Source organism: Takifugu flavidus, chromosome 5, assembly GCF_003711565.1.
Source record: "Takifugu flavidus isolate HTHZ2018 chromosome 5, ASM371156v2, whole genome shotgun sequence".
Lineage (NCBI taxonomy): Eukaryota > Metazoa > Chordata > Actinopteri > Tetraodontiformes > Tetraodontidae > Takifugu > Takifugu flavidus.
Genome location: NC_079524.1, coordinates 8,582,695 through 8,871,052, shown reverse-complemented (window position 1 = coordinate 8,871,052; position 288,358 = coordinate 8,582,695). Strand labels below are relative to the sequence as shown.

Genomic DNA, 288,358 nt, shown 5'->3' with positions numbered 1-288,358 from the left:
TCAGAACCCGACCATCCGGGTCTGCAGTGAGTTCATCAAATAAAGTCAACCAGAACAAAACCCCAGCTCATCCGTCAAGACTCTGCCAGGTTACTCCACCCCTCCGGTGCTGATGTCAGGGCCACTTATCAGCATTACCTACTTATACCCTGTTTGCCACGACTACCTGTGGATCTCTGTGGCCCCCCCAGATGACCAGACACAATCAACTTAGACTGGAGCACCTGTTTCAGATTTGAAAGCTGCTTATCTGGCTCATTCACCTCCGATGTCACTGCCATTTTTCAAGCTTTTAGTCAAATTTAACCCAGTGTGCCGCCGGTTACAGTCAGCACTCTGCTGCGCTGCCCAGCGTGATGGAAAAAAAGAGTTTGTCTGCTCTCCTCCTGCAAAACGGCCATTTCAGGCACTCGGCGCCGCCATCATCCGTTCACATTGATGTGCCTTGTTCTGCGCCCAAGTGTGATATTTGGTGATCTATGTCCTCCAGATCCCTCATTTCTGAGGCCGCACCTCCCCAATACTGCGCTCAGGGGGGTTCATTAGTCACAGACAGCGGCTACCGCGTAAATGCAAGATTTTACTTTCGTTTTTGCTCCGTTCTTGCCCTTTCCTTCATTTATTTCCACTCATCCATCCACTGCATGAATACATTAACACACACTTGCATATATTCCTCACACCGTCACCGCGCTTCCTCTGCAGCACTTCTCCCCTTTAATTCACCTTGCACCGGGTGCCATTAGACAGTGATTAATAGATAAGAGTACATTTTAGTTTTATAATACCTCCGATAAGGCAGAGTTGGAGCCGTTTTAGCTGCAGGTTTTATCTGCTTCCCTTTATGGGCGCCGCTTATCAAACATTACTCTCCAGACGTTTAAGTGGATTAGGCAAGCTTTAGTCCAGAGCGGTTTCTCTTCCGGACTTTTACAGAGTAATGTCAGAGACGACGTGATAACCCAGTCTGAAACATCCCTATTTGGGAGTGAAAGAAGGTCCTGTGCATCGAGGGGGGTGCTCGAACCCCCCTACAAACTGTTTCATTTGAATGCATCTTATTTCTGTTCAAGTGCAGCGACAGGGGCACATTTTCGAGACATGAAATGATCCAAGGACCTGGCATTTATGGAACAAAGAATTACAGTTTTTCAAAGTCCTGTCGAGTCCAATCAGGACTGACCACTTATTTGTTACCCGATTCTGTCTGGTGAAAGCTGTCGAACGACTGCTAAATGAGCTTTTTGTGCCTGGAGTGGGGCTGGAAGCTAAAAATAAATAAATCAAAAAACAAGCAATGTGCTTTTGGAGGATGGGGGTCATTTCACAGCAAAGGGATTGATAATTGATTTCCGCAGATATGCAGCACTTTAAAGGTATCAGTGGGAGATGATATGAGCCGCATCCCCAGGAGTGTCCTTCTTAAGGACTCACAGCTCAATTCTTCACAGAGTGTCCTAATACTTGAGTGAGCGCCCCCTCAGTGGGCCATGGTAATAATGGGCGGGGAACGCAGGCCTGAGCAGTGCAAAAGCACAAGCTACAGAGCCACCAAGCAGAATGGCTGCACTTTGATGAGGCTGCAGATCTCAGTACAGCTCTGAAACAGAGACGGATCATTGTCACACCTACAATAACCGTTTAATACGATTAGGATCTGCAGCCCGGAAGGCCCGAGGGACCGGGAGCAGATGGTTTCATGCCGTCTGTTCAGCTTGACGTGACATCATAAAGACCGCGACACCGGGAGATTGGAGACACGTTCCGAGAGCATCTCCTCCTCCGGCCGCCTGTTGTGCTCAGCGCATATTCATTTGCATCCCGTTAGGCTGATCTCCTGACAGCTGGTGTGGAAAGGCAGCTCGGGAAAGGTTGCTGACAGACATTGAGGACAAAGGTGGCATTTCGAACGTTTTGGGTTTTCCTTCCACCATCCCTGTAGCACCACTCAATTTTACCCTTTTTAAAAAAGGTTTTTGGCAGTTAAACATTTCCTCCTCCATATCTCATGAGGGGTGAAGGGTTAATGGTCTGCACTCACCTCACTTCCGATGATGAAGACCCCTCTGGAGTGGGCCGCCCATATGATAACAGGTGCGGGGTGGCATTTCGACCTTGAATACCAGGATCAGCATCTCCTGGCAGCTGGGCCGTGTAATGATTTCACATATACCGTCAGACTTTAATTACAGGCTCCGCTGGGGCGAAAGTGCCCCTCACCCACCCACCGCCGCTGATGCATCGCTGCTCAGGAAGACAATTAGTATGACAGCGGAGGAAAGTAAGGGGCCGATCGATCAGTACGGGTAAATCAATGGTACTGATGCGAGCGGGAACGACACGAAGGGATGTACAACTGTGAGCAAAGAGCCGCAGGAGTGTCAAAAGGTGGTTTGGGGGGGATTCAATTTAGCCTGTTGAGGTTTTAGCACGGCCTCATTGGGGTTCCAGGCTGCGGCCGGAAACTTTGACTCATGTCAGGGCACATTCATCACACACATTTAGAGGTAGATTTAAAGATGAATTACCTGCTGTTTCCTGAGGCGCTGGCGGAGGACGACTCAGCCTTCGGGATAACTTCAAGCAAAACGGGAAATCATTTCTTGTTTAGCACAGCAGTCCAGAGATCCAGAAGTTTCAACGGAACACAAAACCTCTCTGTGATGCCGCTAAATTTCAAAAAGATGCATCTTTCGCTGATGAACTCACCGCGGTTCATCTGAAGTTGTTCCATCATCTTATTGGTGATGTTCATCTGAGCATTTGCACATCTTTCTGAGAATAACTGTGCTGTAACTCCATTCACCAAAACAAGATTTATGCTCCAGAATAACCTGGGTTAGCTCACAGAAAATGAACCAAAACTGAACCTAAACTCTTGAAACAGATTTGACAGAATCTGAATTGTTGGGTAATTACTGCACTTTATTGGAAGCTTTGGAAAACACAAGGAATATTTCCCATCTAAACATAAGCAAAGAAAACTGAAAACCGCTCTAATGTTGTGTTCTACCATCAATAACACAACAGGATTACTCTACTACTCAAATGTTAAGAAATAAAGATAAGAGCTAAGGTCGTTTGAGTTTCAGGGACAGGTAAGGCTGAACGCATAAGGCCGTGATTGTGACCGCTACTCATATCCGTCACAGTGTCAACGGAGCCAGTGTCGGCTTTATTTCCTTCGCAGAGCTCTGATAAATCAGGCAAGAGCAGAGAAATCCGCTTTGACCCACACGCTGGAGGAGAATTCACTGTAAAGGCAGGGCGACTCAAAGAAATCAGGGCGCGGTAACAGGTCAAACACAAACGCCTTTCAGAAATGCTGATGGGACACAACTATTGAGACAATGTTGAGAGGCCACAACGCCGCACAATCTACCACTGTGCGCCACTGTGCGACGGCTCAACGGAAAAAAACAAAAAGCTGGCAGTGCGACTTCTGACAGGATGGATCGAATCAAACGGAAAGACAGAAAATAAGAGCGTCACCGGCCGCTTCACCGCCGCCCCCCCCCTCCCCTCCCGCCGTGTAAATGATGTGAGGAACAGGTAAACACGTGAAACTGTTTTTGGTTATTAAAGTGCTCCGACACCCCATCAATTAGCAGCAGCAGCATGTGGTTATTTATATATATATATATATATACACACGACGACATGGTTCAATCATCTGTTTAAAAATCGCTCCAAAAACCCGCCAAAAATACAGGAAAGAACATGTCCCCACCCTCTCAGTAGTTACTTCAACTGGATTCTCTTTGTCACATTTTTTTAAAAAAAGGAGCAAACGACTTCAAATAAAAACAAAGTAAAAAGCAAAACACCATCATGCAGCATATCATCCACACAGTTCTTCACATACATACATACAAAATTACATGTCCTTTTTTTGTCTCTTTTGAAGAATAGATTCTGTAAACACTGCTTTAGGTCCTTTAGGCATGGGTCGTCCATATCTCTGCTACAATCTGTAAGTTCTTATTTAGTAGAAAATATCCAGAGACTCCGGCTCTGGCACTTGCAGAGTTTGTTTTTTTTTTCTTTAAACTTCTTAACTCCAACCCCCATTTTACTTGAAAACCGTCTGCCCAATCTGCCACCCATCCACGCTGAGATCACAGAAAGAGAAGATAGTGGAAGAACGGAGCGAGCGCTTGACTGTAAGTCATCGTGCTCAATAGACAGGAAGGGGTTTTTAAACACAGATCCTCCTGTGATAAAACAAAGGAAACACATAAAACAGACATGGGATGGAGGCTAATAACAGGAGACCAGGCTAGACCAGAAATATAGATAAGGCAGAATTTAGAAGGGTTTCATGAAGGAGTCCACACTCTGGGCACTTTAAAACTTTTTAGTACATGTTCAAAAATGGGGCTGGGTAGGGAACACTGGATAAAGATGTCTGAGGAGATGTGATTCAGAACCCCTGGAGGAACTCCCGGAGCTGCCTGACAAGCTCTGTGTCCACGAGCTCCATCAGGGCGCCGAAGCCTGGGTCTCCCATCAGGGTCTGCTGCGCCTTCAGCTTCTCGTAGACAAACTGATGGAGGGAAACGGCGTGCACCGGGTCCTCCAGGGCCAGCTGCAGCCGCACCGAGAAGAAAAAGAGAGAAGACGACATTTCACAACTCATTCGAGGTGCAGGAAAAAAATACCTGGGAATTTCTGAGTCATTGTTTATTTTCAGGCAGATATTTGATTGCTTCTCCATTTACAGGTTTCAGGTTGTGCAAATTCCAGCTTTGGTTGAATGAGTGAGAATCCAAAACTTGCCACTTGCACGCCAGCAACAAAAATGTTGATTTAAAAGATGGGGGGTGAACGAGGAGGGAAGAACAAGGAGTGAAATTACGTGATTGCGACTTCTGCTGATGAATAATTCCATGAACTCTTGGATTTTATGTAAATATCCTGATAGTTCAGCACGTGGGCAATACAAGAGGACAACCGTGAGCTGTCCATGTGAAGACATCATCATCTTTGCTGCGTTCTTCATGGAAAAGTGCCAATTTCTCCTCCTCTCATTCGATAGAAACTTGCTTTCATTAGCAAGTATAACTGACATGACACTAATTTACCAGCCACTATTCCTGCTTATTCACTTTTGAGTGCCTATTTAACCCTCCAAGTTGAAAAAGCACTCTTGTTTGTATTTTTATTAAGAAGGGTAAAAGTTAAAGAGAAAGTCAACTGTCTGCCTCTGATGGAACCTTTTTCACAAGAACGAAGACACTTGGAGCAGATATTTGTCATTCCATCAAAGGCAGGCGCAGAAATTACTCAGTTGATTTGCAGCTCTTGTTCATGGAAAGAGGGAACATAAAGCAAGCTGTCTGTAAAAGGTGAACTAGGACAGATGTAAATGAGAATTTCTCTGAGAAATCAAACTGGTTCTCTGGGGAAAAACAAGGGAAGAGACAACAAACACATTAGCATGAAAGCTTTCTGAGCCTGCACCATTACAAATAAATTAAAGGGGTTGATACGCGCAATCAAAGCTCTGCTCTTTAGATTATGTCCACCTTTTAAAATAATTTGTTGTCCTACAGCAGCTTATTTTGCTTCAAACTCCCCATTTTTCATCATAATTCCCACGATCTCAGTTTGGTACTGGAGCTTTTCTATTTCTATTATGTTTCAACCTCCATCCCTTTGGAAATCCAGAGGCAGAGCAGAAGGCAAAGAGTGTTTTTGGTTACATTTGTGGGGGTACTGGTTACAAGGTGGAGGGGGAATAAGTGGAAAGAAGCCATCAAGACAGCCCAAATGGCAACAAAGCAAAGAGAGAATAACAAAACTGAGATGACGTTGCGCAGACTAAAGAAAAACAACAATCAGCTGAACCATAAAGCTCGGAGTAGAGGAGGGGAATGGCAGGAGTGGGTGCCACTGAGGGGGGCCCAAACAGCTCTCATGCCTTCTAGGCTTCGTTTATGCTTCCAGCCTTAATGCTACATTCAGACAAACAGAACCATCAGTGAGAAATCCTCCCTTCATTCCTCCAGACATCCAAAGACCAGTCAACTATGTGTGGCGCTGTTACAGATATGATCCCTGTATCTGGTAAAAGGATCGATCGATTCACCAGTACTTCAACTGAACGACACTGAGACCTGCCGCTCCAATGCGTGGATATCAAGGTTACCGTGGTGCCTATTCAACTGGGTCTCCGGTGTCATAGAACAAATACCACGACACCAGGAGAGGGGAGGCCACTCAATTAACCTTGCTGAGGATCTGATGCACGGCAGGATGGAAAGAGAAATGCATACATTTTACAACTGCATACTGGTGAACCATTTGAGGGATGTCCAGATGTCCAGATGAATACTGCTCCTGGAGCACATTCAGGTTTTTATAAACACTAAGCCCATCAATGTTGTGGACACATGAAGAAGAAGAAGATAATCTCTGGCTTCCAGGCATTCAAAATGATTCTGAGTGTCAGCAACATTTGCACTGAATGAGAAATAAGAAATCGATTTGAGGCATCGGACATTGGCTACAAGATCAGCTATTACCAAAGAGTAAGCTTCTGGAGCGCTGACCAAGAGATCAGCAGCTGGTGTCCCTCTGCTGGGTTTGGCGCCAGCCTGGTTCGCTGCCAGCCAAGGAGAATTTGATGTCCCCAATCCTAAACGCCAGCACTTCTGTTGCTCGGGTAACTATGAGGTGAGCTTCTCTGTGAGACTGCTGATGTCCCCAGGGTTCTCCTCCTCCTGTATAAACCAGAAGGCCTGATCACCTACATCGGTACTAACGGACCTTCCTCTCAAAGTTCTCCACAATGGACACTGGTAAACCTGCCTGAAGTTCAGACACCTGAGGGACAAACAAAGCCTTTCAGTAATCATCACGATGATTTGGCTCAAAGCATCCCGGTACCTTCAGGTGTTTAATCTGGTGTTCTTCTGAGAAGCAATCTAAAGTCTTCCTTCTTAAACCAAAGCCTAAAGCACAATTGTGGCCTGTGAATGTGCAGGGAAAGTAGAAGTTCAGCCAAATTAAACACAAAACTTCAAATGGAACGAAACCTCAAGTGAAAATTAAGATACAGGTACTAAATAATTCACTGAAGGACCACATGGAACAAAGATGGAAGATGGGGAGGAAACATGGCACGGCGGGTTTCAGAAAGATCAGAAATGTGATGAGAGGAATAGGTAATGGGAGAGTGACATGCCCCCTGCTGTGGCTGACTGGTAGAGAAGCACTGGGCTTCATGCCTGGAGAGAGACAGAGATAAATGACAGGCAGGATGATGAAGAAGAAAGAGGGATAAATCTAATGACAACGTAGGGAATTCTGAATTGGGTAAACTCATAAAATCACAGCTTCTCATAATGATGCTAATCTGTAACATACCTAAAAATTACAAATTAAATCAGTACATAAACAGGAATCGCTGCAGTTATTAATTTTAAAACGCCCAAAATAGATCAGCCAAATCTTGGCAAATGGTGCATGGATAATATACAATGGCTACATTCTGCTAAAGTCATTTGGCAAGTTAGCACAACACATTTTTCCCCTGCTTTTTGCTCACAGGTCATTTAGCACCATCTGTTTTGAGCTTTTACAGTTTTAGCCTTGCTTTTGACAGTGTAAAAAAAAACAGATTGTGAGGAGGACGTGGTCCAATAAGCGGTGGACAGTGATCCCACGGCTTCATGCCCCAGATTAAAAGGACTAATCTCTGCTCTGCTCATATGTGAGTGCAATATTGTAAAACGGCCCTGAGTAAGTAGCATAAATTAGGTTGATTATACAGATAATGACCCGGCGTGGTTGAGTAGAGAGTGTTGTTTCCTGTGTGTCAAAAGTGCAGATGGTGTTAAAGGGATTACTTCAGAATTACAAGACCACGTGTTTGTTATACGATATGAAGTACTGTTAACATAGATTGAGTTAAACGAGCTAACAGATGTGGGATGCTCTTCATTTGCCCTTCAAGGTCATAATCTTTTCATCAACGTGCATAAAGAAAACTTAAAAATCATAATCAAAAAGCCAAAAACCACAGATCAAAGTTCAGCACTTCAGACGGAAAGATTTATGTTGCTACCCGAGGTTACGCAAGTTTCCAAATTTATGCCAGAATAATTGTAAAATGTAGCCCAGAATCTCGATTTACCTCAAGGCTTTCTACTTAATTATTTGCGAGCTCAGCCTATCAATGCAAAATGGCCTGAGAAAATAGATTGAGTACATTAGTGGCAAAGTTTGTAATTGGCCATGGTGTAATTTTCTCTCTTCAGCGTAGGGGCTGTGAGAATGTGCCTGCTGCTTTGCCTCAAATTAAACATTCTTAATTAATGTTATTGCTGTAGTTCAGGCGTTCCTTTGGGTGGAACCGTGCGGCTCCCCAGAGAGTGGTTTGTGTACCTTAAAGACAATCTTGTCACTACAGGACACCAGAGACTCAAACATGCTGGAGAGCAGCAAAAGCAGCTCCGACAACCATGTTGGATGGTGCATCCGGGCTTCCATAGCAACATCTAAACTTGACCAGAATGAAAACCAAAGAGCAAGAGAATCACCTCTTTATTGTCTAAAACCAACTCGGTAACTTAGAGTGAACCTTAGAGTGCCAAACATCTTCCTGGTGAGGTGCAGAGCCTCCAAAATGAGCCTGAATGTTTAAGCTCCTCCCCCTGTGTTGTTGATAATTGGCTTATTTTGAGCTTCGCCTCTTCACACAGGAGTGTGTTTGCCTGATGCTGGAGTGGGCATCCTCCTGCTGATGCTGCACCAGTCCATCAGGGCCTTTCATACTTCACACTCATGCATGAATAAACACAGTCATACATCAGTAACACTCCTGTGGCACCAACACTGTCCAGCAGACCCAAGGCCTAAATATGCATATACTGTATAAAGACTCAGCATCCACACCATTAGGCACATCTGCTCCTGTGGAGACATATATATTTACAGATATAAATGGAGCATAGCAAAGAAAAAAGTGTCTAAATTTAACTATCGCATATAATCTGACTAATAGTATACCAAGATTAAGCATAATCCATTGTTTTTCAATGTTCTATAGCATAAAACCCTGATCTTGAGACATTAAACAACAGTTGTCACAGGCATCAACCACATACCAAAATGCACCGTCATGAAGCCACTTCTGTGTAAAAACAGAGGGGGAGCGTTTTGATTAAATACCCCCCTGAGAACGTGGCGTGGGTTTGTGGCTTTTGCGATGTGCTGGCACTGAGCTGCTCAACACAATCAAGCTCCGTCACTGACTTTGTTCGGAGTACTGATGACAAATGGAACAGTCTTAAATGTGAGGAGGCTGGTAGGAGGCAGTTCTAAGGACCGAAAGCCAACAATATGTACAGTGCATGCTAATCAAACCTTGATTAGAGGCCACAGCAGCAGAATCAATAGTATAACTCTATAAATCACAAATACAACTCAGTAACTACATAGAAAAATCAAAAGTTCTGCCCATATTATGTAACAATAGAACATTGAAAAGAAAATAATCACAACTATATCAAATGACAAAAGTGAGTCTTCTACATCATAAAATCGATCACAGCAGCAACAAAGGACGTCCGTAAACTCGTTCCTGGATGGACCCATCTATCGCCGCCTCCTCTGATCTCTGGAGTCAGTGGGCGGATTAGAGCTCGATTATGGTGATATTCATTATTAAATGAGCCAGGAAAAAAATTCTAATGCCCTGATCACTGTTGCGGTGCAGAGTTTAAAAGCGAGAGCCCTAAAGCTGTCACAAGGGTGCCTGCTGCTTACATGCAAGGCACAGAATATGGAAAAAAAAGAGAGAAAACATGGAAAACATGAAAATCTGCTGGGAGCAAAGACCACCATAAATATGTGAGTGTGTGATGATGAAAAGTGCATAAGGCTCACTAAGCCTGGAAGCACAGGATCACAGCAATGGCTGCATTAACATTACAAAACCTCAATTGTAATACCACATGAAATAAAATGAGTCCTAAGAATTTACAAAAATCACAGGTTTTCAGACAATATTGCTGATTATAAGCACTAATATTCCCAGACCTGGACTCTGCTGTCAGTATGTAAACACCCAGTACTGCAGCTCAGGATGGCGGTTTAACCGCGTGTCCAAGATCTTTACAGCACTCTCTGAATGTGTTGGAGCCACATACAGAGATAGTAGTTTGCAAATGGAAGCCCCTGCACTGATATGAACAGACGAGCAGCATCTCTAGTGTCATTCCCTGGCCACAGGCTTGCGTAAGCTAGTCTGAGGTATTTGCTGACATGCTGCGCCAAAGCTCTGTAAAGCGCTGCACGACCATATTAATCCCAAGGACGAGGCTTCCTGAACCCAACGCTGCTGATATTTCAGCCTCCACATCTAATCGTTCGCTACAGCACAGGGTGCTACATCACCTCATCAGCTCTGCTGATCAGCATTTATAGTGAGTGCTGACTTAAATATTTTAACCTCATTAATAGCCAATACAAATCAGCAGTATTAGGCTGGCTGCATTGCAATTGCTTCAGATGGCCAAAAATGGTAGTAGAATCAAGGCTCTTGACTTCAGGTCTCAAGATTGCTGCAATATTTCCTCAATGCAGCAGCTAAAAAACAGAGAAAAATACATGATTGTATCATAGGCCTTCTAAAACAACTACAAATCTGAAGTTATGACCCTGAAAATGCCTTGAAGGGGCAAATAGCTGAAACTAGGGCTTCCCTTTTATGCATGAAAGTCTGAGGAAGCAGCAATATAAGAGAGACAAGACTTTTATTACTTTTCTAAATTCAGTGGAAAAGCATAAGGAAACTGTTTTATTTTCCAGTGGGGAGGCTGTAGAGAGGACTGTTTTACATAATCTGCAAATCACTTTTTGCATGCGAGGTTTAACTATGTAGCATTATTAGCAAAGATGCTCTCTGTTGTGTTGTTCAGGAGAGTGAGGAGCGTTATTCCCCATGGTCAATATTCTGTTTAGCCAGCCATCACTCCTGGTTATCTCTTGTCTCTTTCTCAGCCATTGTTGGGTTTGGTTCTCTCTTTTTTTAAACTTCAGTTTAAACTGCTCAAGGTGTGAACACTTGGCTGGAAACAGCAGTGGCGCTTCAACATGAATAACGTTGCCTTTGTCTAACAAAGGGATGTTAATAACATTAGATGGGCCTTCAGTTATAACGGCCACATTTAGCACTTTGCAAAATAATGTTGGAAACCGTCCTTTCATGCAAACCATGCAAATAAAATCTCCCAATGTCCCAATGTGTGTGTGTGTGTGTGTGTGTGTGTGTGTGTGTGTTGCGTAGAGGGGGTTGGCTGGTCTAACTCTGACTGACGCAGATAACAGTGAGTGAGAAGCTTTGCTGAGGCAAAGGAAACACTTTGCAAAGTGTAAATATTGCTTTAATCATATTGCGCTATTGTGATGGAAAAGGTTAAACTGTGGTGCTGCTCAGCCTTTAATGTTCTAAATAAATTATATTTAAAACCTGAGGATTTAACTGTCAGGTCTGGACTTCTTTTTATTGAATGCAGTGCGTGTATTATTTCAATCTAATATTGAATACCTGCTGTCAGAAACGTTTAGGTTCCGACATTACAAATGAGATACTTCTCTAAACTTCATCGTCACATTCAAAACAATAGTGCTCTGGAAGCTCTCGTGGGCAAATGGCTATAAAGCTGAGAAGTAACCCAGGTTGCAACTTGATAGCCTTCTGTGCCTCTGGCAGCATAAAGGTGAATATTTCTTTCCTGTGCATCAAAACAACACAGTAGGAGAGGTCTGCTGTACAGAAAAAACAAATTATGTCGACAATGATGGTCTCCTTGAGCCTTGGAGCAATAATAAAGCCAAAGTGGCTAGTCTTAATTGCTGTGACTCGCTTCGTCCCGGAGTGGATTGATAAGACATTGAAACTCATTTTCAACCCAGACAGAGCTCAGTCTTATCCCAGGAGTTGGTCTTATTGTTCAACAAAATACAAAAAAAGCCCCAAAACCTCAAGGACAAAACAATTTCATGCTTAATCACCAATTCATCAAAGCATTAAAATGCATTTGCCATTGGCTAATAATGTAACGGCATAATTTTCAATAATTTCTTATCTTAAACAGCAAAATATGATTTAGTAGAAAGGCTGTTAAAGAGGAAATCAATCATGTGGTTGCTCTGCAAAATGAAAATGAAAAAAGAAGGCACAGACTAATTAATAAATGCTGCAAAAATGTTCTCCAGCTGAACTGTTAATCTTCTGCATTAGCTGAGCTGCCATTTCAAAAGAACATATAATCAGAAAGGAATATCAACCAAAGAACTGAAATGCCGTCAAATTAAAGACGGCATTTGTATGTAGTCAACGTCTTTATCGCTGATTACCAACTAAAAGTGGAATGGATAACTCGGTTATTAATGATCCAAACGTTGTTTTCATGTTAGAGGAGCGACTGGAAGCAACTGACGCGACACATCACAAGAACCAGCCAATGTTTGACCCTTGTCAACAGAAAAAATGTATAGCTTGGCTGTGTCCCCACAGCAAAGTGGACAGCCTGGCGTCATTAGTAACCAGTAGCAGAGTCTTTGATGTGGCCAATCCATCTTCTTGTTTGATAGGACTGGCCTTGGAGATGAAGCGCACAAATCAAATGATGTATTATGCGTGAAGGTCTCAGACACAGCATCGGTTAGCCTCTACTAATAGCAAGAAACACAGATCAAAAATGAACCCGAGGTTTAATGATGCCAGGCTCTCAACTTATAGGTTACCTATAAAACAAGATGAAGGGCTTGGTGTGGCAGAAGCTCTTGACTGCTCCAGAGTCCTTTTTATTCAAAAAGAACCAACCAAGCATCTCCACAAACATTAATAATCTTGGCTCCAGAGAAAATTAAACTCATGTAAATTAACTGTCCAACAGTGCGGCTCAGTCAAGCATGAAGAGCTGACCTGCTGTGGCTTCATGAGACATTTAACAAGCGTTTTACCTGCACGTCATCTGGTGAGGAGAATATCTGCGAGGGAAACGCCGGAGTTTCCTCCCTCATTAACTTTCACCTCAAACTGAAACCTGTTTCACATGGGCACACCTGTCTCACGGATGCATGCATGTCCCTCAAGCACGCTTTAGAGAGGACGGTTTCCTCTATTCCCTGGAGCAAGAGCCAGGGTCTGGACCGAGGTGATAAGAGCACTGAGATCCTTCCCAGCAAATGAATCCTCTACGACTGCAGGTGTTGCGTTTTTCCCCTGGTTATAGCAGAAAGTCAGCAGCTGCCGCTGCAAAATCTACCGCAAGGAACTCTTCCTGGAGATTTTAAACAAAGTTCTGTCTTGGGGACCAGAGGAACAATCTTTCTTACAAGAGGAACTTTTCATTTGAATGTTGTAGCCCATTCTTCAATATGTACTTTGAACCAGGAACTAACATTAAGATGAGGGATGCTGTGTGGTTGCAGGCATATACAAGACTCAGGAAACCATTTTAAAAGGCTTTAACAGGCTGTAAAATTGATGAGTTGCAGCAAATCTTTAAATTCAGAGGGCCGCTGTGCGCCATTCGCCTGTCTTCCCTCACAGGGTAAACAGACTTCAGGCAACGGTATGGGGAGCTCCAGTTTTCATGGCGCCATGGATGAAGAGAAAAGCTGGGTAAATTATTAGATTTCATTCCCAAAATGAAACGGAGTATTACAGTAATGATGCTCCAATCTTATGGGAAAAGAGTGTGGTAGGTAACAACATGCTGTGATTCCCCAAAAACAACATCTGTTGTCCATTCAGCAAAATGACAACAGCTGTCGCTCCTGATAGCACAAACAACATATGCACATATGTGGGATACAGACGTAATATTACAGCAAAGGAGCCAAATAGATGCCAAAACACGTGTGAGGTTTGTGAGTCATAAAGAATTAGTGCAATCAAAGAAATCGAGCGGGAAAAAAACAAATGTAGCTGCAAGAATCTGCTACAACCACCGAGCTCTGTGTCTACAAACAGTCTGTGCTCGTCATCTGTGAGGACATAGGCTCATGTGGCGTGAGGGGACGGTGAAGACCGCACCACCCATTCTGGAAGCACACAGCGAAACCAATACGAACCCAGAAAACTAGAACACGCGATGCCATTCTAAAGCTGAAAGAAGGTGAAAAAAGATATTTCAGAGTTGCTGAAGTTGGCAAACACAGCACCTCTAGGGTGACAGATCCCTGTGTACCTATCACTTCCCCTTTCATTTCTAACAAGTGAGAATTAATGTCTAAACCACAGCCGTCGCTCCAAACTGGGTAAATGGGGGAACAACATAGAACTTTTGAGAGAAGCAAAAAAAAAACAAAAAATAAGAAGACTGAGAACTATACAAAGTAATGGATGTCTTTTTAGAGCGGTAAATATGTGCACTTTCAAACATAAAATACTCCCTTCGTTGAGGATTTGGGGAAAAGACTTTTTGAATCAACACCGCATCAAATTTAAAGTTGCCGTACATATTTTATCAGAACTACCACGATACGCAGAACATAAACTTTCACAGCTATAATTATGCCTCTTCATAAGGATTGTATATTCCAGCGCACCTTTTCCCTGGCAGACTACCGCCCCTTTCTGGGTGACATTTATAGGCACTCAACAACTTCCATCTTATCTTAAAGTGATGTGACGCATTCTAAGATGCCTCAATCCTGCAGCTATATTTTAAAGTAATTATGCTGAGCACTAGATGAAAATCTATTGCAGCCGCTGAAGCCGAAAGGTGTCTATAATTTATCAGAGGTGTCTATTATCTCTGGGCTTGACAGAGATATACCTTTGCTTATTTTTGGGGAGGGTTTTAATCTTGTTTCTTGGCTGCCAAACGGCATAAAGGCTATAGCAGGGTGCCATTTCTGTCATCAAAAGACGGAAAGAGGCACTCTGCAGTGCAGAAATAAACACCTCTGCCTGCAAAATGATTTTAGTGTGTGTGTGTCTGACCAGTTTCTTCCTCTTGTCTTGCTCAGTCGGTGGCTCTTCATCGTCACTTAACTTCGGTTCTTCAAAATGGCTCATCAGCATGCAGCTGCAAGCACAATAATGTTCGAGTCAATATTAATAAACACACACAAAACTGCACAGTAGCAGGCAATTTCAGAACAGTCCCAGGCAGACATAAAAAGGATGAACCCTGTGGCAATGTTCATATTGGTTTTACAACATGCAGAGAGAATTACCTTTGAGTTAAATCCAAAGCCTCAATATATATATATACATTTCCCTTTACACCCTTTGTTCTTGTAATACCTTGTTCTTTTCATAACTTCATCCATCAGAATTTATGACAATTTGGAAAGAAACTAACAAAACTGGACTCTAACTCTAAATCTAACAAACTAGTATTGAAAGTGACAAATGAACAGTAATATAACAGAGAGAACAGCAGTACTTTAGAAAATAAATCTTATTAAAGTGTGCAAAACTGGAAAAAAGTCTTTCAACTTTAATGTTGCTTGGATTCTTTAATACATGGGCGATATATCAACACCTGATTCTGCACCGCCCAAGAGGTTTAACCAAAAAAACTGACGGCTAGAGTCCCATAATGTATACGAACCAGATTGAAGTTGCTGCTGGCCGAGCAATTGTATCTTTTTTTCTTAACCAATAAACATAAATAATATATTCAATGGTTGTTTATTGCTGTACTATTATAGCATTAATTATTAATGTTATGAACTTTATATCTAGCTTCTTGAGTGGGACTGCAGAGAATGGTATACTGCATACTGCCTGGTCAGGGAGCATTGGCTGCACAATACTTTTCACAAATCATTATGGGATACATGCAAAATAATATGCACAATGGGATAACCTGAGGGCACCAAATAGGGTCCAGAAATCCCAACTTAACATTCAGACAGTGGTGATTTTTGAGTAAACACACTCAACACTGGTATAGGGGTTTTTTTTGTCCAAAATCAAGAACAGCAGGAACAGAACTCACATGGAATGAAGTCAGTTTCTTAAAACCTTTGCACATAAATGACTCTGAATTTCACACATTTTTGAAGCCAAGTGTGTGTCTCCACAAAGAGAGTGCTTGTTTGGATCAACATTGGCTGAAAAAAGCGCTACAGGGACTAAGAGAAGGCGGGGAGACGATTAAGATTTGCAGTAGGGGAAATGTAATTACTGTCTCCATCCACAGCCAGCAAGTGTTTTATGGCCGGAGGCAATTATATTTCAACAGAAATATGTCCTATCCAACTCTCCTACTTGGACTCTTTTAGCACACTGTCACGCTGAATGAATAAAGAATCGCTTATATTATTATTTCATTTAAAGACCTCAAAGCTTGTTGATGAATATGAGCTGCTAAAACTCAGTGACAGTGGCTGGTTTAAGTCATTGCAAAACAATTATTAATATTTTCATTATTTATTCACAACACAGAACTCTATGATATTTAATGTTTGGAAACTTTATTTCCTTACTCTTTGTATGTGCCGGTGTCAGGGTCTTCAGTCATTACGTCATGTAGCGCCTCCACACAAATGTTGATGATGCCACAGAACTTGTCCTGGATGACACTGACAACAGAACACAGGATCGGTATTCATTAACAGACATGCCTACGATAGGTTAATAGATCAATAGCTAAATAGATCACAAACATCTTATGGTAAATCTTGGCCTTTCGGAGTGATAAATTACCTGTCCAATCCAAAAAAGAAAGAGAAACTACCCAGAGAAAGAATATTTTTCTCATCCATCACCTCACCTGTCAGGATTTGTGTGTTTATCTGTGTGTAACAGATTTAATACCAAAGAGTGAGAAAAGTTCAAATGAAATAATCTGTAGTTGTAAATGTATATAATGTAAATCACACACTCGGGTCACTGTTTCTGTCACTGGTCCCCACCACAATACATCTGAAGTAAAACAAAAAGAATCTTGCCACAAAGGCAGTTGTCTTTTAAGAGGCAAGATACAGCCAATTTCACACTTAATAACTCTGTAATGAGGGGTCCGTAAAGGTTTGGACAGAGGTAGAGATGCTTTAACTTTCCTCTCCCGTCTTCAGTGACAAAACTTGCTGTGCTGATGTTGTGATCATGACTAAGTTGGGCCCTAAAGACAAAAAAACTCTGCGATTCTGTAATCAGACTATAAACCAGCAAAAGTCCTTAACTAGTGTGCCAGATCCACTGAAGTACAGGCATGCAAACATGTGTGATGGTAATAACCGATTAATTATTAAAGTCATTATTTGAACAACCTTCGCAGTTTTCCCCATGTCAATCAGAATAAAAGAAACAAGAGTAAAAAGCCCCAATGAAGCTGTATGTGTTGGTATTGATGCAACAAAACCTCTGTTGCCTCTGTGTGGGTCATTAGACTCCAGGCAGTGCAGCACAGGATCACAGAGCATTAATAAAGAAATGAAAAGCCAGTGTGTGTCAGTCACATAGCCAGCCTGTAATTTAAACACGCCTTGTTATGACTGAGGGAAACTGGCAACATGATGAAATGCTCAAACGACAACAGCGGAACTAATAATGACTGGAAACAGCCAAACACTGCTGTCATAAGTTGCAAATCTGTATGTGAGAAGCTGCCATAGCCTCAGAATGTAGCTAAATCCTAAACTGAAGTGAAAGTGAGGATGGATCAACAATATTAGATTATATATATCAATATTTCATCTATAACAGAATTTTCTACTTAAAAGGCTGACAAACTCAACAATGAGGTAATGCTTCAGTGTTTCACAGGTTGTATACCGACTCATCTTCGTACATGTTTGGCATGTTATTACGTTTTATTATTACGTTTTCTCTTGGTTAGTTCGAACAGTTCTTTGCACAACTTATATTTAGGAGTATAACACCCACCCCCCACCACCAAAGAGCACTTAAGAGATTTTCCTGAAATAGATAATAATGGGTAGCCATAGCAACGAATAGCTGGAGGAATTACATTAAATGATCCATTATCAAGCATTTAAACATGTGTCAGTTATAGTTCTATTCAGCCCAACAGCTTTCGAGTGATTACATTGTAATTACTGCCTGCTGCTTTGTGCTTGCCACTCAAAAGGACCCAAGTAGAAAAATGATCTGAATGCTGGCAGGCTGCCTCTACTAAAACTAGTTTCTGTAACAAAGCCCTCATCAGAGACGTCACTCCCATCAGCCTCCGCCATGACGGGGTGAAAGCTGCAAACAGTTTTTAGGGTGTATGCAAACTAGAAATTAAGGTGCGCTAACCGATTTATGGTGTAAACCAGGTGTACAGTATAGTCTTCCGAGGTCATTTTCAAAAATCTAATCATCGAAGAGTGCCGAAGCAGAACCCACTACATGATAAATCCAGATTAACTGCGACAGGTAATCAGTACTTTTAATGAAGGATATTTGTTTGCTTCGAGGAACTAAAATCGTGATAAAACAAACTGTATGAACAGCAGATTTAGACAAGAAACATTTGCATATTGATTTGATTTGTAAAGGTCACGACTCTCGTTGCATATTTAAACAGACACTTTTGCAAACGCAAAAGTGTCTGTGGTGATGAAAAGGCAGAATAAAGGGGCCTGATGACTACAGCAGTCTTTTGTAGAAAGGACCTCGTGGCTGTGCATGTAAAGTACATTACTGACATTTGTAACCCCAGAGTGTCTAAGTTTTTAAAAGAAACAAAGAGAAGATATTTAAGTGTTCAAGCAGTTAAACTCAAATCAAAAGGTTTTAACAGGAATGACATATATGTCAACGGTTGAAACTGTATGTACCAGCACTCTGCAAATTAAACCCAGCTTAATCAGAACACTGGTCTACATTAAATAGAATAACATATTATGAAATCATACAAAAAAAAACTCAAATCCTGGAACTCTCTAAGAAACAATCAAGTAAATGTCTTGCTGTGTTCTACGATGCTAAAAACCCAAAGCTGTAGCGAACGTCTTAGTCTATGTGGAGGAATGCAAATACAGCTTCAAAAGTGTTAAAAACAGCCACTCTTGTACAGTGAGGAGGGATTTCAAGCAGTGGCTGCCCTTTGAAGCGGGTCTAAAAGAGGAATTTAAAAACTCTGATGCTTTCCTGATTCACTTTCTGAGGACACTTGAGCTGACAGTGGGGGTCAGAGTTTGAAGTGCCTTCAATCAGCTTCAGCTGATGGCCGCGCTACCTTCTGAGCAACACGCGCAAACAAGCGGGAGAAAAATCGGATAGTACATCATCAAAAACCTTAAATAAAACAGAATCTGAACTGCGGGAATGAACGTGCTCTCACCTGTTGTCAGACGGTAGGAGGGAAAGCAAGGCGAGCGCTGACAGCTTTCTCCTCTCAGGCTGAGTAATGTTGTCCATGCGGTCCACCCACATTTCTATCACGCTGCCCAACAACTGGTCCATCTGATGAGATGTCATGGGTGATGTGGAGAAGAGATGGATAGTAAGAGGAGTTGTGATTATTTTTTTTTGGGGGGGGGGGGGGGGGGGGGGGTGTGTCTTCATCAGAATTCACAATAGCAAGACACATCTAGTGCTGAGTATTATTCCCAAGAAGTCTACTGTGAGAAAACCCTCACACCTTAGCTCATAGTCAATGGTCATAATGAAATCTCTTGAGAAGCTTGTCCTGGCTGACCTGAGCTGACAGGTCTATGCCTTTCACGGATCCTTGTGAATTGCCTTGGTTGAGGGGAGTGCAGTCATTTAAAAAAAAAAGTATTTCTCCTGTTATTACGGCTCATCGGGTGGTGTTGTCCTTCTTGAGGGCAAAATGGAGGAAGAAATTACAACAAGGTGATGTTCAAGAAGGCCTTTCAAAGATTTATCTTCCAGAGACCCTGTGAGAGATCTTTACACATCCTCTATCAGGGAAACGTGGCTTTGTTTTTTTTACTCTGCTTTCCTGGCAAACAGCATTCGTACTGATGTAAAACCGAAAAACGAAGCAACACGCTGATCATAATAATTGGCTGTGTGACTGGTATGAAGCAGCACGCATTCTCAAAACACAAACAGACCAAATCCAGTTGGGCGATTCCCAAATAAGCAAGAAGACGTAACACCACACGTAACACCAGCCTCGAGTAAAGACAGACGTACAGCTGGATAATATAAAACCCAGATGACGTTTGATTAAATGGTCTGTTAACCATAAAAGTTAATGGTGTCAGAGACAACTCAAATTACAGTGTAGCAATTTTATATAAATGCAAAGAAATGAACAAGAATAATGACTTATTCATCCCTTTGCTTTCTCTTCAATAATCACCAAAGGTAATACAATGGTACTGGAGCCTTTCATTAATCCAAATTGTGTTAGAAATAGCAAAATAAATGACAAAGACTTCACTTTGAAAATTTCAAATATTATACCATTTTGATTTCTTCTCATTCAGAATAAGCCAAGTCACCTTTCAAAGGGATCTTTGTAGCTCTCGCTCTCAGTTTTCAAAGTGATCAGACAGGAAATAGAGACAGAGGAGAGACTCACCTCCTGGTTACACTCAGATGCCATCTGAGTGAGCAGGGATGAAAAGAAAGTGGAGTTCTGAAGCAGAACCCGGCCCATAATTCCCAGGTAGGTGGACATCACCACAGGATATCGCTGCGGGCACACAATGTGAGGAACCACACAATTATATAACTTCAATTACACTGAACAGCCAATAGATGTCATTATCTTCTCTCCATATAATTACGATATCGTAGAGAAGAATAAACTGTAAGAATAGACTGGACAATTATCGGTGGCATTTAATCATTTGTGTTTTAATATATCCAGTTCAGATCAAGCTGAGATGTTCCGGTTAAACTCACCTCCCCGTCTACAATACCTCTGAAGACAGCAGGGAGCAGAGGCTGAAACATGTGGGCTCCCAGCACAGGGCTAACCTTCAGAGCTATTTCCACAACCTGCAAGCACATGAGATGCATGTTAAGGCACAATTCACACAGATGAAGAACTGGCTACAGCAGCCAAAAAGTCTCAATCAATACAAGACCTACATTGTGAGGTGAAAATCAGAACTCCTTAAAATTAAATCAATAAACTTTCCCCACTAAGGTAATCTGGATGAGTTCTCTTTGAACCGTAAAAAGTCCAGCTGCCTGTGAAAATGAGTGTTCAAGTGGGACGAATGATCTTAATTTTTTAGACAACTGTGACGATAAAGAAGATGCAAAGCCAGAGCTCGAGTTAAGTCTCAGCACAAATGTTCTATACTGCAAATAACAAGAAGGAATAAAAACACACAGGACTTAATCAAACCCTCAGCTCATTTAAACACCCTTTTTAAAAAAATAAAAGAATCAAAACGAATGTGAGAATTTGCAGCTGTTTTATCTGCTCTTCCCAGAGTGGTGAGCGGCTGTTTCACTGTTGTGTAGGTTGTCAGGGTTGTTGTTTATCAGCTCTCATTTCACAGAACTGGGGATTAGCGCAGCCAGATGTGCTGTAATGCCACTAATCTTTCTGTGGTAGAAGCTCTTATGTCTATTCCATCCAGCATATACAAAACAACTGAACAGGGACACAGGAAGACAATTTTCCTCTTTTAACCATCACAACAGATTTGGAAACAAGAGTATCACATTAGCTGTTTAGCAATAATAGTCATTTTAACCTTGCTCCCAAATTACACAGGCACAAATGGAAAATTCACCAACAAGCTGTGCCGTGGGCAGCTGCCAGGGTCCCTCCTGCACTAGTGAATGATGTGTTTACTACTGTTTTTGCACGTGATTAACAGAGATGTCAATTCATGTGAAAGATGTCAGCATTCGCCCTAACAGTAGCAATACCTTATCACAGAGACAGCAAAAGCATGAGTGGCCTATACGGAAGCGTGGAACTTGGAAGTACGTGGAAGTACACATTGTGGACAGAGAAAACCAGTGGTTTGAGAGAGGGGGGGGGTAAAGAAACTCTTTGTTAAATTGAAACATCCGACTCTAAAAAGCAGATGGTGGCCTTGGGCACAACTATCTGCCCATCGCAGTGCAGCCAGTCACAGCTTCAAGAGACAATCCGAACTTTGCTTAAAAACTTCTGACTCAAATCAGTTAATCACTGAAGAAGCTTTTGGGTTGAAAGATGAATAAAAGTCCAGGAGTAAGAGTAATAATAATAATACAGTATAATAGGGTGTTATTTTGACTGTGATATTCACTTTAGACAGTACCTTCAGAACTTGGACCTGCCCCTCGTTTGTGATGTCTTTTAGCAAATCACAGAAGGAGCGACACAAAGACTCGGCATAGTTCTGTGGGGGGGGGGCAAAAGATATATTTACATAACCAACAGAAAAAGGGGAAAATTATACACAATTTCAATAATTTGAGTGTCTCACCTGTAGGAAATCTGTGGCGGACAAGTATAAATAGGCATTAACAATCTGAAAGCAGGTGCGCAGGTTTTCGGAGCTTAACTCTGGAACAGAAAAAACAATGAAAATCTTTACTACAAGTAAAAATATAAGCAAAAAGAAGTGGAAACAAGCCTTAAAGGGAACAAGTTTAGGCATACTGGCACTAATCAATATCATGTGAAAGTGAAGAGTGATGCCATCTGTCTGCAGTACATACATATAAAACCTGCAAGTAGAATGCTAAGTAATAATTCTAAGTTCATATAAACACATTTCAGGGCACCAGTGGTGGGTCAGTGAGTCCAGGAGGATCCAAGAAGGAAGGCACGCCAAGACTTCTGTGTAATTTTCTAACATTGCGTTATTTTTAAGTGTTGTGAATTGAGACATGTTGGATTCATGATGACCTGAAGTCCACTGAATAGCATGAGGAAGATCAATCAGGGACAGTGGAGCAAAGTGCTATGGACAAATGCCACCTGGAGCTGGATCTCACTACTATACCTACACATTATTTCTCAGTCCTGCTCGGTGTGTAATTCCCTGCTGCTGCCTGTGAGATCAGTGGCTAACAGAGTTAATTCAGCAGCTGTACTGCCAGCTGTGGCCTCTTCCAGACCTGGACCTCTCGAAACCCTGACATCCGTGGTATTATTTTCTCGTACAAAGAACAAAGCTCTATGAGATTCTTGACAACAAAAGATTCCACAGGGTAGCAGAACCACCCGGATATTTTAGATTTGACCACGGTGTGCATTTGAATTCTCACAGTGAGCCTGCCAGGCTGAGACCAATGACCTGCTTCACCAATGGGACCTGGAAATGTTTGTTTTCACTTTGGTGATACCTGCTCTAATTTGAGCTGTTGAATAAAGTTGCTTTTACCCCATAAGGTAAGAGGAAGTGGTTTAGTTAGGCATTCAAAATACACTACATGATGGTACTCCTCTTAATACACAGCTAACAGGCTGTTCACATGCACACTCAGCATTTTATTAATAGTCATAGAGCACTAGTCATGAAATGTGACAAACTGAGGTTAGGCTGCTGTATGCAAAGAGGTTTGGACCCGATACATCTTTCAACATCTCTTTCCATCACTGATGCAAATGAACAAAATGGCCATGTGTTCTTTTAGCAATGAAAACACTGCCAAAACGGCACTCCAAATGCTTCATGAAAATACATTTCACGATGTTACAATTATCCTTACAGCTTTTCTACTAACCGGTAGAGCTGGGAGGTACATTTTCTGAAGCTCGACATCTGCAGCAATATAACAACATGACAAATTACAGCCTTGTGGGTGTTACAGGATTACTACAAGGTGTTATGAGTGACCTTTTGTTCTTTATAGCTCATCTCCCATCTAAAAAAAAAGGAAATACAGCACATAGGAAAAGGATAGATAAGAACCTCATATGCTCAAGTTACCAACCCCCTCTGATGAATTAATTCAATAAGAATTTAAATGACTTAACTAAGCATTGTGTAAGGCTGTGTAATTAAACATATTAAATTTGGGATGAAGATATATCATGACACGTCATATTGCCTTGCATTTAAAAAATGTTCAGAATGCAATACTAACTAGGATCATTTCTTGAAGTTCCGCCCGAAAATCTCCAGCATTGTTGAGTATTTATCTAAAATAGAAACGTGCTGATACCGTACTTTCTTTAGGTGTCAGTCAGGGTTGATAAAAGTTTACCAATTACATGTAGTGTGGAAAAAAAGCATGGTGATACATGGTGTGTTGTTCAGAACATTTAATTCTAAAGAGCATTTGCGGAGACTTACTGAAACATGGGATTGTAATACACCCAGAAATATTTGATGATATTCGTTTAAGGGTGTATTCCAACAGTCCATCCAGCTGCTACAGCTTTATCCCTTCGTGGGGGTCGTGGAGGGGCCTGAGCCTATCTCAGCTGCATCCAGGCAACAGGCAGAGTACAACCTGGATAAGTCGCCAGCTCACGTAGAGGACAAACAACAGTTCACATTCACAATTTAGAGTTGCCAATTCACCTATCAACAAACGTCTTTTGGTTGCAGGAGGAAGCCAAAGCGCCAGCCAAAGCACCTCCATCACTTTCTGACGATAATCACCGACATGCCAACATGAAAAACTTTCCTTCCGCTCTATCACATTGTCAACGCAACATATTTAGCTGAAATATGTCCCAGTTTGGGGAATAGTGGCATTGAGACAGGACGCAGCAAGAGTGCAACAATTTAACCACGGCAAGGTCCTTGACATTCTAATTAGGGATTTTGCTGCTCCAGTTTAGCAGTGATGGAGCAGGGCTCTTTATCAGGCAGCCCAGGCCATGCACCTGGCAAGCTGTGACAGCAAACAGAGCCAGACTCTCAATGCCCCGCGTCCCCTCTTAAGCTCTCCTCATACTAAATAAATGTTGTCGTGAAAAGCAGCCAAAGAGGATGACAGGCTAGCATTTGATGACAAAAGGCAACTGGCAAGTAATAAAAACTTTCTCCAAATTAAATACTTGGCAACTGATGTAAACAAATGCATGAGAGCTAAATTTGAATATGTATCTGCTGTAGTTGTGCTTTTAAAAAGCGGGGAAATGTATTGCTAATAGCATATTAATTACATTCAATGTTACTAAGGACCATGAGGATAACATGTTATATCAGTATGAAAGAGAAGGAAGACAACAAAATATTCGTGAGAAAACAGATGGTGAAAAATTCCAAAATAAGGAGGTGTGTTAATAGGTTCATTCAAGAACACTTGTCCAAGTTTTTTTTTTTTTTTTTTTTTAAAAAGACATGAAACAGCAGTTAAATTATAACTAAACAACTGTAATATGTCCTCAGTCACATCAATGTTTGCTTTCAAATCTGTTTCTGGGGAACTGTCTGTTGATTATATCTTTGCTTTACTCTGTCACACAGTGGACTATAATGTCTCCACCTGTAAAGCCAAAAATAAACTTATTACTTTGGTAATAAAATAGGAAACAGAATCGGCCTATTTTCCATGGTGGCATGCAGACCATGAGTGTATGAGCACACTACAATGTGTTATTAGTAAATTATTTAACAAAGATTTGTAATAATTTATGTTAAGTTGGGAATATTCTCCATCAGTTGTGGACTGATGACTATTTATTGTCACCTATTTTTTAACAAATAAACTCAGACAGCCTGGGACTTCTATGTAACCCACCATTGTAAACCTTCACTGTAAACCAGTAGATATTCCCATTAGCACGCCCCGAACGACTATGTGCTATGTATTCCATAGGTACGTCTTTGTGCTTCCACGAGTAAACCAGTCACATAAAATCTCCTGGTGAGGGACCACCAGATGTGTAAAGCACACCCGCGCTACATTAAGGCAATTGATCTTGGAACCGCATCTCCGGCTGTAGCGGCCGAGACCTTCACCAAATTTACGGTGACAGCATGATGAACGACCATAAACATGGTGACCCGTTTGTTTGTGAAATGGGGGCGATGCCATGAATCAACAACGTAACTGACAGTTTAATGGGAGGCAACCTGACCAACATAACCCGTCCTCTAGCAGAAACACAAAACACATAGAACAGGGACTGAGGTGTAGAGCTTAAACTTAACAAAAGCATCAACTTAGCAAATATATTTTAAAAAAATGCTCAACATAAAGATAACCCATAACTTTTCAATGGTGAGGTCTGTTTTACAGGTCTCCAAAAGAGCAGGAAACAGTATAATGCTGTCAGTATCACAGGTGTGGAAGATCTTTGTACAGCCTGTTAATTAATCATGTTTTCTGATTACTGTAACGACCTGCAGATTCATACAGTACGATACTAAAGCACCATTCACCTGTTGTCGGTATAAAAGAAGAATTACAGGGGAGCCAACAGAGATGCTAAAGAACTGCGTAAAGCTGTCTCAAAAGGTAATAAACTAAAACATTACTAAAAATATTTAGTGTCAATAGCAATAATGGCAGTAAAAAGGGTATAGCCAAGTGACCCTTCTTTGAAAGCATCAGATGATCCACCAAAGATCTACAATAACCTCCCGCTTGATAGCGAAGCCTCCCAATGGCTGAGCCGTGGAAGCAGACGTGTGATGCATGCACTGGGGAACTGGCTCAGTTGGGGCAATCAATGTTCCATTAAGAGAAGGATGTGTAAAGTATACTCTCAGGATTTGTCAATAGGATTTAATTAGTCCCCCTTCATGACTTCCTCATTCCACTGAAATAATAATAGTCAGTTGAGACGCAGGCAATGTAGTGAGCAATAGCCTGAAAAACTTGGGTGACACCTCCAATAAGTCATGGGTCAGACTACATGATGCTGAATTACATTTAAGGAGCAAGTAGTTCAGCAAACTATCTTCAAAATGTCACAGTAGTGAACTATCCTCTTATATCATTTAATGGGATTTTTTAGGCAATTCAGCTGCCCAAGTGGTCCTGAATGACGCCAACCAACCTGGACTGTGTAGAGTTAATAACATTTTCTATTATCAGTTAACTGTTACATTCAAACTGCAAGGAGAGAAAGAGGAATCCATTTTATTCAACTGCCCAGATCAAAACACCGCCCATCAACATGTATCATTTTTAGCCGCTGCTTCCTGCTTATTTTTCAAAAACCTTCCCCTTGCTTTTTTAATTCTCTCCTCCCCATCCAATAAAACATTTAATCTCTGCCAAGAATTCTACCGCTACACTGTAAACAACTGCTATAATGTGATACAGCATTTTATGGCGTCAAAAGGGCTGCAAGTTGTGTTGGTCCAAATCAATACTCTTCAGTATCACACTGAAGGCCACACGCGCACGCACACACAACACACACCTTTGTACACTACTTAACACATTCCAATTCTCCAGGCCTGTGATAAATCATCTGGCCAGGTCCATTCAATCTGCCACCACTCACAGTTATCTACAGTTGCAGGTCCGAATGCTTGGAAGCTACTGCAAAGCCATATGATCATTGCATAGAATATAGAGGAAAACCTATGAAATTTAAGGTTGTCTCCATGGATTGCATCAATTTTATCTTGTGTATGCCCAGATTTCTTTTTTGAGTTTAAAAACATTTGATCCTTTAGAGGTAGATTTTCTCTCTCTCTCATTGAAATGCAAATACCCTGTTGATGTCATATCTTACCACAACAACTCCTTCTGATACACCAGATGGTAATCGGTCACAAGATAAACACTGCTTTAAATGCTCACCATATCGAGACAACAGAGGCAGAATACATCCATTTTTAGGGACTTGATGGGATTTGAACTGACAATTTTTACATCCAGTCCAAGTCATGGAATAAGTTGTAATTTGGGGTGATTAAATGGAGAAGTAATCTTATCAGAGCTAAAAGTCTTAATCCATAAAATGCTTTTATGGTTTCATTAAGACAAAATATGCCAACTCATCAGTTAAACATAGTGGAGGCAAAAATGGAGCAAAGCCGTTTGCTAATGATGCGAATTCTGTGATAAATAAGGTGAATTTGGAACTGCGGCAAAATCTGTGTCACAATTCTCACAGAATTTAGAGGAAAAAACATAACCATGCACACAATTCATACAAATTTACCTAACAAAGCTGACATGTTCTGGAAAATTCGGAGCAGCTCGGGGGTGATGGCTGGGCTGTTCTCCAAAGTCACCAACCTGGAAGATGATAGGAAGAGAGGGGAGGAAAAGAATAAATGGGAAAAGCAAAACCAGAAAATATAAATTGGTGGAAGCAGTGACCAAAGAAATAATAATAATAAAAACAATGTGGACAAAAAGGGTTTTAAAGCATCCAAGACATAACATGTGGGGAAAAAAGGGGCATTAAAGTTAAAGTTCTGAAAATACAGGGAAATATTATATAAATATTTGGAGTTTAGTATCCAGTCAATGGCACCAGTGCCTCCTGGAAATTGTGGAGAGTAAAAACAACACATCGTAATCAAGGTTACTAAAATTACACCAGTTTTAAAATTGGAAAATCCTTTGAAGCTTATAAGAAATGCTCAGCAGATGGAAAAACCAAAACAAGGAAATGAGACCTGAATGACTGATAAATATGCATAAAAAATAAGAAAAAAGCAAAATAGAGATTGAGACACAGAAGCAGAGACAGTGGAGAGAGAATGACTTTGTAAATATAACCAGATGTTTAGGGCACTGCTGTTAATCTGGTATGGATACAAATGTGACGGGGAAAATAGGCGTGTGGCCTTGGATGACAGGCAAACTTGTATATTATTAGCTGGTAGAAAAGTAAGATGAAGAGGAAGACTCTTGAGATAGCTTTAAGTGACATGCACCCAAAAAAACAACATAAAATGCAAGCTCACATCAATTTCCAAGCGCTTCATCTCCCTTCCAGTGACTCTCAGAATAAAACTTCAGAATACACCCCTTTACCGCTACTTTTCTGCAGAGTCTGGCTTCTAAAAATATTCTCAAAGGATGTTATGCTGATGAGTGATGTGGCAAAAGAAGAATAGGAGCGGTAGAGCGACAGAAATAAGGAGAAAAGAATGTAATAAAGACGACTATGAAGTGTGGGTGTATGTCAGAGTGATCTGAAGTGTGAGGGTGGAAATTAGATCAGCCGGCGTTGCCAGAAGGCACAGGTACATCTCAAAAATTAGAATATCATGAAAAAATGGAATATTTTTTTTACTTAATTTAAAAAGTGAAATCCACATATTCAATAGAATCATTACACACAAGAGTGAAATAGGTCACGATTTTATTTCTTGACACTTTGTGGCTTACAGATAATGAAACCCCAAAAAATCAGTGACTTGGAAAAGGTTAAAGTCACGGTGTCACATCCTAATAAACGAGTTAACCCAAAACCTGCAAAGGTTTCCTGCGTATTTAAACGGTCTCAGTCTGGGTCAGGTGCCAGGTCAGCTCCTGGTGTTGGTCCACTGCGTTCTCTGAAGTCAACACAGATTCAACTGAGGACACGTGCTTCCCCCTGCCGACAAGCTTTTTACGGAGATGCTTCAGTCTCCAGCAGGACTTGGTTCCTTCTGGTCCTCAAGGCTGCTCTCAGAGTGACCCGAGCTTCCATTACCCCCGAGTAGTACCACTGGCTGATCATCAAATTTTCAAAAAAATAAAAATTTGAAACATTTCACTCTATGTGTAATGAATCTATATAATATGTGGGTTTTTCTTTCTAAATAAGCGACAAAAAATAAATAACCTTTTCATGACATTCCAATTTTGTATGTTTCAAGGTCTTTTGGTTCTTCTGCTTTTGTGTGACTGTGCAGCTAATGTATGGATTCATACCAAAGCTCTAGTCCGTCCTCCAGCAAATACACATGCGGGGGCTGGGAAACATCAGTGCTCAGCTGGATGACAGGCAGAAGGAAGGGGTAAAGATTCTTACTCTCTGCTCCGAGACCCTGTGAGAACACAAAGACAGCAGAACATCAAGGCCCAGTTGGGGGAAAAAAACCCACAGTTCCCTCTTCAAAGCATTGTGTCGTCAGATGAGAGCTCAGCTTGTGGGCTGTAGGATGCTTCATGCACTATCGTAAACTATAAAGTTACACGCCAGCCCCTTTCTGTACTTCTATTGATCCGCTTTCAAAGCGGCGCATTTACTCCTCTACGCCTTCCGACACGGGGCCCAGCTGGAACATTCACGGGGCTTTTAAACCGACACGGTCGCCAGGTGGTTCAAGCATCAACAAAATTACACGTTTCAATTACATGAACGGCACATGCACTCACCGCAGACTTCGGCTCCCTCGTTATTTATGAAATGAAACCTTTGGCCGGACTTTGTGATGTTCAAGAATGAAACAGAGCAGTGAGGAAACAGCTCTCCAACCATTGAGTGCAGAGGGACCCTCGCTGAGCAATATTGCTCTGGCACAACAGTCCAAGGCAGAACCACTCCAATAAGAATAAATAAGAGGCATTCAAGAGATAATAACTATTTACCATCACAATAAGGCTCTGGAGTATGCTTGTATCAGCTGCAGCTATATCAAGTGATCTTCTAAGACACTTTAAAAACTATTAGCAGCAGCAATGAGATAAAAATATTTTATAATAATGTTCCCAACAACTGACAACTAACTGGGCCTGGCCTTTCATATTATTGACTAAATAAACATGGTAGCAATGTAAGGATCTGACTTTTGGAACATCAGAGCAATGCTTTGTCTTTTAGCCATAAAAAATAATTTGACAGATTTGTGAACTCCACATTGGCAGCACTTTTATCACCCATTACTTCCTGTCTCAAGTGACAGACGGACATTCATTGTCCCCTCTGAGTTCTTCTGTGGCAGGAAATGAGGCGGATAAGATTTCTCCACAAGGTGATGATGGCATTTAGGACTGATGAGCTCAGAAAACGCTTCACCCTGCATTTTGTAAGTATAACAACTTAGTAATATGTATGGCATACAATGGGATATGAATAACCAGGTCTCTCTGTGGATCTTAGATCACAAACAGGAAAAGAGCCACAGCAACAATACTCAAACCCATGTAAAATTAGTTTGGCTGCAAATTCTGCTGGTGATTAACACACTTTAGTGGATGAAGGATATTTTTCATGAACATCGTCTTTCTAACATCATGTCCAGTACATCAGCAGAATTGGGGAGACTATTTCATGCAATCTAATGTATGTGTCATGGTCAGAAGTAAACAGTTTCATAGGTGACATATGGACAAGCAAGGCATGTTATAATTATCCTTTGAGAAGAATTACACCCAAGGGTGAATCATTAATAAAACACTGGAAGGACAGTATGCACAGACCTTCATATAGTTTAACACAATAAATGCCCCAGAGGCAACCAATTTTCACCATTTAACCTAAAATTACTCTTGGTCTTAACTGATTCTAAAACATTTCTTCTTGTAGTTCACACATCGGAACATTTCTTAGCAACCACTTAAAATTTGAGAACTCCACATAACTGTGGCATCAACCTGCTAAACATTTCACCAGCAAATCCACTTTACAGGATGCAAGTTGTCTTTAAAATCAACTACTCAATATAGAACTCAAAGCACATGTTTCTTTCAGCTTTTTACATCAGCACCCTTGTATATGTTGAATTAAATTAGTATGCAGCTTCCTAATGTGCTAATTGACCTTACAGAAATCCTACAGTTTCATAAATTCTACAGAGGGGGTGCATCTCTATCATCTAACATTTCCTCTCCCACTGTGAGGTAATGCAGCAGCAGCAACCACATGGGGGTCTAATCTTCCTGTTGGATGAAACATGCTACTGCTGTGCTACAGGGAAGCCAGGCTTTGTTGTGTCGATTATACCCAGAAAAATATCAGCATTTTCCACAGTATACACCCCCGGACCCCCACTGTGTGGTGCTGCTTTAGCAATAGTGCAAAAGTCACTGTGCTGTGTGAAGTACTATGGATAAGTATGACTCAATACAGACTTTTAAATATATGGCCCTTCAGGGTGCTTGTTGGCCAGCTGAGTAAAGCCTGTAAGTTGCACCATCTGGCAGAAGTGGATGATCAACAAAATCAAAATGTCAGAGATAAGGACCAGCAAAAATCATCCCATAGCAATACCTTTGCAATACGTAATGCGTATGCACTATGACAGGGAAAAGGCACCAGATGGCTCTGGTTGGAGGATTACAGGCTAGTTTCTCAGATACTTCTTACACCCAAGTGACTGCGAATGCTCCAAAGAGCAAACAATATGTGGCCCGACATTAAATGAAAAAAACACTTCTTTAAAAGTGAGACTTAGGCAAATTATTAAAAATACACACTTTAAAAGCACCTGACTTTCTACACTTCAGAGCCAGACTTTTGAAACAAAGAAAATTGGGTCTGGCAGAGGATGTCCCACTGAGACATTTGGGAAGTAATGAAACGTGTGATCAACCCGGCCATAGAACCATGTGGCTAGGCCAGTAGACCCACACGTATTGCCAGATCACATGAAAAGCACCACCTGTCATATTACAGACCCCCCCCAGCGAAGTAAGCATAATACATTTTTAATGAGAAAAAAAAGTTCTTCAACCTACTGAGTCTTTAAATGTTACATTGGTGCAAGAAACTGAAAATATATGCTTCGACAAAAGGAAAATATACTAAGCAACTTTTGTGATACAAGCTGTGTAGGTTATTTCCACTGCAGACGTACCGATATAATGGAGCTAGTTTTTGAAACGACGTTTAACATTAATTCAAGCTTGTTTGGCCAATTGTGCGAAAAAAAATTACATTCTACAAATGTAACACAATAAGAGCACACTGCTCCCCTTGCAAAGAAAACATATAATAATTACAAGTGCATTTCCAGACCAAACAGAGGAAAACACTGCAAACGTTCACTGCAAAGTCTCAGTTTTATCGCTGACATGGGTCTCTCCATACCTGCACCAGATGGATGAGCGTAGTGAGTATTGCACATCGAAGCATGTTATGCTCCTCTGACTGCTTCCACAGCAAAGGCAAGTACTGAACCAGGCAGCCTACGTATGGTCGGATCTGAACCGGAGAGAAAACAAAATGACAAATGTGAAACAACATATGATGTTGGACAGATGGAGATTTGCTGCATCGGTTATGCAAATAGCACAAAATCAGAGTAATGTCACACAGGTTAGCTCCAGACAGACATGTCACGTTTCTCTTATGACCGATCAGATTGCAGAAATGGATCTTGCGTCCATGCTTTTGACCTCAATTCTACCACCAAGGGGAGTGTTTTTTTTTCCTGTTTGTGTTCTCGGATCTCTTGACACAGACCAGGAACCAAAAAATGGCACAAAGCTTTAAGGGCAAGGACATATTTTTAAAACAGAACTAGGATGACAGCTATGTAATTTATGTGACAGATAGGAGCTAAATCTCATCACATCTGTCTCATGAGTGAATTCTAACTTCATTGACTGGTTTTCTTGCTGCCAAAACAAAACTGGTTAGAAAACTAATAGAACTTTCTGTTTGTAGTTTATTTAGGGCCAGAAGCTGGTGAAGACTTAACCATAGTGACACATCACAAGAACGAAAGCCATTTGTGTGACAGATTTAGTCAAAGGGATCATTTGATTTAAAAAGTGGGCATAAGAGTTTGGAAAAGAGCCTGGAGCAGGTCGAAGAGAAGGTCAATTTTTTCTGCCTCAAGTCTGACTAAGTGGATTAGAATGACTTATTGAAAGCCAGTTTTAAAAAAATCCATACGGCCACACTGTAGTGGTAGAGCGACTGTATCCTCGGGTTAAAAAAGAGACAGATGATGATAAGAGGGATGACATCAGCGCAAGAGCTGCCTTTGGCTTGGTTATTTACAAGAATTTGATGTGCCATCAAGTAATCTGAAGGGAAAACAATTCTCCCAGGCAGAGCATATGTTTTCAGCTTTTAAATTTCACCTGATGAGTCAGTAATAATGGGTAGTGGTGCACGACACAAGGCTTTGATTGGCATGCTGTAGGGAAGGTGATATTACTGTGCATTCCCCAGGTATTGCATGTGAAACCTCACCTGGATGCTGACTCTCTCGATGACGCAGGAGATGACATGGAGCACCTGCATTTTTGTGTCGCACTCCGTTACCTGCTGCAACAGCTGGAAGAGCAGCCCGAATATGGACTCCAGGTACTGGAATGGGGAAGTTCAAGTCTTGAGATTGGATGAACCATGCTGCCATTGTCATATGTTTACAGGAGAGATGGCATTAATAAAAATATACTGACCGGGAGGAACTGCTCTGTCCGGAACTCAAAGTCATCAACAGGTGACAGTGAGTTAAGCAAAAAATACATTTTAATAAATGGATCGTCATCTTTTTGCATAAGCTTGGACTGACAAAGCGTTTGCGCTCTTAGATGCAGTAAAGCTACACAGCATAAAGGCGATAGTGTGGTGGATTTTTCTTACAAAAATAAACTATTGCAGCCACCCCGAATCACTCAAAGAAGGATATTCAGCTTCAATGTTGTTGCCGTCTCAATCCGCACCTATAGTGGAGGGAAAAGAAAAGATTAAGGGGAGAGTTAATGACATAATTCAGGCTGCACATTTTACCTCTTCGAGGAGCAGATCTGGGCTATTAGCCATTCAAAGCCACGGAAAGAGAAATACTGAGCATGTCGGGAGTTAAAATTTGAAAACAAAAAGAAGAAGAAAAATCCATAAGGAGAAGTTGACTGCCACAGCTGCACAGATAAGAATACTGTTCACCCTCAAACAAAAGCTTAAATTACATTTTTCCTGTTATGACAGTCTGCGAAACAAGGTTTTATTATCCTCTCTCCAAGCGTGCACCTGCAGTAAGTTAGCTAAATTCAAGCTATCAAATTGTGAGGAAAAAGAAGCAATTGTTCCACTTGTAGCGATTCTAACGACGTCAATGTGATGGAGGGGGTAACACCTGCCAGAGAGAGTGATTAGATAGAGGAGATCACAAAAGGTAAACAAATGAAGAAAAAGAAGGAGCTGGAACTCAATTATAGCCCATCTTTGTACTAAACACATTCAGAGAACGTAAGACACAAGAAAAGTCTCGTGGGCAGATTTCCAACCTGAAACAAATGCTAGAAAAGCAAGAAATTCTGTTACAAGACCGAAGAGAAAGTTTTTATGTAAAAGACATCTGTGTTCCTGTAACTCGGTGAAGAAGAACTCTTTCATGAAGCATTGCTATGAATACAAACTGAACAGGAAAACCATATCAGCAACTGTTTTCTCCACGTTTCTCCTTTCAAATTCATTCATTATTAAAAAAGATGATAACATAAAGTACATTACAGAGGAAAAAAGTGTGTAATGATCAATATTTTATTTCCAAACCATAATTAATGCATCGGCTATGCAGCTTAGTTTCTTAAAACACAAGGTGTGATGTTCTCTTCCAGACTTTGTACTTTGGATGCTATAATTTACTTCAAAAGTGGAGCCGGCCTCATTAGAATGTTTCACCGTTCTCTGCGCATTAAACCAAGACCTAGCCGGTGTGATATCACAGCTCAACAGCTTGGACGTTTTTTGGTTTCTGGGCTAATTTATTTAGTTAATAAGCAATCATCTGCCATGTCGTCAGCTCAAATCTGCTGCACTAAAAAACACACCATGTTACCACCAAAATAAGACAAACCAAAAAAGCTAATTAACTGTAATTCAACTTGGGTGTGTTGGGAATTTAAGATGAGACCTCTGAGAAGTTAATTTCCTGTGGGGGAATAAATTCATGAAATTAAGTCACATGAGACATCTTAAGGCTATTAGAATTAATTTCCAAAATCCACCTGAAGAGATGTTTCAATCTTCAGACTAGGAACTTGAAAATAGGATTACGGCAATGGCGTGAATATAGTTGAATATAGTTCAAAAGCAAAATGAGCTTAGCCATCTTCTCTTCAAAATCACTTTAAAATAATGTGAAGTCATTAGCAAATGCAGAATGAGCTACAAATGCCCAAGGCTATTCTTGAAAATCATAAAAATTTGGAATATTTATATAAGACTAATAAGTCCAACACATTTATCAGTAATAATTTAAAAAAAAAAACTAATTTCAATGCTAAGCAATGCGGAGGAGATTTAGTGCTTGAGGAAGATTGAAGGTCTCATAATAAACACGCACGGTGCCAGATTTGTCAAAACATTTGCTTCACATGAATATTTAATCTCACAGCATCTTCAATGAACACAGCCTCTGGAAACTGAATTTTAAATTCAATTGCTTAAAATTACATGAAAGTGAATGGCCAATTTGGGAAATAACACAGATGTTATTTTTTTTAAGAAATCATTAAAAAGCGACTGCCTTCAGCCACCTCTAGACAAACTAACAGACATATTAACATAACATAAGTGCGCCTGTAGTTACAGCCATCCCATCACTAACATGACTCAAAAGATTTTGAATGTTTCGTAAATGAGAAAAATTATCGCCGACGAACGCTTTCAACTCACGAGAGTCTCAGAAAAAACTATATAATTTAAGCTGAATTAAACTATCAAAAAATGCTGTTGACATAAAAATCTGTAGGAGCTTTAAATAAAAAAAAGAAAAGAAAAAAGCCAGTTGCATTTGCTCGCGCTTTGGGATGAGAGCTATTCCAGGACTAAAGTCAGTGGAGTCAGTGATTGCCTGAATACTGCAGTTAGTGCACCTAAAGCAAAGACACAAAATATGCAGCATTATGATTATCAGAATAAGGCATTCAAAACTGGCGTTAATGGTAAATTCAAAGAAAACTCCATCATCTCCCACTAAGATGGTAAGTAGCCTGAAGTCAGAGGGGGTTCAAATTGCCGCCGTGAATGTTTAGCCTCCATTTACAGACTGCGGGGAAAAATCAGCGAAGATGGAAGGAGGGAATGAGGCTTCAGCTTCGTGATAAATACCAATAGAATGATGATGAAAGAAGGCAGCACACGCTAAAGCTCCCAAGGGTTGGGAATACATCGTGCAGATCCGCACTTTCAATGGGGCGTAAAAAAAATAATTATAACATGACATCAGAGAAAACTCCAAAAGCACCACTGAAATTAGACCATTTAAATTACATAATTTATTATAAACGATGATGACCAGATTTGAAATTTTACATCATGCATGGAACGAACATCATCAACCGAGAAATATCCAAAACGGAAGAAAAAGCAGCATTTGATTCTATAGTTTAGAGTTCCCTTACACATCAAAGGTCTGGGCTATGCAATCAGTTTAAGCACCAAGTCTGGAACACCTGCCAATCCTATTAGGTACTGCAGCCACCAAGGTATAATTCAATGAAGCAAAAACCACTGAATTCAATTTCTGAAGCTGTATCATTACTGTGATGCTTGAGTCGAGTTGTTGTTGCGCATCTACGTGTGTGTGTGTGTGTGCTTCCTCACATTTACTCAATATTATGTACCAAAATCCTCATTCTCCTAGCAAAGTAGAGGCAGTTTAGTTCAAAAGATCTGTTTGAGGGTCAAGGCACCGTTCTAAGGTTGAGGTTAGCATTGGGCTTAGGTTTGTGTATTATGTCTATAAAGGTCCTGCAAACAGTGAAAAATGAAGGTGTGGGTGCTCGCAGATATAATAAGGAAAGAAGTTATGATATGATACAAGTTGGGATTTCAAGGACAAAAACCATCTTACGGTCCATGAATTTGCTGAAACACAGCTGGCAGCATAATAACTGTCATTTCACGCTGTGCTTGTTTAGCCAAATCGGCAGTTGCGTTAACGACCCATTCAGACAGTAACTCATGTAAATTTAATAACACATTTTTTATTTTATTTTTATTTTCACAATAAAAGAGATGGGAAATAGAATTTTGATTAGATTTATTTCCACATCAGGATAGCTTTATAGAATTCATCTGTGTAACAGCCAAGACAAATTTGATGTCACATTCATGGTTTGTTGTGGTAAAACTGATGTTTGATGCTATTGTTGGTCATCATGTGAGTCAAATTAGGGGAAAAATATAAAAAAGGTTATCAAGTAAACACATTAAGAAACACAAAAATAAAGGGGTAAATTGCTAGTGGATAAGAAGCCATATTATTATAAAGAAGGACTTCAGTGTAGGAGACAAAGAAACTGTCTGAAGATGCCTTACCACCAGGTCAGGATCCTGCATGAGGCTCAAGATGATCTCGTAGAGTACGGGTCGAAGGTCAGATTTGAACTTGACAGAGATCCATTGTCCTATTAGCCATATGACTCGCCTACGAATCAGCTTGTACCTGCAGAAGAAAACAAAAGAAGCAGATTCTTCACACTGCATTTCTGTGTGTGTGTGTGGGGGGGGGGGGGGTCAGCGGCATCACGACCACTTTTGAGTTTTGACTGAAGAGTTTATTAAAGAATTTCAGCTCTTGAAGTGCAGACACACTACGATAGAGTGTGCATTCTGGTCCATTTGAAAGTACTGTATGAAGTAATCTAGGCATGAACCTCCTATTGTGACGCAGGTAGAGAAAATTAGACCATCAGACATTCAAAGAGCCAATTAATACAATATAGAAAAGTCAAACACATAATCAGGTTGAGGTGAACACGGCTGCGGCTCATGAAGACAGAGATTGGATGTCAAGGTCTTTTGCTAGAGACATTTATTTCATTAATTGAATGACCCGTATGGTATATGAAAAAAACCAGAAAAAACAACAAAATCACATAAATACAAAACAAGATTTCACACTGCTATAAATTAAGCATCTTTGCGATGTTGTGGCTTTAGTCGTTCTGTGATTATACTGACCCATTATGCTCTGTGAAAGCAAAGTTCTGAGAAAATGTTAAAATGACATCTAATTATATGATCGCTGTCCTTTTATTAGATGTCCTAATTAATGCCGCGGTTCTCTCAAGCATTGAGCCTCCACCGTGTTTCAAACATAATTTGCAGTGATGAACTGAAAATGAGACTGCAATTGGAATAACATCCACAATATCAGATAGAAAAAACTCTGATTGGATATTTGAACGCACGCAGGCTGAGAGAGGTGTGATATACTGTAAATTAAATCTGGGGAAAAGGGAGAATGACCCAAAGGGGGAAAGATCAGGAACTAATGGTTTATTTAGCAGTTGCTAGGAAAGCCTGATCTGAGGGTCTGAGGGTCACCTAACCATAATGAACTGGTGTAGGGTACAGACAAGGAGGGAGGTGAGGACATGGATGGTCTTGATTGATTCTCTTCAAATAAGGAAGACACCAAAGTCTTGGCCACTGTAACACAACCTAAACCTAACTGAATCACCTTCAAAGGATTATCTTCAGGACCATCATTTCTAAATGCAAATACAAGTGAATTCTGATTTTATTACCACTAAATTGCAGCTAACTAGTGGTTGTCACTCTAATGGCATTAAGCTGACACTTCTTGTTATTATTTATTCCACACCAATACCACCAAATATATCGATCAGATTTTGACAGTGGTCATAACATCGACAGACTCCTCTTAAAATGTCTGAATGTTTTCAGCCTTGAATGTGAACCACAGTGTCAACAATTCATTTACTGTAATTGACTTTAACTCTTTTAGAGGGGAAAAATAATAAGACTTTTAATAACCTGGTTGCAAACGCATGCACTCACTTAAACCAATACTTTGTTGAAGCGCCTCTCAATTTTATTGCGGCTCTCTATTAACACAGCGCATCGTGACTTGGCAATTTTTACCCGCTCTTCTTTGCAAAAGCGCTCAAAATCCACCAGATTGGGAGGGCCTCTCCTGTGAAGGCCTCTTCAGATCAACCCACAGATGTGCAGCTGGATGCAGCTGGACCGTTCTAAAACTTTAACCTTTGCCTGGTGGCAGCACGCTTTTCTTGGGTTGGATGAATATTTTGGGGGGTTTTGTGCAGCTGAAATTTGTCTTCCTGCCCCACTTTCCAATAGAAGCCTGAAGGTTAAGACTGATAGACACAAGTGTTGATGAGTCCCACCACCCTGACTGAGGCTGCCGTTCCAGGTGAGGAACAGCCCAAAAGGATGACGCTGCTGCAACTACTGCCACCATACTTTACTGTGGCTCCTCAGGATGATGCACAATGTTGTTTTTGAGCCGGACACACTTTTAAGAATCTTTTCTTTACTAAAAAAAGGCTTCAGCTGTGCATCAATCAATCACATAACCCAAACATATGAAGGAATTCTGACATGGTTTCCCTTGATCTCATTTTTTATGTCGCGAAATCCTGACATTTTACCATGACTGTGTAGACATTTATTACCTTTTGACCTGCAGAAACAGTTATGACATCCCTCTGTATACTGATTTTTATCGACAGATGGAAAAAGATAAAAAAAAATTATTTGGCAAAGTTTAGGAAGTGAGCAAAAGGTAGAAACTGTAGTATTTTATTACCAACAAAGTTTGTGATAATGGGATGTAAAAGCACAGATGCTAGTTTAAACACAGCATGTCAGAAACTGGAACCACAGAACTCTCTGAGGCGCCCCGCTGTGCGTCTCTCAGCTACTCATCTCAGCCTGTCTAGCATAATAAAAAGGTCTTAAAATGGTTAAGCCTGACAAGGACACTGCTACTACCAAACTCACCACCACCATCCCAATCTTTTCTCAAGGAGATTAACTACAGGTCTCTGTCACCTCAGTAGTTTTTGAAAACTGACAAATAATTGCTCTAAACTGAATGAAAGAGGGTTTAAATCACAATAATGTTAATAGGGTCCATAAAGGAAGGAATTAATAAGCAAGCTGGAATCCAGCAGCATCTAGTTATTGATCTAAAGCACCATGACCGCTACACTCCCTACTCTTCCAACTAAAGGACACCAAGCGAACCAATGCGAAAATCATCTTAAAGTAACGCAGCGACTACATTAATGTGTAACAGGTTGAGGTGCAACTATTTATTACAGTGCCTGGGTGACCATATAAATATAGATGGATGCTGAGGGGTCAGTCTCACCTTGTCAACCCCTTAGCTGGCTGTCAAATTAAAAGAAAACTGGATACGGAGCCAGTCAACATGGTTAAAGCTGTGTGACGGAGAATTATTTAAATATTGCCCCTTATATTTGATGTTCTTGACCATTGACAAGTAGCTCCACCTTCTGTTCCCAGTTCTACAGTAAAGTAGCATGGACTCCTTTCCTCCCAACAATAAAGTTCAGTGCAATTATCCACTGAATAAACAAAGGACATGTATTTGTTCGTTGTGCAAGAAAGGATTATTTGATTGTTGTAGATTTGCAGCATTTCTCCTCTGTGTATGTACTAGAAGGTAAAACAGCCAGGCAGTAGAAGTACTTACAAGTCTATAATTCAGAGTTATGGGTACAAAATTCCCCAATATCAATCCACCAGAAAGCCCTTTGAAATGAACCCAAAGCAAAGTAAGTAAAAAGCACTCCTCTACAACACCCATGTCTACATACTAGCTTTGATATTGAGGCTATTTGAGTCCTACGTGGATCCATTTTATATACCGGTACATGCATTTAGTTTTTATTTTATTCAAAAGTGATGTGTTGTTGCCAGCATATCAATTTAAATGGACAACGGTGCAGATTTGTTCAAAATGTATAGAGATATAGAGGTGGGATTGCCATACAGAGCAAAAATGCAGCTCTGTATATAAGCCTGAATATTTTAAGTTCACATTTGGGGGAACCGTTCCTTAAATTTGCCATGACCTCATAACGTTTCTCATCAAAACAGACAAAGATGAGTGACAATTTAACAAATCGACACAATACCTGTGGTGACTGACTTGTAGTTCTCCAAGAAGCTGATTCTTGAACCACTGATCGAAGTCCACGTTGTCAAACAGCTCATATGCTGCAAGACCCACTGCATTGTATACTGTAGACAATACAATCACAATCAGTCAGAAGAGGAGGTTTTTATATTCTGTCAGCAAAATTAGGTCAACTAGCACTAAAAATAGACATAATCTGATAGAAATTTTCTTTATAGCCTTAAAAATTGACAATATCAACACAATGCAAGCAGGGCTACTTTCTTCAATTTTAAATAATTATTCTTCTAATATTTGGATACGTTGTATGCGGAAAAGAGGACATGCGACATTACAGAGTATTATACAGTTAATTCTAAAAGCTTGTGGTACCTGAGTGTGTCCATAGCTTCTCGCAAAGTGACCAAAATAGAGCTTCACAAAGAGTCCAATAGTGTCTAGCTAAACTCAGTGCAACTGAACAATCCCACTGGGAATTGCTAGCACATGAAATCATGGGTTTCAAGCTAAGGACAACTTATATTCCTTTTACAAGAGTAAAATTAATATGCTTACCTTTGTTTTATTTTACTGTCAATAGACTCATCAGGAAACAAGATTCAACAGTTCCATATTATATATTGGTTCTTTTCTACTGCGGTTTCTACTACTACTCGCTTCTACATGGTTCTGGATGTGTTCCATCACAGTGGAGCACCACTTAACTGTAAATCGACCCAAACGGCTGCCCTTTGGTCATTTAACCAAGGTGATGGTTTTGCCTGTAGCCGTTTACTTGCTCACAGATACAAAACCACGCACAGTTGCTGTTGCCAGGACTTAAAAGTGACAGGATTAATTCTTGTGAATGATTCACATCACGCCCTGCCCATTCAGTGGTCTGAAGGCTGTTGATGTCACATGAATCCCTGCTGAACAGGTAATAACAAAGTACCATGCACAATCACCTAAGGAAATACCCAGAAAAACAAAGTCGGGCAGAGTGGCATCTTTATATATTAAAAAAAAACAAAAAAAAACAGGGTAAACAGCATTAAGAGCTATAAAGCAAGGATACAAACAAGATGCTCACAGGCATTAGAGTAGTAAAAGCCAGGGAATCTATTAGAATTCAATGCAAAAGAGGCAATTCAAGGGGTTCTAACTTAGTCTCAGTGTTTGTTGTGCATACATTAGCTCATAAGTAGGGTTTTAGTTGATCACATCTATATGTCTGGACCATTTCTTTAAGGCACATGAAGTGTCATGTTCCTGGCGTGGCCAAAGATTGAAGCATTTTACCTGCGTCCTTCATTAGCAGCTGAACAGGATCTTCCACATTGGTCGGACCTAAAAGACACACATCATTTAGACGTTCTCCTTTGCACGAATGCCCAAACCATTCAAAAATGATTTAATTCACTGTCAATAGTGTAACTAGGGGGTAAATTTCACTATCACTAATTGGTTTGTTCAAATATTTTGATATGTCACTCCTCCTCAATGCTACATCAACATATCACCAGACTAAAGATTTCCTCTCCATTAACACCTGTTATGTAGGTCTGGAGACTTCCTCATTTGGAATGGAGGAATGTAACGTAGTAGACAGGCCCAGCTGTTCTACTCGGAGCCATCGGTGGAAGAGTGGCTGTGCTGCATGTACAGTACATGCATATGTGGCAGAGCACACAAGATGACGCTGCCCTTCATTTGTTACCTGGTAGTTATATTAGTGATGGGGCCGCTCTGATCCAGTATCGGAGACGGGTTACGATACCAGTGTACTTCACAAGAGATCCTTGTCAGCTAGTGTGTAGCTGGGCAGCTAGTGGGCTAGCATTGAGCAGCCTTGGGGCTACGGAAACATTGTACACTCAAAACACTGCACAGCAAGATAGCAACGTGCGATGTTTGCAAGCCATTATTTGAGGCCGAAGCTCTGTCGCAACGTTTAATACTTTTGACGTAATCAAACCTTTGAAGAAGCACCACTTCAAAAGAAAAAGTGGAGCGGCGCATCCCTAGTTATGTGTCATTTTCAGGCCTGTTTCTTTAGAAGAACTGGGAAGGGACATTTAAAATGTAAGTATGTGTATGCAGTGTAAATTTCTTAAGATTTACAAAGGATTCGATTTCCCTTCATGTTGTTTTGAGCAATATGTTAACGGTTGGTGCTGACTGAGCTGCTGTTTAATGTTCATGTCCATAAGATGACACTCTTTACTAAATGAGATTAAAAGAATATGGGATAAAAACTAAAGAGATGGGGAATAGGGGATTATATCATTACATACAAAATCAGCTTATGACAAGCTGCTGCCAGCACGCAGCGGAGCGAGTGCCAGATACGGGATCCTCGGGGAAGCCTGTTTAATGAAGCTGTAATGCACACAACTTTGCAGCAAAGCCGCCACTTAAAACAATGCTCCTTAAAATAATTTAGTAAACACCAAATAGCTAACCTTTTTTTTTTTTACATTTGTGGAGTGGTTCTGGGTCTATTTGTTATGTTGTCAAGATTGGATTAAAGGCCACATGCTCATTCCCCATCATTGGAGCAAGTGTGTGACTCATTGCCATTATGAATAGTTTTGATCCAAATACTAATTTGAAGGGCTTTAGCATAGCAGTCACATCCTCGGTCACAAGAGCCTCCATCTAATATGGAAACAAAGTTTTTCCTTCACATATTGATTATAGCAACATTTATTTTCTCCAGAATCGCTCAGAATATTAAAATATTTGCTGTGACAATATTTTTAAGAAGATTTCACTGACCCTGGAGGTTCTGAACCATATCCAGCAGCACTGGTGTCAGAGTTTGACTGTAGTTGTGGAAGATATCCAGGAACAAAACTTCTGTACAAGGCTGAATGAGAGAAAAGTACAGAGGTTTCATTGAATTGGGAGAATAATGTATAGGGTGATAAGTGAGATGTGACTGTGAAGGACACACAAGCATAACGGAACATGTAGACAATGCTAAACAGAGCCGCAAAAAATACTGATAATCAATGTGTGACCACAACCATGGCAGAGCATAAGCTCTGGGGTCTGACCTAGAGCGTGTAGCATTAACATTCATCCTCATGCACAGGTGCCAAAGGACGGGTGACACACACAAAAAAATTCAATGGGACATAAAAGCCATACAGTGCATCTGAATTTAGATGTGTTCCTGCATTTAGATGGAAAACTCTAATATGAACCTCTGAACTTTCTTTCGATGTAGCAATAATATTGAACTGTGTTTTTGCCAACCTTCAGCCTTAGACAGCGATCTTATCTGAAATTCAAATGTTACGTTGTGACCAAGAAATGAAATGAATCCAAAGGGAGCAATAAACAAGAACAGATGTAGAACGAACTGACGGCTTCCTTGAGGACAGTGATGCGGCATTTTAGCCTTGGGAAAAATGTGATCGTTTAGAAAGAGTCCTCAAAAATGAGGTTTAAGAAAACATGGTAAAGAGGGAAAATAACAGTTGTGGAGGCAGATTATGATGTGCTTACAAAACTAAACAAGTGAGGGAGTGAGGGACGACTCGACACCACCAGAGAAGATCCTGCATGAGCACCGCCAACTGTTAGTTGTCCGATAATGAATTCATGAACACAACAGAGTAAAGTAAACAGAGTAAACACTAACCCTCTTCAAAATAATGAAGTGTTTGCTCCACTATCAGGCACAGACACTATACACAGCCGGTAACCCTCAGAAATTTTGATTTTTACCACTAAAATAAACATAATCAGATGATTTAATGCCTTCACTTACCCGAAGACTATATTTCCACGAGTCGCCACCCGTTTCTTCAACAGCTGTAGGAAATGAGCAAACAATAGTCAAGATGTCATTACATATTTGCAGGTATGTGAATACCAATACCTCATATCAATACCATCAGTGTATGGTGGATTATCTATTCTAGATCACAGGACTATAAATGTGAAAGATTACTACGTACAACAGTTCCAACTTGGCACTGGTGTAACACTTGTTCAACTGCGATTCAATTGCAAACCTAACCAACCATAGTTTATCCTGTTTTCCAGCAACATCTGTGCACTCTGAACATCCTGCAGGTCTAAATAAGTCTAAAAAGGTTCCGTGTTTCTGCAGAGGGGCCACTACCAAAGCTCTCGGGGTCCTCTTCCCACATCGTCAGCTCTTCCTCCGTGAGAAGAAAGTAGTGCGAGACGAGACGGCGTCCAATTTCTGTCAGCGTGGAGTAAGTGAAGAAAGCCGTCTTGATCTTGTGAGCCTCCAGACTCTCAGGTTTACTGTCTAGTAGAGGAAAAGGTAGAGGAAAAATAAATTAAATAAAATACACGATGAAGGCTGTTTAAATATTAATCGGTCAATTCAAAACTGCAGTTTCTTGAACCAAAATGATACGTACATATTGGGTTTATTCTTGCTTTATGGCTTCTAGATTTACAGGATTGACAGTGAATTTTTTTTCCATTGTGTGGTAAAATGCAAATGGTTTTCTGTCTTCCATCTTAAAACTTCAGCTCTGCGATGGCATGTTATGTTGAAACTGGGAAACATTTTGTAAAAACTGGATTTTAAAAATTCGGTGGTTTTGGAATCAGTATCTTCCGACGCCTTCCTGAGGAAAAGGACATCCATGCAGTTCCAATAAACAAGGCCACACAGCATTTTCATATAGATGGATCTAAGGATTAACTCAGATGGCGTTTCTGAAGTGAACCTTGTCAGACTCAAGGATTGAGGCAATGCATTCCTACTATATGAAGAAAAAGAAACGGCTTTGATAAACGTGTACAGATTGCACGAGTAGGCAGAACAAAGCGCTAATGTGTTCCATGGCTAACGATGCCTGAACTAAACATGAGCTGTAACAACATATGGCAAGCTTTCTTGTGAACGCGTTCTCTCCTCCTCGATCATCAACCGTGGCATGCCCTTTACTCCCCAGCGTTACCACATCATCGTTAACCGTTGTTGCCATTTCCCCCAAAGCCTTCCTTTCGCTTCCTACCGTCAATGTTCTTGGCAGGTTTGTAGGCGTCGTTCTTTACGATCATCTTGATGAGGTTCATGCACTGAACAATGAACCGTTCAAAAGTCACCCCCTCCCCAGCAGGAGTGAAGACGTAGCTGACGGCAAACTCCAAAGAACGATGGATGAGTGGTATAAATGCACATGGGTGGTGCTCCAGGAAATCTAACAGCTAAACATATTGGAGGTTGAAGAAGAGAAGGCCAAGGATTAAAATGTGATGGGCACCCTACATTTCTCTAAAAGAACCCGTTAGTTCAATGATCCAATCATTTACCACAATGTCATTTGTGACTGAAGAGTGAACTCACAACTTTGGTGAAAAGTATGATTGTCTTCTCAAGCTTTTCCCTGCACGGGCTGTCAGAACCAACCTGCCGACCTGTAAATCACAGCAGTTAGACAGTGAGGTTTCCCAGCACCTACAGTTGATAAGCTAACGGACCCAACAGAATAAATAACCACAAGTCATTTCTTGACACAGATGCTGCAATTGGATTAAAAATACTTTAGCAAAATTTGCTTTCCTGGCAAATAATATAGCTTCTTGGCCAACATGGTGGTTTGGGATACATTACTGAGGGTTGACCTCAATATCCACCAGATGATTCTTTTGAGACAGAAGTCATCAGAGGTGCTTTATTAGCACAGGAGTGGAGCGTCTGTATAGTCTTCCTTCATGTCAAACTTATTGAGAAATAAGCAGATTGCAGTCTCTGACCTTCTTTGTCCATTTGTAAGTAGTCTGACTCTCCATTTCTTTTCAACAAAAATGAGTCTCAAACTATTGAAGCACCGGTGGATAATATTGACTTTGTGCCCATGCAAGTGTTTGCTTGTTTGCACCTTGGTGACAGAGGATGAGCAGTTGTGAAAAGAAAACAAAGTCACCAAGGTCATTCATCAGAAGGAAGATAACAAACAAGAGGATGAGAATGGAGACACAGAAGGGTTTAACTTTGCAAAGCTGACCACAGCAGAAGAGAAAAATCTCCAAACAGGAAGAATCAGACATCTGTACAGGAAATAAAGAGCCCAAGGTTATATACGGTGGCTGAACTTATAAAGCTGTGCAGCGCTGCTGTTTCTTCCTGCTCAACAATGAGTCTGGAGTTATGTCTGTATCTCCTGGGTCCAAACATCTACAGGAGCCTGACCCCATCTGTATTGCCATGAGCAAATATTAGAGACGATAGCAGCAGCTGATACCCCAAAATGATTGTTCTGGGAGGGGGGATGGAGTCACATGGATTATAAGTGTGAATGGACCATAAAATAGATCCAGCAGCAGTCTATGGAGGTGGAATATACCAGCAGCTTTAAGAACGTCCCGTCTATATATGACACCAAACAGTGGAGGATGCCAGTGAGGTGTCTTTTTACTGCCTATTTTACTCCACTATCATACCAAGATATCTCACTGGATGATGGGAAGGTGGGACCGATGTCAGGTAGCAATATGTCAAAATAAAAATTGAGCCCTAAAAAAACAAGATAATGGTGTGATGGTGTGAGATTGGCATGGCAATCTATTGTAGGAAAGAGTATAACATGAGCGAAGATATGGAGGGGACAAGTGGAAATTGTTACTTTAATTGTAGGACACTGATTATTCATGTGACTTTAGCAAACAATCTGAAATGGTGTTCTTAAATTATTGTTCCATCTGACTATACAGAGATTATTCCACTATATCAACATGAGAATGGCCCGAAGAAGAAGAAAGACTGTTAGGAAATCCTTTTACAGTACACTTCTGCTATATGGCAAATTACACTTTTGATCTTCAAACACCTGAGTAAATGTGTTTAATCCTGAAATGAAAAGCCAGGGATCATAAAAATGAAAACCAAGGAGACAAAAAAGTACTCACAGCATTCCAGGAACTGCTTTAGTCGTTCAAACACTGCATTCAAGAAACCCTGAAAACCAAGAGATGAAGGATGGTTGAGGGAGATTAACACTAATCTTTTTGCCATTTCTAGGGATAATCTCAGGAAATTCACAACTGCTTCATCAATACTACAAAGAAGCAGGTTTATTAAAAAGATAATACAGCTTCCCAATCTTTCTTTGCCGAGCAGAAATTTGTGTTTACATAGACAGTATTTTGGTCCTACTGCTGATTTGAATACTATTACAGAACTCTTCCCTTTGACGCCACTCTTACAAAGGTCAGGATCTTGTGATGGCTCTCCAGTTTCTAACACTCAATTATGTCCCAATTATGTAAATATGTCCACTTTGCATGGTGCGGGACCAACTTTTAACTTCCAATTTGGTGAGAAAGCTTCAATTTAATGGTTTTGGAGCATTAATGACAGTAAAATAAGACACGCTACATTGATAAATTCTTGTTATGCTCTGATGACTTATGGTTTCAAACCATCCATCCATCCTCTACCGCTTTTAATGGTTTCAAACCATCATAGGCAATATTTGAAAAACTGCAACAGACCATTTAACTTTCCCTGACCATTATGAATGAAAAAATATTTAAGGATGAAGTTCACTGTCAAAATGATTGAATGAGAATCTATTACCCAACTGAAAGAAGCTCACCTGTGTAATCAGACATTTTACCTGGAAAAAACTGAGCGGTATCAAAGATTACATCTAATAAGCAATTTGGATTGCCTTTAAAAAGACGCAAAACCCAGGACAAAATGAATCCATAATAAACCAGAGGGAGGCACTACGTCTTGGCATGGACCCGCATCCATCTGACATCAGACAACTAGCATAAAAGACATAAAACCAATACAGAGATTAAAATAACATCCAAAACTCTCATATATGCTCTGAACACTCATGAGAATAAACAAGTCTTTGAATCAGACTTGAACACTTGCAATGAAAGACAAGTCTAATCTGAGCTCGTTCTAAAGCCGAGGGGCCACTACCTTGAAGGCTCCTTCTCCCCTGAGCTTGACCCTTGATTTGGGAACCACAAAAGCGACACTGACCGCCAGTACAGCAAGACAGCGTGGAGCCAAACCAAGGACAACTTTGTTGGTACTGTTTTTTTTTTATTAGTTGTATTTGTTGATCCGATTTAAAATCATTATCGATTTGTTTGTTTGGATCATATAACCTTCAGCTGCTGTCTCTGTGTAAAAGGGAGCTCGCTCCAAGCTGGACACTTCGCATGAATATTTAAACAGCGTGACCACAAGTTATTGCTGTTCCAAACAGAAAAATGATTCTTTGAACCACTGTGAAGATGGGAGACGGTGTATTGCCCTTCATCCAAAGCACTTTTTCCAAATAACATTACTCAATGGAGTAACAATAAATACAACCAGCGTTTGAGACAAAAACAAGCATGCGCGTAACCAAAAATCATTACGTCTGCTTACTGAGCAGATGCTAAAATAACCAGGGATGGCTCGAGACAAATGACATTTTAAATGTCACAACTTGAATTATTATAAAACCATCAGCTATGACAGATACTGAGAGTCATAATAATGGAGTATTAGACTGTGGTTAGCTAGGAATGCATTAAAGGGTACATATTAAGATTGATGCATCTGCACGTTGCACAAGGGACCCAAGAGTTTGATAGAAGAATTCAAGTCTTCTGGAGCACTAAGATGAGTTATGGGAGGAATATAAATCAGTTCTACAGTCACATAGGCAGAAAGCATAAAAAGAGTGGGAGGGATCAGTTATAACAGAGACTTTGTCTTAGTTAAGCTTTTTTAGACTATTGACGGCCCCAGTCTAGGAAAACTATCAAACTTTCTTTTTATGTTGACAAATGTTTCATGTGTCATCATTTTAAATAAGGAAGAGATGTGTAAGAGATGGACTAAAGTTAAATTAACAGTTTTGAGAAGTTGGAAGAGTTTATACAGACCCCCCTCAAGGCTTAAGGCACTTTCAAGCCTTCATATTTCGCACACTGGGACAGGACTCACTCTCTATTCAAACTCAACACAAAAAGCAGCAGGTTTTATGGCGATCAAAGCCGAACGAATACTCACCATCACTTCAATATTCTGCTGCGGTTCTTGAAATCCATGGACCGTCAATTTACGAAGCACTGAGAGGGAAGAGCGGACAAATATATTATTAAACCGCATTTTGCTGCGCCCGATTTTTATTTTGAGCCATTAATAAATTATTGGCTTGCATTGTAGAGGATGCAGGGTGTGTGTGAATGCATCTGATACCTTTAAGGGAGAGCAGTGTCCTCTCCAGCGAGCCCAGTGCAGCGGCCTCGTCTCTGGCGTAGATCTGCTGGAGGAAGCAGTCTGTGTGGTGGCTCCACAGAGAGCACGCAAAGCTGTAGATGCCCGATGCCAGCTGGAGACAGACACAAACAACCGGCCCATCACACGCAGGTATTCGCTGCTGAATCTTGAAAACCGATCAATTGCATCAGCCCACGGATGCATATTCATCAAAAAGACTAGCAGCTCTGTAAAATGATGACAATAAATATGCAAGGGCGCAATATTCTCCCACAAAATCGAACACACAGAGAGCTAGGAGGGCCCGCTGAGTCACAGATGTAAATTGGCTCTAAATGAAGTTCCCGTTACAGTCGTAACGTTATTTGAATCCAAGCCAATTACGTTTTGTTCGGTGAAGCTTTCTGTTAGGAGGAAAACAAGACCATCAAAAAGCAGAGAGAAAAGTACCAATGGTTCCATTTATACAGCCTGGCCCTGTCGCACAGACAATATAACCAATCACCCATGGGATAAAAATGAGTTTGGGATAACGCTTTGCTTTGTTCGTCTATAAAAAGAAATGAACAGGCCAGAGGAAATCATTACATTTCCACAAGGAAATAGAGTAGTTTAACGAAATATTGCAGGCCAACATCTGTTTTTGGTCCATCGGTATTTGCAGTGCGTAAATGTGCATCGCTTCGATCAAACCTGAAAACCTGAGAGGAAACTTTTGTTGACTGAAGTAAAATATTGAATTTGTGAGTTTATGTTGATGTTGAATACACCGACAGCATGTTTTTTTTTAGAAAGATACTTTGAAAACGCTTCTTCCCAGACAAATAAATAAATAGTGTACAAGGGATCATTAAGGGTTTCCTTAAATACCAGCACAGCCAAGGGTTTACTTTGATCCAATTAGAACTCGAAGAAAACAGATATTCAATGCTGTTGCTTCCACAGAACAATTAATTTTCCTACCCACATTTGTTTTGTTTGTGACAGAAGTCTCTGCGGTCGTGTGACCTCTGTGCATTTGGGTGAATGCATGGGCGAATGTTGTATACTTTCACAAGAGCAGGCAGATACAAAGCCAAATAGCATTAAATGTAAATTATTTTCCTTTATCAACCAAGTGATTTCCTAAATCTACAGGGAAGAGCTCACAAGCCAAGGCAATACCAGAATCTACACATCATTTCCCCTGACCATCTTTTCATCAATACCCATTTAATGGAATATTCTCCCTCTATTTCTATGCAGAAACAAAACACCATCACTTTGTTCCATACTGAAGCCACCAAGTTCTTGGAAAAGGTATCCAGGTTCACTGCATCCAAGTGTATCAGCATCTTGGCTGAAGATGCTTAGTTCGGGAAAGTAACTGAATCTTAAGATGTTTAGAAAATACCTATGAAGCTCTCTGACAAAACTGCAATTTTATTATTCATCTCCACTATAACTATAAATGTTAAAAGCTGTTTTTCCAGCCTTAACTTAATTAGGGTGGCCTGCTTTATCCATTCTAAAGAAGATCTGAAAAGAGGCTTCGAAGCTCCAGTCCATGATATTTAGTTCAAACAGCCCCAAAACTCAGACAATTAGGGTTTGTGGGTTTAGTCCAGCTTGTGTGGAACTAAGCTTGGCGAGCTGCACGTGTGGATTAAGCTGTTTGACGGAAATGAGACAAAACATCTTGGCTGTTGACACTGTAGCAATGTATTCGTTATTGCTGCTGTTTTTGATTAATTTGCTATTATTTTTCATTAAATCAGAGTCTGGCCATGAGGGGTCTGATGTGCAGCCAGAAAAGTCGTGTCACATTCTATCCAACTTTTATGTTGGACAATCACTGACAGATGCAGCCACATCCTTGAACATTGGATAAAATCTGTTTTGAGGCTCATATCCCAGCCTGCCTGGCTCTGACTCCCCATCCACCCCAGTACAGAAGTACAAGTCATTGCTCCAGGAAAGGTCACTAAAATTGCTTTTTGCCCTCATCTTTTTTCCCAGTATCAGCTAATTCTTTCATTGCTTTTTCACTGAGCTCAGCTTGAAAATTAGACCATAAACTTCGAGTGGAGGAGCGCACATTTTCTTCTGTATGCACAACACACTGCGCCTAAAGTTATGTTATTTCCATGTATAATGTTCTTCTGCACGTTTGGGGTCACTTCAGGGCTGCTGCCTATTCACACTGGTATTGTAGTAATGCAATATCAAAATGTATTAAAATCAAGACCATGCAGAAAAACAAAAACGAAATTGTTCCATTCACGTGCTCCATCCAGGCAGCTTGTCAATGACTTTGGCTCTGTCCCCTCGTCCGCTCACCACTTGGCTGGTTCCATTTATTCTCTTATCCACTATTAATCTGCAGTGTAGCGTTCAATACTCATTGTGTATCATTTATATATCAGGTTTATGTACCGATGCTTGCTCCGAGGGGGGGGGGGGTTCAGGCTCCGGGTTCTATAAAGTATCCTGAGACAATCGATTGTTATTATGGATGTATGAATAAAAGAAGATTGAAATCAACTAATGCAGGGAACTTCAATGTGACATTGTGCAGTGGCAGTCACTCGAATTTCATTAGGAGAATAAACTGAGTAACTGTGGATCACAACGCCGTAAATGGAGATGCTGTGAGGAATAGATGCCTCTGAAATGCAACAGGATGGAAGAACGGTGTAGAATAGCTTTGACATTTCAAAATGCAGCACAAAAAGGACAATTTTATATGAATCACAGCGATCCGGAAGCATAACAATCGAAGGTACGAATGAATCATCAAAAAAATAATAATAATAAACAGCATTCGATCTGTTCTGTGTGGTCACATAAATCCATTCGGGTTTGATGATTGTGTTCCTGTCCATCAGTGGGAGTATCTCTCTTCTGAAGAAAAGTGCATTCCTGCTGCGATAACTCACAGCCGTCGTTGGTAAATTTGGTAACAACGTGGTGGGTGTTACACTGTACAGCCTACATTTGATATACCGGCTTCTGGAAAAATGTCTGTAGCGGGTTCAACCATTAGCATCGTCCTCACTAAAGTTTAATTGAATAACACATTTTTCAGCATACTTAGCAGTATGGAATATTTAAAAGGCCATTTCAGCTGAATAAAGTGGGCTCTGGAACTATTATTCCAATGCTGTCCAGTATTTGGCAGGTGCACAGTCTGTTTGGTATCTCAAGGCATAAAAGAGGGGCTGGTGCAGTGGGGGGGGTGCAGGGCAAACAATGCACAGCTGCTATCGGTGACTAGCAGTCACAGGGTGACAAGGTGGAAGCAAGGGGCTTTATGGGTCACTGGTGCAGTAGAAGCATGCGCTGGGGCTTCCTTCCAAAAAAAGCCACCTACTGCAGCCAACACATTTCCCTACAGTGGCTGGAAATAGCAGCGAAACCAAAAATATCTATATATCAATTGACAAACTGCCTCTGCAACAGCCTCCTGCCATGTGTTTGAACTTCTGGCTCATCGGGACAACTGATTTTGCTTATCAGGATGGTTCACGTGCAGGCAGAAAAGTACTAGTATCATTTATTTGTGTGTTTGGCTCACATTTAATAATCAGTCTGTGGGGGCCTGAAAGAATCATAGCTTTCTGTTATTGCCCAGACCTATTTTTTTTAGTATTTTGATTGTTTGATTTTAGACAAAAAAAGAATAATTCCACTCCAATTTCTCTTGCTCAAGATTCACTGCTTGGGAACACTTTACTGTTGGAGGGAGTAGATGTGGCAGCAGCGCATTAATGCATCGTCTCTCCGTCTCTGCCGCGTTCTTCCTGTCATGCAGTGAGTAGATAAAAGTTAGCAAAAGAGTGGAACAGGCTCAGGTTTCCAAAAAAATAGGTGAGTGGTGAATGATTATATTGTGCCCTTGTTCAATCACACCGCTCTCCCTGGTCCAAGTGTTGGTACAACTTGAATAGCATTTACTCTTTTACAACATTTACATGTAGCAACAAATTTTGCAACAAATTTGCTCCTGCAATCGAACGTGTGTGCCGAGAACCCAGCTGCCACTATTCCCAGCTTTGAAAAGTTGTATACAGCAGCTAAACAGCATCTCCTTGAGGCAAAATATGAAAGTGAAAAATCAAGCACCGTTCCATGGAATCACGTCAAGGGCGAGAATAAAAATCTGACAGCACAGACAAAGAAATGAAGCCAAAACCACCAGCATATTCTTCTTCATATTCTATGGCAAGGTTCAGTTTTATGCCGGCGTTCGGCATCGCTGCACACATGGGACAAAATCCACAAACTATGTTAAATGAGCTACAGGGGAAGAATACCAAAAGGTTTCCCATAGAAGCGGCAACAGTGTGGACTTACATCCTGGAAAAGCCTTCTGTCCTGCGCCAGGCGCTTGGATGCCAGTGTTTTGGTGACGTGGTAGAAGGTGAGCAGCGCTCTGTGCTGTTGCAGGCCATCCTGGCTCTTCACTGACTCCAGCAGAATGGGAATGAGCTCTGGCCACTGCCTGGGGCAATCCAGGCGGGCCACCTTGGCTATCAGCACCGCAATTTGGGTGGCTATCTGTTGTAAAACAGAGACAGAAAACAAAAAATGACCTCGGGGAAATATTACCAGGCAGCAGGTGGCTCTGTTGGAAGAATCGGTAATTTCTGGGAAAAACAAATCTTAACTGAGTGCAATATTTGATTTAAATTGTTCTCTGGATTATGGTCAATCCACCTATCAAGGAGACTTTGAAGCCTTTCCCTGGAATCACTGGGCCAGGACAGAGAAATACACCCTGTTGATGCCCAGCCTACCAAAGTTTGGATAACCATTCTGGTTAACAGCATTAATCTCTACATGCAACCTAAATAGCCATATTGGTCTCCTGATGTATACTTCAGTTTATGTGGTGTTGAGCTCGTCAGCAAGAAACTTGCTATTTTGTCATTGCTAGAGTGCATTTCAGGAGTTTCCTTTTATTTATTTATTTTTCCCAGCTTGGTGATGAAGCACAAGCCCTTCTGGGGTTTAAAAATCGACAAATAAAAGGTTTTTCTATGGCATTCATTGCTTGCTATATGGAAGCCGTCTGTCCTGATACTAGTGACAACTCTGCCTTGCGGTAATACAGGCTGGAGAGACCAGGATGGATGGCCACGATTCAGGACCGCCCCTCCTCGTATGTTAGAGACAAGCTACACCGTCACTGAGTTTACGTTGGCTGCAGTAAAAACCATAAAAGAGGCTATCCACACACCTCTGCTCACGTTAAAGTAGAAGCCAATTAAAAAAAAAACATTTCCAATAAAACAATCAGTAGCTGCTAAAATATCCAAGAATACAGCAAACGTTTTTTTGACTGAAACATAGAAAAAGAAACGTAACCTTAATCTATTAACCGTTTAAAAGAAAATCTATTGTTAAAATGAATACAAATTACAGCTTCATTTTAAGTGCTTTATTCAAAGTAGTCCCTGAAAATGGGCACTAATAGTTGAGCATTTCATCCATATTTACATAAAGGTGGTCCTTTCAATGCCATTCCTCTTTAACTATGCAATGGAAATCAGCCTTGAATTTTAAATGTATGATTCCATATGTATTTGAAGAGGACATATGCTGCAAGGTCTAAAGTCTGTAGGAGGCATAGAAAAGCAGGAAGGACAGAGCAATTGGACAGGCTGTCTCACTAAACAGAGGACACAGTAATTCTTCATCCTTGGAGGGGGTCCTCCAATTCACAGATTTACACAACAGAATGCTAATGAGTCTAAATATTTAGAACAGCCTGCATTGTGGTTTCATCATCTCTTCTATCAACTTGACTCTGGTGTGTGATTTTTCTGTGCAGGAGAAATAGGGCACTACATCTTCAGGCTTCCTTTTTTTGTGTGGCTACATTTGTTTGTCGCTCTAATTTAGCTAGCGTGACCAAAACATTTTATGATGTGCTAAATTTTACACGAGTCAGAAAAACTGAGTCTTCCTCAAACTGGAAAGAAATACACAGGCAGTGATCATAATTGTTGCCCAACACCGACACTCAGTCTAACACTTACATCGCAAAGCTGTTGCATTTGTTTAAAAGGGGCTTTGAATCCAGTTTCAAAGCACCTTCATCAAACGAACGGCCAGACTTCTTGTTCTCCGTTTCCTTGTGTGAGTAACACAGCTGACCTGCAGTGTATCCATTGATAATTGCAGCCTCTAAACATTCGAGAACTCCTCATCAAAAGTGAAATAATAGTCTTTGGGATTCAGAGCAAACAGCCCCATTATGTTTCGGCTTGTTTGAAGTCATGTATCCATGTCAGGTTAAATGTAAATAAACAGGTGAAGTGAAGGCAGTTGCAGGGATTCAAATCTGAACCAAGCAGCAGAATCTGGGACCACCAGAAAAGAACTCTAGCAGATCAAGTCAAGACCTGTTTTTAAAAAACCTTCTGCAGGTTTGGTCATATATCTGAAGCCATCAATAAAATGTTATCGAGCAACATGCCACTCTCTTTTCACCAACCTGATTGACGGGCTCATTGAAGTTTGTGATCAGACCAGCGCGCAGCAACGTCTTCTCCTCCTCTGATAAAGCACTGTGGGTGGGGAACACACAGAAAGGCAACCATGAAGACAGGGAAAGAGTGAGAGGAAGGGGTGACATCAACTGACCAAAGCAAAGTGGATGTTTTGGAAGCAGGAGATTTATTTACACCTCATTGACCAGTCCAATGGGAACGTCTGCGCACTGACAAATGTCTCCAACACGTTTCAAGTGTCTCGCATCTCATTAGTTAGCAAAGCCCTTTCAGGTCGGCACCAATTGGAGCACCTTTGGTGACATCAAAACGCATCATTGAGCTAAAAATGAAGCAGACGGTTCGTGCAAGAGTCTTCTCTAATGCTGATGATCCATCGTGCCAGTAAGACTTATTTTTCGTGATCTGCAATGTTTGACTTCAAACATAAATGATGATGATAATGACACATCTGCCAAGTTGTTACGGCGCCATTTAAATCCCTGTGTAATGTTGTTGCAGAGCTGGAATCCGAGTTGAGTCAGGACATAACTTCTCTGCTCTGTTCTAAGTGGAATTCTGCAGCATCAGCCAATGTTTTTGCCAGAAGTTGTGAGGGCATATGCAAAACTGTGATGGTGCGAAATTGTAAAAACATATTGAAATTACCAAAATTCCACCACTTTCGCCTACTTCAACGACTGCTGGAACAAGATAAAGTGAGACAGCGTTTGATGTAAGGAATGAATCATGCTGTAACCCTGGGCAGAGTGGAAAAATATGGGCGCAACCAAAATTACTCGGGGTGAGGCTGTGAATTATTAAAACAAGATTTACAGCACAGATACTTCTGGCAGTAGGGCAAGAAATACGTCTCCATGTATGTAGCCCCTCTAGTCCTATCCCACAGCCAGAGGAATCGATCACTATCCGTTATTTGGAATGATCACATCAATTAACTGCCCATGGAAACAGCATGATGTGATATATTTCATCAGATAAGAGCAGATCTGTTCATGAGAAATCTGAATAAGACGCCCTGTTTTCTCCCCAACACTCCAAGGTCTTCATGTCTTCATGCATGTATTCCCCTTATCTGCATGCATGTGGAAAACAGGAACAGGCAGCAACACAACAAACATGCTCACATACTCAAAAATAAACTGGATGGAACTGAAATGTGCACCGGGGTTTATGGAAGAGCATGTAAACACGTCCAATTGGATTATTCCAATGAGGAAGTCGGGCGGGGGTCGGGGGGGGAGTTACATTCAAATGGGTTTCCAAAGCAAAGTAACATATCAGGAAGACGGGAAAACACCTGCCAGTAACAGGTTAGAATTATGTTTCATCTGCTAAATGTCAAGCTAATCTTTTCAATCATAATTTCTCAACACCTTTAAAAAGGTCCAAACCTATAGGCCACCTATGCCTGACAGAGCAAAGCCCAGGAGTGAAGCTGCAACCACAATCAAATATGAACAGACATCTGTCTGTGTGCATACACCCATGTGAACGGACTCATGTCGAGCGTGAAAATACACACTGGATACAAACCGCATCCATGACACCTGGGAAAGAATGTTTTAATATGAATGTTGATGTAATAAACCTCTGTATTCTGCAGACTTGCAGAGATGATCCACATTTGTGTTGAGGTATTAATGAGATATTGCTCTCAGAGGGATGGGATGGAAATGCATGGAATACATTAAAAAGCTGCCTCGGTTGTGAATAAAACTGTGTCAGCCCAAGTGCGCGTGTATGAAATATGCAAAATGCAACAATGTACACGAGTATTTTCCAGTCCCTTCCTATGAAAACATAAAAAAGAAATGTGGAATTCCAGAAGGAACCCGCTCACAGTCAGAAGTGTGTCTCTTTATCAGCGCAGACTTGACTACAATCACGTCCCCCATCGAGGGACACCTTACGCACTCAGGTTATGAATTCAGATTCATTCTAGGGTTGAACAGACTAATAAGTCAGGAAACAGAGAGAATGCACCATTTATACCTGAAGTCTTGAACTGTCAACACTAGAAAACACAACAAAAATGGCTCCATGCGAACATGTGAGCATCAGCATCATCTAAAATCACATATTAGCATCAATATATTAGGACTACAGCAGAGGAAACTAACTAAAGTGTAGGGATCTTAACTTGTTTACACAATTACAGTGATCAGCAATGAGCCGAGATGGGATAAATGACTATTAGCCGCATTATACAAAGTAATGTGTCCACTCTGTTCTGTGGTGGCAGCATGTGACCTGATGCTGCATCCAGCAGCTGGATTAATGGTACAAAACCAAAAGAAATCGGATACACAATTGAGGGGCTAAAGCCCCTGCACAGCACTTTGGTAAATTAAATTCAGTTTACTGATGAGAGTGAAACTTTAGGAAGAACTTTCGGAAGAAACACGAGAAGAGCAATACTCCGAAGCGGTCAAACAGTGTCCACACACTGCTGAGGTGGAACTGATTACTTATGGCCACTGCTGTCCCGCAAGTTTTAGAGCAAATGTTTAATTAAAATCCAACAAAAGGCTTCTCGTCGGGTATCCAAGGACAGACGCTTGGCTTTGAATACTCAGCCAATCTACCACCAGGCAACAAAAAGACACACACGGGCAGAAAAGGTTTCATATCTGAACACAATATGAATAATCAGCTGTGAAAAGAGGCTGAGGAGAGTTATAGAGGTAGGCACTACCTAATGAGAACAGGGGAGATGAGGGGAACAAGGAAAAATGTAAATCCTTGAACACAGGGAGAAAGATTAAGGTTGAATAGAGATAGAGCGGATGAGGCTGACAGGAGGGGATGAAGATGATAGACCAAAGATCGAAGAAAAACACTGCGAAAGCGACGCCAAGGAGCTGGAAGCGATTTAAGACAAGAGAAAAGACTTACTGAGGTGCTACTCTCCTCCAGTATCTGTCGATGCCATTTTTGAAGTACAGCACAGCCAGCCACCTCACGTTCACGTCGAGCATGTGGTTATTAAAGATGCTCTGTGGTGGAAAAACAGAAAAAAAACAACAGGTACGCACTTAGGTGATGTTTAACTCAACTAATTGCAGGCAAATTAAAGCCTCACAGCACATGCCCTGTTTGCTGCATAAACACATATCCAACCTCTTCCCTACCCTCGGCTCTTAATTATGACTCAATTATCATTAGTCTCGTTTTGGCGTTCACTTGTTGCACAAACAGTTGCTCCAAAGATAAAAATAACCTGATTAAAAGTCTTGATGTGAGCAGGGAAAAAGTCACTCAATATTTTCTGCCCCATTTGCGCCCAGACTAGCTGAAATACACACTGGGTTTATGATAACACCGACGTGCTCTTGCAGCGGAAGTGTCACACTTTCCAAGGTCATTCTTTATTCAGTGCAAACACAGGAGGCCTCAGAAGGCAAAACTAATGTTCTTACAGCTTTCTTCTGAAGACACAGGAACACAAGTGATTTTACAAAGTTTTGCAGTCTCTATGGGATATGTTTTTATCCAAGACTGAATTTAGTAAGCATGTAACTTCAACCTTGCCCCTGGTTGATTGACTGTACCTGGTGCCATGACGTACAGGCATTTTTCTAGATAAAGTGAGACATGACACATAAAAACACAAAAGAGGACTACAAATGCAGTTTTTGTGTCTCTAAGAGCCAACAATGAATCAAAGTTGAGTGAATAATCAGCTTGAATAATAATAATAATGAAAATAATCAGATGAAAAAGTGAAATTGGGGCTTTGTGATAAAGCGTCTCCATATGCCAGTCACGTTCCATGCAGTGTGCATTTTTTAAACTGTGTCTTACCAGAAGAACGGAGTAAAATCCAGGCTGGGTTTCCCACTGTCGGAGCTGCTCCTCTGCAGGTTTGAGCACAGCCGTGTCCTGACTGGTCGCCTGAGTTAAGGCCTGCAGCACCACCGAACTGGCACTGTCCATATCCATACTTGGATATATCCGCACTAGGAAAGATCAGCAAAGAGAGCAGTTATATTTGTGCTGATTAAAATTACTTTCGTTTGGAGAAGAAAAAAAAAAACTTAAGCTCCAAAAAAGACTGACCTGTTAAAAATGTTACGTCACTAGTTCTATGAAGTGATTTAGTATTAAAACTAGTCTTAGCTGAAATTTGCTACACTTTGTATCTCATTATCTTCAAAGGCAAAAAATAGAAAACAGAATAAAATTAAAGCATATTTATGTGTTTAGATTACATGTAATTTTTTCTCCTCTTCATCTATAGCTATCACAAAAACTGCATCTGTTCAAACTAATGCATATATGTAAAGTACAGATTAGAAATCAAGGCCTCAGACTAAGATCTATCATTTTTCTCATGTATAAACAGGTTAGGAGCCTACTTCTAAAATAACAAAATGATAGGCAGTGGGTATTTTACTAGTATTATCAGTATATAAGACGGTGGTGTTGGCCCTGAGACTTTAATAGGATTTTAATAGAGTTCACACAGTAAGCAATGCTGCCACCTGTAGGCCAGAAACAAACGTGCAGCACTGTGTTCCATCAAGGAGCCCCTCTACAAAACAGGGCTTCTGGCAACAGTTGTCACACAATAGAGTGATTCCTTCAATAAACAGTGCGTGAATTATTAATTTAGGAGAAAATTAGTACCCAAACATCTGTCATGTGGAGTGATTGTATCTTGAATCATTAATATATTGGGGAAACACCTATATGCAAAATATTTTTGGTATATATTTAGTCAATTTGCCCAAAAAGTATTAATTTTTTTTCCTTATAAAGACCCTGTTTTAAACTACCAGTACTCATAGTGCTGAAAGTGTGAAATAAAGAAAGGAATGTTGTCAGAGACTTTCATTACCTTCAGCATTTACTAGTACAGGAGTACACACATTGGTGGCATTGGTTTGATGAGCTTTTGCAAGGTCACAAGATTTATTTGCGTTCAGTGTTGTGTTCATTTTTCACCATGATCTTGGAGAATGGGACCACTGTGCAAGTATTCTTCAGCACATCCCGAAGGTTCTGATTGGGTTTAAGGTCTGGACTGTGGTGTGAAAATGATGTTTTACATTCCATGAACCACTCTTTCACAATGCGAGCCTGTCATTACTGTCATCTTGGAATATTCCCAAACCATCAGAGGAGAAAGAAAATCCATTGATGGAATAACCTGGTCATTGAGGAAGTTCAGGTTAGTCAGCTGACCTCATTCTTTGGGAACACAACCTAAACCAGAGCAACTGCGGTGACCCCAGGCTACAGCACTGCCCCCACCAGCTTGTGGAGCAGGCACTTGGCATGATGGCTGCATCACTTCATCTGCCTCTCTTCTCACCCTGATGCAACCATCCTCATGAACAGGAAAAATCTGGACTCATCAGACCATATGACCTTCCATTGCTTCAGAGTCCACTCTCTATGCTCCCTAGCAAATTGAAGTCTTTTTTTACTCAATTGGGCTCACTGATTAGGGTTTATCTCAGCTTTTCAGTCCCAATCCCTTGAGTTCAGTGTGTAGAAGGGAATACTTCTATTTTTAATTATTAAAACTCTTCTTCACTTTTCTCTGGGCCAGCCAGTGTTTATAAATATCGCCAATCACTGCATTTCATGGCGCAGAAGCACAATGATAGTGAAGGCTAAACTTACAGTGAACCAGATTCACCGACAACAGTTCAGCACCACGGCTGAGAGAAGACAGTCATGGTTAAGCTGATCGGGGAGAAAAAGCTGCAAAAGTGAAAACAGCCATGGAAAAAGTGGCAAAAAAGCTACTTTGACAATTTAAAGGAACTTCACAAACATTTGACCAAAGTGTGCAAAGGAAGGAGTGTCAATTCACATTCAAACAGACCTACAACAGCCTAAGGAGAGGGCTTAGGAGAAAGTAAAATAACTGAACTGCTGCCCAGACTTTCAATCAAAGTCTCCCAGTCTGGATGGTGACTAAACACAAAATCAAATTTGCTTAAAGGCCAGTGTGTGAACTCTGAAAGCAAGTGATGATTCTGGATTGCAAATCCTGAGCTTTTCATTTTATTAGGTGCGCGGTCGGCATGCCTACCAGGAGATTCATCTGTTTGTGTTGTAGAAATCTGCAGACAATGAAAGAAAGGTGCTGGTAAATGGTTTGTTGCCTGGTGTTGCTGTGACTGGCTGCAAACACCCCACAGAGAATCTATGATGTGCAGTATTGTCAAGGAGAGGAAGATGAGAAACAGACCGACATTGCAGATGAGCTGATATCAAACCTCCGCGTGTTTGAGAATATCTGACATCCCATTCAAGAAAGGCCTCCGTTTGTCCAATGTACAAAAGTATTAATGCCATTATTTCTGTTTAAAGTAGGTTTTCCTTCCTTTATGGTGTTGCTGGGGTAAATACTAGGTGCTGGAATCTATAAACTGGATTGACCGTACTGTTGCACTTGTAAATACGTCTGAAATAGGGAAAAATCGGGGTGGATGTAAAGGGCAGAACTGGACAATGTAGCAGGTAGACAAAAGACTGATGAGCCAGTGAATGCTCATGTCACCGCTGAGTCTGGGGGGGCTTATTTGGCGGGGGGGTGACTGAATGATGTTTAATACTTTATTTTAGCTTCTATCAATATATGGGCTCAGAGTTCGCTGTTCTTAAATACATTCTGCCACTAGATCAATGCATGATGAAATGATGGAAAAGAATTGCTATTCATGAGTCACTGTCGCGATCTGTAAATGTTGGGGTGATAAATATTTCACTGTCGTAACGCAACCGACCAAATCCCATGGGAAAACACGAGTCTCTTATTTTCTTTTAAAGAAACATAAAGGGGAAAGGCAGTGATGGTCGTAGAAACGACAGCAACTACAACCTTACGGTTAAATTTACAGTTTATCATTTGCATTTGACATTTATAATGAAGGTTCCTTCCTTTCTCTTAGGGCAGTCTAATAAACAAAACAAACGACAAAAGAGGGAACTGATAAGTAACAGTAACAGACACAACAAGACCCAACGCTAACTTTTAGCAAGCTAACAAGCTACATTTCAACACAAAACGCAGGGCCGACAGCGTCTGTAGGGCCAAATAAGATGTTTCGTAAAGGAAATGTAAATGTAGACGTGCACTCACCCAGAAGCCTGGCCGTAGAAAATCAGGATCTGCGGTTGTAGAGCGGCAACTGAAGCTGTGTCAATGGTAATGTAACAGGAGATGAAAACACACGCTTGTAGGAATGGCGCGACCAACGCAGCAGGCGCACAATGATGACGTAGGATGAAGCGGTCTCTCTACATCTGGAGGGTATGTTGTCTCAGCAGTTGCATGAATGTCATCTGTCTTAAAACGTGTGATACCCTATCAAATTAAATGAATCGCTATCAATATTCTTTACTTTTAATTTTATTGAACCTTTATTTAAACAGGTCGGCCCCACTGAGATGGAATTATCTTTTTTTAAATATCAGTCTAAGATACATTAACAGTTGAAGTCACCCAGAAACAAATAAAATGCATGGTGGATAAAAGCAACAAAATTCGAATGCAAATGTACATTCAAACAAGTACAAGGGTGATAAGCGCTCTTCAGACTTTGTTTTGTTATTTACTAACCTTTTGATACTCTTCCTTCATAATGTTTCCATTACTTGGGTTAACTATAAAAATATAATCCCAAAATGTATGGTTAATCAGTGACCGCTTAGATTTATGTAAGCCATGCATGGCTCCATTTTACATTTAGATGCTTTATGCTGGACCGTTACAAGTTTTAACATTAAAATCACTATGACTGTGTTATACAGTCCAAACTACAAATTGTCAATTTTGGGTTCGGGTCCTTTATTTGTCCCACACAAGGAACTTTTCAGCGCAACAACAGCAAGAGCACGCAGAGAAAAATAAAATAAAAATAGAAATAAAATAGAATACAATACAATACAATTAGGAATATACAAAGACGATGTGTATATACAATAATCCAGGTAAATGGATACTCAGCTCCTGTATACCTGTACATGGTACAGAGGGTGAATACAATAATAAATCTCTTCCTCGCCCTCCTGGGCGGTGCCTCCTTCCTTCAGACTCGGGTTCTCTACCAGAGGCCTGGGAGTCTGAGGGTTCTGCGCAGGATCTTAGCTGTTCCTAGGACTGTGCTCTTCTGGACAGAGATCTCTGGTGTGGTTCCTGGTATTTGTTGGAGCCATCTACTCAGGTTGGGTGTTACTGCCCCTAGTGTCCCAATCACTACTGGGACCACTGTTGCCTTCATGCCCCACATTCTCTCTATCTCCTCCTTCAGCCCTTGGTACTTCTCCAGCTTCTCGTGTTCCTTCTTCCTGATGTTGCTATCACTCGGGATTGCTACATCTATCACCACCACTGTCTCCTGGTGTTTATCCACCACCACTATGTCAGGCTGGTTGGCCACCACCATCTTGTCAGTCTGGATCTGGAAGTCCCACAGGATCTTGGCCTGCTCGTTCTCCACCACTTTCGGAGGTGTCTCCCACCTGGTCCCTGGGACCTCCAGCCCATACTCAGTGCAGATGTTCCTGTACACTATGCCAGCCACCTGGTTATGCCGCTCCATGTATGCCTTGCCTGCCAGCATCTTGCACCCTGCTGTGATGTGCTGGACTGTCTCAGGGGCATCTCCACACAGTCTGCACCTGGGGTCTTGTCTGGTATGGTAGACCCTGGCCTCTATTGCTCTGGTGCTCAGGGCCTGTTCTTGTGCAGCCATGATTAGTGCCTCTGTGCTGTCTTTCAGTCCGGCCTTTGTCAGCCACTGGTATGTTGTCTCGATATCAGCCACTTCCTCAATTTGTCAGTGGTACATTCCATGCATGGGCTTGTCCTTCCATGATAGCCCCTCAGGTTCCTCCTCCTTGGTGGGCTTTTGTTGCCTGAGGCATTCACTCAGCAGTGGGTCAGTGGGGGCCATCTTCTTGATGTACTCTCAGAGGCTTGTTGTTTCCTCCTGGACAGTAGTTCGGACACTTACTAGTCCTCGGCCCCCTTCCTTTCGCTTTGTGTACAGCCTCAGGACACTGGACTTAGGGTCAAACCCTCCGTGCATGGTGAGGAGCTTCCTTGTCTTGATGTCAGTGGCTTGTATCTCTTCCAGTGGCCAGGGTATTATGCCAGCAGGGTATCTGATTACTGGCAGGGCGTAGGTGTTTATGGCCTGGATCTTATGCTTACCATTCAGCTGACTTTTCAGGACCTGTCTTAACCTCTGCAGGTATTTGGCTGTGGCTGACCTCCTAGCTGCCTCCTCGTGGTTACCATTTGCCTGTGGGATCCCCAGGTATTTGTAACTGTCCTGCACATCTGTGATGTTCCCTTCAGGTAGTTCAACAATATACATATCAGAATATATAATATTCAGTCTGTATGTTTATTGTGCCGTCTGACAGCAGCCGGCAGGAAAGATCTGCGATACCTCTCCTTCACACAGCGAGGGTGGAGCAGCCACTCACTGAAGAAGCTGCCCAGTGCTGCCAGGGTGTCCTGTAGGGGGTGGGACGTGTTGTTCAACATGGATGACAGCTTAGCCATCATCCTCCTGTTTCCCACCACCTCCACCGAGTCCAGGGGACATTCCAGGACAGAGCTGGCCCTCCTTACCTCCTTGTTACATATCAAAACATTCTTACTGTTCTGTATTCAGTATTTTGGATTTTGGTTAAAATAAGAAATGGTTAAAGTCCGGCTTATAGTTGACCGGGATCAGGGCAATCTAAAATGTGTATGTGCGTGTAAGTCTGTGGGCGTGCACATGTGTGTGTTGTAGGTGTGTGTAGGGAGAGAGCCAGAGAGAGAGAACTGGGCGTGCCCCCTGTTCTGGTACACTTAGTCCCAACTTCCCCAACTTTCATTTACAGTGAATGATGAAACTACCTTCTGTCAGAGCAGCAGGCGCCCAGAAATGAGCATGGAGTTCAGCGAGCAGTTCTTTATTTGTGTGGGGACTGTAGTCTTTGTCTACTATGGAGTGAAACTTCTCATTTTCAGCAGGATGCTTTTCCCCAAACTTTGTTTTCCATTGCCGAATGCCTTCATGACATCCATGGGAGAGTGGGCAGGTCAGTACGTGTCTGTCTGTCTATGTATATGTGTGTTAAACATTATTCGGTAGGTTATACTATTAGCCATTAGCCAAAAAGTGCCTTACATAAGCTCACATTCCATTATTCGGTAGGTTATACTATTACCCATTAGCCAAAAAGTGACTCAAATAAGCTCACATTCCTTTGTCACAGAAGCATAAGATGCGTGACCAGAAAGTCTAAAGTAGCCTGAATGTGTTAAGATGTGTTGAACTTGCTATATCTGATGCAATCTTTATGTTTGCAGAAGGTATTTTTTCCAGTGAATCTTTATTTATATAGCGTCTTCGGCAATTATAATTGCCTCTAGGCGATTTACAGGACCCCAGGGCCTGACGCCTAACAGTGGCAAGAAAAAACTCCCCTGTGACTGGAAGAAACCAACAGGCTCATATGGGGGGACCCTCCTGCTGAAGGCTGGCTGGTTAAAAAAAGGAGAAGGAGAGGGGAAGAGGACAGATAGAGATGCAAATACAGCAATCTACCAATAGAGAAAGAGATGAGCGGGTGCATATTCATCATCGGTTATGGAATCTGCTCTGCACCCCAAGAGAAATCTGATATTTGAATGAATTAACTGAGGAAATTAAAGATAAGGAGATAAGATTAGCATTTCTTCCATTGGTGATGGCAAATTTACCTATATATGAGCTGGGGAACAATAACAGGACACGTGAAGGCAACTGTGAGAACGCAGCCAGGGTTACGGTGAATCTCTACTTTCGTGGAAAATTCTCTCACAGATTCAAATCTCTTCCTGTTTCCTTTAGAAGCATCTGGGAGAGCCAGAATGGGACCAATTAAATGAACTCATGCTGAGACAAGTTTCCCTTCCTTTTTAAGCTCCAATGTCATTTCATTTCACAACAAATTATCTTCAGTGCAGTCCTGTGTTTTATTGTCTGCTGACATTTGTTACACTTCTAAATATGGACTTTGGGATAGCCCTTCTCCCAATCCTCACGTACTGTTCGGAACGGCCGAGCACTTAATTCTCGTTTTCAGAGCCAATTAAACCACACGCTGAGGCCAGAGTCATTTCCCAGAGTCTTTAGTGCCCAATTGATATATAGTTGTGTTGCTTTATTATTGTTTCATTATCTTCACTGACAGAGAATAATATATTTTATATATATGGTTATATAGTAAATACTCATTAGCTTAATTAGAGATCAAAAGGTCTGAATGGCATGTGGGCCCTGTAATAGACAGATTACTTGTCCAGGGTGATTTAATGGGTAAATTGATATCTGACAGTGCCATCAAATTTCATAAAACATCAGAAAAAATGTTATAATCAATTATAAGAGTGTGTTAATAAAGGGCTTTTCTTATTATAATGTTCATAATCAAAACCCTGTAAGAAATTCACCCCAGGATTTATCAGCAAAGCAAACAAACTTTCAAAGCTAACATTCCTTGAAGAACGGAAGCACCAACAGGTTGGAGCTCCTGAGGCAGGCTGAAGCTTCTGGAGTGTCTGTCGAGCCTCTGCTGGTTGTTGCTTGGACCCCCAAATGTTCGTGGTCACCAGTGGTGATGTGTCACAAGAGCCACAGTTTGGAACAACAGTGCAGGAAAGAAATATCATTATTACTTAAGAATTTTCACAGGGATGCAGCCAGTTGGGAACGTGTGGTTTCTTGCAAAGAATTCAGAGAAGCATCCTAAACAAACACTGGGAGCTGATCCAGAAGAGCACAGCCAAAGTCCATGCCTTCTTTGCCAAAACTCCCAAATTTTGCCAAATTTCCCAGTCCTGAAAAATAAAAAAAATAATCTGTCAGTGAAAGAAGGGCCTGTTTCCTTCATAGGCATGATCAGACGGAGACGGGAGAGAACTCAGAAGACCAGCAGGTTCTGTTTGTTCTCAGGAAATTCTTTCTCGGAACTTAGGAAGACACTGTACGACCCGTTAGGACAGGATGGGTTTGGAATAGTGAAAACAAATACCACTACCACAAATACAAACAAGATCGTGGGAACTACCTGGGAGCAGCAGGACGGGAGATGATGGCGTGCAGCTTTGGCTGACGGTGCTCCTGGTGATGAGAGGAGATGGTGCAGGAACCTTAACGGATGCTTTCATGTTTCTCATCCTTTAGTGGTGACCGGCTCTTCAGAGGGCATCGGAAGAGCTTATGCATTTGAGGTACGTAAGTAACATTATTATCACGTCGGGGAAAATGTTGTATTTTGATTCGTCACCTCTGCTGGGTTTTCTTATCTGACCATTCACCACTGCGCTGCCGGTTCTCTCAGTTAGCCAAACGAGGAATGAACGTTGTGATCATGAGTAGGAATAAGGAGACGTTGGACCAGGTGGCTGCGGAAATAAGTAAAGGAATGCTTTTTAAATTCTATTTTAACAGCTTTAAAAAAAAAGACCTGCTTATGAATATATGGACAAAGATGGCAAGCATGTTGCTAAATGGCTCCTTTTATTTTTCTTGTCAGCTGACACCACTGGAAGGAACGTGAAAGTCATAGTGACAGATTTTGTAAAGGAAAATGTCTTCGGTGAAATTGAGGACCAGCTCAGGGACCTGAACATTGGAGTTCTAGGTGGGATTAACACCACATGTAATATTAAAAGATCCACCTCTCCTCTGCCCTCCCCTCTCCTCTCCTCTCCTCTCCCTCCTCTCCTCTCCTCTCCTCTCTCCTCTCCTCTCCTCTCCTCTCCTCTCCTCTGCCTTCTCTTCTCTTCTCTTCTCTTCTCTTCTCCTCTCCTCTCCTCCTCTCCTCTCCTCTCCTCTCCTCTCCTCTCCTCTCCTCTCCTCCCCTCTCCTCTTCTGTAATTAGTATTCTTTATGTGTTCTAGTCAATAATGTAGGTATCCTGCCAAACTACATCCCCTCAAAATTCCTTGATTCTAAAGAGTTGGACCAGGTCAGTGAAGATAAGGTGTTCCCTTTAAATAACGTGTTATTATTGTATTGTCAGCTTCCAACAACCGTTTCTCATTTCAGGACGTGACACGGGTGATTAACTGTAATGTGAGAACTGTTGTCAAGGTAGGAGTTTGCTTTTACACATTTTTTAAAAAAGCAAATAAAAAAGGGGACAGGAAGTGACCTCTCTATCATGGTGGTTTTCCCCTGGATGCAAAAGTGAAGGAAGGATCGAATTTCGAAAAGTCAATTTCAACTTTAAATGCATTAAACATCTCCAGTGTTTAGAATCTTTGCATACAAAAGGAACAAAGTTCACATTTGAATGCACCTCTAAAGTCAGTGCAGAGTCCATATTTCTGATGTGACGATAAAAGAACAAGTTGAGCCAGAAAAACAGACGGATGGAGGGAGCAAAGGATGATCAGATAAGGGAGGTTTGACAGGAAGTCAAATCAAGACGAACCCTGGGCGACACCTAAAAGGAAAAACCCTGTCCTAAAAAGAAAACACACACGAGGAGTACTAAGAAACACTTGAATGAAACAAATGATAACATAATTTAAAAAAAGATAAAACAAAGAAATACACAAGAAAAGTAGGAAGTAAGGAAGAAGAAAAGAAAATCTTTTTGACATTTCATTCTTTTTATTTCCCCAGATGTGCAAAATGATTCTTCCTGGCATGGAGAACAGGTTTTCTTCCCATGTTTACATGGTCAGATGAAGTAACCCAAGATTTTACACACACCTGTAAACGTTGGTCCTCCTTCCACAGAGGGAAAGGCCTGATTTTGAACGTGTCCTCAGGAATTGCTTCCATTCCATTCCCCATGTACACCCTGTACGCCGCCTCCAAGGTGCAGACCTGCGCTCCTGGACTTTCGCTCTTCATTTGCGCCCTCACAGGTATTTTCCATCCCTGCAGGTGTTTGTGGAGCGATTTTCTCAAGGCCTTCAAGCTGAATACAAAGACAAAGGGATCATTATTCAGGTACCTCCTGAGGCTCCGCCACCTCCTAAACCACTGCCGCCCTCTTTGATCACCTCCTTGGGTTTCAGGTGGTGTCTCCGTTCGGGGTCTCCACTCGAATGGCGGCGTTTCAGCAGACCAACATGGTGACTCTGTCTCCAGAAGACTTTGTCCAGCGTTCCCTGTTGTACCTCAGAGCAGGAGACAAAACGTACGGCAATGTCAGTCACATCATTATGGTGAGAGAAAGAGCCACAGGATACATTCATTAACAGTGGAAAAAAGACTTGCCTGATACTTGCCTGTGATCTGTGTGTGAACAGGGTTGGGTACTGCAGCACATCCCTCTCAAGCTTCTCTACGCCGAGGCTACGCAACGCAGCCTAAACAACTATGTCAAGAGGAAAACGGCAAAGGACCAAGGCACCAAATAGGAATTGTAAAATCCGGTGACTCCAAAATGTACCGAGTGTTTGTCACTTTAATTATGTGTAGACATGATGTCAAGCTCAACGTTTTTAAACCCAAAAACCCAAGGTATTTATTTACTGATCTGCAACTTGTAACCTTTAAATGGAATTTTGAGGCAATAAAACCTTTTCACAGTTCTCCCGAAGACTGAATCAGGTTGAATTTCTCTGTTTTATGTGCTCATTTTGCCTTCCGCTCACGCACAATGTTGATTTTGATTCCACAGGTCTGCATATAAATCAGGCTGAGTTCAGAGTCGTCTCACGCATCTTCCTCGGGTCCTTTCCACACATGCACTGTTGCTCACTAATGTTTGGCTGTTAAGATGATGCTTTTTTTGGTCCATTTATGGCCTGAATGTTGACTAATTCACCGTTATTTCAAATGTAATGGATCTAGACTTACAAATTCTGTTTCTGCCTAATTTGATAGCAAAATATGAGACTGAGTTGTGAGAAATGAAGCCACAGGTAAACAGAGATGAAAGCAGATGTACAATCTAAATAACCTAAGTGCTGCTACAAACGGTTCTTTTAAGACCTCTAAATCGGTGGTTTTTGAAAATCAGAACCAAGTTTTGACAGCCCTCCCTGGCAGGGTCGTCCACAGACTCAGCTGGACCTCTGCAAAAACCAAAAAACCCAGCAAAAACATCAGTTGCCTTATTTCCAACTGATATTAAAAAAGAAAATCTTCCTAGGGCTTGAGTCCAATCACCTTAGTACTCAGGGAAGTTTAACATTTGAGCTTTGTGATGAAAATCTATCAAAGTATTTCAAATATTGCAGCTGCATTCACCTGATTTTTGAATGTACATTTGAAAAATCTGACAACAGAAATAAACAGACTTAAAGTCATATTTCTACATTTTCTATGAATAATGCATTTTCAAAAAATAATGTGTCCAATCAATAGGAAGGATACTGAGGTGACACCATTTCATATATGAAAATAGAGTCTCCTGAATTCTGCATGCACACGTGCGCACCTGTAACTCACATTACCTCTCCTCTCTGATGAGTTCAGGTGTCAGTCACTAGTCTGACATGCACACAAGCGGTCGGGGGTGGAAGAGAATTGATGAGTTTCGGCATGGGGCCTGAGAACCGAGGAGGTTGTGGAGAGGTGGGCTTGATGGCCTGCTGCTCACAGGATGATATACAGTGTTTGGAGCATGCACAAACATTCCCCCACATGTACCTGAGCTTCTGCAGCAGAAGGCCTGCAGGACTGTTTGCAGCACATGTTGCAGGGATGTTTTACCTAAGAGTCACTAATCATGGGGTGACTGGGCTGTATAGGCAGCCCTGATAATTGATGCTCCCCATGAGAGAAAGGGCAGGGAACAGGAAATATGCTGCTCAGAAATGGAGAGCAGGAGAGGGACGGTCAGAGCAACCTGGACAAGCCACGTCTGGCCTGACAGAAAAAGAAGTCATCTTCCGCCAGAACAGTCAGACAGCACCGTGAAGGAATTAGAATGACCTAACAATCCATTTGTGAAAGCTGACAAAAGACTTTCTTTTAATCTGCTGTGTGTTCTTTTGAATAGGACTAAGTTTAACAGGTCTCCCTGCACCTCGACAATATTATTTCACAGTGAATACAAAGGTGTAGTTGTGAAAATCATTTTTTTAAAGATATCTTTTTCTACATAAAATGGAAATATTGATACTTTTCCAAAATATTCAGTCACATTTTATTACACATGGTAATTTTCTCTAATAACGGTATGAATTTTTAAATTTTAAAGTAAGTCCTCTGACACACTCGCAGGTAATATTCAATATAACCGCTAGATGGCGAAACAGGCAAAGGTTTTTTCTGTTCGGCAACTTGAAGTCGCACCACACACACAAACACACACACACACACACCTACCTTTGTGCAGTGCTTGAATACACATACACACAACCCTTTAATCAAATTAATATTATGTGTGATCACTTTAAATGTGTGAAATATAATATAATGTGATGAAGCCTCACATATTTCAAGGTTATGTGTTGTCTACATCTCCCCACAACACACACACACACACAAACAACTGCTATATGAACACAATATGTTCATTTTTACAACAGCTGATGAAGGCTGGGGGTATTCTTCGCCTGAGGTGAGCTAGAATTCATTTTTGCCAGCTTTTAATCTTCAATTTTCAAAGTGTCTCCAACATCAAACGGTGTTTTATCAAATGGTACTTTATTACTGCATAATAACAGGCTAGCAGGAGCATCAACATGCACGGTGGAGCAACGATTTTACCATCCCTGGATCACATTATAGCACAGATATGAAGTCGGGCCAGCTTCGACGTGTCTGATGCCTCGAGCAGATGAAAGATTCATTGAGGAAGGGGTGAAAGGCGAGTCGTTCTCGTGTCAGCGAGCCGCGGTGGCGTGTGTGTGTGGGTGGTCGGGACTCTGTGTGTGTTTGAGCTGGGGGAAAGAAAAGGAGAAGAGGGCTTGCTTCTGATGATGCTCCCTGCGTGACTCCTCTCTCCTCCGTGGACACTGCTCGCTTGTTGTTTTAGTAAACACGAGGGTCCAGAGATGAGCCAAGTGGAACCCGCAGCCGCCACAGCCCACCCAGGAGCCAAGGTCAAGACCACAACCTTCAGACACACAATACACAAAACCTGCACCTCCTATAATTTTCCAGTATTGGCACTGGAGTTTAAAAAACAGTAAAAATTCTATACCTTTATATTCAGAGCTCAATAATTCCCTCAGACGTCGGGGAGGGTTTGAACATTTTTTGAGATAAATCTCATTTTAAAGCGAGGTGACCAAAAGAAATCTGGAGGCTGAGAGGGATCAAAAAGGGTAAAAGAAAGAGTGGGCCAGTTCTCCGGCAGCCCCGCGCTCACATGTGGCCCGGGCTTTGCTTATGTAGCCTCACTTCAAGGCAAAGGACCGAGCAAACGTAAACAGCAGAGGAGCTGCAGCTGGGGCAGGGAGGCCGTCGCCTGCTTACCGAGACCTCCGTACGGTAAACAATGGATCCAGTGACGCACAGGACTTTGGCAGCGCAACAGACGAGTCGCTGCAGCTCAGAGAGGCCTTTGCTTTTGTACGTTTACATATCCGCTCTGTCAATATTTACCCCACAGGGAAGCACGCAAGTTTCCATTCCTTTTGTACCGGGACGACGGTCCCTCCATCCCATAGGAATGATGTCAGACCAGAGAGGACAAGTCTGTCTGGGCCCTGGAATCCCACTGGATGCTGAAGGTATCGCACGGAGCTGTGGGGAAGGTGCCGAGTGCAAAAAAAAATAAAAAATGTAAAAATCAACATTTCAGTTCCAAGAGTTGAGCAGCAAAGAGTTCTGCAGTTGTAGGAATTCACCAGCTCGGCCTCTTACAAAGGTGACATCAGCAGCAGCCCGGCCGGGCCTGGCGCTCCAGAGCCATAAAAGTCCCAGCAAAGTCTAACTAAAAGACAATCGGAGCTCCAAATGTGATCCACTGCCGATCGCTAGTACGTACTTGGTCCAGCAGAGTCAACAGACTCACAAATTCATTTCCATGTGAAGCAGAGCTCTTAATCAGCGAGTCCTTAACGCTTTGCAGATTGACCGGACGGAAACCTGAGCCGTAAATGACTCGGGACCTGGGTCAACGGGGGTCGGCGCTCATTCACGGCCTTCGCCTCATCAAATCAAATCAGGTGTCACGGTTTGATCTCTGCAAATAAACCAGCATGGCCAGAGCCGCCTGCCTGCCGCTCTGCCTGGATGTGTGGTTTATAAAAGACTCAAACAGACACCCAGGTTAAAGTGACTGGAAACCTAAACACACGTCTCATCCAGACCTTGACATGAGGAGACAAGACACTGATGGGTGAGGTGGAAAACACCGCGGTACAGCTCACACTATGGAAAAATTCCCCAATATGTAATAAAACACCACTATCTGACACTCCAATAGTGCTACGGACACAGGAGGTTGTGTAAAGGATAATCCGAGATATGTCAGAACGCCAGCCGATGCTAATGCTAAGCTAACATCGTCCAACATGGCTGAAAAACGGGTTTGGCAGGAGTTTGTTGGCTTTTGTCAACTTCGGGCTGAAACGGTGTGATGTGTGTGGTCTCGGTTGAGATCCCCCACCCAGTGGTCCGCGTACACTTCCTGAGCTGCACGCCACCTCGTTTTTTTCCCACATTTGATGGCTATCAGCACCTTTACATTTGTGCTTGACAAAACAACGCTTGCACACAGCAGCTCTCCTCTGGGCGCCGCGCGACAGCAGAAAGAGGTCCCACGCTCAAAAGACCTTTTTTCTGCTCCACATATTTGGGGATCGGGAAAACGTCAAGAAAATGTCGGTTTGAGATCGAGTTGTGTCTGTGCGGGTGAGGATGAGGATGATTTAAGTCTGAACAATAGTTTTGATTTCAGGGCACTTTAGTGGAGTTTGTGCCGAACGGTGAGCGAGGTCAACTCAACCCGCAGCATACTGTATGCGCTCGTGTGGAGCGGGAGAGGAGTGTCGGGGACTGAGATGTTTTTACTGAATATTTCAAAAACATCCTTTTTAATTCTTCCCCCTCCCCCCACATTGCCATCACATTATGCACTGATTTCAACAAACCCCTCAAAAATGGATCAAATAGTAAAAAAACAATAGGCAGGATTTTAAAATTCAAGAAAATGAAGCTAGTAACAGTCGTTTAAATAATAGACAAGAGTTAAAAGAGGGTTCAAATTGATCTAAAAGTGACATTATTTCTTCCACAGGAACTTCTCATTAGTCTTCCAGAGACTTTTGCCCTCCGTTTCTCCAGACCTGCTTCCAGCTGCAAAGTTAGTGTTGATACAAACCCTCCTCACCTCTGCTGGGTCCGTTAGTCTGTTAATACTCTCTTCGTTACCCTCGCTGAGAATGTCCCAGAAGTCTTTGCGACTGCCTTTTGATCGGGTCTGCTCGGTTTTCGAGTCTGTGCTGAAATTCCTTCCGGGGGTCGGTGTCGCCGGATACCTTACTGATGAGCAGGTGGGGGTCCGTTGGGCGCTTCTTGACTTGGGTTTTAGTAAATCGTCAAGGATGGAGGTGTCTCCTATCAGGTCAGTGAGGAAGGAACTGTGAAGGGAGGTAGGTGTGTTCTGCCTGGGGGTGTTAGGGCTCTCAACATTTTCCCTTTGGCCTTGAACATTTTCACTGGTCCCGGTCGATGATTTTGGCTCTTGCCGATGTTCCTGTGCTGTGGGTTTGGACAACATGGCGGACGTGTCATGGCTGAGGTCCGCAGAAGAACGGCCGTCTCTGTCTGCCTCCGCAGACCCCAGACCACTGCTGCTGGCCTGATCCGAGCCAACGCCGCCGCCCGCCCTGGAAGCTCCAGAACCAGAAACACTGGCTCTCTTTGTCCTCCTGTGTTCTCTGGTCCTGCAGACCATCTCTTCCTGACACTCTGACTGCACACTAGGAACATCACTCGGAGCACCTAGACTGTTCTTGCGGGAGACTTTTTCACTTTTATGGGGTTCCTCAGCACCAGTTTGTGGTTTTCTGGGCTTTTTCTGTGATGAAGTAACACTGTTTTGTGGGGTTCCAGGCCTGGATTTAGGATTCCTCCGAGTGTATTTAGGAGTTCTCTGGGCTAACTGACAACAGTTTTGTAAGGTTCTGGTGTCTGCGTGAGTTTCCATAGCAGCTATTATTGTGGATGTAGAGGAGGTGCTCCGCGTTGAGTCAGGTTGCGGGAAGTTGTCTGTGACTGTAGACAGGCCGGGACGGTCCAGAGACGTGTAATACTGCCTCAGCCAAGTCACCCTCTGCCCCGGGTCTCTTCGGAGAAGCTCCGCAGCAAACTGGTGCACCGAGGGGAATTGGAATTTCACCGCCATTTCCTCTAGCTGCTGCCTAACAAATGTGAAAAATACACAGGAAAGAAAACAACATATTTAGACACTTTAATTTATATATGCGATGCGACGTTATTCAACAAGTTGTGGTTTAGGATTAGCGTTAGTCTACGTATAGAGTCTCATGGAGCATGGGGTGGTTTTCTTCACCCTGTAGGCAGGTTGTAAAGCTTTTGCTCTGACCACAGGTCGCTGGTGGTAGAGCCGTGTTATGATGGTGTTACTAACATTTGTGGGTTTCAGTGGAAAAACAATAAATTAAAAGTGATGGCAGTAAAACGTGACATGCCTGTGGACTTAAATCATTAAAACAGTGAGGTTAATTAAGGGGACGTCAATATAACTTCAGCCATGGGGGGCAGAAACAGGCTTCCCTTCGGAAAGTGAGATTAGTACCACAAAAGGTGTCTGTGCGTCTATATGAGTGTTTTTGATGGCAGTGGGCGGAGGCGATATTATGGGACAGAGGTGTGTACTTGTGTGTGTGTCTGTGTGTGTGTGCATTCTTCTGAGGCTGCGCGTGTGTGCGTCAGTGTGGGTTTGGAAGTCCTGAGGCGATCATTTTTGGTTAGTCTCAGGAGGTCTGCGGTTGTGAAGGAGAAAACTCCTGCACTGTCAGGCATGAACATAACGAGGTAATCTTTGGCACGGTCCTGGGAAATAGGTGGAAGGGAAATCTCAGCGGTGGTCTCGCTGAACACACGCACACAAAGGCCCAGGTGGGGGTGCTAGACATCATATCTGTGGCGATTTTTGAACCGTCTCTCTACAATTTCAAGGAATTTCTTTGAAGCGGACATGCCGACTTCAAACCGCACATTATTTTCAGCCCTTTCCTCCTCTCAAAAACTCTTTTATTACAGTTTAAACATTTTTTTAATGTTCCTGCTGGTCACCACTTCAACCTTTCATGCCCAACCATCTATTCAGTCCATCTCATGTCCCGGTTGTTTTTTCACTTGCCCTACCTGCGTATGGCTTGTGGGGTCTCTCCAACGATGAAGGTGGTGTGTCTGGTATGGTGCACACTGGTTTTGGTGAAGATTACTGGATGGTCTGCACTGGGCTTCTGCGATCTAACAGCTGAAGGGCAGGGCCGATTGGCTGGGCTCGCTGACAGGCTCTGCTACAATCAAGATTTACAGAAGAGAATACTGATATCGGTGTCTGGGCTTCTGTTACCTCTCATCAGTATGCTGTACTAACATACTACCTGCCCATCTGATGTATATCTTTCAAAATACAACACATGATGTGCAAAGCTATAAACAGATCCAACTCTTCGTTCTAACTACTCGGTAAAATTGGCGAAACAGTGCAGGCTGTTGCTGAACTGGTGTGGGACAGAGATGCGCAGCCTGACTATGGTTGCCACCCTCTCTTGAAAAATGGAATCATCCCATTTTTAGAAATAAAGGGAAACGCCCCCGTATTGAGCTGACACGGGAGTGCTTCATCCTGAGTAATCATGAGAATCAAACATAAAATATAAGATGTCAATAGAATTAATGAATGATATATCCGGCTCATGTCATTAGTCCTGGTACTGTTGCTTGCAAAAAAATATCAGTTCACAGTTCAGTCTGATGTCGCAGTGTTTCTGTAGCCTGTTTGCTGTGACTCAGCATGTTTCTAAGAGGACTTCTGTTAGCGTTTTTCTAATTGCACTAACTGCAGCATTACAGACATGCTCTGCTTTCAATTGCTTTCTGTTATTTCTCACCACTTAAGTTAAGCAGGACAGAGGTCTGCTGAAGAAAGAGTTTTATTTTATGTTTGGAAAGACTGTTATTATAAAAACAAATGAGTGTCCCTTCTTTATTTTTCAGGCAGGAAATAATCACTTAAATTTGAGTGATTGTTTGAATTTTGGGTTGGTAAAGTCACTTCAGTTGATGTCCAAATCATTTCAACAGGCAGGAAAACAGCGGCATACGGACCTCAGCGTTGTCTAGGAGGTGATTGGCTGGGAGCTGAGAGTGCATCTTGCGCTCAAACACATCCCGTTCTGCAGCTCTGCTGATCAGCTCCTCTGCTCTGCTCCCGCCCACCACACGCTGATTAGAGTGCGTATACTTCACCTCTTGCACACGCCCTTTAAACAACAACACAAACCCAATGACAAGGACACTCAGTTTGTGAAAGTTCCAAAATAATTATAGGAATGAACCTGACCTAGCACGCTGTCGATAGCTCCCGCTCTCCTCCCTGATGTTGGCGAGGGCTGACATTTGGAACTTGGACCAGATTTTTTAGTCTGTACGGATGTGACATGGCATCGAGCACGTTTGCCTTTCTTTGAAGGAGTGTGCTCTTCTTCTGAGGATGTGAACATCTCTACGTCTTCAGAGGATTTTGATCTGTCCTTGATGCTGACATGTTGTCTCTTTTTGTTACAGTCTGCCCTTTGCTTACTGCCTGATGTGCTCTCTTTCTGCCTGGTCGTGATTTCTGTGTCCAAATCCTCAGATTCATCTGAGTACACCTCAGCATGGTATGATTTCTGGACGGGCCTGCTGAAGTCACCGTGTCTGCTATTGTTGGGTGAGGATTTCTTTTCACCCTCCTCACCTCCAGTCCTTCCCTCTTTTGTCCATCTTTTCCAATGATGTCTCGTCTTGTCATTTCTGCCCTCATTTCTGCCTCCACTGTCTGAACTACTGGAGATGTCAGCTGTTTTTCTTTGTAATTTTGGACATCTTGCGTGATTGTCTGGGTTACAGGGGATGGAGGAGGCAGTCTTCCCTTGATCCTCAAGGTCTTCCTCAGAGCTCTCACTTGGACAACTCTCATCTTCTATTAGCTCGGCCTTCCCATTAACCCTCTCTAGTAGCTTAGAGAATCCATGCTGTAGGAGACTCATTGGTTCAGTGGCAGCATTCCCACCCCTCTTGGTATCCACAGCATTCTTCAGAAACTCACACTCATCCTCTTCACTCCCACTGCTGAAGTCTAACACTCCTTCGGGGACCTGTAATGCTTCTCGCCTCTCATTTGCTGGTTTATCATCTGGTCTGACTCTAGAATTCCCAGATCCCTGAAATGAAAATAAACAAACTGCAAACAGCTGAAGATGGAACCGATTTAGATAGAAAATGTGGCCTTCTGGGTGGTTTGAGGATCTGATACATATTAACAACACTATATGTCTAAACTGTTTTTCAAACCTTTTTCAGTACACAAAGCTGTGTGAGCCTTCAATATGCAGTCCAAAACAGATGTACATAATAAAACATAAAAAATATGAATAGGACACATAAATATAAATACATATGAACAGTCAGGAATGAGAACAATAATTGTTCTCGCATTGCTGGACCTCAGCAGTATCAAGTCATCCAATGTTCTGCTCTGTGCTTTTGAGGGAATATGGGCGGACTGGAGGAGGAAGCACGGCTGGAAGAAAGATCTTACTGAATGTTCTATCTATGTGTAAATAAATAAGAGAGGAGCAGAGAACCGGCTTCGGTGTGGTCTGAAGCTTCCATTAAGACAAGCAAGTAATTATGTCCAGCTGTTTCTCACCGCATCAGAGCAAAAGCAGCAAACAAAGAAGCTCCACCAGTTAAGATTCAAAGTTTAGTAAAAAAAAAAAAAGATTTACAAGCCAAGACATTTAAATTACACTTGGGGTTTGCCGCTTTTAAAGAATATTTCATACTTGATAGTTGATGGGCCAGTTCAGTTCGAATGGAATGAAGTCTGAACAAAACATCAAAACTTCCCTACAACCAGTCTAAAGTTCTGGTACGTCTCAAACACTGGAGCTCTGGACAAACGTTGATGGAATTCAAGTGTAAGGATATAGACTGGAGTTTCTGATGATAATGATACTGTCTACTGTAAATCTATACACCAAATGCCTGTATAATGTGAATGTCAAAGAAAACCAGCTCTGTCTGTGTTCCATTAAAAATAAGAATATTTGGTGGCAGTTGTTTTTCCTCATAAATGGGGCACACATAACTTTGGCACAAAGTAAGAAACAATAAACTGCTATTAAATGCCAAAAATGGAATTAAGAATGTTGAAGCAAACAGAGAAATTAACTTATACGAGCTGGTTGACTGACACATGAGAGGGTTTGAGGTACCCCTTCTTTCACATGGGAATGGAGGGATGAGTGGGCTGCCTGGGAAAGAAGACAGATTGAGGGATGGGAAAGATGTGTGCCTTGTGTTCTGGGTCCCCAAGAAGGGCAATAGTACTCACGCTAACTCCCTCCTCTGTCGGCCCCTCGCCTGTGTACACGCTGGTGGTTGTGATTCCAGCCTCCAAACGTCCTTCACGCTGTCAGGAAGAACATGTAATACATTGTGACATTCCAGTTTAGTGCAAGTAGTAGCTTACATGACCATATAAGACTACATTCCAAGGAAATGCAGCATAATTGCGACTGTCGTTTTATGTGAGTTAAAGAGACAATCCTTTAAAATGTAACTTAAACAAAAACAAAACATCGCTTTTGGGTATTCTAACCTCTAAGATCTTCTGGGTGAGACAGGTTCCTTGGGTCTGCAGCCTGAAGAGGTTTTTGATCCCAAACAGCTCCCCTTTGAAGTTGCCGTGCACTGCTTCAAAGTACCTCCGTGAACTCTCCTTACCCAAGACCGTGCACTGCAACTGCTGAAAGACGGAAAAGAAACCAAAATAGGTCAGAGAGCACACAATTGAAACCTTTTTAACCGTTGTTCAGGCTATAAATGGTACAATAAGAGAGAGGTGCATATCAGGTGCAGATTGTGTATCAGGATGCAACCGTGACTATTAGTTAGGACATACCTGTTTGTAAAGCTGTCTAAGGTAGATAATCTCCTCTACAGTCCCCAGTGAAATGAGTCTAAGAACAGTCACATCCCTGCACTGGCCGATGCGATAAGCCCTGTGGAGAAACACCAATGTCTCTTCAGCATATCAACTCTGATTAATAAATAATTATTTAACAATGCCGATACATTCTCGGGCCTAAAAGGAAAAAGCGTGCTAGTGCATAAGGCACTAGCATTCTCTCTGTAATAAATAAAAAATATTATATAAATCTCTTCACCCCCAACTTCCCAGGTGATGTTGTGTTAAAAGATTTAACCTTCAATCAACGTAACTGGTGTGGTTAAAGAAAATGCACGAATACTGAATCAAATCCCTCAGGACTTTAACGTGCCTAAAATGTGACTAAATTTTAGAGTTGAAAAGGTCAAAAGCTACCTGTCAATAGCTTGTAGATCACTGGATGGATTCCAGGTGGGGTCAAACAGCACCACTACATTGGCTCCCACAAAGTTCAGACCAAGTCCACCTGCCCTGATTATGCAAAGGGCGTTTGTGTAGATCGCAGGAAAACAAAATATAATAGGACACAAAATATTAAATAATGCAAAAAGTATTTTTAAAAGCAAAAAACATCACAATATATGAATTACAATAAAAACATCTCTATTTTTTTCTTTAACTAACATGGTGGACACCAGGCAGAGATTCACGTGAGAGGAGCTGTTGAATTCCTTGACAATTTGGACTCGGTCTTTGGCTTTGGTGGTTCCATCCAGCCTGCTGTAGTCCAGCCCCTGTGCCATACAGTAGCTCTCCAACACATCTAGCAGCTGGTTCAACACATATGGTCATGAAATGTCCGCAGATCAATGACTTGAAGGTCACTTTAGCCTGAACTGCTTTAAAAACACTCACCTTGGTTGACAGAGAAAAAAGAAGCACTTTATCTCTTCTTTGCAGGTAATATTTCAGCAGCTTCTCCAAAACCTTAAGGAGGAAAGTGATTATTTGGCATAATTAATCCACAAGAGCACAACAAATATTGCGTCAATGACAGAGATCCTAAACCATACCTTCATCTTTCCACTGTACATTGGGTCTGACAAAGCCTCAAAGGATTCATCTTTGCATCTACGAACAAAATCTGGAAACTTCTGGAATACCTTTGAACAAATGGCACCCACATATTTTTCCTACAAAAAAAATGTATGTTGTATGTAAAAAAAATATGTATATTTCAAATCAAGTCAGCACTTAAACAGTCAAATAAGGGTCTTGGTTTTAGTAGCAAATATATAAAAGCTGTTTTTGGTCACCATATTCTTACCTGAGACTTGCTGGTACCCGCAGTGGACTTAAGTAGGGCTACATTGTTGGAGACTTTCCTTAATATAGCCAAGTAAATAAAGTAGAGATGCTTCACTTTCAAACCTTCTGAGTTTGTCTGTAATGAAAGAAAATACAATTAGAATATGGAAAAAGAGGGGAAAAAACAACATAAAGTTACATGAATTAAAAAGTAAGAAATAGTGATTAGACATAAAAAAGGCCAAGTCATACAAAGTATATTACAAATCTCTCCTATCACAGCCTAATTGGAGGTGATCTAATCAAAACATTTTCTTAACACTACTACACTTCACATTGTGTCATTAAGGAAGCTCAATAAAAAGCTAACAGGGTGAACTGACGCTGTAGCAGCAGCTTCTGCGGGCGCGTCCACTTTGACAACTGCATTTCTCTGAAGCCCTCAGGAGTAACGTCACATCCTCAGTGTCCAACACTGTCTGATAGACCATCTGCTGAAATTCTGTCAGGGAGCAAAAGACCACCTAGAAGAAAATACCACAGTATTTCTCACACCAATAACCCTCGTCGGAATGCACCAAGGAAAGAATATCTAATAATGAATAACCAACAATAAAAAATGTTGAATTAATTAAATACGGAAATACCCTGTCATCTTTTTTGGGCAACTGTTCTTTGATTAGAGCTTTAGTTCTTCTGAGGAACCAGTGGGAAATCTTCCTGGCCAGGGCCTTGGCAGTCTTCCTTCCTGTAGCTAGAGCACGTTTGGTTGCACTGTGCCTTTGTGCTTGCTCAATCAGGTATGAATAATGAGTCTTGAACAGTCCCAGGCTGCCAAGGCAACCAGGTATGGCCCTAAATAGAATTTAAATCATGTTTGATAATAAGTCAGTTGCCGAGCAGGAGGCATCTGAACCCAAACGTACTAAATGACATGCTACTTCATACCAGTCCATGACACACCACAGCTCTTCAAGGTTGTTCTGGAAGATTGTGCCAGTGAGGCCAATTCTGACCTGATGAAAATGGAAAGAAGTCAAATTTCAAAATCTAACCATTTGGGATAATTATGTATTTAGATAAATTTGTGAAAAAAAGTATGGATTTGAATGGCCACAACTGAGTTCTTTGTTATCATTAAATCCACATTAAAATGATTTAAATTCTCACATAAAAGGCTGATTTCATAATGAAAATTCTGACCTCACACTTCAGATCTTTCATGGCCTGAGTGATCTGTGAATTCGGGTTTTTGATCCTGTGGGCCTCATCAACAACCACAGCAGACCAGTCAATGCTGTATGGACGACAAAGTGTTATCATCAAAACATTCAAAAGAAAACATAAGAAAATTCACATTTCTTCTTGATTATTGTTACTTATTGATAAAGGAGAGAGAGAGAGAAGCGCCCCTTTAAGGAAACGGTTTAGGGTTGGGCACTGATGGTGTTTTGAAATTAAAATGAAACCATATCTTACGCATTAAACTCATCCAGACACAGCCGGAGTGTCTCATAGGTAGTAAGAGCAATCTCAGTCCGTCCCTTCCTGATGCGAGCGAATTCCTCTTCTTTCTTCAACCCATGGACCACCACGCTCTGAAAGTGGCCCCACGTGTCCAGTTCATCTTTCCAGTTATACAGAACAGATAGTGGGGCCACAATGAGAAACACCTAGAGCAGATCACTCACTTAGTGGCTGGATCTGGACAAAAAGCTCTATATATTGTGACAAGTGTGTCTTCTTTATGCAAGTAGGATATTTTAATACTTGCTTTATTTGGCTTATTCTGCCACGAGGTAAACTGACTTTGCAGGAACTGAGGCCTGTTTTTCTGGACATCCACCCATGTGCCTGTTTTATGCAGCACAGCTGAAAGAAAAGCAATGACCTAAGTGGTAGAGAACAACAGTGAGAGAGACAAACACAAAATAAAGTCATTGAAATAAAAGACAAAAAATGTCTAGCAGCTGATGTGCTTTTTACCTGTACAGTTTTTCCTAGGCCCATATCATCCCCTAGGATACAACCACTGGAACGAATGTAGTTATTGTAAATGAACCTGACCCCTTCTCGCTGGTAATTCCTCAGGTATCTGTTGATAGTATAGGGGACTTTATCTCCATCAGCATCATTCAGCTCTAGGGCCACACAGGACTGTGGGTCTGTGATGCTGCTTGGAAACATGGGTTTCTCCTGAGTCCAGTGATTCAAGCCTGCTCTTATGATTTTAGAGACAGGCACAACCTCCTCCTCTTGTTCATCGTTTCTCTGATTGCTTAAGACAACCCATGCCATGGTATCTTCATCATGAGAGGTGCTGAGTCTCTGAATGGTGGCTTCTTGCAAGGTGCCATCTTTTGGGTCATGAACCAGACATTTGTCACCTACCTGCCAAGAATCTGGTAAACAACAAGCTCAAGGTAAATTATGTGCTAACAATTATATGTTTATACACTGGTTGTATTATATTGAACAAGGCACAGAAGCATTACACTAACTATTTCTGATGGATCACCTAGGACCAACATTCTGAACGAGTTAAAAGTGCAAATGTAAGAAGGAAATATTAACATAATCTCAATTCGGATGTCTCTCGGGGTCGTGCTGCAGGATAAATCAATGTCTATCGTAAAGCCAACATTTAACGTTAATATGCATATAACTTTTTCTTACCATTCTTTACCCAATTATCTGTAGCCATAGAAATATCCTGTTCTTCGTGAGAAGGATAAAGTCACAGTAGCATGCTAACTAGCTTGAGAAGATGTTATGGGCTATAAATGCAATAACCGCTTTGCTCAAAGACTTGTCACAGACTATAAGGTGTGGAGCTGCCGTTATAATAAAATTGCCATCCATTCTTTAAATTAAAATGTCTTTTTATATCCCGAAAGGGAGAACAATGCAATATAGACGTGCCGCAGCTCAAGAGCCGCTGGTGTTTATAAGTTTTGTGAAGGCAAACGCACTTTCGAAACATTTTCGATTGCTCTAAATCACTATTATAACCAACTGGGAAAACTATTAAAATATAATCAAATCTGCCATTATTGTTAGTATAATGATTTGATTAGGCTTTTATGTACGTATTAAATTTCTTTTAATTTTTTTAAACCGGTGAGTAACGAAAGTGCTTCAATTAAATGGATAAACGTGTGCAAGTCAGACGTAGAAGAAGGTTCAAGAACACTCTGGATTTTTGACACTCGGGTCTGTCCAGATGTGAAATCCTTACTTAGCAGGAAAACGTGTAGTTCTAGTAGCAGAGTTTTTGTTTTTGCAGTATTAATTGACAAATGTGTGGCAACCATCACACTAATATATGAAATAGCAAAAAACAAACAAAATCCAGAAATATTTTGGACATTAAGCACCGGGAAAAAAGAAAGTAAATGATTTATAAGAATATTATTCCTTATTAGGGCGCTGGTCTTAGTCGTTTTTATAAATATGGCCTGAACATATTCAAAAAATAAATTATGCTGAAATTTTTTTTTTAAAAAAAAAGAGGAATAATAATTGGCTACGAGTTAGAATAATTCTTGTTTTTAATGCCGCTATTATTTATACTTGAAATATTGTTGAACGTGTGTACCTGCATACTATTGATTATACTCAGAATAAGATTTGGTTTTACCTTGAAAAGAAAAATGACAAATATTTGACATGATAAAGCTCATTTAAATTTCACCACATAAAAATGTTACTCTCACTTTCCATTATTTCCCACAAATCAATGTGTTTGCATGTATTCTACAATGACCATCAACAGACATATGTGCGTCTGTTGCTAAGCAGAACAGACAGTAACGTTGTCACATTTTTTCATCCCTGACCTGACTTTCCCTAAACTTGGCACCCCAAATCAGGACTTGGTCTGCTTCTTGCTATGGTACATTGCCACTCAAAAATGGAACTTATTGTTCCTGTTTTCTCAAAGCTGGGAATTTATAGGGCAGCTGCCACAGATGTTCTCATAAAGAAGGCCAAGCACTGATGTCAAACATTTTACATACTGCGCTGGATCTCACACAGGTTTGTTGACACTGAGCTACAACCCTCTGAAGGCTAATTTACAGCAAAACTTTGCAGTTTGAACAGAGTGTGGCATTTTATATATCGTTACAGTTCCCTTTTAAATAGTTTTCGTATAAAATGAGAGACATGTATGAAAAATCAAAGTAACATTGTGTTATCATTGAGTTACTGAATGTAATAAAACTTTTAGAGTATTGTCTATATTCTGGTTTGACAGTAGAACAAGATTTCAGAAATATGATATACTCTTTAATTCTTTCTCTTTTTGAAGTGAAATAATGATATATCTTATATCTTTTGCAAGGGCAGTCTTGTTAGCCTTGTTTACCACGTTGGGGCCACAGACAGCCGTGATGACACAAGTGATTCTGCTCAGTGAGCTGATTTATACCGTCGAAGCCTTGATGACCTGAATTTGATGGGTCGTCCCTTTTGTCCTGCAGTGAGATGGAAAATCTGTAGAGCAACATACTTATGATTTAGCATCCCTCATTACTCTGCAGCCGCCTAAAGGAGCCTTTTGTTTGTCAACTACAAAAGTTCAACTCACTGCAGGATGTGCATCAAAGTTTTTGTTGGGTTAAACCTTTTTAAAATGCTTATTGCCACCTTTGAATAGTTGGTTAAATTTCCCAAATGTTTCGTGGTGTGATGCGAAATAAAGACAGTTCCAGAGATACCCACGGCTGTTATTACATCACTGTTGTCCACCACCTATCAGCTACATTAGAGTCGAAGTGTCTGATCTTGGAGCGAAATATCCCCCTCTTTGGCTCATCTGAACCACCTCTTACCCAACATGAAACACTGACGAGCACTTCGAAGAGCTGCATGACTGCACATCCCAACAATGAGGCTACACAAAAAAACACCAACTCAGCAGAACTGGACGTTTGTTTCTCAAGCGTTTAAGCATGCAATTACTTTGCCCTGTGCTTCTCAGTTCAGTCTGTATTGGGAGGGTTGGGTACCCTGTGGTGTCTGTGGCAGTTGAACTGCAAATGCGATGTGGGACAAGGGTACGTGCTGGCTCAATTGGTTGGATTTTGATTGCAGGAATTGTGTGTGAGGGGAGCTAAAAGCTGAATGGAGGTAATTATGTGTAACTTACCTATTTGTCTGCATGTAATCCGAAAACCATGAATAAATAACTTCATTCAGGTCACAATTTCGTAATCATTATACAAAGAGCATGTGTTTATGGATCAGGGGGTTTGGAAATGCTGAGGGTCTGCATGCATCAGTGCTTGTGGCGCACATACACATTGACCATATGGCAGCCAGAGAGGTTCACGGAGCCATGCTTACGGGCTATTTAACACACATTGCTTTCTTCTTCACGGCTGTACTGCAATCCCAGACAAATCAGAGCTGGAAACCTTTAGAGGGAATGAGAGAGAACGGTCCCATGAGGCCCAGAGGATGTAAGTCCGGGGGGAAAAAAATGGTTAAAGAAAATGGTTTATTGCCACATTTGTCTATTGTTTTACTCCATTTTCCCCTCCTGCAACTTATTTGATATTTAACATTATTTTCTATTTAAATCTGTCAATTATGTCACAACCTGAAATGGCCGTTAAAAAAAAATATGGCTACACTAAGTATATGAGTTTATTGTGACCACCCCTTGAGCCCAGACCTGTAATTCTGACACAAAACCATAGATTATACAGTGTAAATGGAAAAAAATCTGAAGCAGCTTTAACGCCACAAATAAACATTAACCATAAGATTACAGAAGATTTTAGTTTAAAGTTGCAAATATGTTGGAAACAAAAGCACATTTTAAGTTGTTCATAAAAAGAGGAAAACGTATATTCAGGAAAACCTGGATACATCTACAAAATTATATATAATTTGTAACATAGTCAACGCATATGCTTCTGCTCCACACAAAATCACCAGCATTTCGTTTTCTGCCTTTTCTAGTGCCCCACGTTCCCCTCCTTTATTGCTTTAATGTTCTATCTTTCCACCCTGTGTTCATCTCTCATCTTCACTGTTTTAGTGTGTGGTCTGAGGACGCTGCCACCCAAGGTGATGCTCAGGTCGTAAAAAATGTCCTCCTGTGCTCAGAGAGATGCCGAACGGAACACTTATCTAAACACAGTGATAAGGTTTACCTTGTGTATTTGCATCCAGTGGTTTTGTTGTCTGTCATAAATCTTACTTACTTCTACTAATACGTACTAGTTGTTTGTTGCTAAAAGATAATGGAAAGAATTTTTGTGTGTCCATGATCTGTCCCATAACGTTGCAGTCTCCTTTCAAATTTTGTCATGTTAGAAACGCGAACATGTTTTAATATTTTTATTGGGATTTTATGTGACAGACCAGTACAGAGTAGTGCATATTTGTAAAGTGTTACAGATTTTTCCAAATAAATATCGAAAGCGTGGCTTTTCTGAGTAGTAAATACATAGTTCTCCCAGTGCAATTACAGTCAATTGAGGAACGTCTCTACCACTTTTGCTCATTTTGCAATTCTTTTCCACTAATTTTCTGGAGCTATTTCAAAATTCTTTGCAAAATCGCCTGTTTAGTCAGATTAGCTGAAGTACCCAAATGAAGCTGCGGTTGTATGTTTAGGGCTGTTGTCCTGAACAATCACTCCAGTTTCATGCAGCTCAACAGGTTAGTGGTTGTAACAGACCTGCTTGGCCTTTCCATTTTTGGATGGTGGATTTAAGAGTGTTCTTTGAGATATTCAAAGCCTGGGAGATGTTTTCATAACCTAACCCTGCTTTAAACTTGCCCACAACCTGATCTGTCTGGTGCTTTCCTTTCTCATCATGATTTCTTCGGCAGTGTTCTGTAGCAAACCTCTGAAGTCTTCCCAGAACAACTGTATTTATACTGAGATGGAAATACACACAAATTGAATCTATTTTCAAATTAGGTGTGTTCTAAAGACAGTTGCACTGGAAGGCTATCGGAGTCGTGGGGGGGGCACACGCATATTTACATCTTTAAACATATTCATCTTTCGTCTGGGATCACAGGATCAGAACATAAAATACAAATATGCGGGAGGACATCTACAGTCACAAATGCTGCAGCCTGGGGATAACTTTTACTCAAAGTCCAGGTCCAGAACAAAGTTTAAGTTCTCTAAATCTTGCAGCAGTATATATGCAAGGCTCTCTGCCCCTCCCACCTCTTTGTTTCTGTATTTATTCTTTATTGATCCTCTTTATTGTGGACAGGACTCCTATCATATTTAACCCACTTCTGGGGTGGAGGGGGTGGAATCTGGCAGTGGCAAAAGCTCCACATAGGGCGCTGTAAATGTGGTTTAGTCCCATTTCAGCAGTTGCTTCTGCTCATGTTTACCTTGCATTGTCCCTTTGACGGTAACGGAAATAAAGTAGGCCAACACTCCTTCAGTGAAACTTAAAGTAGCTGAGGTGTTTTCTTCCACGGTAATTAGCAGGGAGTTGCTTTATTTCTATCAGATGACTCATCATTTCTGCTTTCATTCTTAATTCCAAACAGCTGGGTTTGCACATCCCATCTTTCATCTGGATGCAGTTGACCATCATTCAAACTGTGTCATAATCCCACATAGACTCATAATGACAGAGATCTCGTTTAGCCCCGAGGCCTTGGGAACGGTGGAGGTGTTGAAAAATACGGACTCGTATTCCCCGTGTCTTTAACTGGCTGGTTGGGTGGTCTCATGAGCGCATATATCATTCCCAGTGACCATTGTCTCTACAGTTCACATCAGAATATTTAAACAAACAAAGTGGAACAAATTGCTCGAGTGGAGATGGAAACATGGCAGCGTGGTCATGCAAATTTTTGGCGAGCTCTGCAGAAACATATGGAACAGAAAGGAGAAATACGAAGGGTAAATAAAGATTGAAAAGGGGAAGTGGCCGTATACCAAAATGTTGGGTATGACAGGGGAAGCTGGTGAAAAGAACGAGCGAGATCCAGCTCTGTGTGTGGTCTGAGGACCTCCAGGCTTGTTCCGGGGTGTTTGAGTGCAATCTTCCAGGGCTCGGAGAGGAAGGGAGAAACTAAAACAAGGAGAAAGAGAGGAGTCTGCACAATAAAGAGAATGTTTGCCTTTGCTTGTGTATGAAAGGCGAACAAGTTTGAACGGTTCTTTTATGTGGAATAAGCAAGCAAACACAGATGCACTTTTCACCCAGCGAGAATTCTTTTTTCTTTGTAAAGCTCTCTGACGCACTCTGACTGTGAGACATGAAACGTTAATCCCTTTTTAGCCGGACTTTTTCCATATGCCAACCGATTGACAAAGAGATTTCGAATCTATAAGATAACACTAAATCACTGCAGTTGTGTGTTTGTGCCGTACATGTGGCACAAAACTGTCCCACAACAAACAGCAAAAGCCCAGCAGCCGCATATTTGACAGTATGAAGAGATTAATGAAATATGCATGTAATTAGCTCCCTTAAATGCCGCACTCTCACAAATCCAAACACAGTGTGCACATCAAACACAGAGACATTCTTGTGCTCAATTAAAATCAACACTTAGTGAGGCCTCAAACCCTGAAACTATTTCCAGAGACATTTCGTGCCCCGTTGTGAAAAAGCGCTCTATCCCCGAGCCTATGGGAACACAGACATTTGCACCCCATGTATCGTCACTCACAGTTTACTCTTCATTAGGTTAAGATGCCGATCTAACACCATCCATCATCTCTTAGGGTTAAACAGAACCTTCGACCCGAGGGGAAACAGATATCAATGTAAACAAGGTGCAAGTACTGACAAAGAAAAGGTTCACAAAACTGATTGATGAATCATGCATCAACTTTCAAGGCTGCACATTTATAAGATTTTATTTTAAGAAATAAACATTTTTGATAGTGAAATGCAACAGCCAGCTGTTACTCTCACTTCCAGATGAGTTTCCTGTGTTCTGTTGCTCTAACACAATGAGCTGAAGGCCAAAATGTAAACTTGGGTCATTAAATTTGACCTGATTTTTATGCAGAATCTGCTGAAATTAGCATGTCTTTGGCATAAATATTAATTGAGAATTTTTAAGTTTAGATTAGACATGTTTGAACATCCTCCTGACCCCACACAACCCTCAACTAGCCATTTGGCACTTTTCATTCAAATACTTAAAGGAAGGGCATTGCGACATTTTCTAGAATAAATTATTATTACAGTATCAGGTAGTAATCCAATGCAGATTCCAACCTGAGAATAAACAGGAGACCCTTGTTTGCATTGCAAGGTCATGGGTTTTACCCAACTATCTATCAAACTAGACACATTTACACCAAATCCAGAATGCAGGAATGTTTATGATACCCTGTTAAATATAATGATGGGTCAGTTTGTCTCCATGAATTAAAGCTTTTCCTTTAAAAAATGGAAACATTCCCCTGTCACATGTTTGAGGGCTTTTACTTTTTGAGGATGGCACTTTTACAGAAAGTTCTGGAAGGCCACAACTGAGCTGTATGTACGTATGCTGATTTCACCCTGTACGCTAAATAAAAGCCAGGATCCTGTTAAGACATTCCCTGTTTTTATGGGAATTGTAAAAAAAAAAGAAAAAGGAGTTGTACTTGTGCATCCACATCTCAGAACAGACAAAACAAACACTTAAAGTTACCACTGAGGTAAACACACCATGACAGGGTTTAGATCTTTCTAAACTCCAGCATTAAGCAGGCGTCAGCTTGCTGTGCGTGTTCACAACATCATCACTACTCGTCAGTACGCCATTTGCAAAAGTACTTTGGTTAGAGAAGCAGCAAATTAATTACAGCTACATGAATTTCCAGTCCATGAGGTATTTTTAATTAAATGTGTGAATTTCTAATTGTCGCTGACATTTCTTTTTTCGAATAGCAGGTCTACAGACAGTGCTATTTCACTGCTGACATGTTTGACAAGAGCAAATATAGCGCAAATATAGTCCCCTTGCGTCCTGACGAAGAACTGACCTGAAGCAAATACGTGAAACCTCAGCAAAGCGAAAGTGTAATTAATTTTTTTTTTTTTTTTTTTGCAACAGCCACATCACACACAGACTGTATTGTAAACACTGTAATAATGTTTAAACGTGGCAGTCTGGCCGTCGGTTATGTTCTTTCTGTATTTTGTTAAACACAATGACAGTGTTTTACATATCATTCGCTTTGTTTTTCCTCGGTGACATGCTACTACACTGAAGAAACAATGAGGCCTGCTGGGCCTCTCAATCAGCATCCAGGCTGGGCTTGATAAGAGGCAGATGTGGATCTCAAAACACTGATTATGTCTTGTTTATAAATGCCGTTCTGAACAGATTCTTCGGTCTTGGGAGGATATTTTCCCCCTTCTCCCTCAGATATACACAGGCCCTTATTCTGACACATGCCACAAACAAAGAACATTTGGTTCCGTCGGAGGAAGGCCCGTGTTTGTTGGAACGTGTCGCTCAGGGCCACGGTTTATGGCATCAGCGCGGCAGCGATGAGTGATAAAAGTATACAGATGAGAACTCCTACACTGACAAATCCTTCCAGAATGAAAATCAAAGCAATGACTCGATCCTGACAGAATTGAAGATACCATCATTCACGCACTGCACTCTAACCCACCAGAATCTGCTGTCTTGATTTGGTCCTTTTTTTCAGTATGCTTTTCTATCCATTCCTTTTCTGTTAACTGCACTTTGTCCTTAGTGTCGAATATCCCAGCTTTGGAAAAGCAGGAATACCCCCCTGGACCAGTCTGTCACAGTACACACACTCACACCTTTGAAGTCTTCAATCACCCTCATGAGCACTTTTCATGCAAAAATATAAAGGTTTATACAATATTTGTTGGCTTCTGAACACAAGAATAAAATATGTGGTCAACGTGCAGTATTTCTTACACAATACTTTCTTTTCCCTGTTGGGTTCTGCCCCCCCCCCCCCCCCCCCACCAGTGTGCCCCCCTCCGAGGTCACCCAACTCAGCCTCTTTTGCCCCCTCACAGTGCCACTGGCAGGAAATGACTTCACACACAGAGAATGAATCCACACCATCAGACAACAAGCCCCTTCACCTCGGGTCAAAGGTCAGCAGAGTCACCAGGGAGTCAGTGCATGAGGGTGGACTCTGATCAATTGTCAGTGGCGGACAGTTTGAGTGACTCGCGTGTTTGTGCGAACGACTTTGTGGTATTTCAGGCATGTGTGACTGCCCACGCGTGTTGCGAGGATTCACTTCATAGACTGGAGACTGTATTACCTGGAATTGGCTTATAATAGTGCTTGTAATACATATGATTGATATGTTATAATAAAACAAGACAGATTCTTAAATTACTATATGCATGAATTATTTTGCTAATTTTACTGTCAATTTCTTTCAGATTTATCATCTAAAAATGACTGCAGCGAGGGGTCCCTCAACCAAAACGATTAAATCTCTCCGATGCTGCATCCAATACAAATTTGTGTGCAGAGAAACTGCATTTCAACTTTTAGCCACACCACATTTTTGACCTTGCTTTCTCTAACTCCTGAAGGAGAACAGCAGATTAGCAAATTATACTCCCCCTTGCATTGAATAAATCACAGATTTGTTGGAAACATTTGAAATAGTAAGTATGCAAACATGCTCCAGTGCCCATATGTTACAATACTGAACATCTGTTTAAACTCTGCTCCCTTTGAAAGCACTGTAAGAGTGTGACTTCCAACAATTCTGCTCAGTCATAAAGCTGTTCCCTGCTCCATCTTGACCCAGCTGCTGGTTCCCTGTGGTCCATCATGGCCGCCGGTGCAGCAGTAAGGGCTGAGTGCATGGCGAGGGCCTGTAGGGATGTTTACGTTCCAACGCGGGGTTGTCTTCAATCATACGCGGAGCAGTTTGACAGCTCGCAGCACCGCCTGGCCTCTGTTTATCTCTCCCAGTTTCCGACTGGCTTTCTCCACATAATCAGAGCAGCTCGGATCTGAGAGGGTAATTCCAGCGTTCTTCATTTAAACTGCAACATAAATAAGTGGGACAAAAGCAGACATTACAGCGAAAATACTGAAAACAACTGGCTTAATCATAGGACACAAACTCTAATGCTTCTTTCATTGTGAAATAGAAGTCCAATGACCGCACAATGGAATTTTGTAATGTGTTGATCCCATCATTATTTCATAAATTATGGAAAGCTCGTAAATTTGGATGAGTTTGGATTTGAACTCTACTAAAACTCCATGTAGCAATCAACAGCATTCTAATAGCCAGCGTTTACTGCTGGATCTGGAGAAGATGTTGGAGCTGGCTCATATTTAGACAAGGCAGTGGTCTGTTCTGCACAACTAGCCCGAGAGGCTGTATTCCTCTTTTTTTTATTTTTTTTTTTAACTTCGAGTCCTGAATGTTAACAGGAAATGTGTGCAGCCCTGAATGTATACACATGCCTCAACAAATAAGCACCATGATACAATATCAACACTGGACAGAGAGATGGAGAAAGCGCAAAGACAAAAGGGAGGCAACAGAAAACAGGCGCCCAGCGGTCGCACAGATGTAGCTGACAAATCCTTTTTTTAACTCCGCAAAAGAGGCTATTTAACAGCTGCCATTTGTTTGTTTGTCAGCAAAATGGCTCAGAAAGTTATAAAGAGATTTAAATGAAATTTTCTGAAAATGCTGATAATGAGCAAAGGACCATATGTCTACATTTTGGTGATGCTCCAGAGGGACTTTGCCATTAGATCGTCTAAAGAAGCCAAAGGGGCTTTAATTATAAAGCAACCCAATATATGTACTGCGCTATGGGTGTAAATCACAATATGTGGTGAAACAACGGGGGTCCGAGTGTTCTTCCGAGTTCTAGTTATAAATTGAGGACGCGGAAACATTGAGTCACACAGACACTCAGCAACCAATGCAACTGGATTAAATTCAAACAGCTGCACAAATCCACCTTTGCAGACATTTTGCTGAGGGTGGGTCTCTGTGGGAGGGGAACTGGAAAAAGTGACACACAAAGTAAGAACCCTATAAGGTGTCCAGACCTCCTGTTCTCTACAGCCTAAGAGCAGCGGGAACTGCTATCAAGTTCATAAAGCAGCATCAAATAATCAGTTAATTCAATTATATAACAAACAGCAATGGTGTAATACATCATAAGACATTCATAAAGTCAATATGTCTTGTGATGCAGAGCCTGATTTGGACCATGTTTAAGCGGTGGCAAAATTCTTAAAAACTGAACACACAACAGACGAAATGTACACCAATTAAAGATGTAACAGCCTAGAAAGTGCTTAACGAAACAAAAGTACATGGAACAAAAATGCTAGAAAAGGTGTGATGGTTGTGAGTCTGGATGTCCTGCAGGTGCAGGGCTGATGATCAGGTGCAGAGTAAAGTGGGGCCCAAGTTGCCCTAAAACTGGATCACCTCTGCAGATATGACCATTTAAACCATCTACACCGTGTTTGTTTCGAAGCAGATAAACAGACAGACATAAACCGCTGACGAGCAACTTGTTGAAGATGACGTGACAGCGTTAATCCCGTCCACTCATCCGTTTGGCTTTGTTTTTTGTTCCCTCAGTACAGGTCATCTGTCCATTGGAGGGTGCACATACCATTCATTCATACCTGGGGGCAATTTAGAGTCTCCAGTCAACCTGACGAGCCTGTTTTAGGACTGTGGGAGGAAACCAGAATACCTGGAGAAAACCTGTGCACACATGAGGAGAACAAGGGAGCGAAACCAGGAATCAGATTACGATCAGGCGATAGTTCTGACCACAGCATCGCCCTGGAATGACTTTAATTAGCCAACTTCATTTAAGCCATTCATTATTTTTGTTTTTGACATTAGCCACTTATGATGACCGCTCATGTATTTTTTGACAATTTATGTTTTGTTTTTTGTTTTTAAAAAAAGACGTTTTTATGAGCATCGGCCAGCAAACTGTCTTAAACCAGGGTTATTCTAGATCTTATAAAGTAACGTGGGCTTCACCGATCTCGGTGGAAAAGGGTTGATATGCTGAGCCGTGTCTTCACCCTGCTTCCTCCCAAAAGACCCCTATGGACAAGTCATCTGCACAAGTGACACAAATTTTATCTGCATGGATTTTTAAATGGCTTTGATCATTTGAAGATGTTGAAAATAGTCCTCGCAAGGACACACCGGCCTTGAACACTCATCTTTTTTGATAGAGAAATTGTTGCACCGTGGTTGAAATGTGTTAATCCAGCAGGGGAGCACAGTGCTTGACGCTTTATAAAATCAAATACAATATTCAAATATTGTTCAAGCATATGGAAGGGATGAAGGCTGGGCAAGGAATGTGAGGAGACAAGTGGGAACGTGATTTTGAATCCTCGTCTTCGAAATTGCTTTATTAGCCCGAGAGCAGTTTTCTCTTCAATAGAATATCTGCAGAAACACCAGAGGAACATTCTGTTTTAATTTTTTTTCATCTGTGAATGCTGGATTATGACCTGTACTTATATTATATATTACCTGTGGAGTTATTTATGCAGATCTATCCTGATGTGGTCTCTTCTAAGTCTCTCACAGCCCAACCAAACCCATCAAGTATTTACACATTCAAAGACTTTTATGTTGACATTTCATACATTATACATACATATATTTATTTTGTAGTGAATAAAACAAGAAAACTTCATTCAAACCTCATGGATGAGTCCTTAAAAGTGCGTACTTCATTACACTGGAGCTCACATCGTGCAGTTTCCTGTGTGAACCGATGCCATGCAGTTGTGCGCCGAGGCCTCTGATAAACACGCAGCCATCGCTACCACGCCGGCGTGGAGCAGAGAGACGTCAAACAATCACAAAGAGGCTTTTTAATGACGTCACCGGCCGTTGGGGGAGAATGGCCCAACAAATTTTTCTTAGCAGCTGTGAGTGACACGATGAAAGGGGGCACAGGCTCAAAACACCTAGAAATTAAATTTAGGAGTCCCCCCCTTTTTTTGTTGTTTCAACCAAATTACAGATGTTGCGCCATTCAACTCCATCTTCACGTCATAACATTGTAATCAGGAACCGAAGGAGCCGCCCTGACCTTGACATGCACTCAACAGATGGATGTGTAAACAGGCTTTAAAGAGGGGGAAGAAACTAACATTGGCCGAATTTGACCGAAACAGACTTGATGACTATGATGATGAGTGTTAAACATTCATCAATATGATCTTTGCTCAGTGTGTTTTATTCTCCATTACTTGCTAGTTCCCAAAGCACTGCAGATGGTCCTCACTGAAAGACTTAAGTATATGTGGTTCAATACTGTTGGCGTTCTCCTCCATTTAATCCTAACATGCTTCGTTTCCATTTCACTTGCCCGTCGTTTTTAGTGTTTCACGTACACTGTTTTTAATGTACAGGTGGTTTCATGCTGCTGTTACCAACACAGAGAACAGGCCCGCCTTCACCGCCCCTGTAGCAATCGTTAGATCGTTTCTCTAGAACTTTGACGAGAATTCGCTCTCTTCCTCATCAAGCTGCACTTGATCAGAAAAAGAGAAATGCTTCACGGAATGTCGCTGAGAAAGTTAAAAAATAAAGAGGAAAATAGCTCATAAGATGACAGATCTGAAAATATAGAGCTTATTCGCCGCTAACACATGATTATACTGCACCAAGTTCATGAAACCTGCAGATGGTTTGTCAGGGACCTTTACATGTCTCTGAAATCATGTTGGGTTAATTCCTGAGAACTTCAACAAGAATCTTACCCCCATGCCTTCTGCAACTGATGCATGTCTAGTCCAGATATGTGTAGTTTATTTTCCAACACGCCCTAAATTTCGCTTGATGGGGTTGAGGTCCAGACTTTGAGGGGGTCGGTCTCTCATTTTTCAGGGTTCCAGCAGATTCCTCCTGTCCCAGGCAGTTCCGGCAATAGTTATAAGAATGTTTATTTGAGTGGTTGATTTAGCAAAGACAGCTGTGAAACCTCTGGAATATGCCAAGAGCTCTAATTAGTTTAGCCATTATTTGGAAATCTCCCAAGAACTTTGTTTTAGCTGCTTATCATTGCTGGCTGCTTCTCCCCCGGCTATCGATCACAGCATCGTCACGTCACTGCAACGCCGGATTGCCCTTGCACGCAGAGAGCCGATTAAGGGGCCGCTTCATGGAACTGGGACTCCCATTACACCTCCGTGACTAGCACAGAGAGCCATGAAGAGTAACAGGGGAGCAATATTCACACCCTCAAGTGCCTGTGAGCGAGGAGCTAATGATTCAGGCTAAAGCTATTCAGCTTTGCCGTCAATTCTTCCTCACTTACTGTACCATAGTCAAGTATTCCTTTAAGGACATTAAAGGCGTTTCTGGCACGTTTCTGCTTTGAACTACTATCCACCTGCAAATCATAAATGACCACATGCATTAAACAAGGCAGTTTTGCTTTGTCCCCTGGCTGCTCGCCAGCCACCAGCCTTGAGAGGTGTGAACACCCAGCCACAGGTTAAAGAAGCTGATTTGCTGACAGAGACACTTTTTAATGATAAATCATTATGTATTTAATGTTCTTAAAGTTCAAAACAGTGGCTTCCCCATCATATACCTAGGTTGATAATAACACTCAATAAAAACACTGTATACCATCAGGCTTGAGAGGCTTGAACAGATTTTGTGGGGAACATTTTGCTCAGACAATTACAAATTTTCAATTTTCCTTTTGGCTCTTAAATGAAGTGGAATATTTAGATTTACACACATGCACTCACTTCATTGCAGAATCTTTCAATTAGCCCAGAAACGCAGCCTTGAACATATTCCCCTCTCCAAGGACTGACTTTGAATCGACTTCTGCTTTGTTTGTTTAACTTAAAAATGGTCCATGTGAAAGAAAAAGGGGAAAAAAACAGCTTGCAGTTGGGTGTTTTGGCATCTTATGTGCATACGTATTTCATTAGCTCAACAGATGCCTGCAGTATAATCTCCCAGAGTACTTTTACTGGCATATCTTTATGGCCTCTACGCTACAGTATGCAAAAGGAAAAAAAAAAAGGGGGGGGGGGGGGGGGGGAGACATTTCCAGAAAGACACAATCTGACCGAGTCCTGGGTCACCGGCGCCATGACAACAACCTGAATAGAGCGCATACCATAACGATGCTCCACGGAGACACACTTGATTCTGGTCAGGGGCATTAGGGGGCATCACCGTCTTACTTTCTCCCTATTCAGGTCCTTTTCCCCCACTCCACACCAGGCTTGAGGCCAATCGCATTACGTTATTGATGCGCATCACCATTAGATGGTGCCGAAAAACTATCCGATCTTAGTTCTAAATCATGGTGTGATGCAGGTTTTTTTTTTTTGGGGGGGGGGGGGGGGGGTTGTTTCACGTTTCTCCCAATCGAGGCTGAAGATGATAACAGCTGATAATCAGAGCAGGTGAGCGATTCTGCCTTGATTACGTTTATTTCAGTGTCTCTGTCTTTAATGGGAGGTTGAAATGTGTCAATTTGACACATATAATGAAGATTAGAGGTAGGTGTGGTCTGCTGATGACAGCCAAACGACTGGTTCAAGCCGGTGCCGCTGGATGCGCGTCACCCAGTGCGTGCGTTCGTGCGTAATGCGCGCTCCAAGTACGACAGAACGAGCCATTCATTTCGCACCACAGACTACAAGAAGGGTCATATTGACAGTTATTGGCAACAATAAGGTTACTGTATCAACTGGGTGAGAATAAACTACAAGATAATTGTGGAGAAATCTTTAGCTTTTGGGTAAACACATTTGCGGCATGAGCTATAAATTTAGGCTAGATCACATCATCCCTTCTTAACCAAAGCATGCAATAAAATGTTTAAGCTCTGACAACCTTGCATTTAATAGCCTCAAAATAAAAGATTGATTTCGAGTCGTCTAATCTGTAAACTGAGAATCTGTCACCGCACATCTGGTACCTCCCCTTATATCTTTGTAATTTGAGGCTCCACTACCACCATCATGGTGGTGGAGGAATAAGTTAAAGACTTGTGACATTCCCTGGCCCCCCTGCGCACGCACGGGGCGCGTACTCTGACTCCAGATCCTCGCCGGGGAAAAGCTTCTTACTGTCCACAGGGCGCGACGTGGAAATAAAGAAGAAGGAGAAAAAAAAACCCAAACGCATCGAGGGACCTCAGCTCTCGGAATCTCCCCCGAAGAGATGCACACGAGGTCCCTCCGCCTGGGTGGTCCCTCTACTTTAGTGAGCTGTTGCTAAGCAGCTAATAATAGTCGTGTTTGCTGAGTAATTTTTGCCCTTCTGGAACCAATCAGATGCGAGAAAGTCCAGCGATCTGACAGCCCCAGAGGCGGGACCTGGAGTCTTTTTTGTGCGTGTTTTCACCCCTCCTCCTTCTCTGCCTCCAAATGGAGAGAGGTCTTTTTCTCCCCTTCTATTGAATCTGAGAGTTCGCCGTGACGCGCGGCCCAAGGGAAGACCACATAGATCCGAACAGAATGCAGCCACCATCGAGGCTTCTTACCGATCGACTCGTGTATGGGAATCGCTTTGCGCAGCACGTCTTTTGAGAGAAACTTACTTTTTTTAGAGACACGGTGAATGTGGTGAAAGCGGCGGAGACCTCCGGATCGCGAAATGTTGGGATGGAAGGCGCAGACTTTGACTCGCCGTCTCCTACAGGAGTATGAAGTCCGACTTCACGGGTGTGAGATCTCCGAGAGTGAAACTTTGTTGCCTTGGGATATCGCTACGCGCCTTCGGGGAAATATTATAAAGTGGGAAACGCTGACCACCTCGCAGTCCCCGCAACATGGCCTCGGCTGCTAATGCGCCCTCTGAGCAGGAAAACAGAGACCCCGAACGGCCGAGGGTAACGCGGAGGAACAGGGGCCACTGTGTCCGCAACGCACCGCTGGATTTGGAGTACTTGCAGCGGCCGAGCTACTGCGACGCGGGCTTCGCTTTGGAGCAAATATCAGAGGTGCTCATTGTTCTTCTTTAAACCTCCGAGAGAGTTTGAATGTTTTGCATGTATTGCATTCGCCGAGAGATTTGCCTAAACTCTAGTCCGGTCGCTGCTAGGTAACGGGACAGGCTGGTCTTTTGCGGGGAAGGGGGGGGGGGAGCCCCAAAGTTGTGTTCATTTATTTCGCGCAACGTTTAAGACCCCCGCGATCACCCGGCTTCTGTTTGGAGCGAGCTGCCTCTACAGGAACGCGGACGCCCGGACGCGTCCTGCACGCATCCCGATCTATAACGGTCCCGGACGGGACAGAAAGAGAAGGAAAAAAACACGCCGATGTCTCTTAGCGAACACGTATCAGTGTTTCATAACACCCATCTTTAGGTTTGGCGGTGCAGAAGCCTCTCCGGATCAGTTCAACTGGTCCAGAGCAGAAAGGAAAACCCATGTGGCTTTGAGCGAGTCCCCCCGTGATGGCTCCTCCGCTCCCCGTGCGCGCCGGAACACACGGGCTGCTGGCCGAGGTGTGTGTGGTGGAATGTGCAGCTCTCCAGCCACATGCGCCCTCACATTTGGATGTTCGTCAGAATACTCCCACACTACTCCCATTTTTGACACCCTTTTATCCCATTCATGGGGATGTTATTGTCTCGGAGCAGGTTATATCGGTGTAATAAGGGCTTATTACCAGAAAGACCACCTGTGGCTTGAGAACTGTGTCCTTTTACTCCCCTCCTTCAGCTCTGGAGGTCCGGCTGCGGTCCCATTTTAGAGTAAACCCCTGACACCTAACGTAAGCTCGTCTGTATCAACATTTTCATAACTCATCACTGCGGATGGGGGAATGACAGACACGGACGGAGCTGCCTGTGGGGGCCCTGCAGGGACAGATATCTTCCTCCTCCACGTATCCCGCTAGAGTTACAGTTTATACATGTTACTGATATGAAAGAACTTGTGGCTCGCACCCAGGGGAGTCCGCTCTGGGTTTGGAGGCAGCCATCTGCACGGTGTATTACAGAGCGCGTTCCTTTGGTGATTTGCACCAGTGTGGCGATGAGGTTCCTGTTGCACGTGTGACTTTAACCCTTTTACCCCAAAGCCCGTTTTACCTGCGCAGGTGAGTGTTTTGAGTGTTCTGTGTTGCAACTGATGGTGACATTAGGACTTTTGTCTCATCGTAGGGGAAGGCAACTGGGAGGAAAGCACCTCTATGGCTGAGGGCGAAGTTTCAGAGACTTTTATTCAGGCTGGGCTGTTACATACAAAAGAACTGCGGGAAATTTTTGGTCGTGGGCCTGATGATTTTCGGAGCGTTCGCCGTGGGCCTCAGGGCAGCTAATTTGGAGACGGACGTGGAGAAGCTCTGGGTGGAAGGTAAGAAACTTTGATTTATTGTTTGATCTTTCAGTTTTGTCCTCAGTGTAAATTTCAATGCAAGACGGCAGGAGTAAGTATCAAACAATGCTGTTGATTTGGGTTATCAATTTGGCCAAATTACAAAGAAACCAATTACCAAACAAAAATTTCTAATGTTCTGGATTTGGTAGCCTCTCAAAGGTCCTCAAACCATGTCAGAATATACACGCAAGATGTGAAAGAGGTGACTGTAATTGGGCTCAGAAGGAAGGTTGTAATTAAGTTCATAAGCAGCTTTTGGGGTAGAGGAAATTTTTGTCAAAGCCGCCATTTTGTGAGAGTGTGTGTGTGTGCATGAGTGTGTGTCTGCCTGCCCCCAGCAGTTGAATGCTCGGAGACTGTGTGTGTGGTCCCCTCTTGGACAGCTCTCAACTTTCCAAAAAGATTGGTCTCCGGCTGCAAGGAAAAAGTGGAGCGAGGAGAGGAATTCTTGTTTGTGGAGTGGATGGGCCTCCTAATTGTTATTTTTGTTGGGGGGGAAGGAGTTTACAAAGGCTGAAAGTTTTCAAGGAAAAACGGAACTGTGTGTATGGGTGGTGCTTAGGGGGGTAAGGGAAAGAGGCTCTGCTTTTTTTCTTTCCTTTGATCCACATTCCTCTACTTGGGGCTAGAGTTGGCTTTAAGAGTCATGAATGGAGGAGCAGACTTTGCTGTAGGGAATTGGATCGGCCAGTTTAGAAAATAGTGAGCCAAACCTGCGCTTATGCACATCCAACCCACTGTCGCACTTGCACGACTTTTTTTCTCCATCTCTTCCTCAAAGATAAAAAGGGACAACGCGTCTGATCAGACGAGCGCTCCTGGCTTTTACAGGGGTCTTACAGACGGTGTGTGGGTGTAATCTGCGGCGAAGGCACGGTTGGTTGAAGCAGAGGGGAGTCTCTTTAGGATCACACTCCTAATTGGAGTCAGTGCAACTCATTGTGTTTCACACCCTCTTTTCGCATGCGACACACAGGACAACATATTTGTTTTTCCAGAGAACTTTGGAGAACCCCAGCATGACCAAATCTGGGATAAATATAGAACATTTGTAATAAAGGCTGTGTCTCTGTAGCTTTTCCCAATTTCATTGTGAGCACTTGATGTTGTCCCAGTCTTTTCGTCATCAGTCATCTTCATCTATGTCTGCATCTTATCACCTTGAAGTAAAAGTGATGGCTTCAAAACAATCCTGTAGCCCACAATTTAGCCCTTGGTTGCCTTCACGGAGCCAAATTGGTTGCCTTGCTGTTACATCCGACCAGAAAACACCCCTTAAATGATATTTTCAACTCATCTAAACACATCTATAAGCTGCTTTTTTCCCCACCGACCTTTACTGGTGCTTTCTGGTCGGTAGCATTACCTCTGTTCATTAGCACCTCTGCTTTTGTTTGGAGCGTATTTTACCCCTTGGCTTCTTTTGGAATGTACACCATAGACGTTTTGGGGCCAGGTGGACGTTTACAGCACATTGTTACACTGTCCTGTACTGATGCGCAGGCAGGAACACACAGATCCTGACAGGGACAGGGCTGCAGTGGTTTCCTCGGTCCCGGTGCATGAGGGGTTCCAGATGTTGTTAGGGAAAGATCTGTTTGTTTAGATTAGACTGCACAGCTGATGGATAGATTACTTCTGCCTGGGCCGCGGAGCGCTACGCTGGGCCGTGCTGGGAGACCGGCCCGTCACACGAGAGGAAAAAGAGGAGAAAAGGAGGAGAGGACAGAGCGGCTGTTTATGTTTCATTTGGAACTGCCCTCCGCAGTCGACCCGCGGTCAACCCCGCCTGGAAGCTGTGTGGCCTGCGGATGCATGTGTGTGTCCTCGAGCACGCGCGCGCACACGCACACACAATTGCTCCTATTCCCTAAAGTTAGCTGGTGCTGTGTTTTTTGTGTGTTCATGATCTCACCCCTGCGTCCGTTTATTACGTAGATTTTGTCACTTGCAGATGTGACCGAGGTCCGCAGCAGGACGTGATTAGCTGCGGGCCGGAGGTGGATGGCATGTTTACCCTACGCGCCGTCACGTGTTGCAGCCTCTGCCGGGATTGTCTGCCCTCGCACGGTGTCTCGCTCGGCACTGTTTATAAACGCTCAGACACAGGAAGTTTGCTTTATTAGACAAAGCGACAGAGACCAATTGGGAGCGCAGTGTCGTGCCTCCTCAAAGAGTGATTGTTTCAAACCTCTGCGGACATATAAGAGTTCAGCTAAACATTTTGGGAGTGACAGTAATATGCTAGTCCAAAGCAGATAGTGTCCACACTGTAGATAAATGAGGTTTTTTCCCAATGTGATGAGCACAGGAAATTATTATCTTGAACAGGAAGTTGTAGTATTGTGCTCTCCTCTCTTGACCTCCCCGTGCACACAAATGTGACTGTGTGCTTCACAAAACAAGCCTGTGCTCAAATCCATTTTCTTCAATTGCACGGGACTCTGGATAATACGTGTGTCGGATTGAAGGAGGCGTAGAATAAGCCTCCTTTCAGATTTCATCTCGCTTACAAAATGGAAAATGGAACCATCTCTCGGCATTCTGGGTTAAGGTAAACATGGGGCAAATTGTAAAGAAAATAGCACCACCGCCTGCCTCTAATTAAAACAGTATCACGTAAACATTGGCCTTCCTGTAGGACGGCCCCCTCGCTCCTCCGCTCCGGCTCCGTAGATATGGCTGTGGGGCTGTGTTGATTGGAGAAAGAGGGGAGGCCTTTTGAAAATAGGGCTGAAATAGATTAACGAGAGTTACGCTCCAGTTGTTTATTTGTGAGCTTTTAGATTTTGCCTGGACATGTGTGGGCATGGATCAGATTGTTCAGAGGATTCATGTGAGGGAGTGACCATATAGCCTCAAATTTACACCCTGGGTCCAGTCTCAAGGCCACAGACTTAAAGGAGACCTGGGTGATGGAGTACTTGCTCAGGGGGCATAATTGTGGAGGCCAGGGCAGCAGGGGTAGACCCCTGGGACCCTGAGGTCATCTTTTAGAGGCCCCCACTATTTAAAACCTCACCTGATACCCACCCTGTGGTTTGGGTGCAGAGTGAAAGCTCACAACAGAGGGGAGGGCCCCCAATGGCAGGGTGGGAGAGGCAGGGGAGGACGAGCAGAAGTCACAGCTGCCACCCGACGCGTTCGAGTTCAATCTGTGCTTAAGTGTGTATTCTGCTCCGATATTCATCTTTTGCTTTATGAATTTGTGTTTAACCTTTTGACATCTGTCCTCCAGCAGAGGGCAGCGAACCAGACATGTTTGTGTTGTCATTGCGGGAATCCAGTGCTGTTAGTTTAAAATGATTTTTAAACATTATATTTCATTCAAAAATCAATGTAATTACCAGTTCTTTAAAAAAGAAAAAGAAAACATGCAACCCAAACTTTGGGGTCAGCACTCACCACGAGAGACAAATGAGCTGAAGCGACACTTGTCTGAAATGTTCTGGGGGATGTTGCACGCTGTAGTGCTGTGGTGCGATTGCTCTCAGGATGGACAAAATTCCTATTGTAATAAGGAAAAATTACTGTTGGGCATCTGTTTACTCTGAAATCCATATTTTGCTGTATCCAAACTGAGAAGCAGAGACGTCATTTCACAAATATGCTCTCATATGTTCTATATTTCTCAGATTTATGTCAATGCAGTTAAGAAGAACATTTTTAAATGATGTGAGTGGTGTTTTTTCTTGTGTCTTTAGTATTGAGGCGAAAACATTGAATCTTTTTCCTTTTAACCTGGCGTATGTATGCATTTCAAGATTTTCATTTAGAGTTGGCGCCTACCTCCGGCTTTATGTTAAAAATGCACATTTTTTGATTTATATTAAAACTCTCTCTTTATGCTATCCATGTGTGGTAGTTGAATCAGCCCATGAAGTTTTGATTGGCCAATACAGTATCTACTATTACACCTCTGTCTTAGAAGACGTCTGTTTTTTATTAGGAAGTCTGATTTAAGCTGAGTTGACAGAGTTGGTGGTTGTTTTGTTGTTTTGCTGGGATTGAGTAGAGGAGAATAATGTTAAAGAAGGCCTAAAAAAACTTGACATCCTTTTTTGTGGACAAAGCGGAGAATGTGAATGTGGTACCACCACTGAGGGGATTGTGGTCTGCGTGATTGAATCATCCAGTTTTTGATGGCTTTGGGAGTACTGACACATGTGCGCGCTCCCACACACGCACAGAAATCCTGTGAATGAGTAGGCGGTGGACTGGGGCCGTCAAACGGGCGCTTTTGATGTTTAATGCTATATTCTGCAGCTTTATTTCTTTCCAGCTGTCCATCTCAGCCTTTCCTCCTCTCTGTTTCTCTCTATCAAACACCCACATGGCCACACACCCTTTATTTTCCCCCAGTTTGGTTGGACTGCAAAGAGTCGCCCGTCTTCCTCCATTTCACCACCTCGGGCAGCCGCACGCGTCCATTTGAGCGTAAACGCACACACACAAAGACTTTTTCCAAACTGCACTACAAGTTTGTGTTTATCAGCTCAACACAAGCAGGATTAAACCTTGATAGGAGGAACAACATTCCAACGTGTTGTGTTAAACTTTATGAGTTGATGAAAAGTGCAGGCTAGCTGGTGAGGGATTTAGTGGAGCAAAACACTCCGCCACTGGTACTGTACACACACTCCCAGCGCTATTTTCCCAAGCTGTATCTCGCTCATTTGCAAGCATTTTCCTTTTAATTGTTTCAATTAAATATGCAATAACTATTACAAACTTTTTAACAGTGCTCTGCATGTGCATATGTGTGTGTGCGCGCGCCCGCCCGTGTGTGTATGTGTGTGTACATACTCCCATTCAAAAATGACATCCTGAGATGCCTCCAAGCTCTCTGTTTACATTCTGCATTCTTTCAGCCGCTCTTATTCAAAAACCAGAGCCCTGCGAATGACCGACCACAGGAGACTGTGAGGAGAATTACCCACCCCCACCTCTCGCTCTCTCTCTCGCTCTCTCTCTTTTGCTCACTCTCTTTCTGCCAGAAAGGTCTCTCTTTGCCCAAGCACCCCTTTCCCCCCTCCCTCCCCTCCCCAAACCACCTACCCTCCACCGCTCCTCCATCCCTGGCTGGAGAGAGTGGCCTCAGAATGCCAGATGTATTACAGAGTGAGCCACAGCAATGTAAACACTCAGCCCTGCCATGAGAGCAGGGTGGTCTGGCCCCCCTCCCCTCCCCTCTCCTCTCCTTCCCTCCCTCCTCTTTCCTCTCCCTCCCTCCCTCGCAGCAGCGGCTGCCAGAGGGGTGGAGAAAGCACAAAACAGCAGAGGAAGAGTGAGAGACTCTGTGTGAATGTGTGTGTGTGACGGTGTTGGGGGGAGTTGAAGAACCAGGAGTATAGTAGCAGTAGTGTGTTTGTGTTTTGGCTGCGGCGCTCGCAGTGCACCAGGAGAGAGTTTGGGGTGTAGATTGATGATTTTCAGGCCGCAGCACAGTGAGAATTTTTCATGCAGATGTAGACCCACTATAAACAAGCCCAAATTTGTTGGAAGCTTTCAGTCCCTCTGGCACACATGCACGGTTGGTTACGTACACAAGCAGTATGGTTCATTTCCATTCCTGCAGCACAACGTCATAGAAATCTGGCGGCAATGGCAGTGGCGCGCACACACACATTCACATGTGCGACACACAGACATAAAGAGTTAAACATTTCCTCTCGCGGATGATTGAGAGGTCCGGAGCTCCAGATTGAGTCAGTATGCGTCAGAGTGAAATACATTCCTGCAGCGAGACCACCCTGCGAGTCTGACTGAAGCAATGGCAGCGCTTGTGACGTGACGCAGCTGGATTTTGTGCAGCGAGGCCTTGTGGGGTTCTTTTTTTTTTTTTTTTTTTGCCACTGTCCGGGGTTTTCTCTTTGCACATCTGCTACTGACATTTTTTTCCAGATGCGCGCACAGCCAGCGCTGAAAAGTTCCGAAGATGTGTGAAAGTTTCAGTCAAACAGGGTGTAGACTACTCCAGGAAGAAATGGGAAGTAGTTACTTCAGTTAAATAAGTCCAAGTATTAATGAGAACACATGAAATACATTGCGGATGTCGGTTGCTCAGTCTGTAGGGGACTAGGCTGAGAAGCGGAGGGTTCTCGGTTCAAGCCCCTGGGTGGAAAAAACATGGAAGGCTTTCTGGTAGTAGGTGGAGGTGCCAGGACACCTTCAGAGCACCTTGAGTCCTTGAGCATGGTATTGAACCTCGAAATGCTCACATAGAGCCTGCTATGAGCTGGCAACATATTCAGGAGTGGTGCACGGATATGTTGGTTACAAGAGATTGGACATATTGGAAATACAATTAGGATGCAGCAATAACATTGACATCGGTCCTTCTCTCTGTCCTTTGCTCCACAATTGAAGAATATGTGATTTTTGGGATACCTGAAATCAGAGACCATCTTTACAGGAAATGACAGAGAGATGGCTGCCTGAGATTGGCTGCTCAGGCCCATGTCATGGTTTGTTATGGCTGGGCTGTGGGCCAATCACAACACAGCGGGGATAGAGCACTCACCTGGCTTGCATTTGATAGGCTCCGACATGACATAAAGATTTTCTTTAGCACCACACACACGAGGTCTTTAGAGTTGTTCACTATTAATTTTTCACTTTTTTCTAGCCTTCCATTCATCGGACATGCTGTCTGACGTGTTGAATATTATAAATCAATTATTACCACTGCACACAGGCTCATACGTGCTCTTCACCTATTTCTTTTCCGACTACTCTGAATTCGCCAGCACTGAATAGGATTTTTGGTTGAGGGGAGTGTAGGGGGTGGACTTGAATGAAGGCAGCAACGTGGAAGAATCTGCCCATTGAGGAGTGTGTGAATGTACACCTCGAGCCCAGGGGAAGCTTCATTGGGAGCCAGCCGACTGCTAAATACACCCATTTTTGGGATCTGTAGGGGCTGGACAGGTGATTAGCATAATCAGGGGCGAGGGAGAGCCATACATATGGTAATGATGAAGTTTGGGGGTGTAGCTGGGGTGTCATATTTGTGTCATGGATCAGGGTGCTCAGGGGTGTCCTACGCAAGGGTGTTCTCCACCTAAGGGGAACCCCGCTCTCTGCTCTTTTTTTCCCCCATTTTCAGTTACCCGCTCACTTCTTTTCTCCTCTTACCCCGTTACCTTGTTTATTAAAGCCTTTCTCTGTGCAGCAGCCCCCTCCTCCCTGCTCGCTGGAAGCTGAAAGGAAATAAGGAAAGAGAGAGCAAGGGGGGAGAGTGAGCGAGAGAGCGCGGGAGGGTGGTGGGCCTCGCCATGGGTCAGATAGGGTCTCAGCTCTCAGTGAGGCCTTTCATCACATATTTGTGGCTGTGTGCACACCTGCGTTGCAGAACCCACATTCAAAACTACTATTACTGCGTTGCGTACTGCCAAATGTGGTGTTACTCCAACTGATACTGATGGTCCTGCAACAGCACATCGAGGCTAGAGCTGCGCTGATGGTAAATGAGGTTACATTTACTCACGTGAGCAAATCTGTAGCAAAACTGTCTGGAAAGGCACAGTTTAGAGTATTTAGCCAGAAAATGCAAATAGCAAAGTTCAGTTCATGCCCAGGGGTCTGAAGCACATCACCAAATGATTTCTTTAATATTTATTCCAGTGTAGTTTCTTCAGGCTGCAGAAATGCTGATGTGAAAACAACAGATTTCACCTGGTTGAAAAATCCAGAAAGCAAAGATAATGTGTAAGAAGGCAGTAGAAGGTAAAAGTGTCAGAAGGTGGATTATCTTCGGGGATCAAAGTTGGCGCCGCTGACTGACCAGAGCAGCTGAGAGGAAGATGAACCGGAAGGAACGTCAGCATTCCAAGAAATGCTAAAGAGAATGATTCATAAAGACGCCTACAGGAGCGAACACATCTTTTCTAGGGTCCACGGAACTCTCGGGTCCTACCAGCACACGTTTGTTCCTGTTTTTTTGCTTCAGATTTATTACTCTGGGGGCCTCGTGCTATGGGAGGTCGCCGGAGACTTGGTGGCAGAGAGGTGACCTGTTTTCGGGGGGCTTCCTACTCACCACAGGGGGTCCCTGCTCAAAGAGAGCCTAATCCAGCTAATCCTATCTTCGCACACATATGCATGCACACAAAGATATGTTTAGGCTCATGCACGCTCGTACTGTATACTTGAGAAGGTGATCTCCTCCTCACAGAATCCTGTCTGGTACCAAAATATCTACGAGATCTATTGTGACTTTCCTTTTTGTCCTAATGAATTCATGCAGGTTTCTTCCGTCCCATCGGCGTTATCGGCAGTGTGGGCGCTGTTTTTTGTCTGAAAGTGTAAGATGCTACCGTCTTGTGAGAGACGTGTTCGTGTGTCGGGGGTGAGTTTAACTGTTGTTTGCCGGAGGATGGAGAAGGGAGTCAAAGTTGGCAAAGGGGGACAGGTCGGGAGGGTGGGCTGTCTTTGACAGAGGGGCCGGGCTGAATGCCACCATGATCTACCCAATCAGGGACCAGAGCTGAACAGAGCGAAGAGGGAGAAAATGAGAGTATTAGGGGGTGTGGGGTCGGAACTGAAAGGAAGGAGGGGCTGTTGTCAGTTCCTTAGAAACCTACTTTCTCTCCTTTCGTCCCCACCGTCCCCCATTCTCCTACCCTTAGAAAAGTGGGGACAAGGGGTTAATGTTATGCAACACGCTGAATACTCAAAGTGAGCACTGTGATACAGTGATAGGCGTATATGTTCTACGCTGTTGGGCTCTTAATGCTGATGTTTCAGTTAGAAAAAACATACCCAAGCACTGTATTGCAATCCAATAAATGGATTTTTAATCTACATTTCTTGAGATGCGGACTTTTTTACAAGATTACAAGTTTTATAGTGTTTCAGATTGAATCCGGGTCTATATTTTGACTATCGATTTAAGTTAAATTGTTCTTATCTGCTTTAAATATGAATGGAGACCGCCCTCTATAGGTTGCTTTGAATTCTATCATCGTGGCCAAGAAGTTTAGTTGTTAGCCTATTGTGAGTCGCAATTACAGTTGCTGGTCTATCTAAGCAGGTGAAGAGCAAACACGACCCCTCGATAAGTTACAAGTTCATTACCGAGCACACACATTTACACACATTAGCAATTTGTGGACAGCTTAGAGTTTCCAATTAAGCAGCACAAGTTTATTTTATATTTGGATTTAGAGTGAATGCTAGGTTAAAGATATAGTCGTAACATAGGTTGCCTTTTCTATATTAAAAACAAAATGAAGCAGTGACTACAGAGTGCGTGTGTTTTTTTGTTTTTTTTGTCACAGCTGAGGCCAGAGTGGGCGACCTCCGAAATATCGACACATGCTGGGGTCAACCAGTTTTCCTCGGAGAAGGAATATGAGAATATGTGTCATTTAAGAAACACAGCTGTGTGTACACACATACACACACTCATGCACACATGCTCGCCAGTGTGCTCACACACACACTTTTTTTTTTGGTCCAGCTGGGGTGTTAATTTCACCCCGGGGCTTTGGATGTTGACCCCAAAACATTGTAACCTTGTGAAGTGTGGAATTCTCTCAGCTCAGGGCCACGATGTGCTGTTTCCTGTAGAGAAAGGGAGAGTATCCATTGCCTGCCTCTTGCTGTAAATTCTATTCAATCTTTGGCAGTTGCCAACTTCAGATTTGTTTGTTACACACAGTGATTCATTTCCGAGAAATCTTTGCCCATTTTTATGTCTTAGCACAGTTAGGAGCTCGAAGCTGGCCCACCTCTGCCTCCCTATCCGTGTTCAAAAATGTTCCCACACTTCGGCTGAGGTTTTAATTGCTCCTCGACTTCTTTGTGTGCCATCAGTGTCAAAGTCAGTTCAGTGCCTGCCATGTCGTAACGTAGCCGCCCCTGGAGAGGAAAGCATGTCGCCGTAGGCCAAGCCTGCTATTAATGATGAATATTACAAACCTGCTTTCAGACGGGATCAGATGGGAATGCTTTTCAGGTACAGGAAAAAAAGAAATCAAATGTGTTTTCCTAATGGTCCAGGACAAGGCCACCTCCCTCTCTGTTCCACTGGTCTGACTGGGTGGTCTGGCTCAGCTGAACAGGCGTGCTTATGTCCGACTTTAATGCCATTTCAATGGGCTGAACATATTCTATCCAGGCCCGCCGTTGCACAAATGGAGCCGAATTGTTAAATTGGATTAAGGCATAATAAAATGTTACACATTTTTCACACAGTCGTCTCTTTCACCTGGCATTTTCTGTGGTGCGTATGTGCGTGTGTGTCTGTGTGCGAGCAAGTGAAAGAGGATGACTATAAACTGGCTAGGCTTTCACCAAGCATTTAGTGGCTGATGATGGAACGGCTCAAATCCTCTCCTTGTAAATCAGATCTGCGGAGCTGTGCACGCTGCAGCCTCACAACACTTCAGCTGAATTCAGAACCGGGCAGACTCTTAACCTGGCGTTGCGGTTTTAGATGAAGAGTATTGAATTTTTAGATTAAACTGAACATTTCTGGCTTTGATGCTGGCCCGCTCGCACTCTGCAGCATTTGTTCATTTGTTTGAGAGAGAGCCTTTGCCAGGCTGGCCTTGGCTCTACAAGAGTGGAGCAGGGCAGCTAAAGGGCCTGAAAGGCTGCTTTTGTAGCTCGGCCTCGCTCAGGGCTCAGAGCGCACGCACAGGGCTTAGACTCACCACGATACTGGGAGCAAAGCCTGGGTGAGAGCCTCCCTCTCTGTATCCGAAACACACACACACGCACACACACACACACACACACACACACACACACACACAGTCACAGACATGTGCTGTCAATGTGGTCTGGCCACACTGGCTTGGTAGCAAACTCGAGTAGAAAAGTAGCTTGTTTAAGCGAGATGCAGATTTGTACGAGTGACATGACTGGATTCACTGGTGTTGTTGAGACGTCTGACGCTGGTCGCTCTGGCTTTTGTTCAAGATGCAAGTGCGTTAATGCCGTGGCCCGGCTGGGATCTCTTCAAAAACTATACCGGTACTTGTTTGTATTTGAAGGAAGTATGATGGTTTTGACACAAAATTCTGCACAGATAATGGCCTTAATTCGAGATTTTATTTAAACACATGCAAGACAGCACGTCTGTAAACATTAGTCTGTAAACGTTAGCAAAAAGCTGTGAATCGGAGAGTTTTTCACCATGGACAATGATGTCATGCTGCTTTCTATTTGAAACCGGACAAATGTGAGAATAAAACAAATATCACACAATATCGCAGAATTATTGTAAATAAATCAGGTTTACAGCATGCAGTGGCATAACCTGCTTTGAATATTCAAGCAATCCTATTAAATTATGCCTGAATGTATTTTAAAAATGAACCTGCTTTTTTCTGTCCAGTTGGGGGGCGTGTAAACCAGGAACTGAAATACACACGGCAAAAGATAGGTGAGGAGGCCATGTTTAACCCTCAGTTGATGATCCAGACGCCGCGGGAGGAAGGGGCCAATGTTCTAACAGTGGAAGCGCTCCTGCAGCACCTGGAGTCAGCTATCCGAGTCAGCAGAGTTCATGTTTACCTCTACAACAGGTAAGCAATGCAGCTTAAACAACTTCAGTTTCGTAAAATGCGAGCACAAGCTGAGCCAACACTGCTTTTTCTCTGTTTTAGACATTGGAAATTAGAACACTTATGCTACAAATCAGGAGAACTAGTCACAGAAACTCATTATATGAATCAGGTAAGTAGTCGGTTCTGAATTTTACTGTCTTGGATTTGGTGTCTTTCCCTGTTAACAAGTGTGTGTCCCATTAGCTAATAGAAGGGCTACATCCTTGCCTCATCATCACCCCCTTGGACTGTTTCTGGGAAGGAGCCAAGCTCCACACTGGAATGGTCTACCTACAGTAAGTGTCATGAATTTACATTCACTGATAAAGGTTGGGAATTTCTGGTTTTCTCTGGAGCCCATTTTCTTGGGTGCTCCTGGTCCGATGTTTATGAACCAAAAGTGTAGATGCAGGTTGACGATTCTACGTGGAACACGAAGGTGCACAACTTTGCGAGACCATTTGTTTTTGAGGGATTCGGCCCTTTTATTTTGGAATGCGATTACTGTTTTCACACCGGTCAGAACCACCCGAACCAAGTGGAAAAACAAACCCGAATTCAGTTTTGGCTGCCCAAACATGCTGAACCCATCTAAAGAGACACCACAGAGGAAGAGTGTGTGTACGTGTGTGTCCTGAACTCATTCCCTCTGAAGGCTCTATTGTAGTGGTTGCTGGCATGCGTATCGCTGGCGATAGTTTTTCGCCGGTCCTGGGCCTCACACTATTGTCCGTCTCTTGTGTTGCTAATGGCCTGCTGCTACAGTAACACTCAGTAGACCTTTGCATCTGCATGTGTGTACGCTTGAATGTTGTGTGTGCCACTGCCATCAGTGCATGTATAGTACGGGTTTTGTCCATGTGTGAAAGTGGATCGGCCTTAGTTGGTGGCATCAGAATGTTTGAAGGTGTGTGTATCTGCGTGCGTGTGTGTGTGTTGTTTTACTATGTTCTGGTTGGGAGGTTGGGAATAATAATCCAAGCCTGGTTAAGCACATACAATGTGGTCTGAATGACACAGAGAGCTTCAGAGAAAAAGAGACTGGAATGTGTGAGGCTTACACAGGCAAGAGCTGATCTGGAAATGGAATTCAGCACTTTGCTGTTGCATTGTGGGAATTTTTCCTTCTTTTTCCCCTGTGAGCCACCTCCCTAAAAACATTTTAATGTATATCACACCAAAACCATGTGAGAAAATGTTCAGAGTCCTGAACAGTTTTGTCCTTGGTGCACAAGAACTCAGACGCCACTCCTTCTTAAAGTGTAATTAGTGGACTGTATGTAACACCATCTGAGAATCACCCATCCTGTTCTGACCCACAGCCCAAAGGTATGGTCAAACCTAAGCGCATTCACTTTTACATTTTCAGAGGTAAATCAACACTTAAATGGACCAGCCTCGACCCCAAGGAGTTCCTGGAAGACATGAAAAGGTCAAACATGCGCGTGGACGGCTTTGAGGAAATGTTGGAAAAGGCAGGCATCGGCCGCGGCTACATGGACAGGCCCTGTCTGAACCCCACTGACCCCGACTGCCCCCTCACAGCGCCCAACAAGAACACAACTAAGGTGTGGAAACACATTTTCCATCCCCGATCTTTACAAATGCGCTGTGGTAACGTGAAAATAGCTGCTAAGTTCTTTTTCTTTTCTTGCGTCAGCCCTTTGACGTGGCCCGGGTCCTGACTGGCGGTTGCCACGGTCTGTCCAGGAAGTACATGCACTGGCAAGAGGAGCTGATCGTTGGAGGGACCACCAAGAACAGCAGTGGATCCCTGCTCAGGTAACATACACATACACAGCCTCATAAACACTGCTGCGATCACTTCAGGGCTTTTTCTGGAAAGAGCCAGCTTTTTTCCCCTCCTGTCTTTTACGCTCCCTGAAGCGGCACATGCAAGTGTGCTGTAAATCTTGCAGCCATTAGCAGATTCCAGTGAAATCTTAGAGCTCCAGCTGTTCCTGCTCAGCTTTGACTGCACTGCTTGGACACAACCTAAACACACACATCCACAGTGATGTATAGCCTCTGTTTAAATATACAATGAATTTAAGTACCTGGATTTAATATCAGCTTAAAGAGTGTTCCAGGAGACCATTTTTAGCTTCAACAGTATATCTATGTATTTCTAATGTACATATTTAATGATTTCAGTAGTTAGCAGATGTTGTTCTCTGTTATTTCCTAGAACATTCAATTCAACTTTATTTATATAGAGTCTGCGGAAATCAAAATAGTCCCCATGCGCGCTACAGAACCCAGAGCCTGATCCAAAACAAGCGACACTGGCTTGGAAAAGTTGCCTGTTAACGAGAAGAAACCCTCAGGGGGAAATAGGGCATGGGGGGAAAGACACGTTCATCACAATGCAAATACAGGAATCATACAGAAGATGCTTTGCATCTAAATCTATAAAGCCGGGCATGCAGGCAATTGTGCACATGCACGCTTATGCACTGCACAAGAGTACATTGTTTTTTCCTGGCAACGTTTTTGAGTGTGGCACTCTGTTTCCACATTATGTTTACTAGCTGCCACCATTAGGATAATCATGACCATATTTGGGTATCTTGGTTGTTAAATAAGGAAAATGTTCAAGTTAGATTTGCACTCCATGTATTTGCTGATGTGTAGTTCTTACTTATACTCATTGACTGCAACTCCACTGAAAAACCTGGACTAGACTCTTACCTTCAGCATCGGAGAAGCATTTTCTTCTGGAGAACTTCTTGATATTTACTGTTTTTCCAGACCGTTCTGTCTACACCCCAGAGATGCTTATGCATGAAAATTCAGCAGTTTGGGAACTACTGAGCCCAGCCTGTCTGGCACCAGCAACTGAACTTCAGCAGACCATATTGACCTGCTATGTGATCAACTGATTACAGAGCAGTTGGCCAGGTGGAGCTAATGAAGTAGCTGGTGGGCGAAACATATACATAATATAAATGTGAGCAATTATTGAGCCGATTGATTGTATATACACCACAGGAATGTTAGAAGGTTGTTTTTTTCTCTTAAACCATTCCAAACCCAAAGTCAGCCCCGTTTTGTTTGACAAATAGCAAAGCTATCGAGTTGGTATTCACAGTGGAGCAAAGTTAAATGCTTAAAAGCTGTTTATTATTGGGTGATGGGCATCAATCACCTCACGTGCCGCATTCACGCCAGATGATTTGACTTTGTTTTGATGTCAGAGGCAAAACCAGAACGCCATTCGGCAGCCTTGAAGATCTTCTGCTATAAACATCACGCTGTCATTAAAAGCCTGCAGCCGTACTGACCTCCTCCTTTCATTGCTCCCTCTTTCATCCTTCCCATCTCTACCTCCCTTTCTCCTCCCTGCTCAACCCACTGGCTCACCCCCTCCTCTCCTCACCAGTGCCCAGGCCCTGCAGACTATGTTCCAGCTGATGACTCCCAAGCAGATGTTTGAGCACTTTCGTGGCTACGAGGAGGTTTCCAACATCAACTGGAATGAAGAAAAGGCAGCAGCTATACTGGAGGCCTGGCAGAGGAGATACGCTGAGGTATGAAACCAAACACTTAAGAGAGGAAGCAGGGAGGGACCCAGCAAGAAAAGGGGGCACTGGAAAGACATTTTCCCTAAATCCTCCTTAACCACACTGTAAATCACCAACAGGATACAGGTGAACATGGAAAGGCCCCACTAGATAGTCTAAGCCCTTACAAACCTTAGACAGTGCCCCTCATATCATAGTGTGAGGTAAATGGCTCGATCTAGCATCAGGTCGAGCAAAGTCTGGAAAACATTAATGTATTGCTGGATCTCTCTCTCCCTCCCTCTCTCCCTCACACACACACACTCTCTCTCACATATACAAACACACATTCTTACACATAGAAGTTCACACACAATCACTTTTCCAGCTGTGGCCCCATTGGTGGCTCATGTGTGACCTCATCTAGTCTTTGTTATGGAGGCCTCAACCTGGGCTCAGTGCGGCGTGTGCGTGTAGGCGCGTGATGTCGGTGTATGTGCGTAAAAAATTGATTTGTGGCTCATCCGCCACTGATAGGAAGAGGATATGAAAATTTTAATGCATTTTTATGTCATTCTACACATTCTTGACAAATATCTAAGTGTGTGTGCTTAAATATTATCTTGTGTGTGTCTCGCTCACACATTGGTGCAAGCACGTGTGATCTAGTGTGTGTTTTCTAATGTACGTCAGCCACAACTGCAGTTCAGTGTTGAAGCCATCCGTCTGCACTGAGTTAGGGTGAGAGAAAGAAGATGTTATCGTGGTGTGGCCACACATCCTGAAACTGCCCACGCATGAATCCGATGCTATCTTATCCCGTTCTCTGTCGACAGCTTCCTTTCCTGGAGTAATTTGTCATTTTGCTTCCCCGTCTCGCTGCAGGCTGTGCTGCAGAGTGTCGCCGCAAATTCGTCGCAGAAGGTCTTGACTTTCACCACCACCACCCTGGAAGACATTCTCAAGTCCTTCTCTGACGTCAGTGTCATTCGAGTGGCCAGTGGATACCTGCTGATGGTGAGGCCAAATGCACCTTTGGCATTAAACCGGAACATTTGCATTTAGTACACATGTGGAGCGCAGAAGAAAAACAGCCAAAAACAATAAGTTAAAGCACAACATCTGAGTGTAATTATGTTCTGCCTCCAGCTGGCCTATGCATGTCTGACTATGCTTCGGTGGGACTGTGCCAAGTCTCAGGGGGCTGTAGGGCTGGCAGGCGTCCTGTTGGTGACATTGTCTGTGGCAGCTGGCCTGGGCCTCTGCTCTCTTCTGGGCATCACCTTCAATGCTGCAACCACACAGGTCGGCTTGTTTCTTGCATTACTTTTATTTTTGTGAAACTGCCTCATGATGTAGCCTGAAAATAGAAATCAAGAGCGACCTACCAAAGAATAGACCAAAGGCTTTTTTAATTACCAGAGAAGAGAAGAGAGAATTGATGCGTTTGTCCTGCCCGAGCTCACGATGTGTATCCAACAGGTGTTGCCCTTCTTGGCTCTGGGGGTCGGAGTGGATGACGTGTTCCTTCTCGCTCATGCTTTCAGTGAAACTGGACAGAACAAGCGGATCCCGTTTGAGGTGAGGCCGACGTCCCGTACTTCCCCTGTGCCCCATCTCTTTGCCGCCTTATCTGCCCCTAAAGGAATGCGTGAAAGCCTGTCTGTGCCTGCGACGCAGCAGCAAGCCAACTCTTATCAAAGCGGCGCTCCAAATTACAACTATTCTTTTTACCTGCAGAGTGGGAAACCACAGCCATGCACCACTCTGTCAGCTTGTATTTTGTTTGCCCCTGCTCTCCTCCTCTTTCTCGGCTTTATCTCTGTGCCTCCCTCATCTCCCAGCTTTCTTTGTGTGGCTGAGATGAAAACCAAACAGAGCCGAACCTGATCTCTCTCACACACACGGAGGCAGACACACACTCCCTGTGTGGTCCTGCACGTCCTCTGCTCTTCACACAATTGCTGGCACCAAAAGTGAAAGAAAATAAATCAGCTAAATGACTGGGAATAAATTTGCTTTGAGGGGCGGCATTCCATCTAGCTCTGTGTTTACTTTTGTTCTTCAAACATCGGAGCACTTTAGGGCTTTAAGAAATGTTGCAATTAATGTCACTCATATCGGTGGTATGACAATTATAGTTAATCTCAAGTGTTACTCATTTGCTTTCTGGCTAAAATCAGATAAGGAGTGTTTTGCTTCAGTGATTTTATTGCATCTCCCTCTGCCGCAGGACCGTACGGGCGAGTGTTTGAAGAGGACAGGGGCCAGTGTGGCTCTCACCTCCATCAGTAATGTCACAGCCTTCTTCATGGCGGCCCTCATCCCTATCCCAGCGCTGCGAGCCTTTTCCCTACAGGTAAGTGTGTTAAGCGACTGTGTATTCGTGCGTATGTGTTTCTGAGGGGTCATGACAAAAGGAGGAAGACAGAGGAGTGTGTTTTGTTAAATCTATCCGGCCGTTCAGTGGCGGGCCCGTCTGTCCAGATTGCAGCTGAGCTCCATGTAACTGGATCCTGCTGTGTTTGTGTGTGTGTGCGCACGTGTGTCTGTGTGTGTGTGCACGTGTGTCTGTGTGTGTGTGCGCGCGTGTAGAGTTGCAGTATCTGTGTGGGAGGTTGAAAATAAATGATCTTGATGTTTGTGCATGCGTGTGTGAAGGTGATGGTGGGGGTCCAGCTGTGTGTGTGTGTGTGTGTGGGGGGGGGGGGGGTTCTCAGCACTGAAACATCTGTCAATAATTACATACATCACAAGAACGAACAGTCAAAAGTGGGACAGAATGAGAGCATCTGTCCGTCTGAAAAAATGCCCCCGAGAAGCAACGAATAGTTCATTCATCCAAAATTGAAGTATGCAGCAGTGTCAGAAATCAAAGAATAGCTCCTTATACAACATATATGTGACCACATACCTTCATAATACAATGATTTTCTTGATAAGTGATTCTCACCAATTTGGATTTGAATTAACTATATGAAGGCAGATGTATAGATACAGCACACTACTGGTACTATAATGCAGCGAACCAGTGAGACAATATATTGGATATATATGTTTAGAATCCATATACTGTATCTCAAGGCTGGTGTTACATTAAATCACCTGCCTCATATTCTCTTGTAAACCACAAAACATATGTAAATATCTCATTTGTAGGTTTGCTTTTTGTTATGTCACATTACCTCTTTTTATTTGTTGCTGCAAAGCTACAATCATCTAGTTGATCTGTGTTGGGCGTCTTCAGAGCACCAGAATTATTCTCTGCATGGGTTAAAAGAGGATTTGTCTCTGATGAATAACATCCAGTGCAGCGCCTGTGAGCAAGGCTCAAAATTCCAGCTAATTGCATCTCGGAAGACGTTTTTTTCCAATGGTCAGAACTTCTTTTCTGACCTGCCGACTAGATTCTGGGGTGAAGATTAAAAGAGAAAAAGTAGCAGCCGCCTGAATCTGAAATGAATCCGTCATTATGAAACATGTATTCGGGGAGAAAACAGTATGAACCCGAGGATTGTATAATACCAAATGGATACACGCAAGTCCTACGGGTGATGGAGACGCTCTCACCTCCCACTTTCTTACTTTCACAAATACACACACACACACACACACACACACACACGAGCACATATTGAGGCAAGATGTCTCCACAGTGAGTACAATATTAGCATGTGTGGATAGATGGCTTTAGTAGAGTGAGTCTGTCAAACATGATCCATTTACCCCATGGGTCTAATCCCTGCAGCCTTGTTTTATGCACACACGCACACACACACACACACACACACAGAGGGTCTTGAATTTAACACAGGCACACACGCCGATGCAAGCATAACACACAAAAGCACATTGCGTGCATACTTTACAAGTGTGGTTTTGCAATTGGTGGAAGGCAGATTTGTAGCGAGGTAGACAAGCACACAGATAGCCATCTTTTATAAAGGAACACACACACGCACGCACACACACACCTCATACAGCTATGGCTGGTATTCATGCATGTGCGCAACTCATCACCGTGCAGAGCTTCCTGTGGTCAACTCCTCCACGGCTACATCTCCCTGGAAAACACACACGCACATTTATATGCGGACAGATGTGATGATAAATCTTTCCGCTCTGGGGTCAGCGCACGGTCACCGTGTGTGTACGTCTGGACGTTAGTGGGCCAACTGAGAATGAATTGTTCTATCCAACTCACAGAAGTTTTTCCTCCTTTTCTCACATCATTTATCTCCCCTGTTGACTGAGTAGTGAGTTCAGGAATGAAGGAGTTGTGTGTCTGTGTGTCTGTTTGATTGTGCTTGATAAGGTGTGGTTTAAGTGAGGCACTTTATTGTGTGTGTGTGTGTGTGTGTGTGTGTGTGTGTGTGTGTGTGTGTGTGTGCGCTTGCACTCTTTTGTGTGTTGTCTGTATGGCCTCAGCGCTTGCTCATCACCTCAAGCCCTGCAGGCCTCTACCTCTCTGGGTGGTCTGGCACTGGATTTTGTGTGTGTATGAGAGAAAGAGAGAGAGAGAGTGTGTGTAAGTGCTGGAAACTACACAAAATCCTGGAACACAGAATGCACTTTAGGTGGGGGCCCCAACCCAACGCCAACCCCCACCCTCTGCTCCAGCACACCACCTTCAAATGCTTAACTACAACACAACTGTGTCCTCTGTGACTCATATTGAGACACTTTTGTGTGTTTTTACTCTTGAAAGCACCTGGAAATGTGTTAACAGCCAAGTTTTATCTTATTCCGATTGTATGATGTGAATCTTTCCTGGTGCTTTTGTTCAGGACATTGCGCAACACCTTCCCAGTCTTTGTGCAATCTGGAATTTGCCAGTTTGTGTCGATGCTGACACATTTATTGACCTTTTATTACGCTAAATGCAACCATATGTCTCGTAACAATCGGTTTCTTGCAGGCTGCTGTGGTGGTGGTGTTCAACTTTGCCATGGTGCTGCTCATCTTTCCCGCCATCCTGAGTATGGATCTGTACCGACGAGAAGACAGACGTTTTGACATTTTTTGCTGCTTCTACAGGTGCGCATGCACCCACGCACGCACACACACACACACACACACACACACACACACACACAGACACGCACACACACACAGGAATCTTCTAAATGAAGTTTAAAACTGTCACTGAAGTGTTTCTTTTTGTGTTCCTCAAATCTCTCATTGACAACATGCAATTTCAGTTGAATGATGGTGTTGCTTGTATAACTTTGTGTTACTGTCTTTGTGTCAGTTTATTCATTGTGTTCAGCTGTAATAAATTCACAAACTCTGTACTCTGTCCTCAGCCCGTGTGCCAATCACGTGATCCAGATCGAGCCACATGTGTACATGGATGGAGCAGATGGGAGTCGTTACCGCCCTCCCCCGTCTTATCACACTCCCCCTCCGTCGTACTACACTCCCCCACCGAGTTACAGCAGCCCCCCTCCGTCCTACAGCAGCCACAGCTTTGCCCAGCAGACCCAAATCACCATGCAGTCTACCGTTCAGCTCAGAACCGAGTACGACCCGCGGACACAGGCCTTCTACACCACGGCCGAGCCCACGTCCCAGATCTCCGTGCAGCCCATCAATCCTACCAATGACTTTTACGGCAGCAATGCTGGCACTGGCAGCAACAATCACGATAATCTCAACAACAATAACGGGAGTCGGGCTAATGTGGGATCGCGGAGTTCCGCCGCCTACTCCCATCATCACCACGCACCTCCTCCCGCCAGCTCTGTTCCTCATGGTGACGCAGCTTCTGCAGCCAGCCAGGGCGCAGAGAACAACAGCTCCACCCGGGACCTGTTGTCCCAGGCTGGAGAAGGCCCGACAGGCCTGCGCTGCATCGAGTCTCCCTGCTCCCGCTGGACCTTTGCCTCGTTTGCTGAGAGGCACTACGCTCCTTTTCTTCTGCAGCCCACCGCCAAGGTAAGCTCATTTCGTCGGCCCTAGTGTTTGTAGAAAGAGCTGAATATGAGAAAATCCCCCCCAGTGTAACGTAAAACTGTGGCGACTGATTCACTGCCGAGATCATCTGAACTGGACGATGAATCACTGGAGTGAATTTTCAGGAAATCTCAGATGGAGGTTGTGGTCACACACAGACACACACACACATACACACACACTGGGTGGTCTATCAACTCAAAGCCTTCTCCTACTGAAGTCCTCCAGTGGCCTGTAATTGGCATTACCAGGAAATCGTTTCTTCGCAGTGCCAAATGTTGTTTTGGTTTTCACATTCATGCACTGACTGATTCACGCATTCCTGTTATTGCCTCATAGCCCATTATGTTTGACTTTCAAATTTCTGGCAATTGAAGGCACTAGAAGTGACGAGGAAGTCAGAAGTCATATCTTTTTCTTTTTTTAATCCAATCCTTCAGAGCAATATTAAAAACTAAGTAAAATTTTATTAAAGGCATGTTATCTAATCTTAACATTTAGCCTCAGTTGAACTCACAATCCTGTCAGGGTGTTAAAATACATATGTCTTTTGCGATGACGTTCAAACTATAGACTTTATTGGTGACGATTGAGAGGAATTCCTGTTGTGTAACTTTTGGAATGTGTTGGTAAAGTCCATCTTAGATCATGCATGTGTTTCATTTTCTTTTTTGCTCGTCATTCAGAATATGCAGCGTGGTGTCCAATGGTAATTGATGCCAGCTGAAGTTGTCATGCCAGCACTCAGCAGGCAAATCTGTTGATGAAACTCTCATCTTCTGTTCCCAGGTGGTTGTTATTGTGCTCTTCCTCTGCCTGCTGGGAGTCAGTTTATACGGGACCACCCAGGTGAGGGATGGCCTGGAACTGACGGACATCGTGCCCAGAGACACCAGCGAGTACGACTTCATCGGCGCCCAGTTCAAATTCTTTTCCTTCTACAACATGTATGTGGTGACACAGCGGGCAGATTACGCCCAGAACCAGCCTCTGCTGCACCAGCTCCACCAGAGGTTCCACTCTGTCCGCTATGTGCTGAAGGAAGACAATGGACAGCTGCCCCGCATGTGGCTGCATTACCTGAGGGACTGGCTGCAAGGTAGTCCAACTTTTTATACTTAATTTGTAAGCAGATGGATTGTACAAAGATAATTATTGAAAAAAGATTACATCTAATTAAAAATGATTTAAATGAATGCTAAAGCACATGTTCTACATCAATACTCTTGGTAAATCATAACACATTGTCTATGAAACAAGTTAATTTACATATTGACACAATTTACATCAAATAGTAAGCACATTACAACAATAATATCATGCCAGACTAAGGGATAAAACACATTGTGTGTGTCTGCGTGTGAGCTGGTTGGTAACCACATCGAGAGCCGTGGGCGTGAGAAAGAGACCTTTGCCTTATATTGCTTACTGCTATGGTGGGACAAATTGGAGCCAGGCAGGAACGAGACCCAAAACAACGTCTCCCACAGTCGACCACCACCAGACACATGGCACTGATATATTGTGTAATGAAAGCACTGAACCAAAAGCAGAAGATTTTAGGTGTTTGGAGCCTTGTTTTTCAGGCTGGTCATATTCATCAGGTTTATTATAAAGTATTGGTGGGTTATTTGCATAGTTTTGTGAAGATAAAGATTTGTTTTTTCACAGGTCTCCAGCAGGCTTTTGATAAGGACTGGGAGGCTGGCCGCATCACCCTCAACAACTACAGGAACGGATCTGACGATGGCGTCCTTGCATACAAGCTGTTGGTGCAGACAGGACGACGAGACAAACCAATTAACCTCAAACAGGCAAGTTACGCTCTCCGTTCACGATGTGCACGATACCAGGAGAATCTTTTCAGACTGGAAAAAAAAGTAATTTATTTGTCTTTCACTCCATCTCCTGTCTTTTTTTCTACTAAACTTTGACAAGCTCAGGAATTTAAGGATTTGCTGGGGCTGAAGCCTGTCTCTAAGAACCCTGTTAGCTATTTATTTAAAACATTTGTACAATTTACTATTCTCTCAGAGGGTGTCTGTGTTTGGGAAAGGCTTTATATTTAAAATTGCCTTTTTTGAAATAAAGAATACTAGGGCCATTGAAGCATCTGTAAGAACAAAAATCCAGAAGTGTTTCTTCTTTGATCCCCTCCAGTCATTGACAGGAAGCACAGCCACATCACTTCCTCCCTCTGTGAGGGAAGTGCGTTTGCTGTGAGGTGTGGGGGCCGCCCGCGGAGCTGCTTGGGCTTCCGTGACAGCTTGAAGACATACAGTTGTTGTGTTTCCCGCTGTTAAATTCAATCCAGATTCCCAGGAAAACGGGACCACTCCACAAACTCCTGCTCTAACTCCTGTGCCTGTGCGCCCTCTGTGCTTCTTCTTTTTCCCTTTTCTCTGCACTGTCCTGTCCTCTTTCTTGGGAACTACATCCATGTGTTTGCACGTTCTCTGTGTGGGTGTTTCTTTGTGTACAGTAGCCATTTTTATATATATCGAAATGATGGTCAAAAACATAGTTTATTGTGATTTGCTACTCCGTGGATTTGTCTCTGCTAATCTTTTTGTGATGCTGGCACAGTTGTAGAATAGTATGGAAGCTAGCTGTGCGCATGTGGAAGGCATGCTTTTGGGAAAAACTGAAACTTTTGATGTAGAAACAAGGCCGGTTCAATGTTCTCAAGATCGTTTGCTTCTCAGGGTCCGGTTGATCTGTGGCGCCGGGCATTCTGGGTACCCGTAGGGGTTGGGAGAAGCAAGTGTGAGCAACATTTGTACAGATGTTGTGTTATTTTTATAGCTCTACTCCATTTGCTGGGTGGCATTTCCTTCAGTGTTAACAACCAGGTTAACTGCACACAGACGCGTTCAGGGACTCCAGCCAATTTTTTTTATTGTTACGCTAACTCAAGCAATTTTTTTCTCCCCTCCCTCCCCACCCCCATTACAAAATCTTTTCCCTTTACTCCATCCATCTCATCCCATGAGTCCAGTTTCACCCCTAAACTCTTCCTGCCTCCGCAAAGGAGGGATTTATGGATCCTCAAAGGGAAAGTGGCAGAGCGGTATGCAGTAATGGATTTACCTCTCAGGAGGTAGCATTGCAAAGCTACATTCCACTTTCCTGCAGAGGAGAGCGAGGTGGCCATCTACGTGCCGTTGCCACAAATGAGACCAAATGAAAAAGAACTTGTGGAAAATCTGCATACAGATTGAAATAAAAACAGGGTTTGGTCTTAATCAGCGTGTGTTGGTGTTGGGTGATGCCGACGCCTTTTATGAATCAATATTGGTTTTCTGAGGCTTTCACACCTGCACTGTAAGCTTGGCGGTAAAAACTGATCAAGGGGATGTGTGTCACAGCAATCAAGCAGGGAACCCCAGAAACAACAGCGCAGTCCCAAGATTACTTCTGTACGATATAAGCACAAATATGTTCATATGTTTCGCACCGACCTCAGTCACTGGGGCTGGCCAGCATCTTCTGTACGTAAAAGTAGAAGCTGATTCAACATTTTCCGTGTTTTGCTGCGGCGTCATCATTCTGGGAATCGGTGATGAACATTTTCAGAAAAGCGGCCAGTGTTTGAATTGTTGATTTTTCTTTGGTTGGAAAGAAAGAGGCACTAGAATTTGACTCTTATTTTGAAAGCTGCTCCACTCGTGCACATGCATAAATAAGCATTTCTGCGGTCGGCTCACCTGTACAAAGTTTTCGTTAAACACTTCCTGTTTCCACAATACGCTCTGAATCCAATGTATACTGAATAGCAGCAATAAGATTTAAAGCTTGTGTTATTTGGTATTTTCACTTATTTTGCATTAATTGCTACGTGGTATTTTGATTAGTACTTGCAAAAGACACATTATGTATATATATATGTGTGTGTGTATATATATATATATTAATGCATATTAATGCAGACCTTCAGACGTTTATTTAAATTACACAATTAATTCTGTCTGTGCTTTACAGCTGACTCGTCAGAGGCTTGTGGATGCAGACGGCATCATCAACCCAGGTGCTTTCTACATCTACTTAACGGCCTGGGTGAGCAACGACCCCGTGGCATACGCCGCCTCACAGGCCAACATTCGCCCAAATCCTCCAGAGTGGCTCCACGACCGCAGCGACTCCATGCCCAAGACACCCCTCAGCAGTAAGTCAACATGCCCACTTTGATAATCCACTCTTCAGCTAAAGGGTTGTTTTGATTTTAGACTGATGGGTGTTTTTTAATTGTGCAGACTAGATTTAAATGAAAATAGAAATACAAACAACATAAATGTCTCATGTAGTTTAAAAATACTTTTTTAAAATAATATAGTCATTATTACATTGTCGTAATTATTAAAGTGTATCACCTTGTGTGCCTCAGTAAAATTGAGGAAATGTTCTAAAATCTTAGAGAAATGTAAATAGTATCTGTCTTTGTTGTTGGTTTTGGATGAAACTTTTCCTGCTGTAGGTTCCATAAGGCGTCTGCTACATGTGAGCACTGTTTACTTCTTGTGGTTTCAGTTAATGAGACTTGTCTGCCTCTTAGCATGAGTGCAGAACGTGCATTTACTGTACTGCAGCAGTAGCTATGTGTGTGTGTGTGTGTGTGTGTGCACGCATGTGTATGTGCCCATATATGCGTGAGCTCAGGTTGCAAGGCTTAGGACCAAGACACGGCTCACTGTGGTTCTTCTAATGGTGCCTGTGGTGAATGCTATAATCCCGACTACTATGGGGCCCGAGCATTACACACACACATTATTAAAACTCAGTGACCCCAAACACTACACACACCCTGTTCTCATTTCCCTGCCACACACACACTGACTGTAAATCACGTAAAAGGAACAGCCATGTTGTTGTTTGATTGTAGCCTGTGATTTGCAGCAGGTTAAAAAGTGCTCCGCAGGGGAGAGAAATGATTGGGTAGGGAGGGAGGGGCCAGGTTTATGGTGGGAAATGCAATTGGACCACAAGCAGGAAGTACCCTGCCTTGGGAATGTGATTGGAAATGTTTACCTTTGTGGGAGGCCCCCCCCGCCCCCGTCCCCGGAGCAGAGTTTGTTTGGCTTGAAGCCAACCGGTATCCTAATCGAAATTTATAGTTGAGAATATTCTGTGCTCCCGTTTGACCCTGCAGGCACTGTGGATCCAACACACCTCGACAGCAGACTGCACACAACATATGTTTATGTAAGAAAAACGACATATGGAAAGAAAGAAAGATTAATGGGGAGAAGCCAAGTTGGTTTCATCTGCCTTGTGCAGTGTGGACTTGATCATTCCACTGGAAACAAAAATATAAATGAGTACAGTTTTACAGCCAAACATGACTTCACCCATGAGTGACAGGCAGGTATACGTGCACATGCATCTATATTACACTTTACATGGCAGCGCTGACTTTAGGGCGTGGTCATGGCAGTTATTCTGACGTTGTAATTACCAAGATTCAGGTTAGCCATGACACTCAGCTGTGCCTGGAACTGATAGGGGCCTCATTAGCCAAACTTGGCTGTGGACGGGCTGCATTTTCAATGGAGCTCTGTTCCACGACACCACGACAGCCTCCCCTCCCCAAACGCACACATGCACTCATCCACAGATGTAGCTGCTCTTGGGTGCAGAGGGCAAGTGGTCTGTCAATTGGATATTTGTGGTTTAGCTGAGGAATGTCAATTGCTTTGTAAATATGCTTTGGGATCACGTATGTTTAAATACTCCGTTTTCAATGAGTGAGGATTTCATTGTTGGCATTTTAATTTAACCTGATGCCTTTCTTGAGGTTATGCAGTGATGTGTCACTCAGATTGGTATAACTATTTTTGCATAATTACAGCTGTTGTTGTGTCCCCATCCAGTTCCAGCTGCTGAGCCCATTGAATACGCACAGTTCCCCTTCTACCTCAACGGGCTCCGGGAGACGCCGCAGTTCGTGGAAGCCATCGAGAGCGTGAGAGCCATCTGCAACAACTACAGCCGGCACGGCCTCCCCTCCTACCCTAATGGGTACCCGTTCCTGTTCTGGGAACAGTATGTCAGTCTGCGCCATTGGCTTTTGCTGTCCATCAGCGTCGTGCTCGCCTGCACCTTTCTCGTCTGTGCCCTGTTCCTGCTTAACCCGTGGACCGCTGGCATCATTGTGAGTGTAATATGAATATTTGGGGAATGCAGAAGACCCTCTAATACACCCACATGACCCTGATTTCATTCTTAATGCTTGCGTGTTATTAGCAGTAACAGCTTTTCCTACTCTACTGTTTTACTTCCTGTGTTTTATGTGTGGTCCAGAAAGAATCTCAAAGATGAGACAGAAGGAGAGGAGAAGTAGCCGCTGCGTGTTATTGCAGCCCCAGTCACCAGTGTTTATCTTCTGCTGTTTTGTTAGGCCCGCAGTGTTTAGTCTGGTCCAACACGTCCAGACACCGAGGCTGAAATAAATAGCGAGAGGACACAGAGTGGCTCAGGCCTCTCGCTCCCCCTTCTAAACCTACATAAAGTCTGATTTCCCCCCTGTCCTCTCCCTCTCGCTGAAGCAGTTTCCAAGGATACACACAAAACACACACTGCAAGCTCACAGACACCTTGATATGTTTGCACACGTACAGTACAGAACGTGTAAACAAGCAGCTACATAATTCACGTTGAAACCCATACACAGAGGGGCCTGTTTTTTCTCTCTAGTGGGTTCTGTTGTACAACAGGCAGGGGCCCGGTTGCCTGAGCTCTTAAACAGAGGGGTCCTCCTGTTCATCATTCAGGACTTTACCAGTGAGATGAAAAGACTAGTTATGGAGAGAGGTCAAGTTTAACTGGCTGGTCTGTTGTTGGAGTACAGATGTCTCTGATCCATTCAGCAGAGCTCCGATCAGTGCACGGTGATCATGTGCTGCATCCCAAATATCATTTGGTAGAAAGCAAAATTGAGAGTTAAAGCATAAGATTCATTTAACGAAGGACATATAATGTTTAGAGATGTTCACCATCACTGGCTGAATGTGTATAAGTGCTTGTGCGCATATGTACAGCCCGGTTGTGTTCACTTCAAAGCGTTTGGGCCCCATGCAACCTGACACCCGTCAGCTGATAATGGCATTTACTCCCAGCTCCTGTCCTGCTCAGCACTGAAGAGGCACACACACACACATTTTAATCACATGCACCATTACTACAGCACGGTTAACATAAAGGTGCTCACAAAAATGATTGCCCAGAAACTAGAGAAAAAGCACTGGTGTAACCCGAAAGTGTGTTTCTACAGTGTGAAATCAGCACTCATGTCAGCTTCTTAACCGCTGTCCTCACTTTCAGGTTTTGGTGCTTTCTCTTATGACGGTGGAGCTCTTTGGCTTCATGGGGCTGATGGGAATCAAGCTAAGTGCTGTTCCTGTGGTTATTCTCATTGCCTCCGTGGGCATTGGAGTGGAGTTTACTGTCCATGTGGCTCTGGTAGGTACCCATGATGAAATAATAAATGCATGACTGACCTTTTCACCTTTCAGCGGGGAATAGTCACCTTTTTAATATGGAAGATAAGTTTGACTTTGAAGCCTATGATTCCCTGGAGAGGAGACATGAATGAGGTTTTTGTGTGTGTTGTAGGCGTTCCTGACTGCCATAGGGGATCGTCACAAGCGGGCAGTGCTGGCATTAGAGCACATGTTTGCGCCGGTGCTCGACGGAGCCTTTTCCACCCTTTTAGGAGTCCTCATGCTCGCGGGCTCTGAGTTTGACTTCATTGTCAGGTGGGTACAAAACGTAAACACTGCAAAATAAATTGCAGCATTTATCTCAGTAGAATTCCTACAGGTGAGCACGCAGGGTGCTCAAAGGTTATGGTATGGCGTCTTCGTGGCGTCACTAGACCGTTAAGTCCATGCCTCAACCTGTATGTCACACAGGAATCTACCTGAGACACCAGTCAAGCATGAAAGGACTTCTCTTTCTTCCTTCATCCCCCTCAATCTCTTTCTTGTCTTCTACCCACATCTCCTTTTTGTTTTCCTTCTCTTTTTCAGCTCCACCTGACAGAAACCTGCCTGTAATATTTTTTTGAGGTTGTTTGTTCTCTACAAAAACTTCGGAACTTCTTTTTTTTCCCCCAAATGTCCCTCTCGGCTTTTCTTTCATCCTGCTTAGTAATTCCCGTGCATGCCATTTTAGAGGAAACCAGGGGAATGATAGTGGGTTGAGGGTCAGAGGAACAAGGAACGGGGAGGAGGAGGAAGAGGAGGGGGGGCTATAGGATGAAGTAGACTAAGATGGGGGGGGGAGGCATGGAAAGCTTCTGGCTTTTGTAATGTCCTTCAGCTACTTTAACTGCCCTCACAAGACATTTATAAGCACGAGGAGGATTAATGGGGTGGGGGTCGAACGTTGCGGAAAGACAAGACAAGTGGAAATGAAGGCAGACACAGTGTGGGGGGGCTCTGTGTCGGTGGCTCTGTTAGCAAGCGAGCTGCTTCCATACAAGGAAGAAAAGGTAATCATTCTGTACATTATCCAGCCTGCAGTGTAATAAGAAGTTTCCAGTCATCTGAGGGATGAGCTTAAAGTCACAGAGGTATAATTTGCTTGACCTGCACACCCGTGCCTACGCACACCAGGCAAACACAGAGCGGCTCCATGACCCTGCAATCAAAAGGGTCAACAACGGCGAGCCCGCCAGCAAGCGCCCGCGCAGGAACACACTGAGTAGGACTTCCAGACACACGAACACAGGGAGGCCTCACAGACCTTCTCTCCGCACCTCCACTGGTGTGCTCTGGTGTCTGGCTCAGTCCCAGGCCTCCATTTAAAGGTTCTGCTGTTGTTTGAGCAAACAAAGCTGTGGCCCAAGACCATGCAATAACAACAGACCCAGCTCGTATTTTTCTGCTTGGATTGAAAGAAAGAAATGTTTCCCTGACTTTCGCCTGTCAGCCCTGCAAATGTTTTCTATCTAAACAGCCCGGCGGGGCACACATCCTGGTATGTGGGCCGCACGCATTCACGTTGTACGCATATACACATAGAACACTCGGGTCCAGAGGTGAGATGGCTTTTACCCCTCCTGGTATGTGGACAGTTCATTTGCTTACAAGTCCAACCATTTAATAGAAGAATAGGGAAGAGAGAGGGGCTCTGTTTTTTTTTACAGAAATAATTGCTAAAGACTCATGTGTTTGGAGAACAACTAGTCCTGAATAATCATCCCATTCTGTCAAATACCTGTGACATACCTTCATGAGGATTATTTTTGATGTCGGCCCATCTACAGAACATATCACTCTATCCCGGTGCAGCATATGCTGAAGTGGTCCATCACTTTGTCCGAGAGAGGAAAAAAAGGATACGAGTGAGAGGAGAGGGCGGCTTACCTGATACATTGGGGATTTAATTAGATGGAGGAGATTGTGGAATGGCCGGGAATTTCATCGGGGGCTTAGCGGGAAAGAAGGGAGAGAAGTGAGGCAGAGAAGAGAGAGAGAAATAAAAGAGAACGGGAAGCAGTGGCGCTCTGAGGGTCCCCTTCTCCTCTTCCTAGACTAAATTGTTTAAATTCTATACCCTTCACTTCATTTGTTGCCTCTCCCTCTCACTTTTTAAGAGCGGGAGAGGAGAGAGAGGCCCCTGTCCTCTTGTGCCCCCCCACCCGCAAATGTTCCCTTCCTCTCCACCCCCTTTCACCCTCCTTTACCCCCTCTCCCCTCCTTGCACATTCCTCACCACTTTGTTTTCCTCCATGTTTGCTTATACACCACACACCCAAGAGAGAATGCCCTCACCCTTGATACCCCCCCTCCCGTCTCTCTCCATTATTTTTCTCTTTCCTTCAGTGCCTTTGAATTAACCAGCCCTGGCTAATTATGCTCCCCTTTTCTTTTCTTCTCTTTGGCTTCTTTAAGACTAACCTTCTTTGTCAGGACACAAGGTACCTTTCTGCTTCACTCCTCACAACCGCGGTGCATGCCTGCCTGTCTGTGGGGGGGTTTATATACTGCCTGTACATGAGTGTTTGTTTTCTGGGAGTTTCTTTATTGAAGTATCATTTCAGGCATGCGTTGTGAATAATCTCGCATGTCTCCCCACGTCTAAACCTTTGTGGTTTTGTGCAGGTGTTTTCTTTGTTAAACTGTTTTTCATCTCGTCTGCCCGCCATCGGTCTGTTTGGTTTTGGAAGAAAGAAATGAAAAGTGTTTGGTGTTTGCATTTGTGTGTTGCAGGTATTTCTTTGCAGTGTTGGCCATCCTAACAATTCTTGGAGTTCTTAATGGATTAGTCCTTCTTCCAGTATTACTATCATACTTTGGACCCTACCCAGAGGTAAAGACGTGCTGTTTTCTTATTTAATCTCCAGCTGATGTTAGAACAAGTCTTCTGCTGCGTAGCTAATAATCAAAGGACTTATCATTCACTGCTGCCTCTTTCTTCTTCTGACTCAGGTATCGCCAGTTGATGGCCGTAGCCGGCTACCGACCCCGTCCTCCGAGGCCCCCCCGAGCACCGTCCACTTTTCAGTCCGTCCTCGCCACCCTAACGCAACCGCCAATGCCTCCGGTGCAGTTTCAGACTCATCTGACTCTGAGTACAGCTCCAACACCACTGTATCTGGGATCAGCCGTGAGCTGCAGAACTACAGCCTGCCTTCTCACAGAGGCCGAGGAAGAGCCGAGGAGCAGCAGTACCACCTACACACCAGCAGAGGAAGAACAGCCCGGACAGGGGAGGAAAGGAGATCAGGATCAGGGCACAGGCGCTCTGCTAGGCAGCCTGACCCACCTGCCTATGTGTCTTCTGTAAGAACATTCAACCTGTTTTCATTTATCCGTTGCACCATATCACATCGTAACCAAACTTCTTGTTCTACAGTCTGTCCCCTCTCAGGGTTGCGATTCCGGGCTCCAGCCCAGGGCTACGCAACGCACCAGCAGGGATCCCACCCAGCTGCACTGGCACGTCCCGCCCCCAGCCCGCCCGCGCATAGACGCTTTTGAAACTGCTACTGAGGCTGGGGGCCACTATGGCTCACACGGACACAGAGAACACTTAGCAGGCAACAGAGCCCGCTCTTCCCACAGCTCCCAGCACCTTCCACACCACCACCCTAACCTCCCTCCATTCTGCCAGCCCATCACCACAGTAACAGCATCAGCCTCTGTCACTGTCGCCGTCCACCCGGCTCCCATGCCCGGCCAGAACCCCCCTGCCTCTTACCCGGGTTACACTGCAACAGACAGTTACAGCCCACCATCACAACCGACAGAGGTGCCGGAGCCTAACTTCCAGGACCCACATGTGCCACAGGACACTGAAATTGGGGCCAGAGGCGTGAAGGTGGAAGCCATGGAGCTTCAAGATTTGGAGTTTGAGGTAGCTGACAGGAACAGTGGCAGACGGGCAAGCTGAGGTGAGCCTTCCCTTCATGTGTTTTGTAATAGATCCAGTAATAATATACTGACAGTAAAATCATCTATTTCTGGGTCTAGGTGTGGATGGAAATATAATGGCCAAAGATGGACTTCTCCATATCACTAAGCAGCTGACCGTGTCTGGTGAAGTTCAGCCCTGCATAGTCCAGCCCAGTTCGCCTCTGGTTTTAAGTGGCAAGAAACTTTCCAGTGTTGCCTTCATGGTGCTCATTTTTACTGTAACCCAGTGGACTATTCTCACAGATATCTCTATGTGTATTTAAAAGATGTATACATATGTAAATATGAACAAAAAGTAGCTATAATTTTAGGAGCTGTTCAACTCCTCATGTTAACAGACTGGGGCTGCCATTTTCAATGGCGTGTGCCTGTGTGTGTGTGTGTGTGTGTGAGAGAGAGAGAGATCTGATTACTGTTCATTCATCTGTGGATCTGTGCCATTAGAAAGTTTCATTTAAATCTAGAAAAAAAACCATGACAGCATTCATTCACTGTTGCTGCTCAAAATGATACATTTATAACTCTATGCAAAGGTCTCTTTAAGCATAAGTGACCTGTCTACACCTTCAAACGCTTGTGTGTGTGTGTTTGTGTGTAAGTGTGCGTGTGTACGTGTGTGGCCTATATTATGTGAAAAACCCTGTTATTTTCCAGCTTCTACATCAGAACAGACCTTCTCAAAAATGACTACCGTAATATTTACACTTATTGAAAACAGGCAACTGTTATCAAACAGGGCTATTTGTGCGTGCATGTGAGGGTGCGTGTGTATGCATGTGTTATTTTATAGAGGTACACATGTTAAACAATCTTTTTTTTTTATCACAAACCTGTGGTAGTTATCAAACAGTTACTGTTTAACTTGACACGCTATGCGTGCTATTTAAGACGAGCAGATATGAAGAATTTTAAAGGTTGTTTTCTTTTTTTGTTCTTTTCCTCTTTTAGTTATTGCCTCTACATCGGAACCTGTTTCTGTTCCCAGCTTTGTATCACTGTCCGTTAGGCTGCTCTTCAGGTGTATTTTACTGTAAGAGGTTTTAATTGTTTTTTTTAAACCCTAACAAGCTTAAAACAGGTTCTGTGTTGTATACTGATATACGAGCAGTAAATCCATCTCAGAAACTCACTTTTTTTTATACAGGGACGTTCACGTTACTGATTCTGGAACAGGGTCCACTTGGGGCACTAACTCTGTACCCTAAATGGCTGTGTTTAGTGGATAAGCTAAATCCCAAACTGTATACTGTACCGTGTACACTACATACTGAACTGTGTATGTACCTAATTCACCATGGCACTTGATTGAATTTCAACTGCATTTACAGGAATATCTCAACTCCAGAAGCTCTTTATTTATGTCCAACCAATAAGCTAGTCCACCCTTCCTATATTAGTCCTCTATGGCCTAACCATGTGCTCTACAGTATATGTGGTTCGGTGTGTGTGTGTATGTGTGGGGTGGAGGGGAGGGGGAGGGGAGTAAGATGTTCTTTCACTCTCAGCAAACATTCAGTGACAGTAAGGACAACATAATTTGGCCTCAGATGTCACCACTGACCTCAGCTAATAAAAATCCACAACGCAGCACTGATGCTAATTGGTCATATCGATGACAATGAATGGCACAGCCCATAGCCTCAGGGGTCAGAGTTTACACTGCCAGCCCCAGCCCCCACCCCCTACACTGTCTCTCTCTCTCTCTGTCTGCCACAATGGCCAGTTTGCATACCTACGACCTTCCTCAATACCAGACCCAAGCCCCTTTGACCCCATCGCTCACCAAGTCTACACCTCAATTTACCGCCACACGCTCACTTCCTGTCCAACACACGTAGCTCTTTGCAGCTTTTCCTCCTTTTGTCCACCGTGTTATGTCAGCTGCTTGCGTTGAATAGGTATTTCTGTTTGTTGTCTCCCGATGTCACATTGGCAATAGTGGAGAGGATCATAGCTGGCAACTGTTTTATTTTGTTGTTGTTGGTTTGTTTGTATGTTTTTTTGTGATATTTATATTTTTGTAATATAAAATATGGTATTTTCTTTCAATATTGTTGTGATGCCAGTGGATAACAATTGCAGGGATTTTTATGTCTATTGAAAAAGAAAACACTATTACAGTTTAATGTTTTTACATTAATGGAGTTTGATCTGTATAAAGTGCTTACTAATGTTAAATAGGAAGAAAAAGAGTATATAACTTTTTACACTACAGGTCTCATCATAGCTCTTAGAGGATTTGAAAAGGAAAAAAAAAATTGGTTCTTCCAGACTGCCATTTCATTCTCAGTTGGCACGGATGTATGCTGTTTTCAGTTACAAAGATAAATGTATGCCATATAATTTATTTATATGAAAATTTATTTTTGTAGTGTACATAGTAGTTGTCAAGGTATTTGACAGAAGTATATTTTTAAAGAGTTTATATGTAATGATATAACACAACAGGAAAGAAAAAAACCAATAAGGTGCACATTTTCACTGCTAACTGTCTTGTGAGACAACGTGGACACCTCCCCTTCAGTATTATGTTTCCGATCCTCGGAGAGAGGCCGCTGTTTCTGTGGGTTCGTCAAAGGCTAGCCATGAGAGTAGAAAATTGTACTAGCTCTCTAAATATTAATGTTCAAACACTGATAGAATTCTAACAAATAAACATATTATAACTTATTTGTCTTTTTGTTCATAACTTTAATAAATGGAAAGTGTTGAAGTTTTGATTTGGTCTGAGTGACTTCTTGAAAAAGTGCAACACGCAAGACCTGAACTGTAAAAACGATCCTGTTCTAAATGCCAGTTGTGCGGCGCGTCCAGCAACGAATGCAGTCTTTGATTGAAAAAAAAAGACATTAATGTAATACCGCTTAGCACAACCATTGATAAGATCCTCTCCTCCTCTTCCATTCGTTCTCCCTCTTTCATGACATCTGGAGGCCTGCAGCCCACTCCTGCACCCCCAACCTTCACCCACACACACACATACAACCCCCCCCCACCCCTCTTCCTCCTCCACTCCTTGTTCTGTATGATTTTGATTGACAGCTTTATAGAGTGCAAGGAAATTGGTTGTAGTTACAATACAGCTGGCCTGGCCGGAGTAATGAAAAAGGGCATATGGCTTTGAGTGCGCAGCACCGATGCTGAAAGAGGCGGAGCGGCTTTTCAGCCACATGGGTGGCAGCAATTTATTGTCCACTTTTAACAGAGAGTTTGGAAAACCGTGCGATTGGCAGCAACACAGGCCTGTAAGTTCTCCTCAGCTGCAAAAATGATGTCAGGTTTCACCACCCAACCTGCGGCGTTCCTCGGGAACTCGCTGACCCTGAGTCAGTGGGTAGAGTCTGTCTGTAGGCATGTCATTATCTTTTAAAGCCAATAAAGGCGTGCCACTTGGCTGTGTGCCGTCCAAAATGCGGCAAGATTTAAGCTGACGTCTTACAAAGTGTGGGGTGTGTTTGCAACGCCGGGTGGCGGGGTGTCCTGTGTCACGTTTTCAACATTCCTGACTGGATATGACATCTATAAACATTTTTTAAACTGTTGTTTAATGAGAAAGCTTCAAACTCTTGTGAACTCTTGGCAATGCAGTACTTTAAAAGAAAACGCAGCAAATGTGCACCACCACGCCACGGTGGCTGATGGGTAACACAGTTCACATACCGGTACTTATATTTTGTAAGATCTCACCAGCATCCCTCTAATTTGCTGGGGTGCCGCGGGTCACTGAACCAACATAAACCATTCCTCTGGGCCTGGTTTTACACTCTGCTCTCTTTTTTTTATAAAAACGTACGTATATGCAAACACTCACAGACACACATATATGCATGTTTTGTTTATCCTCAAATTTGTGGGGACTTTCAAATGATGTCACACTAACCTAAACCCACTTCTAAAACTTGAGCGTAACCCTCTCACAGTCTTTTGAAATTGTGGCGAAAAGCATTCAGTCTTATATCAAGAAGTATAAGAACAGACAACCAAAGAGTTTATTTCCATCAATAAGAAGTAGACAATTTCTCATCACTCCTCTGCACCTCTGGACTATTTATTTCCCTCAAAGTGATCATTTGGCTGTTGCCTCAGTTTAAATAAGGTTTTTAAAATAATTTGATTTTGTCATTTACATATTAGAAAACATAACGTTGTTTTAATTTAGTATCTTTAACCCCGCCTCCCACCAAACCCAGCTTGGATAGGCTCCAGCGACCCCTCTAGGGAATAGTGGCTAGACTCTTAATTACACTTGCAATCATACACAAACTAAAAGTAGTGATAGTGTGGGTGACTTTTATATTTAACAAATTCCTGTTTGAGGATGATGTCTACGCCCACGTCAAACAGGCCGAAACCATACACTCTGTTATCTAAGTCACCCTCGAGTGCATGCTCGACTGCTCCCCAGAATATGAAGGCTATGCATTAGTGCTGTATAGTCCTCCATTCCAATCCTTCTTTTCTATCCATCCATCCCTCCCTCCCTCCTACTCTTTCCATCCCTCCCTCATTCTCTGAAAGGCTTGTCTATCGTCACCTGCCTGCAAAGCTAAGCCCTGTGAGTGTATTTGCTCCTCTTCATGAATGATTGCTCTGTTGACATGACTGCTAACTGCACAAGGGACACACACACACACACACACACACACACACACACAGATCCACTTTTTTATAGATTTAAAAAATACATCTGAGGATGTGAGGTTTTTACTTGAATGTGATCGCTCACACTAGATAAATTATCTATATGTGTGTATTTCTTGTAATGACCTTGCGCAACCCTTGGACAACACAAGAACCAACTTATAGCATCCACCACAGGAGGAAGACAGCAGAGTTGGCTAGGTGGTGTTGGTGGTTGTGTGCGTGTGTGTGTGTGTGTGTGTTTGTGTTTGTGTGTGTGTGTGGAGGGGGGGTGTTAAGGGAAAGAAAAGCACAGATAAATGAGCCCCAATCTTATTGACCCCTGATGCCCAGTCACAAAGTTTATCCTACACAGTCCTGACGAAATAGCACCTTGTTCCAACTTTTGATGAGTTATCTTGGCAACACACTGAAAAGAACAGGTGGATGGATTTAGATAGCAGGGTAGTATTTATTCATTCTTCTGTGGAAATGTTTTTCCACTCTTTAATTCAATCAAATGTCAGTTTCCACGCACCAGAGCCCCAACATGAACGTGCTGGTGTGGCTTCAGTATGGGTGTTGGTACTTATGTGCACTCCCAGTTGGGGAGAGTTTAACTTGGCGGGGTTTATCTCCCAGAGCGGGAGCGTGTTCATCCTTCCAGAGGAAGGCCAGGTCCATGTCCCCAGTGGCCAGATGCAGTGCGTAATTGCTGCACAGCATCCTGCAGGGCTTAACAAGAAAATGTGTCTAATGAGAACAACATGTGAGAAGCATCCTTTGATAAATTGGAGAGAACGATAATCCCTGCTTGTCAAGAATGATAATTAGTGGCTGCATAACTGTGTTGGGTTTGCTAATGTTGCAAGAGCTGCAGCATCTGTCTTCTCTTTTTATTTTTCCATTCTGCAAATGAGTTAATAATTAACGATTACTGTGTGCTTGGGGTGATTAGTGAATGTTAGCTCACAAGCTTGCTAAGCTGAACACACAAAGCCTTTGCAGCTAATTACAGTTAACTTCGTCCTGCTTCAGTCACCTGTAGAATTTATATGTTTTTTCTACAAGGGATTTCTCCCTGACTTACATATTCTTTTTTCAGTGACGGCAGTAAAGGCCCCTTCCATACAGCAGGGCCCCAGAAAGCCTTCCCCTATTATCTTATAGGCGTCCCTAAATGGATATACCACATTTTGGAACAGACCATTTACAACACATTCTTTCATTCATACATGACGTGAGTAACTGTGGGTGACTATTGTTGAAAGCATTTTCTTCCACACTGCAGTTGCTATCCAAGATTCCTCTGTGAAAAAAAATATGAAAAGGGGAAAGAATAAGAGTGAGGTAGACAGAGCAGCCTGGAGGTCCAAGACAACAAGAGAACCACATCCAATTCCTGGAGACAGCTGACATGATTGACTATGCCTTCAGCGTGGCTCAAAGCCTTGTGCTGCATGCGCGGTCTTGCAACTAGAGCCAAAGATTCTATCTCACTCATAGTTTGCAGTGAAAAAAAGTCAAAGAAATTGGCTTAAATTATTGTTAGCATTGGCCGTGGCTGCCGCATCCAGAACCACTCTAAATTAAATGCTAATATGCCGTCAGCTGTAGTGTCATAGTTTCCTTCCTTGTTGCGCAGAGGCACATCAACGTGTCAAGCCTGTAATCATGAAACAAGTAATCCAGTTTCAGTAGTAGAGTTCAGACGAAACAAGCCTAAATGAAATGATAGAAAGAGAATTATAAAACAAAAGTGCAATCAAGCCACGATGAAGCGGCAGATATAAAAGTCTGGAAGTGGAGGCATATGGAAAAGAAAGGGAGACTGAAGTGGGGTGGTTGATGAATGGGAGTCGCCGTATGAGAGTAATTATAATGACTGATCTTGTTTACTCCTATTTCCCCTCGTATCATTTATTCTGTGGAGGTGGAGAACCCACCCACTCTTTCTTTGCGCTACAGATGATTGCTAAGGAGCCATGCCAAGCCATGTTATAATCTCTCCTTTTTCCGCAAACACTGGAAGCATTTATCCCGCCCTGAGCTTCTCTCTTTCTTTCCCTTCTTCACTTTTAATCTGGCTTCCCTCTCATTGTCCCCTTTGTTTCTCCGCTTCTCTTCCTGTGGTTCGCGCTGCTAATGTGCTGAGATGGTTGGCAAAGCCGCTATGATTGGGCACACGTGAGATGTTAGTGGTCATCCTGGCTTCCTTTCATTAAAGGCCTGGTGGCACTCGCACATGTAGGTGCAGACGTGTGCATCAGGCGAACACACACCACTCAGCTCTCTGCTGAAAAGCATCTGTTTGTGGAAACCATGCAGCGATGTATGGAAACAGATGCATTGTGTGTGTGTGTGTGTGTGTGTGTGTGTGTGGGTAAGGAGGGTAAAGAAAGAGACTCTAAGCTAAGTATTTTCATCTGTTTCTGGGAGTGTTGAGTGACTATAGATTTCTGCAGAGCCAAACTAAACAGTTGAAACACTTTATGTTAAATCGAAGGTCATAGAGGAAGTTACAACTGTAGAAATGACAAACTGGTACAGCGAAGCCTGAAAGAGAACGGCCTTTCCTGTGTGATAAAAGTAAACACTTTGGAATTTGCTAATGATCTGCCCATTCATAAAGAGTGGAGCAGAGGACAGGACAGCTGTTTTTTCTTCCTTTCACCCATCTGTGCTTATTGATTCTGGCACCAGGAGAGATGCTTAATGAGAAACAGGGCTGGAGGAGAGCTCAGAGGGAGGCTCGGTCTAAATGATCACACAACCACGTGCACAGTAGTCCAGGTGATGTGTAATGCATTTTATTTTTGTTCGAGTACAGAACAGTTTATAGTGTAATCACTTTTGGATGTTTGGTCCAGACATTTCTTTGGATGGCTCTGTTTCTAAAAGCTATTCTGGATCCCCAAACTCTTCAAACGCTCCAAGTTTCATGTTTGAATTACAAGCAAGTGTTACGCTTTGAGTTTGTGGAGACTAACTGCCACATTGCACCTAATGGTCAACCCATCAAACCTGTAACGGTCAATAATTCATCTCATTGAGTCCGCTTTAAGCTACACTCATGTACTTTATTTTAGAGAGGTTAAGTACTACAAACTAATTTCAAAACACTTAGATGGATTTGATAATTCTATGGTGCAAGTGTATAACCACCGATGAACCAATAAAGTGGAGGATCTGGGTCCACTGGGGTGGAAGTCGTTTAGGTTTTAGTGCAGGAAGTGTACTAAAGTGCAATTATCATGGACAGAGGGGCAAATAGATGGATGTGTGTATATTCAATGCTCCCCCTCAATTTACCTGCAATGCATTGGACTAGAAAAAGCAGGTGTGTGAATGTGTGTCTGGGTAGGGCTTGTGATTGTCATGCCTGCGTCATGACATCAATGGACGCACGCCTCTTATGGATCAATCCAGAGGGGAGGAGGGGTGGCTGTTAATACAGTTACTTCTGATTCAGCAGTTAATCAGCCGACTGAACAGCTGTAATTGTGTCACACTTGCGGATCGAAACGTTCATTACGATTTTGTGCCTCCACATTTAGTCAACCCTGAACAGACAGCAAGACAGTAATTACCAATGAACGCTACTAGCAGCCTATCTTCCATGCAATTGTTAATAAAAGGTCTAATATCAAGTTATATAATTGATGTAGCAGCTGGAGTTTTATTGGCACTGGCTTTCCCACTGATTGTTAAACATCTGTAATCAGAGGCTGCGGCAGATTAGTCTGTGGAATGCATGAGCACACAAACAGAAAGCACGTGAATCTTTGATTACCTGCATATGGCAAAAAAAGAAAGATAGGTAAATTTCTAAGCCAATCCTGTGACCGGTGTGAGTCTGTTTGTCTGTTTTTTGGTCTGTACATCCCAGTTATTTGGTATTTTTTTATTTTTGGGATGTGCTTCTGTTTCACATTGGTCACAGAAACTTTCACTCCCTCAGAGCCAATCCCCAACTTCCTCTTTAGGCAGTAAAGATGCGTTCTTAAAAATGCCTGAAATCACCATAAAAGGGGCATCCAGTGAATAAAAATGGTTGTCAATGAGAAAAAACAGGGTGCCGTAAAACCCTCACTCATACATATCTATATTTACATCTCGGTGTAAAAAAGTGGGGTTCTATAAGGTAAGACGGTTCCTCTAAGGCAGGATTTGACACACAGCTTTTGTGACTGCTCACACAGACGTTATACAGCAATTGAGGCAGGGAAGGTCCTCATTTCCTTTTAAGGCTTCCATGTGTTGCATTTCTATTTTGTAACTTAAAGTGTTGTTTCTGTCATCCTGATTAAATGTGAAGGCCCAGCAGAACTCAAGGGGGGGGGGGGGGACATATAGAACCTTAAGCAGTTCTGAATAGCAACAAAAATGCAATTCTGTAATTAACTTCATGCATTTGCCTGTTGGAACCACCCAGTTGAATGTGAATTAATGCCAGTACAGTAGTTCAAAGTAAGACATATTCAACATGGCAAGTATGGAGATAGCTAAAAAATATATAGATTTGCATGTCGTTATTATAACATTTATTAGGTACAATAATTAGGGTCGTGGTGTGTCATTGTGTAGAGGTAGAATCTGGTGACATCCACTTAACACAGCAGTTTGACAAGACATACAGTATATATTTTTAAGTATTTGTTCTATTTCATGAATGACTTATTTTCAGTTAAAGAATGTATGACAGAGCTGGCTGGGATAAAGCATTTCTGGAACAATGGACGAAAACTTAAGTTACAGTAGAGGAAGATAATCAATCATAACTTCCCCATATAGACATACATACAGTATATGTGAGTAATGACCCAGCTATCTCCATTTCTATTTTTTCCCCTGTGACATTTGATAGTATAAGCAGGAAAAACTACCTTTCTCAGTCAATTATTCTGACTTTTGAACCATTTTAACAATTTCTGCTTTACTATTAGTAACTTTTCACATGTGGAAGTAAGGAAGTTATACCAACATTTAACTAGCACGACAATAGTTTCTCATGTCTCATTTCATACACACACATGCACACAGAGCAATATCTGTGTGTGGCGAACAAGACAGACATCAGGTCACATAAGTGCCACAGTGGCAGAGCTATAATAGCATTGGTGCTGACCTGAACTGGTAATAGGATTGGTCTGGATCGGGAATAACTAATTTGTCAGCAGCTGTGCAGCTCCTGGTTTTTGAGAGGCTGGGATAAAGTCCAAAGCCCGATACCCAAGTGCTGCTCCCAGCTCCATCTCTGCCTGCCAAACCACAAGGTTGAAAACCCTTAAAAATGAACGAATAATCAAACACTTTATGTCTTTTCCAAAGTCCATTTATTCCTGTTGTTTCTTTTATTATTTCTTTTGAATTATGAATGTCAAACCACTTTTTCATTTCTCTCAGTTAAACTAATTTAATACAGAATTTTGTGCCTTGCAATTAATGTTGTTGCTGTGTTTAAATCTTTAATCTCAATGTTAACTTTGCCAAACTGGCAGTCTCAATTTCTGGCTCCAATATTGGGCTTCTGCCCAAGCATGAAAGCACACACACACACACCCACACACAAACACACACACGCACGCACGCACGCACACACACACACACACACAACACACACACACACACACACACACACAACACACACACACACATGCACGCACCCCCCCACACACACACACACACATACATACAAGTCGTTGCCCTACTGCGTGACAAACTATCTTCTGTCTTTGTAATAATCACAGTGTAGCAATGCACTAAAAATGCCTGCGGTTTTAACTACATTTCTCCGAGGATCCATATGTGTGCCTATGCAAGCATAGCCACACACGGAGCCAAGATAACGCGCACACACACACACACACACACACACACACACACACCACACACACACACACACACACACACACGCACACACACACACATGGACATGCATAGAACGCAAAAACATCACTCTGTGGGTTTCTACTTTGGGCATCAGAATCCACTTTTTGAAGATTATGTGGTGGTTTTTCCTTCCTTAAATCCCATTTTTTGTTCCAAACCTCATTTGCTGATGGTTTTACTAGACAGACAGGCATACAGGCAGGCAGGCATGCAGGCAGGTAGGCAGGTAGGCGGGCAGGCGGTCAAGCGGTCAAGCGGGGAAACAGGCAGGCAGGCTACCATTTATTTTTTATTAATTTATACAGAAAACCCTTAATGCTCATTTCAGTCTCTTCATCGTGCTTACACACTGAGCCTTGAATGACCTTCATGTTGGTTGATAACATTTAGGGTGGATCTGGTGGCTAACATGGACCAGCACCTTATTATTACAATTGTTGCCATCATCAGATACATTCTTTGTGTGTTTTGTCATCACTCGTAAAGGACTTTATTTCTACCTAAAGGAAAGTATTTCCGTAATGTTTAAAGGGAAGAAAAATGTTATTTTCTAATGAATTATTAAAGCAATGGGGCAAAATGTACAAACAATAGTATCTTGTATTATTTTGCATAACTTTCACAGCCATTTAATAATATAGTTCTACTGTGATTATTTTACTTTTGTTTCATTTTTTTTTGTTTTCTCCCCTTCAATTTTGGGACATACCCCAGTTGAATAGTTATTGGTTACCTTTGCTCTTTTTATATCCTGGTAGTTTATCTAAGTAAGCGTTTTACAAGCCGGAGACTCTATTTCCCAGCAGGCATTGCAGGGGGAGGAGCATGTGGTTCTGTTTCTGTCAGCCAATGACGGTCCTCCTTACTCGGAGAGCTCCGAGAAGAGGGAACTTTGTTTTATAGGCATGTTGGGGTAAAAATGGTGTGCAAGGCTTAAGACAATTTCATTTGATTCGCAAAAATGAAGTCTACTCCATGAAGGATTCGAATTATTGACTGCAAGTCTTGTATATGTAAGTCCACATTCGAAGCTGTCATTAGCAGACATGTATATGAAGATTAGCGATTAGCACGCTATCCAGCTAATTTATGAATTAAAGTTAATGGGAAATGAAGGTGTGAACCCCGTGTGTTCATAAAGTCGAGACTATTTTGATTAACTTTCAAGTGCTGCATTTACGGGTGCTTTTGTGTACTTTAAGTACGTGTAACCGTTTTCACGGTATGTCACATTTGTAAATCGGAGGAAATACTGGCATCGTGTGGCGTGACGTGGTGTTTGCATCATAGGTTCGCGTAAGGAGGCAATTAGGCACATTCCGAGTCTTTACACTGACATTCATTGGTCTTTGTTTTAAATTATTTAATTACGAGCACTTGGCTCAGTTGATGTGCTCTGATTCAAGAATCCCGAATCTAAATCATTTTATGTTCTTTGGTTTTGTGTTTGTGTTGACGTAAACATCCAACGCGATATAATTGAGTGCTTCATCCTGTTAGAGTAAAATCAGATGTGAAAAGCATTTAAGTGAAGATAAAGAAAGTACATGATTAACATTATTCAGATGCTCAGTCCATTCTTGGCTCTGCAACCAGTATGCAGAACATGTGTTCATTTCTTTTTGTTCTGCAAGTCTAAATTACGTTATTGAGATAGGATTTTTAGTTTGTCGGGCTAAATTGTAGTTATCAATACTGTACGTTTGCACAACATCGTCCAGGCATCATTCACTTTAATCCGCAGTAATTTAATTCAAAGTCTTTTTAGAATAAGCAAGAGTAAACATGTAGCAAGTGACGTTTAACTGATTTGATTTTGCAGAAATAATGTCAACAACCTCATAATTGGTACAGCAAATTCAACATACCCAAAATCCACAACCTTAGTTTCATAAATGTTCAGAGATAATATTTGACCAGTCAAATTTCATTCCTGCTCCAGCAACAGAGCTGCTGTTGACTGGCTGGCTTGTATGACATGTTTTTATTAAAACATTTATTTAACTAAAGGATTGACACACAGCTATATTTGATAGAGATTAAGGATCAGGTGTTTGTATTTAGCTTGTGGTTTGGTTTCACCTAAATTCTATTGATAACCGAGCAACCAGCAAAGCTCGATAAGTCATTTGTTCCTAATTTAACTGTTTTGTTTTTTTTCCATTCTGAAAATGAGCATTTTTTAAATTCACATCAGCAAGACATGGGGGCTTTCCAGCAGAGATGATGGCAAGACATTAAACAAATTGTATGCAGCAAGGTGATCATAAAACCCTGCCGTGTCTCGCACAGACCTTCTCATTACAGCGCAGCACACATGCGCTCACCATTCTCAGGTTCACAGACACAACACTTACACACCCACAGTGCTGTGACCCCCCACATGTTTTCCCCCATCATAAAATCACATACGCTCTGTTTGTGTGGGAGAAAGACCTAGATTAGCTAGATCGTTGTTGTAACAGGACCTATTTCCTAAATCATCCTGTCGTGCAGTTCTTGCCTCTGCTGACTTGTGTGATGATATGAGCAACATTTGTTTTTGCAGATTTATGTCCATTTCTAATTCACTTAAATATTTACACATGCAGCTAATGTTTCTGAATATCTATTGTACAACTGCTAGTTTACACTGCGTTCTTGCTTGAAACTGTGCTGAGTAGAAGTTAAAACTGTGTTACGAAGCAATAATCAAAGAGTTGTCTTTAACTTTTCCCCACTTTTCAAGATATTTTGTCATCCAGCAGCAGGATGTTTCCGTTGCAGCAACAGCCCCATATGGAAGACTCTGCAGATCCTCTGGTAACGGTCCAGCAGATGCAGTTTTGGCTGGACAAAGCAGTAGCTTGGGGACAGGCTCAAACTGTTGAAACTCAGAGGGACACGTGCCAGCACTTGAGCAGACTGAGGGATTTTACCCAGCAACTCCTCAAACACATCAACAGTATGGTGAGCTATCATGAAAATAGATTTATGTGTTTAACAAATTGGGATGGATTCAGTTACAATGCTTAATGAAGTTCATTTACACTAAATGAGGAAGGTCAGACAGCCTTTTGATGTGAAAGCCCGCAGGTCTGTCACACTCACGCTCTTATCCCGACCACGGCGTGAACAGAGTCCAGCGCTTGTAGGCTCCCGCTAACAGAGGCTGCTCTGTGCTTTGCAGGAGCTGTGTATGTCTGGCTGGCAGTTCTGCAGTGTTGAGTTAGTCAGGCAATAGCCGCAGTGGGACCCGCAGCGCTAACCTAATGTATCCCGATATCAGTTCCAGCAAATTTGGTAACCTTGCAGACGACAGCAGGGGAGCACAACTGTGATTTCAGTGTATTTTTTCCCTCCCAGCTCATAACTTCTTCATTTACACCTTAACACTTTCTGTTTTGCTGCTTGCTTTTGACAAATTTTCGCAGGTCTTTTTCATACGCTGTCTCACCGAAGAAATCTGTTTTGACACGAATGTGAATTTTAATTGGTGACATTTACAGACTTTTTACAGACCCCAGTACTTCCCAGTTAACATAACATCTTGATACACAATAGTGCCAGGAACATTCACTGGCTGTTCTTTTTTTTAATCTCTACATCTTCTGAACTATTCCCTGGAGGATTATCGACCAATACAATCAAGTCAAAATAGCTTTCTTTGGGTTAGAATTCAATTAAATAGCTTCATACTGTTACTAAAAGAACAGTGGATGCCCTGATTCATAGCCATCTTTATTCATATGCGTTAAGTTTATTGAGACATTTTACTATTCCTGTGTTTTTAAACTTGCAATACAATGGTAACATTCCTCCAACTTTGTTTGGTAAATCTGACCCGATTAGTTTGACTATATTCTGCAATGCATGATTTCAGTTGTGTCCTTTTGGACTGATCTACCTGGAATTAGCACCTCTGTCTGTACTATGCGTGTATTGTTTTTTGTGTGTGGGACATTCAGCCAAACTCTACTTGATCTGTTACTGTGCTGCTTCCCATTATTGTGATCTCATTCATAAAAGAGTCAGTCTGACTGTTATAGTTGTCTTAAAGACTTCCCTTAGTCCACAAATGTTACTCTGTGCCTAAGAGTTGTGTATAAAGTGTTGCAATATCACTTCCACAATATCCTCCTTTGTATAACTCCTGCAAAAACCTTAATTTTTAGCTTTCCTTTTAAAATCAATATCTAAGAATGATTATAAAATATCCTTTGAAACTGCTTGGAGCTGGAATATGTCAGTTTCTCTGCTGAGCTCCAAGGTGTAACGCATTATAGCCTCTGAGTGTGAGATTAATAGAAAGATTACACATACGCATATGTGGACTGGCTTGTAAAGATAATACGTCACCCCTCATCTATTTTCTGTAGGTATTTTTCAGCTTGTAAAAGGGTGTTCTTTATGTTGTATTCCAACAGAGTGAGAGGTATGATGTAATGGAAATAAAGGTGTATTATCTAGTCTCTTTTTATTCCTACAGATGCAATCCATATTTTTCAAATGAAAATTAAATCAGACAGACAGAAAACATTTCTAGGGTGTCCCTGACGTGACATGAAAGAAACAAAGATAACAAAATAGTGCAAACCTGCTATACAAACAGAAATACTATATAAATAAGACTATTTGCAATGATAGAATGTTCTTTTTTATGGCCTTGCCTCCTGCCTGCTCCTAACTCAAAGATCCTGAAGGCCGCATCTGTGCTTGTCTCTGTTCTCTCCCCAAGGCTTCCACAACAGAAACCATGAAGAGGCTGCCCCTCATAGGCCAGTTTCTGGGTCGATTGTGCTGGATCCCCTCTGTCACCGCTGATGGTGAGTGTGTGCTTGGTACTAGACGGTTCATATGCTTGAGATTAAAGACTGGTGACACCTATACTTTGCTGAAAATGTGTTTATAGTCTAGTAAAACTTGTAATCCTGCGTGGTCCCCACCCATTTTTCCTTTGGCCCCGACAGAGTGTTTCCATTGCAAATAGTGATGCAAAAGACAGTGTATGACAGTACTTACATTTTGTGTGTCTGCAATGGCCTAATTCATCTTTTTGCATCCCAATAATGGACCCTCAGGCAAGTGTACCTGTTGAAAGGTACCAGGTACCAAAATGTTGCTATAGGAAAAAGCAGTTCCAGAAGGTTCCATTTTAAAAGTGGAATATCAAGAATGTTGTTCTCATTTAGGCTGCTGTGATAATTGCTGCTTTTTGTCTGCAGCTTCTAGCAGGAGCCTGTTGCTGCAGTGTCTGTGGGGTCTGTTCTCAGAGCACCCAGGCAGCGCTGTGGAAAGAAAAGCAAACCAATGGATACGGGTATGGCTTAGATTATTAAATATTTCTGTTCACTTGCTACATTTTCAATAGTGTTTTTTTTTTATTCTTTATATAGAGGAGTTCAAAAAAAGTACGGATTTGGTTTTACTGGCAGTGTCTCCTTAGACGCCAGCTTAATTAAAGTACCGGTATGATGTGCTGGGCGGTTGGAGTTTGAGTGGTTATGAAGTACAAAGAGTAATGGTCTGTAATTAAGATTTGGCTTAATGAATACTATTAAACTTTGAACGCAGAGCCCCAGCAGCAAGTAGTTGCACTGAATTTTAGAAAAATAAATCCATATTTCCACAGATTTGTATTGATTTATATGTTATATGTTCATTTATACATACAGAACATGTTATGTGCTATCTTCTACAGATACTTTACGACAATAGTGTATGTTTATAATGCTTATTTTGATATGCACGTTTAAGCCACAAATGTGTAAAACGGAACAAAACAAAATCAAAGATCCGAACTTTCTAATAAAACGCCGAGCTTCTCTGAGATAATCCTTGAATTTGTGAGATGGTCTTTAATCCACAGGAGGGAATGTATGAGTGGCTGTGAGCTCTTCCATTCTTTTAAATAGAGTTCTAAATGTGAATAGAAAGTACAGTATGTCATCATAAAGAATTCTAATGTATAAAGGCCAAGGCATGATTAAGCATATGTATCTACTGTATCACCAACATATGGAAGCACTGGCCACTAAGGGCTGTTTCTGGACTGAAGATTAATCGGAAGTGTTTACACACCACCCATAAAGGGTTAAATTTAATGCAGAACTTTATGAGCTGAATTTGTTCAGTCAGTACAAACATGTGTGAGCTTCTCCACATTCTGCCGCCTCCTTCTCTAAAGAAGATTTTACTTTCCCCAAATAATAAAAACACTTCACCACAGCTCAAACCATCTGGACGGGGTTTGAGCTGTGGTGGATGGTTCTAAAATTGATGAAAATGTGTCTCTGTCTCCTCTAGTCTGTCTTGTGTTGAACTATAAGTCCTGGAATGCAGAATGCAGCCTGTTTTCTGTTAGTTTTGTCTGAACTTGCGCCCAAACATTTGTTTTCTTGTTTCTTGTTGCCTCTATAATATAATGCTACAAGAAAATAAAGAACACAAAATCATCACAATGTAACTCAAACTGGATATAAACCTTTCCAGTTATGAAGCAGTAATGATGTGACCAGCAGGACCATTTCCCTCCCCTAATCATTTCTGGTGTGATTTAGGTTTCCACAGATTGCTCTTAAATATTTTTTCATTGTCAAAAAATTACACTAGAATTAGATTTTACTAGTATGTTTCATTTATGGAGATCTGAGGCGTGTTCCTGTTATTTTTTTTGCAGTGTATAATGGTGGTCTGATGTATGGTCCTGTGTTCGTGTTATTGCTGCTTTACCCTGGGTATCCACACCCACGTTTTTGTAGTGATCTAATATGTAGCACTCTTCTTGTTTTTCTTTCATCTTCCCTTTACCCCTCCTCTGTTCTCCACATCTGATTGTCGGATCTAACGAATCCAGGGAACAACCACAAAGCTGCTGGACTGTCAGATAGTCATTAGATCCAACAGTCTGTTTCTCTCTGTTCCGTGTTAGAAACGCGACCACACAGTGCTGCAGCAACATGTCCTGCTCTTTGGTGCGATGATAGAAGCAAAGCATGAGAATTCAGCGTTAAAGGGGCAGGATGATGGACAGATTGATGCTGAATGTTTGAAGTGTAACTGAATCAAGGCGACCACAGCCCGCCCCAGAGAATCTGGAAAGTTTATAGTTTCCAGACATGTTTTGGGATTTTTGCTTGCATCCTTTTTAGATTTATTAGATGATTTTGTTGAAATTATAGATGATTCAGCCTTTTTTAATCTTTCTATTGGGCCATGTTAGCTCTGCACGCTAGTTCCTAGCGAGCCTGCATGCTAGGTTCCAGTCGCTACCATTCCTACTTCACTCTAGTTCTGCATCTCTGAACTAGCTAAAAAAAGCCTTCAGATCAAAAACATAACCTGAGTAGTTGGTGTTTCTATGTCCTGTGTTCTGAAATACATAAACCTGTGATGGGGGTCAGGCTTATTACAATACACAAACTTCTACAATGTCATATTTCAGCTAAACAATTTCTCTAATGCATTCTTATATGTAGATATGTAGGACCAGTGTTTTTAATTATATAGCAGACTTAATAATTTCTTGTTTTCCTGCACTTCATTTTCCTTTTTTCTCTTGTTTTGACCATCTGAGGCTATACTTCACTCTGTCATTGGTTTTGCAAGAGCTTAATCATGGGTTTGTAATTGTTAACAGGCAGGCAACAAAACCAGCCAAAGTCTTTGCTTTTTGCATTTTTCTACATCCTCTGTTTTAATTTTAGTTTTATAGAGGGTTCACTTTTATGGCAGTAGCATATCCAAGCCCCCAAAGCCAGTGTGGTTACTGTTTTTTTTTTCCCATAAGAGACATTTTGAGTTATTTGCCATCCTTCTTTTCCATTTTCCCTTTGTTGAGTTCCACTGCAGACCAATATAACCTTTTTATCTCCGCTCCAAATGCAGCCGTAGCCATGGGTTCCAGTCGCTACCATTCCTTCTAACCATATCTTTCCTCTTCTGTCCCCCAGCCTTACTCTGTCTCCGTACCATGAACGGGATGTGTGATCGGTTTTGTATGCGTGTGGGGTTTGAGGGCGCTCAGATGGTAGTAATTGGGGTACTTTTGTGAGTCTACGTGGAGGGTAAGCATCTCGGTGTGCTGTAGAGCCTGGCCAAAGAAACCACACAGCTCCACCATCACCACTACAGCCCCCTTCTCTCCTTCTCTTGTTGTTTTATTGATCTATTTCTCTCTTCATCTCCTTTTAATCTACAATTTAGAAAGGGTGCCTCCGTGCTGTCTCTTTGGTGCGGATGGTTCTGAGTTCTGGCTCATTGAAGTTGTAAAACCAGATGTTCCATGAGGATGTGAGGCCTTTGCTGTTTCTGTTGGATCACTATTTCCAGCTTGTAACAGCACAAGTACTCATTGTGGTGAAACCGGGCAGAATCAATCCATAATTCAAAATAATACGTTTTCATCGCACATCTGGGTGAATACCAATAAGCACTGTTTGTGCAAACCGTTCAATTATTAATCGTTAAGTTTTGACATTGACGTTTAATATGAAATAACTCTTTCCCACCTGTTTTTTTTGTCCTTACTTGACAGTGTAAGCCATTTTATATAAGAAATTCAAAATATTTAGCTTCTTTTAACACATAAAAAGGTTAAGAGTTCTGATATTTGTGTCTGTATTATCTTGTAGGGCTTTCACAGCTGAGGATCACAACAAAAGATTGTTAATTGGGTTTTTAAGAGGACCCCTTCTGAAACCCCCCCTGGATAACAGAGGCCCCTTATGACTTAACTATGTTCATTTAGTTGCTCATATGCCCTCCATACATTCTCTCCCGCTGGAATGCCTTTTATATATTCATGTGGTTCCCAGAGTGTAGCAGCAGCAGAGACGACTTGTATCCCAGTAACTGATTAGCCTCTATTGTATCTCGGTGTTTGTGTTAAAGTCTCGTCGGCTGTTATGGATGCACTGCATACGGGCCTAATCCGTTTGTGTTGCCTTCATGTGCTCCTACAGACGGTGTTGTGTCAGCTGGTAACTGAAGAAGATGCTAAAGTGGAGCCATTAATAAGGCAAATGGGTGTGGCACCTAAAGATTACCATTTGGGGGTCCTGAGGAAGGTATTGATCCCCAATTACTGCCTGCATTAAAACATAAGAGATACAATCATGTGTGTCAAAACCTGCATGTTTACTCTCTTTGTATTGCAGAGGCTGGCACTGTTGCAACAAAACTTTGAAAAGAACTGCAATTGTTTGGCTGACAAAAATCAAAGGTATTAAGAAAATAATCTATATGTTAACACAGCTGTAGGATGAGGTTTTTGTTGCATGCGTCTAAAAAAGCATTTTTAATATAGATTTCTAATTAGCATGTATGTATAATATTTTGGTGATCAAATTACTAGTTTATCATTTTGCAGGTGTCCACATGATGATTCTCTGGCCGTATCTGAGTCCTGCATCCCGCTGGTCACATGTCAGGAAGCTGCTCCTCTCATTAATACACTCCTACAGCGACCAGCATCCTGCATCAGCGCAGCACTCAGCGAGGACTTCCTGGATGCTCTTAACTCCGCCCACTCCAGGTACAGCGTGGCACATGACTGCTGAGATCATTTAACCTTTTGACATGAGATTACTAACAACTTTTACTTTATATTCAGGCACAGACTTCAATCATGTCCCATGAGATGGGAATATAAATAATGTGTATTTGCAGACAAAGCTTGTTACTGGAGGAGCAGGGCATCATTTCTCTCTGGTATCATAACCTGCCGAGTCTGGAGGAGGCGGTGCTCAGGCTGCTAGAATCTGTTCTCGCCAACAACGAGTCCTCGCCACAGAAACTAGAGCAGCTACTGGAACAGGCACTGCTGGTGGGTCATTTTGATCGCAGTACGACCTCAAATGTCCAGAGACTGTCCCGGGTTCATTATTTGAGCATTTATTCATCTACTTTGTGACGGAGTGTCACATCAGTGCTCCGTGCGTGCCGACTTTCTTTGTAAATTACGAAACTCGACATGTTGAATGTAAATCTTGTCCGTTTGTTGAGGTAATGTTTTCGTATACACGGTTCTTACACGCGTTTCCGTACTTATTCGGTGGGCTTTTATTTGTTCCCGACTCTTTCACACCATTTGGCTTTGCTCCTCGTGTATCTCACATCATTTGGCTCACCCCACTCTCCATCGCACATCATTTGGCTTCCAGGGTACTGGGGCTATGTGTAACTGGGTGACTATTTAACTATGATATTTGTTGTGGCACTCACTCTGTCATCCCTACATCTGGTCTAACACATTTATGCAGAGAAAACTAGTTTCTCCACAAGAATGAGCAAACAACGGCAGTTATTTTTGTAATTGTGCGCATTGTGATTCCATGTATAGTATTTTAAAACCCACTGGAAGAACAAACAGTGTAACCCATTCACTATTAAGAAAATACATTAAAGAAAACCAAAAGCAGATATTTAATCTTTCCGAATCTAGTGGCCATCTGAAGAAAAGTGACATCTTCAACCCTTTAATGCAGATTGCTTGCACCCATAGCCATATGCCTTTACTCTACACAATTTCTTCTTTATAACGTTAAAATGAATCCCATCCTTCCGACCTGTTTCCAGTTGCTTTGCTCTTCGGAACCACGATATCTACCTTAGTCCGGTCCTAAAGTTTATCGTACTTTTGTCTTCCAGAAGTGATGGTCCACTTGATGCTTGAACGCTATTGCTATATATTTTTATGAGTTCATCACCTCCCCTCACATTTAATACCAGCTAAAAGAAGTTGAAAAACCAGCTAATTTTTAAAAAAAATGTACGTGTGCTAGCAATTATTGATTGTTTCTGCTTCTCGTCAAAGGTCTGCTTGTTTATTCCCACAATCACCTGGCTTGCACACGTGCACGTGCATGCATAAAACCATGACAGACATGCCTGAGGTCACCATGCTTTGTTTATGATATTGCTATCTGGTATAGCGTGTCTGTTGAGGGGAAGGTGGGAGGCATTCATTTCAGGCTTCGCTTGGCCTTCAGCTTGTTTGGATATCAGATGTGCTTTTCAAACACATTTATGTGAGGAGGTCCGCTTGTGCATATGTGCATATATGAGAGGCGAAAGGCCCAATGCTAGATTTCTCTCCTCCAGAAATGGGAAACAAGAAATTAGGACCACATTCCTCATTTCGTCTTGCCCCCCTCATGAAGATCTGACAATAAACATTCACTTCCTGGTATTTTTTTTTGCCAAAAACAGGATGTTTGTTGTGTGCTGTAATTGACCTTGCTGTGTAAGTGTAAGTGGTAAGGTATGAAGAAAGGCGCTCGAAGAACCCCTCATCTGTTTTCATTAGGGCAGAAATGACATTTTTCAGACACACATACGGACCATGGTGACGGAGAAAAAAGGAAAAATGGAAATGGAAAAATGTTTTAAAAAATGCAGTTACTGGTAGGCTTTTGTTTAGGAACATTGTATTAACAGGATATTAAGAATAAATTGGGCTGTTTATGACATTTCCATTTTATTTCAAACAATAGATTTCAGGTAATTCCCATATGGTTTTAACATTCATTTTTATTATTTTCACAAAAATGGATGTTAAAATGATTACATGAATGAAAGGTTATGTTGCATAGTTGATTGTAGAGCCTAATGCAGCCTTTTAAAAACTATTACACATCAGCATTAAAGTCTGCATGGTAGACAACATGTGGTCCTCTTTTAGTGAACCATGTGTCCCCATATAAAAGTGTGGGAGGGTCAGACGTGAATAATTAGGGACTACAAGAAATAAACATGTAGAGAGGAGCAGTCTTGAGCAGTGCAGCTGTTAAAGGTTTGTGTTGGGGGGTCAAAATGGTAAATCTAAAACACATGAAAAGTGTATATTTGGCTGCTTTAAGTTTGTGTGTGTATGCGTGTGTGTGTGTGAGAAAGAGAGAGAGAGTGAGCAAGTGGTTGATGAAGATTGAGATCAGGAAACAAGTACTGTAGATAGACCCGCAGTGACACCTAGTGGTTAGTAACGGGTTACCGCTTATGCTATTTTGGTAAACTCGTTGGTGAATTGACCTTTTACACCTTTTGACATTTTGTTTTGTGTTTCAGCCTAAAGCCTGTGCTCAGCACTGCTCCATGTTTTTGGTTGTTAATGACATCTTCAGGTGAGCGCTGCTGTTCTATCATTTTCTGTGCACTTATCCAAAAGTACAGTTTTTGTAGATTCACTCAATGTGTGTGTGTGTGTGTGTGTGTGTGTGTGTGGTGTGTGTGTGTGTGTGTGTGTGTGTTGTGTGTGTGTGTGTGTGTGTGTGTGCGTGCACCTGCCACAGGTCTTTCCTCAAACAAGCTGAAAGGGCAGAATCTGTTCATTGTCTCATTCACACATTTACCAGATGTTTCCTCAGGGAACTGGCCTTAGTGCCGCATCAGGTAGGTCTTGATTTCTTACAATAAGCCATCACCAATTATGGAATGTATCATAAAATAATATAATCTACACACCTCTTTTAATGTGCTGCTTTAATTTTTCCTACTGATGATCTCAGTACCACAGGACAGAACAGCTGTGCAATTACTCTGCTCCCTCGTCACAGCCTGTGGATAAAAAAAAGCTGTTTCCTTTTGTTGCAAGCTGACACTCACACTGACATGATGAATACTAATTTTCTCTTTGCAGGCCTCATTTTAGGCATTCTCCATGTCATTATCACTTCATTCCCAGCCAGGAGCTAACTGCACTTGGCTTTTTCACCTCTTTATCTCAGCTCACAGCAGTTGGCACGCATGTTATTGTCTGTTTTGTAATCAAATACCTCTAATTTGGCAAAATGGCACAGTTTGGTTTTTTTTGCATGTCTTCCTTCATAGGGTCTACGTGTTTTTGTGAATTTCGTGATTTATTTGGCGCACACATTAGGAGAATATCAGTTTTTAACTTATAACCACTAGATGGCAGTGTTGCAGAATATATTTCAGTAGACAGTTTTAATGGCTGTTGTCACGCAGGACTACACGCTATCTATTACATGCTACATTAAATTTTAGTACCCACTGTAATGCTATTACTCTGCCCCCACATTTATAATAGCATTTTCTTCATGCTTTTAGAACATTGTGATCCATGACTTGAAGCTAGGAGTGTTACATTTAGGAAGTTCGGTAAAAATTGTCTCATTTCAGAACAGTGTACCTTTGAAAGCCTTGTTCCCACAGTCACCCCAGAGTCTGCTGATGCCTCTCTTGACCCTGCCTTCAGGTCAGTGTGTGTGTGTGTGCGTGTATGTGTGTGAAGGAGTTTCTGTGCATTTCGCGCTGTCACAAAGCACAAAACCCAGCATTGAGGGGAAAGAATTTCCTCCAGGTATTCTTTAACATTATGTCAACATGCTTTTCCTGCTGCAGACTGAATGGATGATTTTGTGTCTTTGGTGTTCTCATCAATTATAGTTAATGTTTTTCAATGCCCAATATAAATCCGGACGTCTTGTGCAACCAAGGTATATTATTAGAAACACTCTATTAACTATCGAACTAAGTAAATCCTACATGCGGATGTATGGGAAACATTACTGTTGAAGAGTTACCCTGGAGGTCAGTGCGGGGACACAGTGGAACAGCGCTTATCACTGCCCAGACTCGACTGCAGACAGGAATGATTTACATGAATGGAGATGTTTGAAGACACACTTGAACCATTGCAGAACGTTGTGTTAATTGTTGCAATGTTGGTGCGCTCAAAGGCATTTTTGTTTTCATCACTGTATATGATGTGTTGTTAAAATCTGCTTTGAAGGCAAATCTGGGTCAGGATATGAAGCATTTGAAATCTTGCATTTGTTCCACATGAAGTGTCAGGTACCGTAGTTTGGATTTAAACACTACCTTCGCACTACCTTTTAGGACAGAACCCAAATTGGACCAGTTTGGATAATAAACTCCCCAATTTGTAGTAATTAATCCAGTTTTGCTTGGAAAACAGTCCTCTGTCAGGAATATTTGCTTCATTTAGAACATAGCGGTACCCTATGAAGCCATTTTGTGTGTTAATGTAGTCTGACATTTAGTGAAATGCGTGTTGTGAGAAAACAATCTTGGAGGCTAATTATCATAGAAACTGAAGAAACCTAACGTGCAGTGGACCATAAATAATACAGTGCAACCGCCAATCGTGTAAAAACTCAATTGGTGTCTTTAAGAGTTCCAAAAATGTGTAAAATGAACTTGAAAGGAGGCTTTATGGTGTAATGATACTCCCTGGTTCAGGCAGGTCTGTGAATACCTGCTGCTTTTTTGTGTTCTTGTAATCAAAATTGCAATATATCTTTATAGCTTTTTTACTTTTTTGGATGGAAAAACAGCAAGATTTCTTCTCTTGAATTCCTTGTTTATCATAACTGCCATGCTGTTAATGTGATGTGTAAGGTACCTGCTCCAAACAGTCACTTTAGAACTGAATCTGTCGCTGCAGAGATGCATCAGGAGGCGTGGAGACATCACCTGAAGTGGCTCAGTGATTCATTAAGGAGATTGACAGAGGAGGAAGAGGAGGATGACAGAGACGGGAGCAGAAGCAGCTGCTTAAAGTGAGAATGGCTTGCTGAGCGAACGTGTTAATGTGTGGATGCTTCTATCAGCATAATGCCTGAGTGGTGATGTATCCAGAGTGGGGGTGCTTTGTCAGACATTTCCTACCTGCATCCCTGCAGAGAGGTCCTGGTGCACCTCATTGCTCCTCTAAGAGCTCATTAAAAGCTATTAGCTGAGGAAGGAGAAAAGTGCTGCGAAAACAAAGGAAAGCCCAGCAAGAATGAGTCAGAAAAATTCAAAAAAAAAAGAATGGAGAGGAAGTAGACTGTGGAAGAGGACAAATTAGCATGACCATTAGATTCAGAGAAAGAGGTTTGGAGATCTGGTCAAATAGCTGCTGATGTCCCACTGGTGGAGATGGTTGACTTGATACCATCCAGCTGTGGTCTTTAACGGGGCCCATTATCCCCACTACTGCTCCATGCAAAAGCCCCCCAAAACATTCCTCCAAGCCCAGTGGTGGAAACGTTGGCTGTCGCGTCGCTGCGGGTAAACCCAGCAGCCGCCATTTGCATTTGAGAGGCCCGTGGAAAAGTGGGGAATCGGGGAAAGAGCTCTAATGATGGCATTAGTGAAATGTGAGGAAGAGATCTCTATCTGCTGCCTAACTGCAGGTCACTGGCTCGTTTTGGATCTCTTCTGTTCCACTTATCAGCATGTTGATGCCATGTTTGCCAAGAAACAGCTGAATATGGAAAAGAAGTCTAAGAAATAAAGCTGTAGCAGGTGTTGAATGACTAATATCTCAGCTGTATTCAGATTTTCCATTTTGCTGTCTCACTTAATGCGATTTCCCATCCCACCCTCATTTCTGCCGGACCTCCTCCCAGTATTTCACTCCAGGACTGAATAAATAGAGTGAAGTAGTCTAAATGCAAATAGACACGGATTATTAAGCCACGTCATTTTATGGAACATTTAGAGGCTTAGTTTAAGTCTTAATTTATACTGCGGAAGTTAACAATCGTTTCCGTTTGTTGCTTTATTTATGATGAGATGAGTGTGGTGCAGCAAACGACAAGGTTCACTCACATGATTCAGATCTATGTAAAGCTGATCTTCTTGGGTTGATCCAGCGCTGCTGCAGCCAATGGGGTGAGACTAATCTCACTGCCAAAACACTCTCCAGCATTTCATGGGCAAACACTCGTCATTTCACTCTTTCTAAATGAATTAAATGCTGTTTTATGACGGAGGCCTTTTTTTCCCTAAATCATTTGGAAGGGCTGTAGTGGAGAATGAGAAATTAATGCATTATGTGACTGGTACCATGGAAAATCCGAAGCTGGAACGGGGTTCAATGTGGGGCGATCGAGGTACCGAAACCATAAAAATGATCTAGTTCTTCAAGCTTGTAGAGGTGTCAGTTGGGAGTATATATAATCCCAGCTCATAGTCTTCTCCACATAGCATAGACATTTGATTAAATGATGTGTGTGGGGGGCAGGATGTGCTTCTCCAACGGTGGCTTTAGCCCTGCAAGGGTCTGAAACCCAGAAGAGCCTTTGCTGGCTCCTTGTCCTTTTTCTACTATTCTTACATGGTCTCCTGTCCTCTAGGAGCCACCACGGGGTGTTTGAAGCCTGGTTCCTGCTGGTTCAGTGTGTCCACTGGGTACAGCTGACTGCCCAGTTACTGGTGACCTCAGAAACCCAGGACTGCGGACCCCTCTTGTGGCTGTTCACCTTCTATTACCACCCGACCAACAGAGGGCATCACAGAGCATCACAACTGGTCAGATGAACATTTTAAATTTTGGGCTCTTGGTATGAATAATAGTCTTGAAGATACACCCCAAATATCTCAGTAACTACTTGCTGCATCGTTTTAAAATTTCCATAGATTTTCTGGGTCCCCGGAGGATAAATGGCTAAAAAAAATCCCACACAAGGTCACCCTGCCTTCCTAAACAAAACAAGCTCAGATTACAAGCACATCCTGCTCTATTAAGAGTTCAATCTCACTGCTTTCTTAATGTTATTCTGATTTCCCATAAGCCCCAGCGGCACTAATAACATTGTACTGTACTTAAAAACGTCCTCATTGTAGCAGGCGATGGGAGCATTGTTGTCAGTCGTCAATCGTCCAGCTTCGTTTTGAGGTTTTGTTTTATTTGAACATCATGAAAGTACGCTGGAAGGTGGGTTGTCATTTGAAGCCTCAGAACAAATAGAGAAAAAGCAGAATAACACATTAAGGTTTGAATTATTAACGAGCACTTTCTGAAGGGGAGAGAATGAGACGGCAGCGTGGTGAGAGAGATGGGAGTGGTGCAGGGTGAAAAGGGTGATGTCGTATTGATTTTTCCCAGCGAGCGTCTCGCCGGCCGATCTGAGTTTTCATCTCACCGTCTCCCACTTGTCCGCCTCCTCCCGTAAACCCCGTCATCGCCTCCCCCACCGTGCACTCGCGTTACACCAGCTTGTGTTCTACATTTGTGGATTACAAGCGTGTCTTTTTTTTTAATACTCGCAGGAAATAAAACTATCGCTGTCACTCCGGTGCGGTCTGTGAATTAACCGCCGCCTCGTGTGTTTCCAGGGTCACGCCAAAGAAGCATTGGACCACCTACGCGCCCTGTTTTCGCCCTTAAATCCTCCTCTGCCTGTTGGCTCTTTGCAGTCCGTGATGACTCTGCTGTCACCAGCACAACAGCAGCAGCAACAGTCATTATCAACATTACTGATCATCAACCTCTTGGTCAACTTTGCTGTTTTCTCCCGGCAGTCACTGATTGGATCAGCAGAGGTTTTACAGATGGTGAGGAAATCATCTTTTACGTGATTGAATGGCTAGAAACATTCATGAAAGATTAATGGTGTGTGTGTGTGTGTGTGTTTTCAGGTGGTGGACCAGTCTGGGCTTCTTAACGAAGCAGCCCGCGTTCTCGTCTCACTCGAGCTTTCACTAAACCGAGGACGCCACTTATCAAGTGACACTAACAGAGTCCAACTGAGGGTCCAGAAGCTGCAACACACGCTGACCCACATGAACGTCACAGAGCAACACTGCTGAGGACAGACGCACAGGCCAGTGAACAGGTGGGAGCGCACACCCTCACGCACACCCTCGCGCACAGACGCCGATCATCCACACAGCACCGAGGCAGAACGGCAGGAAGGGTGGTGCTGAGATGTGATGTCACTCAAATCTCTCTGCTCTGTATTTACTGTTCATTTAAGTGCTGAACATGTGACAGGTGTTTCAGAGAATGGAAGAAACTCCCACACGCTCCTGATTGTCGCTCTGCTGACACATTTATTAAATCATTTCAGTCTCGAGCCCCATTCGCACGTGCAGCCCTTTCCAAAAATGTTCCAGTATTTTTCTCTGGGGGGGTGCATCAGAGCCACAGCAGATTCTGTTGGAAATGCGAACTGGCAACTCAAGATCTCGTAAAGTTGTGTGGAATTTAGTGGAAAGGGTTGTGTTGAAAATGAAACCAGAGCATCACTTGGAAGACGCACTTAGCCTCATTCTCACGTGCTGGTCTTCAAAAGGATTTGGAGTCTTTCAGCACCGTTTTTAATATGTTTATTATCTTTAAAGTTTAAATTAAGAACAGGACCGTACAGGTGGAATTGGCACGTTACAGACATCAACTTGGGTGTAAACAGATTTGTGATGCAGATCTTCTGGAATAGAGCTGCATGTGTGAATAAATTGAGAGCCGCTAGGAACCCTGGGAATTATTGAGAACTAAAGGAGGACCGTCATCCTGTAGCAACGGCACCAAAAATGCATTCATCTAAACAAATATTGCCTGTTTTTTCTCTGCCAAGATCAATTTTTACTGATCCATCTGTAATTTATGCTATGAAATATCTGTTGTGACCATTTACGGTCATTTGTGGACATGTTTACGTATTACAAGATGGAATGGATATTTTTGAAGAAAGGAATCGACATATGTCAAGGCTGTGTAAAGATTTGGAAGGTATGGAACTGTATTGAGATTTGTGTGTCTGGTTGATGACGTACAAAATTGTGTCAAGTTTTCTGATTGCATTAAAAAGCTCAGCTTAGATACAGTGAATGTGGAGTCTTAATGTTTTTGCTGCTTGTATATTTATGTTAAGCCCTTACAGAAAACAATGTTTCCATTTTTGATGATTTCATTTCTTTTTTTTCCCCTGACACCTTGAATATATGTCAAACTTGCTCTGATTTTTCTTTTCTCCTTTAAATCACACAAGTACCACAGATAGATGTTCAACCATCATTACCAAAATTCTGAACAAAAAAAGGGAAACTTTATTAAAATATCATCACATGAAACTTTCTCACTCTACATTAGACAAAATGCCCAGACAGCTGTTGCTGGCCAACGTGAAAAACAAGTCCAGTGTAAGTATTTCCAGTCTAAACTCTCGGGCCAGTTCCCAGCTGCAGACTAAACACCCCATAAACTCTGGCTAACACGGACAAAACCTGGAGAAACGCAGCAGTGCAGGACTTCAGCTAACCGTAGCACGACGTGGTCAACAATGTTTGGTCTGGCCACAGACAACGACCCGCCCGTATCTGTTCCCCCGCCAGCAGCTCCTGTGCCTTTGAATGGGCCGCTGTTCCGTCTGGTCTCGCTGGGGGATTAAAGAGCAGCGTCTTCTGCTGAGTGACTGCGCGGCGTCCCCTCTGCTGCAGCGGAAGAGGAAGGGAGCGCTGGACATCCGCACACCCTTTGGTGCCAAATTCCTGTCATCTCCGCCTGTAGCCAGCAACCTGGAACAGAAAGATAAATGCGGACTGAACATTACAGAGCGTTTGATTTGTGTTGAACAGTTTGTATCCAACCGGTACACAAGCAAGAACCGGAACGTTCTTAACAGGTTTCCTCAGATTGCTGGTTGTCCTGAGGATACTCCGGCCTGTTGAGAGCAGGTCCAGTGTGTTCTGCATTGCTGGTGAGTGGACTGGACTCCTGTTCCTGCTGAACTGAGCCAGTGGTTCTGTACAACTGCATATCAGCTCAGTAGGCACAGGAAGCCGAGCCCAAAGCTCTCTTTGTCACCGAGTCTCAGCACGTTTTCCTTTTATCCGGGCAGCAGCTGTAAAATCACCTTCCACCGACTCTGGCTTCGTGTCAGGCGGTGTTACACGCTACCAGCAGCGCAGCAACATTAAACACCGAGCCGTCCTCTGCAGGATGGCGGCTGCAGTTGCTTTATTTACGATGATGCTTTTTGCTTAGAACTGCTCTGCTCAATTTCCACCCCATTACGCTGCCATTAATCATGCCCTACCAGCGATTCTTCGCATTGACAGACGTTTGATGGTCATTACTCTTTTACCAAGGCCTATATATAGGTTAAAAAATGGCCAGCTCCACATGGCCCTCATTTTTAATTTACACATCCGTCCTCATTTAGCTGCCATTTTATGAATAAAGAGAGCTCCAGACAGTTTAGCATGGCTTTGAATTGGAATCTGTACCCAGTTAGTAACAATGGTCGACCACTAGATTAAATTCGCATTTAATCTGGTTGCAGTTATTGACTGTTTGGGTGTAAAATGAGATTAACAGTTCCAAAACATCTCTATTGTTGGATCACGCACCAAGAGTGAAACGAGCCAAAGCTGCTGGCAGTTGGTATCGCTTTGATGTTTTGGATTCATCTGGACTAATTTGGGAACCCTGCAGCAGAATCCTCAGCAAAGCTCGGAACAATGTGCGTTCAGCCCAGCTGACGAACCATCTCCTCCAGGTGTCAGTGGGTGTTTTACAGAACTGGAGCGTTTGTTCATTCTGGGACCAAAAAAACAACAGACGTGCGCAACGCGGCACATCCACCACAGAAGCGCTAAATCGGCCAATTAAAAAGGAACTGACATCCATAACCGAAGGTGCGATTTGAAAATCATTAAAAGTTTTCATCTTTCTGCGCCCGTTTGGTCTCATCCAGTGGTGAACTGTGTTCCGTGAGCATCGCTCCGCTTTGTGGATCTGTGCATCTCAACTTCCTCGGGCTGGTGGGGGGGCTGGCAGCTCAGGCTGTGGAGCAGAGGGTTCTCAGTTCAAGACCCAGTGCAGACAAAACATGGCAGTAAGGGGAGGTGCCAGAACACCTTGAGCAAGGTACTCAACCCACAATCACTCATATCAGGCACTGTAATGAGCTAGTGACACATCCAGTATGGACCCTGCTCCAGCACCCTCCTCATGACCCCAGAATGAATCTAAGTTTTAAATAGCCAGTTGTGTGTTCAAATACAAGCTAGAATCAGCTCCTCCTGCTGGTAGGAATACAAACTGTAGCTTAAAAATATAGAAAATGGAGCATGCAGCAATAGTCAAATAAGCTTTTATGCTACACAACTAGAGGGCTGCAGGGTCCCTCATTAGTAATGATGTGTTCTGAACGTGTTCCTCTCATTCAGGAATGTTGTGGAATGTTTGATGGACATGCAAGTGGATCTATGAGCTGTTAGACAGAGGTTAGAGCCAAATAGAAAAATGCAGGAGAAAAGGGGGAAAATCTGATAAGAGACGGGGGAAAGGACTGGGCCCACAATATCCACTGGAAAGACCTAAAAGGAAGGTTTCTTTCTTTTATCTCAGTTCTTTTACAGCAATTCATTGTCCTGCTTTGTGCGCTCGTCTTGGGTCATGCTCTCCTCAGGTGCAGAACTTAGCCACTGTGAACAAAGAGGAAATCAATCACTGTTCACCAATCAGCTAAGCTCTGTGCCTGGCTGGAGAGAGGATACAGCCCCAGTCAGAACAGCCTGCAGCTCACTCGTCATCCTGTTTTTCCATCCCCCTCGAGCCATCAATCCTCTTAACTAAATCGAGCAAACTCTTCAGGACCCCCCCCTCCCATGTCTTCTTTGGTTTGGAATATTTGTGTGGGAGGCTGTGGTTTTTAATAGCAGCTGACTGGGTCTGGGCTGTGTGGTAATCCCTGGCAATGTGATTTTATCATAAGTCACAAATCAGCACGCCAGGAACCCTCACAGCCCAGACATGAAAGAACGGGCTTTGACTACAGTCTCGAGTCCAGTCCAACACCTGCAGCAGCTAAAACAAAACGGCTCCAACTCTGTTTTTTATCCCCTCCCTTCCTTCAGAGCCCACTCAGGATGAGACCTGTGGATCCTTGCTCACACTTACACATCTTTTTTTTTTTTTTTTTTACCTTGGATAACCCTCTCCTCCCCTCTCATTCGCCACGCTTGGCTAACCCAGTGATATGCCCCTCATTAAGCGGATCAAGTGGGATTCCAGAGGCATGTACCGGAGAAAGAAAAGAATGAGGGAGTGAGCAAGGAAAGGGGGGAGGGAAGAAAAGACGAGGAGAGACCAAAAGGGTTGTGCTTTTCAGGTTTGAAACCACCGGGCGGGGAGTGTCCCATGACAGACTTGTTTTCGTCTCCCACTGTCCTGTAGGTCTGTGTGAGGGTGTGAAAGAACGCGTGTGTCTGTGTGTGCGTGTGTGTGTGTGCATGTGTGACAAAAGGCAGCGGCGGGCAGTTCATCCATCATTTTAATTGGAAGGAGACCATCGCTCCACTCACCCACACTGATGTTTACAGCTGTTGGCTTGGTTCTGATCTATTAATGCTTCTTTCTCTCTCTAAAGCTTTCCTTAAGTTTTCTAAAAGTCTGTCATTCCTCTTGTACTTGTAAGAAGGTTCCACTGGGAAGAGACGTGAGGAACTGCAGACAGGTGTCACACATACGCATGTGTATGTGTGTGTGTGTGTGTGTGTGCCAGATTTATCAGGGCTGAACCAGCTACTGAGCACTCATCTGGAAAGCCCTTCACATCCTGTACAAACGGATGAAACGTCTGTGTCAGGAGATAAAAGCCCGTCTTGAAAATGCTCGTTCAGAGTTAAAAACCATTTAATATCGGTAGCTCGGGTTGACAGGGAGCGGTGCTCAGCAACACCTCTTCCAGCTCGAGCTGACCAAGGTCGCCCACGCCTTGTTTTTGCGCCCCTACTTGTTGAACTCTCTGACATGAAATGCTAACGTGCAGCCGTGAACTGATTCTGCTGTGAGACCCGGCAGTCGGAATAATAACACACTATACTTTTGTTCCTGGATCTTGACAACTTCTGTAAGTGATGCTCTCTTTAGAAGAGTCCCATATTCCAGCTCCAGGTTAACATCGACTGCTCATGAGATGACTTCATTTGTAAAGATCCAAGTCAGGGAGTGCGTGCACACACACACACACACACACACACACACACACACAGCATCAGCACATGTTCCTCAGTCTCTGTGACCTCTGGCGATGTGTCAGACACACAGATGCCAAAATATATCCAGCAGGGTCATTCTTCATGAACATTTGGCTCTGAAGCGTTTCAACTAACTTAGAATATTTCACAATATTGCGCACGCTCCGACTCTGCTGCTGTGCTTGTTTTAATCTCAGATTAGTTGGGTTTCTCCACTTGACTCCTTGAGTCCAAAACTATTTTATTGTTTGTTCTCATTAGGTAAAGGTTTATGCTCATAAAAGCAGCACCATTCAAAGAGACCTGCCTTCAGTCCAGTCCTCCCTTCCTGCTCTTGTCTTCAATTTATCTAAATCACTGCTCTGTCATGTTTAAAGGTTCCAGGCTCAATAGCTTGCAGTTAGAAATGCACAAACATGAGGAAATTCAAGTTTAACAACAGCAGAGAACATCCCGAGCCCCTCCAAAAGCTCTCGCTGACCCGTTCTCTCCCTTTTTTCCTCTTGTTTGTTTAAGAAACACATTCCCGAATTCCTTCTCTGACAAACGCACCCTGACGAAGCTGCTGTGAAGCCACAGAAAAGACTTTCTGGTCTCCAAACCTGCATTGTCAAAGCGCTGAGACAGGAATGTGAAGCACACATAACAGTGACCGCCCTGACCTGGACTCCCTCACCACCGACATTATAAATAAAAAAAAAGGAAATGTGATGAAATGATCCCAGTTATTGCGCACTGGTGCAACTAAAACCACATTTTCAGAAGTCTCTCACACTCTTCAGACCCACTGATGTCATTTGTACTCCATGGTGTGTGTGTTATGGAAAATGAGACGTCACCTTCAATCACAGAACCATCTCTTCCACCACTCTGCGTGCGGATTGGTCCATTTCCTCTCGGACCAACGAGAGGCACCGACTAGCCAGGGCCTGCTGCTGAGGGTCCTCCTGCACCATCAGCTCGCCGTACAGATACACACCCATGGCCTTAGAAAAACACAGATGAAACACATTAGCTTATTTCTTAAATGCCATATCAAAATGAGACATCATCGTGCATTAAAACCAAGAGGGGCATATTTACCTGGTCATGAACCAGGAAGTGTTCCACGTCTCCGTACGCCTTTGTGTGCGCGTGCTTGACCACCAGCTCACACCAGCGATGTCGCACCTGAGCGCAGAAGGACCAGAGAAATGACCCTGAGGTTAAGAATAATTTAGGTTGCACGATATTTTAAAGAATTGAAAGTTCTAAATGCTTAAAACTCTGAGTTGTGTTTCCTCCCTACAGTACGCGTGCATGTGTGTGAACACTAATGCGTGGCCTTTCCCCCAGAGAATCAATAGGAGCTCTGTTGCCGAGGTTACAGCGGAGATCAGAGGCGGGCACCGTCCTCGCCTCTGCTGTCCTCCTTCATCTGCTGCGAGTGCGCACGGCTGGCTGCGCACAGGTGAGGACGTGCGCTGTATTCACTGTGCATGTGAACGCTCTCAGAGAAGAGTTATAAAACACCCAGAAGGCTGAAGAAAAAAAAACGGGTTTTCTTTAAAACACGCCAGTTTCTCTTGGCCGACGTTTCTCGCGGCTCTTCTTCATAGCTGTCTCCGCGCAGTCGGGATAATAAACTAGTTCTTGGGAGCATCCAGCAGCCGAGCGTGAAAGTTTTGGTGATTGATTTTATTCGAACAGCTCTGGCTTCTGTGCGGGGCTGGAACACGAACTCGTTCTCATGCCACAGAGCAGAGAGGCCGATTGAATTTACCTGAGAGGAGGTTTTACTTTAGGTTCTCCAGCCCCTCTTGATCAGTCCTGATCAAACATCAAGGATATGAAGGTGTTCCATGCCTCAGCAACACGTCTGTCTATGAGTACAGCCGTGCATGTGAGTGTGTACATCGGTGCTCTGGGCCTGCCCTCTGGTCCGTCCAGCCCCTGCAGCTGTTCCCTGTGTGGGTCACATTCTTTGGGAGAGCCCTGGAGCACAGCAGCTGTCTGCTCCAGCTCTTCTTCCAACCACTGGCCTCTCTCTCTCTCTCTCTCTCTCTCTCTCTCTCTCTGACAACACATGCAATAACAGTGACATTCCTTCATTTATTACCCAGCCCTCCATCACCAACATCGACTGATAGCCCCTACAGCGCCTTCTAACATTTACACCAGGGGGGAAAATGATGAGTGTAGATTCTGTTGGACACCAGAAGTGACTAATTGACTATTTCAGCATTAGAACTGTGGAGAAGTGTATCGATGAATTAATTCTGACAAATACTGCTGACCCTTATGGGAAATGGTGAAACAAAAAAGCATCAAATGGGCTATTTTCACATAGTCACAAGTTGGTGGTTTACGCTAGCACAGATGGACGGCAGTATTTATCTGAACGATAGTGGACTGCAGTTTATTAGAGACTTCTATAGAGACAATTTATTTCTTTCCTCCAGCTCTGAGGCAAACCTATTCTTCAGACATTTTTATCATTATCTTCAAGGAGGGCACCGAAAAACCTTTTCATACCAACGTAGGACGTTGCTCCACAAAACCAGCCGCGGCTGTGCTGCTGCTGAAAATCAATGTCACAAGCATTAGCTTATTAATCCCCTTTTTGCAACATATTGAACAGTTGAACGGATTGAATTCGTTTTCCAGAACAGCATGGACTCTTCATCTTAAATCGATCATGGCAACAATTTAAGCTGAAATAAAACAGATTTGTTGGAGCATTTCTGGAGGAAATTAATACAATTGGATCGTCATTTTGTTTCATGTTCCCTTTTTTGCCGGATCTACGTGTTGAAAAGCCACCCAAGCTTGGCTCCTTTGATTTGCGAGGGCTCGCTTTGATTTGGCCTTTGTCGCGTCCTCACCTCTGCATGGAAATAGAGGGGCTGTGGAGGTCCAGGGAGGTCTGCAGTCACTGGAGGGGCCACGCTAACCTGCCCAAGCGGACAATGTGTCTAGTGTTTTTCCAGATGGCCTGCGAAGCGCAGACGCGCGCATATATGTTCGTGCGCGCTCGTGATGCGCGTGTGCGGAGGGGCGCTGCGTCTCACATCACATGAGGCTCACGGGAAAAGTCACGCATTCCATCTCACACCATGCAAACCCATGCTTCGGCTCACAGACGCGGTCACTCGTGCTGACTGCGTACTCGAGGTCAGGCCCATATCTGCCTTCACTAAAACGTACAACACACGCACTTTAATCCGCACGCCGATCCTCGCCGCAACCATGCGCCTTCCAGGACACTGTAAGAACCACTGTTGAGGGATGACTGAGTCCAAAGAAATAATCCACTCTTCCAGGAGGAGGATGCAGAAGGGGGTTATAAACATTCAGACGGGGCCAGCGCGCTCCGGCGTGTGCGTACAGGTGTGTGTGTTTGTGGGTGAGTGCTCATAATGTGCTGCCCTGTGCTATTTTTAGCAAACACTGAACGTTTTTCCAGGAAACCGCAGATGAGAATCTGCTTTGTGCCAGGAAGTTCGACCAGAAGTCTGAAGATTGACCTCCGGATCAAAGTGCTTCTATTATAGTAAAAAAAAAAGGACAGACTGTAACTGCAGATGACAAACATTACTGCCTTAAACCTGCTCATTTTAGCCCATGTTGAAAGAACGAAAGAAAGAAAGAAAGAAAGAAAGAAAGAAGAAAAAGAAGAAAGAAAGAAAAATAAAAGAGAAAGAAAAAAGAAAGAAAGAAAGAAAGAAAGAGAAAGAGAAAGAAAGAAAGAAAGAAAGAAAGAAAGAAGAAAGAAAGAAAGAAAGAAAGAAAGGCATTAACAATGCAGGTTATTGTGCTGCAGATGTGCTTTCACACTCGTACGCCTATAAAGATCCTCCGTACAGTAAGGAAGCCCTCAGCTGCCAACATACACAGCTGCAGCCAACGGAAAGCACGCTCGCATGTACTCGCAGAAACCGTCAGTAGTGCCATTAAGCAAGGCACTGTCCCTCACACATGAAGGGAATACCTTTGGGATTTAGCCAGGGACAGAGGCTGTGAAGACGAGAGCTGCTGAGCTGGAACGTAAACGCTCGCCTGTCTCAGTGGCTGCGGGAGTGCTTGTGTGGTCTAACCTCGGCGTCTTGGCGTTGGAGGTTGTAAGCCCTCTGGAGGGCGTCCATGGCTTCCTCGCTCAGCTCCTCTTCCTCCAGAAGAAGCTCCAAAAGCATCACTAGCTGCTCCGACGTCACCTGAGGGGATGAAATGAAAGCAAAACAAGTAATGAAATTTATAATGATACGTAGCGTGACATATTATTACTTATTATGAGCAAAAAAACCCACATAGCTATTAAGGGAGCAAAATTACAGTCTTATTGCATACCGAGTCTGTTTTCCAATATAGTTTCATTTATTTTCATTTCTCTGGAAGGATTAATAATAATAATAAAACAACTGGGCTATAATGTGCAGTGTTTCAAGAATTCTGCTACCTGAGATGAGAATTGAATTTTTAAAAAAATGAGTGAATAGGTACGACTGGAGAATATTAACAAACATGTAAAAGAAGACAGATGTAGGAAAATAATGAAAAATCAAGGATGGAGAAACAAAGTAATGAAATTATCTTTTAGAGGGAGACAGAGAGAGCAGCAATGTGCGGAGGGAACGCCGGATTAAAAAATAAATAAATCAAAAGGCGGAGAAATCCCTGATTGAAGCAATAACAGAGCCATAAAATTGAAGGAAGAGACGGATGCCTCCCTGTTGCTTCTTAACAGAACCTGACTGATTGTGCCCTCCTGAGGTTAACCTTAAAGGAAACAAGCCATTTCATTCTAATGACTAACATCTACAGGGACGCTCAGGCCCAGACCATCATTCGGAAGATGGATGTGGGCAGCGATATGTGAGAGCAACTTCCTCCTCCGAGACGCTTGTGCCCAGCCCTGTCTGTCTCCCTCATGCGTACACCCAGAAATCCCAGTAACCGTTTCTCTCCGGTCCCAGTCTGGGATGCAATAAATGGCTTAAGTCCCCACAGAGACAGGAGTGAAAATAGGTACGAAACGCGTGTGAGTGTGAGAGAGAAAACTACTCAGATAAACACTTCCAGCAAAGAGTAAATAGCTGTGTTGTTGCAATATGGACTGAAGTATTTAAAGTAGTGTTTGCTAAATGGCCTCCTCGGCACTGCTGGGAAATACCTCACTTAAACCCAGGAAGTACTTTAGCATGTAGCTGAAGGCAGCTGAGCGAATAACAGGGAATAACACCCAGATTCTGGCTGGCAACTCGAACACTGGTGCACACACACACACACACGCTCACACACAGATGATGGTCTAACCCCGTGGAAAATCTGATATCCCCTCTTTCCCTTCACCCTGTATCAACTCCCCCCTCTCTTCAGGCCTCCAACTTCCATTTCATGAAGGCCGACTGTTTTCTGAAGTGGCGTCTTCATCTGTAAAGGGCCTCGTTGGGGCCCACCCATGAGCGCTCCCGCCCTTTGAAAAGTAAGGAATCTGCAGCAATAAAACACCGCTCTCACCAACACGGACGCAGATGCCAGAGTGTTTTGGCCGGGCCTATTTGTACCGGAATGTACCGACGTTGCCGCGGATGTAATCGATGAGCCTGCCGTCTCTTCAAAATCAGATTTCAAATCAATAGTTGGACATTACACGGTCGTCTCCGCTGCCCTACTGGCACATTCTGGATGTGTCTGACTTTTCTGTGACTCCCCTTTTTCAGTTCGCCCCTGATTTAATTGTTTTTCATGCTGGCTTGGTTACAGATGTGTGTGAGAGTGTGTGTGTGTGTGTGTGTGTGTGAGATGGGGCGACAGAGCAATTAAAGGGGAAAAGGTGAACTCCATGGATGAGTACTCCTTTATTAGGTAGAGTCTGAAAATGACACTTATAAATAGTCCTTACAAAGAGCAACACACACACACGCGCACACACACACACACACACACACAGGACATGACCAGGTCATGGTTACCTTAAACAATAAGCCTTAATAGTACAGTGCTGAAAGCACTTTATGACTGAAGGGGGGGGCAATGTGTCCTTCTCTGTCTCAACAATCATGTGAAAGGACCCTCTCACAGGCCTGCACACACAAACACAGAATTTGGTCACATGAAAGAGGCATTTCTTTCCCTTACTGTCTCTCAAAGCGCTGGAATGCAAAATGGCAAAAAAGGAAGAAAACAACCTCTTTCTCCACACACACGCTTGTACATCGATATATATATGAGGACTTTTATTGACATGAGGCATTGCCTTCCCCTAATCCTAACCCTCACAACTAAATTCCTGACCCCAACCCTACTCTTTACTTAAACCCAATCCTAACGCTTAACCTTAAACTCAAATTTGAACCCTCACACACTCCTTTGAAGTTGTGAGGCCCAGACAACATGTCCTCACTTTACTGGTTAAAAGGTGTACAACTGCAGTATGTTGCATGCACAGAAAGACAAATGTGCTGATATTACATATTAACACTCACTAAAACACACCCTCCACTTCCATAGAAACTGCTGACACATGCTTTATTTTGAATTTGAGCATGCAAGGACCTCTGGGAAATGAGTCGCTCGAATATCTGCTCCAACCACTAACCTCTAGAACAATGAGGCTAACATCTATGCACAATACAGGAGAGCGCGCTAAAAAGGCGTGCGCCTTGCTGCAAGCGTGCAACGCCGCGTGATGTAAAGGACTGGAGCAAAAAGCTGCAGGTAGAAGCTGCATTTTTGAAAAATATGTCAGTGCATATGTGGGCGTACGGGACTAAGCAACATTAGTCATGCTGCCGCTGCCGCTACATGACGTTCAGCAGAAAATGAATCAAAGACCGTCAGTTGTTACAAACAAAACCTGGTCGAACGGCGTCATCTGAGGCTCTGTGATGTTTCAGAGTCTCTGACCCCCCTCCACAAAAAATGTTTTAAAGGTTTGTTCAACTGCGTCAGAAGAAAACTGTAAACATCTCGCAAACACTCATCACTGTCTAACCATTTCCATGGCAACACTGTTGGGCTCCATGCTGCGATCTGTACAGTCAACAGGAGAGCCGCTGGAGAGGCTGGTATGCATCAACAGAACGGACCCAAAAATGTTTTAATTTGCTCCTTCTATCACTCAGTCTGCACAGTCTCTGGCGCTGAACACGGCAACGCTCTTAACCCTCACACATTTCTGCTTTGGGAAAATAAGGCTATAATCGAGTTTTGTGGCCTTTTTAGCGCTTTTCTTCTTAACAGTTGACTTTGAAGCGTACTTGTGAGGATAAGCACAGAAGCTTCTATGAAGAGGCTCCAAAAAAAATGGACGGGACCTTGAAGGAAACTCTCCAATCTGCCTCTGGCACCAGTGAAAGGAACACAGAGGTGTTGCTAATGCTTTCTTAACCTCCCTCGACTCCCTTCTCTTCCTTTTCCTCTCTCCCTGCCTCTGAACTGTGCTGCTTGTTCAGTCACACTGCATTATGGACTTGGGGGGGGGTTGGAGAGACCGAGAGGCTGTGACATTATAAAACCAATCTGTGAGAGGCCATTCAATCGTGTGTACGCATGCATGTGCGTGTGATGCCATTCAGCCGCTCCTGCGCCTTTTATTTTTGTCTGACCGCAGCCTCGTAAAACTGAATTCTGGCACCAGCGACCAGAGGCCTCAGCCCACGCTCCAGGTACTAAGGTTTCACTCATTCTTCTCCTCAGTTCCCTCCCTGACTCTGTTTCTGTCGCCATGGCTGTCTGCTCCCTGTCTCCATACCAACCCCTTTTCACAGGACCATACTGCGTGTCTGGCTCCACCAATTATAAGCCCCTCCTCGCATCCTTTATCTCTCCGCCCTGCTTTATTTTACAATTGATTTAAGGAGCCCAGCATTCATCTGCTCAAACTCTAGTGGAAGCCTTGCATTTTGGAGAGAAACGCTACACCAGGCAGCTTTTAGGCTCCCTTCTTAAGAATCGAACATACTTATGCACTTAAACTTTCGGGTTAAATGTGCAGAAAAGCAAATATAAACCAGCTAAAAGCGACTAGCTGGAGGATATTAGAGTAAAGTTCCATCCATCTAGTGAACCCTTGACATATTTCACAAAGATTTGCTTATTTACTCGGGAATGTAGAAGTTTCTAACTTTTTCTCACCTACGTCTGCAGGGTCTTTAAACAGCTCTATATACAATATTAAGAGCTAACAGGAATGATTCAGCCAGACGCATCTGAAGCACACAGGGTTCCGAGAAGAAGAGGAACCGCTAATCACACAATTTTATGCATGGGAGAGATTGTCTGACTTTGACATTAATCCTCACACTCAGATGTTGCCAGGATTGGTTCCGATAGTAACCTTTACGTCATTCTCTCTGACCACCGACCCTCTGAGACAATATACTCTTTACAGAATCAGTCAGGTCTATCTATAGGTACCACACAGCTGGTTAGTTTACTAAATGGAGCTACTGCATACAGATTCATGTGATGGTGCTGTGATATGACGCTATAAATATACATCCAGTATATTGTACCGGCTAGGCAAGGCTATTTCCTTTCGCACTAGTGATATACTGCAATCCTGTAACGTTGCAAGGTCTAAAAAGACATTTTGTCGGCTGACGTCACAGCTTTTATAAACCAATTTCAGGTAATGGGTTGACACACAAACAGGAGGTGCTCAAAGGTTATGCAGGAGTCAGGTTGTTAAACTTTCTTCATCTCTATGAACGCAGCACGGTGACGGTCTCACAGATAGCGGTGGTCACGCACCAACGACCTTGGCGATGACCTGGAGCAACAGACTATCGCATTGATTCCGTCTTTGATTATTTTCCTGCTCTAATCAACAGTTACCGAGAGCAAGATGGGCCTTTACGCTGCTGTGTTTGAAAATTATAATCAATCTGGAATCTAATCGCCAAGCAAAACAAGCCGCGTTTGCAAGAGACGGCAGCCAAGAGCGAAAGAGAGGGGAAAGACCCTCGAGCAGGGCGACGCAGTCACGGCGGTTGGCAAGCATCGGTTGTCTCGGCGATGTGCTCTTTAACACAAACGTGAAAACTGACAAGCAAATGCTGAGCTGTTCTTTCAAAAGGATGTAAATAACTGACAATTCACAGCACAAATACAATAAAATACAGCATTTTCAGGTGAAAACATTTTAAACCATCACAAGTCCGAATGCTTCGCTCATGCCCTGTTTTAAATAAAGCTTTGAACAGGAACAACAAGAAACATTCCTGCCCAGATCCTCTGATCAAGGAGACTACACTCGAGGATGTTTGTAAGCTCATTTCAGCTACACTTTCATTATTTATTTTAATATTGGATTAAATCATTTTTCTTCCACATTTGTTTTGATAAGGATGAATGTCAGTGGTGACAGAAAGGGTCAACCTTGTTCTGGGCTTCTCCAACTTGATCACAGTGCTAAACTTGGGCTATAAACACAGGCTTTTGGCTATAAACAGAGTCAGACAACAGATCTGCTATGCAGGATATTTATGCTTCATTACTGCACAGCAGGGGACGTGTTGTCCATCATGTGCTGAAGGTGGAATGCATATAACGCCAGCAATTTGGCAGTGGTCATGAAGACAATTATCATGTTTTCTCTCCTACACATCGCTACTCCGACTTGTTCCCACGTTCACACCTACCACCAGTGGAAGGTGGAGTTTAATTAAAGTCATGCATTCGGTGCTTTGCACGCACGGCACAAATGTGAGCGTCTCTGGTGGATACCTCCCTCGCCTCCTTCCGCCTAATCCTCCTCCTCCTCCTCCTCCAGAAATTCACTGTTCTTTTCCAAACGGAGCAGCAAACAACACATGACCACATTTCATTAGGCTTCATTATGTCCCCCCCTCCTCACTCAGTTGCAGTTTTGTCACCAAAATTCGTCATTTTGGGTGAATATGAAAACATTGAGGTTTAAAAGGTCTGATGCTCAACGCTAAGATACCACATTCGGTCATCTTGCATCTGTCTGGTCACACCCTGGAGGCGTCCGGGCCAGGAGTATGAAATGTGACTGGCTGAAAATAGCAGAGCGCCCAGGTTTAATTTCCTCACATCATTTGTTCTAGGAAGGAGAGAGCAATATAGGGGGTAATTTAAAAAAAATATTTCCTTGGAGGGGTTTGCTGTGGATAAATATTATCTGTGGGGTGTGCTGTTCTTGATTAAAACATTTCTGAAGGTTAATAGAGCACAGACACCCTGACATGCATAAATACGGTGCTGCCGAAAGGTCAGAAACGCGATCGCGGTTTAACGGCCACGCTATTTCACAGCACTTGGGTTCCTGAACCTCAGTGACAGAGTGAAGCAGAAAGCAAGTGCGCACATGCACATTCGTCCCTCCATTCGCACAGGTGGTATTCATCATGTCGAGTCAGGCTTAAAAGGACGAAAACAATAATGGGGGCAAAACACAAACATGGACCTGCGATGACCTCCACTGCGGCGAGATAGCATCTGCCGTTGTTGAAAAATATACTCCGAGTAATAGAGAGGCAGGGCTCTCCACACTGGCTGGGTTTAAGCTTTCTGAGCCGACGGAGGTATGTGGTGTGGACTAAGCCCAGATATCTGTTGCACAGACAGACACGAACACACAGCTGTTGAGTAATGCGCCACCACAAAGATTAGACTGAGGTATTTGATAATGGTAGACCATCATCTCAGTGAACCAACCAGTTTCTGTCTGTGATGGGACCACATAAACCGGAGCAACATGCAATATTCCAGACTGTGACATGCTGATCCAGGAGGGCTGTTGGCAACGAACGAACAGTTTTTAATGGGCCTGCGTTCCCGATTTCAGTCTTATAACCTCAAATTTCAGAAAATGAATGGTTGGAACAGATCTTTCATCCATGTGGAATGAGTGTAGGATTATGTGCACATTTGGCTTGTTGAGACCCAGCCAGAACTCAGTTTAGGCTTGGTAGCAGGAAACAGAATGCTCCATTTGGGATATGAAACTGATCGTATGGCATAAATATAATCTAACGTGACCTTGGGAAAGAGAAGGACCGTGGAGACAAACCTACCCAAACAAACATGGGAGATTCGCTAAGTCTGTATATTCACACACGCTCCACACGGCAGAACGTGCACTTCCAGGTGGAGACAACACATGTTGCATTTCTTCACACGAGCTAACATCCTGACAAAATCAGGCTAACAGTACATGTGTGAAAGGTCATGCTATTGGATTTCACATGCAGGGATTTGTGTAATCCCATATGTAGCAGCTAGCATTACATACACACGCTTGTTTGTGCCAGTTTATTGTTTCTGAAGAGGCTAGAACATGATGTACTATACTTATGGAAGGAAAAGCCTGACACCTAAATCTGGCTTTACTGAGTGCAATAAAGCACTAATTCACTCCCCACCACTTGAAAGCTACCTCCAAACCACAGCCCCTGAAGGTAGTGTTCACTAGTCTGCACCAAACATCTAGAGTCACATGCCTGAACACAATAGCACCCATCCTACTGCGAGATGCCCAAGTTTTTGCTTGAATCGACTCCAGATTGAACACTGCTTGTTTGTGCGACACAGTGCCGCGCTTGTGTTGCACATAATGTGCATTTCAGCACGCTGCGTTCGCTCTCTCGCTGTCCCTGATGTATTTTCCATGTGCGCTGGAAAGACAAACACAGCTGCAATTTAATGACACTCAAATGCTTCTGGGATTCCGAATACATGTGCGCGCACGGACGTATGCGCGTCGTGCGTATTCTTTTGTGTGAGGCCGTGTTCACTTCAGCAAATACCTGTTGAAGCTCTTAAGAACTACGACATAGCGCCACCTTGCACGTTTATGCGTGTTCAGTGAAGTGCCAAGTGGCAGCCATGCCTGCCATTCAATGGTTTGTCGTCACGAGTGTTGATGGCTTTACACTATTTTACTTTGGGCCCCCGCTCCCCCGTCTGCAAAACCACGACGCGCGAAAACACACAACACATGCAGATAAATGCACACACACATCGACAGCGAGGAGGCCCCCCAGAAGGGATGAGGCCGAGTGTGAACTTCAAATGAAGCTGAAAACAGAAGCGCTGCTGAGTGATAAATGAGACAAATACGCACATGGCCCCTCTCTGCTTCTCACTTTCACTCGGTGTACCTCGTTAACGCCACACAAATGGAGCCGTCTCCTCTCCTCGGGCATAAATCTTCCCATCTACTATCTGGGTCGTACCCTCGCCTCACCTTTAAAAAAGCTTTCGTTTTTTTTTTAAACTTTGTGTGGACTATTGTTATGCTATTGTTAAATAACCGAGTTTTAAATGGACCCGCACAGCTGCTGGGGCACGACACACTGGCCTCAACACACTTCTGCATGTATGTCACAGACTGTTTCAGTTTCCCTTTTCGGTTTATGGGACAAACTCTGGAGTCACATAACAGGGAAGCCCGTTACGGATGCAATTAAGCGCGCGGATGCACAGCTGCGTGCATTTAATGTTCCCAAAGCCGAATTCCCGTGGCGCAGATGTAAACATTTATGCAGACAAGCGAACTGAGTTTCATTGGCGTTGGCCGCCGGATCAAGAGCTTTCATTGATGAAAATGCAAGCGACAGAAGGAGGAATCGAAGGGCAGTTGTTTGCCACAACGATCTGCTGTTTCCCACACAATCCATTCCTCGGTGTCAGCACTTTCCGGCGACAGTTGCGGCAGAAGACGACAACAAACAGTGGGAAACTTAAATTGATCGGCTGCTTAACTGCAGGTTTTCTTCTCTCTTTACTCGCCTGATTCTCTAGGTGTTATCATTTTTGGGTTTTGACATCAACAACTCTCCGGAGTTGCAGCGGTAATTCCCCGAACTGCAATTTTCACATTTCCATATCTCTCTTCTTTAAAGAAATCTGATTTAAATTAATTATCCAGTGAAACCTGGCCTGCTGTTCCTTCCATTGAAATATCTGTACATTACCTCTTTTTAAAAAAAAAAAAAACTTATTAAGTTCTGAACACACAAATGAATTCAGAGATCCAAATCAGCCTGCTTTGCATAATAGCTTCTGGCAGCACTGTTTCCAGTGTGATGGGTGCAAATAAACCCCCTCGTAAAAAAGAATTGGACCCATAAACCTGAACCATACAGCCACAGATAATCAACTCCCTGTGACAACCTTTGTAAACTTTTCCAGGTAGTCAGTAAATGTCCCACTGCAAAAACAGGGCGATTCTTTGAGTCTAAACTCTCTATCAGCTCCAACTTGTCTTTCACTTAAAGACAATTAATGGCTTGCGTCCACAGTAGCGGACTGATCTACAGATGCCCCGATAATGGAAAAGCAACAGGAGCACGCACACACGCACAAACACTTCCGACCATTTTCCAACCTGGCGTGAAGTAGTCTGGCCGGAAACAGCCATTTCCCCGAACGTTCCCATCTCTCCTCTGACATACTCCCTCATCCCTGATTCATTGGCCATAAATCACATAAGAAGAGAGAAACCAGGACAGCACAATTTAGAGAAGGAGCAGTGGAGAAAGACGAGGTGAGGGCGATAAACATGGAGACGCCTTATGGGAGATTGTGAAAACAGCAGTGAAGGGAAACCAGAGGTCATGTGACGCGTTTCCATCTCAAATTTAAAGTAAGAATCTCCAATAACTGCGGAACAAAACTGATATGACTCTAATTTGTAAGAATGTGTTCTCATTACAACCACCAGTCGATCCCACACTACACCACCGGGGCTCTGTTTCCAAAACATGGATTAAAAGGAGACTGTCTGTGATGTCTGACAGACTAAAACAACTGGAATATTGCTCCCCTGCCATTATTGTTTTTCCAGTATTAAGGAACGGTTACGACGCCCCACCTGGAAACTCCAAATGCCTGAAGAGACTCTTTGATCGCGCCCTTCTATCCCACCACAAAGGCTCCAGTTACCACAGGTAACTCACCTGTCGCACCATCAATAGTGCTCAAAACAAACCACAAAGGAGACTGGGACCGGTCCGCCTCTATGCGGTTTACATGTCTCTTACCAAATGTTGTTTGATGGGTAAAATGCAAAGAAAATGTACATTTCCTTAAACAGCCGTAACATGTGATCAGTGCTCTTTACCCGTGTCCTGACTTTGAACTCTTTTTCGAGTGGCAAATCTGAGGCACGCACAACATGAAGGCTCAGTGGCAACTTTCTTTTGCAGAAATCTCCAGCTTCTCTGGGTTACAACCCAACAGGCCTTTCGGATTAGGTGACTGCCTCCGTCAAGAACTGAAATCAGATCTACAGTTATTGCCTCCGACTTCTTCCCGGTCAGACTTTCGGTTGACATTTTCAAAAACTGAACTTCACAGGACTGTGTAAATGTCAAATGTCCCACAAAGCTTTTGTTTTGTCGTCAACCTGCCTCTCACTCTGGCAGCTTTTGAAGGTGCATTTGCATTATCGGAACTGATTGTTCTTAAATATTTACTCAGCCGCACGCCAGGTGGAACGTGGTTTCACAGTATCCATACCATCATCGGAAAAGTGCAGATTGCCACGTCAACCAAATGAGGTGACAAAGTGACAGCGAGGCTGACTCATCATTTAAAGTCCATTTAATGTGCAAAGACACTGCTGCACCAGACAGAGATGTGCTTTACATTTATCATTAGAAAGATGAGAACTATCATTTAGACGCATGCAGGTATCAGTCTGGTTAATTAAATAACACAACAGTCATGCAGTATTAATCTCACTTTGTCAGTGTGTTATTAGAAACTCAATAACTAGATTAGGTAATAGGAAAAATATAGAAAGAGAACAGATAGAATAATCAGCCAATACTTTGTTGAATCTTATTCAGAATGCGGAGCACTGCTCTTTTAATAAAAGGTTGTTGCTGCACAATTTCAGGAGGAATGTCGAGCATTTAGGTTGACATCATTTCCTGGAGTTCCAGGGGAAGAGTTACATAAACACTTTCTATACACACAGAACCTTATCACATCTGCCAGAATGGTCCTACGGTGCATCACAGCTAATCATATTAGATATTCCAGAGCGGATGCAGTAAGTAAAGTTCAATGATGCCATTTGAAAACCAGCAAAAGGTCCCTGGTTCACAAGGTGAAAGTACCATCTTCAGCATGTTTGGGTTGAAATAATCACGTTTGCTTTAAGCCTGTGAGAGCTGAACAGTCTACATAAAGTGGCACTTTGGCGTTTGACATCAGGCACGGACGTGCTGTGGGAACTGCTGGCCATCTTTGTGACATCTTACGATCATACTTCATCCATAGAGCCACACTGATCTTAAGCGAAAGCCAGTATTCTGTGAAAAGCATGTTATTCCAAGGAAAGTTGGCTTTGTCCTGCTATTTCCCAGCTCCTTTTCCCCTACAGGGTTTCCTGTCCTGATTAGCAGGGGCAGACAAACCCTCTCATTAGAGACCGCAGATGAAAACGAAAGCAAAATGAGGCCCATTACCATGCAGGCATGACTAATATCCTTCTACAGATGTCTGCACACGCACACACACACACACACGCACACGCACACACGCACGCACACACACAGGACTCGGCCCCTCAGAAATACAGCGCTACACATGTACACAAAGACAGAAACATACCTAAAGATGTAGGAGGGTAAAAACACACGTGAAAGAAAAGTTGGTAATAAAGCTTGGCTCTATAAATTGACCAGGTCACGGTGGCGGTGGGGAGGGGACTCTAAAGGCTTGAGAGTGTGCGTATTCCCTTATCATCCATGATGTCATTAGCACTAAATTCTGACCCTACCTCTGCCTACATCCTGCCCACCTGTAAAGTCCATTTAACCATTTAACCATCTTCCACTAACCAATCCTGCAGCGTTTCTTATCTGGCGAGCTTTTCTCATCACTTCAGACATCCACTCTGCTGCTAGGGGAATCAGATATCCATAATAGGACTGATCACGTTACTTGAATTCACAATTATGATCTTATAATTCATCGCTGTGGCGCTCCTATCTTTTGCTCCACAAAATCTGGCTTTCTGATCAGCTCATCTGCACTCATTTTCTTCATTTCTGTCGTTTCTTTAGGCGTCCAATTTATTACCTGCTGATTTGGTGTATGGTTGGAAACGCCTCCTGTTCTGCTGCCCTGTCTGTTTTCGCAGTCTTTTGTCGTGCACAGTCAATGTGTGGTGTAACATTTTTCCCATAATTCATTTCTCCAACAAATTTGGAGGTGGTGTGCAGAGCTACGCACACTTTTGTCCCACTTGTAACCTCATCTCTCATCTGTTCCAACCTTTTGTCCACCTGTATTTTAACTGGTTTCTCAGTTTCCTCGCTGATCGGATGTGTTGAGTGACTGATAGATTTACAGGCTGGTTGAATAGCAGAAGTGAAAGGAAGATGATGTAGATGAAAAGAAGAGGGATCATATAAAATTTTGCTGTTTGAAGTACATGAAGCAGACGTATAAATACACCTGGTCCATCTACTGGCACTCTATGTTCACAGAAACAAAGGGAGGGGATGGGGCTGTAGGGGAGGAGGAGAAAGAGAGGAGAAGGCCGGGCCAGAGGGGGAGAGAGGTGGATGGAAAAGGGGGGAGGGACCACTCCGTGTTTCCTTTCAGGATGGTTTTTATAGTTACTTCAAACGCTGACCTCCAACAACACCCAACCCCTAAACCCCCCCAACCGTCGGTCCGGCCAGTTGGCCCCTCCCTCCTCTTTTTCACTATTGTGCGTGGCCAAGTGGACAGTAATTGGCTATTCGTTCATGAAGTTGATTTTACCCCTTCCCCAGGAAGAGGCCCTTTTTGCTGCCCCCTCAGAAGTAATTTCTGTGGTGTCGTAAATATGCCAGACGGAAGGTATCAGGTGGTTGAAGCCCGGCCGTAGACTTTAAAGGCATTTTTAATTTAGAGCTCGGTTCAAATGAGCAAACTAGAATTTGAGGTGATCCAGTTGAGAAGAACCACGTTCTTAGATTGGGTACTATGGAACAATCAATGGGCTGGGGCCAAACCCTAAACCAAGCTCATGATTTTAAAAGTTTGCTTTTGAAAACTGCGATATGAAGTGACTGAACATGTACAACATTCTTTGTACTGAATGACACTTTGATTCTTTTTTTCTTTTTGAAATTATCGTCAAAGACTCCCAGGGGCACATAGCTAACTAATTCATGCATTAAAATATGCTGTACAAAAAAGATGAGCGGTTTGCCAATGTTTCCTACAGTCTGAGCATATTGAGAGTGATATACAGTGTATTAAAGCAGCTCTCATCTTGCTAATGACTTCTGGCCCTCTGTGGCTAATAGATAGATCAGTGTGCAATCATTAATGATACAGGCGAGCATGTGTGTGTGTGTGTGTGTGTGTGTGCGCGTGTGTGCGTGTGTGTGTGTGTGTGTGTGTGTGTGTGTATGTGCTCGTGCATGTGTCTGGGTGCCTGTGATTTATTTGGTGGAAGGGATTAGTCGCCAACAGAGAGCTCTAATTAACTTGGCAGGAGGAAAAAAGTATACAATTTTTACGTCTTTTGGTATTTTGTTAAAGAGAAAATAAACTTTGGCAGCCACTGGGAAAATATTGGTTTTACCGGTAAGTAATAGATGCAACAGTTTCAAGGCCAGATTCAAGCCCAGAATGTCAAAGCCAAACGGATGTACAAACAAAAGCGAGACTCACTATCACAATACACACACACGCAAATAACAGAGTGTATGTGATGTATACACACTCTTAAAAGGTTAAATATGAGCTCAGTGACAGAACATAAACACAGAATTAAAGAAGAAAATGACAGCCTTTCTTCTCAGGCACAGAAAAGACAACATATAAACAGAGCTGGGAATAAATGTGTTGTCTGACAAACACCGACTGTTCAGCCAAACTTCAACCAAACAAAGGACAGATAAATTGGAATAGAAGGTTCCAAAATTTTTTAAAAAAAAAGAAAAAAAGCAAACAGTCACAAAATTTACTTGTTAGAACTGAAAATACTAGTGAGTTCCTCTACCTGTTTGTAGTTCACCTTGACATCTATTCTCTTTCGCTTTCTGCTCTTCCCCCGGTGGCTCCGACTGAGGAGAATCCATTTTACAGCCTGTGAGAGAGAGAGAGTGAGAGAGAAAGAGGGGTGGGGGATACATTTAGGGGGGGGAAAGAAAAGGTAAAGGTAGAGACAGGATAGACAGAATGGAAAAGGGTAAAATCTTTTTTATTAAAGGATGGAGGATCCAGGTGGAGTAGTTATTTTAGCACTTATTCAGGCACAATCTAGAACCAACAACAGCAGCAGACGGACACAAAAGAGTTGTGAAAGTGTGCGTGGTGACTATATTCTCAGTGAGTCACAATCAAGGGCAAACTCTATTTGCTTTTTCCTGTTAGTCCAAGGTTAAACACGCTGTCATCATACACTTCGATGTGTCCCAAAAAAGTGAGAAATGTTTTAATGGCATGGTGTAAGTGCAAAAGCAAAATATGGAAATAGTTATTATTGGTTTTTTTGGGTGGATATTTATGCAAATATCTGGATCGATATCAATGCAATGACTAACAGAGGAGCCCTGTGGCAGCACAGAATGACACGCAACAGATGTACGGCGCTGTGTGCCGCACTTCACTTGAAGACAGACAGAGGGAGAGAATGAAGCGAACGCGCTGGGAAGTACAGTGGATGGAGGGCAAGAGCGTGTCAAACATTGTGAAACAAGGCGTGTAAATAAGATAGATGGGAGAAAAAGCTGGGAAATGAAAAAGCAGAGGAACGGAGACAGGAAGCAGTTCCCAAAATCAATGTCACAATATCATTGGCAGGGAAAGGAAGTGATGAGACTCGGATGACAATCATGTCAAGCGATCCCAGGTGTTGTATTTCAAATATGAGAACTGTCTCCAAGATCGTCTGCCACTCCCTGAAGACAAGAAGAGAAAAGAGGCAGAGGACATACAGAGAGAGAGAGAGAGAGAGAGAGAGAGGAGAAGCACTTACCTCTGCCTTTACTTCTTCCACCAGTCTTGCCTGTGACCAAACAGCACTCCGTTCATACAGCCACTAAACGACGGGGAAGAAAGGGAAGCGGTAAGCTGAGGCAAGTGATCGAGAGAGAGTGGAATGCTGTGCAGAGGCAGTGAGAGAGAGAGAGAGAGAGAGAGAGAGAGAGAGAGAGGGAGCAAATCAGGAAGGGGAGGGAGAGAGGAGAGGTGGGAGGAGAGGGAGGACGTGGGAGCATGATCACTTGTTCCTCTGATGGAAACTCGAGAATTGACTCAGGAGGATGAGAGAAGGGAGGAAGAGTAGAAGAGAAGGGAGGAGGAAGGAAAAACACTTCAATAACTAGCACAGGACGGTCACCTCAGCCCCCTACACACGCTCGCACACACAGACACACGCGCACACACGCACACACACACACAGCCAGCCAGGCATGCACACCTACGCACAAAGAGCGGCCAGCGCGCACAACCAGCCAGCACTTACGCTCTAACCTTATTAAAGCTTTCAGCAGAGCCACTGCCCGAGCGCTGTGAATCACGTAGGAGATAGCGCCGAGGTCTGCCTGCTTGGCACATGTGGTCAAACAGAAGAGACCCGGGAACACTGCAACGACGCGAGGTGGTCGTTATGTTACCTCAGTTACAAATAACAGCAGCTGAGACTCAGTGTGTTTACACGATCAGCCTCAAAGTGCATTCTCACACGCAATCTTTCAGCTATTTCTATCCCCTCAGCCTGACGCCGAGTTCAATACTTTAACTGCATGACCGAGCACTTCTCTTTTACGCAGGTACAGCGGGAGCAGCCTAAAGGGATTTGTTAGGGCAGGGAGGCAGACACAGAGACGTAAGGCGAGAGGGAGGTTAGAGTGCGCTGTATAGAACACAGTGAGCGTTGAAGCAGTAAACTGGCATTGTGTAACAGGATACCACACATAGCTCTTATGGAGCCTTGATCCCCACCACCATTCCCTGAATAACGAGTCTTTTGTCTGCCTCAGACTGTCGTCATACTGCTCCCCCGTCAGCGTAGTATCTCTTTGGAGAATCAATGTGAATCTAAGTTAAGAAGTTACACCTCTCACTTATCTTGTGACAGCACACTGATTGAGTTTGAGGGAGGAATTTGAGATGTGAGATTGGTTTTCCAGTGGTGGTTGCATAAATATAATTTTTTTCATATATACAGAATATATAAATACGGTAAGGTCCTCTGGGAGCAATGGAAAACAATGTTACATTTTTATATGCGTTAATTACTCATCTTTGTTTAACATAATACAGATGACTTGTTTATTTTCTTTTCTTTTCCATATCAACTAATTTTGTTTAATTTTTCGCTTGAGATAAACTGAAATGTAGTCCCTGGCCAGGGCAGTCAGTCATAATTAATGATAAAGCAGAGTAAACATAAAAACATGGAACATCAATATAAGGAGAAAGCACCAGGCTCGTAGCCCTGGTGAGTCAAGTGCAGGCTTTATTTAAACAAAGTATCTCAGCTTAGATCCATTTGCGATTACTCATCTAAGCGGAGGTCTAAAATAGGCTGGCAACGGCCTTCCCATTCCACGTCTCTTACTCCGAGATGGGTGAATGTCATTGTTTATTATTAGGCCGAACCATTTCCTGCCTTTCTCCAATTCAAACACATTGTCGGGTGATAGATGTGAGGTGGTGAGGAGAGAGAGGCTGTTTGCGCCCAGTGTACATAATACAGACACCTGAATTAGTAAAAAGCTCCAATCGATCTGGCTGATCTTATTAGCCGGTGACTGGCACATCAAACAAAAAGGAGAGCCTCTGGAACAACACTCCAGCCATCACCCAATCATGTGTGAGAAAGCAGCAGTCCCTCCATGTGGTCCTTCCCACCCTCAGAGACCCACTGAACAGCTCCGGTTACATCATCACGCAATCTATAAGGTGAAGGTTCTCAGACAGAAACACAGCCAGACTGGACATGAACACACACACACACACACACACACACACACACACACACACGCACACACACAAACACACACACACAAACACACACACACACACACACGCACACACACAAACACACACACACGCACACACACACACACCACACACACACACACACACACACACACACACGCACACACACACACACACGCGCACACACACACACACACACACACACACACACACACACACACACACACACACACACAGGTAATTAAGAATAGTTACCATGGAGATGGGAAAATTGAAGAAGCGTTAAAGTGGATTGATATTGTCTCTGGTGTGTGTGCGTGCGTGTGTGTGTGTGTGTGTGTGTGGTGTGTGTGTGTGTGCGTGTGTGTGTGTGAGCTTGTGTGTTGCCTATCTGCCCAAGTGTCTAGGACTGTGGGTATTTTGTGATTCAAGTGCAGTTGTGCGGCACTGCCCTTCATGTCAAGAACATCATGACCTGTCTGGTAACAAATAAGATGATAATGATTCTAAGGCACTAAGCTAAAAATAACTGCATGACTTCCCAGTTCCAGAACCTGCCACGTCCTAAACGTTACACTTTCGTGTGAAACCCTCCCACTAGTAATATAACTACTACTATTATAATGTTATAACATTGCATTGTTATGGCATAACATAATAATAATAATAATCACACTATAGATACTATAGAATCATCATTATAGGGTTAAATGTGACCAGAAACATAGATTTCCAGGAGCTGCAATACATATATACATTATTGTCAAAATGGACCTTAGTCTGAATATGTTGTGCATGTAAATTTGGGCAGTTTGTTACCAACTGAACATTTTGCCTTGAAACATAAGAAACATCAAGAAATTCAAATGGTACCCACAACTTAAATGTAAAAAAAAAACTCCCAGTGAACTGGTAAAATATTCAGAGGAAAAAGGGCAAGACTCTTCGTACCTTTGGAATGCCTGGTCGATCGAGCCAGTCAGCATAAATAGCACTGAGGGTGAGGCCTTTTCTGGAACACAATGGCACAAGTGTTATTCTTATTCCTATTATTAAAGCGATGACTGTTATTGCCCAAGACGCCACGCTTCTGGGAAAATATTGTTCAGTTCATGGCAGACAAGGCTCAGGCCAACACCTTAAAGAAAACGTCCACACCCATCTTCCTATGCAAGCCCAACCAAACAACATGTACAGACAGCAGTGAACTACCTATGTATATGTCCAGGTGATGCCGGAAAATTACATGCATGCTAGGTGGACGTGTTTGATGTAACACGTCAGTTTGGGTATGCTACTTCCCACTTTCAGCATGAAAAAAATGATCTTTTAACATATGTTCACTTGCAAATCAATAGTCTATTCCATGCCTAACTTGGAATATTCAGAAACTTTTAATCAAATGAGTGAACTGGAGATGTGCCTGCAGATACGAGCTGCTCTCAGCTTCACCCCCTTTTATCTTTATAAGAGAAGACTGTAGTTTGTCAAGTGTTCGTGTTCACAAATACTCCCAGATGGATCTTTTACATGGAGAGGGACCGTTGAATGTACCCAGAATTGTGGCAACAAAACTATGGGTAAAGGAGTGACCTCCAAAGACTCTCAATCCAACACAACAGATAAGATTTTCCATCAGGAGGAGAGTGCCAAAGTTTAGGGAATTGATGGGCAACACCTAATCAATGTGCACCCAAACTTCCACCCCACTCAAATAAACCATTCTGTGTGACCACAGCTTAGGTAAAACATAACATTTACTTAAAATAAATGACAAGAATTGTAAAAAAAATAATGAACAAAACAAGTTTAAATATATTGGTCCAAGGTGTTTATAGCCTCTCGACTTTAATTGTTTGTACAACGGAGCTGCCTTTAATGGACGGAGAACACACATGATGGGATCTGCAGAGACAAACAATTTGACGGAGACACATTTCAGAGGTGGCCCTGATTCAGAGCGTATGCAAACTGCAATGTTTAGAGTCGAGGAGGAACTAAACAGCACACCTCCCTCCCCTTCATCAACTGAACTTGTGCGGGCTTAAAGGAAAATTCCACACCTGGCTAGACTAAAACTTTTCCACTATATTAATCACTGCGTTTCAGTACACAGGTTTTAGAGTTTTGTAACTCTGTTTTCTCCCAGTGAGGCATTTTAAACTCGGCCTTCATTCATTGACTCCCCACCTCTCCTGTCTTAACTCTAATTCTAATTTTATCATAATGGGAATCATCTGATGGGTGATGACACTTTATACCTTTTAAAAACTTGAAACTTCAGGTCAAGAGACTCCAATTATCAATCCCTCTTCAATAGCATACCATAATGAGGTGGAAGCGAAGGTACATTTGCTAGATAATTGTGGGAGTGGGGGCTCTGTAAATTTAAGATCGTTGAAATCTTTTTACAGCCTGCAATTTTCGAGAATATTTCCCATAAAATGCCCATTAGCCAAGACGCTCCCCACTAAAAAACATCATCAGTGTCCAGCACACGATGGAATAATAGCTGTTGGAATGTGGGCTGGAAGGGTGCATTATAGATAATATCAGCTCAAAGGCTGAACATCTGGCACATCACGGTGAAACAGCAAAAGGTAAGATTACCTGGGATTATGGGAACAGAGTTTTTGTGTGTATAGCTAAGAAAAAGTGAATGTAACTGTCAAATGCTGCCGGGGAGAAACAAGATTCATGTGACACTCCAGAGCCGGGACATAAAACATAGTCTCTTGTTCAGCCCTGCATGGGACGAATGACTTTCCCCTGTCTGCAAATATTAAAGCTACTCATGGCTGCACAACAATGAGTGTCCATTATATCTTTTCATGTCTCATAAATAGTAGGAGTCAGAGTTCAGGAGGGAGTTAAGAGTTCAGGAGAACAGCCTGGCAGACAAAAGTGGATCTCATTTGCCCCCAAGCTGTTCTCCTCCTGAACTCTCAGAACTCTGCCCCCCCCCAGTACAGGAACTGTTATCAGCAACACCTAGTGCATGTTGGTATACTCTGTAATTATGTCTACATATTCTGTATATGCTACAACACATGCAAGCACAATTCTCAGTGAAATAAATGTAAATAGATTTGTCTCTTTGTGTCACTTATTGCAGTTTTACAGCACCTGCTGTTTAAAAATGGCAGGTATGGATTGTTAATGTCTCATGTAATGTGCAACTTGTGTCATGTGCATTACTAAATGTGCCAGTCTCTGCCCCATAATTGCCCCACTGGGATGAATAAAGTATCATGAATCTTAAATAAAGCACACCTACAAATGTTCCAGAGCAAAAATCCCACAGATAGACCAGAGACCACAGATCTCATGCTAAAAGCTGTTCTATATTAAAATATCCAAAAAATCATTATGGCTAAATTTGATTGTTTTACCGAGATTGTTTAATTATATTTCCATTCCCTTTATTACACTTTTATTGTACGGTATTTAATTAAAGATTCTATACAGCTTTGATGCTTTGGTTTCAAGCATCTCATCCAAACTGGTTTGAATGGAATACCCCTTAAAGAAGAGAAACAAGCATTACAGCCTCTGTCAATGCATTGCATTTAATGCATCTGTCATCACATTACTGATTCTACGGGGTTTTTACACATCGTAGGTGATTTTGATTTACTTCTGCTGGATTGCATTTATGCCATTTCCATCCTGGGAATGAGGCAGCACAACACTCGACTGACTATTCCCCTCTTAATGGCCCTGACAACAAGGGTTTACGCGGCGAAAAGAGATCATTTGCTTTGCTGAAATGCAAAAATGTCTGTAAACACACAGCAAATTCGCACTCAACTGAGGGCTGTTTACTAAGCGAGCCACTGACTGTCCGCCTACTCTTCCCAGTTTAATTGAATTAATTTGTGCTTGTCGGGCTGCACGACAGAAAATGCAAAAAGACGACAGACAACTGAGAGGATGGATAAAAAAAAGCAGGTGCTACAGGCTGGGAGGGGAAAAAAGTGGAGACAAAGCTGAGGAAAAAGACAGAAAGAGGCAGGATAAGAGGTTAATGAGGCAATCAGGAGAAATAGAGAACTGAATGATTTAGTGGTTGCGGAGAGGCAGGCAGAAAATTAGAGAGGAGGAGAGCAGGAGGAGCAGTTATCCTTTTACACTTCAATTAATAACAGAGTGGATGAGACTACTCTCATAATAGGACCGGTGTTGGAAGATTTAGTCGCGTGTGTTTCCACAGCAGGACCAAATTTGGCAAATTAGCACATCACATGTAGCAAAAAAAGGGAATAAATCACATCTGCTAAAAAGGAAAAAAGAAATACAAGGATAAGGTCAAACAGAAACATTCTATAAATCATAGTTTATGCTGGCTGACTGGAAAACAGGGGTGCCAATACTCCAGTAAAGACCAAATGTGTTTTTTATGTGCCTTGGCAAATTGTTGATTATTCACGAGAAACAGTACAGGTGTTATTAACAGGCGCTTACATACCTCTCCATTTCGGGAAAGGTGATCAGCAGTGTTCGCAGGAAATCCTGACCACAGAGGACACGAGAGCACAGACAGAAATGCAGACATTTAAGGAGGTGTCGGATGAATGACAAAAAAAGGAGAAGAAAGGCAACCGTTGTCACGACTACAAGGTCAAATTTTATTTCCATTTTACTCATTTATAGTGAGAGGATTCAGGGTGCCAATGACAAAACTGGTGCCAGAATCCACCCATCATGTATTACATGCAAAACGAGGTGTGGTGACTCAGTTTCATGGGCTGTGTAAAATGCAAGTGGTGAGCTTTTTCCCAGCCAAATTACACAGAACGCATTCATAGGTTTGATTTTAAATTAGAAGCTGTCGTTGATTTACTCAACTAAAAGGAGTCTCTTATAGTGCAGCCCCACCTGAGACAAAATGAGTTGGCCGTGGTATTTCTTCACAAATAATCTGAGGAAAGTGATGAACTGCTGTTCTCCAACTCGACTGGCCAAAAACCTGAGGAGGAAGTAACCCTGAAGAACAAAAAGAATAACATCACCCAATCCGTCAAAAGCGAGGAGGTGGCTGCTTGAATAGAAAGTGTAGTAAAACGCTGCTCGCACAATCCTTCTCAATTTTCATCCTTCAAATTTTTAAATTTAACTAACCTTCAGGTAGTGAACTTGCATGAAGGCCTTGTCGGGATTTAGGGCATGCTTAACCATCGAGGAGCCAGACTCAGTGACCTGACCAGTGCTCTCCATGTTTGGCCTGCAGGATAAAACAAATCCAGACCAAACACACAGACACAGACACAGACACAGACACAGACACAGACACAGACACAGACACAGACACAGACACAGACACAGACACAGACACAGACACAGTTTGCAGGGTCACTGCTAAAGGTGCAAAAACTCAGTGGCACAGTCGGCAACAGGACATCTCATAGTTGAACACCTTGTAAAGATCCCAATGAAATTCAACTGTAGATTTACACTGGCATAACTCCTTGTTTGTATGAGCTTATCACAGCACTGTGCTATTAAGTCATGATTTATTCCACAAAGGTATAACATTTCCACAGTGCCTCCATTTCTGGCCATGAAAAGGCAGACAGGTTTCACTTTCCGGCCACACAGATATAAATCATCCCTTCTTCCACAAACACGCAAGCGCTGATAAAACCAATATAAACCAAACAAACGGCCCGCTGACATGGGATGCTGGGCAATGATAGTTTCAGTTAGCTGTTATTGATCAGAATGAGCAGATTAACTCAGCGTGCCAATAGGAAGGCCTTGAAGAATCACCCTTCAGCCGAGTCGATACGCTAGGCGCCTGCCCCACCGATCAATAGACCCTTCATCACCGGTGAGCCCTTTTCCACAGGAACGCCTCGTGATTATGACTAGACACACACCCAGCCACACTGAGAGGCAAAGACAGACATTAAGATATAACTTATTCACACTGATTAGGGTTGAACAGAAAAAGAGCAGTGTGTGGGAAAAATCGAAGATAGGAGACTGACAGGAACGCTGGACTTGCCCAATCAAGAGGAGGCTGTCAATTTCTTGGACAACGGTACAGCGCACTATTAGTAAAAAAAACCTGCCTTGTCCTTGTGTGAATATGTGCCTCACATCCAAATATGTGTGTAAAACAATCCCATTTTATTGATGACCACTGTCACTTAACGACAAACAGCCCAGTGAATAAAGGTATGTAACACAGTTTATCCTGGATGTTGGAGGGGCAGAAATAATCAAAGTCTCTATGAACTCTTGGCAGAGTATTTGCCCCTATGTTTAATCATGGAGTTTTTTTTTTCTACTTACCATCCAGCCCCTGACCCACATCTCTGTCTGTTACTGCTGATAAGATGAAATAGACTTTCAAAGACAGCAGGATGTGATGTATCCCTGGGAAATTGTGGGCATGTATGTTGGTGTATGTTGGTTTGTGAATGTGTCTGCACATAGAGAAAGAGGGACAGGGCCAAGAGACAAAAAGAATGACGCGTATTTCTAGGAGAGAAAATACATTGGCTTCATGCGTCATAGATACCGGTGGCAGAACGCTGAGAGGAAAAAAACTGGATCCATCACTGCCATGTTGTACAAAGGAACTCCACCCTTCCCACTGTCCTGACCAGGGATGTATGGATGTGTAAATCCACGTCTTTCGCCCTCTCTCTTTGTCAGAGATGATTTACTATAGCTTTAAGAAGAATCGCTGCTCGCTGCCTTGGAGAATCACACAATAGCTGAATGTATTGCAGAATAAATGGTGCTCTTATCTGACATGTGGGCCCTGTGTGTGATAGGGAGTCTTTCTGTGTGCATGTGTGTACGTGTATGTGTGTGTAGTCATGCATACACCTTGGTGTGCCTGAGACAGAGATTGTGATAGAGAGAAATAGCGGGAGGAAATCAGGAGCTATTACTGACAGAAGCTAATGTAAAATGCACATGCAGACACACACACAGACCGACACACATGCACGTTTATAGCTCCATGAGCCATATCTTGACAAATTACACTGGGTTGGCTGTGGAAACCGGATAAGGTAGAGCAGCAATCCCGGCAGCCCAGTGAATCAGCAGGGAGAATGGCGTCTGGCCCAGGCTGCCCTAAATATAACTCATCTGAAATGGGCCGATAAACACTGGCCACCAGGGCCCCTCCAGGATCAAGGGGTGTCAATTGTACCCTGTTGATCCTGAAAAGCACAATCTGCCATTTAGCCTGTGATTTTCTCTCTCTGTCTGTATGCGTGTGCGCGTGTGTGTGTGAGACTGTGTGTCTGTCTCTCCCAGTGAGATTTTACATCTCTCTCTATAAAAGTGGAGTGTAACAGTCTTGGGATATTGTCCTTCACTTGGTATTACTTTCCTGTCTTAAATGGCCAAATGGAAGATGATAAAAGATGTTTTCGCTCCAGCATCTGAACCCTATTGTTTCAATCTTTTCAAGCTGCAATCATCAGCTACTTTAATTTTGTTTTTATGTGGAATACATATTGTGACTTGCAAGTGTAATGATTATCTTCTCACTTCGACATTTAATTTCACTTTTCTGTCACATCTGTACTTGCTTCCTTTGTGTGTGTGTGTGTGTGATTTACTAGCCTAAAACCTCCCAAATAGGCTGGTATTGGAAGATAAATGCCCCACCTCTCTCTCAGTGGATCACACTGCAGCGCCTTCCATTCACCAGATTCTTTCTACCATTTCTCTCTGCAATGTGACATCCAGCATGTGTTTATTCATGGTTTGTTTTCCCACAGCTGTAATCTTAAACAGCGGAACCACATCAGGACCAGGACATACAGACAGTCCAGCCCACATCAAACAGCGGCACGGCCGACTCCCAGTTCTGGAGAAACACAAGATATTTGTTTTATCTGATCCTCCGAAACCTGTGATACCTTCCAAAAGCAACAGTAATATATGCACCACAAAGACAAAGGTTTGGTTTCCTCTAGTTTGTGTGTGATGGACTTTTTCCACACAAAATTATTAATGTGCAATGCAATAATCTATTGATAATTTCTAAAAACTGTCCATCTGAACTTTAACAGTCATTGTTATTATTATTACATCGCTGCCCCCAAATATAAGGAATTTAAACTTCAAAAAGGCAGACAAATATCAAATGTAAATATACGTAGAGACAAGTCAGAATTTGCCTACGCACAATTTGGCCAGTTGCATTTCCAGTTGTGATTTTTCAAAACAAATGAATGAAGACGAGCGTGCATGTGCTTATTCTTAATGTTTGGTTTATTCACGTGTTACTAATTTTGCAGTGCTGATTTAAATTGGAGCGGAGCAGAAAAAAACATTATTCTGCTCCTCAGAGTCAGCTGTGTACCTTTTCCCAAGATGGAATCTTTTTCAAAATAATATATTCTAACAGGTAAAGCTGACCAAACACTGTAAAAATACACTGTACAATATACAAGTTGATGGCAGTTTAATCATTAAAACAAACCGACCCTTAAATCAGTGATTTATTGACTTATCTCATGGGTGTTTGCATTGTGCCGTGACACCGTCATTAGCAAAATGACATAGATGGAGTTGACTATTAAAGCGGAATTACCATGAAATCCATTAAACAATGATTTGTCAATATGTAAGCTACAACATGACAGGCATGATGATGACAAGTGTCAATGTTTGCAGCCTTCAACGGTCGGCTGTTGGCAAGGCCTTACACCAGTAAGCCCCAGATGACACCGGAGGATTAAACAAACAGGGTGTTGGTCGCACATTGTCAGGAACAGGAGAAAGGTTTGGTGTGTGTGTGTGCGCGCATGCATGAGTACATGCGTGTGTGTGTGTTCTTCAGAAAGTCAGGACAGTACAGAACACCTGAATGTACTTGCCACACCTGCCGCACCTTTACTCATGGAATGCATATTCCCCAAACACACATCCTCTCTCTCTCTCTCTCTCTCTCTCTCTCTCTCTTACACACACACACACACACGCACACACACACACACACACACATAGAGTGAGGCTTTAAGAGCCCTAGAACTTCTGTGGTGTCAGAAGTATACACTGCAGTGATAATATGTTGGAGGGAAGCATCTTGTGTCCTGCCAGGGCAGCACAGCATTACTTTGTAGTCAGCAACTGCTGAATGACACTGTTGTCTGCTCCGTACGAACGCCACGCAGACTGATTCAGCCGTGACAGTGGAGAAAACAACGAGCAGTCAGCATTTGGGATAATTCATGTAATTTCATGCAACGCTGCTCTCTGCTTTAAGCTCTAGATTGTTCTTGAATAAACACTCTCAGCCGCAGCAGCAGGACCACCACCAATAGTAAATTGTTCTAAACGTATATAGTTCTGAAGAAGACACACCTGAGAATCTGAAGTTCCTCCTCCGAGTTTTTCAGCTCATCAGACAGTCGTCTCCATCTCAGCAGCGCCTTCAAATCAGAGTCCTCTCTTGCCTCTTCTGAGGACAGCTAGGACAAATAAATATGAATTTAAATAAATTATATTTGGATATTTTAGGGCAGAGGTGGATATACAGTATTAAATATAGTAAATCTCCCAACTGCCCACTATCTCTGTCACCGAGTCTTATTGGTTCTGGCAGCAGTAGCCAAGTTACTGTATTAAAAACAACAGAGCAGACACACAAAGAATGTAATTCTAGAAAGGGATGGCAAGTGTGTTCTAGCTGCTGAATGTGTAGTAGAAGGACTTTCTCAGAAGTGTTATGTCATTTAAATTCTCATGTTTTTAGATGGTCGAGACATTCGGGTTTGATAGTTTATCTTGCGGTTGGCCCAGGAACTTCCTTAACCTTTCATTATGTTTGGCCAACTTCTCTGACATCTCAGTTTATCATTTCCTGTTTGTGTTGTTTGCACTGGAACTTGGGTTGCTGCCTCTATAAACCGTTCACTTGACTTTGATTTGTGTATAATTTTACAAGACTGTCCCTGCAGCCAACAATATAAAGTGACAACCGCAGCAATAGTCCTGGTTTTGTGGAACCATGTGGAAATAAAAAGCAAAAATGTGAACTCGTGTTAAGTTATACCACTGAAAATAAATGTGCTGGATTCAAAGAACAAACAAATGCTGTTTGATTGGTTTTCTATGTGGGGTGACAAGGACACAATAGCAACAACTGCTCTGTACTTTTCGCGCTTCGGCCCAAATGATGTCCTCGAGGTAGGTGGCGAAGCCCTCGCTGATCCATTCCTCAGTCCAGTCTTTGGCTCCAATAACCAGACCAAACCAGGAGTGGGCGATCTCATGGCATATCCTGGACCCGCACAGAGATAGATCGTTCTCCCCAGAGCCAGAACTCCCAGCATTCAACACACTCTGAGACAGGAAGATGATGTGGGGGCTGGGGAAGTAATATGACAGAAATAATAGATGAGAAAGTGGGATAAAGCCAGAAGTAAAATATAAAAGAGAGCAAGGCTTAGAAGATGGGCGAGTAAAAATATTATTGCAGAAGAGGCTGTAAAAAATAGGACAAAAACACAAATGATTAATGTGAGTAAAACGGTTAAAACAACATGGGAAGATGGGACATGAGCGCCGACTGCAGCAGCCTCTCTCAGCAGGACTGGACATGACTTCATCTTCACTCCTGCTACTGACTAATTTATTTACTCTGTTCAGCTTTCTCATTCTATTATGACAATTTTACGATATCTCATTACATCTTGACTACAGCCTTAAATCTAAAAACACAAAACACTGCAAAAAGCAGTCAGTAAAGTTGTGGAACTCAAACTACAGTGGAAAGACAGCAAGTGATGAGCAGAAAGTGCACAAACTAATGAACAGTAGGAGTGACTGGCCATCCCTTTCTCCATCCTCCATATTATGTTTATCAAAGGGTAGCTTACACTCCAAGCCAAACCCAACTGCTGAGTGCAAACATTAAGGCAGAACTTGATGTTTCCCAGACTAAAATTGACAACTTGGAATGGGTTAAAAAGAAGAACAATAATCAGGACAGGGTGTACATTTACGCATATAGAGGTAAATTAGTAATATTGATTACCCAGTTGAAAGGTAATGAGCAACTAGGGTGAATCCAAAACCTCATTTAGGTTTTGGATTCACCCTTTTAAGAGAGTTTCAGGCCAGGTTTTGAGCCAAGCGTCGAAAAGGCAGCAGATAAATTCCAAAATAATTGTGCGCACATGTGAGTTCATAAACAATATTCTTTCCAGATAATGCTTTCACTTGATGTCTACCTTAGACTGACATTTGAAAGAAAAAAAAACATTTGGAAGGTGGTTTTCTGTCTAAGCCTTTCCTTTCTTCTCAATCAAGGAAATAAATTTTGGTTTAAATTGGGATTGGAAAATTTTCTCCAGCCGTGCCAAAACAGAATAGCTTGTTGCTGAAAAATGGACTGGCACGGATGCGCATCTCATGCAGGCAGAGGAATCTAGGGTTGGGTTTGTTGTTAATAACATGAATATGTTTTGCAGTGATAAATCATGCCTGCACCAAAAAACCCCAAACCCTGAAAAACATAAAAAAAGAGCAGAAATTCAGCTCTATGAGGCTTGGAGATAAATGCTAACATCATCACATTCACAATGACAATTATACCAGGCTGATATTTAGGAACTATATTGCTTTCCACACTTCCATTTCTTCAGTAATCTTGCATTTGCTATTAAGCAATAAAATGGAGTGAGGCAGAGGCTGATGAAGAGGTTGGCGAAATGAAATTATGACCAGAAGATGCTCCTTAATGAAATGTGTATACAATAGGCAGGAAGGTAGGAAATAAATTTCACTCTACAGTATGCCTGAATCACACTTTACATCATCTGTTCAATTACATTTTAGGCTCGCGGTCTGAATCACACAAGTCGTATTCAATGCAGTTCAGTTCAACTTTATTTATACACTTTCTGTCACAATCGAGATTGTCTCTAGGTGCTTTATAGGAACCCATATCAGGCAACGGTGGCAGAAAAGTTTCCTTTTCCATAATGAAACCTTGAACAGGACCAGGCTAATATGGCAGGACCCTCCTGCTGATGGACATTACTGACCAGAGTAAGAAGAATTCCTAAATGGATTCCTCGTTGAAGCTCGTCTTCCAAAAGTTCATACCACCATAATACTGGGAAAAAAAACGAAACATACTGGTACAACAGATATACAGTATATGCTTACAGAGGGGACATAACTGAAGCGACTCTGGCCAATCACAATGTGATGTTTTAAGTAAAGGAATATGAGTTTTTGCCAAATCCACCACACTGTTGCATTTGGGAAGCAAAGTTGGATGTTTGAGAGACACAGATGCTATTCCCCTGAGGGGTTTTTTATCAGCTAAAAGGCAAACCGGTTATTTAGGGAAATGTCAACATCATACAATGGGGTCTTACGGGCATCATTTCCGAGACAGCATTTCAAATTCAATCTCATGTTTTTCCTGATTACACAAACAAAGGCCCTCACTGGAGCAGGAGATGCTAACATTAGCCTTATGAGTTTCTTTGTAGCCTAATCTTATCCCTGCACAATTGGATAAGCATGTCTTTGTTGTCAGCTCCAGCGGTGCGTTTTGTGCGACTCTGTGAGTAAGTGAGTGTGAAACACAAAGACAGCCTTTCAGAGACGGCGCTTGCACATGCTCCTCGGGGGGAGGGAGGAATCCGTCACAACAGTGACAAATAGTGTCATCCCACCATAGTCGTGATGAACAACAACAGCATCTTTCATGGTCACTGATGCACTGGCTGACATTAGCTGGCGTCGGGGACATGTCAGGTAGACACTAAGATGACATCCACACACATTCATACGTATTGCATGGACGGTAGCAGCAGCCCGTGTTTAATGGTTTTAAATAACTTTTTTTTTTGCCATCAATTTTATAATATCTGTTGACCGTGTAAATGTTAGTCTCTTCAAACTTTAAATGCTACCTTGGCTCCAATAACATGCTTCAAAAAATCTAAAAGATTTATGTATTTATACAATTAAACTGGTTGATTGCAGCCAGAATTATGATCAGTCAAGCCTGGAGTGCTGGGGTTTAAATTACAGTCTTTACATACAGTATTTACGTCATTAATTAAAACTAACTAATTAAAAACCTAATTTTGTTGTCTCACCATAAAATGCTGTTAGACTAAGATTTCATAAAATACACAAAGACACCAGACAGAGGTCGAAAAAACACGCCATTTTCTGGACCTGATGAATTAAAGCCAGCCACTGACGGCACACAAATTAATTCTGACTGGATGGATATTCAGGTTTTCATTTTAATAAACTAAAGCACAAAGTTATCACGCAAGTGCATTCAGAGTGTGCCGTTGACTCATTAATGGTGGCATCATAGAGAACTGTCCTTCATGATTTAAACAATTGCGGGTGTGTTATAGGGATGACACGCAATAAATCAACAAGCAAAATAGGTGTGTTTACAGCCTGTGGGATAAAAACAGTATTGCAAAACAGTCTTGCACGGTGAGAATAACTCTTCGACTGGGTTTCAATTGGAAACACAGTCACTATAATTTGATGATATCTTGACAGTTGGCCCTTTCATCTACAGTTCAAACCAGTGCCGTTCATTACCTGCACAAGCATTTTTATGAACTCTGGGCTAAAACACCCATGGGCATCCAGACATGCAAAAAATCTCCTGATAGGAATTTGCTCTTAATTATTAGCACCTTTATTATTAGCTCTTTATTATTAGCACCTATATTTGTTCTTTTCAGAGATGATTCAAATAAATTCTCGACAACAGTGCAAGGGACCGATGTGACGTGCACAGTCGAGTCTTGTGCACACATGTGTACAGCCACTCACACCTGTAGATTTAGATACCTGATCAAAACTCCGCACAATGTAGGAGGCAGAAGAATAATTCTTCATGCATAATACTGTTAAGGAGTGACACCAGCAGGTGTAAGTTCACCAGATAAAATTTAAAAAAACTTGTTCTGCTTTCTTCTGACATAGAGGGTGGTTGGCTCAAGCTTCAGAGGTATGCATCGGGACAAATCTTCAGTTCAGTGAGACTCGGATTGCAGTTGCGTTCGGCTCCTCCGTCTCTCCATCCATTATTCATCCGTCCATACATCGGTCTCAGCTGTAGGCCATTTTTGCCCAGTGGGACATTTCAATGAATAATGCAAAAGGGCCCCTATCGTAGTCCTGTAATTGACATCCATGCCCAGCTAAGCTCATCGCTAGGACACTAGTGAACAGTCCCAGGAGACAGCACGATGAGGTAATGTGCTGTAAGAGGCACAGTGCGAGCGACACTTGCTTATTCACACACCCTGTGTAAATAAATAATACAAAGAGAGACAGAGAATCCACATGTGTTACAGCTTGTCTGATGTGGCTGTGCTCTGTGTTGTGACACTGAAATGCTCAACCCATATTGCTGGTTATGTATGGTGGGGTGTATTTCCCCCCCCCCAATCTGCCCTAATGTCAGCTTACAGGAAGAAGCTTTGTCTCATTCTCCGCCCTCTCAGAGAGTCAGTTGACCATTTCCAACACAGCGGCCTGTTTGACCAAACTCCTACCACCCTTGCTTCTTTTTTAACAAGTCTGACTTCAAATGTCTGGCATTCCAGACTGGCTGTAGATCAGCTCTCTACTCCCAGACAGGGCCCCACAGGGCCAGGCCAAATGCCACTCCATGTAGGGCCTGATCACATGAACGTGGGCCGGGACTGGGGCCCCCGGAGAGTCGCCCCACCCACATGCGCTGCATCACATCACAGCCTGAAAATAAATAGCAGAAAAGATATTAAAGGTCATCCAGATCAAAGAGGTATCTTGACTGCTTGAGTTTGGCAAATGTAGTTTTGGGACAAGTGTAAGGGTGAGATGTGACTTTTAGCACGAGTTTAAGTGTTTCATCCAAGAAAGCCATAGAGACAGCTGGCACCAAGCAGATGAAGTTTGCATCACAGTGATGGGATCCATATGGGTCATTATTTGACAAGTCAAGATTGCTCGTTCAAACACACCGAGATTTGCATGGAGGTGTAATAAATGTGCACGGTGCAGAAATAACAGCGCACCCACATACACTAGCAGAAAATCACAGGCACAGGCACGCAGACAAACACCCACCCACATACTTCAACAGAATCTACTTTCAATCCGCATCAGCTGGGAAGTGAGAGCAGATGTCTGATCCATCTTCTCCCAACAGTAAAACAATCCTTGGTGCACTTTGTTCCCTGTTCAGTGCAGAGACCAAAGTCTGAGGTCAGTCCAGAAGAATGTTCTTGGATGTGTGGCTCCGGAGTGCAGATATAAAACAGCCTGGATGCTTATTTGTCTATAACCATGACACAAATGTAACACCTTCTATATGGCACCTGCATGAACAATTGATGTTGAAATCACATAGAGCTACAAATCAAAGGTTCTCAATATAATCCCTTGCTCTCTTATATTAACAGACAATGACTATTTTAAAATGAAAATGAGTTCATCTGGATAAAGAAAACCATTGCCATTACAAGGGTGGCATTAACATAGAAACTGCCTGAAAAAACCCCCTCCTGCATAACTGCTGCTACAGTATTTGCATGCGATCCGCATTATTCATCAAACAGTACTCAGAACCCTCTTATGGCTGCCACATTAATGAAAGGAACAGGAAAAATCTACTCAGTAGATTAGAGGCTGAAATATTTTCTTGTCTGCACTGTAATAAATAGCTCATTTTTCTCCCTTATGTAACATGAGAGAATGAGACAACAGGAAGAGGAAAAGTGAGACTGATCAGTACTAGAGGACTGTATGAGAAGGGGATGATAGAGTGAAAAAGAATGAATGAAGCTGAGCTGAAAGTAGAAATAAATAGAAAAAAATGGTCTTTTCAGGCATCCACCTGGTCAGGTTTTCTGAGAGACAAGGAAGATGGTATGGGTGAGAAGTGCTTAATGTTAATCTACCTATATGAGTAAAAGGAAGAAGAGGGGTCATGACCTGGTCAAAACCAGGCTGGCAGGAGATTTAGGTGGGGAAGGTGAAAGAATCCACTCAATATAAGTCACCACACTCATCACCAGTGTTAAAACACTGTATAACAACAATAAATCCAGGTCCATCACACTAAACCATATCCACATTCAGGGGCCATGCACAATGCTAAAAGTGTTATGAACTTGCTTATTAAACTGTCTCATGTACAAAACATGTAATAGTCTGAATATAAAGAGTATGGTCACATGGTGCAAATAACGACGATTCTTCAGAACCATCAGAAAACTGATCTGTCATTGACTAAATAGGGAGACTGGGAAAATTGTGCGGTGATCAAAACATCAGCAGCCTAGTGAAGATTTCACGAGTCAAAAAAACAATATGCTGTAGATAATAACGCCGAAAAACAAGGTGGTCAGTGATTTGTATTGCTTATTTGAATGTCCAGGGCATTATTACATAGAAAGCGGGGAAAAGGGTGAAAGAGAGGGGGGAAAAAAGCCTACACTAAAAGTAAATTTGGAGCAGAACTGTTTCCCCAAGGCTAAAGCAAACCCAGACATCAGGAGCATTACCGCCGAGCATTTCACAGAACTTTGTTAAAAAATATCTTATTTTGGTCAGTCCAGCGCAGAGGTCCCACGGACATTAAGCTGTCTGGCTTTGCACGGAAAAATGCAATTACCCAAAGCCTCTAGGTTTTAGTATCACTCACATGGTCCAGAACGCACTGTGAGCCCAGCAGCAGCATCCCCTACATCACACAGTGGACCCATCCATTACCTCAGGGAATGGGCTGCCATGGACTCATCCATTAGTTAATAGAATGGGTGTGCAGCGACAGGCCTGTCTTGCCGAAGCCGCTAATCCAGAATTATAGAGCAGTGTGTTTGTGTTACTGTTAATGTAGTATTATAAGCCAGCTGTTGCCAGCAGGTTGATACCTGGGGGAGGTTCACAGCAATACACCATGATTCACAAACTGGCCACAATGAAAGTATAAATGGCAACTTGGAAGAAAAAAAAAAAACAGCCCAAAAGTAGACACATGGGAAGATATATTTATAAGCGATGTTTAAGGTTCATCTTGATAAATCATACTATTGATCGTGCTCATTATTTTTGATGATTCCAAGGGAAATAACTACATGCTCCTAACACTTTATAACTCCTTCTGTCATGCAATAAATTAGTTAAAATATGGAAGGGTCCAGGAGACTAGCCAATGTAATGCAGATAAAGAGGAAATGAGAGGCCCCAGAGAAGGCAACAGGGAAGTTCTTGCCATAATAAAACACTTGCTGAAACAGACTCTCTTTGTATTAATAACAATCTTAATAATAATAATAACAACAGTAACAGTTGGGTACAGTGGGATTTAGTGGCTACAGTGGGTATCAAAGCTGGGTGTGTGCATTTAGAAGACAGGTAATGGAAATAAAGGAACGGAAATGAGTCGAGCCCACCAACGAATCCCGGTGTTCAGACACTCCCTCTCCTTCTGTCCAGGTGCAGGCAAGCAGAGCTGCTTTATCTGCTCTTTTGTGCAGCTACAGGAGAGGGAAGTCCACTCAAGGTGGGAAGAAAGAAACACCTCATCCTTGACTATTTGATTAACAGCAGTCTCCCATGCAAAAGGAAAATCTGACCACCCTCGTGGGTTTCCGTTATCTGTATTTACTGGCAATTACATTATTACTGGCAAAATCTGCCAAAGTCCGGTATTTTTTAACCCCTCCGGTCAAACCGGTGAAAAAATATAGACCCTAATCAATTTATATAAAACTTTTTTTTTTTAAATCGTATTTTTTAAGAATGTGTCGGGCAGGCCTGTGTGGAAAAAACCTTTTTCGTTCTTCTCATGTGACTGCAGTAGAACGACAATAGCGGGAGACGTGGGAATGCTCAAAACAGACAACTCTTTAAAACTATTTCCTGAACAGGTCCAATGAGCATTATGATGAGACCACAGTCTGAAATCACGGACCCCGCTGCAGGTGATGCTACCACCGAAAAGCAGAATACGGAGAGATTCTTGACACGTTTCAATTTAATTCAGCTGCTGCACACTTCCTTTCAGCGAATATATGTAAAAAGTAAAAGGTCATATTTAATTTATTTATTCTTGCGTTGCCAGCACAACCCTTTATTTAAACGGTACAAGTCAGAAGAGTGCAAGATTGTGATATTTATTATATTAAACACATGTGAGTCAATTGACAGCCCTCATTTTATTTGATACAGCGTACTTTGCCACAGAACGATTGACAGAGCCTCAATATCATTCTTGATTGCATATCATTTATCATTTCAAGCTCAATAAATTCAGATAATATTCAACCATTTGTCCGGTAAATTGAAAACCTGCCGGTTACGATGTCCAGTGCCAATTCTTTTCAAGCAGAAACCCTGCCCCCACGACTGCACCTCCCCACCTCGAATTCCCCCAATGCATACTAAAAGAGCAGGTCTGTGTCACACAGTTCTAGAGTTACTTTGCAGATCAAACTGGAGAGGAGAGCAGAAAGACAAGAATTCTACTGACATATCAGCAAGGAAAGAAGGGAGGAGAGGCAGTGGGAGGACTGGGAAAGAACCGGAGTAGGGAGGAGCAGTAAGGAAATGGAACAGGTCAATAACATGTCTACAACATCTGGATTTAAACTATTTAAACCTACTGGTCTGGTCCTATTAAAGAAAGAAAAAAAAAAGTTGTGCAAAAAAGAGCTGCAGGGCAGTGTAGGGTATTTCTGCAGGGTAGTAATTCCCCTCAGCGCTTTAACTCCCAACTTCCTCCCAGCAGGAAGCAATGGACGGTGTAACTTCCTGCTAGCCCATAAACAAACAATGCACTCAACTGAAGTCAGGCTGAAAATCCTCCAGTGCCACTTACAGAGGTCAAGAGGTGCACACCAGTCATAACTTTTGCCCAGAGACTGTGACAGTTATATGGCTGCCTAGTTTGTCTGTACAGGAAAAAGGAACTAGCAGTTTAAGTACTTGAGCCCCCTTCTCCCCAGTTCTGTGGGCACGATTCCTTTTCTTGAGCATTGTCTAAAACAGGGAACAATGCTGGAGGACAACAAGTGCTTCACTGCAGAGAAGAAAAAAAATGTTTGGAAAGGAATGTGTTTGCAAGTAAAAGAAGTAGAGGCCTGTCTGAGCAATGTGTCGGTGTATCCGCAGCACAATTGAACATGTTGAGAGACTGACATGTGTGCGGCGCCACTCCTGTTTCCCTTGGTCCCAAAAAACTACCAAACTGCAAACAAAGATTTCCGCAATTCCCCGGGCAATGACATCAAAGGTATGCATTCCTATGACATCGCCCCGTTTCATCCAACGTACGTCCTGAAAACACATGATTTATACAAAAAACACAGGCACAATAGAAACACCCAAGCTTCTAAGTCGAGTTGCAACAGGATTATCTTTACTCTTCAAAACGCTGTGGAAAGCACCGAGCGCTCTGGGATGTCAGAGAGGTCTTCATTTGGGCAAGGCCTTCTGCTTCCATGATGACCTGCGATTAGTCCAGCTCCAGCTTGGGGACACAGAGAAATCAAACTTCAAAGAGCAACAGGAAATGCCCGCCCCTTCCCAGTCACAGAACAAAATGACGTAGTTGAGCTATAATGAGATCACTCATTGCAAATAAAGAGAATCAGCCTGAGTAAAAGCATACCTGTAAATCAGACCTAGGACCTTGACAGATGATGAAAGGTCATGTCATTGGAGCAGATTCCTTATATTGAGAGCTTTCTGTGACAAACCTTTTTTTTTTTTACCACAAAGCGCAACAAAATATAAACTGAACTGAGAGAAAGAGACTTTCCAAAAGGCTTTTTTCACACCATTTGATTTCGTATGTTCCAGACACTCCAGTAGATCGATGGAGCACTCACTTTCAACTGAATAAATTTCTTTTACCATCTCTCCTGGGTCCCGGATATATTAATAAAAATTTACCAACGCGTGTGTGTCTGTGTGCCTGTGCACACTGTGCGCTTGTGTGTAAATTAGAAAGGCCTGTGTGTATCCAGCCCTGATTGCAAACCTGCCCTTACTTGACTCCTTAATCTTCGGTTTCCTGCCCTCCCTCTTGGGATCTCGGTATAAAAACTTCACGCCAAAGTGAATCCTCCCCTGTTTCACATCTGCCCTGCCTTCTGTGTATCGCACTACAACAGTTTCATGCCTGCTTGCCACTGCTCCCTGTCTTAGAGCCCCTACACTCCTGCTGTTTCCACTGGGGCACTGTACAAAAAACTGCACTTGGCTTGGTCCCAAGAACTGGGGCCCACATACCTCCCAATCTCTAGATTAAATAGCACCAGTCTCTGAAGTCCTTCCAGGGGCTAATGGCTTTTGTTACTGGGAATAATCCACACATCCTCTCCCACATCATGGGGGTCCACTGGCCTGTCGCGAACCCTGCCTTGAGCCTCTTCATCTCTCATCTCCATCTCAATCTACGCTTCCATTTTTCTTTGACCCCCACGCCTTCCTTTGCCGCAACACTGTGTTTAAGCTCAGAGGCATGCAGGACTGAACCACACGGAATGAGGGGAGGATGCAGCGGGTTGACATTGGGTTGAGACCCATGCTGAGTTTTATAGGAAGTCAGTGCAGGTGCTGTCTGAGGCTTAATGAAGGCTCTAAATCTCTCCTCTCTCATCTGTGGCTCACTAGAATCTAAGGAGCCAGGGCAGGAGGGATAAAGTGCCTGGGAGTTATCCTCAGGGAAAGAAAACATCAGGCGACAACCACAGCAAAACAGCCGCTGCGTGAGCACTTGATGTCTGTACAAAATAAATACAGCAGAGACAGATTCTTAACAAGATGTTGATTAAAGAGCAGCCTAAACACACGCAAGACTGACAACTTGGGTCCAGGCAGTTGTGTTTGTCACCATCTTTCCTCCAAAATTTTTCAGACTGTGGCCAATATTGAGAAAACACCAAAAATTCACACAGAATCCATATTCAGGCATGAGCTCATATCCTGTCTGGGAGAGTTTTCTCCAAGGAGGCCACCAGGGGAGAGGAAAAAGGCAGACAGAGGGAAAGGCTGTGCAGTTGAAGGCTGCAGAAGTTTGGCACAAATATTTACTTACCCCTCCCTAATCAGTTTACTCAATCTACATACTTTTTTTTTTTTTTAAAAGTCTAGTCTTGACCTTCATTATGTACAAAATTCTAATCTTACATTTAATCACGAAGTTAGCTGCTGTCCAGCTAAATGCATATAATTACCGTACACGGAAGTTATAACATGATATAATACTGAATACTAGATGACAGATTAAATGGTGACCTAATGTACAGAAGTTGGGGGCAAAATAGAGCAGAGTAAGGCAAACAAAAAAAAAGGAGGGCAACACAATAAAGCAATGTAAGGTAATAAAAGATTAAAACTATCAGGGTTCCTGAAATGGGGCATGGTTAAGGGGAAGGGAAAAAACAACAGAGGGAAATCTATAACGTGTAGGAAAGTGAATATGCAATCTTGCGGCTTTGCGCCCACCCATCCCCCCCACACCCCTCAAACGTGTACACAAGGTTCACATATAAATACACACACTGTGGTTATAGTGTGGAGCAGAGAGCCTGCAGATCACACAACCTTTTGCTGGTTATATATATGAAAATAAAGGTTTTTAAAGAGTTGCTGCGCCATGATACAGCCACCTCTCTCACCAGGATGTCTGGTGTTAACTGTTCCATCTGTTGAAGAGTCATTGGGAAGAAAAAACTGAATTAAAGGACGACTTCGCACCAAAACAGGGGGCCTCAGTCTGCGAAGCACCTAAAAAATAAACATGCTGCTTTTCCTTCATTTGGATACAACACTTGAGATAGAAAATTGACGCTTTTATATCTCTTGTGAAAACGTTTTTTCAGTTTTCACCACTTCAGGAAAGACTGATGATTGCAATTGAGATATTTCATTCTTTCAGTTTAACAATGTAATAGTCTTGAATTTAGATTTTTTTTTTTTTTTTAATTTAGATATGAAGTTCCAGAAACAAAGGAGTCGTTCTGGAACAGGGTAAAGCAAACACAAAAAGAATGTCAGGGAGGATAGTTTCCACAAGGAGAAAGAGTCCTTTATCTGATGAACAGTTACATTTTTCTCACTCACAGCTCATGCTGGTCCCTTATTTTAAAGTTACTTTTATTATGATTTATTCCTTTTCATCAGTGCCACCCTTGGCAGATCAGAACAGAGGTCCGACGAGCCAGGGCTGAAAGCGGGTATGTCCGGTAGGAGTGAGTGAGCGAACTGCGTTTATAGGCGGTTTTGATTGGACCAATGCTTGGAATTCCAAAATGGAGCATTACCACAAAGAAGATTGAGACAGAGTGAAGAGCCTTTGAAATGTGAAGTACGTCATTAATCATGAATCTGGGAAAACCGAATCAGGAGGAGGATTCAGCCGAGAACTGAATTGATGCTGCGGCTTTGTTGTTGACTATTTTGAAGTCTTTTTTTTCTTCAGAACTGATCTGTGTACACCATCTTTAAATCAATGCAGAACAGAACACATGTGCCAAGTCCTAACTGTAAAATTTTGAAACGGTTGAAGAGCTCATGTTAAAGAGGACATCTAAATTTAAGCCATGTTAAAAGTTCATTAAGCATTTGTTCTTTCAAATAAAAAAAATCCTTTAGCTACAAACAATTGAAAACAGTTGCTGAGCAACGTACATTTGCTACTTAAGGCTTATTGCTATTGTGAACGGAGCCCTTATAAACTATACATCACGCTTAGAAAACATTAAATCAAGTTTATTTATACCATAAACTGGTATGACATTATCTGCTAAATCGGCAGCTGGATAGAACACAATAGCGCTGCGGCTGGATACCGACCATGATGAATTTGTTGGCAGCTGAAATGAGGGATGAGTGGACGGGTTTATGCACTCATACAAAGCAGCATTTAATTCTCAAAAAGCTTAACTAAAGGTTGCAGTTTAAAATTATAGTAATAACAAGAAGAAAACATATTTTGGTCACTAGAGATCTCTTCAAGAGATTTGAATTGTTAGTGAACGCAGCTGGTTGGTTGGTCGGTATTAAATGGTACTTTTTTTTTTTGCTAGGCCCCAGCCTCAACATGCCCCTCATCTCATCCTCAGGCCACAAGAAGGAACAACAATCAACTCTTGAAATACTTTGGATTGGATCACTGTTGTGTTATGCGTAATGCGTCTCTTCTAATAAAGTAAATGTTAACTACGACCCTCTCTCGACAGAATCTTTCAGCTTATTGTTTCCAGATGTAGCAGATGTTGTAAACAAAGCAAATTCATCAAAGATGGGCATTTATCTATTAGCAGGCAACATCAAAGTACTTGAGCACCTATTGTGCAAAACACAGCATCCAAAGTCACAACCTAATTACAAGAAGTTTTATTTCTCTTCCTAAACATCTTCCACTATGTTGCCTTAACTATTTCTTCACCTTCTCACATCCAACCAAAGAGCGAGATGTCATTACCTGGCCATGCCAAGACTGGAGAATCCCGCTGGGACAATGAGAACATCAAGGCGTGGAAAGGGGTGAACCCCCAGAACAGTGTAGGCTGCAGCCAAACAGCCAGGCAGTAGCTTGAGAACGGCCTGAAAAGAAAAATAACATGACCTTCAAAACAATTCACAATTCCAAGATTTGCCTAAACTGGATATAAACTTGTCTGCGAAATCAGACTTGAATTCATGAAGACATCTGTTTGTACTTTCATATGCACCATTTGTTCTAGCAGCTCCAGATTGATGTTTTAGAACAATTAAAACACATTTTCAATTTAATTTAAAGTGAGTGTGCACTGTAAAATACAAAAGCACTTATTTTTGTGCTAATTTAGCCACCAACAGTGTTGTAGTGTATGTGTGGCTCAAATCTTAACGTTATTTATGGTGTTGAGAATCCCTTTTCTCGAGAAAGTGGACGGACCTAAAATGTTTAATCTAAAACAACAGTTTTCTTTCTATAAAAGACAATCTTGAGAAATCTGTAAAACACATTACTTCTTAGTTTATCAGATCTGTCTGTCCAGACCTCCTGTATGAATAAAATGGAGGCTAAATGTCTTAAATATAGATAAAAGCTGTCCATCAATAGTAAGGTCAGCTTTTTGTCATCAAAATGCTCAGAAAATGACAACAGAGATCAGCATCACAAGGACCTTAAATTACAGCTGCTTTGATGATTTCAAGATTTACTTTTGGGCCAAAAATGATCCCGATGAAAGAGAGCAAGAGGAGTTTATGATTCACTGCTGAGAGCAACAGAGATGTTATAGTGCCACTTGGGAAGCTCGTTCATCTTTATTCATTCAGAAGTGCAGAACAGACACAAGCCTCTGATGACATTCCAATTAGAAATTCCAAATTGACAATGAGTAATAGTTTGAGTGACATGGAATGTGAGTATACTTGTGCATTATCATTCTACTAAAAGATCATTGCAGGATGACACTGACTAAATATAACCTTCACATATAATTAGCTCAAATCTCTTTGTCGGAACCCCACCTGGGCCTTCTGCAGCAAAGAAACCGGGCCAAACACACGGTGCGGAATCGCCCGCTGGGACCTAGCCGACCACTGAGTAAATCGGCAAGGGTAGTCGCCGTGGGAACAAAAGATGCCTTCATCCGCCATGCCTAAATAATCAGTTGCAGAGCGGCCTTCGTCTTCGAGGGAAGAGTGAGTGAATGCTGGGCAGATGGTCGCGGCTCCACTGTAGCAGATTAAAACAGTGGAAACGGTTTAATCAAAGGTTAACATTCATTATTTGTAATTTTACAGATTGAAGTGACTTTGAGCTGTCCCAAGTAGTAATAAATGAGCCTCATCTCTGTGTATTTAGCATGAAAAGGAAAGCAGTGTGAATATATCACAAAAACCAACCACAACGATCCAAAAAATATTGCATACTGTCATGTGATCCCCTTTCATCTAAATCCACCGAACACTTGCGCCATCCTCAGTCTCAGGAATGTTCCAAACTTTCAAGTGACATCCAAGTTTCTTTCCAGCCGTTCATTCAAAATAAAGGCCATCCTTGTAGAGGGAGGGCCCAGATGCATGCAGCTATACTTCACCCCGACTGCTGCTGAGGAAAAACCATGATGGGAGGAGGAGTATTACTGGAAACCACTGGCACACCTACCATCATGTTTGCCAACAGAGCAGGAGACCCGATCCTAACCCTTCCCTGCTCAAAGCAAGCCAGCACTTCTCTAATTCCTCAGCTCTATATTCCATACCTCTATAAAACTTTTGACAGCTCCACTATTTTTGTCTCTAGAGATTTTTTTTCCCCTGGGCAACGACTTTGCAAGTTTAATGTACTAGTCATAAAATTTGAATGAGTGCTGCACCTTATCCATCGTATAAACCATTTTAACATTTTTTTACGATGGAATATTGCAGGGACAGGCAAATCTAGAGGAAAATTAATAAAATACCTGCTATCCTGCACTGGTGAGCCCGTGGCTACTTTAGCCGTGGAGCATTCAAGTCCAGACACAAGCTCTGCCTCAGTCCAATGTCTGGGTTCCGCCCTGAGTTTGGCTGTCTTGCCCCAATCTGCCCCTTCCCCTAGACCTTCTCCCGACTCCAGTGGAATTTCTGCTGTGACTTGTTGCCAGTGCCCCACTGCCAAGGTGAATGTGGAGGCAGGCATTGGCATGGTGACATAGTAATTCCAGATTAAGAACCCTGCAGAGAAAGTTACAAATGTAAAAAAAAAGAAAAACAGCGCAAAGGGTTTTTTTGTGTTTAAAATGACAAAGACTGGCTCACTTGTGTCCTCGTCATTGATCGGAGGAGTTTCTTCCTCCCCGCTCATCAAAACCAAACAGTCACAGGGGGCTCTTATTGTTGCCTGCCACGTCGACAGGGCAACCGGCGGCTCCTGGCAAGGGAAGAGGGCTCGGTTGTTGATGGGAGAGCCGGCAGTGTAAACACATACCCTGGAAGGGTAAACAATGGTAAACTATAAACAACCCTCATTTCATTTCTAAAACACACACACAAACACACACACACACACACACACACACGCACACGCAGGCACACCACAATAAAACAGCCTGAGGCATGTTTTTCTGAATTAAAGCATCGGAATTATTGTTTTCTTACACTGCAAGTTTAGACTATTACATTATAAGTCAAGCAGGAGAAAATGCAGCAGATGTGCCACTTCGAAGAGGGATCTTAACCAAAGAACACAACAACTTTGAGTCTTACCTGTTGTCCTGGTCTTTGGTCCACCGTACTGATCCTCCCAAGGGTTTCGTCTCATAGCAGATCCTCAGAGCACGTGGAAACTCTAAAGGTGACGAAATGCCTATTTTTCTCACCTGCACACTCCATTGATCTCTATAAAAATGCAAAGAGCTGCCGTCCTGAACACCAGGGGCATGGCTGCTAAGCAAATAGAGCTGGTGTTTCTGTTTCCATTGGCTGGATGGCATGGAGATGACATTCTGAACAAAGGCTGCTGACTTTAAGCTCCATGATGGGACTGCTGATGTTTCAGATGAGCTCCCTGATTGAAGGTCAGGCATGGATGACAAAGAGGAAACATCCACCTCTTCAACTTTGAACACATCGATGTCACAACAATCCAGGACCAAGGTAAAATCTTCATCACTGGTGTGTTCCCAACCAGGAGAGGACTGTAATGTTGCCCCAGATGAAACCTGGAATTTATCCAAGGTGTTTTTGTGTGACACACTTTTCCAAAAATTTCTTTCACTCTCCCTTTTCAGATTCGGATCTTGTATCGGACGCGCAGACCCGTCCCGACGTCCTCCAGCCTGAATCGGTCTAACTATTTCATTGTCATCCTCCTCAGAATTAGTCCCATCCGCAGGGCAAGGCTCGAGGAATAGAACAACACTACCGCTGATGACTTGCCGGTCAATATGGACAGCCAAGTTGAGCACATAATGTCTGACAAGTATGTGGTTTGTATTAGCTCGAAGCGGCAAGTCATCTGTATCAGGGTGAAGGTCCTTGCCTGGCTCCATGTCTGAACGATGGTGTTAGGGATGAATGAGTGGCTACACCTGAGAGACAAGTCCAAACCCAAAGGCTCATTAATTGGAAAAAAGTGCACCCGAATAAGTGTATGTAATAATCTGAGTAAGATCTGAATGTGTGTGCATCTATGTAATTCAAAACAAACTAGGTTTTATCATTATATAGCTTTGTTTGGGCTGAAGACAGTTACATATCTCAATATATTCAATGCATTTTCTTCATTTAAAAATCTCTTCAAATAACTGAAATTAAACCTATCATGTGATACGGGCAAAATGATTTTTTTTTTAAAAAGTGTGATTTTCCAAGTCATTAAAGACTAGATAGTCCAAAAGCCCTACAAGCACAGACGCATCCTGATATTAATGGGTAAAACTCTTAAACTCAAAAATCTCTTTAGCGGAATATATTCCCAGAGATTAATCTAAAGATCTTACTTGTACAAATTAAATTATGTCTAGACTGTAAAGTAATGTAAGTAAAGCTGGTACCCATTAACACACTCGGCTACATGGCTTTAGGGCACGATTTATCTCAAATTAACATTAGTGCTTTAAACTTCGAACTAACTATTCTGAGTCGAGAGACTGCACCACCATACCAGAGCTATAGCTAAAAATACTAATGTTTCTCTGTGTTTCACATTTACGAAACTATCAATAAAAGCAGCAACTGCCAAAATACTGCAAAACTTACAGTGACTTGATTCAGGTGTGGGGAAAAGCCACATTATCAACGCAGTGACAACTATCCTGTATGCATCTATCCGGCATGTTCGTGGACATGTTGATGTCGCGAAGTGATGACGTCATAGACACGCATTGTCAACAATCTGTAGTTCTTTCAGCCCACTGACGCTTTTAAAAATTGTACCTTATGTGGTAGTGTTATAAATTGCGCTTAACTGGTAAATAGACCGCATTTTCCTGATATCACCAACAATAACAGTAATTAATATTCCTTTTATTATGTTTAAGGTACCACTGCTAATTAGTACCATTAATAATAACAGATGATGCCAGGAAAATAATGAATATATATTAATTTTATTTAGGCATTTCGACAATAATATTATTACAAACTCCAATGTATTAAAGGTTAAAACATTTAGTCTTGCATTGCAGTCTTCTGTCACAGAATGCATCTAATATACTATATCTTCCAACACCAAAGTTCTGAAAATATGCTGCAGGTTTATATTGGAAAAACATTTTATTCACCACAATTGACTGTATACACAGTACAGTTTGAATAGCTCATTTAGCATTTTACAAACATTCAACAGTTCATAAATGTGATGTACCATTATGGAATTTGGAAAGAAAACGTACCAATTTTTAAAAAGCAATGTTTATTTTCTTTAAACACGGTATGAGCTGTAACATAAAACCAACATAACAAGCAGCTTCATGATATCATATTTAATACTGCCCAGATATTCCCCCTGGAATGCATTATTAAAAATATTGTGGCATTTGCTCAGATAACAATCTTAATTGAATGTGCTTAAATTTATTATGTTAATGTGTTTATTGTTAATGGAAACTTAAACTTGATACTGTGCGTCCTAAAGTTTCATTTAAAGATATCCATGGAAACTACACTTCGATTGGAAAATGAACATCGATTCACTAAATCCTGCATTTCAAGTTCATATTATTGCCATCACTCATCTAAAAAAATATTTACATATAAAATAAATTGTAATAGCTCTACTATATACAGTTTGTGGGTTTCGATGTAAACCATTTGTAATTTAGAGTCTCAGAGAAGTCTGTCTCTTACTGAAATTGCGTCTGATAATTCTCAAGCCAGTGCACATACTAATTGGCATATAGCAGGCATAATACCCAGAAAGGAGTTTCAAAAGCTCTGTAGCATCATTACTGCCAAGTACAAAGTGACTTCAATATGGCGCAAACGTCTTCGATGTTAGCCCACCTGCCAACATTACCTAAATCAACACAAACACATTCACACAATTATTTAGGCATATTTCCAAACTCTGAGTGTTATTGGCACGCATACAGGCCCTGGACCAGCAAGGACCTCAAAGAGGGAGCTTCTATCCACAGGAAATGTTTGCAGCATTTTAGGACTTGACTTGTTTGATAAAAGAAAATCACCACATGCAAAATACTTAAATTTCTGTATCGTAACCATACTTTTGCCTCCTGAGCCATCAGACAAAAATATAATAACAGTGCTAGCAAGTAGCAAAACCTGGGTTCCCTACGAAGGCTAAAGGTAGTGAAAAGGTTATCGCCAGCAACTGCTTCTTCTCGTTTTTCCTCTTTTTTTGGGGTTGTCTTCTTGTTTCCTCTCTGGGCCGTGTGACAGCCTACGCTTCATCTCCACAGTGCATTCTCTCGCTCAGATGATCTGTGTTGTCTCAGGAGTTTTCCTCCTGAGCTCTTCGGAAACTTAAACGCTTGAAGGAATCTCTGCAAGAAAGAGAAAAGAGTGGATGAGGAACGATTGTGTGAATTCTGATGCTTTACTCAGCAAAAATCATATCAAAGTCTTCGGGACACTGTGTATGTTCTTATCTAAATATGATACCACTTGACATTAGAGGTAAAGTTTCTCATGCATCGCTCAGCCTATAAAACACAACCAGCGCAGCATTGACACACTGTTCCTGGCGGTTCAATACTTGTGGAGGTCAGTGGATTTCTGCTCAACTCTATTTGCTGTCAATTTAAAAGAAAGCGATTGATACCGTGACGTGTTTGCTTTTCTGTCTGCTTTTTGTCATTTGCTGGCTTCGTTGACACCGTTTACCTGTTCTCCAGCCGGGGCCTGATGATGGGTTTATAGAGCTCGGGAATCTTTCTCTCCAGCATCGGCCTCAGGTTCTCTCTGAGCCGGTTGTAGTTCTTCTTCAGCTCCTGCTGGTACTCTTTCTGGTCCGATGTGATCAAGTGCTTGTTCTTCTCAACTGCCTCGCCGCATCTATTACACAGACAATCATTTTTACAATGAATATGGCATGAAAATGGAGAAATAATAAACCATTTGACCGTTCTGATGCCATAACCTCAAGCTTAAGACCAGCCTCAGCAATCATTCTGTGCAGACCAATCATGCACTAAATCCCCTCTATATCAAGACTATATCTTACTAGCATCCTCCTGTAATTATTTGACCCTAATTAGCTCCCCGTGCGTGAGCGAAAACTTCGCGAGTTAACAACACATTTGACTTCAAGGAGCCTGCCTGGAATAATAACTGCATTGTTGTGATCCAGACAGCCGCTTTGAAACAGTTAAATCAGAAGCGGAAGGTAAAAAGCTGAATTTTAAAGTACTAAATAAAAAAACAAATGTGTTCAAAGGACCCCAAGATGTGAAATTAACTACCAGGCAGGGAGTCTCCCCACAGACGGAAATAATAGCCAAACTGCAGCAATCTGCATAAAATCAGAGAGATTGGGGTGATTGCTAACACATGTCTTAGTCTATCTCTTGGCTTTTAATGGGTAGTATGGAAACCGTATAGCCAAGTAACAGTATACAGTAGATGCTTACAGCAAAAGATGCTTTACTTAAGTTCAGAAGGGCAAAGGCCAGGTATCACAAGTATCTACTAAAAACTGGTGCTCTGAGTTTTATGGCCTGATTGAGAGATAAAACAACTACAGTACAGCTATTTTTTGCAACTGGATTTGTTCAGATGTAAAGGGGGAATTTCAGCGGGGTTTCTGGTAACTTAATGATCAAACGACCCAATCTCAACTTCTCAAAAATGGCATCAACAAACCTCCCACTCTACATTAGATCTTATTTATCTTGACTCTGCATCACATGGAAAACTTTTTCAATTAATTTTTTTTTTTTGTGTGTGCTTCTTTGACTTTACCGTTTGACGGTTTTGTCTTAAATACTATAAGTGATATTTATTCATCTAACTGCTGTTCAGGGTTTTACTGTGACTTAACTTGCTTGTGACAGTTTGTAGTTGGTCACTGGTGTTCATTCTAAATGTCAAAAAGACTGAAACACAGGTTCAGGTCCAACACCTCTGCATTTAATTCAGAAAACAAACCTTACTCAAGGCAGTAAATATTTGCCAACGTGCTTGCAGAAATCAAGCCAGCTGGACTATGGCATGAGGGAAACAAAATGAAAACCACCTTTTGGAGGCAAACACATACCCAAGATATGACAGCTCAGGTTCAAACACAATATCTGTATTGTATACTGAAGGTATAATGAAACCTTTTTCAACAAACCTCAGGAACACCAGATGAAAAGGAGCCTAGTGAATTTATGAGCAAATCCATCACCCATACAATGTCTTACACTTTTCTCTTTTTTGGAGTGGATTCTTCAAATGAACACGTGGGATGTAAAATATCGCTTCCATCCCTGCAATCTGAACAAAGGTCTGCTTTAAACAGCAGGATGTCTATCTCCATCAGTCGCGAATGTCTCCCAGACTCTTTCATCTTCCTGCAGCAGGTGTATACATGAAGCAGCCTGGAGAAGACTTTAGCCAGTATATCTCCTAAAAATACTGCTGTTTCTACGTTAAAAAAAACCCTTTTTGAAGTGTTAATGTAACTTCCACTGAGTGCTCGGTACTAGTTATAATGAAAAATGCTGTTGTGATGTTTTTTTAGTCTCACTTCTGCCTGTATTCTGTAGAACTTGAAGGAGTGTCTCTAGTAGGAGGTCTTTTTTTTTTTTTTTTTTTTTAGAAAAAAGTATTCTCACCTCATTATGAACTCTTTAAAACAGAGACGCAGTTTGTTGTGGTGACGAAAGAGCTTCGGGTCTGCTGGGATTTCATTCAGAAAGACCTGCGCCACCTCCAGCGGGCCCTACAACAAAGATGGGGTGAAGAAAGAAAGGACAAATACAAATGCACAGCGTTAGACAGCCAAAAAATTCAGAAAACAGAGGAAGGGCAGAAAATGACTTCCTATCAGAATGCTTACTACTGCACCAGCACCATAAAGTAGATATCAGATCGGAGAAGGGGCCACGAATTGCCCCCTGTATGGTTAATGTTACCACTGAGCCTGCATACATCCACCATTTGTCTCCAATTTGCCCAGTATGAGATCTTGTTATCCTAACTTATATTCATCATAAGACCACAGCACGCTTGTCCAGTGCCTGAACCTCGACAGGCTCAGTTAAACAGCCCTGATTATCATAAACGGGCCACAGCGCTGGGTCTGAGCTGCAGACACAAACATAGAAACCCAACCTCCTCTGCTGATTATGCTCAAGAGTTATATGTTTACAGTGCTGCCGAGCATTAGCGTTGTGTATACAACCATCGCATTGTAGCAAAGGACCTGTCAGATTAGACACTGGAAGATAAAGCATAGTGGGTGGCAGCTGATATGCTGTAGCCTAGCTTCATCATTACTCCAATATTCACCATGCTGGCAGGACCTGGAAGCTATCAGATCAAAGAGACCTCCGGTTCAGTGTGGCGTGCAGCGGAGACATGAAAGAAAGCGGGTCCATGAATTGACGTTTTAACAAAATCAGAGGAAAAGCAAAGGAAGGATTAAGGTTATGGATGAGGCGGAAGCCTTTGATGTGTGATCAGTGTCACATCCCCACCTGCATTGGCCCACTACAATGAAACATATAAATGTGATAAGATAGAGGGAAATTATAGATAAATAGAATAAATAGAGGGATATTATCCTAGTCCCCCCCACATCCCTGTGCCAAAACGCACATTTAACAGGAACTCTTGGGAGGATGAAGAGACCACAAGGGATACAAAGATCAATCATTTTGGACCATCATTTGGTTAAACAGGCTGCTACAATGGCTGCGTGCCATGGCCCTTGTTCTCATACCTGGTTAACAGTGGCTCCCACAGAGCCCTGCAGTAGCATCTGTAACATCTTAGCATCAGGTTGCTCTCGATGTGTAGCCACTGCCAGCTCTTTTGTCTTCTTTTGCATGTCCTCTATGGCTACTTCAATAGGAGACAGGTCGAACTACAAGCAAAACATTAAGTGTTGTAATAAAAGACCTGCACAACAATCGAACAATGCACTGCGTCTTCGACACTTGCCTCTTCCTTCTGGATGACGTTGATGCGAGTCTTCACGTAGGGAAAGGCGTGCAAGGTGGTGAGGATGGTCTTCCTCTTGTATTGCTCATTGAGTTCACCTCGCGGCCGTCCGCTCTTGGTAAAAGGCGTGGTGTACATGAAGCGCCGCAGGTTGAAGTTCTTCTCGAAGTTTGTGAGTCGGTCTTTCATTTCATAATCATCAAAGTAAGGCTCCACGTAAGTGATCTGGATGTAAGCCTGGAAGAGTGATGGGGCCTACTGTTTACTGTCAGTCCGTTGATTTATGGAACATAATCAATATGATTTTTACCAAGACGTAATTTTCGGACATATAGGATACAGCTTTACCTTGTTAGGATTGAGTTGCTTTCTGTTCACGGGTGTAGAGTCCTTGATCATCACCAGTGTTTCGTCTCCAAAGCACTGGCTGTAAAAGTTCTAGTAGAAAGAAAACAGCAGTTTGAAATTTCAAATGTCAAAAAAAAATGCTGGCCAAAGAGCAGGCACATTCAAACAGTTTTGACTGGGGAGTCATTGATTTGTTTCAGTTAAAAGTGAAGCTGACACCATTTTGCCTTCCTTACATATTTTCATCCTATAATTAATTTCACATTTCCACACTCTCTTCAGACTCAGTAGAACCAGATGGATGATTGCAAAGTGTTGCCCTTATTCCCATACCTCCAGCCGGTGTGATATCTCAGGCAAATGTGTGATGCCTGGCTCCTTGTAAATGAATTCCCGTTCGTCCAGGTCACCAAATGTGGCCCCATAAAACCCTACGCGAAAGTAGGTCCCAAACATTCTCTTATGGCCCTTGAGGGGGAAAATAATATAAGAATTTTTCAATACAACAGCATCACATCTGTAAAAATGCCTTATGCCACTGTAAAAATAGATAATCTACAGGGATTGCTGTGAAGAATTCAGAAGCCCTCTTGGCTAATTAAATCACTGCCAAACCCAAATGTAATGTTCATTAGCTCTTTTTAAGGTTTTAAGTTATAATTTAACATGACAGGTTCTATGTAATTGAGAAATGCTATGTAGCTCTGACCCCACCTGACCAATGACAAAATATAAATCTTATTTTTAATCTGATCCCCAATGAACAAAACCAGATGAGCTTCTGTGACAGTGTTACCTTCTGGAGGATGTTATCAAAGGCTCGCTTCAGTTTGTCATGCGTGGATGCCAGTTTTCTGAAATCCCTGTGAGCCTCCAGGATGGGGATGATGATCTTGTACACCTCATTCACTGCCTCGTAGAGACTGCCCTGTAGAGAGTTTCAGGTTAAAAAGGGCAGCGCCAAACCTATAAATAATACTTCATTTCCACACAGCCAACTCTGGGAACTCTGTGAGGTCGATGGTCAATTAAAATCACTGACAAAATTGAAAAAAACCTCAAAACAACTGTAAGCAGTTGTTCTACAGTTCTTTTAATGATGTATATTGCAATTTTCTTTGCTTCTTCATATATTTTAAGCAGAAATTCCTGTTTTAATCAGTGTTGGAAATGCTAAAGAATGATAATCCTGAAGCAGCTATTCTATATATGGGATTAAATAGGCTCATTTCACTGATATTATGTGATGTACAATAATCAGTATTGAACATTAGAGTTAAATTTTAGCTGACCTTAAAGATTGTATTTTGTAATTATAAACAGGGATGCAAAGTGATCATTTCCATCCACAGATTTATAGAAAGAAATTACACACGAGAACCCTGCTATTTCAGAAGCATTGCATATAAACTGTTTTGTTGGCTCACAGTGCTGAAGAGCTCGGCAGCCTGCTCCAGCAATCCCACCAGACCACTCTCAGTGAAGTAGCGACCTGAGCAAACACCGTCCTCATCTGGGGACAGGATGTCATCTGACACCGCTGACTCCTCGAGTACATTGGGGGAGATGTTCTGAGAAGAAAAACAGCAGCCTAATCAATCAATTAGCTGCCTTAATCAGATAATCAATGACATGGCTGACTTTAAAACGGGGAACAAATTTGATGACATCCAGTCGATGACCTGCTGACTCTAGGTTATTGCATCTTGTACAATGTGTGCCACAGAGCTCCTATGTAACATCATAAACATATTTACTGTTGTAGCTGTGTGTTATTAAATCAGATCAGTCGCTTTATTCCCACAGCAGCACGTTTGCCTTTCCTCCATTTCAACATCAAACACAGCATGTAATGTCGCGGTGCCCGGGGACTGTAATTCTACAGCATGTTAGTGATACGAGTTCACAGCTCCCCCCTCTGGACAATCCCATCCAAATTTAGGAGATGGATTGTGTTTGGATTATGTGTTGAGCGTGGAAAGATTTGCTTCTGATCAACTAAACAGCCATCAGTCAAGGAAAATGTTTACTTGCAGTGTCTGGTTCAACACGCTCACTATCTGGCCACATACTAATAATTGTACCGGTGTTCTCTACCTGAAAGGTGACACTGCCAACGGGAAGGTACTTGTGATCCTCCAGCATGCTTAGATACTCTGCCACCAGGGCAGCAGCATGAACCAGGCACATCGCTGCCTCTGTGTAACACTTCCTGTTGTTGTGCTTCTCTGCCATGTTCTGCAGCCAGGTGAGACGCAGATCAGGAGACGTCTGGTAGCCTTTTGCGATCCTAAAAGAGGGGGAAAGGAGGTAGCCGTCTTTAAACGCTCTCTTTGGCAGTTCAAAAGAAGGAAGAAAAGAGCAGAGATGAAAAGTATTACATTGAAATATTCAGCAGGTGCAGAATGTCAGATGTTAGAGGTCGCTGCTCGGCAGGACCAAAAAGCATCAATTTGTATGAACCTGGAAACTTGCACATGTGGCACTTTGCACCCCACTACAGTTCTTGGGAAAGTCGTGAGTTAATATTATAGTCTGACATATTTTTGCAAATGAAAACATTTTCAGAAAATACTTTACTTTTGATTGTAATGACAGAATGGGACTAAATCTGAACCAGTTGATTCATTAACCAAGCGGTGAGCCATTAATCTATAATTACTAATGATTTCAAGCATCTGGAGGCCAAATGTCTCGAGCATCAGTGACTTGTGTGTGTTTTGGGGGGGTTGGATGTTGGCTGATTTGAGGTTAGTGTGTGAAGCTAATGGGTCGTAGTGTGCAACTGCCAAAAACCGAGCAGATGTCTGTGACCATAACCTAAACAGAAAGGTGCATGATAAATGACATATCGAGGTGACATTAGAGCATGTTGAGGTGAAATGCCTGAATCAACATTCAGCACATGTATGCCGTCTTTGTCTGAAGGTTTCCACCATCCCGTTCTCACACATGCAGACTCACAGTGTTCGCATTTGCATGTACACAAAGCGAGATCAGAGGACTAAACTGCTACCACATGGTTGCCATAGTGAGGACACTAAATAGAGGCAAAACAGCCTTGGCCACAGAGAAATGGGAACCAGCAGTGTACAACACGCAGGAGGGTGCCTACAGACAGAGAGACCTGGGGACAGCATCTTGACAGTGTCTCACCTGTACATGAGGTCCATTAGCATTTCAGGATCTTCCTGGAACTCCCTCATCTTCACTGTGTCTGACAAAATACTGTTGAGGTTTCTTAGAAGCTCATCGACCTGAGAATACAAAAGACACAAGTCAAACGCATGAGCAGTTTGAGCGCAACGGTCGCTCATTTCTGTGCGTATTGTGCATCAGTTTATACTTGTGAGGGCAGCTGAGTGTTGTGCATCTCGGTGTCCTCCTCTGCGTAGGCAAGGATGGTGCGGAGGGACCGTCTTAGGTATTCTTCCTGGAAGTCCGATGACTTACCCACCAACGAGGCCAGAGACATGGTGACCTGCATCTTCACTCTGGAGAAGTTCTAATGGATGAGACCACAGGTCAGTGCTTTAAAACTTCCAGTATTTATTTTGCCACATGATATGGATATTATTTTTTATTTTTCTTGTGTTAGCCTTTAAATGTTTAAAGTGGGCTTGAAAAGAGGCAGAAAAATGATGTGTGGAGCCAGTCACGAGCGAGGACACGACCCATACTGCAGAGTTGTTTTTGCGTCGTTTCCTTCCTCAGTATTTGTCCATTGTTTCCTCCTCTCCTTTGTGTCTCCATCCTTCACGCAACTTGTTCTAGATAACAGGCCTGAAAAACTCCCATCTATCCTCCGAACCGAGCATGTGTGCAGCGAGTGTGCTGCTGTATGTGCCAAATCTCATCTATCTCCAACATGACCAGCAAAGCGGGAAATGATCTCCTATTAGCAGCGACATAATCACCCATGGATCATCTCTACGGCCCCATTCTGTTCAACTGAGCATGGAGCCAGAGCCCAACCACCTATCACTGCCCTCTTACTGTGTGTGCATGTCAGATGTTGCAAAAAGTCAACAGATAACCCTAGTTGTCTCTCTTTCTCCTCCATTAGGCTCTTTTCTCATGCATTCTTTCCACCTTTTTTTAAAATCCTCTTTTAACCACATGTATGTGTTTGGCGAGTCCCATTTATGTAAATAAAGCCAGTGCTTTTTATTACAACATCTCAAATGAAAGACAGAGAGAGAAAGAGAGAAATGTTTGTGATCCGGAGAGCAAGCTGGGGGTGGATGAAGGAATAAAAACATAAACAAAGGAAGAGGTAGAGCGCAAGCACCATATGAATGAGTCATGTGGTTGCTACACGATTTCAGATCACAGCTTCCTCTGTGTACTTCATATAAACAAACATATGCTTGGACAGGCAGATGGGAAATACTCTCTTTAAATTGGCGATAAGTGTGTGTGTGATTCGAGTCTGACTTTGATTAAACACACAGTAAACACAGGAAAAACTGACCACAACAGGAGTTATCATGCTAGCAGGGAAAAAAGGGGGAAAAAATCCTTATTTTAGATCTGGTTCCGATCTTTTTTTAACTCTCCCAATCACTTCTCCACCACTGTAAAAAACAAAAACAAAAAACAACACTTCTCTATCTCTTCCTTTGCAACCCTTTAATAATGTCTACTGTGCTTTAGACACATATACTTACACATATGTAGTGGAACGCACCGGCAGAGGGCTGGCTGTCATTAGTTAAAGAGGGGAAGGAACATGCAAAAGCAGACAATGATAGATCGCTGTGCGCTCTACTCAGAAGCACATCCTTCAGCACAAACTTTTCTGCAGCACTCTCAAAATAGACATGGAAAAGATATTATAGTAGAGCAGAAAAGGCAATGTGGAGAACGGATGCACGTGACTCTCAAGATTACAGGTGCGTTCCCGACTCCAATCAAGTGTGAATTCAATTCCAATTGAATCAAATGTAAGTGATGTTTCCTCGGACATCTCAGACATTAAATGTTAAAATAAATGCGTCCTTGCTTTGGGGTTGTTTCTATGACCTGTTTGTCCTTGTGTGTCATTGTGTGTGAGCTTACGTTGGCATTGCTGTAGCTATATCTCATGATGAGATAGAGGGTGGCGCAGGCCTGACTCCTGTTCTCATCCACGGGACTGCTGCAGTACTGGAGCACCTTCTGGCACAGGTCTGCACACTGCTCTGCCTCCTCCTCAAATAGCAGGTCTCCAAACTGCACACACCCAGAAACATGTCGACACGTGCAATGACGCATCGGCGGTTCAGGCTCGTGTCAAGCTTAGAACGGCTAGCAATCAAGACACACAGATATATATTTATATATTATAATGACAGTAAAATACCTTAATGACAAGTGCTCTGAGTGTGCTGAAGGTGTGGGAGAGAAAAGTAGTACTCTGATTGCAGGTGAGAGAGTGGAGTAGCACCTTCAGCACCCCACCAACCACATTGTCTTTGCACTCAGATAGTGGCACCGCCTGGACGCACAACAGAAGAAGAAGAAAGACTTAATAATATGGGATACATGATGAGCTCTGATTAGATTTCAGGCAGCCGAATAATCATCTTCCGCTTGCTTCCAGTATAAACGATACTTCACCTGAACGATGGTTTCCAGCATGTCCAGCACGATTAAGTTGCACTCCGTAGCCAAGTTTCCACTGATCAATGCCTCCTGGTCTAACTCTGCTTTGGTCCTGATGGAGGATGGTGAGAGCAGGTCATGACAGACATAGATGTTGAGAATAAATCTGAAAACCACGTATGGACTACTCACTTATCGTGTTTGTCATTAGTCTGTCTCCACTGAGTGAGGTCTTTCCTCCATCGCAGGTTTTCTCTTTGGCCCATGGTTCTGTCCATTCCTGTGGATTCAAGGAGAGACACGTGTGACACCAGTAACTTAACATAAAACATCGTTTATTTTTGTTTCCTTCTTTTTCTTGACAGCCATTGCCGAGACGTGTGGCCATGGCATTAATGGTTAGACGAAGGTTTAGGCAGAAAAAGATCTGTAGACTCATTAACTTTAAAGGTATTTTGTGTTCAGAACTTTCTGAGGCACCCTACCACCAACTCGTTTCATCATTTCGCCACGGGCTCCCATTCCTCTCAGCAGAGCTTCTTCCAGCTGCAGCTTGGCCTGGTGAGATTTTTGCAAGGCCTGGGTGCTCACTTTGTCAGTGCTCTGTTTACCCTGCGCCAAAAAAAGTAAACAACACACAAAAAGTCTACAGTTACACAATATTCCGCAATAACTCCTGCAATTACTGTTCATCTGCCCGGTAAATATACAGTAGATCCCCACGCGTATGCTTCAGATTTGAATTCCATTTTTACACAGAAACAAATGGCTGCAGAAACGGCACAGATGTGGAACAACACAAACACAAGTTGACGCAGGAGTAAACCGACCTTATACTCAAAACATGACACGCAGATAGTGAGGAGCTCCAGAAGCTTGCCGAGTTGTGAGGGAGGCATATCAACCGTCCAACGCTGGATCAGACTCCTGTCAGCGTTCTTCATCACCCACAAGAAACACACCAGCAGATTCCGACTGGTGTCTGCGGGAAGGGTGGCTATGGTTTTACCCTGCTGGGAAGAGCAGGGCACACGTGAAATGTATTTTAAAATTACCTCATGTCTCACAGCAAAAATATTTGACCACGAAACATTTCTTTCATCACTCACTACCACATTTAGAACACCGATTGTCTGCTGCCATAGCTACCGACATACAGTGGTGGAAAAACTACCTTAAAATCATATTATTATTATGAAATATTATATATCCAATAGATATATTGGAAATATATTTTTTGTGTTATAAAGGGTGTGGCTGCATTAAACAGATATGAACAAATACAAAGGGTTACAAAGTTCTTTTAAAAACTAAAAACTAAATCCTTGACAGTTTCTAAATGTATCTTTGCATCGGCATCAACATGCGGTCAAAACCAAAAAATAAATAAATAAATGATCCCATCCTCAAATTAATATTTAGAAGTTCTGCCATTAAAACGTGCTACTGTGTGATGATGGTGCTTTTTTCTGCTACCATATATAAATCACTTTACTGTCATTGGTGTGATGATGAACTGCTACTTTTGGGAACTGCTGTGGCTTCACCTTTAATAAAAGTGTCCATTAACTTTCTTGCTCTGGGTGCCCCACCTAAAACCTGGGTTTTAGTTTCCTTTCATAACAGGAACCTGTGGGATTTTGCTGGAACCAACCATTTCTGCTGCTGAGAATAAAACTGTCAGGGAACCTGGTTTGAAAATCTGCTTTTGCGCAACACTGTCGGATGGAATTGTTTACTAAGAACTGATTTATGCCTTAAAAAGAGAGCGAGAGAGAATATGGGAATGGCAGCTCTCAGTTTTAGTACCAGTTTTGTTGCTGTAGCTACATTTGATGGATGTGTTCGTCAGGGAGAAAGGCTCTGTTCACTTATGAAGGCAATGCCTGCCATAAACCATCTCCTACAGATGTGTGTGTAAGCGTGTGCATGTGTGTAAGTGGAGGAGAAAGAGATTTTTCAGAATGGATGAAACGAATGTGCGGCTTTGACAGCTAATCAATCTATCTCAGTGAAGCTCGCCTGTTTGGAAGCAGCATCCATACCGCACATGTACACATTTAAACTCTCATAACACTAAAAGCTAACAATAATCACAATTACAATCACAATTGTTGGGAAAAAGAAAAAAAAATGCTTTGAAACTTCACCATTGAGGCCAAGGACACAAGTACATTGCGCCCCAGCGTGTTAAAGGGATTCCCAGCAATTGCCATGGCAACAGACTGATTGATAGGTGGGACATTTTCAAGGTCATCCTCCGGTCCCCCCGTCTTGTTTTTCCCTCCACGTGCCTCAGAAACTACAGGCAGAAAAGAGGGGTTGCGACGGATGAAGCGTGTCAGAATCAATTACAACTTATAGTGTGAAAAATGTTTTGGCACGACTGTCTTCTGAACCATAAACACGTGTCAACTATGATTTCCACAAATCTAAACTAGAACACAGTGTGTTGAACATCCTTCTTCTGAGAACTTGTTATTACTGCCCTCACTGTACTTATCTAAGCAAAATAGAGATGTTTTTGCTCAATTTAATCCTCCTGCTTTGACTCATTATTGTACTCCCACTTGTGAAAATAGCCGGAGGTAATGAAATGACAAAGTCATCAACACTTGTGTGCATTGCTAAATGTAGTCATTGATTTATGTCTTTTTTGTGCATTTACCAGTAAAGTCCAAATAGTTAGTGGAGTCGATTATAATGCCCACCAGGGGGAGGTAGAGAGCAGCCACCTTGGCTCTGATCTCCATCTTGACGCATCGATGGTCCAGGTCATGAGAGCACAACAGGCTGTAGATGGCATTGATGGCCTTTCTCTGGACTTTTCCCCTGTCAAGACATGTTTAATTTATTCCTAAATCCATTCATTTGATTGAAATGGACAACTCAGATATTTACAGAGCTGCAGAAGTATAGCACAGAGTCCTCCATACCCTTCTGATTCCATGTCTAGTGCAGCACTGAGCTCAGTTAGCAGCAGACCGGCGAGGTAGTGCTGCTGCTTAAATTCATGAGAAAGTTCAAACAACCCCAAAATCCTCTGCTGCTCCTGGAAACTGCATGAGCCGGAACTCTGACCGAAAAGTTGATAGAAAACAACGACACCCAAGAGATGAGCCCCAGCAAGAACTTGGGCAAGATTATCGCCCTCATAAAAAGACCTCATATCTACATTTTTGCTCTACTCATGACTCAATCTTGTGATGAATATGCAGGTGAAGATGGCAGACCTGTGAGGAGATGGATGGGCATGGTGAGGCAGGAGCAGACGCAGGGCTGCTGAAGAAGAGGCTCAGGTTGAGGTAGTGCTCATGACTGCACAGGATCCGCAGGAATTCCAGACGCATGCTGATCAAGGTTGGCATGCATACGCTCTTAGCAGACATCTGATGGGCATACAGTGAAATAAAGCATGAACAAAACATTGCTTGTTTTTTTCTATAAAGAGACCTTTCACATGGAAAAACAATCAGTGGTTAAAATCTAAAGAAATAAAGAATTATTTGTCTGTTTTTTTACCTGGTTGCAATAATTTTTCACCAGCTGAAAGACAAATCCTCGGTCCATGAGAGACAGCAGGTCGTAGAGGAAGAACGCTAAGCTGATATTGACTTTCTCAGCTTGTTCCACTTCCTGAAAGAACGATGAATAACAACCATCAACCAGTAGCTGCACTAGGTGGATGACCATCTAGATGTGAGCCTTCTGACATGACAGACGAACTGTAATTAACACCTTCAAGTCCCTGTTAGAGAACACTGGCACACCTCAGGTGAACAGGATGAACACAGACACAGAAGACAGGCTGCACATGTCTGAGAAACTGGCAGCAAACAAATAGCAATTGACACCTCTCCCCCAGCATTGCTCACCTTATGCTGTTTCACAAGGATTGTTCCGATCTCCGCCGTAACCACAGAGACGATGGTGCTGATGTCATCTTTAAACCGGTCAGAAAAGCGGCTTCTTCGCGGGACGCTGTGTTTGTCGAGATGAGACACGTGCTGAGTCATGCTCTTCACCTGTGTCAGTAACCGCACACAGACAGAAAACGTGAAGTGTACATTCACATTAAATCCAATAAATTGCCACTCTTATGCTTTTGAAAGCGCTGACGTTATGTGTGTTTTGGATTTCATCCATTCCTGGCCTTTTTTTTTTTTACAATGTTGAAATTTCATTCTTTAAAAAACTGGCATTATAGGGCATATATACGGAGAACACTGACCAGTAGCTCAAAGAAGAACCAAGCATATTTGTATGCATTTTCTCGGCAGACCCCGGTGCTGACGACCATCTGCAGCGCCAGCTCCTCGTGAAACTGCTGCAAAAGGCAAAATATGCAAACTTTGGTGACCCCCAAACAACTCAAAGATTGCGTCGGAGTATTCGGTGCTACACCCCCACCTTGTGGTCACAAGAGGGAACTTTTAAACCTCGAACAATGAAAGGCCACGGTCAAGAGATGTTGAGTGCATAAATAGTTTAAACGGTTCCTTACATCATTATCAAAATGAAAATATGTCTTCGTAAATGCAAAAATAACCTTTAATACGTATTATAACTACGAAAATAGTAACATTAGCTCCTGTGTCATGTTTAAGTATTCTTTCCAAGCAATTCTATAAACTGCACCTTATCGCCAGTGATTGCAATTTTTTCTCACTCAAAGTTAAAATGGAATTTACCTTGCGGCTGGAGGGCCGGGTGCTGCTTGTCACGTTCTGGTTGCTGCTGACATCCACATAGGTGGACATACGGCTGCCTGGGTTATTGTGGCCCTGGAGACAGAGATACATTCCATCACAGGTTCCATCACATTGAACATGATGGATGCATTCATTAGTGAGGGTGTCGAGTGGCCCATTACAATACTTAATGTAGTGTGTGGATAATCAACAAGCTGTGGTATTTACGTACTGTACTGCGTGTGTGTGTTTCAGCATATTTTAGAGCTAATTCAAGTTGGGGAGACTTTCCGTACCTTAAGAGACAGAATGTTATTGACTTCAGTATCTTCCACAGAGGTATGTGGAGAGGGGATATCGGGGTTGCTGCTACTGCGCATTCTGGACTGGAGTAACCTACTGCCAACAGTGGCTGCCGTGGCCCGACCCATTGTGCTGTAACGACTCTCTGACACAGGGATCACAGCTGATGAGCCTGAGTGAAGTAAGACAGACCGCAGACTGAAAAAGATGCAAGCGAAGGAGGAAGATGTTTCAATTCAATCTGAAGGGTATTCGGCTCTACCTGCGTTCTGTACATCTTGAGGGGGGTCCGGAAGACGGAACACCCAGTAAAGGTAAGTCGCCAATAGGCTGTTTCGACCCTGCTGATCTCGGATTAACTCCTGACTGTTGTGAAGACTGTTGACAATAGAAACCACCGATTCGAAGGCTATCTGTGCCAGGTTAGCTGTGGGACACACACACAAACATGAACACAACAGAAGTTATTGTTTTTTCCCATCGTTAATAGACTGAAGACATACCAACGAGTTAAATAATGATCATCTTCTATCAAACAGAGACACCTGTCTCTGGAACCTATCATCTGCTGATCTGCTGGTGCAATTTGCTAATTCTCGCCGAGTGACCAGATGTGTGAGCGTTTCAGGTCATCTCCTCACCAGTCTGACCAGCGATGACCATCGGCTGCATGATGAGACTGAAGAGTTTATCCAGCACCAGATGAAGGTAAAGGACCAGCGGCTCCAAACTGGAGGAGGACAGGGAGACGATGCTGAGCTTCAGCTCATGTTCCAGCTTGTTCTCCGGAATCTTCTCCTCCCCGACGCGCAAAGGGAATGTAGCCCCTCCCTCCAGGGCATGACAAAGGGTAAAGAAACGCTCCAAGTGGTTATCCTGACCAAAAAAAAGACATTATTTTCCAACAGGAGTGGGGAATAAGAATTTGTTACAATGTGTTTGGTGTAGATATTTCACCTGTGTGTGTACAGATGACACCGCCATGACCTCGAGGTAAAAGAGTCCTTTGTGACTCTCCATCCACTTAACCGGAGGGACCTGAAGAGGAAGTTTCTAAACAACAAACAATTATGTTAGAAATTGAGATTCAGAAATACGGTGGTGCAGAACGGCAGGAATTGTTTATTGCTGTGTGTTTACCTCAGGTGTGTGCAGTGAGTAGTTGAGAGGGAGCCGCTCCAAGGCAATTGGCAAGCAGAACTGGCCCATCTGCAGTCGCTCATTGTTCAGTACTGGCAGCCACTAAATCAAATGTGAAAACAGAAAGCATGAAAGGCTTAGTAAAATAGTAATTAATATAGTTTTATTGACAGGTAATGCTGTGCAAATGCACAAATATATATTTTCAATATGATAAAAAGCACTGATTAATGATGAAAAATAACTGAAAGGACTTTAAGGGCACAGAATTATGGACGTGTATTTAAGACATATTGAACATTTTTAATTATCCTGTGAACAAAATCCATATTTTACAAATCATAAGATTAATTAAGTATGAGAGGAATAGATAAATTATGGAACAAACATGAAAAAATGGTTTAAATGTCCTTAACAGAATGTCTGAACTGCAAAAGATTAATACAAATGCTAGATTAAATATTTAACTTTTTTTTAAAGTCTTCATTAATAATTATAAGACATGATAAAAGTCAAGAACAAAATCTTACTGAATATCCAATGAGAGTTTCACAGCTGCCGGTCTGGTTCTGTTTCTGCTGGCAGCTGATGTGGTAGAAGGTGAATAGCAGGTGGTGCCGCTCAGTGAGACAGGCTGGAAGAGCCAGCTTCACCTCTTCATAGAAGTCTGGAGATCTGAGAAGGAAATGATTAAATGATTCAAAATAAACTTGAAAACTGTCTAATGCCACTCATTGGTGTGAATACTTGCTTGTTATGGTAGGTGACAGGGGTATAGACTTCATGTAAAAATTCAGAGCCACTTGATTTCCCAAAAATGACCTTTAAAAAAAAAGGTTGAGTATGATTCAGAATCTTTCAGAAACTGGCTTTGCCAGCTGGCTATTAAATAAGGCCAGTGGCGATGTAGATAGGTCCATGCAAGTTTTAAATGATAATTTTGAGCAAATATTAAATGACAGTCTTATTCATAACAAATGCTTGCTGTAATCACCAGCACTCACAGGTAGAGCACAGGCAGGATCCTCTCCACTCATAAACTGGATTTTGATGGTGATGTTTCTTGCTGATGTCAGCCTGTTGACAAAGTTAAGCCTCTGGGGGTACACAAAGAGCAGGTTCCTATGGAGACATAAGGAGACAAAAGGCCTTACTCAATGAAAATGCATTAAATACCAATGTAGTTCCAATATGTACCAGTAGGTGACACTGTTGTCACAACAAACTAGAGTGTGAAACAGTCAGAAGGCCTCATAACAGACATTTAAACGAGCTCCTGGGCCATTTACACTGGCCTCATAGGTCAAACAGCGCTTCTCAGTTCATAAATTGAGCATCTAATTTCATTTTCATCTATTCTGTACCCAACCCACCTGTAAATGTTGTGTGGTACATAAACTTCACTGGATGGGAACTCCAACACCTCTTTGATTGGCCGAATGTTCTTCTCAGACACAGGTAACAGAGGAATGAGCTCAGTGGACAAACATGCCAGCGGTGTGTCGTGGACCGGGGACATGTCAAGTTTTATAGCACCTGTAGGCACAAGATAAGAGAAAACATTTGTGACAGCAACCCCAGAGTATTCTAAGGCACAAAGACCACTTGGTCAATCAATCCCCCACAGAAGAAGGCCACTGACAATAAAAAGCCAAGCGCTTTTAACAAAGCCACAAGTTAAACACAAGCACATATAAATCTATGTCACATCTGTTCAATTTGTGGGTCAAAGTATTAAAATGACCTATTTTCTTTAGAGGGACTTTATTCTTAACTGTTGTTTAACTGGCAACATGAGTTGTCACGCTCAGGCAAGGATACTTAAGACCTATCCATATTTAGCTACAGAATAAATTCTTCTCTCTTTGTGTAAAAAAAAAAATCTAACAAGTGTTAAATGTGACGAGAGATGACCTGGTATTGTCTTTATTCTCCTCTGCGGCGTCGAGGTTTTTTTTATCTCAGACAAGAATTTGAGCAGGTCCTCATCACTCAGACGATCTCCCTCCTGCACAAAAACACACAAGCACAGCTGACAAGTGGCTGATCCAACAAGCAATACTCAAATTTAAGTTACTTCATTTCAAATGCAGCTTTTTTTTTTAAACAGGTTCCATTCTTGCGGTGGAACACTGGAGACCGATGGAATGGCATGTCTGATTAACAAGTGAGACAAGGCCCAGCTGAATGTACAAACTTTTCTATCTGTTGTGTGTCACCTTGTATCTCAAGGGAATAACATATTTAAGCTGTTTTCCCCACTGCATTGTACCAACTTAGGCGACTCGACAGACAAGTTTAGCAATGCTAATAAGGTCAGCACATCTCACAAACTCTTTAAACCCCCCCTTCTGCCCGGAGGCATGTTTCAATAACCAACCTGACCCTCTGTGTGATAAAACATGGTTGACAAACCTGCTTAAAGATCGTGCTGATCGTGATTGTAGCGGGTTTGAATGCAGAGATGTTGCAAAACTGATCATCAATGGTGTTGTAGCGCTCCGAATTCCTCCTGGGCAGCTGTGCTCTCCGGTCGATGCTGCAGGATTTACCTGGAAAAGCAGGGAGATAACGTCACTCACAGATCTGTACGCAGTGCGCAGGAGATGTCACGGCAGGTAAACGCACCCCCTTTTAGGCTGTCAGAGTCGGTGACGTCACGGTCTAGCGTCGCGGTTGAGATGACCTCCATGATGTTGACGGTTGCCCAGGCGAAGGGCATTCGATAACGACCCAGCCTCTGGCAGAACGTCTCAGCTTGACCCCGCAGCTTCTCTAGCTTGTCCTTGTTCTGCAAAATGAAAAAGCACATCTCCAGTATCAGATCAGGATATGCCACATGTACTCTAGGCATACATTTAAGTTCAAAATATGGTGCTGCCATATTACCTTTGAAGAGTCACATTCCCGCAGTGTGATGTAAGGATCGGCACATTCACCAATCTCTCCCTGCTGGAGAACCTTCTCAATCTAAACAGTCACAGAAGGGTATAATCACACCAGGGTATGAAGGGCAGAGAATGTACAGACTGTGATATTTCATATCTGCTGCTGGTTACCTTGATGACCAGGTAAATGTCTGGTGAAGGATAAGTGACGGAGAAGATGGCAGACCTAGCCAGACTGGACTGGTCAACATGAGGTGTGTGAGGTCTTAAGAAGTTTTTCAACTGCTCCGTGTTGAGGTCACAGTAGAAGTTCTCTGATATCTGGAAGATGAGAGACTTCTGTTAATAATCTGGTAAAGGATGTCCATTTAGTCAAAGGCGCATGGATGTAACTCGTACGACTTTTCACAAACATCAAAATCACTGTGCAATTAAAGCAGAACTCTTGATTTAAAATGAAAAATAATGACCGGATAAAAATCAAGGAAAATATGGAAAATACGCTGTTCTACTCCACTGCTTCCCTTTCACCTTCCCAGTGTCCTCAGGCGAGGAAAATCACCACATGACCTGCCTGCAGCGTGTCTTGTGATCCTTGTAACTGGACAGCCATTAAATACTTTCCGGTTTTCTGTTCATCCCACAGGACATCCACTGAACTGACCACGCCAAAGTTCTAAGCAGCCAAATCTGGCTGATTGCTTCAAGATGGCAACTAAAATTTATAAATACTGTAAAAATTTGCAATAATTTACGGTACTTCAGTACTTACCCCAATGTTTGTTTAACAGAATAAACATGCCAAAACAAAGGTGTTTAGGTCTCCATCTATCATCCTTGTCACTGGCTCCAAAATGACTAATGACACAACACGTGACCCGTTTTACGAACAGTTTAACGACTTTAATCAACAAGTGCACATTTTCAAGTTGCAACCTTTCCTCCTGGCTGTCTCCAAGTTAAATGTAAGGTCAGAATTTATTCAGCTTGCTGGGGCTTGAAAAGTAAATAAAGACTTGAAGGTCGAGTCACTTCAATGGGCACACTGCAAACAAGACAATGCTGTTGTCATACTGCGAGGATTGCGAGCGTTTCCTCTAAAAGCTGATATAAAGTAGGCCACTTGTAGGGCCAAGCCCCTGTCTATATGCCTCAGCTGATGGAGGCAAGAATTAATAACAAGAGTATTATGTTTAATTAGAGGAACATCTGCTTCAGATTTCACAGATGTGGAACAATAAAACAGATGTGAAGCAAACACAGACTCAGCAACAGAATCCCCATGAGAGGCGAATGTAAGGTATGCAGGGAAAACAAAACAAAGAGAAGATGTGACAGAAAAAAAGCAGGTTGGAATGCGACTGAATTTCAAATATGACACTCTTGGGGAAGCAGAGAAGAGCGTGAGAGGGAGTCAACACGAAGGGTCAATGGCAAATGTTCCACTACTAATGTGTTTATATGAGGAAGCTTGCCTTAAACACGCTTGTTCATTCACACAGACCCATTTCATGAGTGAATTAGTTTGAGTCAATTATTGAGTCATTCAACTCTGGTGTTTTTAGTCAGTGTTCCATACCGGTAAATATTTCATCTGTTGCATGACACATTTTCTGTTGTACCCAAAGTGGAATCTGCCAATGCTGTGGCTCCATTGAAATCCAGCAATTGTACAGATTTATCTATCCAGCTCTGACCCTCCTTCAGAGAAGCGAGAGCAGCACATTGCTGAGAAGAGGCCAAGGACGAAGGCCAAAACCGGTTCTCATCCAAGCGATCCACCAAGTCTAAATCCTTCAAGCCTCTTCACCCAAAAAAACATATCCAGCTGTGTAAATCCACAGAAAACATGCCAATCGCCATGACTGACTGAGGAAGGGGGGGGGGGGGGGGGGGGGGGTTACAGCATTAGCAGTTATAGACCCAAAAAGCACCCCTAGGGTTGTAAATTGAGATCATCCTAGTTTTGTAGATTAGACTGATGACTGCCTAAAAAAAACCTTCCACGACCACACCCACATCAACTGGAAGCGCAGCAGTCACCCCAAAATCGAAAGGAAAGCTACTTACACATGAAATTCATGATATAAATGACTGGAATGTATGATGCTATTAAATATAATGATTTACTTCTTGCTGCTGGGAAAGGGGATTTAGATGTGACCACACCAAATGAGGTGATTTTGTGATTTCTCGTTCATTAGCAAATATAAAACCACAGTCAATGGATTTTACTCATACATTTATCCACATTACATTAGAGCTTGAAGGCAAACACACATTAGTTCTATTTTGTGGCTCAGAAGCTAAACAGACATCATTTAATCTCTCCATTCATCCTTTCCTATCCAACTATGATAGATGGTTAATTTCGTTAAATAGTAATATCACAGATTTATAGTTATTGTAAAACTCATTATGACGCCAAAATTTTTCTTACCTTCTTCTTTTCTTTCAGGTCGTACAAGGCCATAGAAACAAAGACGGGCTCAATTTCAATCTCAAACCTATACAGCAAAACACAATTGGGAATTTTTAATGATATCACTGGACCTTTAATACCTTACATCAGAACAATGCACTTCTCCCTATAGAAATTCTGTTGTTTTTGTTCTCTTTCTTCTAAGAAGCAAAAAAAAACAACTGTGAAGTTAGCATCGATATCCATGAAATGAGAGTTGAACTATACATGCATGATGTTGCCAACCCAAGGCAAGCAGGAAAAATGAGCTCAACTCAAACCTTTGACAATTTCATGTGTGTGTGTGTGTGTGTGTGTGTGTGTGTGTGTGTGATATAAAAGAAAAGACACAAAGAAAGATCCCACAGAGAGAGGGAGGAACTGTGATTTTTTCAAGGCAACGAAGAACAACCACAGAGTGCTGCTCTGCTCTCCCACGCAGATGTTTGTCACATCAGCTCCAAAGACCTTCTGAAACGTCTCCTCAGTCAGGAGCAGATATGACAGACAAGAATGCTCTGTATGTTAGACGATAAGCAAAAGGTCACTTTTTCATAAACAGGGAGACGTCTGAATATTTTCCCTTTGGAACGAATGTCTGCTGTCAAACATTTTAAGGAGAAACCAAAGACAGCTGTTTCATCCACACCCTTCTCAGAATTACAATAGCATAACACATACTTGACGGCCTGGCATCGGATCAGGATGCGGTCTCCGATGTGTTCTTTCGGGCAGTCCGGGATGGGCCTGATCTCCACCGCGTCTTCCTGAAGCACAAACACAGCCACACATTTGAACCACACGCAAAGAAATTGAAGGTCTGTTGACAAGATTTGATATTAAAGAAGCATTTAACACCAGAATCTGTCATCTCAGAAAATTGAGCTTTGACACAAGAGGAGTTATTTGAAAATGAAATGAGGTCCTCACTAACTCCAGTCTTTCAAAAGCAGACATTGCTCCAAAACCTCTCGAACATGAATTCTTCCCTTTTTTTTTAACAAAATACCAACGCGATGATGAATAAAGGGACCCTCCGAGCAACAATGAACCACAAGTAAAGGTGAATATTTGCACCACGCTTGAAAAGAAAAAGTGAATGCCTGTGACGATGTAATCACACATTAGCATCGATAAAATGTGCCGTTTATAAAGATGCCCTGCAAGAACAGTAAAAGGAAATCTAATCCGACCTGATGTGTTTACTATTTGCATGAATGCACCTTACCTCATCAGCGGGTGGACATAAAGCAAAGAGCTCAGGGTGTCTGTTCCCGTGCCGTGCTTCCCGGTTGAAGCGGTCCAGCTCCTCGTGACTGCTGTAAGCCGTCAGCCCCTCCACTCTCTGATCCGGGGTCAAGTACCGCAAGCTGAAGTCAGAGGAAGTCAGTGCATGACCAGAGTCATCACTCAGGCCTGCAAGGGTCGGAGATTTGACCTGGAGCAGCGACACAAGCAGAGGAGAGGCCAAGGAAGACAACGTGTGAGCAAGGTGAGCAATGGGGGAATAACAAAGAAGGAGCAAACTATAGGTACATTTTCAAAGTAAAAAGAAACTGCGGACTAACGAATATTATATGAAACTAGTCCCGATCTGTTCTGTTTGAGACTTCCATGATGCAGTGCAGCCAGCCCTCCCATCTTTGTTATGAAAGTGAACTTTTATGACTGTTTTTATATGACTGTCCTTAGAAAAATTTCCCAGCAAAGCTGGAAATGATGCAACTGACGGGTATGAGCTGCTCTTCATCAGGGGTAGGAAAGGACAACATCAGCCGATCCGCAGGCTTATGGCTTGCCAGACGATAATGATGGCAGCAGAATGGGCACAGCTGACTCGGGGACAGGGGGTCACAGCAGCCCTGCAGCGGACTGGCTTGACCTTCAGTGTCCTGACAGGCAACAGCTCTACAGTCCACTGACGACTAAAACAACTCCAGACAAAGACATCAGGCTCAAAGCTTTGAAATTAACCCACTTCCATGTGAATGAAGCAAAATTGGTGCTCTCAGATGCCTGGGATTAAGTACCATAAATGCACAACAGATGTATTATGTTGTGCGTTGTTTGAATACTTGTTGCCCTGAGGCTTCTATGCATGGGTACCACCATGATCTGGCACCTCCAAGTAAAACAAAAAAAAATGTCTTTGAAATCTCTTAAATAAGTTGGTAAATTAAGATGCAAAAAGCACTCAATCTGTGCATCTTGATCTCATGCTGGGTCCTTATATTTAAACACAAACCCCCATAATTTAAAGTTATTTACATAATAGGAAGTAAAACCTCCCTTAATTGAAGCATCCACGAGTATGATTCTGAGGCTGGCTCTGGGTCCATATGGAACTACTCAGACTCAGCTACAGGGCAGGGCACAACTTCACTGCTGCTTACAACCCCCCCCCCCCCTTCCCCTCTTCTTGTCACTTTTATTTTCCATCATCCATCAACCTCACTGGCCTCAGTGTCCAACCACAAGCAAGGACTGACCAAGATTCCTCCCAGGGCAAAGCTTCACCCAGCTTGAAGCTCCCAGGGATCACCTCAACATGATCTGAGAGCTTTTCTAAAACACCAGTAGAGGGGACTCATTAGGACTGAAGGACAATAGTGCTTTTCTTTCTCTTTCTGTCTGTCTGTCTTTGTGGCATGTAAATCAGGGGAAGCCCTGTAGCAGTAATAAGGGTCTTTTTGGTTTGGGTGATTAATCAGAATTGGCAGGGATGGACTGGACAACGGGGGCATGTGAGACTAGTTGTGTAACCAGCCAGAGGCTTGACGTCATTGGGACTGTCTGATCCTTGGAGCTAGCCACTGGGCTACTGTTTGACAAGAGAAGCTAGGCGGCAATTTGCATACTTTTATACAGCAGGGATGCATAATGAACATAAAGGACTGCGACAGAAGAAAGTTTTAGCTTATAATTGTAGCTAAAGACACCCACTGTCAGAGGAGAACAAGTGATAGGGACAACAAAAGCCCGTTGTCGTCACTCCCCCCACTTCATTTGCCTCGACACAGCCCCTCTAAAGTCTTGATCAGTATGGACGACCATACTGCTCTCACAAAAGATGTGTGAACAAAGAGAACCATGTTGGCATGCATGGGCAGAGCTGCAGAGAGGCTTCTGCTGTTGTATTTGCAAAACTTAGTTTGCCATATGAGGATGTGCATGTCTTGGAGTTTTTTGACTATAGTTTGGAGAGATTTATTTTTTTGTGCAGTGACAGACAATTCATTCATCCAGATATAAGCTCAGCATCTTTATGCTTCTCTAAAACCTTTCCTTTGGCATATATTACATTTTGACATCCACTAAACTCAAATGATCTGTCTGCTTTTTCTAAATTGTCTGATAATTTGTCTAAATGCATCTGTGTCAGTTCAGATTCATCAAGTACATTTTCAACAACAGTGATCCAGAACATTATGTCACAATCAGCTTATCCTTGATCTTCTGATTATAAAATATTATTGATTTATTTTCATTAAGCACATAAATATTACTTCGTTTGAAGGATTTTCTTGGCACTGTTTTTAGAGCAACTCAGAAACCTTGAGAGTGCCCATTGTTGTCATCACCATGAAAGCATAACTAATCTCAGATATTTTATGTCATAGCATTTAAGCATGATGGGATTGTCAAATCATTTCAGTGGAATCTGTGGAGCCTGGTCAAAATCTGCTGCACATACATGCAACAGGATGAACAGGAAACATGAGAAGCATTGATTTAGACTGGCTTCAATAGAGATTAATACGTGTCCTTAAACCTGTTTAAATACTTGTAAGAAGTTGTAGGTTAATTTGTCCCACAAGGAGACTGCATGTGAGATGAAACGGTAACCGGGTGTGTGTTTCTCACTGGCTTTTCTGAGTCCTCCGGCTGCACGTCCGACTCAAACGTCTGCTTTTGGAGGAGCTTGTGAAGGCCTGCTCGCTCTGAATATGCACTCCAGCCATCCCCCTGACACCTTCAAACACACAAGCAAACACCCCGGGTCAAAGCAGAGACAGGAACAAGCACCAACTGTAGATTAAAAAAGCGGCCCACACGGCTCCAGGTACCTCTGCACTTCCACTCAAACAAGATTAAAAGAACCACAAAAGCAGAAGACCATGTAGTCATGGTGTGTGTCTGTGTGTGTTGTATCTAAATGTGTGTAGGAAAGGAAGAGAGATATAACGCTGCAGTGTAACTGACAGATCACAGCACACTGCAGTGTTTGTCGCACTCTCTGGCCTCTTGCGGTCTGTTTCATCTTCTGTCTGTATCAGCTGCAGCCCAACAGTGCCCCGAACACCCAGAGAGTGACACTTGTGTTTACCGTCTGGTGACCACGAGCCACGGCTGGATGTAACTCTTCACACAGTCTCTCACTTGTGGATCCAGCTCCGTCCTACAGAGAAGGTAATGAGTGAGGCTGTTTCACAATTTGTTAAATAACACGAAGATCTCGCCGGTGCGACTCACCCATCTTTGGGAACAGAGTGTTGAACAGTGCGACACTCCTTCTCGAACTGCTCCACCTTCAGGTCATCGTCAGGGAATTCTCCAAGTTCCTGCATCAGGGTTGCGTCTCCACTTCTTAGCTGAGACATCAAGAACTCCTCCAGGTCCAAGGGCTCCACCGCTTCATACGACTGAGGCTGCAGGACGAATGAGCAAACACAGAGAGGAAGTGGATCATTACAACCTGTTGCCTCATGTAGAAGAGGAACACAGAAGTTGTACTTATAAGTACGCTTTAAAAGTCCCGACAGAGCAGAGCAAATGAATGAAAAAGCCACTTTTCAATTTTCAAATGATTTCCTGGAAAGTATGAACAGAACTGTGTCAGAAAAATGAAGTTACGAAACAGGAAAATAATTTAAAAGATTATATTTGAAAACTCGACCACCATGTTTTCTAATTTGTGGTAATGCAGAGAGGCAGCAAGGTATTATAGAAAAATATGCAACAGAATTATAACTTGTGGCTATTCAGCTCATACCAGGCAAGGAATAAAAAAGACTGGAGTGCTTACACTAATATATAAAACTGAACAAACTGGCCTCTATCAGAAGCTGCCATTTTCCCCGACTGTTATTTTTGGCAAGAAGCTACAGCCGTGAAAACATAGATCTTTTTCTAAAATACAGATCAAATGGGATTAATTATACATTTGGGACTTAGAATTAACACATATTGTACATGGGAACACAATATGAACCGTTCCCAATGGCCCTTTGAGAGGGAAAATAGCCACAGTTCTGATTACAACAAAGAGCTCACAGGGCCTAAAACAGCTGAACTAAAAAGATAACACACAGGCCTTTTGTACTGCCCACGCTGGGTAGATAGAAAAGGAAAAAGATACAGGTGTCTCTTTAAAACAGCAAATCAGACAAACTGCATTCTGATAAAATTGCACTAATGCAGACAATCTCTTGCACATAAACATGAAGCCAAGATTTCCTTAATATTAACATCTCTACACATGCAGTGTAGATTGTTTTGGGTTAGGGTTAGGGTTTTGTTTTTTTAATTCTGGCTAAAAAAAGGCATGAAACAGGAAAAAAAAAAAGCCCAACAAGCCACAGGCAGAAAACAAAGATACAGAAACAAGGTGAGTCACTGGCTCACAACTTTTGAAGCACAGAAAAATTCATTTGCCTTCAGACATGTTTTAGCATATCAATCCACCCTAATGGGTGGGTTTTTTCCCCCTACTGAACAAATTGTAGCACATGAGTAAGTGTGAAAGGATATAATGAGAAAGAAAGAAAACATTTGATACGGATGTGTTTCAAAATGTTGGACGTGAAGCGAGACTTTAACTGTAAAGTATAACCAGGTGTCTTCATTATACACATGACAAGAAACCATCTGAAAAACAGGATAATGTGGCAGAGGAAAACGCTGACTCATCCTTGTGGGATGCGGGTTTAAACTTCAACAGTATCAGTGAGATTGCAGCCTTCCCCACACAGTATGTGCATCTCTGTATTTACATGTTCAAGGTATCATTGAAGCATGGCAACAAGACCAATGATCGTAAACCTATGCGCACCACTGTCTGACCACAGACTTTCTGTCAGCTCATTGGCAATTAGAAAGCTGATACCTCCACAATTAACAGATAATCTTTGTCATCAGCAAGGCCTGCGCAACATATCATCTCCTAAATATTAAAAGTACAATGCTGACAGTGCAGGATATTCAGTATTGAGCATGGGGGATTTGTTACTTACACTAAGAATCCTTTTCCTGTTTGCTAAAAGAACATTATTTTCAATGACAAGTAGAAAAGCACAGTTTTATCCATTTATTGTGAATTTAACACCTGATTTAATATTGGACAATATGCGGCCGACTGTAACTTCGGTTACATCACTATTCTAAAAGTGCACTGAAAAAATAGCAGTTGGATAAGCCAGACATGTTAGAACAAAAAACAGTAAGAACAATATTCAGATATGGCCTTAATTTACTAAGTTTAACAACTGCTGTGCTCTTATTGATGTGCAAGGCTTACCTGGAAAAGGAGAAAACTGCTGCAGAAAAAGGAAGTGTACAAAATGGCGCACTCCGGATATAAGAACTTACGCCCTGCACCTACTGACATGCACAGCTTTTTGTTAAAAATAAGCCACGGTGCAGTGCACAGATCCTCTTTACATTGACCTTGTTGCTTGAGCTGTCAGAAGCTAAGAGCAGCAATAATGTGAGAAATGTTGAAATCAAGGCTGAAAACAATCATTTATTGCCTCTAAAACGCTCAAACATGATTCAAAATATCGGGTACAAATGTGGAAAGCGTGATGTTTAGAGCCGAAGGGGAGAGAAACCACAAGACATGACAGGAAGTAACGTCATCAAGGCGTCCCTCCATCAAATGGTGTTTCAACAGACAGGAAAAGAAACAGATAGAAGCATGCATGGTGTAAACGCCACCACGCACATCCTTGTACTTCTATCTTTGTAAGGACTTTCATAGGTATAATGCATTATCCAACTCCCTACTTAACCCTAACCAATCCACTAAATCCCCTAACCCTTACCTAATTTCTAACCTGAACCTTAAAACCAAGTCAACAGTACGTTGAAGTTGTGAGGACCAGCCAAAATGTCCTCACTTCCCACCAGACTCATCATTTTGCTAGTAGAATGCGGATTTTGGTACTCAGTATGTAGCAAGTAAAAGAACACACACACACACACACACACACACACACACACACACACACACACACACACACACACACACACACACACACACACACACACACACAGCTTTTCCTTCTAAGCTCTTAATTTGCACATTAAGCCGACAACACGAATTTCTCATATGTTTTCCTAAAAATAGCAGCAAAATAAGACAGGGTGTGTCATGATCAACAAAAGTGAGCGCCATTGCAAACAGCAGCAATAAACATCCCTCCCTCCCTGTGTGGGATGGGACAGCTGAATAACGGGAAACCATCATCCGAGAGATTATGGCATTAAAACCTCTCTCCCGCATTCCAAATCCAGCAATATTAAAGATTTTTCCATGTAAGCTGCAAGGTAAGCAGGCCCCCACCCGATGACTGGCAGTAGAAATGCACTGACCCATTTCCTGAGCAGGTTAGAGAGATACTCCACGAGCTTGGGATGGGATGGATGGTTGAGGCCTGCTCAAGCCCTGACAGCTGACAAGCTCAAGGATCATCACAGGGAGAGTATCAAGGGGCTTCAGCTCAGTTAGTCATGCACACAGATTTGTCAGGAGACTTAGCGCTGGAGAGGGAGAGGCAAGAATAGACAAGAAGCGGAAGATGGAAAGAGATGGGGCTGAATCAGGAGGCAGAGACTGACGTTCAGAGGGTACCACAGAGATTGGAACTCAAATCCCTGCAAAGGATTACTGTGAAGCGTTCTCTACGCTAGCTGTACAGAGCAGTAACTGCTCCCACTGTCTTTAGTTTAAAGGCAAGAAACTGTCACACTTGAGGTCAAATCTTAGTCTGTAAAGAGTAGAAGTAACAGTTGTAGTAAATATAGTTGCTATAACACAATATGCATTATCTTGTGGCCTAAGTACTACAACACTCGTAGTAATATTATTATTAGTCATTTCCATCCATAGATTCTATGCTGACAAGCATTTATGTGTTTTTCCTCTAAGGTCGGGGGTGTGATTCTGTCCACTGAATCACTGTGCTGACATATATGGGGATTTGTTTTTAAAAGCAGCATCAAGGGGGCGGGATGCTTTTAAAGGTACTGTAATAGCATAGAGTCCCCTGCACAACCTAAGCGGCAATGTATTTTTTCAGACTCTAATACAAGAACAAGTCGGGTCGGCACAGTTTTTAATGAAAACGTGTCAAGGCACGACTTGGTTCTCTCTGGATACGGAGAAACAAAAAGAAAGAGAGTGGTAAAACCACACAACTCCTCTGCAAAACTGCAGTGAGCTAGGTCTTGATGAAGTAAAACAGAAGCGTCATGAGTGGCACACTGGCCAAAATGCAAATACAGTAGCAATTTTATACCAATAATATGAATAATTATTCATATCCGGGATAATGTGTCAAAGAACTGCCAGATGAAAATGGCTGAACCAAAAAGACAAAAGCCAATGAAATCCAAATGTAAGGAACTCACCACACTCAGGTATCCTGTGCTTGAAGCATTGGAGTTGGATCGGCTGTGCTGAACGCCATGGGTCCCGCCGAAGTGCCGTCTGATCTCCGCAGAGGAGTGCCTAGAGCAAAACATACACATTCTATAGGTCATGTATGTTACAGAAAGAAAGAGCATAAAGTGACAACTTACACGTTCTAACAAAACTGTAACTCCTGCCCGGTTCAAACACAGCACCCAGAGCAATGCAAGGGTTACTCCATTATTGTTCCCCGTCGCATTAGTCTGAATTGGTCAGCCATGGTGATTCCATTCAAAGCATTGTTGACAGTCTACAGAGGCTCTGCTGCCTGTGTAAAGGCTTTGTCATGCTGGCAGCCACACGGGCAGTGGGATAAACACAAGGTTGGTCTGTTCAGGAACTCAACATGACGCAGGAGCGGAGTAGTTTTCACAGTATATTGGGCACCGTGCGTGTGAGTCGGTGACATCGGCAAAGAAGCAAGTGTCTCCGTTCACTGCTCCCATTTCATCTCAGTCCAGCGTCACGAGGTTGCTTCAAAATTTCAAATTTGTTTGTTTAGAAATGCTATCTATCAGAAACTGTTCAATAAAGACCAGATTCTCTTGTGTTGTCCTATTTCCAAGCCATTACTGCCAAAAAACAATTAAAACTAGTGCCTGTTGATTGGAGGATTTACATTTAAGTTTGGGTTCTTTTTTTGGGGGGGTTTTCATTACTTCCTAGTTTCCTCCTTGACCTTCCACCTAATTGTGTCAGAGGTGTTTGAGCAACATAAGGACGACATCCTGGGGCCCAGTTTGAATTTTACAGACTTGTTGCACGCTGGTCATGAACCAAAGACCAGAAGAGGTGAGTCTGAATGAGACCTTAATGAAGAACAAACCAAGGGTCAGCGTTGTAGAGTGCAGATTGACCATCGTGGGCCAGGATATGCCCTCTCACATTTCCTTGTCGCTTTATTTGCATAAACAAAAGGATATCACCTTTGTTGTTATATTATACAGTAGATGTATTGTGTGGATATTTTATGGACCAAACTGCTAATAATCAAAATACCAATCAAATGTTTGATAATTCAAGAAACTCTATTGTTCTAATTCTAAATGTGTCTATTTTAAACACGTAACGAGATGTAACAGACCCAAATAAGTTCAGAACTGAACCAGTTTGTTTCCCTGGAATGAGCCTGTTGTAACTCAGGGATGGAACTCATGACCTTCTTGCTGTATCTTGTAGTATTTCCCGCCCGAACATGCTTTCAGGGGGGTTTATTCAATTCAGACCGGCCGTAACAGAGAAAAGAACCCCGTCTGTTTGAGATGTTTCAAACATTTTCCTGCCCCTACATCCAATCACATAATACGCTGAGTCAACAAATGACATGAATACAAAGAGACGGGTGGGGGCTGGAGGGCAGTATACAAATTTACACAGAGCAAAGTCCAGCAGCACTGTTTTATATGGCTCCGGGCTGCTCTAATCACCTTTAGACAAGACGCATATGGATACAAGGAGAAATATCACCTGAATAACACACACGGAACCTTGAGCACAAGCAGCGACAGGTTTGTTACGCAATTCTGTAATATGCAAGTTAATCATAAACACGTAGACTGTTCATGCCAAGAAGAGACCAGTCAAAACAACTATATTTGAACTCGTGGTTACTGCGGAAAAATTTGTGCAAAACATGCACAGTAACAGTTTTATCAGGCATACACTCTAAAATAGGAATATGGGGAAATGAGTCACGGGAATGTAAAGGACCCATAGGTCAGAAATTCTAAAATTTGAGGGTCAACACAAGTAATACCATAGCACATCTGCCTGTCTGCCAGTGCAATCAGACTGTAACCAAGACAATTCAATCAATTAAAAACATCCCATAGCTCAATTTGCCAGGGAAAAACTGGGAAAACAAAGACTGAGTTCATTACCACTACACCAAAAACATCTGTCTTCCTTGTTCTAAATACATTTAGAAGTATGAACATATTATAGAGCTGTGTAATCAGTTTCAACTACATCTAATCACAAGTTAAAAGAAGTTAATTGTTAAAAAAGTAAAAACCGCAGCATCCAAATGTTTGCCTGCATATCTACACGGGCGCTCTGTCAGCCAGCCTTGAGCACTGATTTGAGCTCTCAAAAGCATTGCCAAGTAAAAAATTACATTAAAAATAGCAAACAAGTGGATGTATTCTTCCCTGCATGAGACTGCATCTAGAGAATAGACAAGGAAATAACACACCAGTCTTCCAAAGTAAGATTTTGCATGTAGTGAATTTAAAGGGGCATTTAACAGTGACAGCGGCCAAGAGCTCCAATATTTTAACATGGCGTTATGGTAAAAAAGTCAGATTTCCTGGTAGAACACTGCACCTTTTAGCTGTACTCGGTCTTACATGCATTTAAGAGAGTGCCTTTTGCAAAACTGGCTGGCATCAATAACACCTGTAATTTGAAGCTTCAGCACTGTGAAATGAATGGCCACATGTTGATGGCATTATGAATGCTATTGGCTAGCATGGTGACAGTAATTCCCAGCTTCCTTTGTCCTTTTTTTCATGACATATAATTAGAAGAGGGACTCGACGCTGATGAAGTCGGAACTCTTTTAACAGCTGCTACTAGGGAACTGACACAAAGCCAGAACTGCAAATGAGTTAAAAACCAGCTATGGGTCAGGGCTGGAGGCCGCCTGGGTGACATCATGAAGCTATGCTTTTTTTGACACAGACATGTGTTTAATTGTCAAGAGCCACACTGTCATCACTTTATTAAATTGTGTTATTTCATATTTGCACTTTGTTAATACAATCATCCTGTGTGAGCAACTTTTCCAAGAGTGATTACAAAAGGGCAGCAGAGGTTTCTGCAGCAATTTGTAAAAAAAAAAAAAAAAGAAACGTTGTGTAAGATCAGACTACTTTTTAGTCTCTTTAACATGAGCTGTCAAAACAGATGTCAGATTGTTGCTAGATGTGAAGACTTGGAAAGCGATTAAATGAGAAATCCAGATTAAACAGATGATTTCTGCCTCTGTAAACCTGTCATTGCATCATGCTGTTGAGAGAATACTCCCTAAAATGTGTTTCTGCAGGAGGGGGTTGCTTGTTTCCAAAGTCAAAAATCACATTGTTCTTTCTGGAGAGAGAAAAACACCTTTTATTTCTCCCTGCAGATGTCGGACCCCTTTTTCGTCACAGGCCCTCACTTGCCGTCTCTACGCACGGTCTGTTGCTGTGAGCATTTTTGGAATAGCTGGGCAATGAGTGCTGACAACAGCTTCACCACATTAAAAGTTCTAAAAAAGAACTTCCGGATAGCCAGATCTGTAATTTTACTCATGATTATTTGTCTTGACTCCTCCTGACACAACTCCCCCAAAGAATGCTGCGCAGCAGGACACGCTACGGTTAGTTTCATATTATCAGTATTCAAATCACCGGAGGGTGGTGGGTGTTGCCGGGAGCTCCTGTAAGACCCAAAACAAGCTGATTACAGCTGGAGGGGTTAATCAGAGCAAAGGGATGCCCCGTTCGTGTGTCTCATACTATCGTGTGTCTCCAGACTTAATGGGCCTAACTGCTATCAGCACCATCACTAGCTCAGCTTCCTGCCAGAGGGAGACAGGCACATGCACACCAGACATCTGGCACATTCCATCCAGATGGAAATGGGCGACGGGATGATAAAACTCATCTTTAACCACGAAGATCTGTCAAATAAAATGCTTTTTGGTGCTTGGAGTTGTTTCTTTTCACCAGTCCCAGCCTATCGCTCTGTGGCCTGCAACATTTATGTGGTTTAACCGATGTCATTAGGTGAAGGCTCAGAGGAAATCAGATGTAACTCGATATGGATTCCTCTGTCACTTAAGAGTACTGGACGGCCGAGGCCCCCACACCCCCAGCTGTCCAGACACCTGTCACCGACTACAAGAAGTGACACGGCATCCCGCTACAGATTATCCGCTGAGCCGTCTGAACAGCGGTAGCTTTTATTCAGATGCCTTCTCGTTTAGCTTGTCCGTTTCTCATTTTCTTGTGCTTGAGAACAAAAAAAGCAGATTTCCTGGTCAGGAACGAAAAGTTGAAGTGAAACCAGGGCGACACAGCCTCCACCGTGGGCAGGATTTCCCTCTCCTTCCATCCTGACAGACAGATGGTGAGAGAAACTGCTGGTGCTTATTGAATATTAAGGGATCGATGAAAGAAAAGGCCTCGATTGAACACTTGTATCAATTTACACACAAACTGAATGCTCCATCTTGTTATATACACAAGGCTTTGCTTTAGAATTAGCATTGCTCATTGTCTTGGGCTGAGTTTGGCCATAGGATGCATCATTGCTACTTTAGTCACTCCTAAATGTGCTGTGTGCAGAGGTTTGCTCTGCTGACTTCACTGATGATCCCTTTTAATCCTATGCAGCCCTAACATCTGTCATTTTGTCTGTTCCGTGCTGTCGATTGTCATGACAAAGGTAAACACATATTACTCAGCATATTATATGGATTTCTGTTTGTTTTTGTACGATCATTCTGTCTTCCTGAGTCTATGCACACAATTTCTTTAAAAAAAATGAAATCTTGCAATAGGATTCATAAAGCTGAAGAAACCACTGTTAGTAAGGTCAACCCTCTTGCATCATCATTTACTGGCTGCAGAGTTTAACCCTTTACAGCCACATGTTTGACATCCCATCTGATGGATACGAGGCTCTGAAATGACACTCAGCTCGGTGCAGAACTGCAAGCAGCCGTGATTTCTTCTGACCGCATAGAAAAAGACTAGCACAAGAAAAAGTGCTTAATACTGAAAAAGTAACTAAATGCAAGCTGAACTGAAACCTCCCCACACTGGAGGAGTTTCTCCTTGTGTCTGTTTAATGTATCTTTAAGCTGAATATTTTTAAACATATAATCAGAAGCTTTGACCTTGGCGTCAAGCATACGAAAGATTGTGTTGAAAATAACGACAAGAACAATAGGTAAGCAAATTCTTTTGTTTTTTTATCGACTAATGTAACTCTTGCATACGTCAATAAATCCGTAACTTCTTCAAAATAAATAATTGCGGATGGTACGGTTGATGGGTTTTCCTTAAAAGATCAAATCAGGGTGGAATAAAACAGACCTACTTTGGGTTTTAAACGTAAATTAAATCACAGGCACAAACTTTGGGGCACTCTGCAATTATCTATATTTGCAATGGAACTGAACCAAAGTGCAACATCATCCTTCGGTTCCACTCACAAGCAAAATGTTGCTTAACAGCAAGAGTTTCGGTTTGAGCAGTGAGTAGTTTGTGCGTCTGTGCTGCTGATCCCAGGAAGTATTTGTTTTAATAAGTATTGCTACAGTGAGGCATCGGTAGACAATAGACTTCCATATGCACACTTCCTCCACACCTGGCCAGAGCCACAGGAACTATGACCACATCCCTACTCATTTATATTGTACTTCATGTACCAGTCACGTCTTGCACATGGTGCAGGAAATGATTAGGTTAGTGGCACTGGTGATGGATTAAGCAAGTTCATAAAAAAAAATCACAATGACGGGAAAATATTTCAATTATTATAATGCCTCAACTGTTCAGAAGGCTGGGAGTTTTGCGTATAAATGATCCATGTTCGCATGCAGCTGTGATTATGAAAAGCCCGTCTTCGTGACAAAATGTAGGAGTACCCATTTGTTTAGTACTCCAGGCTGTCTTCCTGTGCAGGACGGAGTGAGGTAACCTGCAGGATAATAATTCCCAACAAGAACATGTGGCTGCCTGCCCCGCTCTCTTCCACGATGCCTTCAAGACTGTCAGACTACTTTTCCAAATCTCCCAATAGCCGAGAAGAGTTCATAATGGATCAAAGCATATCAAAAAGACAAAAAGGTCAGCGTTCCGTGACTTTTTACCTGTTGATCTTTAAAGCAAAAGCCCGTCGGTCTGCGCTGCCCACAGAGGCCATGTGAGCGGCTGAGGTCCGGTGGTGGTCTCCTCCTCCTGGGGTCTGATGGTCACCAACGCACCGGGATTCTTCCCTCTCTACAGGTCCGCTGTCATGTCAACACTCGTGACGCTCGTGGCTGGAGCCGCTTCTGGGTGTAAACTTCCGGATTTAGAGTGGACTCGCGGAGAAAGAGAGAGAGAGAGGGAGAGAGAGAGAGGAGAGAGAGAGAGAGAGAGAGAGAGAAAGGGAGGGAGAGAGAGGAGGGGGGATGTGACAGGATGAGTGAGGCACACGCGACCTTCCTTACTGACGCCTGCAACATAAATAGGGAAATAAACAAATAAACAAATAAATGCAAATAAACATCCGATAAAACCGATCTTGAAGGCTGCACAGGGGCAGGTTTAACTGTTTGAGTTACTAGATTTAAATTTCGAACCAATCCTCATTTCCATTTTGAACGCAATACTTAAAGATAACTTTAAAAGAATAATAAGATCAATTCGTCAATGTTTTAAAAAAATGTACTACTATTTTTGTGACGGAATTAGAGTTCTGTTTTAAATTTTATTGATAGTTTTAGGTAATTATGTCTGGAGGGAAACGCCACAGCAAAGATTACGCAACTGCTACCCCCTTGTGGTATATTTTGTCATCACATCAATATTAATTTCCTCTCGATGCAGCGAAGGGGAAGATAAAATAAAGAGTTTGTATATTTGAGCTTTTAATTTTTTCTATTTAAGGGTTAAGTTTTATTGTTAAAAATACGTTTAGAATTCTTTCGTTGATTAATTTCCCAGGGTTCAGTGTATCGGCTGAATAAAATGCGGAACCATTAGTCGCTGCGGTAGGATTTGAACGGAGTGTTTACGGTGTGGCGCACTGTCGAATCAAAAGCATTGGCAGACTATGGAAGAACGTTATTGCTGAAAACTTTGGATCTCTGTCTTTTCCCGTGGGAAATCAGGTGACATTTATACAGTATTTGTAAACCAGATAATATGATGTGATAATGGGAAATATACGTTTGTTTGGCAGTAGGTCATTGTAAAGAGTTGTCATTCGAGTTGTGATTAATTTCAGTTTTATGTATTGTTGAGACTCGCAGCACTGTCTCCTACAAAAGAGAATCTACTATCTTCGTCTTTCTTGGGGGATTTTTACGAGAATTTTAAGGCACGACACATCAATTCAAACTGCTAAAGGACGTAGCGAGACATGATCTAGCAGGACTTTATGTAATGTAGTGCACGAATATGGCATTTACGGTCAAGGTTTTTCCCTTAAGACAATGCATACTTTCCCCGTTTATTATATATTATGTCACTTTGCTCCGTCCATCAGACCACATCCACCTTGTCACCAGCTGACATGGACAGCAGGGTGATGGAGGAGGAAGATGACTGTCCGGAGTTGGTGCCCATCGACAACCCGTCTGCTCCTGCTACAGAACAGATACCTGTCACCATAATCTCAGGCTACCTCGGTGAGGGATCTGCATTACTCATACAGCTTTAATCGCCTTACCATATAATCTCCTTCACAGCCTGTGTGTTTTTCAGTTTCATGTTTATTGAATAATGGTGGCGTCCATTAATGGTGCCTATTATGATGAATTTGCACTGTTGGTCGTCATAATGTATTTATCTGTTTTTTTATCAGGTGCTGGAAAAACTACACTCCTAAACTACATCTTAACAGAACAACACAACAAACGCATTGCCGTTATACTCAATGAATTTGGCGAGGGTAAGAAAATTAATGTCCTAAAGGTTGGTTTTGATTTTAGTTTATTTTGATAATCTAAAAATCAAAATTTATGCTCTCCCCTTCCTGGAGATGTTTACAGTTCACCACAAGAGGGCACCACAGTATCATTTTTGGCCTAAAATCAGCGTCTTTCGTTAGATTAAATTAGTCTGTTTTGTTTATTGCCGCATCATTCACCTGTTCATCCTTTAAATAAAACTCAATTTAGAGCTTTATTTGATTTGGAATCGATTTTTTTTCCTGTGGTTGGAATGTTTATCTACTTTCTTCCTCATCCACATCCAGGCAGCGCCCTTGAGAAGTCACTAGCTGTAAGCCATGCAGGGGAACTGTATGAGGAGTGGCTTGAATTGAGCAATGGATGTCTCTGTTGCTCTGTCAAGTATGTAAAATAACCAGAAGCTTTTATTTATTTTTTATAGTAAAAAAACCCAACTATGCCTTAAATTCAAGGTTCACATTTTCTATTTCATTAAAGGTTTCTGTATTTTCCAGGGATAATGGACTGAAAGCTATTGAGAACCTGATGGAGAAGAAAGGGAAATTTGATTATATTCTATTAGAAACAACAGGCCTCGCTGATCCAGGTATGACACATTTTGTAGAACTGAAATATAATCGGTCATATGAAGCATGCAGGTTTGTGAATGTGCATTACATTTTAATTTTCCAGGTAATTAGCCACTAGAGTTCATAGACAGTTCGACTGATAATTGATGTCATAGTTGATATGAAATACCTTATAGGTCTGATGCTGACCTATAGTCATCTGTGTGAAGAATCTGCAGCTTAGAATCAAATTAAAAAGTGCTTTTCAATGGAGAGGTCACACAGCGTGGTTAAGAATTGGTTTACTTGAATAACAGGAAGTATATCTGGGCTCTTCTTCCTCTAGAACTGACTTTCCATGCATGAAACATAAACTGGATTCTGTACGTAGCTCCAGCCTCATGCCACATTTCCTAACTTGACTTTATGACACCAGTGGTTCTTTTCCCACACCAAACATCATCTTCAGGGAGTTGTACAAACCCATATTTGCCAGACCTGTGCTGTATTGGACTGGTGCATCAAATGTTTCTGCAATGCGCGGTATATTGAAGCACTCCAGAAGTGCTGAGTGAATTTATTTTTTGTGAAAAAGAAAGAAGGAAAAAGCTCATCTCATTAGAAATGCGGTGCAGGAAATTAGAAAATTAACCAAAACAATAATTGTTTAAATCACGTTGTCAGCCTAACCTGACAGTTTGTCGGGTCACTTCACATGTGATCGGTGTATAAAGACAAAATTCTAATGACTGTAAATATTCAATATTAACCATCAGCTGTTGTGTTTGATCGGAGATAGCTCAAACCATGTGTTAAAGTTTTTAATTTTTTTTTTATTTGGAGTCTTTCAGTCCTTTGCTTGGTAAAATTCAAATAACATTTAGTTTTGTTTGCAGCAGCAGCACCTGAGACCCAATTCCATCAATCTATTCATTTAGCTGCTTTTATCTGGAAATCAGTGTCTGGCCATCACAGGGTGATTGCTATGGAAACGGAGAGAGAGCATCACTCAGTGGCAGGTGTCAGGAGGCAGTGGCACAGACAGACATGCGCCACTGGGCCCCTGCAGACCAAACCAACAGGGCTGCGCTCAGACAGGCGCCGACCTCAGTCCGCTCCAATGTCATTGGTCGAGACAGGATTGTTATCGACTTGGACGCGTCCGTGATTGGTCCCGGCAATGCTGTCACTCACACGTCTCCCTGGGGCAGTCTGCTCACAAGCTCGCTGAAGAGGCTGCATGAGTTCCGTGAAACATGCCACTCAAAACCAGTGTTTCATTACACAGCCATTAAATATTTATGTCGTTTTCTCATTCTGGCTCGGTAATTGGACAGAAGTGCAACAGGCGTGGCGACAGAAAAATTCAATCCTTGGGAAGATGGAAACAACCCAAATGTACCAGCAGCAGATCAACAATTGAACAGTTCTCATATTGGGTTTATGCGCTTCAAAGACCTCACACACACTCACAACATTGTACTTCTGTCTTTGTGAGGACTTTCATCAAGATAATGCATTAACCAGTTTCTTACCCAGCTATCACAACTAAGTGCCTAACCAAAACCCTATTCTAAACTGAACCTTCAAACCATGTCTTCATCTTTAAACAGTCTTTTGAAGTTGTGAGGAGCAGCACAAACGTCCCCACTTCCTAAGAATGCCCTCACTTTGCAAGTAGGATAAGGATTTGGGTACTCAGTGTGTAGCTAGAACACACACATTATACATCTAGAGTTCAGTTCTGAATATAAAATCCTGTCATAATTCAATTAACAGGGTTGGTCAATAATATCTGTACATTGAAGTAATTCTTATACGGTGTAAACATCAATCACCAAAGATGTAAAAGAATCAATCATTACAATATAAAATAACAGAAGTTTGTGTTGCTTAAAGAAATGATGGAAAACTCTTGTAGGATTAGGATGGGGGGGGGGTTCATTGTTAAAAATCTTGCGTGCACAACCATTTCAAAGAGAAATCTAACTTTCACGTCATTGGTAAAGGGAAACCCTGCCTGTTCAGCAGGGGGAAGGTTGTGATGCTGCAGAGAGGCCCAGTATGTAGCCTGTCGTCAGTCTACATTTGAAAAGAGTTCAAAATTAAACCATTATTTAAGCTGTTCCTTTAACAAAGTTCCAGCAATTCACTTTTAATATATTTGATGAATCAGATTTTTTTCTTTTCACATCAGCTGTTGATATAAATCAGTTGTTTCTTGCTTTTTGACAGCATTGACAGTGTAATTAACAGGTTATATCCTCTGGCAGGTGCTGTGGCCTCCATGTTTTGGGTTGACGCTGAACTCGGCAGTGAGATTTATTTAGATGGTAAGAGAATTGTTTTAATATTTAAGACATTTCAGTGAGAAACTAGTGCCGCTTTGCTAATTTTGAGCTATTTCAGATTTTCCAGGACTACTTTGGCAGTTCTTTCATCTGCCTATAGGGGGCGAACCTTCTCTCTCTGTATTTTTTAACTAGCAGCTTGTGTTGCCTGTTGAGTTTGTAGAAATAACACATGTTGTCATTTGTGGATTCAATACTGTTCAAGAATAGCCCTTCTACACACACACACACACACACACACACACACACACACACACACACACATTTAAACTCTGCTGATTTGTGCCAGACAACACAGCAAAAGTGTCTCTCGGCCAACATTTCACTCGCTGATTATTTGCTGCTCTGTTGTTCCTGCAGGAATCATCACTGTCATTGATGCCAAATATGGACTGCAGGTATGAAGTGATGTTCTGAGGGTTCTATGTTTTAACGGTGCCTCATTTTTACAGGTGATCAGCGCAGTACTTGACTTTAGTTTCTTGTGCATAAATGCTGCACTATTTTATATTATTTCTTTGTGATTGTGATACGAAACCCTCTGAAACACAAAAAGGAGAAATATACAGTAATTGGTTTCACCCTTATGTTGTAAATTTAAAAGGAAACCCCTAAAAGAAACACACACCAAATTTCTATCTTTAGGGGGACTTACGCTAACCCTAACCATCCCAACCAACCCCATTACCCTTAACTAAAACCAATTCCAACTTCAACCTTAAAACCATGTTTTAAACTTCAAACAGTCCTTTGCAAAATGCCCCACTTTGCAAACATTTCCCTACTATTAGAATGAGGATTTTGGAACTCCATATGTAGTAAACGTGACACAAACACACACACAAACACACACACACAAACATCCTGCCTTCATTGTGGTGTCTAAAAGAAACGGGACAAGTGACACCTCAATAATGGGCTCCAATTTGAAGGTGTCACGCTCGGTAAGGTGACACATCTCACCGCCTCAGTGCTGCTCTGTCTTCTCATCGGGGTGAGAAGAGAATGATAACAGAAAGGAGGAGAGGGAATAAAGTGATTGCTATAAGAGATGCGACTATTATAATAGGAGCATCACCTCCCCCAAGATATCATCTGTCTGACAGGTTAACCTCACACGCCCCAAAGGATTTTTTTTTTCTCAGAGGTCATTAAAGGAAACATCACAAAGAGGCTTTTACCTATTTAGTTTTTAAATGGAGGCCTCGGCTCAACTGTCGGTATGCTACCCAGAGGTCAGGATCCACATCAACGCCTCCTACATTTACTCTTCAATTGTATTTGGCCAAAGGAAAAAATGCAAAGATGAAACACGCTTTTCCTTTAACCAATGATGTCTTTTTCTTTTTAATTATTTGACAAACTGTAGTCCTTTTAGTTCCAGCCTGAGCAGTTTTAGGCTTATACATCTAGTTCTCTTAATTTCTTTGATTTTATTTTATCTTCTCTAGCAACTAAATGAAGAAAAAGCAGATGGACTCGTCAATGAAGCAGCCAGGTATGTTTAGGAAATTTACTTATTGGCCAAACAAGCTAAAGAGCTAATGTGAACTAGTGCCAAATAGCCCAAATGTCATTCCCTTGAGACTAAAGGTCCAGGCCATACGTACTACACAGGGCCTCCTGACATGTTGCCTGTCCCCCCGGGCGTCTCAGTTTGTCTCCTGCAGCAGCTGTGTGCTTGTTGTTGTTGTTGAGCAAATACACAGATGAAGAAAGACCCGTTGCAGGACCTCTCTGCATTCTTGTTCAGTGTTTGTGTTTTCACCTCCAAGCTAAATATTGTCAGCTCCCATTTGAGCTAAGCATTTGCCGTCTGCTGTCACCCCTGAGAACACACACAGACACACACAGGCTGGTGGCCGTCCTGGTTCTGAAATTAAATGGTGTTTCATGTCAATGTCTTCTTTTAGGCAGATTGCTGTTGCTGACTTGACTATTATCAACAAGACTGACCTGGTGAATGAGGAGGAACTCGCTCAAATCAGAGCAGCAGTTAGGTCAGCTTTACATGCTTTTACTGCTCTCATATTCCCACATATTACTGAATTGGCGTCCTTTAGTTGATTGATCAACTTTGATCCAAAGCCTCTCGATTACTCTGGTGGCCAACTGGAATACATCATAAAATCCCTCCTGATAAAAAAGGCTTGTCTATACTTTTTTATTTCCCTTTTTATTTAACTGTTAACCCTTTTAGAGAACAGTATTTTTCTTCAGATGGTTTGTTTTTTATCTGCCAATTTCATTGTGATTTTCAGGGCAAAAATTGAAAGTGAAGCAAAATGATGCTGTGCTGATGTTCGACTCTTAATCTCCTGTTCAGTTATATTTCTTTTTTAGCATGTATTCAATATCGTGTCAAAAAGTTCCAAGTGAAAAGTTACAATGGATCAGTTCGTTCCATTCACACCCATCAACAAAACGGTGGCACGCTAACTGCTACAGGCAACAACACAACATGGCGTTAGTGAAAATCCTCAGAGCTGTTGATCAGGCTGTAGAATGATGTTTCCTCTCTAAATACCTGTGTCCTGCCCTCTTTGCAGATCTATAAACGGCCTGGTGAAGATTATAGAAACACAGAAGTCAAAGTAAGTTCTACAGTTGTAACGTTGCATTCACATGTGGTTCCTGCTCAGATCTTTGTGTCGAAGATAAAGCTGTGAAAGCCCGGCATTGTCCTACCTAGACCAACCCCTTTCTGCCAATGTGTATACACGTACGTGCATGCACGCACACACGGACAAGTGTACACAAACTGCTGCAGCCTGTGTAAATACCAAACCTTCAGTGGTGTCTAGTTACTGACAAGTCTTTGCTCTTTGACCCTGGGTCATCAAGCTGATGTGGTTGTGCACGTGCACATGGGCATTTATGTGTGTGTTAGAATGTTATTGGACCCTGGTTAGCATCTGGCTAGCATAACCGCTGTTGTGGTGTGTGTTTTGGATCCGACGCCCCCCCCACCTCCAGCTGAGGAGTGCGGGAGTGAACAGATGAAAGACGCCATGTAGTGAGACCGTAGTCAGAAGAACAGCACGCCTCTGTTCACCCCAATGTTAGTTTAAGCACGTCATGGTTTGTGCTTGATGTATTATTTTGTCACTGACCGGGATTTTATTGTGAAAGGGTAAAACTAGCAACATTTTTCCACAGGGTGGATCTGTCTGAAGTGCTGGATCTACATTCTTTTGACCACAAGGATGGAGCAAAGTGAGTTTTCCTTTAGAATTCATGCAGAGATCCAATCATACTCTTAAAACATGCGGGAAATATTTTGTGTTTAATTTAATGAAATAACTGCGTTTAAAAAAATAATTTCATGCTTTTATTCTCACATGCATTAGACTCCTAAGCACACAAGCCACCATTCAAATACAGTCTCAGCAACTGCCTAAGGTTCTTTGCATTGTCATTTTTTCCCTAACAATGGCTCATTTCTCGTACCGTTATCGATGTGAGGCCGTGCTGTATTGGAGCAGATTGAAGAGCTGTTTACTGGGATGGAATGACATATCTGTTGCTGCCATAACCCTGGTCAGCGGAAGATCAAGTCTGACTGCGCTGGAGACGCCTTTGATAATGTTGTTTCTCTCTAATTAACAGACTCTTTTATTGAGCGTCCCCCTGTCAGCCCACAGGGTGGCCATCATATTGTGTCCTCTCTACAATCTCATTCTCATGAATGGAGTCAGTGTTCATCCTTTCATGTGAATGAAACCGGCCGCGGTGTTAAACCTCTCTTACATGCCTTCAGTTGCTTCTCCTGCGGCCAGCTGCAGAGGATTAGAGCCGTGTGTGTCCGCTGGCTCCCGAGATGCTCCCCCCGCACCCCTTGTCCCAACAGATAACCCCTTTGAGAGTCGAGGCCCCTCCTCCCTGGCTGGCTGTTTGAAGCGGCCCCCTGCAGCTCCGCCTGTGTGGTACTAACAGCACGCGGGGCTCAAGCTGCTGGACACAACATTTAGCCTCCTTGTGAGGTCACAGAGCAGGGGGCAGAAGAGAAGCTCTGATGTGGAGGACAAGGGCCGGGGTTTGTTTGGGAGGGGGCGTTTTGTAGGATTTAATAGCCATTTCTAAAGTTTTCACAAGTCCATTCAAAGTCGCGTCATTAAGCCCTTATACAGCACATTTGACTGTGAGACAGAACACAAAAGCAGAACCATTATAGTCTGTTCGTACAGAGAGAAACGAATATAAAATTAAACAAGTTGCATAAGAAAGCCCAGAACATGAACCTTTTTAACAATTCAAAAGTGAGCAGAGATGGTGCAGAGTGGCGAGCTCCAACCATAATGCAATGGAGCTACAAGGGAAATGGCATGATTACATTGTACTGAATGATCTGGTGTGTTAAAATATATTTTATTTTCACCGTGGCATGCTAACCCTTTTGGAACATCATTAATGGAAAAGATTCAAACGATCCAATGTTATAATGTGTCATCATTTCTCCCCTCTGAAAGTTTAGCAGAGAAGCTCCAGCTGGTGAAAGCTACAAAGCCACACCTCGACAAGGTATTTGAGTCCTTCCCTCATCGATACTTCACCTCTGTGCGTGCTATTCCTTATGCTGTTTGCTAATTTATTCAAGCACACAATTTCCTGCAGCACAAGGGGACTCATTCTTTCTCAGGTGCAGATAGTCCCTCGCATCCCCCCAGGCTGTGACACCGTAGTGAAAACTCCCTCCCTGTTTTTTTGGGGTTTTGTGCTGCGATCACCTTGAAGCTTTTGATGTTTTCTTGTCACATTGCTAATAGAGCCCGCCTCGGTCACGCACGGCGGCCCAAAGTTTCACCAGACAAGCCAGGACATTATGGCGGCCAGACTGACTAGAATCTCGGTTCCGGCTCGTGACTTTACAGTGAAGCAGCCGTCGGTGTTTAGGCAAAATCTCTGCTGCGCCACTCGGAAAGAAATCTAAAAATTCAATGAATGAATCTCCCCCATGTCTCCTAATGATCCTATTTTACCACGCGGCTCCTCACTGCCACCAGTCCTCGTCTTCTACTTTTATCACAGGATGCATTTGTGAGTGCAAATAGCAGCATTGTTGTCTGTTTTCTCCGGCGTTCCCTTTCCCGCATGAAGCTCCGCCGTCTCTCAGACCGACCCCCCCTGCCTCCCCTACGCTTCCCCACGTTGCCCTTTTCATGTAAATGAGAATGCTGTTTTTCTGTTGTTATACCAAATGACAAGGAAGTGTGTAACCTTAACGCTTGAAGACAACCCCCCCACACACACCCCAACATATATCTACAAAGTGCCCTTTTAATGCTGGAAGGAAGTATGATAGGAGGGAGTGTGAGGAGGGGGTGGACAAAGCGGGCCGTTCTCGCTGCGTTTCAGGTGCCGAGCAGAGTCGGGTTTTTTGACGCCGTTATTAACAAAGTCATCAGCTGAGGGTGTAAAAAGACACCTCTTTTCTTAAATGTCCCTAAAAGAATGTTCTGCTTTCACGTAGCTGAAAAATGAGGCCTGATAGAATGTGTCAAATAGTGAACGTCGCCAGGTGACCGGATCAGCGCGGGAATAAAGTAGAGGCGGTATTCAGTATAAAGGCCTCGCAGTCGAAAAGATCTCTTCTGATAAAAGCATTTTTTAATCATTTTAAATGGATATTTTTTCCTTTTGGTGAGTGAAAAATGGATCCTTAAAACATCCCATTCTAAGTTGCTAATGCTTCCATTTTACGTCCTCAGAGTATTTTAACCGTAACATTTGAAGTGGCTGGTGAGATCTTAGAGGACACCTTGAACGTCTTCATCCAGGTACCCTCCAATCTACAGACGCTTTTCCTATTGCCAATTAGCCTGAAGTCACAAAGTCAACCCCCATTTTTTCGTATTTCAGGACTTGCTGTGGGAAAAGATGTTTAAGAACAAAGAAGGACAACCCATGACTGTCATCCGTTCAAAGGTACGGTGGAGTAGAATCACCACCCCGATGATGGCGGTGATCAGTAATCGTCACCTTGTTATTATTATAATCGGTTTCAAGCGCTTCATTCAGCATGGTGGTTAATGTGTCACTCTGACGTGTGTGTGTGTGTGTGTGTGTTTTTAGGGCATAGTGGCTTTTCCAGGTAAAGCCCACCAAGTGATGCTGCAGGGGGTCCACGAGCTGTACGAGCTGAATGAGATGCCGCAGCTCTGGGGGGACAACCCACGGATCAACCGGCTGGTCTTTATAGGTGAAGACACTCATGTGACTCCTGAATTCTTTAAGTCCTCAGGGCTTTGTGAGGCAGCACAGGCAGAATATTCCATGAATAACAAAGCATGATGCGTTTGACATTTGTCTTGTGTGATGGCAAAAATGGCTTTTTCTGGGATGTCTCCACTCTAATTTACATCTTCGATGTCCAGTTTTAGCTGTTTTAAGATTTTTTTTGTCTTTGCTCTTGGCTGCAGGTAAAAACTTGGACAAGGACATTCTGGAAGAGCGCTTCACATCTTCTGTCCTGAGTGGAACAGAGAAAAATTAACCTGTTTGGGTTTTTTTTTATTCCAACTGGTCAATCTGTAATACACGGCTCACTCTGATGGTTAAACTACTGTCTGAAAGATGCTGTATGCAAAAATTAGTGCAAGTTGTAAGCTGCTATCAAGGGCCGGTCATTAAACCAGCGCAGAGGATTTTTTTTAGTAAGGATAACTACAAATTCTGACATTTGTGGGAAATTGCAAAAAGTGTATCAGGTGTTGTGTCTGTATATAAAACCAGCTCTTTTCTGGCATTTAATATATGTTTTGCTGTGTTTTAATCTTAATATGCAATTTCTGAACACCCGCAACAGCTTGGAAATAACACTAAATTGTTGCAGTTGTAGCAAAGAAAAAATGCCTAAAATGAAATGAGGCCTTCACTGGGAGAGGTCATCCTCAACGTAACAATGTGAGAGCAAAGAACACTCTCCAAAACCAGATTTTACTGAGTGTCTGATTTTTGTCTAGCTTCTCCCAGTGTAAAAACAATTTGTTAAACGGTCTGATAGATCACACATTCAGTAACCTCTAGAACCTTAATATTTTACAAATTTAAATTTCCTTCTTTTGGAACTTGATTGTTAGTAAGTCACGTGAAAGGCGTGTCTCACACGGACAGTTCCACAGTAGGACCAGTTGGGTGAAAACAAACATGAAGTTTTCCCAACATGGTCATTTGCAATTAGATAGTAACCTATAGATGCGCGATTTGTTACATATCCGCTGCTGGGCCGGTTGGGTCATTCATCCCGGTCGTAAAACCGAGCATGAGCCCCGCAGCCCAGGGCGCACAGCGCACTTAAGACGTTTCCTTTTCGATTCTGATGCTGATGACCTCGTTAAGGCGACTATTACTCTTTTTTACTATTGGCTGCGGGAATCCCCACCATGGCCATTTTCATGGTCACGCCACCTGCGGGCATCCCGAGGTGACTAACTAAACGAACCGGCGGGGGGGCGGAATCAGGGAGATCTGCGTTCCTTCTTATCTAAGACAAGGCGTGGTGTTAAAACTGCCAGGAACACACCGCCCCACGCTGAGCTTCTGCGCTTTTTGGATTATCAAGAACATTAAATTGCCAGGATTTGACCTTAAGCACTTCACTTTTGCTGGCGAGGACCCGTATAAGGCGCACGGCCACCCCTGTGATGTCACCAGCTTTCATGAGAGTGACTTGTTTAAGAAGCTCTAGTATGAAAGTATCTAGTTTTGTGTTAATAAGCGTTTCGTTTAAAAAGGGAAGCAAGTGTACTTTACTCTGGATACCGTACAAAGCGTTTCATTTTGAAGCCCAACGATGTTCTAATCGATGTTTTAATTATTTAAAAACAAATTCTGGTGGGCTTTTGGGGGAAAAAAAGCATAATTTAGCGTGTTAAAATGAGGCCCACTTTGCATCAGTCATGCGCTTCCAGGGAACCCCCACCTGTGCGCTGCCTTCTCCGGCTTCCCGGGGTGAAGGGCGACTCTGATAGGTCCGAAGTGTAAATGGGACTGGTCTTCGGGGCATCAGCTTCCCAGGATATAAAGCGGGGACCATAGCAACCAGTCACTACAATACGAGGTTTACCAACACTGGGGAGCACATGCGTTTTTACGCATGAGTACGGGACCTTTGATTTTTACGCGCGGGCTGATTTATTTTTATCTTTCCGAGTTTTAGACAGGTGACTATGAGAGTGACAATGACTCTGTCCGGTGATTTTGAGACTTCACAGCACGCTGCTTTGCCTCTAGATGTGGAGGAGATTGACACTGTCGGTAAGGATGAACGCCCACGCGAGCGTTTATACCAAAGCCAGTGCTCCGTGGACTCTGGCTCCTCGGCAGAATCCGGCGCAGAGTTTGACTCGTTAGAGGCGGACTCATCGGGGGAGAGTGAGAACAGCTTCTGCGCAGACGCACCGCCATCCAAGAAAAGCCTAAACAGCTCCGTGAAACCGCCGTACTCTTACATCGCTCTCATCACCATGGCCATCCTGCAGAGCCCGATGAAGAAACTGACCCTGAGTGGCATCTGTGACTTCATCAGCAACAAGTTTCCCTACTACAGAGACAAGTTCCCCGCCTGGCAGAACTCCATCAGGCACAACCTCTCCCTCAATGACTGTTTCATTAAGATCCCGAGGGAGCCTGGGAACCCGGGCAAAGGTAACTACTGGTCCCTTGACCCTGCCTCGAAGGATATGTTCGACAACGGCAGCTTCCTTCGGCGAAGGAAGCGCTTCAAGAGAAACCATCCTGACCTCAACAAAGACGGACTCATGTTTTATTCCAACCTGAGCAGCTACCGGCCATACGGGCAGTCATACCGAGTCAGCCCCCCACCCTCTGCTCCTGTCCGGTACATGCCCCTGCAGGAGGGAATCGTTGTGTCTCCCACGTCCTATCACCTCTTTCCACAAACCCTTAACAGTCAGGAGGCGCGCGGCAGGCCTAAAGAACTCAGAACGCAGCTTTGCGCAACAGGACCCGCTGCGCCAAAGCCCGTCTTGCAGGCAAAGTGCTCCTTCAGCATCGAAAGCATCATGAGCAAACCCTCTTCTTTAGGCCCACCGACCTCTAACTTGCTGCACAGCCAACAGGCCCTTCTCAGTTACAATCATCTCTATTCGGGCCCTGCTGCTAGTTTGGTCCCGACACTCCTGCAGCCTCCCGTGACAGCGTTCTGCCCTCCGGCCATGCTGAGTCTGACTTCTCAGATTGAGGGGCCCAGGCTCTCTTACTGCTGAAGAAACCACCGTGTCTGTTTGTGTTCGATGTGAAAACATCAAGATCTGTTTCTTAGAGAAATTTTTCAGCTGCATGGAATTAACGTGCTTTGACATGTGATTGTCTTAATAGAAATACCTGTAAATAAGATTTGTGGTAATATATTTGTGAGACGTTTTGCAATGGAAACCTTTGATGAATGTGTTTTTTAATTACAGTACTAGAATAAATAAGTTTAACATATATCCTGTTTGTTGTTTAAACATCCTACTTTTGACCGGTATATGTCTTTAAGACAGTAACGTGACATTTACATTATGCAATGGAGGGTTAAAAGAGGATTTAAGATCTGAATAAAGTAATAAAACATCTTACTTATTAAATGCTGGATTACACCAAACAATACTGAAAATGATTACCCTAACTCCTTTAGAAAAGAAAATTGGGGGGGTATGTTAAAAATAGGCAAAATTAGATAAATAAAATATTCAAAAGGAAGCATTCTCTTTAAATTTTTGAAGGCATATAAGTTGAAATTCAGTGAAATTCGTAGCTTAATACAATCTCAATGCCAGTGGAGTGGCACTTACTTGATATGCATTGTTGCTTTTTGCAACCACCTGCATATTCCAGGACTATAATTCTCTAGTTTTCATTTCAAGGAGATCACAATTCGCTTCATTTCTCTTCTCGGTCTCACGTCAAACCTGCGCTCCTGAAAATGATGTGCTTCTACTTCTCACCTCAGAGTGGCGCTGTTTACCAACTGTAGAGTCAGTCGAGATTATTACAACAACGTCGCAGGTTGGCTTTCTTTTACAGTAAACGCTGTTAAATTTGAATCAAGAAAAACAATGGGCGTCGTTTCTTCTTCGAACTGGACTTCTAACTTTGCCCCCACTGCTGAAGGGTCCCGGACAGAATCGCAGCAGACACAGGCAGTGTCCGGTTGCAGGACGGTCCCGACACAATTCCCCTCTACCATCAGTCAAATGGCTATTTTTGGCCAGAGGATCAGCTGAGCCCGTAGCAATCTGGCCCTCCCTGCCACCCCCCCAACCCCCCCCCCCCCCCCCCCCTTGTAGTCAGTTGTTCGGGCTTATTAGGAAAAGAGGGAGTTGTCTCCCAGCAGCTTTAGAGATGCAGCCCTGCGGGTTTTAATAACCCGAGGAGGTGAGCGCACTTCTCCCGGGTGACTCCTTTAACTCTGGCCCTTTCTTGCTCTGCCGCCCCAACACCCCCATCGGAAACTGTATAGGCTGACAAACTTCAACTTTTCTCTTTTTATTTCGGATCCACTGAGCCGCGTCCTCCTGTTGGATCTTAACGAGGAGGATGGAGACGAGCCCCATCCCGGTCTTGACGGTCCAAACCGCCCCCTTCGACGACCAGCGGCCCGGTACCAGCGGGCTGCGGAGGAAGACGGCGGTGTTTGAGGGCAAGAAAAACTACCTCCAGAACTACATCCAGAGCCTCTTGTCCTCCATCGACCTTAGAGACCGTCAGGGATGCACCATGGTTGTGGGCAGCGACGGCCGCTACTTCAGCCGTGCCGCCATTGAGGTGATCGTGCAGATGGCAGCTGCCAATGGGGTAAGAATGGGGGGGTCTTCTTGAGTGATCTTTAAATATGATGATTATCAGGACATTTCACGACATTTGGGAATCTTTGCATCGTTGCTTAACTCCTAAAGGTCACCAGGGATACTCTCAGAATTAATGCCAGTAAAAGCAAAATACATTTTCTCTAAACAAGCTTCACCTTTGGGGTGTGACTATACATCCTTAAATGTCTCTTAAATCTAACCTATTGTTAAGATGGGCATCGGACTATGTTGCTACCTCTTGTTTAGAACATTCAGTATCTTGGGGAAGACTGTAAAGGCAGTTTGTCCAGAATGAGACACAAAAGTTCAAAGTGTCAGCTGTCGAAACACCACCTAAAACTGACTGAGGGGGGAGATAGAGAGGAAAGAAGCTGAGGCATCTTTGTGGTTGACTTGGGCATGTTCCAAAGGAAAATGTGATTCATTTCTTTTGACAGCCATCCCTTCTTTGCTGTTGTCAGCCTTATCAGCACGTCCACCCATCCTGCATCCTTGTCCTCTCTCCATTAGCCCAGAACAAACCTGAACGCTCTGGTGTCATATTGAAACAAAGGTCATGATCACAGAGACAAATCTTACATTACTAGCCATTAAGATGTAAGCAAAGTGGGAACTAAGAAATTGCTTAAAACACAAACTTTGCAAACAACCCGTGTTGACAAGTTCTTTTCTTCAAAGAGCTGCTTCAGTTCTTTATATACAAGCAACATGTGGGACATTAGGAGGATACATTGACGTCAGGAGAATAAATTCTTCACCGGTGAGCACACATTTATTTAGAATAGCTGATATGTGGGGGAATTATGGGATGCTGGCCGTGTTGCACTTTGAAAGCAGCATTAGTGAATAGGGAGATTGAGGCAACCTCTTGAAGTGGATCATCTCCAGGTTTTACAGTAGAGCACGTTTCAGGCCTGGTTTAATACCAGGTCCAACTACGCTCTTCCATAATTTCCTTCCATAATTTTATTTTAGCAGACTATTTTAACAATTTTTTAGGTTTTGTTTTTTATACATTTCATTGATGGCTCACTCATATCTGCGTTGTTCAGATCGGCAGGCTGGTTATCGGACACAATGGCCTTCTGTCCACCCCCGCTGTCTCCTGCATCATCAGGAAGATCAAGGCCATAGGTGGGATCATCCTCACAGCCAGTCACAGCCCCGGAGGCCCTGTTGGAGACTTTGGGATCAAGTTCAATGTGGCGAATGGAGGTATGCTCTGAGAACGTGTTCTTGTCACGTCCCTGACAATTATTCATATCACAAGCAAGAGCTGAGACTGGAGGAGTGAATAACTAACAAACGAATTAAATAACTGATAAATATTATTTTGCAGGCCCGTCTCCAGACACGGTGATGGAGAAAATCTCCCAGGTTAGTCGGACGCTAGAAGAATACGCCATCTGCCCCGACCTCCGCATTGACCTGTCCAGGCTGGGAAGACAGGAATTTGACCTCGAAAACAAATTCAAACCCTTCAGAGGTACAACAGATGCTTTGTTTTAAAACAGGATCTATCAGGCCAACTAAAGAGTCTGATCTTTTTTTTTCTTCAGTTTTGCAAGTTTGAATCAAAGCTTTTCTCTGTCCCCAGTGGAGATCATTGACTCCGTCGAGGTGTATTTGCAAATGCTGAGAAACATCTTTGACTTCAGTGCCATTAAAAGTCTTCTGACGGGACCAGATCAGCTCAAGCTACACATAGATGCCATGAACGGAGGTGGGCCGATTGATCTTGGCTGTATCTTAGGAGCTATTTATGAATTAGCGTTGGGGATCAAAACGTTGTTCCTGCACAATCTCCTTCTCTTATCACATCACAGTCATGGGCCCCTACGTGCGTAGGATCCTTTGCGATGAGTTAGGTGCTCCCGCTAACTCTGCCGTCAACTGTGTCCCTCTGGAGGACTTTGGTGGACAACCACCGGAGCCCAACCTGACCTATGCAAGCTCTCTGGTAGATGCCATGAAAGGAGGTGACTTTGGCTTTGGCGCTGCATTTGATGCTGATGGGGTAAGACTCTAATGTGTAAAAATGAGTTTAGAGGATGTGTTCAGAGCCACGGAGTTGTGTATCAAATGGGTAAATCTTCTATAACTATTAATGTTAATGTATCCAGTGAAGCCTCAGACCCAAAGATGCTGGTGTCAACCAAAGGTTTTGACAAGCAGGCGGAGCCACTATCAAGTTTCCCTTATGTCTTTTTGTCCAATGAACACACATAAATATTCAGGAATGGTCTGAAACAACTTAATCTGTTTAAATAATGACCTTTTGCGGAAAACGGTACGCACGATGGACGGTTTCCTGGGTGTTCTTCAGCGTCACTGCAGCCTACTGAAGCTGTAGCTGACAGGGAAGGTCAGTTTTTAGCCTCCGTCCAAGTCATTTATTGTTTCTTTTTTAAAGGCAATGGGAGACTAAATAGTCCTGGATGCCTGATTACCTCACATAAGCTCATTTTTTCCATAATGTCATCAAATAGCCATGTCCGAATTTTTTACCTCTTTACAGCCTTCGGCAGAAGCAGCTCTGACCCTTCGAGTCTCTTGAATATTTCCATTTAGGAGGTTGCGGTTACATAACACAGCAAGTCAGATCTGTTAAATACTAAATGTTATGAATCCCTTTTCTGTACTGCTGATTTCTCTGAGGGAATTCAAGATTTGACTCAGCGGACATAAATAATGAGGAAAAACGAATGCATTGTGTTAGTCCTTCGAGTTAATTTTATCGACAAACTTCCATGAACACGTTTTGGTTTCTCAGCAGTTAGCTGTGTCAGTATTTGGGGGTTATTTATAAGCTGCAGATTGTGCTGCACTGGTGTTTATTTAAAGGCGCATTCGTTCAGCTGTGCCAGTGTTCGTTGTAATGATGTGTTTATTGTGGATGAGCACGGGCAGAACGAGATATTAATAACTAAATACCGTTTTTAAATACAGCTAAAAACTGTTTTTCAGGACCGGTACATGATCCTTGGTGAAAATGGCTTCTTTGTGAACCCATCAGACTCACTGGCCGTCATGGCCGCCAATCTCGCCGCCATCCCGTACTTCAGACAACAAGGCGTCAAAGGCTTTGCCAGGAGCATGGCCACAAGCACTGCCCTTGACAGGTATGAAAACACATACTCTCTGGATTAAAATGTGCGGTGGGGGTGTTGCCTTCACTTGTCACACTAACACAACTGTTCTTTTACAAACTCTCGCTGCAGCCTAGTCTCTGGAGACACTCGACAGTCTCACATTCAGATTCATCCGCCGCGAATAAGGCTGCAAGATCACATACGCACAGCTCCCACTTACACGTTTACTCACTGCCTATAAATATTGCCCTGTTATGTAACACTTGAGGCGAGTAGAAGGTGCTGAGCGATGAGAGATGATCACAGCCAGCACCTTCCCCATTAACATTGTTCCAAGGAAGAGGGATCCCATCACCGTACCCCACTCGCCCTAAAGGAGCAACCAGAAAAGACCATTTAATCTAAGACCATCTTAAATTTCACCAAAATGTTGTTTGCAACATGCTAAAATTTATAGTTTTGCATTGAAAATCACCTTAGTCGGAATATTTGCCTCCAAAGTTATTCCCAATAATAAAAAAAAATCAGAAATTAATCAAAATTAAACGCAAAATCACCAAATCAGACGAGGTATTTACACAGGTAGCATTATCACTATAAGCAACAGCATTGAGGAAATGAACCAGTTCCAAACTACAAACTACAATAACTTAGGGTGACATCTTTATTTGCATACCACATGGACCTGTGGTGTGTTATGGTGCTGTGTTTCTAGTTTCACTGCTCATTGAGTGGACCCTTCTCCCCCCCTCACACCCACACAGAAGAAATTGGCCTTTTTTTTAGTTAATAGAGCAGATGTCCTTTATCTCTCCATTGCCTTTTCTGCATTAATGTAATTTAATTTCCTGTAAAAGTCTATTAGAATTAACTTAAAATTAGATGTCTATTACAGATGAGGCCCAATCTATAAATAAAACTGCTCCAGAAATGAGGATTTGTCTTAGATTATAAGATTTTTTTTCCTTTTTCCTCCTCCTTAATCTAAATTAAACCAACACTCTGTAGTACCCCCCCACCTCTAAGGACCTACTGATAATTACTGACAGGGTCACTTTGTGTAACTCTTAGCTTCATAACCGCCACTCAGGTCCACAAAGTGGCACCGCTACTCTCTGGACCCATAATGTATGTATCTGCACATCCTGACAAACACCAGGAAGTGCTGAAGTGTGTTGTGGGATCCTGGAATGGGCCCAGTCCTGATCCTTTTTAGGAGAGAAAGTGGCTTTGGTTTGTGAGTGTTTAGACTGAGCGGCCCTGGCTGTGTGTTTACTTGTAGTCAGGCAAACTACATGTTATAAAAACTTTGATAGATACGATGTGAGTGTGTGTACTTGTGTGTATCCAGGAAACAATGAAAGAAAGGGAAAAGAGACAAAGGGATCAGATTCCAGGGATAGAAGGGGGGCCTGATTTACAGGTGTTACAGCTGTTTGGATGAACGCTTGTGCGTGTGCATCGTGCGTGTTTGAGGACACAAGTGCAGACCGATGCATGGAAGAAGAAAAGCTGTAGTGAAGGAAACATCTGCCTCCCCTTTAACCAGACTGCTGAGGAAGGATGTTGGAGGGCAAAGCTTGTTGCTTGCTGTTACCATACACGAATGTATCCAAGTTCTTCACGCCTGCTTAGGTTTAAAAAGGTTCAGAGTCAAACGCTTACTGCTGCAGTGCCGCTGGAATGTCTCTATATCTCCGTTATGCTTTGGTTCTTTTGTACGCCTGCGGGATTATACAAAGCTGTAGGAATAAATCATAAAAATTTATCCAATTTGCTAAAATCTGTTCCTGTCACCATCTTCAGGAGACCTGTATTACCTTGTAAAATGATTTAGTTCTTTTATCATGTGTGCTTTTATTTTGTGGAGGAAAAACTGGATTATTGTCACAGAAGGCTTGAATATTATACGATACATCAATGTTTTCTTAGGCAGCACAATGTGGCCAAGTTACACACTGACTCATCACGCACACTGTGAAAAATGTCACGTACGGTTCTGAGTGATGTCCAAAAAATATTCCGTTACAGATTTTTTAAAAACAGTTAGATGCTCACAAGCGGGTCATATTACTGGCTGCTTTGGAAACGGGTTCTGTGAGGCTCATGGAGAACCGTTTCTCAGGTAAACGTCCCGCACGCCGTCTGGCCTGAATGTCATCCTAAAGCTTTTAAGTCCAGGCTCACAGAGGAGGTGAGGAAAGAGGATACTGCATGCTATGTTTGGAAAAAATATGAAGCCAAGGCCAAAAGCTGGTAGTGTTTAGATACGGAGAGAACTCATCCTTCATCCCACTCCTCTGTGTTCGGTGTCATATCACAGAAAAGTACTCAAAGACCGAGTACAGGAGGACAAAGCAGATAGCATGTACATACATGCACATGTGTGTGTGTGTGTGTGCGTGTACTACAGCGCCTGTGTGAATTTACACTCCTTAAATTTGATTGGAGAGTGAGGATGAGCAGATAAACTGAGCTGGTCTTTCTCTGCTCTTCACCATATGGGGACGAACATCCAGGTCTCGTTCGGTTCGGGTTTGTATTTCAATACAAAATGTTTTTAGAAGTTTTTAGTACATCTGCTGCACACCAGCAGTGGTTCCTCTCCCGTTCTAGGCTCAGACCCGTGGCATCCTTGTGGGGGTGCGTTGAAGTGTGGCATAGAGGTACAGGCCACCTGATCCCCATACGTCAGTGCTTGCTTTTCGGGTCTAACCGTTTTAGAATAGTGACCCAGCTTTTTGTAGATGGCCTAGCTTGATGCAGCCACATGTTCAAGGCCACTGTTCTCATCCAGTCAAGATCAGATTGGTCTCTGCCAAACTCAGAGGTTCAAATCAGTCAGGGACTCGTTCGCAATTGAGGGGAAAGTGCAGGAAACCAATGCTGGTCTTTTGTGGAGTGGTCCAGAGTACAGTCAGATCCTCACCTATTGGCACTAAAAGTGGAAAGTAGCTGGAAATGAGCAAACTCCTTAAAAAGTTTAAATACAAATAACTTGGTACTTTCCTGCTTACAAATCCTAACTGATAATAGTGTGGGAAAACCGACGTCGACACACTGTAAAGACTTCTAGTTGAGAGATTACAGCCCCAAATATAAACTTTCCAAGTTTATTCCTCATGTCATACATCTGCCAAAGTCTCTTGAGCAACTGGGAGAGGCAGCATCTGCTGACCCTGGCCTGCAGTTTTTGTATAAATATGAATTTGTCAGGATTTACTATATCAGTATTTCTTAGTTTATTAAAAAAAAAAAGCCCCTCATTTATGTTTGTATATGAGCAAATTCACTAACCTTGGTTGGTGAGTGTTTACTCAGCTCTGTTGCCATGGGGACACTGTTCATACACATGTTCCAATGTAGGACTGTACACTTAGAGCCTCTCAACCTTTTGATTACTCTGCTTTCGCACGTTTTGGCCCCTTATTTTCCAGCAGAACCTATAAAGTGACACCGGCGGGGTCGGTCTCGATGTTTACGACGTGACATTTGCAACTTCAAAAGCTCATCGAGGCCGTGGTTCTGGTTTCTTTTAGGAATGTCAAGCTTTCCGCTCCAGCTCCTATTTCTCCATCTAGGGGGGTAAAAAAGACAGTTTGTGTCATTTTTGCCCTCCTCTTGTAAACAACTCTCCCGGTGGCGTTAAGCTATGTGTTGACGTGCAGCAAACATTTGAAAAAAACCCTGAAGCCACACCCACCTCCAAATATAGTGCAGGGTGAAGCATCCCACAGTTGTTGCATGCTTGCATACCGGATGGACGTGCAAATGAGGAGGTTCAGGCCTCAAATTGCCTTTTGCAAAACCCAGCATCCTGATTCTATTTGTGTTGTTATGTGTTGTTACCCACCCCCCTCCCCCACCCCCAAACAAAAATAAACATTCCAAAAGCACAAACCGTCTAAAAGATAATCAGCCTCCCTCCCTATATCTCATAAATTACAGAGCCTACGCCCTCAAAGAACAATAATAACTGATAAAGTGAGATCACTTTTATCATAAAAATGATTTTTTTAACCCCTTATCCACCGATTGAACTAAAATCCAATTGGAATTGTGACCTTTTCCAGCACCAACCCCATCCCCCAGCTCTCCCAGAACATTTGTTGTTGTCTTACAGTATATGTTTCTTTCTTCCTGTGTGGTTCTAGAGTTGCCAAAGCCATGAAACTTGCGCTGTACGAGACTCCGGCAGGATGGAGATACTTTGGAAACCTGATGGACTCTGGCCGTTGCTCCCTCTGTGGGGAAGAGAGCTTTGGAACAGGTACATTTAAATTAATTATTGCTTTATGATTGAACCTCGCTAGATTTCGACCCTTTGCAGACATCAGCTGACAGACATGAGAAATCAAGCGGTCAACATCATTCATAAGTGGAATCATTGTTTTCAGTTTGGCTCCTCTTCTCCCTCCCTTCCACACATTCACCAGCCTGCTACATGTCCAGAATTGCATCTTGACTAGTCAAAGGCTGCTAATAGATGTGAGGGCTCTGACCCCGACTGCATGTGTAAATAATCTCCATTCTTCTGCTATAAAAGGACAGAGGGGTTCCCTGAATCACACAGCCCCCTCACCCCCCATGTTGACGCACACACCAGCGCAGCCAGAAAATATAAATGTGCACACATGACACACACATGTTTGCCGTCGCCCTTGTCTTTTCATTTTCTCCACTCTCTCTGGCTCTTTTATTCAAAGTAAGGGATGAAATGTCTTTGAAAAACAGAAACGGGGTGGGGGGGGGGGACCACTTTTAATGACGGGAACACGGTCAAGAGCAGATAGTTTTGGCAAGCCCAAATAAGATAATTATTGTCAAGGGGAGAAATGGAAGGAGCAGAGACTCAGAGCACTGAGGACTATGGGAGCTAGGCGAGTTGCCTCCTTGCTTAGCCATGTAAGGCCAAAAGCTTAGCGGGAGCGTCGAGGAGTAAATCTTGAGAGCGGTCGCCACTCCTGCTCTTCTACTAATGCTGATACACTTAGTCAGATACTCACAGAAGAAGCTCTTGCAAGTTATTTCTCACATATTCATTTTTCAAAACTTTTTTTTCTTGTTTTCTTGGACATTTAAAGTGTCAAATAGATGTTTAGACATGGAAAACATCTTTTTTTTCATATAACCTAATTTGCTAATGTTATTGTTAATAATTAAGGTTTTACTTACACACATTTCTTTCCACGTCAGAGGGTGAGATAAAAGAAAACAGACAGCAGGACAGGGATTGAAGGAAAAACAACTGTTGCAAACAGCTGTTGGCAGAACAAAGAGCTCACAGAGCTCACAGAGCTATGAGGTGTTTGGAGAAACATAAAGCCAACAGCTCCAAATTCAGTCAACATGCACAGTTCTAGCTTCAAAATACAGACATTTGTGGATAATTTCAATGGAATGAAACTGCCTAAACAAATACATGCTGCAGTAACTGTCTAAGATAAGACTTTAAAACTAAGGCTAGTTCTTTCCTCTTGTTTCAAGACTCTATGCAAAGCTTTGTTAACAGGCTAGCAACCACAGGCTGCGAAAGAAATGGGACAAAATGAAAACTCCAAAAGAATTAGTCCAAAGAATCTATTTGGCCCCCTGGTGGTAGGCTGCAATTAGGAATTTAGATCCACCGCCCTCCCTTATTTTGGCTAGGACTCTGAATAGTTGTCTGAACGGACTGGGTTGTTTTTGCTTTTGTGTCTCCCGCAGGTTCGGATCACATCCGTGAGAAAGATGGCCTGTGGTCGGTGCTGATGTGGCTTTCCATCATGGCCGCCAGGAAGCAGACTGTCGAGCAGATTGTCAGGGAGCACTGGGCCAAGTTTGGACGTCATTACTTCTGCAGGTAAAAAGGCTCCATAATCCGTAAATTGGTGACTTTTGGAAATGTTTATCACTCTAATGCTCTACTTTCACTTTAAACATGAAGTCAGGGGCTTTATTCAAACCGCAGTATCTTTGATATATGTAAATCAGTGAGCCTGGGGATTTAGAGTCTTTACTCCTCTTGGCCAAATGCCTCAATCTATTTTATCTACCCCTACAACCAGATAGGTCTCCCAGGCCTACACCTCCATCCATTCCTACTCTTGTCCTCCTCACTGCCTTACTGTTCCTATTTTAACCTCTCCCCTGTGAGAGGCATAGATTACTGCAGGCAGTATTCCCACTGACAGTTGCTGGACCTTTCCATTTTCCCACAGAGAGGCTTGCTGATTTCCAGCCATGTAAATGTGGAATTTACAAAGAAAATAACAGGGAATAAGATGTACGTGTCGCCCATTTCTCAGGTTTGACTACGAAGCTCTGGACCCACGCGTGGCCTTTTACCTGATGCGAGATCTGGAGGCCATAATCATAGACAAAGCGTTCATGAGCCAGAGGTTCTCCGTCGGAGATCACGTATACAGTGTGGAAAAATCGGAAAACTTTGAGTACGTGGACCCTGTGGACGGAACGGTGGCTCGAAACCAGGTCAGCGCGAATGTTGCATTACCTCAATAGCGACTGTCGATGCTGCTGCTGCTGCTCTTTAGACATTTCGTGTCTTCTAGACATCAAAGCCAGAACTATTTATTCTCTTTTCACGCATTTCTGCTTATTATTATTTGTGTATATGTGAGGAAAAGACCATGAATTGGGGTTATATTTTGCTCTGACACCATACCTGTTGTACAAGACATCATCTGTGCATTGGTGGCGCCTATTTTACAAACAAACCTTTATCGTCACAAGGGGGCGCTCTCTACACGTTTCTCAGTCTAAATCGAATTTTTCTTTTAGTACTTATATTTTGTTCATCTTCTCCTCATCCGGGGTGTAACATACACAACCGCATGCTGTTGACTTTCCCGTGCTCAGTCGCGTGACTCAAGTAAACAAGCCCAGCCGCTGTGCATCAGAAATGTCGCATTAGAGGTTCTACTAATGTCGCCACAGCCTGTCTTCCATCTTCAAACATGGCGGACATACAGCCCAAATGCTTATACACGCTGATAATGCCTCTGCCAGTGCACCTTCCCCTGTTCTCAACTTCCCTCCCTTCTTTTCCTCCCCCACGCTACGTGTGAAGTTTACCCAGCTGACTGCTGTGCTCAGAAATGTGTGGAAACTCATCCCTGGCGTCGACACTTCCCTATGTGTCTGCGCCACTTAATACCACAAACGCACACGCGTGCTGCGCATGTGGGTGCCCGGTGCTGTCCAGTTGTCTGTGTGCATTAGTGTGAACACATGCACACAACTGCATGTCCTCCACGGATTTACAACTGTGCCTACATTTTATCAGTCGACCTTGTGCACTTTAAAGGTGTCACAGCAGTGCGAGCTGTTTCCATGGTTACAGCACCTGCATGGGTGTGCTCTAACCCAAAATGTGAAGGAACCCTGCTGGCAAATTGTCAGCATCTCCCCAGTCCCCTCAGTGTCTGTTATTACAGCGCACATTCCTCCCAGAACAGAATTATATCAGCTGTCGCCCCTCTTCTGCTGTCTCTCTCTCTCTCTCTTTCTCTCTCTCTCTCTTCCCCTCTCTCTCTCTCTCTCTCTCTCTCTTTCCACGTCAAACGTGCTCAAAGGTGGAAAAGTTTGCTCGCCCGAACACACGGACAACTATGTACAATTTAGACTCTCCTTTCTATAATGTATTGAATTTCTGCATTAATATAAGGTGCAAGAGCATCTAGTCTGTGCGTAATTAACAAATATATCTGCATTTAAAGGCAATAAAAAGTACAAATTGGAAGTTTTTTACATCTGCAAACCCAGCTTGCAAATGTTTGGCCAGATTTTCATGTAGTGAAACATTTGTACTCTTCATCCTAGCTGAGCCAAGCCAACTTGTGTTTATTTATCACTGACTCATCGAAATTTAACTTCATTAAGTTGACAGTTGGGGATAATATTTGCAGATAAGGCAAACCCTGGCAAGGTGGGGTTTTGTTTGTATTTTTTAATTTGTCATCGTTACAGATAATCACATTGCGGTTTTGTGGTAGATTTTACTGTAGTTTGCAGAATCCATATTTATATTCTCAGTCATCAACATTCTTTATTATATTCTGGATTACTGTATATGTAGATGCTGTGTTTTGAATGATGTCCAGATGGAAGAGAGGTGCGGTGCTGGCGCGTGTCCACGCCTGTTCAGCTGACATCTTTTCTTGCAGGCGTTAGCCGGCCTCCTGATAACTGCACCTCTACTGTATTGTTAGAGATGAGCCGACCCACTCAGATCAAGACAAACAGACAGACGGACATCTATAATTTTATTGCTCCTCACACATTGTGACATGTCAGGATAGAGAATTACTGCAAAGGCCAGGTCCATGTAAAGCAACCACATGTCTCTGGAGGGATAGCCAGCATATAGGTGGGGTCTGTGTGTATGAGCGTCTGGGGATGTGTGCATGTGTGTGTGTGTGATTGTGCACTTATGTGTATTTCTGGTTGCATATACAGTATGTGGGGGTGTTGGGGCTTCTTTACTTATTTGTTGTTTTTACCCTGCATAAGGCACTACGAGCCATATCTGAAAAGTGCCACATAAATAAAGCTTGATTTGATTTGACATGATTTGGCGTGTATGGCGTGTACCTCTTGTTTTTGTCTCCAAGTGTAATTCCCGCTAATACGATGCGGCGAGAACCTCTATGGTATTTAGGACGGATAAGAGTCATCCTGAAAACCATTCGTCAAGCTCTTATCTATATTTGGGGTATTCTGAGTTGGAGTTGGGTATTCAGGCCCCGCTGAATCCTGTTGGTTTTCCTGAAAATGCCGATGTTAACTTCACAAACAGTTTCAACTCTATTAGTTTTAAATTTTTAAAAGATGTCGGCTTCATTACAGGGCGCCCCCCCCGCGCGCGCGCGTGTGCGTGCGTGCGTGCCACCGCGCCTCTACCTCCCAGATAGCGTCTACTGCCATCTAGTGGATGTCGTACATATTGCATACCTACCAGAAGTGTAGATTTGTCTTCTGACTTTCATTTCATTCAGTTTCTTTTTTCCTTTTGTCTGTATTTAATACCTAATCCTACAAGATACCCAAACACGTACAATAATCATGACATTCTTAAAAAAAAATGCATTTGAAATAAAAGCTCTTTCATGTCTGTTTGAAGGGTCTAAGGATCATCTTTAGCGATGCTGCCCGTCTCGTGTTCCGTATGAGCGGCAGTGGAGGTGGGATGGGTACCACCATCCGTATATATGCCGAGAGTTTCGAGAGGGACCCCGAGAGACACAACAGAGAGACGCAGGTAAGGGGGGTCGGGGGGGCGTGTGTCTACAAGGTGCGGTGCATCTTTTCTAAATAACAGCTTTGGAAAAAAGAACGATTGCTCTTAATCAGATGTTTGCATTGAGCTCAGTTGTGATGCTTTAAATCACACAAGCTCCATCATGTCTTATACATCCACAAACTGCTGATGTAATGTTCCCTGCAGGTGGTGCTGGGCCCGCTCATTGCCATCGCCCTGAAGATCTCCAACATCCATGAGAGGACAGGACGGCGTGGTCCAAACATCATCACATGAGCAGCACACACACACACCCACACACACACACACAAATGCGTGTACCGGGAAAAACAATACGAGGCCCTTAAACCACTCCATTTGCTAATCTGCGACTCCCCTGTCTGAAGCTTGGTTTCTCATTTGTATTATCTCGACGGATGTTTAAACCGAAGGCGCTTCACCTGTGAAAGAATGTCTGTTTTGCACGCTGCTCTCACTCACCTGTCTCTGCAGAGGCTCTTTTTAATCAGCGCCACGGATGAACATTGAGCAAACCTATTACGGATGTGCAGACTTCCTGTTGATTTTTGAGGTGTGCTTTTCACTCTTCTGGTTTTCACCCCTCATAGTGCTTGTGCCTGTCCTCTAATAAGTCCTAGTAGTGAGGAGAGAATTGAAACTTTGTCGGAAAAGTGTAAAATAAATGAAGACGTGCTTTACAGCTGATTTGTCAGTGTCTTCAATTGGCATAAAATTATTGCGGCTATCGTTACTCTCACAAAGGCACTATGGGAAAAATATTTTTGAATGGTTTAACAGCTTCACAGCTGCTTGAAATAGATTCCTCTTTTTCTTTTTTGATATCGCTCTCTGAAAATTGAATCTTGCAGGGCTAATGGGGACAAATAAGGAGACGTTAAGTGTGAGGAAATAACGCCCTCAGGCATTTTTAGATTTTAATTAAGGACCTTCGTAATTAAGAGCTCAACGCTGTGCTGATGCTGTGTATCAGGCTGTGATTGAACATCCTTGAGCAGCAGATCGGATCACTGCCGAGCGCCGCGCGTACTTCTGAAGCTAACACTGGAGCCGCTCAGTTGAGATAAGAAATGAGGAGCGTTGATCTTTATATGGGCTCTGGGAGACGCAGCGAGGAGAAACTCATAAACTCGCTGATTACCATCATTACGAGGTGAGGATATGCAGGTGGATATCCGCATGGATGTGATCGTTCAGCCGGCCAAATACCTGCCAGACATCACAGCTTATTGGCCCATCCACCTGTTTGATCACGTCAGGGGTCACTTCGGCTCGCTTGCATTTTTAGCTGCGCCGCACAGTTTTCTAACATCTTTTAAAAGATCTTATCAACCAAGATTCATGTTTTTCATTTCCGATGCGGAGGATAATGGCTAAGCTGCAGAACACCAATATCTTTACCGAGGTAAATTTCTTAACTGATCAGAATGAGTGATTTTATGTAATATTATATTTTTTGCAGCAATATGTCAGCTCCTCATTGACTTACATGATAACTGAAGAGACTTTTCCACACCCAGATATCTCTGATTAAAGGGGAACAGTGCCTGAAGATTTTAGGTCAATGAACATCTGCACAAACTCTCCTGAGTGACATGGATCAAAGTTATTCAGTATAACTGACAAGAGTCACAGTAATACTGAATAATGCTGCTTTTGCAGCATAGCATCGTTAAAACAAGAGTTGAGAGTCCCTTGACCCTTCCACAGGCGTGGTCCATCAAGGTTCAACTACAGCTTTACAACACGTGTTGTAAATCCAGTTTTACCTAAACGTACAGTGTTTACTGTAGATTTTGAGGACTGTGGGTAATAATCATAAACAGCAAGTTGAAAACGAACAAAAAAACAACTTATGGTTTTCTCTCATGTGAAAAGGACACCTAGACAAAATAGAAAGCTACAACCAACCCACTTTAATATCAAAAGATGAAACAAAGATAACTTAAAGGCTAAGAAAGAGATTGGTTTTCATGGACTAATGTCCATCAATTTCCAGACTTGCCTCGTTGTCGGTCAGATCCTCCTGGTCTGCATGAAGACATCCAGTCTTAAGTATTCATGGAGTATTGGATCCTTGAGTGTCTAACATGCTGTCAATACTGTTGATGATGCGTAAAAGTCTTTAGACGTTTGTCTCCTGAGTCCCCTCGATCATCTCCGTTACGCTATTGCTGGTTATTTGAGTTTTTGTCAGGAAGCTTATTGTCATGAAACACAGTTGTCACCTGGGGAAGCGTAAAAAAGACATTATGAGACAAAACTAAGGGTTGCTGCGGGTCTGTGGACTATTCAGATAAAAAAGATTTTTTTTAAACACATGATTAAAAACATTTATCATCTCCTGCACACACGGGGATGATACAAAAAAAAAATCCATTTTCTTTAGTTTTTCCTAAAAAAATTGATCCAAACGGGTTCACACTGTCCTTGTCTGGAAACAGTAACAAACAAAGGGTCCAATTCATGCACGTCTCTGCGGTGATTGCAACATTGCACACTTTTCCAGAGTCATTGACCTCCGTTCACGCCCTTCCGATCAGCCAGGAAAGCAAAGATGTCGAAAATCAAAGTTCAGGTTGTGGCTTGGGTCTTGGGCCCACTACAGCGCGTGCTGCTGCTGGATACACCCCGTCTCCCTGTATGGAGGAGGCTGCTCCCAGCTCCACGTGCAGCCCAGAGCCTCCGAGCTGTCCTGGCTGTACAGAGGAGGCGCCGGGCCCACCGCCACATCCACACCGACGGCCGTGACCAATTCTGGTGCAGCTGGCTGCCTGTCGCGTTGGGACTGCTCGTAAGATGGAGGGAAAGAGTCCGGCCTGCCGAGAATAGATACACGCCGCTGGTTTGGAAACGTTTCATAAATGTGCCTCTTCGGAAATGTGCTCTTCTTTATTTACAGTGCACGAGAATGATATACATTCTGATGCTCTTTAACATTTGCCTTTCAATTATTTCAATAATTACTGTGTTTGCAGCTACAAATCACCATTTTTATGTGTTTACATTATCTCTGACTGACGATAGTCAACTTTATCCTCTTCACAGTATCTCACACAGCTTTTTTTTTTTTAAAGCATAATGAACTTCCCATAGCTTCAAGTGTTCTTACCTTGCAATAGTGTAGACCTGGATGTGCTGTTGACGTACTGTCTTGTACAGTTGTCTTTTCATCCTATAACTGGTCCAAAACAGTGTGAAGAAGAGGACAGCCAGGAGGCCAAACACGACAACGCATGATATGATTACTTTGTACTTTTGTTCCTTCTGTAGAGATATCAGGTAGGTCCCTCCGCAGATCAGTACCAGGCTAGCAGCGTACAAAAGGAAGTGGGTGAGGGAGCAAATTTGCCTTTTGGGAACCATGATCTCTTAGGTCTCTCTGCTTGGTGAAAATCAGAGTTGCCGTCTTTGTTTTTTCAAGGAAGGACAGTCGTAGCAGGAGCGCCTTGCGGAGTCTTTCATAACGTGTGCGCCTGTCTAAAGTGTCCCTTTAGATTTAAGGAGGTTGCTGGAATGTTTTCCAGCCCTCTTAGTTGTAGATTAACAAAGTATTAATGCAAAGTCAGTGGAAAGAAAGAGAGACAAAAGCACAACCAGAGCAAAACATCGAGTTAATGGAACAACATCATTGAAAAGTAACAGTGACTTTTTTTTTTGCTTCAGTTGATTCTCGATGAGAACAAAGTTACCTGTAATTAACCCAAACATAAAGTTAGATTTGAAAAGTTTAGATAAGAAGAAGAAATCCTTTATTAGTCACACAGTGGGGAAGTGACTTTTTTCTTCTTCCAAGGAAACATGCAGTTTTACACAAATATACAATGATCACATGTACATGCAGTAACTACAGGAGAGGTGACAGAGGGAATAGATTGCCCTCAAGAGGTGCTTTGAGCATTTTGGGGGCTCACTGCACTGCTGAAGGGCACATCAGCAGTGCTCTGCTGGTACCTCTGGTACCTCTACTCCTACCAGTCCACATCTCCAATTTAGTTCGCAGCCAGGGATTGAACCAAGAACTGTCTGACTTCCATCATACTCCAGCTACCACCACCAAATGCACGTGCCATATGTGTAATTGTTCATTAATATTTTTTAGCTGTGTCACCCAGAAAACTACTGCAGCTGCAGATGGTTGGACAAAAACGAAGATGGACGGACCAAGGACGCAGCCCTGCGGTCCTCCGGGTGAGATTGCATTTTCTGCAAGAGAAAAGTGAAATCTTTTCTCCCCACATCAAGTAGATTTAACTTTAGCTGTTTTCCACAGATAAATATTTATATTCAGGCATCATTTTAGTTTGATTCTATAAAATGATGGGTGGGGACAGGATGTTTAAATTTTGAATGAAAGACATAAGCAGGGATCAGAAATGGCAAGTTCATGATAGCAAGTGTTGAGTATCTTTCAGTGCTCCGTACCTTGGCCCACATTGTTAAATGTAGTTGTAGAATTGTTTTATTACAGTAAAAATATGACTTCCCTGTTACGTAAAGATGAATATTTGATTTCTGAAGCAGATCAGATGTTCCAAACACCAGCTTTCAAATAATCTGGAAAGGAGGTAAGTAGTTGTAAAGTGGTCGTAAATTTTACTATTTGCAAAGGAAGACGAATTCTCAGTGTCACCAAGACATAATCAACTCTCTTCTTCCCTTTTTTTACAGAATCATAAAAGATTTATTGCACTGATATGATCAGATTTAAAGCTTTGCATTCACTCTTTGGACAAAAAGAAAGTCTAATGTTGCCATTTCTTCCTATTTTGTTCAATGCTATGTTCTTAGCTGCTTTTTTATAGGGAGTTTTACATTTGAGAGGGCGCTTGATGCCCATAAACGCCTCTTGTCATTCATTGGATTGTCCATATAAGTAAAA

The 288,358-nt window shown here is 42.7% G+C and overlaps 11 protein-coding genes and 1 long non-coding RNA gene across 28 annotated transcripts; 6 read left to right on the top strand and 6 right to left on the bottom strand.

Moving 5' to 3' along the window:
- Positions 1-2,904: 2,904 nt before the first annotated feature.
- ipo11 (importin 11) lies at positions 2,905-64,529 on the bottom strand. Of its 2 annotated transcripts, XM_057031981.1 has the most exons (31): positions 64,373-64,515; positions 63,320-63,350; positions 61,078-61,232; positions 60,169-60,269; positions 57,255-57,327; positions 55,109-55,312; positions 50,753-50,885; positions 50,564-50,622; positions 48,448-48,496; positions 46,886-46,956; positions 46,554-46,746; positions 45,680-45,832; positions 45,323-45,366; positions 44,323-44,413; positions 42,844-42,891; positions 41,561-41,666; positions 37,944-38,070; positions 34,306-34,339; positions 34,076-34,116; positions 33,864-33,980; positions 32,751-32,864; positions 29,651-29,766; positions 27,942-28,018; positions 22,342-22,421; positions 22,174-22,254; positions 20,810-20,905; positions 20,484-20,597; positions 19,272-19,393; positions 16,465-16,560; positions 14,969-15,053; positions 2,905-4,588 (listed from the first exon to the last, which is right to left on the bottom strand). In XM_057031981.1, exons 3-31 carry the CDS (start codon positions 61,213-61,215, stop codon positions 4,424-4,426), a joined length of 2,928 nt encoding a protein of 975 aa, XP_056887961.1. In that variant the 5' UTR covers positions 61,216-61,232; positions 63,320-63,350; positions 64,373-64,515; the 3' UTR covers positions 2,905-4,423. The 2 variants fall into 2 exon arrangements, with proteins under 2 accessions (XP_056887961.1, XP_056887962.1); XM_057031982.1 differs by lacking the exon at positions 63,320-63,350 and having other exon boundaries at positions 64,373-64,529.
- Positions 64,530-66,185: 1,656 nt separating this feature from the next.
- hsd17b3 (hydroxysteroid (17-beta) dehydrogenase 3) lies at positions 66,186-71,845 on the top strand. Of its 3 annotated transcripts, none has more exons than XM_057031984.1 (13): positions 66,186-66,324; positions 66,489-66,554; positions 66,664-67,332; positions 69,462-69,508; positions 69,610-69,694; positions 69,814-69,921; positions 70,181-70,248; positions 70,329-70,373; positions 70,911-70,945; positions 71,028-71,109; positions 71,178-71,243; positions 71,312-71,461; positions 71,546-71,845. In XM_057031984.1, the coding sequence occupies exons 3-13, from the start codon at positions 67,176-67,178 to the stop codon at positions 71,654-71,656; spliced, it is 954 nt and encodes a 317-aa protein (XP_056887964.1). In that variant the 5' UTR covers positions 66,186-66,324; positions 66,489-66,554; positions 66,664-67,175; the 3' UTR covers positions 71,657-71,845. The 3 variants fall into 3 exon arrangements, with proteins under 3 accessions (XP_056887964.1, XP_056887966.1, XP_056887965.1); XM_057031986.1 differs by having other exon boundaries at positions 66,195-66,324; positions 69,623-69,694; XM_057031985.1 differs by having other exon boundaries at positions 66,204-66,324; positions 69,619-69,694.
- Positions 68,570-69,482, bottom strand: LOC130525335 (uncharacterized). The gene is made up of 2 exons (XR_008950462.1): positions 69,346-69,482; positions 68,570-69,115 (listed from the first exon to the last, which is right to left on the bottom strand). It is a non-coding gene; the product is annotated as an uncharacterized LOC130525335 (long non-coding RNA).
- Positions 71,846-73,741: 1,896 nt separating the features above from the next.
- Positions 73,742-86,621, bottom strand: ercc6l2 (excision repair cross-complementation group 6-like 2). Of its 2 annotated transcripts, none has more exons than XM_057031979.1 (20): positions 86,320-86,621; positions 85,630-86,045; positions 85,418-85,534; positions 85,123-85,316; positions 84,847-84,940; positions 84,592-84,659; positions 84,291-84,498; positions 84,027-84,167; positions 83,663-83,779; positions 83,409-83,528; positions 83,251-83,322; positions 83,020-83,165; positions 82,771-82,866; positions 82,348-82,447; positions 82,045-82,191; positions 81,778-81,855; positions 79,741-80,602; positions 79,506-79,660; positions 78,534-78,691; positions 73,742-77,563 (listed from the first exon to the last, which is right to left on the bottom strand). In XM_057031979.1, the coding sequence occupies exons 1-20, from the start codon at positions 86,345-86,347 to the stop codon at positions 76,423-76,425; spliced, it is 4,458 nt and encodes a 1,485-aa protein (XP_056887959.1). In that variant the 5' UTR covers positions 86,348-86,621; the 3' UTR covers positions 73,742-76,422. The 2 variants fall into 2 exon arrangements, with proteins under 2 accessions (XP_056887959.1, XP_056887960.1); XM_057031980.1 differs by having other exon boundaries at positions 78,534-78,688.
- Positions 86,622-102,015: 15,394 nt separating this feature from the next.
- ptch1 (patched 1) lies at positions 102,016-139,130 on the top strand. The gene is made up of 24 exons (XM_057033024.1): positions 102,016-102,596; positions 103,763-103,955; positions 115,327-115,516; positions 115,598-115,667; positions 115,742-115,833; positions 116,907-117,105; positions 117,198-117,319; positions 118,920-119,067; positions 119,926-120,057; positions 120,190-120,345; positions 120,523-120,621; positions 121,274-121,399; positions 123,959-124,077; positions 124,347-124,977; positions 125,785-126,094; positions 126,667-126,809; positions 128,977-129,160; positions 130,863-131,143; positions 132,313-132,450; positions 132,604-132,746; positions 135,207-135,306; positions 135,426-135,779; positions 135,853-136,390; positions 136,470-139,130. The coding sequence occupies exons 1-23, from the start codon at positions 102,426-102,428 to the stop codon at positions 136,387-136,389; spliced, it is 4,638 nt and encodes a 1,545-aa protein (XP_056889004.1). The 5' UTR covers positions 102,016-102,425; the 3' UTR covers position 136,390; positions 136,470-139,130.
- Positions 139,131-147,787: 8,657 nt separating this feature from the next.
- Positions 147,788-165,486, top strand: fancc (FA complementation group C). Of its 6 annotated transcripts, none has more exons than XM_057034146.1 (15): positions 147,788-147,937; positions 149,691-149,873; positions 151,642-151,729; positions 152,129-152,223; positions 155,867-155,971; positions 156,062-156,126; positions 156,259-156,438; positions 156,573-156,729; positions 158,970-159,025; positions 159,194-159,293; positions 160,044-160,119; positions 161,332-161,446; positions 163,010-163,184; positions 163,992-164,210; positions 164,295-165,486. In XM_057034146.1, exons 2-15 carry the CDS (start codon positions 149,703-149,705, stop codon positions 164,463-164,465), a joined length of 1,773 nt encoding a protein of 590 aa, XP_056890126.1. In that variant the 5' UTR covers positions 147,788-147,937; positions 149,691-149,702; the 3' UTR covers positions 164,466-165,486. The 6 variants fall into 6 exon arrangements, with proteins under 6 accessions (XP_056890126.1, XP_056890124.1, XP_056890125.1 ...); XM_057034144.1 differs by having other exon boundaries at positions 149,672-149,873; XM_057034145.1 differs by having other exon boundaries at positions 149,669-149,873; positions 156,274-156,438.
- On the bottom strand, positions 164,969-218,370 carry aopep (aminopeptidase O (putative)). Of its 5 annotated transcripts, XM_057034139.1 has the most exons (18): positions 218,262-218,370; positions 216,768-217,591; positions 216,321-216,490; positions 215,984-216,236; positions 215,046-215,253; positions 214,009-214,130; positions 200,682-200,895; positions 199,890-199,996; positions 195,672-195,774; positions 195,429-195,536; positions 195,019-195,062; positions 191,502-191,562; positions 188,581-188,643; positions 187,603-187,689; positions 173,717-173,833; positions 170,724-170,810; positions 170,480-170,626; positions 164,969-166,172 (listed from the first exon to the last, which is right to left on the bottom strand). In XM_057034139.1, the coding sequence occupies exons 2-17, from the start codon at positions 217,550-217,552 to the stop codon at positions 170,486-170,488; spliced, it is 2,670 nt and encodes an 889-aa protein (XP_056890119.1). In that variant the 5' UTR covers positions 217,553-217,591; positions 218,262-218,370; the 3' UTR covers positions 164,969-166,172; positions 170,480-170,485. The 5 variants fall into 5 exon arrangements, 3 of the variants coding, with proteins under 3 accessions (XP_056890119.1, XP_056890121.1, XP_056890120.1); XR_008950751.1 differs by lacking the exon at positions 218,262-218,370 and having other exon boundaries at positions 170,724-170,839; XM_057034141.1 differs by lacking the exons at positions 215,984-216,236; positions 216,321-216,490; positions 216,768-217,591; positions 218,262-218,370 and adding an exon at positions 215,451-215,584.
- A 222-nt stretch (positions 218,371-218,592) lies between these two features.
- On the bottom strand, positions 218,593-255,810 carry dock8 (dedicator of cytokinesis 8). Of its 3 annotated transcripts, none has more exons than XM_057034136.1 (48): positions 255,586-255,810; positions 249,662-249,761; positions 245,504-245,679; positions 245,358-245,429; positions 244,895-245,003; positions 242,259-242,468; positions 241,712-241,797; positions 241,010-241,076; positions 238,741-238,890; positions 238,571-238,651; positions 238,310-238,472; positions 238,097-238,233; positions 237,596-237,689; positions 237,055-237,217; positions 236,686-236,803; positions 236,433-236,503; positions 236,212-236,356; positions 235,682-235,783; positions 235,499-235,594; positions 235,183-235,417; positions 234,804-234,968; positions 234,535-234,713; positions 234,239-234,331; positions 233,779-233,874; positions 233,423-233,572; positions 233,070-233,183; positions 232,781-232,936; positions 232,484-232,623; positions 232,216-232,379; positions 231,698-231,849; positions 230,378-230,560; positions 230,033-230,159; positions 229,740-229,827; positions 229,563-229,659; positions 229,306-229,440; positions 229,023-229,175; positions 227,308-227,466; positions 227,118-227,218; positions 226,059-226,251; positions 225,389-225,532; positions 224,758-224,889; positions 224,295-224,429; positions 223,962-224,051; positions 223,614-223,850; positions 223,393-223,536; positions 222,284-222,390; positions 220,350-220,520; positions 218,593-220,009 (listed from the first exon to the last, which is right to left on the bottom strand). In XM_057034136.1, the coding sequence occupies exons 1-48, from the start codon at positions 255,636-255,638 to the stop codon at positions 219,958-219,960; spliced, it is 6,285 nt and encodes a 2,094-aa protein (XP_056890116.1). In that variant the 5' UTR covers positions 255,639-255,810; the 3' UTR covers positions 218,593-219,957. The 3 variants fall into 3 exon arrangements, with proteins under 3 accessions (XP_056890116.1, XP_056890117.1, XP_056890118.1); XM_057034137.1 differs by having other exon boundaries at positions 230,378-230,557; XM_057034138.1 differs by lacking the exons at positions 249,662-249,761; positions 255,586-255,810 and adding an exon at positions 247,548-247,828.
- Positions 254,449-267,043, top strand: cbwd (COBW domain containing). 2 transcript variants are annotated; one of them, XM_057034150.1, is made up of 16 exons: positions 254,449-254,660; positions 256,968-257,109; positions 257,286-257,372; positions 257,679-257,775; positions 257,889-257,980; positions 260,216-260,275; positions 260,654-260,691; positions 261,745-261,791; positions 262,207-262,293; positions 262,843-262,887; positions 263,453-263,509; positions 264,763-264,814; positions 266,002-266,070; positions 266,153-266,218; positions 266,366-266,492; positions 266,713-267,043. In XM_057034150.1, exons 2-16 carry the CDS (start codon positions 256,995-256,997, stop codon positions 266,784-266,786), a joined length of 1,113 nt encoding a protein of 370 aa, XP_056890130.1. In that variant the 5' UTR covers positions 254,449-254,660; positions 256,968-256,994; the 3' UTR covers positions 266,787-267,043. The 2 variants fall into 2 exon arrangements, with proteins under 2 accessions (XP_056890130.1, XP_056890129.1); XM_057034149.1 differs by lacking the exon at positions 254,449-254,660 and adding an exon at positions 256,432-256,590.
- Positions 267,044-267,226: 183 nt separating this feature from the next.
- On the top strand, positions 267,227-269,743 carry foxd5 (forkhead box D5). The gene has a single exon (XM_057034151.1). It carries the CDS (start codon positions 268,462-268,464, stop codon positions 269,518-269,520), a length of 1,059 nt encoding a protein of 352 aa, XP_056890131.1. The 5' UTR covers positions 267,227-268,461; the 3' UTR covers positions 269,521-269,743.
- Positions 269,744-270,602: 859 nt separating this feature from the next.
- Positions 270,603-284,158, top strand: pgm5 (phosphoglucomutase 5). The gene is made up of 11 exons (XM_057033517.1): positions 270,603-271,093; positions 272,160-272,322; positions 272,447-272,593; positions 272,705-272,830; positions 272,934-273,124; positions 274,075-274,229; positions 278,354-278,469; positions 279,906-280,041; positions 280,487-280,670; positions 283,321-283,458; positions 283,645-284,158. Exons 1-11 carry the CDS (start codon positions 270,836-270,838, stop codon positions 283,732-283,734), a joined length of 1,704 nt encoding a protein of 567 aa, XP_056889497.1. The 5' UTR covers positions 270,603-270,835; the 3' UTR covers positions 283,735-284,158.
- A 1,211-nt stretch (positions 284,159-285,369) lies between these two features.
- LOC130526313 (transmembrane protein 252-like) lies at positions 285,370-287,432 on the bottom strand. The gene is made up of 2 exons (XM_057033870.1): positions 286,589-287,432; positions 285,370-286,295 (listed from the first exon to the last, which is right to left on the bottom strand). Exons 1-2 carry the CDS (start codon positions 286,840-286,842, stop codon positions 286,079-286,081), a joined length of 471 nt encoding a protein of 156 aa, XP_056889850.1. The 5' UTR covers positions 286,843-287,432; the 3' UTR covers positions 285,370-286,078.
- Positions 287,433-288,358: the final 926 nt, after the last annotated feature.

Coding starts and splice junctions, on each gene's coding strand:
- aopep (XM_057034139.1), bottom strand. CDS start 217,552: ATGGAGCCAGGCAAGGACCTTCACCCTGATACAGATGACTTGCCGCTT. Junction 200,896..214,008: donor TCCAGTCTTGGCATGGCCAG/GTAATGACATCT, acceptor TTACTTCCCCAG/CCCCCACATCATCTTCCTGT. Junction 195,063..195,428: donor GCCAACTCATTTTGTCTCAG/GTGGGGCTGCAC, acceptor CTCTGTGGTCAG/GATTTCCTGCGAACACTGCT.
- fancc (XM_057034144.1), top strand. CDS start 149,676: ATGTTTCCGTTGCAGCAACAGCCCCATATGGAAGACTCTGCAGATCCT. Junction 149,874..151,641: donor TCAAACACATCAACAGTATG/GTGAGCTATCAT, acceptor TCTCTCCCCAAG/GCTTCCACAACAGAAACCAT. Junction 156,127..156,258: donor TTGGCTGACAAAAATCAAAG/GTATTAAGAAAA, acceptor TCAAATTACTAG/TTTATCATTTTGCAGGTGTC.
- foxd5 (XM_057034151.1), top strand. CDS start 268,462: ATGAGAGTGACAATGACTCTGTCCGGTGATTTTGAGACTTCACAGCAC.
- ptch1 (XM_057033024.1), top strand. CDS start 102,426: ATGGCCTCGGCTGCTAATGCGCCCTCTGAGCAGGAAAACAGAGACCCC. Junction 103,956..115,326: donor GGAGAAGCTCTGGGTGGAAG/GTAAGAAACTTT, acceptor TTTTCTGTCCAG/TTGGGGGGCGTGTAAACCAG. Junction 124,078..124,346: donor ATTTTTTGCTGCTTCTACAG/GTGCGCATGCAC, acceptor CTCTGTCCTCAG/CCCGTGTGCCAATCACGTGA.
- pgm5 (XM_057033517.1), top strand. CDS start 270,836: ATGGAGACGAGCCCCATCCCGGTCTTGACGGTCCAAACCGCCCCCTTC. Junction 274,230..278,353: donor ACAAGCACTGCCCTTGACAG/GTATGAAAACAC, acceptor GTGTGGTTCTAG/AGTTGCCAAAGCCATGAAAC. Junction 280,671..283,320: donor GAACGGTGGCTCGAAACCAG/GTCAGCGCGAAT, acceptor GTCTGTTTGAAG/GGTCTAAGGATCATCTTTAG.
- LOC130526313 (XM_057033870.1), bottom strand. CDS start 286,842: ATGGTTCCCAAAAGGCAAATTTGCTCCCTCACCCACTTCCTTTTGTAC. Junction 286,296..286,588: donor CAGGTCTACACTATTGCAAG/GTAAGAACACTT, acceptor TATTCTCGGCAG/GCCGGACTCTTTCCCTCCAT.
- ercc6l2 (XM_057031979.1), bottom strand. CDS start 86,347: ATGGCTACAGATAATTGGGTAAAGAATG. Junction 80,603..81,777: donor CGACAGAGGAGGGAGTTAGC/GTGAGTACTATT, acceptor TTTTCATTTCAG/GGATCTGGGAATTCTAGAGT. Junction 78,692..79,505: donor ACCTCCTAGACAACGCTGAG/GTCCGTATGCCG, acceptor TCTTGATTGTAG/CAGAGCCTGTCAGCGAGCCC.
- hsd17b3 (XM_057031984.1), top strand. CDS start 67,176: ATGAGCATGGAGTTCAGCGAGCAGTTCTTTATTTGTGTGGGGACTGTA. Junction 69,695..69,813: donor CCAGGTGGCTGCGGAAATAA/GTAAAGGAATGC, acceptor TTTTCTTGTCAG/CTGACACCACTGGAAGGAAC. Junction 70,374..70,910: donor ATGTGAGAACTGTTGTCAAG/GTAGGAGTTTGC, acceptor TTATTTCCCCAG/ATGTGCAAAATGATTCTTCC.
- ipo11 (XM_057031982.1), bottom strand. CDS start 61,215: ATGGATATGGACAGTGCCAGTTCGGTGGTGCTGCAGGCCTTAACTCAG. Junction 46,957..48,447: donor AAAGCAGTTCCTGGAATGCT/GTGAGTACTTTT, acceptor TGTGATTTACAG/GTCGGCAGGTTGGTTCTGAC. Junction 29,767..32,750: donor CGCTCATCCATCTGGTGCAG/GTATGGAGAGAC, acceptor GTGTTCTCACAG/GGTCTCGGAGCAGAGAGTAA.
- dock8 (XM_057034136.1), bottom strand. CDS start 255,638: ATGGCCTCTGTGGGCAGCGCAGACCGACGGGCTTTTGCTTTAAAGATC. Junction 245,430..245,503: donor CACTCTGTTCCCAAAGATGG/GTGAGTCGCACC, acceptor CCTTCTCTGTAG/GACGGAGCTGGATCCACAAG. Junction 223,537..223,613: donor ACGTCATCCAGAAGGAAGAG/GCAAGTGTCGAA, acceptor TTTTGCTTGTAG/TTCGACCTGTCTCCTATTGA.
- cbwd (XM_057034150.1), top strand. CDS start 256,995: ATGGACAGCAGGGTGATGGAGGAGGAAGATGACTGTCCGGAGTTGGTG. Junction 261,792..262,206: donor CTCGTCAATGAAGCAGCCAG/GTATGTTTAGGA, acceptor GTCTTCTTTTAG/GCAGATTGCTGTTGCTGACT. Junction 263,510..264,762: donor GACCACAAGGATGGAGCAAA/GTGAGTTTTCCT, acceptor CCCCTCTGAAAG/TTTAGCAGAGAAGCTCCAGC.